The 288,358-nt window shown below is 37.3% G+C and overlaps 1 protein-coding gene and 3 pseudogenes across 10 annotated transcripts; 1 reads left to right on the forward strand and 3 right to left on the reverse strand.

Moving 5' to 3' along the window:
- Positions 1-15,832: 15,832 nt before the first annotated feature.
- On the reverse strand, positions 15,833-15,951 carry LOC118600753 (annotated as a pseudogene).
- A 49,606-nt stretch (positions 15,952-65,557) lies between these two features.
- On the reverse strand, positions 65,558-201,312 carry LOC107503951 (transducin-like enhancer protein 4). 10 transcript variants are annotated; one of them, XM_016132794.2, is made up of 20 exons: positions 200,402-201,312; positions 199,449-199,546; positions 198,294-198,357; positions 197,009-197,053; positions 167,820-167,882; positions 154,108-154,182; positions 131,361-131,562; positions 130,121-130,137; positions 84,622-84,741; positions 83,720-83,773; positions 83,084-83,236; positions 81,746-81,878; positions 81,203-81,396; positions 80,627-80,703; positions 73,042-73,291; positions 71,699-71,946; positions 70,103-70,250; positions 69,555-69,705; positions 69,105-69,181; positions 65,558-67,348 (listed from the first exon to the last, which is right to left on the reverse strand). In XM_016132794.2, the coding sequence occupies exons 1-20, from the start codon at positions 200,444-200,446 to the stop codon at positions 67,241-67,243; spliced, it is 2,322 nt and encodes a 773-aa protein (XP_015988280.1). In that variant the 5' UTR covers positions 200,447-201,312; the 3' UTR covers positions 65,558-67,240. The 10 variants fall into 10 exon arrangements, with proteins under 10 accessions (XP_015988280.1, XP_015988279.1, XP_036074211.1 ...); XM_016132793.2 differs by having other exon boundaries at positions 131,361-131,565; XM_036218318.1 differs by lacking the exon at positions 167,820-167,882.
- Positions 87,052-87,170, reverse strand: LOC118600559 (annotated as a pseudogene).
- LOC118601294 lies at positions 94,049-94,166 on the forward strand (annotated as a pseudogene).
- Positions 201,313-288,358: the final 87,046 nt, after the last annotated feature.

A 288,358-nucleotide genomic window follows, 5' to 3' on the forward strand; every position in this document is an offset into this window, starting at 1 on the left:
TGCATCTCAAAAATCTTCCAGTCTCTACCCATTACCTAACTCCAAAGCCACTTTCATATTTTTAGGTATTTGTTGCAACAGCACCCCTCTCTTAGTGCCAATTTCTATCTTGGTCCATTGGGACTTCTATAATAAATTACAATAGACCAGGTTAAATACAACACACATTTATTTCTCACAATTCTGGAGGCTGGAAAGTCCAAGATCAAGATGTTGGCAGCTTTAGTGTCAGGTGAGGACCTGCTTCCTCATTGACAGCTGTCTTATCACTGTAACCTCACGTGACAGAAGGGATGAGCTAACTCTTTGGGGTTTCTTTTGTAAGGGCACTGATCCTATAATGAGAGCTCTGCACTCATGACTTAATCAACTCCCAAAGGCCCCATCTCCTAACACTATCACCTTAAGGGCTAAGATTTCAACATATGAATTTGTGAGGGGTGTAAACATTCAGAACATAGCACATGGCAATCCTGGCCACTACTAAATGAGATGAAATGAATGTCTGGTCCTCTGACTCAAACAGCTTCATAGACAAGGACTAGAAGCTTGCTGTAAAAAGCAGGTTGTGGATTCCATCCAGGTGTATGTGCCTGGGCATGGGACGTGAAAGAGGATACTAATCTTTTTTCAAATTATGAGGCAGGGTAACTCCACTCATTAGTAAAACATGAGCCTATCTATCAGGCCCTGACTATTTGAATCGGCTATTTCTCCTATGGGATTGAGAGAGACAGAGAGAGAGAGAGAGAGATTGAAAAGGGGAGAGCACTAAATATTCACTACTTTCTCCTTTGTGTAGATTACCAGATTGGGAGGCATGAGTTGTATATCAGTGGTCAGGGTTCCAACAGAGAAACAAAACCAGTAGGAAGTGTGTGTGTTGTGTGTAAAATAATATTTTACAAGGAACTGGCTTATGCAATTATGGGGACTAAGAAGTCTGAATTCTGTAGAGTGGGTCATGAGGAAAGGCAGGCAAGAAACTCTGGAGCAGGAACTGGTGAATGTTTTTCCTCAGGGAAATCTCAATTCTGCTCCTCAAGCCTTTCAAATGCCTGGATCAGGACCACCCAATATTATTCAGGATAACGGCTTTTACTTAAAGTTAACTGATTATATCTGTTAATCACATCTACAAAATATCTTTACAGCAACGCCTAGATTAGTGTTTGAACAACTAGGTGCTGTAGTCAAGCCAAGAAGATACATAAGTCGAATCATCACGAGCAATAAGAAGAAATGTCTACCCTTCTCCATCAGCTGAAGGAAGGTGAAGGGAAGGGGTTCAGACAGTGAGAGCAGCATATATGAAGAGAAATTGGAAGAAACTCAGGGTGAGGAAGGAAAAGCTTACAAAGGCGAATTGAAAAACAGGTAGAGGCAAACTCATAAGTTCTCTTGAACTTATTGAGTTCATTAGAGCTGGAAAGTTTGAATTTTATCCAAATAGATAAGTCTTGGGATTTTAAGGTAGTGAGGGATATGACAAGATATGTGTTGTAGAAAGATCAAGTAGGTGACTTAAAGGAAGGGACTAGATGAGGCAAAAACTGGGGACAAAGATTGCCGGCTAAGAGATAGTGAAAAGGATCCAAGTCAGAAATGTGTTTCTAGCAGTAATTTTGGAGAGCAGAGTATAAATTCATCATCTATTTAGAATATTTAAGAAGAATTTACAATATATGGTATGGATTGAAAATGGGATTGAAAGACAGAGAGAAGTTCAGCTGTCTGGGTTTTTGGTCATTCATTTAATGAATCAGGGAACGGGGAAAGACATACCATTGGTGTGCCCTCTGCTCATGTGCCCGTGTGTGATAGATTCAGTATGAGAAGGTGTCAATGCATATCCACATGTCAATAGGCAATTCTGGAGCCCTGTGGAAATGAGCTGAAAATAAAACTTTGTGATCTTTTAATATATATTTAGTAGTGAGTTCTGCAAATGAAACAGATCATTTAGGAAGTTTATGAGCAGAAGACCCCAAACAGCGTAGAAAAAAGAGGAAATGAGAGAATAAAAGAAAAAAGCCAAGGAGAGAATCCTCAGAGACACTACACTTAATGGATTGGATAGGGGGAAAAAAAAGTCTAGTAAATAACATTAAAATGAGACAAAGAGAAAGTGCATGCTCTTTCCAACCATTCCCTAAGTGATGATTTTCAATTTTCACTGCTTTTCATCCTCTTCCACTCTATTTCACCAAGGATTTATCAAATGCTCCCTGGTGACAAATACTATCCTGAAGATACAATAATGAACAAGTCATGATTTCAGCCCACAAGTACTCCAGATTAGGGTTCTCAATTTGAGCACTATTGAAATTTTAGATATTTCTTTGTTGTAGAAGGCTGTTCTGTACATTGTAAGATGCTTTGTAGCATCCCTAACCCCTTCCCCTTCCTAGTGGATGTCAGTAGCAATCCTTCCACCAAAATTGTAACAACTTAAAGTGTCTGTAGACGTTGTCAAATGTCTCCTGGGGATGAAGCAAAATCACTCCCAGTTGAGAACCACAGCTGTCCAGTCCAGTAACAGAGATAGATATATAACCAGAGAAAAATTACATCACAATATATGTTAGTTGCAAATGGATCTCTTCTTGATATTTAAGCAGAAAGGCATGATAAATATTACCAGAAAGGGATATTAAGTAGCTTATGGAATCCATGGGAGACTGCTAGAAGCAACACAGCCAGAAACATTACAGCCAGAAAGAAACACCCCAACACACCTCCATACCACCCTGGTGAAACATCGCCACTGCCGCTGCCTCCACTTTATGGCAAGTGTACAAGAGCGGGGATGCCAGAAGCCCCTCACAACTACCCCAGGGGAACCTGCCCGCATTTCTGCCCCCAGGAGCTCCAGATGATCTTCCTATCTGACATCAGCTCACTTCCAAACTTTCCACAGGTATATCCAATTGGCAGAACTAAGGTTACATGCCTGGTATCAGAAAATGGTGATAGTTTTGAAGCAACAAGACGAGACTTTATTTACAATTTTAAAATATCACATCCCTTTTCAGCTTATAAGCTTTGAAATTAATTTCTAATTCAAATTCATAAATAAATTATTTCATTCTTTCGAATGAGCCTTTTATTTCTAATTGACTTCTAAACATCTTCACCTGTATGTCCCAACCTGTATCGCGAATTGACTTCTTTTAATAACCACTCCATTCTGCCAGGTGTCTGGTCAAGAAAATTTGGCAATAACTTTGAATGCCCCTTTGCCCTGTGTCTAACCTGCTGTCACATTCTATTAACTCTACTGTCCCAGTCCCGCCTTATTCACCTTAGGTTTTGGACATTTCTCTCAATTTATGTGAGTCTAGTCATTTGTCCCATTCAAACTTCTCTCTCTGGCTTCCTGAGTGCAGAAAGAAGGAACTAAATTTATTGAAATTCTATGATGTGTCAAATACTGTGGCAGGGACTTTGCATAACTGATCTCATTTAGAAGTAACTGGATAGTGTGAGAGAAAGAACTATAAAATGAGATAATTCTAAAAAGCACAAGCACCAAAAAATAGATCAATTGGGTTTTACAAAATTAAAGTCTTTTGTTCATTAAAGGACACTATAAAAAAGTGAAAAAGACAACTCATAGAATGAAAGAAAATACTTGCAAATAATACATCTGATAAGGGACTAGTAATCAGAACATTTAAAGAACTCTTACAACTTAACAGTTACAAGCCAAAACCCAATACCACACAGACAAATGCATTAATTAAAAAAAAAAAAAAAGGATATACTTTACTCAATCAAAGATACCTGAGTTTTCAGATCTTAAAGAAGAGCATATTTTTATAATTTCCTTTTCAAACATGATAACCAACTAATGATTTAACAAAATGAAGAGGGAAAGGGAAATCTGTAACATATAATAAAGCTTTTGTTAGCAAAACAAACATAGAATGAACGTACTTTTACCTTATCTGCTTAACCTTGGAAACTCACCGTTTTATTCACTCTTACTCGGGAAGTTTTAAGTGGCAAAATTATTCCTGGTTTCCTTTGCAATCTGAATGAGTAATTCGATGATAACTGGAATCTTTGAAATATTCGTAGTTTTGTACATTTCTTCTGAGAATTATAAATAAGACAAAAAAATTTAATAATTCAAAGAAGACCCTCCTTAAGAACCATAAAAGAAAACAAGATCCAGTGAAAGTCTTTTTTTACAACGTAGCCTCATTCACAGCAGCACTCACATAACCCAGACTTGTCTTTTTGCCAATTGATTCATTAATAATAAATTTTATTAAACATCAATTAATTGGCATCTAGGTCTCCACTTCTGAGCTAGTAACAATCTTTGCTCAGTAATGATAAAATGCAAGGGTTTTTTTTTAATTTAGATTTATGTAAATTCTATAATATGTTAACAGAATAAAAAAATGATTATCAAATAGATTTTTACATATATACATATGTACACACATATATATATAATTGTCCCCTCTGTTAACCAACATTTAAACATAAATATTTAGGAACAGTATGCAATGTTCTAGTTAAAAAGATATTTAGTAAACTGAGCCTAAATCTACTTGTGCTACATGTAGGCATATTTTTAAGGTATGCACACAGTATTAATCGATCTTCCAAAATGCATATTTTTAGACAGTAGGCATTTATAACTATAAACCCTTTTATGAGCTAATCAGACCATCAGCCATAATGTCAAAACACTTTAAAAGAAACTTCATAAAAAGATCAAGTTTAAATTGTTTCCTTTACTGCCAGCTAAATGAAATAAACAAAGAAGAAGGTAATTTCCCCTAAGCCAGCAAATAGGCAGAAAACAAAAGACTTCAGAAATCCATGAGGAATGACACATATTTTAAAAATAATATCAGATTTTAAATTAAAGTCTTAACTAAAGGTGAGTCTGAAAATCAATGTGTTCTGCTTCGGGGCAAGAGGGAGAATTCCAACACAGTTCTAAGTACACAGTATGCGTTCAATTAATCATTGTTGATTGATAGAAAAGCAGTGACAAAAACCTCATGTTTTTGTCGAAATAGAGGCTGAATCAACATTTTCTCTTCGTCTGAAAGTTCACTTTCATTCTGCATAATGTGGTTGATCCAGAGAGTCTGACATTAAAAGAGCAAAAAGGAAGTAAAGGAGACACTTTCAGAAAGGTATGAAATAGGGACTTTAGAATTGGCAAAGACAAAAAAGCTAGCTTCTCATTTCCCCATCCCTTTAAAAAAAAAAAACTTTTTTTTTTTTTTTACCTGAATATATTTCTCCATGATGTGGAGAATGATTTGGGAAGAGTCTCAGATCTTCCTCACTGTTCAGGAAGGGGAGGGGTGAAAAAAGAGATGGCTTCCAGTTTCGAGTAATTATTGATTCCTTTACCTCTCTAGATCCTCCTCAGTATACAAAAAGTAAAAAACCTGGGTAATAGTGGGACCATCTGGGGAACTCTCCCACTGTTGCTTTCATCTCCAATTGAATGGCACCTTATTGTGCCAATAAATATTATTGTTCCATGGGTGGGCTTTGGCTATTTGTACAGAAGGTGTATTCCTGAGGAGACTAAAATATGGAGAAGCTAAATGATTGCTGTCCTAGACAACGCAGAAAATGACAGGTGGAACTTCCATAAAAGTTAAGGATTTTTTTTTTCCCCCCAAATGCACTGGTCAGGCAGGTGGATATTATATGGACATTAATTGGCTCCTATGCAAAAACTCCAGTGCTTCCCTCTCTTAAAGCATTACCATTAAAAGAGAATTATCCTACCTAGGAAAGAGGGCTGTGTGTATTTAACTTGAAAACAAAATTTGACAAGGTGACCATCTGTTTTTCCTTTCCCACTTAATTACAAAAGGAATGGTACATGAAGCCAACCAAAATACCCAGGGAGGATTTGGGATTACGATGTATTCATTTTCTCTGCAAAGTGCAAACCTAACTCTTGCTCATATGGCCATGCTGAAGAGCAACAAAATTAGTGTCCCTGTGACTCATCTTCCAGCACAGTTACTCGGCTCGAAGACAGTCAGTGATATACCCATGGTAAACCCATGATATACCCATGGCTTGGGTATATCAATGAAAACAGTGATATACCTAAGCCATGGGTACACACTTCCTTTGAAAGGAATGAATGCCCCACCGGATGGCACCTTATTCTACCAGCTTGCATCAAATCATCTCCATCCAAGGTCAGAGTTTCTACCAGCAGTTTTTCTGGTGCTTATTTGTTTTCAGATAAAATACACCTGAACGCCAAAGTGGAGAAATAGCTCCTTAAAATGGAAAACATAACACAGAATATTTGACCTTGTGTAGGCATGACTTTTCAAGAGCAAAAGTTAACTCTTGTGTCCCTTAACTCCGGTATTTTTCTGAAAATATAATCCTGTACTCCAATATGGGTGCCACCAGTCACACATGCCCATTTAAACAGAAACTAATTAAAGTTATGTAAATGTGAAATTTAATTACTCAGCTATACTAACCACATTTAAAGAGCTCTTTGGCCCCAGATGCCTAGTGACTGCCATATTGAACAGTGCAGCTAGAGATCATTTCCAACATAGAAAATTCTATTGGACAATGCTATTATTACATAATAATAATTTTTAAAAAGTAAGACTTTACTGGGATAGAAGTGGAGAAGTAAAGATAGTATGTTCTTTCAAGTTCAAGCTTTAACTCAATTCTAACTTCTCCTTGGACAGATGACTTAAACTCCCTAAGATTCAGTTTTTTCATCCATAAAAAGGGGGTAATAACAGTACTGCTTCATGGGGATAATTATGAAGATTAAATGAAATAATATAGGTAAAGTACCTTGCATGTTATGCACACTCTATAAATGTTATTTATTTCTCTATTTCATCAAGTCTAAGATGCAGAACTTTTCACATTTTAACATATCTCAAATTCACATGTAATTTCTAGCCAGTGCCAAAAGAAACTTGGCAGGGGAGTGAATTGTGACATAGATGTCAATGCCTGCACATGTGCAAATTAGCATGTGTGTAGAAGGTTATAGATTCATCTGAGTCTCACCTAAGCTGAGAGATAAGCCTTTGTTAGTGTGCTATGTATTTGAACTTTATTTTAAACTTGGATCCTAATTATTATTTAAAATGTCTTCGAAGAAAATTTAGCGGAAAAACAAATAATAATTATCTTTGCAGAATATTGTCATGCTCTATGCAGTACAATTAAAAGCAGTAGAAATTGCCAAGTCTCTTGGAATAAGCATGGGTTTGATGATGTCTATTCTTAAATGCCAAATGGCTATCACTTTGATGCCATCGTGCATCTATCAGAAATTCCCAACTGACTTTTAAGAACTGTTTAATGTCCATCAGATGTCCATCAATTAAGAGAGAAAATGTAAAGATGATTTGAATCACAAAGGAACTGTTCATCAAGACTGGAATACTCTGATATGCCTTGAAATCAATCTTTTATTCCTAAAGGTGCAAAAGAGAAACAAATTATAAAAGACAGGCTTAGGGTGCAGTGGAGGAGGTCACCATGATGATATAGATGGTATTCAAAGTAGACTCAGGCGAACATTTGGACTCTGAATGTGAATGGCTTTGGTTCAAACCAAACTTTGAACTGAAGAATGTACATTTATCAGGGGGGAAAAAAGTCATGTAATTTTATAGGTGCCCTTTTTTCTAAAAAGCCATTATCAAACTCATAATGTATCTAACAATTTATGATATCTGGTATCAAGGAAATGTGAGATTATCAACACGTGAGGAGAGAAAATATAAATCCCTAAATCTCCTAACCTTAGCTCTAGAAGAGTTCTTTAGTTTTTTTTTTTTTTTAGTTCTATTGTTAGTAACATATTTCATCAAGTTTAATACTTCAGTTGTAAAATACGATTATATTAAAAGCCAATTAATCTGGTAAAAGTGCCTTTTTATCATTTAGAATTTTTATTTTATACACATTGAAATGATTTCTTAAAACTTATTTTTACAGATTTATATCATTTATCACTCCTGTGTATTCATAAAAAAGAAAATATTAACAAAAATGTCAATGATTAAGATACTACAGAATTTCTTTACATAAGGACTCCAACAGGCCTCATTGTGAGAATATCATACCTAATGACTCTGGGGAAAAAACAGCCATCATCAGACAGCATTAAAACAGTTCCAGAGTCAAAGGTGGATGGGGCATTCCTTAAGCAGGGAGGAAGAAGGCAAGGGCTTATCCACATGAAGAGTGCCCAAGGCCTCCACAATCAAAAACTAACTCCTATCCCACAACCAGCAAGCCCTAGAATATCCTCAGCTTCCCTTACACAAGCCATCCCACAGTCTCCCATGTGACTTTTCTGTCATGTTTTTGCAAAAATAATACTTACTGCTTTCTCCTCCTTGATTTTAAAAGGTGTTCTTGTTCATTATAAAAAATTCAGGAAAACAACAAAAAAAATCAGGAAAAAATCAATATTGGTAGCAATTTTATATATTTTCTTCCAATCTTTTTCCTGTGCATTAATTAGGATAATATACTGTGATTATGTAATTTCGTTTGTATTGTTTTCACTTAGTAGTTTGAAAAGCACTATATATTTTGCAAAAAAAAAAAATAAGAATCCAACAGGAATCACTTTTACTTTCAAAGTGATTGATTTTTACATCTTTCCACACTATTTTATTGAAAGATAATATATATTTTGAATAGAACCTGAGAGTATTCCGAGAAGCTAACATGCTGTTGGCAAGTGTAGATGCTGGTGCTTCTTGATTCTTTTCAGACAACATTAGGACTCATATTTCTTCAAATGTCTTTACTTGGTTTGCTGTCTGAAACATCAAGGGATTATAGCGGTCCAGTCATGAACAAATTAAATTTGCACCCCTCTGTTCTGTCTCTGTGTTTTTCTACACACACAGTGATTTTTCCTTTCAATGCACAATCATAGTATAATCTTTTTGAAAAAAAATTTTAACAACTAAACTCAACACATATAATAGCAACAATACCCATTATTTAATTGAAGTGATAACGATATGATCAAGCCAAGTTTACAAATGCTGAAGCAATGACAACAGTATTTTAACTGTCACTTGAGAAATTATACAATGCTTTTGATGGTAAGATGAACCCCAGCTTTAATGTATAAAAAATGCCATCTTAAAAATCAATGATTATCAGTTTATGAGGAAATATATAAGGATGTGATAAACTAATACTGCAGAGATTCAACCAGCAAAACCCAGACTGCAGGAAACTCTACAGGCCAGACAAGCTGGTTTCTTCAAATAATTATAGGAGGTGGGGCAGGGAAGGAGGAGGAAGAAGAAGGAGAAAACAATAGATTAAAACAGACTTAGAAGTATTTTAAAATATACCAATCTATTTCAATGAACTACTCATATTCATGAGAGAATTGGAAATTTGAACGCTGATTGGATATTTTAAACCATTAGAGGATTATTATTAAATGTTAAGTGTTATAATGTTACTATGGTTATACACTTTTTTGAAAGAGCCCATTATATTTTAGGGATACATGAAATATTTACAGAAGAAATTATTTGAAAGCTGAGATTTGCTTCAAAATAATGTGGGAGGTAGAAGTGAAGAGGGGTGTGTATGTGTGATAGGCAGACTTCTGAACACCCCACTGATTCTCACCTTCCGATAGTTATAGTCTCATCTAATTCCTTCCTCTTGAGTGTGGTTTGGACCTGGTGACTTTTTCCTAAAGAAAAGAATTTAGCAAGGATGAAGGGATACTTCACTTAGAAGATTACATTACAATATATTGTGTCTTGCTTGATCTCTTGCTCTCTTTCTTGCTTGTGCTCTGATGAAGCAAGCTGCCATGTTGTGTGATGTTCTTTAGAGATGCCCACATGGAAAGGAACAAAGGGAGGCCTCTTCACAATGGTCCAAGGGTAAATGATCCTGCCAACAACTACTGGAGTAAATTAGGAAGTGGATCCTTCCCAGGTGAGATTTGAGATGACTACAGCCTTGTGGGATACCCAGACCCAGGGAGCCCAAATTAGCCCTATCTGGAGACCTAATCTGCAGAAACTGTGAGATTATAAATGTAAATATTTTAAGCTGCTACATTTGGGGGCAATTTATCTTACCCCAATAGATAATTAATACAGTAAGCAACAAGACTGTCCATGGTTAGATGACTTTGGGGGCACGTGAAAAGTATATGGTGGTTCATGATAAAGAGTACTTAAAAAGCAATCAGTGAAAAAAAGTAATAATTCACTGCCTTTCCTGTGTTACACTATTTAAGGGCAGTGTGGTTATTTTCCATATGCCTATGGCTTGTCTATATTTTCTGTTTCAATGTGTTTCCTACTCTGGTTTGTCTACTGGGCTCTGTAAGACAGTAAATATTTACTGAATTGCTGCTAAGTACTAATGAAGAAATGACCTAATGCACCGATTTTTAAAAAAATTAGGAGGAAAAGACACTTTTAATTACTTTTATAATCTACTTGGGAAATGGCAATGGGATAAATGAAGATAAACTGATGTGATGATTAAAAGAAATAAAAATAGGGGAAAGGAGCTCTGGCATCAGACTGAGAAAACATAAATGAGGGCAGAATTTGTTAGCTCAATTTCCAGGCTGTGGATTAATTGGTGTCTCTGCTTTTGTTTTGTTTTGTTTTGTTTTTGTTCAATCTGCCTGATTTTTCACTATCTCATTAGTTTTCAATCCTCTATGAGCAGGGCAAGAGAGAAAACATGAAATGCAGTAGTCAGATATTTCCCCTTGTCAACACATGTAGAAAATGGTAAAGATGATGGAAACAAATAGCAAAAATTAAATATTGAATTAATTAACACAAATTAAATATTGAGTGGGGATTTGAATTCCTACCAAGCATGCAGCTTACTGATCCATTATAGGTCTAAGTTTATAAGGTCACATCTTGATAAAATTTAACAAGTGTTTTAGAAGAGAGATAAAATGTTTTTTTTTTTTTTTTTTTATCAAACCCACACGTAATTTTCTTATCTCTTTTGACAGGGATAATTTTAAATTAGCTACTTGCCACTTTGTTCTCATAAAACGATTATAGGATGTGACTCACTGAGGCCTAAATTATATGAAAGTGCTAGAAAGAAATTTGCTGAGCATCAGCTGTTAAGGGCAGTAACGGGTCAGTCCATGGAAGCAGGTTTCCTTCCATTTTGATCCAGTCCACATACGGAGAACCTGCATATAATTAGTTCAACATACAAGTTCTGGGTGGGACCACCTGGATTTAAATATAAGCTCTGTTACTTACTAAAGTTTCAAGCTTAGGCAAGTGCTTTAAATTCTCTAAGCTTCAGGGTACTCATCTAATGAGAGTGCACAATAATGTAGTTAACTTCTGCATGTGTTATAAGGATCGAGTGAAATAGTGCATGTAAGTGACCTAGCACAGGATGGGGCACCAGAACTCCCCTTAATAAATGACAATTATTATTGTTATCATTACCAAAATCAACCGAGGATCATCTGAGACCCTTGGCTACCCAAACTCATACTCTTAGAATGTTTGAATGTGAATTATGGTCGAGAGTACAATAAAGCTCCCACTCCTTTTCAGCTAATATTTTAATGTTAAAACTAGGGAGGTAAAGTTAGGATAAGTTTATACATATAATTTTCTTCTTTATGATACTTCAATGTAATATAGTTCTAGGATCCTAATATCTACCTAAGTCGATGGTTCTCATCTGGAGGCAATTTTGCCCCCTAGTGGGTTCCGGGGGACATCTGACAATTTGGGATATCTGGACACATTTTGAATTGTCATGACTGAGATGGTGCTACTGTCATCTAGTGGGTAGAGACTAGGGATGCTGCTAAACTTCCTACAAAGCACAGAGAGGCCTCCACCACAAAGCATTATCCAATCCCAAATGTCAATAGTACTGAGGTTGCGAAACTCTGCCCTAGCTAAAGCCAAGAACAGATTTCTCCTGTTAGTTGACCTTTAAAGGTTTGGAGCAAGCTTTTAACCACAGCTAAGACTACCCTTAAGCTCTCTTGCTTTCAGCCAATGGAACTCCTCATGATTCTTTAATCACACTGACTAAGACATTAGAAGGCCTCTTCCTGATGTCGTTAGCTAAAACAGACTTTACTTTTTAAGAAGAAAGAGGAAATGAACAGTTATGGCTTGAATAAACAAAAATCTCATATTTCCCTCATTATTGCAACCTGGGAAAACTGATACGTATATTGTATATGTTATAAATGTACGACATATAAATAAAAATAATGCGCCATTTTGTACTTCCTCATACCAAGAGTTTGTGGCCCAAATGACCCAACACCACTGTATGTTAAGGGTGGATAGGAGAAGGTAGCAGTTGAGCACCATTGAGATTCCTTCAGTAGCTCTGCTCTTCCAACCAGCCCTTCACTCCAATCAAAACACTTCTAACAGTCTCTGTGAATATTTCTCCACTAAAAACCAACAGCAGACCCCCACTACCACCAGCTAACACAGCATTTCACACCACCTATTATTATTTGAAGAGCTTGAAACCAGAAGTCCTATTTTTCCACACCGAAAATATTTGAATGGGCTGTCAAAAAGGCTCTTAGAAATGCACCCCATCCAACAGCAACAAACCCTATGCAAACAAATCAAGTGGTGCAGAAATCCTTTGCACAAGATGATAGGGGAGGCCTCCATGCTGACACTGTAGGCGAGCCAAGTTTTCATGTACTTGGATGGCTGACCTCCAACTTCTGACATATTCATTATATTCCAGCATGTCGGCTGCAGATTGCATTGAAGTGATGACAGCTACAAGACAGCCAACGAGGAATATGGCCATTCTGGCAACAGGTGGCCTTTCACTTGTACTGGGAAAGTTAATCTAGTTTATCATCAAAGTATATTATGTTCAAGGAGTGTCATGTTTTGAGAGCTCTAGTGACAGATCAAATAGCGAAAGCATTCTTCCATGGAACGTGACATTTTGGGGAGACCAACCCTTTCAAATCACTCATTGTTTATGCTTGATTCAGATTTGTTAAGTTACTCCATTGTCTCAAGCTTTACACTATAGTTTCCAAATTATGGTTTGTGTCCCCTGTCAAAGGCTGACAGAGGTATCCACAATCTCACCTTAAACAATCAAATGCCATTACTGAAAGGAATTTTTAATCGCCCTAATTTGTGATCAGAAAAAATGTATTAAAGAAAAGGCCAGCAGCAAAAGTATATTTATTCATTTCCATGCAAATTGACCATCACATTTCCAGATGAATTTTCAAATTACAGATGTTCAAAATCAGTTCTGCCTATCCTCATTCAAAACATAGTTTAAAAAAATTTAGTGAAATAATATCATATTCAAGGCTCACAATGGCCCCTGGAGGGGACTAACTTCTCTTAGGGTTTAACCTTGGATTTTGGCAGGAAATCCCTCTCCAACCTCTCTCCCATTCCCACTAAAGTCTGAGACAAATGATGCTACATGGCAATATTTATTCAGTCATCCATTCCTTGGCTGCCTTCCAAGTTGGATGATTATGTTTTGCTGCACTTTGGACCTCATTTGAAGAACTCTTAATACTTCTAAAACACAGGGAAGCAATCGAACTGCTCATTTGCCTTGTGGAAAATAATTCTGATTTGTGTGAGTCTTCTAGCCTATTGAGTCATTCTTTATGAAAACTTAATGTAGGAGGAAGAGAGTAACACTTCATATTTTTTTCATTATATATAAACTCCTTTTTGCCCAGGGACAGTTTGAAACATTTAATCTCTAAAAGCAAATTAGTGTCTCTAACCCATAACTACTTTTCTGCCCTTCAAGGGATGGCAATAGTCCCATAAACATACACAGAGGAGGCTACCTATTCAAAACACTTCTCTTATATTCTTGGGCTCTGTTGAAGAATCTAACAGTAGGCATCATCTGCCTCATCTCAGATGTTGATGATTTTGGAGCATTAACCTTCCATCCTAGCAATCTGGCAAGAGCTTCCTTGGCTATTGGTCTAATCGGGCACCTTTAGGGCAACAATCTCAGATTATGCAGTTCTTCTGGTTACTGAACACTTCAGAGAAAAAGAAATATTGGGTGACATGATTTAGTTTTGTTCTATAACTACTCCGCTTACCAATTACTTAAAATATGGATTAAGTATTTTTATTTAATTTAAACAGTTACTTACATAGCACTTATTATGTGCTAACCATTGTTCTCAGCACTTTTCATATATATTAAGATATTTTATCCTCATAAAAATCTAATTGGGGTATATGCCATTATTATGTCCCTTCTTAAATGAGAAAACTGAAGCGCAAGAAGATAAGTGAGTTTCCACAGGTTTGAGTTTTGTTAGCTTTACTCCAGAGTCCATGATATTAACCACCATGTTGTACTATCCCCACCAGGTGTAAAGAAATAATATTAATAATATCTAAAATTTAATGAGCCAGGATAGCCACCGTGCATGACATATTTAATCCTTGCCACAACGCAATGTGGAAGATACAAGTATTATCCCCATTTTACACATAAGGAAACTGAGGATTAGAGAAATTCAATCATTTGTCTAAAAACATAGCCAGCAAATGGAAGAGCTTGGCCTGGATGCTGTGGAGGTAAAGAGATGCAACAGAAAATATTTCTGAGTCTTAAGTTTATAATAGTTTATTAAAAAGATGTTCTTTGGTCTGGAAGCACTGGGGACATTTTTGGAAATATGATCTTTATTCTCCCTAGAAATGGAAAGTAAGCTGAGATTCAGTACATATTATTTTATAGTCAGGAAAAAAATAACGGTAATTAAAACACCATGGGCCAGCCGTCCCACTCTGCACAGGTCCCCATCTCAGGCGTTTATTCTTAGCATTTTGCTTCCACAGCCCAGGTCACATCGGAACTGAAGACAGGTTCTCAAACTAAACTGAAACCTAGCTAGAGGGATGCTTAACCGAGGAAACACACGTTATAAGGAAATAATGGAAATCATTGTCAAGGAAGCCAGAAAAACAAGTGAAGTCAACCCATGGGTGTGGCAAAGTCATACGTGAGAGCACAATAGTACCTATCCTCTGGGGTGTGTGGAACAAAGCCCATGCTCTGGAAGAGCAGAAGCAGAAGAGGAGAGCTGGCGCAGAAGAAGAGTCAATTCAGAAAGAGAGCCAAGCACAGCAAAAAGTTACAGACCTTTTCTTTTGTGGCTTAAATAGCTTAAGGAAGTCATGCAAGGTCGGACCCAACTCAAAAAGACAGATGAGCTTTTTTCCCCTCTCCCTAGGCTGGTAAGTGGCATCATGGTTTGGTGATCATTTGTTTGGTATCCCCTGCCCCAATACCGCTGTCATTTAAGGTAATTCCTTTTAGGCTCTTACATGTGAGGATTTAGTGGAGTCAGTTTGTCCTCAAATTCTTCTCTTTGCATAAATCGGAGATTCAGTTTCTGTTTTCCACTTGGTGGCCACTAAAATACATGCCCATGACCTTCAGAACCAGCACCCCACCCTCATCTCAGGACAGACAGACAAAAGTAAACTCTCACATTAAGCTTAATTTCTGTTTCCTCTTCATGTATGACCTCTAGGATTTCTTTAACTTTCTTGTATGTTCAGCTCTTTATTTAGAAATATATTTACCATATTTTACCAAACAGTTTGAGCTGTTTTGTAGCTTCAGATTTTGTGGTTGTTTTTATGTTGTCTAGTTTGCCATATATGTCTAGTGATTTAAATCCTATTATTTTTTTAAATTTTTTTGGCAAGGCAACCCTTGGTTGATCTCCTAGATTGCAAGGACCTTGTCAGTTTATGATCCCTTATTTTTTTATTTTTTATGCCTACAGCACCCGGCCTTCCTAGGTGGTCTCCCATCCAAGTACTAACCAGGCTCAAATCTGCTTAGCTTCCAAGATCAGACAGGACCGGGCTTGTTCAGGGTACCATGGCCGTAAACTAAATCCTGTTACATGTAGAATATAATATTTCCCTTCCCTTTATAATCCTTTGCTACTACAAATTCAAGCACTGTTTCACATGTAATTTACTACCTATTTTATAATATTTGCTGTGGGTTTGCCCATCAAACATGGATAAAGATTTCTCAACACCAAGGGATCATAGCTCTTCACAGAATGATAGCTTTAACCATCTTCAAGGGTATGATCAACAGTTATCAGTTGTCATAAAGAAAGGGCACTATTCTTCTCAATGGACCAGATATTTCCTCACCAGCTTTCTCAGGCCAACAGGCTCCAGTGAGGGCACACCTGAAATCTTTCCTTTTTTCCACTGTCAGGCTTTCTCACTCCTCTGCCTGCCTTTGAGTCTCTGCCATATGCAAGTTGTGGTGGCTGACTCTCCTGTGAGAGCAAGTTCTGAATAAAAAGGCATCGACTTTCATATTCGATTGGTCTTCATTTATTTCCACACCATGGAAGAACAAGGAGAATGCCACAACCAACTTGTAGAAGGATTCATAAATACTCAATGTCATTTACTTATTGTAAAGTGTGTTATGGAATTTATACCTAAATATGACACACAGGTAATAAACAGAACTCAACATTATAGATCACACCCTTTGAGAATCTCTGCAGTATCTCTTTTAGTATACATTTTCGTATGCAGTGATCTCCAAGCATTTTTAATTCTGTACATCATCAACAAATTTCGGCAAGCATTTCCAAAATATAGATACTTAAAGATTTATACATGTAGCAAATTTAGACAATTTAAAGAATGAAATAAAGTAAAATAAAACTATTCTTAAACATATAGTGAATCATGATAATTCACACTATCAGTAGCTAATTTCTTTGTTGTGGGTGTAAATTCATATGTGAAAAAAGCCTTCTTGGTAATTTCCAAGTGTTAAGTCCAATAGATTAGGTGATTAGGTTGTTATTGTTTTTATCTCTTAAATGGCTAAACATGCATACATATTATGGCTGGATAAACTGTCAGCTCTGCCATGTTTTTGATGTGCTTAATCATTGTTATTATATTTTATCAGCGATGTCTTTGCAGGAATCCTTTAGATTGAGATGCAAATAAGATAATATCCTCTATAAAACCACTTAAAACAAGCCCATGTAGGCTATGAAAGGTTGTAGGATTCTGAAAGGAGAAAAAAAAATGGACAACCATCTACCAACATTTGATTTTTTGTGGAACACTCCAAAATAAGAATGCCAGTGTCAATCAATATATTAAACATTGGTAAACTTAATGTATTTCTCGTTTTCAAGAATATGTTAATAGAATTTGAAAATTAATAGATAAGTAGAAGTTCTAATATTTTCTTCCCATAGCTCAATAGATACTTTCATGGCAACCTGCTTTATAGACTAGATAGTCTATTATTTCTCTGAGTTTAATCAACAAATAAGTTGTTTTTCCCTTTTTTTTTTTTTTTGGCAAATAAAGATAAAATGAGATGACAAGTGTACTTATGTTTCCTTAGCTTAAATTCACATTAGATAAAGGAATATGCATAATTTTTGTGACTATTGGCTGTCCGAGCTAAAGGAGGGGGAAGGTCAATCTGGAGAATAAAGCCATAGAGGCTTCAGATATTTCTTATTCAGTTTCCCTGCTTTCCTCCTTTGAAAATTCACAGCTTTAGAGTTCAATGCATTTAGATATGTAGTTCATGCTAAATCAGCATAATTATCTTATAAAAATTATGCATCATAAGTGGTTTGGTAAGCACATTAGCTGATTCTCATATTACCCAGGAGGAGACGTGTCAACCAGATGTGCTGATATATCTAAGTTTAAATTTTCTAAATACAAACAGTCAGTTATCTGCATTTTTAGTAGCTATGTTTGCAATTTTCTTCATTACTCAATAGTGATCTCAACTTCCATTGTTTATTTCTCTTGGTAATGAGAGAATTTAAACACCAATATCTCAGCTATGTTAGAGTCGTTTATGTCATACCTATCACTGCTGATTACTGAACTTTTTAAACAGTTTTATCTACTTCTTCCCTGATATATTTGTGAAAATTCCGTTATCATTATTTTCTTCTGCTAACAAACTCCACTTGCTCTTTGGCTATTATCTTTTCCTTGTCAGTCATAACTAATGGGGAAGAATCTTGTTTAATTTTTTTCCCATCTATTCTATTCCTGTCATGCTTTTATTTCCTCCCTACATATAGATCTTAACATAAGTCAAAGGAACCAGTTCATTAAAAAATTATTTGAATGCTTCTCACTGAACACAGGCTTTCATTTGGGTGTCAGTTTAGATTCTTCATCTCATTCTTATTCTCCCGATTGGATCTTTTTCCTAGCACAGAATACAAGAAAACTCTTTAAAATAATCTTTCTTAAAGTCTGATACTCACTGTTTTGATCTGTATAACTAATTTGTATGATGGTCGGCCTTCAGTTAGCCATGGTAACTGGGAAAATATTGGCCTGTTATAATTAATTGAAAGTTCTTAAAAGGAGCTAAAATTCATGTAAGACACAGCTCTTTACCCTCCACCATACATGTTCCAATATTCAAATAAATTATATGTATTGGAGGAGTAGTATCCTAAATTTTTCCCTGTATTTTCTAGTTGATGTGCTAATAGACATTAAATTAACTGAAGGGAGAAGGTCACAAACAATAGCTAAAAAGGCAGTCTAGAGCACTGACTACAATTCTTAAAAGTAATTACTTCTTGGAAGGAGTATGTGATTAAGGAGTGGGAGAGAAGGTGAAGAGATATTCAACAATTACTAAATTCCTTTCTGTATCCATTTAATATTTAAGCATGTATGTTCTATAGTTTAAAATAATATAAAGAAAATAAAGGAAACATATAAAAAATAATCAGCCGTTTAGGTTACTTACCTGTATAAACAACTACAAAACTTAATTAACTGCCTATTTAAATAATTAACTATTTCCAGCAAAAAAAAAAGATACTGTAAAGTTATAGTCAAAATACTGTTTTAGTGAGTTCAAAATCACTATAATATATTTAAAAGGTATTAAATCTATATTTGTAATATATTAGGTATGTTTATATTAAAATGTATGTTTATAAGTCAAATATATTTTTTATACATACTGCATATTATGTTTTAAGACCCTTTATGGTTGAAATCTATACAGGCAGTGGTTAGATTCTCAGATGCCAGTTCTAGCCCAGGCCTTCAGTTTAGTTTCCACCCTCTCTACCCAGAAAAGAATGAGGAAGTTTATCCAGAGCACTTAAACCAGAAGCTTTAGACTTAGCGTCCCAGGTGTAACTGATCATTGGGATAATGCAATAAGCTGAAAAAGAGGTGATTACAGTGAAAACGTACAGACTAAACAGTGATCTTGCAGTCACTTCCCTGGTTGCTTTTCAGAATGCCGGTAGGCAGTCTTCTAACCTGCAGAATGCTAACGGGAAAATGTAGAAATTTAGATGACCTAATAAAAGTGTTAGAGAATCCCCCTAGCGAAGGCCTCTGGTTGGCAAAGACTCATCACATTCCAGAGCGTCCATTCACCTTTAGTGCCTTTTTCTTAAATATGATCAGTTTGGCCAGAGATCACCAAGGTTTACCAACAACAAATATGAAAGTCCAAGAGCAAAACAAATAAGAAAAAATTTTTTTAAAAAAAGAGAGAGAACACTGAAAAAATTAGAATTAAATTTTCAGGACATCAGAGAAACCCATATCCATGGAACAGGGACAGAATGCTATTTTTAAAAAGGAACATGAAGAGAATTTTTAAAGTCTTATGAATTAAAAATATGACAGAAAAAAAAGAATGATCTAAAAAAACTTAACCTCCTGTGCTCATTTTCTCAGAAATCAACTGGATAATATATTCCACCAAAATAAAGAAATAAATTAAAAATGAGGAGTACTTGTCAGATAATTCAACTTTGTCTTGATTTAAATTAATCTATTTATCTTTCTAGCTAGCATTTTATGTACTATCTTTCAAGAATGATACCATACTTTGCATACTGTTTTAGAACTCACTTCTTTCACAAAACAACATCAGCATCCTCTCTGTATTCTTTTCATTACAGATCTTTCTTTCAATCTGTATTGAATACAAATCTTTTGATCTGTATTAGAAGCAATACAGATTTACATTTACACTATCTAATAAGGCTTATGAGCATTAATACATTTTATTAATCTCAATTTCATTTACATATATGAAAAATTATGGCATATACATTTTGGAAATGTTTTTAATTGGGCCTCCTGAAGGACTTGAATGTTTAGAGACACAGAGATCACTGTAATACCTCTGCTCCATGACTTCTATGGCCCACATGTTAGAAACTATACCATTCCAGGGAAAAATAAGCTCACTAGCAGCAAGCAGGAATAAAAGCCCCTTAGTCATATGAGTCATTTATTCACTCCACAAATACTTATTGAGGACCTACTGTGTGGCCAAGCACAGTGCACCTTATGGTAGTAGGACCTAAAGGGCAACAAGGCACCATGAGCAGTTTGGGGCAGATAGAAATTGGAGTGCGGGTGAGAGTAAAAAAAAAAAGCTAAATTAATAGCCAAAATACAGTTGTGTCAAATTTTTGTGATTTGGACATACTACTAAGGGCCAACCAACCCAGCTTGAGACTTGCTACATAGCCACCCAAATAGATATGGCATTTTCTAGACTTCCTTTTTTCCCCAGAGGAGACAGGCATATGTTTAGACCAAACATGGAGGGAGATATCTGCTGTTGGTGGTAAACAAGCCTCTGAATGTTCATGGGTTAGAACCAGGATTTTTGTCGTGTCTCTGTAAATGTGTTATGGGCAGGTGGAATAATCACCAGTATCACAGAAAGAATTTTTGTATGTTTCCCCAGATGTTACTATTCTCCTTTCTGGGAAAATTTTACAAAGTAACTTTGAGTGTCTGAGCATGGTGGCAAAGGGCGTGTGGTATGTGGTAAGATAACCTCTCCTACTGACAGTTGAGCTTTTGGAGAATATTATGTCAGATCTGGCCACCGTCCTCAGACAAAATGCTTTGTACGAATATTTCTCAGCAAGATAAAATAACAAGAATGAAACCTAACTCAAAACACTGAGGAGCAAAGAGGGAAGCATTCCTGCTTCCCTCAAAAAAAATTTTCATGACATGTTTATTTTGATGGATGACAAAAAACATCTTATGACTTAAAGCAGAGATGTATGTATATTCTCCTAGGAATAAATCATTCAGGGTAAAGTATTTGAATATAAAAAAATGTGCACCTCAGCCCAACACTTATTATTTAAAATATTGCTAAGTTTGACAACAATATGCCTTACTGTGCTTAGGTAAAAAAAGGGGAAATCACACAGAGGGATATCAGGAAGGAATGACAAGAAAGTGTCAGGCTACCCTGATACCCTGATGGATATGAAATAGAAATTGGAACAATGTCATCCAAGCCACAATCAAAAGAAGAAGAAGAAGAAGGAAAAAAAAAAAAAAACCTGAAAAAAAAAAGACACTCAAATGATTAGAACAGCATTTAAAGTAAGAATGACTAGAGGTTTGAGAAGTGGCAACATTTGATGATTATTTGAATTGAAATTACCTGTCCAATGGAGTCTGAGTTCTGTGCTTTCATTCTGTCTTTTGGTCAATCAGTCTCTCAGTCAACATAAACCACACTAAGCATCTTATTTAATCTTTACAAATAAACCTATTAGCTTGGTTTAGTATCTTCATTTTAAAGACAAAACAAATAAAATCAGAGAAGTTAAATAAATTACTAGTTTATTAGATAGGCCAAACTCAGAAAAGAGTTGTTAATATATTGTCATCTTTTTGTTCTCTCTCCCTTGACAACATTTGAGGCAGATTCCATAGCTTGCCAGTTATTTTTAGAGTTACTTTTTCAGGTGTTAAGAAGTTCAGCCCAACAGAAAAATTATCTCGAAATAAATTAAGGACTTAAATGCCAGACCTGAAATCATAAAAGTCCTGAAGAAAACATAGGTGGTAAGCTCCCTGGGAACTCTTGTGCACTGGGTCTTAACAATATGGATATTTCAACTAAAGCATAAGAAACAAAATCAAAACAAGTAAAACTGCATAAAACTAAACTTCACACAGCAAAGAAACAACCAATGAAATGAAAAGGCAGCCTATATAATGAAAGAACATATTTGCAAATCATATATCTGATAAAAGGTTATTATCCAAAATATATAAACAACTCTTATGATTCAACAGAAAAAAATAGGCCAATTAAAAGGTGGGCAAAGAACCTGAGTAGATATATTTCCAAAGAAGATATTCAAATGGCCAACAGGTACACAAAAAGGTGCTCAACATCACCAACCGTCAGGGAACTGCAAATCAAAACCACAGTGAGACATCACCTCACACCTGTTAAAATGGCTATTATAAAAAAGACAAGTGATAACAAGTGTTGGCGAGGATGTGGAGAAAAGGGAACCCTCGTGCACTGTTAGTGGAAATGTAAACTGGTGCAGCCACTATGGAAAACAGTATGGAAGTTCCTCAAAATATTAAAAAATAGAACTACCAATTCCACTCTTGGGTATATATCTGAAGGAAACAAAATCACGACATCAAAGAGATATCTGCAACCCCATTATTTACAATAGACAAGACATGGAAACTACCTAAGTGTTCATTGACAGACATTATTTACAATAGACAAGACATTATTTACAATAGACAAGACATGGAAACTACCCAAGTGTTCATTGACAGACAGAAGAATGGATAAAGCAGATGTAATACACACACACACACACACACACACACACACACACATAATAATAATAATAATAATATTCATATATATATAGCCACAAAAAAAAAAAGAACGAAATACTGCCATTTGTGAAAACATGGAAGGACCTCAAGGGCATTATACTAAGTGAAATAAGTCAGACAGAGAAAGACAAATACTGTATGATCTCACTTATATGTGGAATTAAAAAAAAAATCATAGGAAAAGAGATTGTGGTTATCAGAGGTGTGAGTGGGGGTGAGTTGGATGAAGGTAGTCAAATGTGCAAATTCCCCATTATAAGTAAGTCCTGGAGATATAATGCACAGCATGGTGACTATAGATAACCCTGCTGTGTGCTGTATTTGAAAGTTGTTAAGAGAAGAAATCCTAAATGTACTTTTTACAAGAAAAATGCATTTTTGTAATGATATGAGGTGATGAATGTTAACTAAACTTATTGTGATAATCATTTTGCAATATATGTATGTCAAGTCTTATGTTTTATATCTTAAACTTATACAATGTTGTATATCAATTATATCTCAATAAGACGGAAAGAAAAATTTAAAAATTAAATAAAAAACAAATTCCATCCCAGTCCAGATCAAAACTTCAATCTCTCAACCAATTAAGAACTTCTCCCCTCCTGTACACCCAATGCTAACCTAAAATTTTATAGACCATGAATGGAGAGCAGGAAGTAGTATGGCGTCCTCTCATACTCACCATCATCTAATACCTCACTTATTCTTGTGGATGGCTCTTGCTCCTCCATGGTCAAGAGCAGTAGGTGGAATAAGTGGTAAAGGATCAAAAGCTTCTTCTCTTAGTTGATGCTTTTTATAGTTCTCTTTTAAATGACTAATGGCCTTTGCAAAGCAGTCATTAGATTCTGGCTTTTCTATGGGGCTCATGGTCAATTTTTCCAAGTCCTCCTCAGAGGCCTCCCATTGCATCATTCCTCAAGGCAGGAAATGCAAGTTCAGGCTGACCTCTATTATTCCACCTCATTTCCTTCCCTCTAACACCTCATTCAATCTCCTTCTGTGAGGACTTCCTCATTTTAGTAAACACTCTTCCAGAACAGGGTAGTTCTTTTCAGTAGAGTTCACTCCTGGCTCTCCTGTTGATAGTCAACCCGGCCCCCAGAAAACATTGTGAATACTTGTCCAGCAAGCAAAATTCAGGTCTCTGCTTGTCTTAGTCTCGGTTCCTAAAAGAGCTTTCATGCAGGTAGTTTACTTGGGGTTATAATCCCAGGGAGCAAGAAAGAAGGAGAGAAACAAGAGGCAAAGCCAATCGAGGTATGCTTTATCAAGTTGGCCTCCATGAAGGACAAGGATGGAGATCCTGTCAGGATAAACCACAGACTTTATGAAATTCATCACCTCAGGAGAACTGAAGACAGTAGAATGTATTTATGTATTGTTTCCCATTGACCAAGTGTGCTTCCACTAGTATTAACTCACGGCAATTCCAAGCTGAGTTTACACAAGTTCAGGGGCACCATCTCAAAGAAATCTTAGGGCAGGAAGGCAATGCTATGCATGTGGGCCTGAGGCCAGACCCTGACCCATTGGACCTGCGGGAAACAGCAGCAGTGACTGGAATAAGAGGTGAGTGACCAAGAGGGTTTTAGGGTGATGCACAAGAGATGCCCAACACACTTTCTCTGATGCCTTCTCTCCTTTCCTGGGTGTTAAGAGATAAAATCATGAATTTTGCACAAATATAAACTGAATATATGTCAACTGTTATCTTTAATTGATTAAATAATGAAAGAACTAGTAAGATGCTAGAACTAGTTCAAAGGAGAATCTAAAGTGAAGATTCAGAAGCCCTTAGGAATATCAAAATGAAAAGAATTTGCTTAATAGATGTAAAACTGGCTTCTTCAGAGGAGAAGATAGACGAATCAATTGCCTTTCCATTAGACAAAATTTACTTGCATCTCTATGAACAGGAATCATTTCTATTACTATCAGTTTTCTATAATTTATAGAGTGTCAAGTAACTCAAAGGAAATGAATGCTACATACTCCAGAGAATCATGTAACCAAAGGGAGTGTTCTAGACAAAGCCTAGCTTCCATTTAAAAAGACCCAATTATCATTTTTGCCTTTTCCTACCTTTTGCAATTGTTTTGACAAGGCCATCACAGGATATTCTAGTCTTTAATTTCCCATATGCCCATCAGACATTCTTCTAGGAATTCACTTGGGTGACTCTCTAAGTCTGGGATCAGCAAACAATGACCTACAGGCCAAATCTGACCAGTAGACTTTTAAAGATAAAGTTTATTGGAATACAGTCACATTTACCTCTTCTCTAGGACTCCTTTCATTCTACAACTGCAGAGTTGAATAGTTGCAACTAGGACCTCATAACCCACAATGTCTAAAATATTGACTTTTTGGCTCTTTATAGTTTAAAAGCTTGCTGACCTCTGCTCTAGGTTGTCAAGCAAACAACAGGATTGTGAATTGTCAATTTTCCTTTCCATCAAGTGACCCTTATCTCTAAAATGGTTTCCCTGGATTTGAGGCAAAGAAGGAAGTACAGGAAAGAAACCCTGACACTTTTCAATCCTGTTTTTACCCTTCAAGGTACCCTCTTCTTCTTTACCACATTGCCTAACTTTCTCTTATAGAGACTGGAGCTAGTTAATGGGGGCAAACAGTTTAAAGAGTTAATGGAGGCAAAAGGTTTACAACTTCCTAATAGAGTCTACAGAGAAATGTCTAGACCTCTCCTTACAAAGTGTAGGTATTCATCACCGTTGTCTTCTATTTATGAGCCTTAATTAAAAATTCTAAGGTCACAGGAAAGGTCTTGTTTTACATTCTATCGCATCACTATCCCAAGACAAAGCTGCTTATAAGCCTTTAGGGCCAAGATTCAAATCCAGGTCTGACCCAGCTCAAAGTCTATCCAGCTATCAGGATAGGCATGACTCACAAGTCTAGAGCCCTTAAGGACTCACCTCTCATGAATGCCATATATGTTCGGAGCCATTTTGCTGCTATTTTAAAAGACATTGGATGTGGCAAGAGCACTGGAATGAGAAAAAATGTTTTAGGCACAAAGCTTGATCCCTCTTTGCTGCTTCCCCCACTTTTCGGATGGAGGAGGAGACTCTGGGTCGGCTCCACACCAGCCTGGCAGAGAAAACAGACATCTGTCTCAGGACGGTATTTCTTACTCTCGATAGCAGCCAGGAGAGCTTTCTGATCCAAAAAGAAAAAAAAAAAAATGTGCCTCAGCTAAGAAAAAGGAAATTAAAATTCAAGTATATTGAAACTAAACTTCAAATTAAGTTTTTCTTCTTCCTTCCTTCCTTCCTTCCTTCCTTCCTTCCTTCCTTCCTTCCTTCCTTCCTTCCTTCCTTCCTTCCTCCCTCCCTCCCTCCCTTCCTCCCTCCCTCTCTTTCTCTTTCTTTCTTTTTCTCTCTCTCTCTGTCTCCCTCCCTCCCTCCCTCCCTCCTTCCCTTTCCTTCCTTTCCCTCCCCGTTCCTTCCCACTCTAACCTTCCCTCCCTTTCTTAGAACTGTTTCAACAACAATGGAAAATCTTCACATTTCTAAAGCACCAGGTAGCATCTTTCTGATTAAGCTTTGAGGAAAAGCATTCAGAAGCCAATCAGTGGAAGATGAGGGGCGAACTGTACCATCGAAATGCAGCATCTTTACAATCATCCATCTTATCATTTCCTTTCAACACACAGGAAAATCAGCATAATGCTTCCTTTTTGTTGTTGTTTATTACAGGAGAATACGAGATTCTGTTTTTGAGGTGGTTGTTTTATGACATATATAGGGATTGTCAACCTGTCCATCACCACCGTTTCTTGGGCTGATGTTTGGAGACCTTAAATTGTTTGCTTCATTGTGAAGGTAATTCCTCCAGTTGTTTTCACTTAGAGAGGTCAAATGTCACACTTCAAACAATTGTGAGGATGTCTTACCCCACTCTTTTCTGAGGCATTTAAAATAAAATAGTCCGTGGATACCATATATAGTTCAGCATTCATAATACACTGGAAAAAAGCAAAGCTTTTGGATTCAGAATTGGGTTTAAATACTGGCTCTTTCATTTACTTGATGTGTGATCTGGCACAGATTGTTTCACATCTTTGAACTTTAGCTTTCTCATCGGTAAGTTAGAGATAATATTCATTTCTAATTATGTTGTGAGATTTAAACAAGAAAGATTAAGAAAATCTTAGCACAGAGCCTCACACACAGTAGATATTTCAATAGGTGTTCGCTCCTTCCTGCACCGTTATACTCAGAAATTATCATGCCTCGGAGAAATTCTATGAGTTTTGATACTGCCACTACATTATAAATTTCTCCTATTTTCTATCCCACCCATATCACAGATACATTTGTGTTTCTCCTCAGTTTAACTGACAACTTCTTTACCAAGCAAAACAAAAGGAAACTCAAACTAGCTGTCTGCAACAAAATCCATCACCGGGGTTGGATGTGATTTAATACCTTTGGAATTAAAATACTGGAGATCACCTCAGGAGACGGTGGTGAGGCAGTTGAAAGTAATTAGTAATGACTAGCTTTAGGAACCGTAGAACATGGATATAAGAAGAGGATGCTAAGCCTTGTGAAAGTTAAGCACTCTGTGTCTGTAACAGACCAGCAGCTGCTTTGGTGGAAGATAGTTCCAGAACAAAGCCTTTTGGTGCCTTGAATTCAAAAGGAAAAAGGAATCCTAAACATCATGGCAATAAAAAATAAAAAAAAATACCCAGAAAATCTAGAAGTAAATAGTCTATGAAAAGTTGTTGGCCATTCATTTTGATTTAGGTGGACCTTTTATTGTTAAGATAAACTGTTTTGGGATTTGTTTTTTTTTTTTTTTTTTTTTAACAACACTGATGGAGGTGTGCCTTCATGTTGATTTTTAAGCTCCTCAATGGGTTGAAAGTAAATACTACATGACAATTTAAAATTTACTTTTCTGCGTCTTTCCAAACCAAATAATTTTGCAAATTACATTAGGGTTAGAATTTGCTAGAAGCCAAGAATGTCCTTATATGTAATCCAAAATGAGGTACAGTTTCTGCCCAATATAAATATCACCAAAGACATCTATTTTCAACTGTGTGAATGGTTTTCTGTTTCCCCCACCCCCCTAGTTATTCCTCTGGAAAGTCCCTATTAACATTACCAAATAACTGTGGTCCAAGAAAGAAGTCAATCAAGATAATGTAAAATCCAGAACCTGGCTCACAGTGATCCAGCACAATCCATAATGTACGAAAGCCAAGCAGACTCAAGTAAGATGACACTTCCTACTTCTTTCCCTCCTGGCATCTGCCTCAAACAAGGTTTCTGCCATTAACAGCAGTCATCATAGAGGACTTCCCCATTGCATCCTACCCAGTGCAATATGTGTCAAAAGGGAAAATTATTTTCTCATCAATCTTACTACCTTAATACCAAGGTAAACACCTACTCTTTCCAAGCTGAGAGGTAGGAAAAGTCTGCTGGCTCAAGCTGTTAACCAGTTACTTATTCTTTCCTAAACACTCATCATCTTCAGAACACATATTTTATGTTAATGTAAATTTATACAATAATATTTGAATTTTGGTGGTGATTATTGCCAGTTGGAAATAAAATTCACAAGGATTAAACTACTAAAAATGTCAAGCTATAACTGTATCCCCAGCTCTTAGAAGAATGCCTGGCACACAGAAGGCACTCAATAAATATGGAGTTAATGACTGTCCACAATAAATAATGATTAGGCTTAAAAAAGGGATAAGATTACACTTGGAGCATGTATGGAGCGAGAAGGAAAGGTAAAATAAAGGAATAGGAATTAAAAAGAAGGGAAAGAGGGCCTTAGAAGTAACCATGGAAAACACTGAAAAGTAAGGGATAGACAGAGCAAAAAGAGGTTGCAAAGAAAACAAACAAACAAAAAACAAACAAACAAAATTGAGTAAGAGAAGCCAGAGAGACAGAGAAAAACCTCGAAAAACAAGAGGTTATGCAATATAAACGTTATCTATTTCAGGATAGGGTATAACATTTCACCTTCTTTTTCTACTAGCCTTTTTCTTTCTCTACTGTCTTCTTAATAAACAAATGAATCTGTTTTTATCTTTAAAATCCTCTCTGATCAGTCATACGAACCAATTTTACATGTCCATAATGGACTTCAATAGTAAAAGAACAAATAGTAGAACTAATTCTAATAGAAGTATTTTATCCCATATTAATAGAAATGAGATAGATGCTTAGATAGATAGATAGATAGATAGATAGATAGATAGTATATGACTCGATACACTATTGATAGAGATACATCAATGGCTTAGTTCATCCTTGACAGTATTGATTTCATTTTCATAGAAAGTAGCCTGACTAATGCAAAGAGTGTTCCAGCAAACATTTTTGTGTCTTGGAAATCACACAGCATCCTTTGGGTTGAAGCAGTCACAAGTCTACCAGATTAAAAGAGAGAAAAGTTAGACTCAACCTCTTGAGAGGGGAATAGAATGTCCATTGTAGAAAAGTTCAAAGGGCAAAAAACATGGTTGTAGCCATCTTTGAAAAGCACCATCTGCCACAGTGACTTTCTGAAGCTCCAAGTGGTGTCAAAAGTCTGGAGCCATTTTTTGCTGCAGGCCTTAACCCCGCTGCCTCTCCCTGGGAATGCTCCTTACTCCTACACCAAGAATTCTTCAACTGCCACAAACTGTCTCACTCAGCTGCAGTTACTATATTCAGTACCATCAACTGAATTCTTTAATCATTCAGTCTCCTGAACTCAGTAAGAAAAAATATTTTTTTCAGGTCTTCTCTTGTGGAAGAGAAACCTTGCTGTAAGCCAAAACTCTTTCTCCTAAACGCAAGAGCTTACACTCCTCCTCATTCCCGCCCCTGACAGAATTGAGCCTTCTTTTCTTCAGAGTGTCATTCTATAGTTTTTACTATTTTCCTTACCAAATTGTACTGCAAAGGTTTTATGACTTGTTTGTCTTTCAGCTGAAACTCCCAATTATCCCTTAAAAAGAGGGATTCATTTCTGTATGTCCAGGCTAAACACTAAACACTGCTGTCTTGAAAATCAAAATGCTGTAATGTAAAAAGTCAGGACATAAAAACAGAAAACCTGGGTTTCTATCCTACCTCTTCAGTATACCAGCAGGATGACATGGGCCAATTCACTCAACCTCTCTGAGTCTCAGTTTTCCCTTCATTAACGTGGGGATATGACAACCCGACCCCACTATATCACACAAGGATTATTTTGAGGATCAATTGAGATGACGAGCTATAAAATTACAAGGCATTATTTTCTAATATTAGTCTAGAATGATACATCTTTACCTTTTATTGCCAAAGCTTATAAAATTCCAGTACTTTGCACTAAATATTGTCTCCGCTCCATCAACCATACGATTCAACCGTTGACTTTAAGAGTTTAGGGTCAAAAATCTAAGCTACAGAGGAATATAACTCCTAAAATTGCATTTTAATAAACTATGAAAGAGTTTTAAACAGATATATAAATTGGTTGCTCCACAGAGTGTGTTAATTCAAAGCAGAAATAAAATTCCTAAGTTGATAAAGAAAGGGTTTCTAAGGTATACAAAAGAAATGAAAAGGGCACAGTAGATCACTGTGAACTTACTAAAGAAATATGCAACTTCTTCCTAAATTTTTCTTTGACATTTTGCATTTAGAAATAGTCTTCTTAAAAGTACTTGTCAGGAAACACATATCAGCCTTCACTCATTGTGTCATTTTTTTCAGAGAAATAATATAACACCCACAAATCAATAAGTATTTACTACTTCGAAAGCAAAGAAAATTAAGTCCTTCTTCTTTTAATCCTCAAATCTTATTTTCATAAAACAAATACTTAACGTACAATAAAATTTATGAGCTTACTTCATTTAACAAAAGCAGGAACCAAATTCTGAATATTCCACACTAATATAGAATTGGTATGATTTCTCTCTGAGGGAGTTTGCAACTCAAATGTAAGAGAATATATGATGAGTCGAATGCAAGTTTTGTATTCATTTTCTCCAATGCATAGAAAACTAACTTGTAACTGAGAAAAATAAAAATTAATTAATATTTATATACAATTAGTTTTCATACAGGAGGGTTTCCAAACCAACCTTAGCCCTATCAAGGCATTACCCACTCATGCTAACATGTATCTACACCTGCAAGGAAACCAGCTAAAGAACTGGCTTTCTGTCTTTAGCACTGATATGGACTAGAAGTTTCCAGTCCTCACAGGGAACTAAGGAAGGTAGAATATCTCCAGGCAATTCAGATGATTAAGCAAGCTTGGAAACTATGACATAAGTTATGTTCCATTTGCCAACTTCTTCCTGCCACTTCCTACAATTGTCTTTCAAATTTGCTAACCCCCATTAGGCTCTGTGCATCTTTCTTCCAACTCGCCTCATCATTCCCACAAGTGATTCTGGCGCTATAATATCCCAGCAGTGTCAGAGTTAACATTTATGGTTTTGACTCTGTGGGACAATGAAAGGCCAAAAAAGGTGATGTTGCTAAAGTAAGAATTTGACTCCTCTGTATTGCAAAGTTTTATAAGGAAGGGCAGGAGTCACTTTAGCAAGGGAGTATGCCCATTTCTCGGCTTTGCTGAGAAGTCCTCAAAAACCAAAATCCTCAAAAAAAGTCAATTTCTATTGCTAGTAATGCAGGTGGAGAGAGTATGAAGATGAGCACTATTGCCTTTAACCAGAAATAAAGTTGATAAAACAGCCCATGTGGTAGGTTGATTGCATTACTCTAACCATCTCTAGATCTTTGCCCTTTGTCATGTAACATGGCAAGGCCTCTCTGTGGGCAGGGTGCTCTGCCCTGCCCCTCCACTCTGGACTCAGCCATATGACTTGTTAGGGCCAGTAAAATGAAGTATAGAATTACCAGATTTAGCAAATGAAAAAATACAGGACACCCAGATTGAAAAGAGATGTGCCAGTTGGAAGTCTAAACCTAAAGAGTCCTTGCATATCTCTACTTGCTTTCGTGCCTCTGTCTGCCTGAGAAACCCTATTATAGAAGAAGATACAGATGCAGCAAAGCCACATCTCGCTGTCACTCCAACTGAGGTCAGCTTAGATCCGCCAACACCCACTCAATCTCCATTCAAGTGAGTGAGCCCAGTCAGATCAGCAAAACCATCTGATGGATCCCAAAGGACCCTCTGTTGCATTAGCAATAGACATTGCTAAATATAGGCCACTGAACTTATAGTTGTTTGTAATGTAGCAATATTATATTAATAGACAGCCAATATAGAAATATCTTATTTTCTATCTTTCCTTTCACAGAAATGAGCTAAGACCTTTTCTACTATCTATCAAACCTTCACACCTCTACCTCTGAGGATTTGGTAGAAGTACTGGCCTTGCCTAGGGTAATATAAGTAAAAAGGACTGGTCCCAAGCTGAGGGAGGAATTACAAATGGCCAGCTGAAATAGAGATGAACCCACATAGGTAATGGAAGATGCAGGAGGAAGAAGGCTTAACAGGTTACCTCAGAGCCCCCCCCCCAAAAAAACAGCCATGGAGGAAAGTCTGCTTTAATCAACAGTAATCTAACTGATCGAGGCAGCTTTAGGCCCAAGGATAACCAAGCTGCCAGCCTAGTGAAATCCATAATATTCTCTTTTTTCTCCTTCTACTATCTTTGACTTTGTGAAGGAAACAGCAGGTAAGGAAAGTGTGCAAGGAGGAAGAGATGTCCAAGGAGGGCAAGGTAAGCAGAGAGGCGTGGGGAGCTGAGAGGGGCAGTAAGCAGGGAGGAGCAGCTGAAAAGGAGCGAAGACTGGAGAGCCATGCCTGAAGCGGGTCAGAACTGAAGGAAAGCAACGACTAAATGCTGTCACCTTCAACGTTTTGATCAGCATCTTTGCGTGACATTCTAATTACTGAATTGAGATTGTGTTTACAACCTAAAATGACCTTGGCGCATCTGTTACATAAGACTGGAAGCAAAAATGGTAAGATCTGCCAGAATTGACATCCCAGGGCAGGGGAAACTAACACCACAGAATCAAACTTAAAGGTACGTTGGATGAAAGACTATAATGCTGTGTTTTGTTTATGTCATAAGCGATGCTTATTAAACTCATGAGTTACATATTATTGAAGCTAGGTTTTCTACTCTTAATGATTTACACACATTCTCTGCAGTGTCTTGCCCACGTGTAAGAATAGATGAAACTGTTTTGCTTTCAGTCACTGAATCTTGGTTGTGATCAGAAAGAGACTGTAGAAGGTGAGAATTGTTAGGGATCAACAACATTGAGGACTAAAATACACAAGGTAGACTGGAAGGACAAGGGGATGTTTTTTACCTCCTTCCAGATTTCTACCCTAATGACCACATGGACAGAATAAGATGTGTCCATTCCAGCCACCTGGCAGGGAAGAGTTTGCCTTCACACACTATACTAAGACTAAGGGGGGAGAGAAGGGGAGAACAACCCTGCTGGAACCCAGAGCCCCTGCCCTTCCGCTAAAAAACCAAGCTTTCTAAAATGCAAAGGAGATGCTAGGGAGGACTTCAGAACATGTCATGAAAAAAAAAAAAAAAAAAAAGACTACTTACTTAATCTCTGAAAAAGCAGGAAGGAAAAAGAGACCATCCAGAAGGAAAGAAAATGAGAAGGATTGATTGTTTAGGGAGGAAATATAGTTGACCCTTGAACAACAGAGGTTTGAACTTCACGAGTCTAATTACATGTGAATTTTTTTCAATAAATACTGTAAATGTATTTTTTCCTTCTGATTTTCTTAATAACATTTTTTCTCTAGCTTACTTCATTGTAAGAATACAGTATATAACACATATAACATACAAAATATGTATTAATTGACTATGTAATCAGGAAGGCTTCCAGTCAACAGTAGGCTATTAGTAGTTAAGTTTAGAGGGAATTAGAGTTATGCACAGATTTTTGACTACATGGGCAAGTGGTACCCCTAACCCACACGCTGTTCAAGGGTCAACTGTAGATCTGGACTGGCTTAATGTAGAAACATCCAGACCTACGAATATCTCTCCTCCCTTGGAGGGCTCCTCTATAGCTGCCTCAATCTGTCAGACAAATCTTCACATTTTTAGAAATGTCTGGTGTTCTCAGTTCAACCTGGACTGTGGAAGATTTTTAATCTTCTTCAATTCAACAAGAAGTTATAAGCATCCACGTTATGCAAGGCACTGTGCAAGGCGATATGGAAGCAGCAACAATGAAGAAGACATGAATCCCACTCTCAGAGAGCTTTCAGTCAAGGTAAAACATGAGCACAAATAATAACGATAAATACTAGAGAGTCTGGTGCCTGCTATAATACAGGGAGCACAAAAGAGAGAAGGGTCAAATCAAGATCAACACAGGGGGGAAAGAGAATACTGGGAAAGACTTACAGAAAAGCAGCCTCTGAGACCACATTGAAGGGTGTAAAGGATTTCAAGAGGTGTAGCGGGGAGAAGGAGGTGAAATGGAAGAATCTGTTAGACCACGGAGGACAACTGAAGTAGTAGTATTTCAAACCTGTTGGACTAACTCCTCCTAAGAGGCCAAATGAACAGAATTCCTGAAGATCATGGCATTGGGGGTGAATTGGAAACACACTGTGTTATCGCTCAGGTCATGGGGGCAAGCACAGAGCAAGGAATCAGGCGCGGCTCCTTATCTACCCTCAAGAAAGCCTGTTGTCATGGATAACCAAGCACTTCTTTGGCTCATAATGAGCTAGTCCAGTGCTGTCCAGCCTAGTTTCCTGGTGGCCCTTCACCTACCAGTACAGTATAAACCAGTAAAAAACAGTGTGGTGGCAACACTTGGAATTAACAGCCTAAGTTTTGAAACACTTGCCTTAGTCAATTTCTTCTGCCTTCCAGATCCTTTTTTACTTTACTCTGATTTACCAATGTTGTCTGCCAGCAATCTCCCAATAATCCCAGTTTATCACCCCACTGCAGTACTGTAGGTGTTTTGATAATACCATCGCCTATCATCTAGCACCTGGCTCTGGCCTCCTCCCCTGGTCACACCTGCAGTCAAATCTCACACCAGATTCTACTGAGTTTGGAGGTCAGAAGTGGATCTTAAATGCATCCTGCCCAAATCATTCCTCACAGCCAATAGACTAATTGAATATTAAAGTTTATTTTTAATCTCTATTTGTGTAAAGTAGTCATGACAGAAGATAAAATATGCAATTTGAAATTTGCTCCACAGATATATTGAAACCAAATAGGCTATTGAAACTCCTTTAAAGAGTCAACTGAGAAAGGATGCATGTTAATGCCTTTGCTTTAGAAGGAAATGTGGGCTGTTTTATAGAACCACAGGCCTGAGGTCAGAGACCAATAAAAGATCTGAAAACTACAGGTGTCCCCTACAAACATGACCATTCAGGCCACCTGCTCCGTGGCATGCACGCATATCAGTGAGTCACCGTAGTCTCTCCGTGGCTCTGTCTGCATCGTCCCTTATCGTATGAAACAAACATGATAATTGCTTAGTGAGCAAATGGTTCCAACCAGATCATTTAGGGAAAAAAAATCTCTGGAAATTGCCACCTTCAAGTCAATAACTATAAAACTAAAATGATTCCTAGTAATAGAAGGACACACGCAAAAAGCTTCATCTCTCTCTGCCTCAGTTTCTTCTTTTGTGCAGCATGGATAAAAACAGTGCCCATTTCATAGAGGTACTGTGAAGAATAAATGAGTTAAGACCAATAGAGCACTTAAAAACCAATCCATGGCTCATGATAAGCACTCAGTAAATGTGCACACAAGTCGGCCATCAATCTCTCAGTGGCCTCCTTAGATGCAGAGTTAACACCAAGCACTCTGCAGGATGCTCTGCCTGAGCACGTGGAGTCACCGAGGCCGAGCAGAACCAAAACCACAAGCCGAGAGGAATGGGAAGGCTTTCTAAAGGAAGAATCCCTCTTTGGTAATAGCTTCAACTCTTTCCTCACATCCAAGCCCATCCCGCTGAGCTGTTTCAGTCTCAAGCACACCTGTGGTTAAGTGGCTTTTGAAATGACCGCAAGGCCTACTAATCCTTTCCTGTGGCTAACAGGCATCTTAGGTGAGTGCATGCTCCATGTTCTCAGGTCACAATCAATAAGGACACATCAAAAGTTTGGAGAAGGCTTCCACCAACCTGCTTGAACACCTTCAGCAATTGCTCCTGATGAGAATTATGTCGGTGGGATTTCACTTTATCCTTTCTGTTTTAAGAGAACACACACCAACAAGACTGCTCAATGAAAGAGAACCCAACATTCCAAATGATTTGCTTGTGAATAGGATACTTTTTGCCCTCTCTTCCTTGATTTCCTGGGGCTCTGCAGGAGACTATTATAGGAGAAAAGAGGAGAGAACTAACCTTGTGAAGTCTCCACCACTCAACTCTGCAGAGCTCTCTTCTGTTAATTAATCCAACTTCATAACAACACATTATTAGAAAGTCTCTAGATTTCGATGCTAAGTTACATTACTGCTTTCTTAAATAAGTCTGGCTTTTTACTATTAAACAGAACATGTGTGGTAAATCTTCAAAAAGTTGTATGGAGACTGTACCAAAAATAACAAAAAATCCTATTTCAAAAATGGGCAGAGGACCTGAATAGACATTACTCCAAAGAAGACATACAGACGGCCATTAGGCATATGAAAAGATGCTCATCATCACTAACCATCAGGGAAACACAAATTAAAACCACAGCGAGATATCACTTCACACTTGTCAGAATGGTTATCATCAATAAATCGACAAACAACAAGGGTTGGTGAGGATTTGGAGAAAAGGGAAAATTTGTGCACTGTTGGTGGTATTGTAAACTGGTGTAGCCACTAGGAAAACAGTACAAATGTTCCTCAAAAAATTAAAAATAAGACTACCATATGACCCAGCAATCCCACTTCTGAGTATTTATCCAAAGGAATCCAAAATACCATTTCAAAAAGACATATGCACTTTTATGTTCACTGCACCATTATTTACAATAGCTAAGATACGGAAGCAACCTACGTGGCCCATTAATAAACAATTGGGTAAAGAAGACGTGCTATACATACACAATGGAATATTACTCAATAGTAAAAAAGAATAAAATTTTGGCATTTGTGACAACATTGATGAACTTAGAGGGTATTATGTTAAATGAAATAAGTCAGACAGGGAAAGACGAATACCATACGCTTTCACTTATATGTGGAATGTAAAAAACAAAACAAACAAACAAAACAGAAACAACTCATAGATACAGAGAACATTTTTATAGTTGACAGATGGGAAAGGGGTGGAAGTGAAAAAGAGGAAGGGATTAAGATGTACAAATTACCAATTATAAAAACAGTCACAGGGAATGTAAAGTACAACATAAGAAATATAGTTAGCAATATAATAACTATATGTGGTGTCAGACGGGTACTAGACATATTGGGGTCATCACTTCATAAGTTATATAAATATTTAATCACTTTGTTGTACACCTGAAACTAATATAATATTGTATTGAAAAAAAATGTTTAATTAAAACAAAGGTCTAGGGACACTAGTCTGAGAAGGAACCCTTGGGTAAGGGGTTTCTGGTGACTCCTGCTGACTCAGTAGGGGTATGTGTACATCATTTTACAGATGGAGAAATTGAGTCTCAACGAGGTTAAATGATATCTGAAGATCACACAGACACTAAGTTTGCATGCCAGGAGGCTAGATATAGCTATCTGTCTGGCTTCAAGGTCAAAGTTGTCTTCATTCCACCCCATTGTCCTCCACTCCAAAAAGCATCTATAGTTCATGCAGGAAGTAAACAAAAGGTAGAATAGAAAATAGTTACCAGAGCTTATATGCAAGGATCTGTCAAACAGAAGAACGCAGGCTGAAAGCACCTGGCCTGTGGTTAGGTGCAGTTCTACTAGTCATTTCTGAAGCAAAGGGAGGAATACTTTGAGTTTTTCTCATGTCTGCTTTGTCCTCCATTAAGACCGATGGAAGTAGGAGATGGGCCAGCAGCACAATGGCAAGAAGAAAAAACAAAGCACTACCCCAGAAGTGAATCTGAGGGAGTTTTCTCTGTTTCCTTCCTCCAAGTGGAGTACACTGTAGTTGGGCAACCAACACAGGGGACTCAGAAACCAGGCAAGAAAAACTGTGTACGTGTTCATTGGAGTCTTGAAGAAGTCCCAAGGGGACCCTGGCCAGGTCAGAGTGGAGAGTGAGAACTCTCAAATGAGGCAGGCATGGTTGAGGACACCTGGAAAGGGAACCTTCTGTTTCTCAGAGGCTGAGTGAGAACAACGAACCATAGGGCAGATACTCAGGGTGGATAAGAGCCTGCAGGTCTGAGAGTTGTTTGTATAGTCTTATAACATCTCTATCTATGTATGGTTTTCCCTCTGCTAATTGAATTTCTTTCTATAAACTTACACTTAGAGTGCTGATAAAAGATCTTCCCATCTCTGCATATCTGGAGGAGACATTTCCCCGAGAATGGAAGAGAAGATAAAGATTATAAACCTGAATTAGGGTCCCGATAGCAGTTCTGAATACTTCACTTGTCCTGGTACTCAGTGCTCTTCTCAAACTTTAATTTCTTGCCTGGTGTGTGGACTGGGATGCCTGCCAGGGCCTTTCCTCCCCACGAAGTGGCAGCATGAGCTGCAAAGGGAACTGGAGCTGCCAAACTCGTGAGTTATTTAATTGACTGCTCACAAAAAATGGACATCATAGATTCATGGTTAAAAAAAGATGCAACATTCAAATGCAGAAAATATTCCTGAAGAAAGGCAAGAAAATAAATCATTAAAGCATTTTTTTTTACTTCATTTTTTGATTTTTTTTTTTTTAAGAACTTATAGTGAAAAAATAGCTTAGATGAAAGGCTGGTTTTTCTTGTAGGCGCTTTCTGCATTTCTCTGTGTCATTAGCCGTGAAAGCTGTTAGGTATGAAGTCTGGCCTCCTTCAGAAGCTGGAGGTCTTGCCTTAAGGGATCATGATTATTTTAGTTCCAACTTTCTATGGTAGCATAACTACAATGTAAGAAGGGAAAATGCCTAGAGTTGAGATTTTTTATCAATGACATTAAAAATACACAAGGTATAAACTCTAAAGTACACAAGGTATGAACTCTAAAATGTGGAAAAAAAAAAAAAAAGATGTGTCAGAACTACGATAAAATGTAACAGGAAGAAACATGGAAGGTTTGATCTTGTGCAAACTGGAACAGCATTTTAATTCCTTTACCACTTCTTTAGAAAATGTTTCTTTACTATTCCTTCAGGTTATTCATACTGACTGTTAATGTCAGAGCAGTAACATTGAAAATAGAATGTTACACTGATAAAATTCCATCTATTTTATTCAGACCCAGGATGGGTGTTTGAGCCGGTGTGTCTCACTTTGTGTAACAGATGGATTTTGTGAAAATTGGAAGTAATTTGGGCACAGTATTATAAATGTGTAAGTAAATGTCACTACTTAAAGACATTTACATATTCAGCAATTATTAGGTATTCAGTTAAAAATTATTTTGTAAAGAAATCAGTCTCTGTAGAGGCATTATCACTCTAAATATATCTGAATTTTCACATACTGAGATTTCTTACCGTGAGGCAGGACTGTGTTTTATCATCTTATTATTTCTGATTGGCTTGATCTTTTTTAAGAGTCTTGCACAATTTGCGCTGCTAGTATAAAATCTAAGTATACGAGGCCTGACCCTGTAAGTGAGAAGAGAATGAATTGGAGGCCACTAGGGTACAATTCAGTATGTTAACTCACCCCTAATTTAAATTTTAACCTAATAGAATGAAGTCACAGCTGGGTGGAGAGAAAAATGGTTTCCTGACAGTCAGTGTAGCTGCTGAGTCAGGAGAGAGAGGAACAACTCACTCCCCAGTGGCTAATAACTTGGGCAGAAGGGTTCAAGTTTACACATAGACACATAGACACACATGCATACCAGCTCTATTGGATTATTTAGAATATAGGTTTAGCTCCGAATCACAAAGTTACAAAATAAACAAACAATTCAAGACCGTCTGGCAAATCCTCATTTATCTGGGTCTCAGAGTGTTTTCAGACTTTTTCTTCTCCATCACTGGGAAGTGGCTGCCATCCTCCTGGTCCAGAATAGGAGCCCAGCAACCATTTTATTTTCCAAAGTGTTATAAAAGAAAAACTGTTGAAGGAATATCAGATTGTTATCTAATATGTTGTCTCCCTTTTCAAAGTAATGGAAGCCACAAGGCTGCCTGGAATAAAATTCCATTCCCAGTCTCCACCGCAGCTAAAACTTCTGACTAATGCAAGGTAAAGGAAGGAGTTATGTGCACCTTCTTGGCTGTGTCATTAAAGGCTGTGCCAGTGTACCAAGTCTTTCTCCCATTCCTCCGTCTGGGACAATGAGGGAAAAAGTCACTGGGACACACAAGGGAGCCACTACATCAATCTTAACCTGCACTGCCTATACTAAGACTATTATAGGGCCCAAGCCCCCCACTTTTCTAAGCACAAACGACCAATAAAGATGATGCTCCTCAAAAAAAAAAAAAATGTCACATGTAAGAGAAATAAATTAACTTTTCAGCCCCCATCATGTGGGTTTCTGTGAAATGTTGCTAAAGCCTACCTAACACACCCACCTTAAGGGAAATTTCGTGAATGGAAAAGGTCAGTATTTTAATTTACTGGGGTGCAATGCTTCGCTCCAAAGTCTCACTGATAGCCCTTTTATTTGCACATTTAATAACATTTATCTAGCATCTGGATGTTCCAGGCCCTTAGGGCAATGCAAAATGAATGTGCCCTGATCCTTCCCTCAAGAAACTTAATATCAAAGAGAGGAAAGAATTGAGGGAACAAATGCAATCGAATGCTAATGTGCCAGGCACTGCTGTCATGGTTTCATGTGTTTCACATCATTCGCATCTCACGAAATTTCTGTGGAGCCCTCATTTTATAGATGTAGGGAAGCTCCAATGGCTTATAGAATTTTACCAGGACTACACTCGTAACAAGAGACGGGATTCAGATTTAGGTTCAGATTTCTGACTCTCAAGTCAACCAATCATCAGGCTGCTTCATGAACATGCATACAAAAAGCAAGAATTCGAAGCTCCATGTGACAAGGGCCAAGCACTTCAAATGCTTCCGTTGATGTGTAACTAACTTTTCTTGTGAGGTCACCCAGCCATTGGAGTTTCCCAATGTCACTATATGTCCTGGATCAAGCACATCTTGTTCTCCCCCTTCTGTAAAGAAGAGCAAACCCACTTAGGGCCACCACACCTATGTCATGGGCACCTGCATTTCTTAATCATTTTAACTCACATGCCTATTGCTTAGTTTTGCACATCGTTTAACTTTATTCAAATGAAATTTTATCATCTATAACTCGCTTTGTAATCTAATTTTTTTAAAAGGTTTATCCATGTTGATGCATGTAACCATATTGTATTCACTTTTGTTGCAGTCACATGAATATATCAATATGAATTAATCCCTTCTCTTATTAAATGGCCATTTGAGTTTCCTTTTGGGAGTTTTTGGTCTTAGAAACTACATTTATAAGAATATTCTTGTGTTTATCCTAGTGTACATATGCAAGAATGAATCTCTGTAGGGTGTCTACCTTGGAAAGAGAATGCTGAGTTGTATTCTCATGCTCTACTTTGCTACATAAGACCAAATTGTTTTCCGAAGTAGCCACACCAATTCACCCTGCCACCAACTTGTGTGAGAGTACTCTCTGCATTGCATTCTCACCAACACTTGTTATTGTCAGCTTTTTTTTTTTCTTTTTTGCCACAATAGTAGCTGTGGAATTGTATCTTACTGTGGTTTTTAATTTGTATTTTCTTTAGGGCATATTTTTGTCACATGCAAATTCAAGAAATTACAATGAGGAACCTTGCCACTGGTACTCTTAAAAACTAATTAAACTCACCAACCAGGCTGCTTCTTAAAGAAGAGTTCAAATAATTAAAAAAGGCACAACTATTCATTTTTGGACCTTAGAAAATACCAAAGGGCTTATGCTACTGTTTGTGTTGTAGGTCAAACAGCTAGTTCTTAAATGGTTTCTTTTAGGGGGTTAACAATATTATCTAAAGCCATGGGAAAAGCAAATACATTTCAGGGAAATTATAAACATTTCTTTTATCTTACCAGATAAAGAGATTTAGTATAAATCCTAATGCACCCATTTGGCTGTACACAATTTATAGCAGATGAAGAGTTTGAAACACTTTCATGTAAACAGTCATAGATTTTTTTCAAGGTTGCTAAAAGGCTGTTTGACACTCTTTGTAAGTGGGGAGCATCTCAAAGTAAGAACCAGTTCTGGATAATATCAGAATTCATTTCCCACTAGCAAAGCAGCTCCATTAAGCACTGTTTCAATCTCTGAAGACTTTACTTTTATGTAATGTTTACATCACTGACACTTTCTCTTACTGAATCTCCAATATAAACAAGAGGTGTAATAGGCCCTAATAATGTATTTTAAGAAGATTTTAAGAGATGTGGCTAAGGGATGAGGATAACCAAATGAAGCGCAGATTAAAGCGAACATTTTATAATACCTCAATCTCATGTGACAAAGATAACTCTATAATTTAAATCCAGGAGAGAAACATTCTCCCTGTGTTTATTCATCAGTTAGAATTTGATGGCCTCCAAATGTCAACTGACCAGCCAAATTCCTTAACATAGCCTTTCACAGAAAATTTGAAACTCAGTTCTATTTGGAAGAGAGACATGAAAATAAATTTACTTTGCTCCATAATATCTACATACTCACGGCAACTGTGAGTTTCATGAATCACAACCGTAATACATGAAAAGAAAATTTTTGTAATTCAACATCTTAATGCAATAACATGAGATGATCTATCCATGAATAAAATTTTGCCTGATTTATTTCAGCTGACAAGAGTTATTTGAAAGTGTGTTTAGTAACTGTCTTACCAACCTAGGTGAAAGGGTATTTTCTAATTAATTCTCATCTCCATGGTTTTATTCTCCGTGAGGCTCTGTAAGTGTTTCTTGGCAAAGATCCATAAGTTCCAGGCCTCAGCCATGATCATTCTCGATGAGGAAGACCAGTGTCTTCAGAAGGCTATGGCTTGGATGAGTGCTTTTCAAAGTGTGGTCTCTAGACTGGTATCAGCCATGAACTCTTACTACCTGTCTCCAATAGGAGAGGTATGCAAGTGGAGGGTAAGTGTTTAAAACTTATAGCAATGGATGTTGCTGCGCCCTACCTCCACCCCACCCCCCCAACCCCAAGGAGTGATTGCTGGATTTATCTCACTGAACAGGATGTTTTCCAAAAAACAGGAGTTAGTGACAAATTAAAAATAAACAATAAAAACAAACAAACAAACAAACAAACACTAGCTCTTCACCACGGATAGTTTGAGAAGCACTGGCCTAGGGGTATTGTTAAAATGCAGATTCTTAATCACCAGCCCCAGAGATTCAGATTCAGGAGATTTGAGGTGAGGCCTGAATTTGCATTTCTAACTAGATCCCAGGTGATGCTGCTGTTTGCTGGTCAGAACTACACTTTAAGAAGCACTGGTCTAGATCCAACAAAACACAAGATGACTGATGACTAACAAACTTGGACATTTTAATTTAGTGGTTCCCGAATATAACACCTTTCAGATATTTATATTTGGCACCTTCTGTGCCCTTAGGAGAATACGGAAGTTACCATTTGTCCACTGAAGAGCATTCTGCTCATCAGGACCTTTCCGTGTTACCACCTCTACCCTCTTAGAAGTGGCGTATGGTGACATTATCCTAATTTTTTTAGAGCTTCCTCTTGTACCGTTTGAAAGATTTGCCAATGTGTTAACAGCATACAGCATGCTGAGTCTCATGACCATGACACGGTGCAATGCCTTCTGGAAATAGACATGGATTATAACTGGCATCTGTACTGACCCAAACTTTTAAGACATATTCATACAAAAGGGGAAAAGCTTGATCTCTGGTACTGAATGAAAAACAACAGTGCCTACCATCCAAGCTGCTCAAGTAACTTTCAGTGACTCATCTGAGTTTCTTTGTTGCAGTTTCTAGAATACCAGCCAATTCGAGTCCTCTTCAAAATGAACAAAGTGTAGCACTTAGGAATTAGCTGCCTCTGAACCCACTCCTCACCTTCTCTCCTGTGAATATCTAGGAAGACCAGCCCAGCAGTTCCTAGGCCTCTTCAAGCCTTCCGTCAGCCGCACTGCCATAGAAGCACAGGCACTTTCTGCAAGGGCAATTTCAGTTTCTGCTAAATCAATTATCACAGGGTGTGGCAGGCTTTTACAGAGATTAAACTACCCTTTCTACTGAAGGAAAATGAATTCTCAAATGGGACCCCACTAATTATCCATTTGCTCAACTACATTGTATTCCTTTTGGCCAATTATCTAGTTTGACCCTCATTGTTTGAATAAATGCCTTAGAATTCTGGGAAGGGATGCACAATTCGGAGAGCTGCTTGTTGTGTGAAAAACGGGCCAGTGTCTTAAGAGGAGAAAAATGTTCTCAGGAGTCTGAGAAGTTGAAACCAAATCTCTAAATCGAAGCCATTTAAAGAAAGTTATGAAGAACTACGTTTTAAATTCTGAGTGTATCTCAATTACTGTAGTTTCTTTACTTTGATTTAGCTGCTACTAAATAACCATGTATGTACCTCCGTGCCTCAATTCCTCATTTATAAATGGGGACAATAATAGTATCTACCTCATCAAGTTTTAGTAGAGGTTAAATGAGTTAGTAAATGTCAAAACTTGGAAATAGTTCCTGGTATGTGGTAAGCGCTACAAATTTCTCATAGTTACAGAGAATCTTAATGATTTATTGTACCCTCACCCACCCCATCCTAAACTCACTCCTGGAACTTGCATCCCCTAGCCTAAATACAAATATTATTCTTGCTGGGGTAAACTGGAAAGAATATAAACCAACTCTCTGTCCAATAGAAATACGAGTCATGTATGTAATGTTAAATTTTTTTAAGTAAAAAAGAGGCGAAACTAATTTTAATATTTAAAATTTTAAGCCAATACATCCTAAATATTATAATTTCAACATTTCATCAATTTAAAATGTATTAACGAGTCTACAGCTACCTTGAACAAGCCTGATCCTGTCTGATCTCAGAAGCTAAGCAGGGTCAGGCCTGGTTAGTACTTAGAGATAGGAGATCATCTAGGAAGACCAGGTGCTGTAGCTATAAAAAATAAAAATAAAAATAAATAAGGGATTGTAAGCTGACAAGGTCCTTGCAATCTGTGAGGTTAACTAAGGGTTGCCTTGCCTAAAAAAAGTAAATAAATAAAAATGAATATATAAATGAACAAATAAATAAATAAAATGTATTAATGAGCTATTTCACATCCTTTTTTTTTCACAATAAGTTTTCAAAACATTTCTGTTTTGCAATTATGGCACATTGCAGTTCGGAATGCTAAATTTTCATTGGGAATATTTGATTAGAATTTCAGATTTCATAAAATTTCCAGTTGAAAAAGTAGATTTACTTACGCAAAAGTAGATTCACTTACATACTTAAAATTTTTCTAGTAACTAAATTGAGTTTTCCAATGACTGAATTGAATACCAGTTTTTTAAGTTCAAATTAAATAAAATTATAAATTTAGTTTCTCAGTTGCACTAGTCATATTTTAACTGCTCAAGAGCACATGTGGCTAGTGGTTACCAGATTGAATGGCACAGGTGCAGAATTTAAAAACATACAGGCCTGCCGTTTAATCATATGGTTTTAGACGAGTTATTTGACTTTTCTTAGCCACAGTTTCCTGATTTACAGTTTATAAATTTATGACTGAAAAAAAAATCTATTATATTCTCATTAATATTAGAGGTACTGTATCTAAAATGCATAGCACAGTGGCTAACAGGTCTTCAATAAATAGTGACTATTGTTTTCTTATATTTTATTAATAAAAAAGTGAAGCATCAGAAAAGCTAAAGAATTGTACAATGAATCCTCACATATCCACTACCTAGATTCTATAACTGTTAACATTTGGTTACTGAGTTTGTCTTATCTGTCTATACATCCATTATCAGTCCATCCTACTTTTCAGGTATTCAAAGTAAATTATAGACATCAGAATACTTCACTCCTAAAACTCCAGCATGCATATTGTTAACTAAAGTTCCTTCCTTCCTTCCTTCCTTCCTTCCTTCCTTCCTTCCTTCCTTCCTTCCTTCTTTCCTTCCCTCCTTCCTCCCTCCCTTCCTCCTTCCCTCCCTCCTTCCCTATCCCCCTCTCTTTCTTTTTCATCCTTTCTTCCTCATTTATTTTTTGGTAAAATGTACATATAGTGAAACATGCTAATATTAAATAAACCACTGAATGAGTATTGAAAATACATATACTCGTGTAGGTGAATCTCTGTCAAGATAGAGAGCATGTCCATTATCCCAGACAGTTTCTTCACACCACTTCCTCATTAATTCCAGTCTTCACTGTCTTGCTCTCTTGCCCAAGCAATCATTGTTCTGCTTCTCTCCTATATATTAGTTTCCCCAAATCTAGAATTTCAAGTCAACGGAATCAATATGTAATATTTGTATCAGGCTTCTTTCACTAAGCATGTTTTTGAGATTCATCCATGTTGCTGTAATGTGGATTTACTCCTCTTTATTACTTTATTTTTAATCAAGAGGATTCTTGACCTGACCCTACCCTCCAAGCTTCCACAACTCAAAAAATTCTTCATCCTATCTGTCCAACATGGATCTCCCCAAAGCTTCTAGCTTTTGATACTAGCTCAACCCCTTAGAATGAACAAAAGTACTTTTTCATATGACAGCCTTTAAAATTTATATACAGTTAAGAAGTTCTTCAGAGCCTTCTGTGGAGAAGGCAAAACCTTCCTAATTCCTCCAATTCCTCATACAACAATGTTTTAATTTCTTTTAACTTCTTGGTCATTCTCTGCATTCACTCTATTAGCACAATTTTTAATTCATATTTATTTGTTTTCTTGGTTATTAAATATCACTCTTATTGGGCTGTAAATTCCATAGGGAAAAATCATATATATTTTATGCACTAGAGTACATCTAGCACTTGGTAAAATGCCTGGCAATTAAAAGATCTTTGACAAACATTTGTTGAATGAATAAGTGAATATTTAAAGTAAGAAGGAACTCACTTTTGAGCGTGTCGAATTTTGTCTATCTCTTAAGTATGTATGGGACAGCATGCAGGTGTTGGGGCAGGGGACAAATGCTGGAGCTTGAAGAAAACACTAATTTCTAAGGGATACACCAGCCAAATGCACTAAATTCATTCCTGGCCAGATGTTAACCTTGGGTCTCTGTCTCAATCCATTTTCCAGTGAGCCAAAACAATAGCCTAGACCAAAATCTTAAGCTGCCCTTAAAACCTAAAATCAATCTAATAAGCTGGGCCATTGCTTTTCTTTTCCAATCCTCTTCAGGTCTCCAGAATTAAGTAAGACTCTGCCTTCTGTCCCTCATGTGCCAAGTCTAAATGCATTGAGAGAATTTTTTAAAATATCAATTTGTTTTGCTCTTTCCATATTTTTCTTTTCCTTCTTTTAGATAGCTAGATCTTTGTGTTTACCTCCTTGCTTTAGAGGAATTTGTGAGCCATAAAAGCAAAAATTGTCTTTAGACAATTTGACTCTCAGGCTTGTTTTTCCAGAGGCATAGTGATCTTAAAAGAATCATTGTGGAGATGGGGAACAAGGGGGAATTTGAAAGTTGTTAAAGAAAGTAGAGATATTTCCCCTAAATCTTATAGGCATTAGGGTTGGCAGACCCTCAAACAGTGTGTCCTACACACAGCTCTTTAGAGGGTGCCAGGACCCCAGAAGGGAATGGCTGTGGGATTCTGGAGAGGTTGGACTCTGGCCACCAGGCTTCAACAGCAGTGATAACTGAGATGGGGTCCCAGCTCTGCCAGGAAGCTTCAGGACTACTTGCCTTCAGTGGGTCACCTAGCTTAGGAAACACAATTTCAGTGGTCAACCTGATGTCCTAAAGTAAGAGGACATCTTTTGATCTCTGTGTAAGCTTTCTGATTTGTCCTATGGCTTTAGAGAAAGAGGAAGAGTAAAAGAATTCCATCTTCACATCCTCCTTTGTAATGACTAAGATTGGATTTTCATGCCCTCTAGGACAGATGGAGACAGAGATGAAATAATAAGGAAATATTACATTTATTGAACACTTGAAATTATGCAGTAAGATTTATAAGGATAGAGGAGAGAAGAGAGAAATAAGGGGGAAAAATAAAGCCATATCAAAGGGAAGAGAAAGGGAAAGATGAGAGAATGAGGGAAAAGAAGGAAAAATGTGGCAACAGTTCAAATAGAAGCCCACATGCCATAGATCTAGATAATTATGAGATACGAAACAAGTTAATCAACTGCCAAATAATATATATTCTATCCCATTCTTGGACAAATAAATATTCACAATAGTAGAATAAACAACTTTGTTTAAGGCTATGGCTTTTGTATGACTAAAAGTCAACAAACTCTCAAAGATGACTGGATTTAATTATATTGTGCATATCTGGGTGTTTTCTTAATGGACTAATAGTATTTGATAAGTAATAAAATAACTCATTAATCTAAAAATATGCTCCATAAAATTTGCTTTTCTTGTCTTTGTGTCAGCAAAACTCTAATTGTGTTATAATCAATGCTTCCACGTATTTTATATGTTATTGTCAGTATGCTAAAATAGACACTTTTCTTGAAATATTATAGTTCCCATGTAAAGTTTATTATTAATTTTTATATGGAGAACATTTATTCTGCTAAAGCAGTAGCAAATGAAGCTGTTAACAAAATTCCTTTATATATCATGCTCAAACATTATATTCAGGTTGCAAATAATAGGTTATTTTTACAAAACTATTATAAGATATTTTAACTTCAATATATAAATAGTCATATCATGATTTCAACCATCTTTAAAGATGAATTTCAATGATTTTCAGACTATTATTAATTTGGTTAATAAATTCCTCTCCAACTAAATTACTATTAAATCTGTATGGATGTGCATCTAAATATACTTCTCACATTATAGTTAGATCCACATCCATACAGATTTTGTAGTAATTCAGATCATTTTAGAAAATGTTCCTAAGATTCCATGTGCTAGTGCTCTGAGTGCTAATTTGTAAACATCTCTGGAACTACAAAGAGAAATAAGAAAGTGGATGCTCAGCACTACTGGGAAATGATATTTGATCACACGAGACTCTCTCACAACTCACACTATCAAAGAAAAGTGATTTGACAAGTTAATTAATTTGTCTTTTCTCTTACCTAAGCCTTTTTGCTGCTCCGATCTTTTCACATACACGAAGGTAGTGTCTCTGATGTAAGCAGCAGTAGAGCCCATAAATCTTCAGGGCATTTGGATAGAGGTTTTTGTTGTTGTTTGTTTGTTTGTTTAGGACAAAGGGCAAGAAGTGAGCAGTATTTCCCCGGGGCCTGAAACATGTTAGTTCTGAAGGTTAATGTTTAGGGTTACACTGTCCCAGCACTCAACACTGGGTCCCATTTGACAGAGGTGACCATGTGTTCTTTTATTTATGCCTCTTTATGATAAGTAGAGCTCTCTAAAGTGTGAGGTCAGGGAAGGACCCATTTTGTCTGGTCTAAGCTCAGTCCTGAGAAGAAAAGGGGGAATAAAGAGAAGGGAGGCAACAAGAGGAAAAAATAAAGGAAAACAAATGAGAAAGAATCTCAAGCTACCTCCCATACCCCCAAGAAATAAAGCCTCTGACCAAACAGCCTCAGTCGAAAATACGCTTGGGCTCCAGAGCACCCAATGAAAAATCTTTAGTTCACCTATGTTAAAGAACTTCTATAAACAAATACATGTAAGTATGTAACTGTACATATTTTAAGATATAATTATATAGAATTTAAATATATAAATATATATCCTCTTCTTGTTTTTCTATAGCAAATGAAACTGTTTTCCCAATTTTTTTTTTTTTGCTTTACCCTCTGTAGAATCCCTCCACTGATAGGAGTTTGAGGGGGGTGGGGTGCATAGGTATACGATGGAGGAGACAACACACATCATATTTGGCATTACTAGTTCCTAGATTTAGGATTTCAGAGAACAGGAATTTTGGTAAACATAATTTCATATGGAATTGACCATTTGCTGAGGTCAATTTTTTTAATTTATGAAAAAGACATTTCTAATACACATATACATAGTCATGAGGAACATAAACGTAAAGACCATTTCTTTAGGTTTATTAGTTTTTTAAAAATGTATTTATTACATTTATTTATTCATTTGTTGCAAAGACCTGATTAAATCTTCATCAAGAACAGGCTCTTGTCCTTGGACCAACTTTTGGGATCAAGTAGACTGTCCAATCAGGTGAGCCAATGAAGCTCTTGCAAGGTCTTTACTGAAAGGCACCACAGAGCAATGATACTGCTGGCATGCTTTTTTGTGTGAACAGGTTGGTGAGGAATTTACTAAGCAAATTGATGAAAGTCTGGAAATCACTGAATATTATTCATTGCCTTGACTGCAAAACCTCCCGATGATAGTGGTCCTGAAACATCAAGCCATCAAGATGTTTTTGGCTTATTTGGACATTAAGCATAAGAAAATTATTAGTATATTCATCTAAATTGAACCAGGAACTAAGGAAGGAGAGAGAAAACAAATATCACTGTGAGAAATATGACCAGGTGAACAAACTCACACACTCTAAGGGCCCCAATGACAGCTGGATGACAATCTCAGAGGAATGAGCGAGGACTTTTTACTCACCGTGAAAATTGAAAGGCTCACACAGTATTGACGAATGGCTTATAATCCCCTCTGTAAAGCATGCCTGGCGCTGAACTACAGCATGTAGCCTCTCAACAGAATTGCCAGAGTGGCTGGCCACTGAGCTCCTGCTGCTCCTCTATAGAAGTGCAAAGACATAAGTCATATATACCACTAGCTACAAGGCAAAAGGCTCGCTACTCTCCTAAGATAATTGGGCTCTCGGTGCAATCCATGCACTCCTTCCTCATGGAGGAGAAGGTGAGGCAGCTGATCATGAGCTGTCAAGCCCAAGCTGGGTAGATTGAACACACCATTTACTGGTTATAGACTTTGGGCCAATCACTTCCCTTCCCTGAACCTCCATTTCCATGCATTTAAGTTGGGCAAATGCCACCTACATAATTGTGTTACTGAGGGAATTAAATAAAATGTTGTAAGTACAGTAACCTACTCAGCAAATACTATTATCTCTTTTGTAATGATGTTATTTTTTTTGTATCTGAATATGAGCATCCTATAATACCTCCCAAATTTTCTACAGGCCCATCATCTCATAAAATGACTACCACCATCAAAAAAATTAGAAGGAAGAAGAGAATACCTGTCATATTAGAAGATGAGTTGTCACCAACTAGCTATGGGCAGCCCTGATACTCTGTGACACTCTAACCAGCCCCGAATCCTAACTCAAGCATGAAGATTACTGCTACAGGAAGCATCCCTTTCAAGAAGCACATTCAGAGAGCGGCTATTTGCTGGGCCCCTTTTTTTTCCTTCTGTCACTACTTGCCAGCTCACGACAGCTGAGCTGTCCTGTCAAATACACACTGCCTTCACACACATGCAAAAAATCAAACGGAAGCTCCCCCTCTATGGCAGGAACCAGATTCCTTCTATTTATAAGCAGCAGCCCAACAGGCAGGCTTTATTCTGTAACTTGCATTTCTCAGCAAGCTGCACCAGAATAGAGATGTGTTCATACTTTCCAGTCACCCAGATTGCCACTTGAAAAAGAGAGTGATAGACAAATATGGTGCAACCCGTTTATAACATTTTCCCATGTTTAACTTCCAAATTCAAGAGTCTTAAGCACAGTTGCCAAAAGCAATTTTTTTCTGAACGTAACATTTTTTTCTTGGTCTCTTAGTAAATGGTAACTGAATTTTTTCCTCCTACTGTTTCTTCTTAGAGGCCAAGAGTTTTTTACTCCTGGTCTGCAATACCCTGCCTGGGCTATCACCCAAATGGCTTTCACACTTAAAGTGAGAAAGAATTAAGTGCTTCTGCAATTGAAAAATGGATCTGTCTGCCTTGGATTCACAAAGCTCTCTTTACTGAACTATTGCTTTGAGACTCCAAAGCTAAGTGTACCAATGAGGCTACAATGGTGCCAAGAAGGTAAGTAGAAAATAAAGAAAATTCCATTTTTTATCTATCTAGAGCTCATCCAGAGATATTCACCTAGTTTTTACCTCCAGATGTTTTTTTTTTGGGGGGGGGGTAGAATTTCTCACAGCTGTTCTCTGGTTTTCCTACAAATGAGTAGTATAACTTCAAAAGTTGTTGTCTTCATATCATTTCCACACAGTGACAGTCTAAAACTGTTTGCTGACCACATTTTTATAAGTTCGTTAGTTAGAAGGAGACTTCACCTGTGCTTCTAATATGATATTGAATTTGTCTTAATGATAGGAAAAAACAGTTAAACTGATCTTCGTCAACGATTATTCTCTTTGGAGGGCCAAACAAATCTCTTTATCAAAAGTATGTATTATTCTATAATCTGTGTATGTCTTTTACAGGCAAACTTGCCAAGGGGAAAAAATATTTGAACCATTTTGCCTTAAACCTCTTAAGCTATTTCACTAAGCATTACTTATTGTCATACCCCTGTAATGATAATGTTATAAATGCTAGCTTTGTTTAAAGTCACCATTAGAGCTGTGGATGGCGGCCTAGCAAATCTTTTAAGAGTTTGTCAATTTGTAAAAAACGCTAGATTTAGTTCTTTGTTACCATGTTTTCTTTAAAAAAAAAATTAACTGTAAATGTTCAGTCATCATTTTCTTTAAGTGTTTCCCCTTACATGACTTGTAAGTGAGCTTCATGATGTTTTTCAAAAGCAGTTTAAAAAATTCAGCAGGAATGAGTGAGGCCACAAAACAGTAAAAAAAGTGGAGATAAGATCTACATTTGAGACTGAGAAAGGGACAGCCCTGAAAATCATAGAGTAGTCAGTTTAGTTTTCATACCTGGAAAATACTTGAACAAATCATCAAAAAATCAATTTGCAAACACCCATACGATCACAGAATACTAGGTAATAATCAACATCGCTTTGTGAGGAAGTCTTGTCAGAACCATCTAATTTCCTTCTAAAACAGAGTGACAGGCCGGGTAGATCAGAGGGATGAAATAGCAGTAATGGAGCTTGAATTTTACAAAGCTCTTGATTCTGTCTTCCATGATATGCTCATCAACAGATTATTTCAGGAAAAAAAAAAACTGTTGTAAAGGTTTACTGAGAAGCACAGCTCTCAGTGTCTCAGCATCAAATTGAAGGGTAGGATTTAGGTAGGGGCTATTTGGTGTGATATTTGGCCCAGGAACCAGCGACTTCTGGATGGTGTAATAGGCTCATCAGTCCCAAACACAGTCCTAGCACACACTCAATCAACACTATTCAACAAAAGAATGATGTAGGTAGGATAGTGATTACATGGTGAATTAGCATGACTCCAAAATAAATGGGTAGGTAGAGACCAGCGTGTTACAGGTGAAGACTATTCGCCCCTCCCCATGAAGAGCTAGCTCCCTAAGGATACCTGAGACTATATTAGGTAAGGGATTTACATTGTTTAGGATATATTTAGTTGTGAAATATTTTGACATGATTTATAAATATGCAGAAATACTAGTATAACAACTATTTGGGGAGTAATCAAACTATATAAACTCAAACTTTGTAAAATGTAAAATGAATGGTGTATGAAATGCCGGGTAAGTAAAAAATGTCATATTCTTAAAACATTGTGGGATGAAAATTTTGAGTAAGATTAAGTGATATAAAGAGCCAGCATACAGGAATTAGGGTTTAAAGACTGGCTTGACCACTTGTTAGCTGTACAATTTTGGGTAAGTTTTTAACCTTTCTCAGCCTTTCATGTTCCTGTGTGTAAAATGAGCCTCCTAAATCTTATAGAGTTGAAATCAGAAATGATATTTTATTACATCATACATGCTCATATATAAATGTATTTAGGTATATAGCTACATTCCTAGAGTTAGGCATTCTGTAGGCATGTGATAAATATTAGTTCCTCACTTCCATTCACATGTAGGAAAATCCTCCTCAAGAAAATAACATAATAGATTCAGTAACACACCACTAACTTCCTATCTTCTGCCATCAATCTGAAGTCTTCAATGGCTGTCTAATGTTCACCCCATTTTTCTCATTCCCCATCCCTAGTTTCCATATTTTAGACACCATACTCTGTCTAGTATTTGGCTTATAACATGGGAAACATATTTTCTGGTGGATATCTGAGGCATCTGCTCTGACATTACACTCCCACCCCTTCTCCAAGGATACACAGTATGACAGAAACTGCTGTTTTCTCATATCTTTGCCGTCTTGGCCACAACCAATTTATCTGAATTGGGTGCCTTAGTCAATATCAGCCAATTACCACCATCATATCATAGGTGAGCTTCTGACCCAGACTGGGCCTTCAGAGTCTTTCCATAGAATTGTTTTTGAGCTGGAACTCAGAGAGTTTGAGATTAGGCAGCCTCTCCTTTATTACTAATGTCCATTGGACCAATGGAGATGTTTCCCACCCTGAGAAAAAGCCAGTCTGTCCTAAAAATAAAACGGTACTCAGAGAACAGAAGATAAGAATGATGGGACAAGACCTGGCGACATTCAAACCCTGGTTCCGATTATTTCTGAGACTCGGCTACATCCATGCCCTTCTGTGAATTAGCTTTTCAAACTTTTGGATTCCCTTAGCCAATAAACTCTCTGTTTTTTGCTTATGCCTTTGCAGGTTGGGTTTCTGTCAATTGTAACTAGATTTTAACACAACAATGACAACAACAACAACAACCACAACAAAACAACAACAAAAACACTGAGATTAAAATCCTTTAAAAAAAAATCTTTGATTATACCCTCAGATATTTACTTAGAGTAAAATCATAGAAACTGTATTTTTGAGTCAAAGTTTATGTACATTAAAATGATTGAAGCACATCATTTTAATAATTTCATTTTTTGTCTGTAGTATATGAGAATGTTACCAAGCTCCCCCTAACATAGGATTAAAAACTTTGTTTTTGCCAGTTTAATAGGCAAAAAATGCTATCTTTAATTTTTATTCAGTTACAAATTCTAATATTTACTTCTCATGTTTGCTGAACAGCTCACTTGTGTCATTTGCCCAATTCTCTATTGGTCCATTTTCTAATTGATTTGTAAAAGCTATTTACATATAAAAATATTACAAATGTGCCTGTAATATATGTTACAAATATTTTACACTATTTTTTTATTTGCATGGTTGCTTAGGCTCTTCTCCATAAGAGTGAACCTGTAAGTTAAGAAAGAACTACAATCCCCATTCCTTCTTTTTGAGAAATAGTACTATAATTGCTCTTTCAGGGAACTCTCCAAAGCAACAATACCCACTGATTCTTAAATATCATTAAATTATTTGAGTGTTATCAGAATATAATATACACTTTAACATTTTTTTTTAACCACTTAAAACTTCCAAATTTCATTCAATTTTCCACTTTCCCAGGGCAAAACAGTGCAGCTGACTTCTAAGAGATGACTTTTTTTACATGAAGGAAACACTCAAGTACTATCAGGAGACTGTCCAATCTTGACACCTTTTCATCTGGACAACCTTCTTTCTTCTTCTAGCAGGTCATTTATCTTGGTTCTCTTTTTTCCGCTGTAACTAAAGAAAGTCTTCTTTGGATAGCTTACTCCTTAGATCTATTTGAGCAATAAAATCCCAAGAAGTTACAGTTATAGGAAGGACTATTAAGCTTACAGAGAAAAATAAATAGATATGGCTGTAAATGAACAAGTAACTCTGAAAGTCATTATTGGTTTAACAATAATTTGGAGAGGGATCAGAAATAAAAGGCGATGCAAAGAGAACTGAAGAATGGAACTGAATTAACTTGGAGGAAAAACATCAGCAAGGGACAGGGTACAGAGAGCCTATGTGCTAGATGTTTACTGGTATATAACTAATTACCCCAAAACAGTAGTTTAAAGCAGCAAAAATTTGTCATCTCACGGTTTCTCTGGGTCAGAAATCCAGGAGTGGTTTGGCCAGGTGGTTATGGTTCAGCGTTTCTCATAAATCTGTAAATAACACGAGACCTGGGGCTGGAAGATCTGCTTCTAAGTTTACCCACATGGGGGTTGGCCAAAGACCTGAGCTGCTCATCACATGGGGTGCTCACAACACGGCAGCTGGCAGACTGAGCGATCCAAGAGGGAGAGAGAAAAAAAGACAGAAGCCACAGTCTTTCATAACCTATTATTACCTAATGTGCCGTGACTTCTGCACATTCTATCAGTTACACAGATCAATTCTGATACAATGGAGCAGGGAGACTACACACAGGTGTGAATACCAGAAGGCAGGATCATTGGTGGCCATCTGAGAGGCTGGTGAGTAAAGCCTGTGTCCAACTTGTTCTGGCTCTATTTCCTTGTAGTTCCGCCTATCTTAATTCTGAGGATTCTGTCCAAACCTCTCTTCCCCTCATACTGCACACAATCCTTATGCCCTCTCCTCCATCCCCGTGGATTCTATTACAATGTGAATACCGAGGACCATCTCCTCAGCCTAGATGTTTCTCTCTTGGTTCTAACTAGCATTTTCACTTTCCTCTGAGCCCTCTCCATGTGTTATGTCCAATACTAAGTGCCACTCCCCACTGCTCACTTCAAACCTCCTCCTTCTGTCTCAGAGGATACCGCTATCCATGCAGTTGCCCAAGCCAGGGACCTGGGCCTGGCACTCTTCCCCCACCCCCCTCCACATGGTTGGGGCCACTTCTTTGGTTGGCCCTTCTCCACCTTCTACCTCCTGCTAACAGAGCATACCAACCCTGGCTGCATGGGGGTTGGGAGTGGGGCCAAAGCTGGCCCATTCACGTTTTCTCTCCTGAGACTTCAAGTTCTGAGTGAATATATCTGAGAGATGGGAAATAAATAGCACCAGCAAATTTTATGGCAGAACTGGAAAAATGATGGCCCCTTGGGCTTTTGGAGATTCTGAAGAGACAAAGCTCTCTGCTTCCTGCATCCCAAGCCTGATTGCTCAGTTTGCCCTTTGATCCTGTGACTTATCCCCATGGCCTTCCAAGAGATCCTCTCTCTCTCTCTTTTTTTTTTCTTTAAGTTCTTTGTAGTCTCCATGTTTTCTGTCACTTTTGGGCATTTGTGCTTGATTTATCTGCACTGAGTGTTCTCCTATATTCATAAATTTCTTATCTGACCAATCCCTACACAGTCTTCAGGTTTTTGCTTAGATGTCACTTCTGAAAGAAGCCTATCCTGATCTTATCTTCCAGAAATTACCATCTCTGTTCTATGCATTTCTGTATCTCCAGTGACTAGCTCCAGTTTCTTAAGATTAAGGGTCTTGGAAAACATTGGAATAAAAACTGAATTCTTCTTTCCTTTTAGAAATTTTCTTCCATCTTCTTGGTAAAAAGGTCGTGCAAATTTTTCTTAACATGGTTGCCACATGGCAACTTCTATACATGTTAGTCGAACAATAGTCCGGAGAGAAAATATCCATTGAAATGATGTCTTATCTAACAGTATCAGGAGAATCGGGTAAATCAGAGGAAGAGCTAACATTTCTTACTGCCTGCTGTGCCAGCCACTGCCATGTGTACAATCATTGCCTCCAAAGAGACGGTGAAGCGAGAGGCGTCAGCGTTCCATTCTGGACACAGTGATACTTCCTGGACTGTAGGAGATTTCATGACTTTTCAGGGACCACAGAGGAACAGGATTATAGTTTTGCAACATCCCTAAAATATGACCCTTAAAACACTTAAAACCCTCATAGCTGCTCAAGTCTCCTCTAGGGACCCAATTACGCACTTGTCTAAATAGCTATGCATCCCCGCACTGGTGCTGGCAGATGCTGTGTTTCACAGAAAGCAATTCAGATAGTAACTTAACTGGTTCAAGTTCTATGATGAGATCTTAATTAAAACTCTACAAAGTCATCTCTCTGAATTCTCTAGTTGTTCCTTTCTTGGCGGTAGAGAGAGCTGACCTTTTTAAATACAGGTATGTGATATTAAGCACTCAGAGTACATAATCAAAATGTCCCTGAACTAAAGCAATAGATCAAAATGGCCTTGTGGACCCAGAATAGAGGCTCCCAGGATTTCACACAATCTGTGTTCATTGCCTTGCAGCTCAGTCTATCCTGTAAGTGGGGCCTTCTGTTACCTCAGTGCAATTTTCACATGACTGAAAACAATTCTGTTTTAACCGCCATTGCTGGGCCTTTACGAGCTCATGAATCAAAACACACACTAGTAATCAAAGAAAATCTTCCCGTGTGACCCATCTCTCAAACAAGACTGTTGTTCATGCTATGAAGTGCCTTCCTCCCCCCAAAAGGAAACAAGGCTAAAATAAAACACAGCATTTTATTAAAAGAATAATACAATGTTAAAAAAAAAGAAAGGTTAACCACATTTAAAGGCTTAGAAGAGAGAGAGAAAAAAACACATGGATTAGGACACTGACAATCAGAAATTGAAAGATAGTTTTGGTGCCACATGTTTTTTGCTGACACATTTGTTACCATTAAAGTATACTGCTTTTAACAATGCTTCTAGTCTGACAATTAGACTAAAAGTCACATAGAAAATACCACCACCAAGAAGCAAGCTTCTCAAAGCCGCCGACGCTGTAGCAAAGCCCAGGTCCAACTTTTTTTTTTTTTTTAAGAAAAAGTATGGAATTTTGCTTGAGCATAGTAAAAGAGTAATTTTTGGTAATTGATTTGAAGAAGGGATGCAGAACGCATATAGAAATAGCATATGGGAGTGAGACAGAGCAACACAAAGAGGGAACCAAAGAAACATTCTGGAAACATTGTTCCAGTCACTGCCCTGCTGACAGAGGGAAGAGGTGAAGGACCCTGGCTCTGGGTGTCAGACAGAGCAAACTTAACTCGTCATTCAATTCACCTGAGCTCTGTGGATCCCATTTCTCATATGTAAAATGGGGATAACGGATGCCCACAAATTCCTTATTTTCAATTCAAAGGTAGAAAATTTGAAAAATACCAGAAGTTTTGTCATGATGCATTTGGAGCAAAACGGACTTGAGCTATAGATATTTATAGTCATCACTTAGTATGAACGTTCATGTTTCGACCTAGAAATATTAAAGTGCTTGATTATGGAGTGCTCTTGGGTGGGATACAGTCACAAAACAATAAAATACTTAGAAATAAATTTCACCGAGGAGGTGAAAGATCTCTACACTGACAACTATAAGACATTGATGAAAGAAATTGAAAAGGACACAAATATATGGAAAGATATCTCGTGTTTGTGGATCAGAGAAACAGTGTTAAAATGTCCATGTTACCCAAAGCTATCTGTAGATTCAATGCAATTCCTGTCAAAATTCCAAAGGTATTTTTCACAGAAAAAAAAGCAAATGATAAAATTCATATGAAACCACAAAAAACCTTGAATAGCCAAAGCAACTGAGAAAAAACAAAGCTGGAGGCATCACACTTCCCTATCTCAACTATATTATAAAGCTATAGTAATCAACACCATATAGTACTAGTATAAAAAGAGACACAGATTAATGCAACAGAATTAAGAGCCAAGAAATGAATCCATGCATATATAGCCAATATTTGACAATGGGCAATGGGGAAAAGATAGTCATTCCCATAAATGGTGTTAGGAAAACTGGCTATTCACAGGCAAAAGAATAATATTGGATTCCTATCTTACATCACTCGTAAAAATTAACTCGAAATGAATTAAAGATTTAAATGTAAGACTTGAAAACAAAACTCCAAGGAGAAAACATAGAGAAAAAGTTCCTTGACATTGGTCTTGGCAATGACTTTTTGGATATGACACCAAAAGCATAAGTAAGAAAATAAAGAATAAACAAGTGGGACTACATCAAACTAAAAAGCTGTCTGCATAGCAAAAGAAATAATCACAAAATGAAGAGGCAACATATGAGAGAAACTATTTGCAAACCATATATGAGATAAAATGTTAATATCCCAAATATATAAGAAAATCATATAATAGCAAATAATCAAATTTAAAAATGGGTAAAGGACCTAAATAGATATTTTCCTAAAGAACACATACAGATGGCCAACGGGTACATGAAAAGATGATCAACATCACTAATCATCAGGGATGTGCAAATCAAAGCCACAATGAGATATCATCTCACACCTGTTAGAATGGCTATTAACCAAAAGAGATAAATGTTGGTGAGAATGGAGAGAAAAGGGAACCCATGTGTACTGTTGGTGGGAACATAAATTGGTGCAGCCACTACGGCAAAGAGTTCTTCAAAATACTAAAAATAAAACTACCATATGATTTAGAATCTCACTTCTCGGTATAAATCCAAAGGAGATAAAATCACTCTCTTGAAGAGTTATCTACACTCCAATATTCACTGCAGCATTGTTTACAATAGCCAAGAAATGGAAACAGCCTAAGTATCCATTGACAGATGAACAGATAAAAAAGTGATACACACACACACACACACACACACACACACACACACATATATACAACGAAATATTATTCATCCATGAGGAAGAAGGAAATTATGTCATTTATGACAACATGGATAGACCTGGAGGGCTTTATGCTAAGTAAAATAAGTCAGCCAAAGAAAGACAAATATACATGGTCTCACTTAACCGTGGAATCTAAAAAAAGCCAAATCCATAGAAACAGTGTAGAATAGTGGTTGCCAGGGACAAGGGATAGGGTGGTGGTGGTGGCGATGGAAATGTTTAAAGGGTACAAACTTCCAGTTACAAGATGAACAAGTTCTGGAGAATCTAACAGACACCATGGTGACTATAGGTAACAACATTGTATTACATACTTGGAAGTTGCTATGAAGAGTAAATCTTAACTGTTTTTACTATACACACACACACACACACACACACACACAGAGTTTGTAATTATGTGAGGCAATGGATGTGTTAACTAACCTTATTGTGGCAATTTTTCACAGTATATGTGTAATTTACATGTTATGTCAGATTTCAATAAAGCTGGGGAAAAAAGACCTTTATAAACTCGAGCAACACCAATTGGCCACATCTCATTTGCCCCTGTAGGTCTGTGGTCAGGTTACAAGTATACGTGACTTTTACAAACCTAATGGCATGTAATAGGATAAAGACATCGTACCACTGTTCTCTGTAATTAATGCAAAAGAAAATCTTTGCAAAAAAAAAAAAAAAAAGACACATTGAAACAAGTACCAAATTCCATGAGATGGAAATGCAGTCTTCCTGAAGTCTGAAGGAGCTGAACTCGAGTCTGTCTGGCACTCCTTGCTCATAGCACGCCTGCAGGAGAAACGTCTGCAAGGTCCAGACCAACCTCCTCAGCCTGAACCACCCAAGTGAAAGCAAGTTCGTCCCCCTCAGACACTGGAGCTAAATCCTTTGCTTTTAGTCAGCTTGAGTCACTGATAAAATTCTCATTAGGGGCACTTTATGCTTTGTTTTACACCACTGCCCAGGAGCCAGTGTCTGCGAACCAAGGCCTTTGGCCTCAGAGTAATCTTCACAGCCATCTTGAGCTGGGAAGGCTGCTCTTGTTCTCGCCAAAACTCTTGAGGCTTAAAGGCGTGCCTGCAGCACAGTCTGGAAACCCTGAGTCTCCCGGCTCAGTCGTAAAACTTGAAATCACATTTCATTAACACTGATTACTTGGAGGAAAAATTAAAGAAGTTGTAAAAATCTGAAAGATTTAAGAACAAAGTTTAACATGATTCCTTGAATGAATCCAGAAACGAAATCTTGTTTTCATTTGTCTGGGAACTGCTAATAGGCTTCAGGGGGCTGCTTTGTTCTCAGCAGCACCAGGCTTCTCCGTATGTGATACATGATGCCAAAACTTGGCCTAATAGACTTCGAAGCGAAGAGCATTTTAGATAAACTCTTTTGGGACAAATATATATTCGATTAAAGTTCTTCAGTTAACGAGCTGTCCTCTAAGGAAAACTGCTCTGCTTGACGCACAGCGGTTCGGGGTTCTCATTCTATCCTCACAATGGTTCCTGTCAGTCTCTTCCTGTCCCTGTAATGCTGACCTGAGTTTTCTTTGCTGAAGCCCTAGTGATCACAAGGCCTGCAGCGTTCTATCTTTGACTTAGTTCCTACCAATTCATTCTGCTACTTCCCTACTTCCTGCGAGAACGAAAATCTCTAACTCGACTCACACTTTCTGCCACATGACACACAAATTGCCAGGGTACCACCTATGGTAGCTTTTAGAAGAGCCTGCAGAGTATCTAGTAAAGACGGGAATGGCCAACTGCTGCTTGGGTCTAGGCGTTTGGACTCCACCAAGAGTTCAAAAATTTACTGCCTGAATTCTCAAAACCCAAATATCTCACATGTATCTTCTAGGGTGCATGTGTGTTTATTTTGCTGGGCCCAACTCAAATAAAGCATGACATTTATGTGAGTTTAACTCTTCTTCCAAAATAACATAAAACTTGTTAGTTCTGGATGTTCTCATTAAGCCATGATGTGAGGTTAATGGGTGAGGCTCTCTGCTTCAGGTAGTAAGATGTCCTGGGTCACCAGGGCGTCCAGGGCCATGCCTGGGGGAGGACGTTCAGCCACCAGTGGTTTTCTGCCTTGCATGTGCCACACTTTGTCTAGGGGCTCAAAAATCAAGTTGTCATGGATTTAAGGAGTCCCCAAGAAGCTATGTGATGCAAAAATTTCAAGCTAGTTAACTTGCATGAAACTGAGGGGGTGATGACCAAGGAGCTGGAGGGTCTGGAACACTCCTTTTCTGTTTTTCTTCTAATCTGCCATGCTGGGCAGCTGGCAGAGAATTGTGACCTAAAGTTTGGAGCCCTGGGGTTCAGGTCTGTTTGTCCTCCTTAGGAGGATAGGGAGTTTTGGTAAATCACTTTTTTCATCCTGTTTTTTGTGCATGGTTAAGTTCAGTATTCTGGCATCCAGCATGTCCAGGCTTCCTGTGAAATCAAATGGGACTTTTGTGAAAACACTTGGGCTCATAGTTTTCCTCTGGACCACAGGCAGCCCAGTGGGAATTCTTCCCTGCAGGCCAAATACCTAAGGTCCCAGCTGAGAATTTCCTTCCCTGGGGAGAGGTAAACTGGAGACCAGTGTCCTCCTCCATCCCCCCAGCTAATTCTATTTGGGATCCAAAAGAGTCTGTTGCTTGCTGCCAAAAGCCCATACAAAATAAAATAAAATGTTAACAGCAGCTTATAACAAAAGAGTTAGTTTCTACCATTATGATAGCATGGCTGTTATAATGTTCTAATACATGAGAGGTTTTCTACGTGCCTGAGTTACCCAAAATAAGCTATTTTCATTGTCATTTCTGAATGGAAGTATGAACTGATAGGCAAATAAATGCAATTAGCTCAAAAGAATAGGATGGGTATTAGCCACTGATGCCCCAGTGAGAAAGTGATGGAGGGGGGGCAGGCCCCAGAGCTTCCTGTTGAATGCCACTCTACAAATTTTCCAGGAGCTAGGTGGCTACAGAAATGAGCACCCAAGGATGTCAAACAATTTTTTTTGTGCCAACATCTTCAGAATTTTGTTAATTGCTTACTTAATGCTGGGCAAGGAATTCCAGCACAGATTTCCTTACAACTGCCAAAAATGTCAGTTGACAAATACCCTCTGTTGGACATCTTGCTTCTGTGTTATACAATGCCAGTGCAATAATGTCCAGATTGAAGATACAAAAAGTGGCTGAGTTGACAGCTGAGAGCATCACTGATGACCTCGCTCCTCATAGTCTCCCACATGCACTGCTCCTCTGTCCAGAATGCTGCCCTTTGACTGTGGGATGTCAATTTCCCCTGCTCTTGGCTGTAGAGTCCCAGAATTTCAACATTATATGAGATGGTTTGAAATTGTTCCTGAATATCCCATGGCTGTGAAATTCCAACCCCCAGTAGGTGTTACGGGGCTGCAGTTATCAAGTTTCAGCATACACCATTCGAGGACAAGGCTGATCTTTTGTGGCTCACTGGCCAAGAAGCCACCTTGCTAAGTAGTGGCCCAAAAGTGAGGTGGGTATCTGTAGAAACTTGGAGATCTTGGAGGTTGTTAACTTTCTACTTGACCCGCTGGTCTTCAGAAGGTCTTGATGTTTTTTTTTGTTTGTTTTTGTCCTAGCTCTTGGTAGTTTTACATGTCAGTCTTCCAGTTCTATACTACCTGTTCATTGCAACTAAATCTTCCCTGGTTCAGGGTGATTCCTGCCTTTGTCGTTCTTCAGACTCTGCAAGACAGAGTAAAAGCTATAGTAAACCAAGTTATAATTACAACATCGACAACATAAAGCAGCTCCGTGCAGATCAATTCAGGCCTGAGATTTGTATCAAAGACATAAAAATCTAATCTGATAAAACCTTGACTTTAAGAGGAAATAGATGCCTATTTAAAAAAAGTTGGTGTATTCATGCATTCATTTCAAATTTTAATCCAGTACAATAGATGTTTTGAATCTCTAGAGAAAACTGAAGGGCATCACAGACTTGACCTACGAGACACCAAATGGACATTTTAAGTTCTTGAAGCAGGTACTATACCCTTCTTGAAGTATAAATGCAGTATGCAAGTGTCATACTGTTTGTGGCAAAGTGATGATTATTTCACTCCAAATCTCTATCACTTTTAAAGAAGTTTTTATAAGGATACACAGAAATTGAGCTAAAAATACTTTAAAAATGTTATCATCTGATGTAGCAGCTCTCACAGTACTTACATTTGAAGTGCTGCTCCAGCACTGCTGGTGAATGCTGCTGAACTCTTGGCATGTAAAGAGTCAATACCTCTTCACACCTGATCGCTGAGCACACTCTAGGCCACTGTGGGGCTCCCAACCCCCAGCCTTCTACCCAGCGAAGTCTCAAAATGTCAGGTTTGTGAGTCCTAAGAATTTAGCTTTTAAGCTCCTCCTTATACTGAATCTTCACACCCAACCATCAGCAGCCCAAGAGGCCTTATGTATACAAAGAGTTCAGTGCATTATATTGGAAATGTTTTCCAAACCCAAACGGCTGGAAATGGTTATGTGTGGGCTAACTATGAAGCTGCGTTGGTCCCAGAGAACCTACTCTGATGATGGAAATGTTCTATAAATTCATGTTTTCCAATACGGTAGCCAACAGCCACATGTGACTACTGAACACTTGAAATGCCACACTAACTAGTGTGACTGATAAACTGAATTTTTAACTTTATTTTTACTTTTTTCCTCTTTATTTTTAATTATTACTATTTTTTTAATGGTGACATTGGTTAATGAAATCGGTTTCAGCTGTACATTTTAACACTAAGGCACATATATATTTACATTGTGTTCACCTCCCATAGATTTCTTTCTGTCACCAAGAATTTTTAATTTTAATAAACAGGCGCAAACAGCCAGTGGTAACCATATTGAACAGCACAGTTCTAAAGCACCAAGGCTTTGAGTAACATGACAACTTTTGATAGTGTTTTTTAAACCAAGAGGCACTTGGAAAATATTTGGTAGCAACCTACCACTCTTCCTTCCAGCTCTTGTCAGGTAAAAGTTAAAATAAAGACAAAACTAAAATAGTAACAATAAAAAACCCACATTAAACACTAATCCCCTTTGAATAAAACTAGTATTTTTTAATAGCTGGGAGTGGCATAGTCCAAGATAAAAGGAAACTAAAGCCAGCAAAACAAAGAATTAGAAATAAGCATACTAGAAGTTATTTATGTTTAATGCTTAAAAGTCTGAATGCACAAACAATCTACCATTATAGAAGTACTGGTGGTCAATACAATGCATTAGAACTATGTACAATGCACAGTTTAGTATCAAAATCTTTCTACACTGTAGAGTTTTACGAAACTGTTAATGACATCAAACACTAAGCACTTAAGACACCATTTTTTTTTTTCTGCTACCACATTAGGAACGTCAATGGACAGTCCATTTCAACTTGCAGCATCCATCCATTTCTAGTATGAAATTAAGTAATTTTCTACTTATACAATAAAGTTTATCTACACGGTTCTCTTGATTTTGATCCATAGCAGCAAAGGCACTGTACATCAGCAGATCCACAGACTTAAAAGATTTTTAAAGCATTCAAACAAAAAATAATAATAAAAAAGGAGTCACATATCATAGTTTAACAGCAACAACAACAACAACATAAAGGATAACACAATGTTTCTGGCACAATGGCACAGCCTGTGTCCATTTCAGGGACATCCAACTAAGACATGGAAAGAATCGGAGGTAAAGAAAGCAAGTCCTCATCCCAGGTGGGAGTCCGTTCTTCCTGGTTTTCAGAGGGAGGTCCCTGCAAATCCTCCTCTGCTGTCCTTGCTTTGTGAAAGACTTGACTTGCACAGCGGGAGGAATCTGTGCAGTCTCCAGAGAACATGCCAAAAAATAGCCCATCATCTCTCCTAATGACGAAAATGCCCAAAGATAAACATCTCCCTTTGCAAAGAAACATGGAAAAAATATCCAGAAGGGATTAAGTTCTCTCTTTGAGGCCAAATTTAATTTGTTCATCTGTCTATGCTATGATAAAAAAAGGAATTAAAAACATATTACAAAGACACTTGTCAACAAGTCAAAAAAAGAAAAAAAAATTCCAATTACTTTTACCGAATACAATCTAAAGCTATAGATATATTGGTTAAAGTTTTCCAAATAGACTCAAATGAATATGACGTGGCCTGTCATGTTCTACTTGTTCAAACTCCTGAACATCTTGAAAATAAGTAGAAAAAAAAAAAAAACAAAAAACAAAATTCCAACAACACAGCAACATATTGCTTCCATATGTAATTATACATTTCACATCTCTATACAGTCATTAGTCTACATTTAGCGACATTTTTGATCAATTATTTTAAACCTTCCTTTCCCCTCCTTTGCCAAAAAAAGGGGGGAGGGGTATCAAATACAACGCATCTTCATTATCAATGCAGGAGCAGACAGCTTTATTTAGTCAGTCATTGTTAGAAAGCCTTCTTTAAACAAAATAAATATATTACAGATATAATACATAATTAAAGATTCCGTTCACTGTTAAGGATGGTTATTCCATGTTCTTCCAAGTAGATAGCTGAAGATTTGGTATCACAGGTTCTTAATGAGTATTCACAATTCAACAGCAAGGAGGAAGTGGGGGGAAGGAAGGGGAGTAAGCGCCACAACTGCAATGAGTATTAGAAATCGTGGGTTTGAGATGCGGGGCGGGGCGGGGGGAGGATGACAGAACAAAGTGCTACAAGGGGGAATCCAGTTCGCATGAAGATTTGTCCTTAATAAATAACTTCATAAACCGTGGCCTTCTTATCCCCAGAGCCAGTGACAATATATTTGTCATCCACAGAGATGTCACAGCTAAGCACCGATGAGGATTCTTTGGACTAGGAAGCAAACATATAAACAAAAATGTTAAATACTGAAAGAGAAACCCATGAATACTGAGAGGCAGGACTGGAGGACTTGGGGCAAAAAGAAGCGTAATAAACTCCGTCGATCAAACAGGCCCAAGAGAGGAAAAGCAGTCATGGCGTTCCCTTAGTGGCCGAGCCAGGTGCCCTCCTAGGGACACTTCACCACATGAGTCTACAGGCTCTTGCACCAGGGACATCAGGTGCCAGATAAGTCAGTGGTGTGAACACCTCTGCCGAGGAAGCGAGGCCCTATTTCAAACCTATTCTCTAGACAGTTAAGAGCCAAGTATTTTTAGTATGAAAAACCTTAAACTTCACTCAGATGGCTCGGATTTAGGGGGAGCTGAAAGACAACAGATGCATCACATAACCTATTTGTGCCTCAGTTTCCTTGCAAAGGCAAACAGGGAAAGCTATCTTACCTGTCTGCCCCCTCTGGAGAGTTGCCACAACGTTCAAGTGAAGTAATACATAGGCAAGAGGACTGAATACACTACATTTTTTGATAGAAAATGTAAAATATTTCTAAAGTAAAGCCTCATTTCCCCCTTGTATAAACAAAGAACACAAATTTTGCAAGTATGGAGGGATTCGATAGTTAGAGAAAAAAATGTATCATATTCAAGTTCTAGAATATCTTGTTCAACTGCACTAACTACCAAGGGTTCACTGTTAACTTTTAACTGAACTATGCTAACAAACAATCAAAAAACCCACAGGTTTTTAACCAGGACTTTGAAGACTTAAAAAGTAAATGTTTGACATGCAGCTGCTAACCTACTATCAGCGTTTCTCAAACTTTATTGATTGCAATCTGAATAAATATAGTTTGCTTCATGACCCAGTATACACATAAGATATAATCCCTATACTGAATACAAAAGATGTACTCTAATATTTTTTTTTTTTTAAAGTCCAGTTGGGACCACCTAAAAGGTTGTGAACCATCACACAGCAAGAATCAGTGATTTTTGTTCTATTTATCTTGTGTAGTATTTTCATTAAAAAATACGTATTTTTGGATTCAACTGAATTATAATCTACTCTATGATGACTTAATCCCACTTGATCAAGAAAACGGCAAATCTTATACTATTTCTAAAAAAAGAACATCTAAAAAATAACTTCCTAAATATAGAAGATTAAAACAAGAAGTCTTTTTTAATTTGCATATGAAATTCTCACATGCCAGTAAGAGACAGAGGAGATTGTGTGTATATGTCTACAATTTGGTACTCTCACAAATGACTGCAAAAACTACAAAAAGTACTATTGAGTCAAAAGAATAATAAAAGCTTATAAAATTAATCAAGATTTAATAACCATTTCCATAACACTCTTCACTCTTCTTTGGCAAAAACAAACAAACAAACAAACAAACAAACAAACAAACAAATGAAAATAAAAAAATAACGCTACTGAGAGTATTTAGTAAAATGTTTAAATTTTCAACAAAAATTTTAAAAAGAACAACATACAAACACACACACACACACAAATCACAGAGACATAAAATGTCTACCTCAGCATATAAAAAATGATTGAGGCATAAAGAGCTGCGACATAGCCTCCTTCGGGTAGTTTTCTACTCTATATAATGCAAATAATACTAGCTTCTACCTCTTAGGACACTAACTTGCTTTATTAATCTGAGAGAACACATGGGAGAATTTGGTTAAATGAACACCCTGCAGTGAATACACTATAAGCGAAGGCTGAGTGTTACCTGGAATATACTGGCCCCGTAAGGTGTTCTCCAGGCATTCAGAAGGTTGTCCTTTCCAGTGCTCACAAACCATTTGCCTATAGGAAAGGTGTTTTGAAAAAAAGCAATGTTTGAGTTACTCTGTTGGAAACCCAAGATTTGCTTTACAGAACATCAAGCTATTTATTCACAGAAAACTCACCTAATTGCAACAAACCAGAGTTTCTTTTCACTGACTGGAAAAATAAAGCCCACTCCTACATTTACTGAGTCATTTATAATTATGACAAGGACAAAGTATCTTAATGCCAAAACAATTACAGGACATTAGAGAAGTAGGTATGTATAAGGAAGTAACAATTTTGAAGAGGGGCATGTTAATGAGCTAAAGGATATAATTTAAAATGAATCAGCAGGAGGACAGAAGGAATGATTCTGGTTGACAGAAAATGGACAAGAGGACATGCTTACCACAATGGGCAAATTTGAGTGACAACACACAGCTTTCATGAAGATGTAGCTGGTATTTGTCTGGTTTGGTGACATGCAGTACTTCCACATTACTGTTCTCCATCCCCACTGCGAGCCACTCTCCGGTTGGGCAATATCCCAGAGAAAAGATCTAGAATTAAAACATGTGATAGTGATGGCTACAGAGGATACACTTTCTTTAACTAGGAGGTACTGTTTCTTCTGGGATACTACTTAACTAACCAAGGAAATCAAGATAATTTGACTTATTCAGGAAGATATCAAAGCCGAATGGGTGTTCCCAAAGTAATGAGACAGATCTCCACAATACAATTTACTAATCCATTATGTAAAATTCAAATATATAGAGTAATGGACTTTGAAATAAAATATTTATTGTTGTATCTTGACAGAAAACAATGAAATTTTCGGCTACCTAATCCAGAGTCAAAAGTGACTTTATCACATGGTAAAGGAATTGCCCCTTAAGTATGTAATATATTTCAAAAAATCATGTCTTCTGAAATGTCACACACACAAGAACATACCTGTGAGGTGAAGTCGTGCTGCTGCAGCTGCCGCCCTTCGCGCAGGTCCCAGGATCTGACCGTGTTGTCCAAGCCGCCCGTCCAGAGCTTGGTGCCATCATTGGAAATGTCAATACAGCTGGCCCCGTCTGTGTGGCCCTGGAATTGTCTGAAAATGTCAAAATGGAGGGAAAACCCTTGAAGTTAGTTTTTAAGTGAACTCACCAGAATTTCTCAGCAATCAATTTAGTTGTAGGCCATATTTGTAGATTTTATTTTGGTTTATGATGTTTTTTTTTTTTAATTATTCAAAGTAATAACAAAGCATGTATGTAGAGAGATTAAAATTTAATTAAGATGCTGAATTTCCTGCACATTTTGTTTATCTGTGAACACTTAGGAAGTACTTGAAATTACTCTTACACTAAAACACAATATAACTGATGGAAAAAAAAATCTTCAACTGAAATAAAATACATAGTAACATATATGTTAACTAATCAAAGATATATTCTGAGACCTATTTGATCACCGTGATATGAAGAAAGAAGAGAATTTAAGAGGAAGCAAGGAGTATTTCCCTTCTACAAAGCTTTGGGGCTGGGTGCAGGGAGCAGAACAAATTCTTCCAGTGAGCAACAATGCAACTGCAGGTGGCTGTGTAAGACCAAGAGGCCATGCTCTCAAGTAAGACACACAGAAAGAAACAGGGTAACTCAGGTGCCCCAGGAGTTGGTAAACTACAGAAAAGACATCGGGGGGAAGAAGAGATGGTAGTAGTTCCTCGTAACAACCTTACTAAAGTGATGACTATTTTGTCTTTGGAATCATACACAGTCCTGTAAATTATCTTACTGACAGACAAGACAGTAGAAGCCTCTTCTCCTTGCACAGCTCCCCTGACCTGTAGCTAGGGCTTAATACAACCTTCTTGCAGCCTCTAGCAAATCATAGCTCTTGCTCACTGCTCTCTCAGGTACTAATATCTGGAGACTTGTTTCAGAACTTTACCTATCAACACCAATCCTATATAATCTCATTTCTAAACACATATCTTAGTTATGTTTATCCATCCTTAAAGGTGGAACTACAGATAATCCAGACCTTTTCAGGGTGAAGAAAACAAAACACAGCACCTGGGGGCACATGGTAGATGCTCAATAACCATTTGTTGAAGGAAGGAATGTGTCAGATACATATGGCACTAAGAATAACTCCATACACCGTAAATCCTCTCGGTGAGGATCTATCGACAATGATGATTTGTTAGCAAGCACAGATGGCAATTACGGATGTTTACCAAGTTCATGAGGTCATGAGAACCTTATGTACATTAATTATGTAAAAGTGACCTCATTTTCTCATTTTTTAAAACCTGAACTAGTGATGCTTAGTATAACATCAAAAAAAAAAAAAAAAAAAAAAAGAAAAAAAAGAAAAAAACCCAACCTCAGCATTTGATAAGGTTCAAATAATGCAGAAAATAAGATTTACAATTAATAATTTGTTTCTGGCATCTACATTTCACCTTTTAGATAGACACATGCAAAGATCTCAGGTGCAACGTGATAAAATTGGCTCCTCCTCGTGCCTTGGTGAGGAGCCCTGCTGACCCACCTCACCAGCGTCTGGTTGTGCAGGTCCCACACAGCGATGTTGCCGTCGCTGCAGCAGGAGAAGCAGACCTTGGAGTCGGGGCTGATGGCCAGGGCGTAGCAGGCGGGGGCCGAGGATGTCAGCTCTGCCTTGATGCGCGGGGTTGGAGCAGCCAGGTCCCAAATGGACAGAGTGCTGGCCTCCCCTCCCACTATTAGGGTGCGACCATCAGGGAGCAATCGGCAGGAACGAATGTAGTTATCCCTGTTCTACAGAGACAAAAATCATCAAGAAATCACTCATGAGGAAAGGAAAACAGCATTAACACGAGAGCAGAAATCCATAAAAGTATTGTGTTCCCTCCTGGTTTTAATGAGCCATTTTTACTTATGACAATGATTAAGTGGATTAATGCTAGAAAATTACATGAAATTAGGGAAGTACTTAAACTTGATCTACAAAATTTAATACTGAGATATTCAACCTTAATTAGCATGTAAATGCAAAGATCTAGATCCACTCCCACCACTATCAAATCATCCAGCTGTCTGAGTTACTTGTGTGCATGTGCGTGCTAAGGCAGAAGCCCTCACAATCCTGGAATAGCTATGCTTGGGATCTGGTACACTGCATGTGGCTGGGGAAAGGTCCAGCTACTGCAGCCAAAACTGTCAGAGGGTTAAAGAGACCTAATAGTCACTTCCTTTTACCTTGTCCTGTATTACCTGGCAAAAGGGCATCATGGAGTTGATTGACTAAGAAGCAGTAACTGAAGGTAAGACAGATTCAAGGAGTGTTAAGTGACAGAAAAAACCAAATTCTTCCCAGCTCATGAGATCATGGGATTCTTTTGTCTATCATAATACTAAATTGACCTAGCATTATATTATAGAAAAAAGTCCTACTGCTGGTTAAAGAAAGAAAATCAAACTGAAATTCCCTAAATAACTCAAGCACAAATATCTACGAAACAGCTAAGGCAGTATCTAATGTTTGTCACATGAAATATTAAGTTACTTCTGTCTCAATGTGACAGATTATGATTTTTAGGTACATTCACAGAAACTACCGTGGGCTCTTAAGTTGTCTTACACTACTATCAGACAGGAAAACAAATGGGCAGGCTGAATGAAAACTGTCCTGGTACACGTGCCATGTGAAGAACTGGATCATTTTACCTTAAGGAACTGGAAGATATACCTCCTCATTGGTGCTCTAAATCTCCAAGTGAAAGACCGCAAACCACTGAAAACAACTACCCACTTGGGATCAATACTGTGTGTTGCTCATACATCCAGGCCTTTCACCATCCTGTCCTATTTTCTGAATGAAGGTCTAAGCCTTGTCCATCTATGTTCACTCACCAGACAGTCGAGCTGAGAGACAGGGCTCTTATTGCCGGGGTGGCTGATGTCCCAGACCTTGACACAGCCCTTCCCACCTGTGTACACATGTCTCGTGGGGTTGCTGATGGTCACTGCACACACCACCTCCCCGTGGTTCAGGGTGTTGATCTGGCGAGCGTGTCGAGGGATTCCGGGGCCAATGAGGGCATCAGGGGGGAAAGGGACAGGCTGCATCTGACCATCTGCGGTAACGTGGAAGGAGTATGCTCTAAGGCAGTAAAGAGGAAAAAAGAAGGAAATGCAAAAAACATTATTTAACTGATCAACGTAATAAGATGAAACAAAACATTTTCAGTGCTACTTATGATTTGCAAACAAGTCAAATTTACCTAGTACAGTGGAAAGACATGATTTTAAGAGTCATAGAGCTAGATCTATTATCAAATCTCAGGTTAACTCTTCACTAGCCACTATGTAACATCAGTAGTTAGCTTCTCTGAACCTTTAACATCTTTAAAATGGAGAGAATGCTACTTATACTTCATAGAGAATTAAACAAGTGAGCCAATGTCCAGTATAGTACCTACTCCTTCTGGGCATTCCGCAAATTTGCACTACCTTCTACTTTGAGCGATACAGAAGGCCACGATGAGATTTTTACCTATAGACAGATCACTTCACTCCAATAAAGTAACTTACTAACAGAGATCAGTAAGCCAAAATTATGAAGTTATGAAGCTTTAAGGAGTCACCAGATCTAGATGGTGAAATGATGATGCCACCGAAAAAAAAAAAAATCTTATCAGACTTGACAATAACAAATTCTAGTAATTCAAAAATGGAATTCGAACCAAAAAAAAATATCCTGTTTAACTGCCCCAAAGGCCCAACTGTACTTATCAACAGATTCATCTCCAATTCATTTCCAGGGAAAACCCTCCAGTTTTGAAGCATTTATCTGAAATGCAACTTAAGTCAGAGAATATCCTTCAACAGATATCTCTACTACTCTTAGGGCACTAAAGTCAGGGAGCAGATGAGTGAGGCTATTATATTACATCCAGAAGCAAGAGATGTCAGTGGTAGGTGGGAGAAGCTACGCCTGTCTTTAGGGTATCACAGGCAACAGCCCCTTAGGAAATGATGTCACTCTGTTTTGGCATGAAGTTTTAGAACATGCTCTATTTATGAGAGAAGTTTAGGAAAGAGCATTTGTGGGTACACAAAGGATAGAAGTGTGGGCCAAACTGGAGAAGTTTTACAATCAAATTAAAATAGTTTATAGTTACTTAATGAAAAAATCTACAGGCTAGTCATATTCATCAAAATTCAGGCCCATTACTGAGGGGCCCCATAAAGGATGAAGCATGCATGTGTCTATGGGGGATGCGGGCACCAGACAGCAGATGGCTTTCTCTTTCTCTACAGACTATAGAGAAAGACTCAGAACTAGGTTGTAGAAGAAAAGAAGCATGTCAGACTTGCTGAGGGGGAAGGAGGTGGAAAGCCAGGGAGACAAGAGATGTAGGGTATTTCTTTGGTCAAATAGACTTGGAGAGACACTGGATGTGTGACCTGAGAGAGAGAGGTACTAAGAGGACTCCAAGACTTGCAACCCAGATGACTAGGTAGACCTCAGTAAAAGCAAAAAGTGGCAGAGAAGTATAACTGAAGGGTATTCATATCAGGACGTAAATGATTTGGTTTTCTTAAACTTGAGGGTGTAGGGGAACCCAAACAGCTCAACCAGAAGATGAGAACTGTGATTCAGGAGAAAAGTCAGGTAAGACAGAACAAGGTCTAGTCATTGACAAAGAAGTGATAGTTAAAGCTAAGAAGAAGAAAGAATAATCCTGGAGCAGAGTATGCCATGAGTAGTATAAATGCAGAATAAATAAAGAGAGTGTTTATGTTTAAGGAATTGCGAGCAAGAACGGTTAGGGAGGTAGATAATCAGGAGAGAATAGTTATAGCTCAGGGAAAAGGGAGGGCAGCACGTGGGCCGAGAGGCAGATTCATTAGTAAGATATTCACATAAATAAATATAAAAATGTCAGCTAGTCAATGCAATGAACAGTGCACATGCCACAATTCTCTGGGAATCTGACAGAGTGAGAGGGACAGGGAAAATGGCAATGGGGCTGCAATATAAAGAATGGCTGTTAACTTCCTAGGCAAAGAGAGGACAATGCTATGAGGATGAAGAGTATGGCAAACTGAAGGCCAGGTTGAAACAGAATGCTTATTATCCATTTAGTCAGAAAATATTTATTAAATGCCTAATATGAGCCAGGTACCATCAGGTGCTGGGGGACTCAGAGGTGAAGAGGATAGACAAAGTCCCTATCCTCAAAGCTGATACCCTAGAAGGAAAAATAGATACCATGTAAGCAGGTAAATAAGTCAACTCGATGGTGGTTAAATGCCATCTCTCTCCTATATACCACATACGTACACATACACTTACTTATTTCATTTATACACACGCTCAAATAAGAGACTAAAGATGTACAGAGGTGGCATTATGAGCTAAGACTTGAAGGAAGGACAGGGCCCTGGCACCGAGAAGAGTAAATGTCTAGTTCTTCAAGCAGAACCAAGTAGGAAGGCCAGAGTGTGCTCGGTGGAGCATGACAGACAGGAGAAGTAGGGACTATGTTAAAAAAGGATTCGCAGGTTGCGATGAGGAGTGTGGATATCATTTTGAGTAGAACAGGAAGTCGCTGAAGACTTTTGTGCAGGGGCATGACATGGTTCAGTAATAAAGGATCATTCTAGTTGCTGGGTGAAGCATGGATTATAAGTGGTAGAATGACAGAAGGGAAACTAGTCAGGAGGCTAGTGCAGTATCTGGGGCAGAAGCCAGTGGCTAGGGGTCAAGAGATTGTGAGAGGGCTAGGAACAGATTTGCAATTCAAAAAATCTCTCTGTCTGGGTGAAGGTATAGCAAGTTGTATTGGATGGGACATCTGAATTTCTAAGGTGACACAGTGAGGGGTGACGGTAAGGTCTTTTTTGTGTCTGTAAGTAGGTAAATAAAGGTGAGAAGGGCAGAAGTTGTCCAGAGGTGATGTGGACCAAGCCCCAAGACAAGGTTACTGGGTAGCTGACCTTGTGAACACTAGAGTCACCCAGAATGATGGCGGTTTCTGTGGGGAGGAAGACCTTAAGGCAGTGTCAAGTCTTTAATAAATTGGGAAAATTTCCCCAAGGTGGAAGAACAGTAGAGTCTAATGTCAAGAGCCTGAAAAGTTGTCATAAAAAAGTAGGAGTTCAATTCTAGAAGAGACTGGAGAACAAGGGGCTAGGGGAGACACAGCTTTTATCACTCTTGCCACTGGCCCTGAGAATCATGGGTGTGAAATAAACAAAAGGGTACCCCTTAGAAGGCTGCAGGTGGAGGGGTCCCCTCAAGAGAGAGCCAGATGTAAACTCAGGCAAGGAGGGGAAGATAGTAATGCTTGTAGAGAAAGGCTGAGATTCTGAGGGATGACGACCAAAAAAGGCTAATTGATTTAGCAATTAAGAGGTCATGAAGACTACATTTTAAAGGAAGGGAAAGAAAGGTTACTCCAAGTTTAGATAGTATTATACATTCTTAATGATAATTTACTTGAAAAGACATTCCTTTTCTCCTCTAGAGTCACTAAGTGGTTTTTAAGGCGCCCAAAGAAATAGTTAAGAAACCAGATACAATTGTTTTCAAGGTTTTTAGTAGGACATTCTTTGACTCAACCACAACCACTCTGTGAACACCTACTATGTTCCTAAAACTCCCTTAAGAATTTCAAGCGCCTACTTGTATTAAGTAAATAATGTGGCCTCCTGTTTGTTACAAATACATGTAAGATACTCAAACCAGAAAAAAATAAAGCTCTAGTATGCACTTATTATCAGATTTCAACAAACTCTTTGATGTGTACATAGGAGAAAGGACTAAAATAGGTAATAAAAGCCAACCTTTCTAGGAATCAGAGAAACTCAGGCTTGAAGAGCTATTCTTTTTCTACCCAATTAAATGCTTCAGTAGGTACTTCCTATCCACACATTCTCATGTACCATGCTAAGAATACAGAATCAGGTAAGGCACTGGCCTTGCCCATAAATTGCTTATAACCTAGGAAATGTGATGAGAAAATTACGTAAGTGACTATAACACCATGTGGAAGATGTGAAGTATGAAGTTTTGTGGTCAAAAAGAAAATGATAAGGCTTATGTTTCATGAGAGACAGTACTAGAGATGGATTTTAGAGAATGAAAGGATTTCACTAATGAGTGGAAAGTGGAAAAACAATTCTGGGGGCAGGAGAACAAGGGCTCTAAAAGAATAAGGTGAAATGATCAGGGTAATTTCTAAATTGGTTCTAACCCAAGGATTCCTTGATTCATCAATGATTCCATAATAAGTGGTTGGAAAAGCTGGAAGGTGAGGAACAAAGTCCATTTTGGGCTTATGCTGAAATTAAACTATGTTGTCATTCCAATTACATATTGAGTGGAACCCTTGCTAATTCACCAGAATAGACAAGAGGATCCAATATGAATTATCAAATAAATGCTATTCTATTCATTAGTTTGGAACATGCATTTAATTAAAATTTTTGATAATATCCAGCAATTCATTTTGTAAAAATAATTAGAACAGAGATGCTCAACTCTTTTAAGTCTTTCTGGAGAAAGGCAGTTACTTTGTGAATATGTATGGTGGGGAAGACCTTCAGGCGATTTATGTTCTAGTGCAAAAAAAAATATATAGTTTTTCTGTGGAAATATATACACAACACAAAGTTTCAAAATTCCCTCTCTTATCTGAAGAACATCATCATTATAATCATTCTGTAAAAATCTATAGTGAAAGTATATTACCTCTATATGTGAATGTGAATTTATGTCTTGATGCCCTGTTATATAAAAACTTAACAATAATAGGAACATGGAGTCTAATTTACTCAATCTAATCTCCTTGGCCCATTTCTGCCCCCTATAATACATTCTATTGTATAAGAGGTTGAACAACTGATAAAACCTTGGGGACAAAGCTGTAGAGAAAGTAATGCTCTAGTTGGCTGAACAGCCACCATGTATGAAACATGGTACTAAACATATATTATCTTATTTCGTCCTCATGCCTTCATCAGGAAGTGCCAGCCCTGGTTTACAGATAAGCGGAATGACGCTCAGAAAGTTAAAAAACTGCATAAAGTCCTTCTCTTCCTAGTTGTTGACTGGCAAAAGTCAAAATCAAACTTCGATCTGTCTCACTCCAGAAGTCATACCCTGTGGATTCTTTGGGACTCCTGGTGTCATTTGTCAATTGCATTAGGTGTGAATCTACCACTCCCAGAAACAAAAATCTTCAATCACCCTCCAAACCCACCAACCCGCCCCTCAACAGGAACAAAACAACAACAACAACAACAACAACAACAACAAAAGGATCTCAACATCTTTATAATGCTGAGAGTCAAGACTCAAGACTGGGGAGAGGAAGGAAGCTCAGCTTGAGATACAAAAGCACCACTGGAATCAGACCAGCTGTGATTCTACAATAGTTCAATCAGCCTAAATTCCCAAACCTCAAAGGTTGTCGTTGCTTCTTTAAATACATCTAACAAACTTTCACCCCTTGTGGCCTCTGGGCAGGAGCTGAGATGAGAAGCACCACTGCATCTGCTCCAGCGGTTTTACTATAGCTGTAGGTATAACCGCTGATAACTAAGTGTAACTGTGGTAACTGTACACGGGATGATGCTTCTTCCAAAGGAACCCCTCTAACACCAAAGCTTTATGTGAAACTTGGAGGTATTTGAGTTATTTGACTAATCCTTTGAATTTACTAGTTAGTTGCTGCTTGAAATAGACCAAACTTTCACTTTCAAATACATCAGAGTTCTTGATCGACAAGACTTGTCAGTCAGTAAACAACTTTTTGTAGAACACACGTAAGTACACAGAATTGTATGATAACCAATTATACCCTCACCTCTCAAGGAACTCAAAGTCTAATTTTCCTTGCCTTCCATATTAATCAGCCAACTATTTACTAAGCAACTTGACTATGGAGCAAACATTGTCTTTGATCCAACAGGGAAGTTTAGGGTAGAGTCTGTAGAGAAGTTACAAAAGGAAGGACCAAGAGTTTGACATACCAAGTGGGAATTGAAGAGTCAAGGTCAGGAATGGTAATACAGAGGGGTGGGCAATTTGGAGAGAGAAAGAGGACACATAGGAAACAAAAGGGTGACAACTAAGTTCCTGAGTGTAAAGAAGTGAATAAATAAGCAATGGGAAGTTAGAAAAGAGAGAGATCATTCATTCATTCAATAGGTATATACTGTGATCAAGAACTATGAACTAAGTACTGAACTGGGTACTGAACTAGGTACTGGAGCTACTTCTATAACAGAATAAGTAGAGTTCTTCAGCTCTGCTATCATGGGCCTTATATTCAAGTGGGGAGAGTCAGATAATGGCTCTAGATAAGTATGAAAAAGGCAAGGAACAGAAATAGGACAATGATGGGGAAAAAAGGAGGGAAGGATACTATTTTAGATAGGGTTGTCAGGGCATAATGCTCATAAGTGACATTTTAACAGAGACTTGAAGTGAGATAGCAGGCCACAGAAAAAGTATCCAGAAAGGACCAAGGCAGGCAAGCCATAGAGAGAATGGGACCTAGCCGCTACTGAGGGTCAAGTTTGGTATATGTGCTGCTGAAGTGAGCACCTGAGTGTCGAGTTTGAAAAGCAGAGGGCAGGTAATGAAGCACTAGCAACTGGGGAAGTAGCATTTGTATGGCATATATAGTGAGAGGATGCCAACAGAAAGAGCAATGAGAATAAAAAACACATAAGGCAGGGAGGATCTGAAAGGATGCTTCCTAAAAAGAGAGAAAGGAGGAAGCAAGCTGACATTTTAAAGGAAAAGCCAGTGTTATTTTACAATCAAGTCTTTGTATATGGGAAGATAAAGCCAAATAGCAGAGAGAACTTGTGCATAGGTAATAATCAAAAGGTACACTAGATTGAAATGAGGGATGTGGAATGAGATATGGTGAGATCGGGATGTGTTAAGAGGGTGTAACAACTGGTATGTGTTTTGCCTTCATGACTCAAGGGAACTGTGAATACTGGACTCCAAATACCCAGCTCCTAAGACCGGAAGCCAACTGAGCAAGCCACCTTTTCCAGAAACACAAAAGAGCATAAAACCACACTTCTTTCTTTTCAGTCTTTGAAGTTTGGCATGTCTTTTCCCAACATGCTCAAATTTTGAGCATCTAAGTTTGCATATAAGACTTTTTTTTTCAAGGCAACAAAAGAATTGCCTTGAAAACAGTTAACAGACGTAGAGAAAACCTGACTGCTGAAGATGCCTCAGCAATTTGCATTTCCATATTAGAAGCTCAAGATTTTAAATTGAAAACACAAAACCCCACCTCATTACCGCTTTCCTGTGCTAAGAGAAAATGGAAAATACGTTGCAAGGAAAAAAATACAAGCTGTGGAACTCCCTCATATTTTCTAGCAGTGCTCAAAGTCTAAACGGCCAGCAAGGGCCCCAGGGCCTGGCACACACAGAGCACAGGGCAGAGGTACTCACGGTTTTCCTCCTGGAATGCCTGTCAGATTTGGAGGTATTGCTGGCACGCGCATGTGATGGTGTGGATCAAATCCAACCTAAAAGTTATCCCAAGCAAAACAATAAAAACAGACACAGTTACATTCACTTATTTTATCCTACTCAATATATTTTCTAAAACCGAGGAGACTAGATCCATTAAAAATAAGATTTTAGAAATATACACAAAAATATTTATTGATAAAATGATAGGATGCTTATGATTTAATGGTAACATAATTGGGAGTAGAACATACATAAAAATATACTAATAATTATTCATGCTCATGATCGAAATAGTATTCACTATATTATTATACTATTTGCTACACTTTTGTATGTTTAAAATTCTCTTAATGAAACACTAAGTTAAAAAGAAATTTCCTCACCTTACTAAAGAAAATGGATCTCATACATAATTACATACATATATAGTTTATACGGTTTATAAATATATACTATAAATAACTAGAATTATAAAAACCTCATTAAAAGAATATGTATGACAATCTTCTGCACTCTGAAATATTCTTATTTTGTAAAAACCCACAAACACACCACTGGTGATCTCCCGTAGGCGGCCGCCGCAGCAGCGGCTGCGGCCGCTGCGCTCATCTGCGGGGAGATGTTGTGCAGTCCAGCGTAGGCAGCTCCAGGGCTGGTCAGCTCCCCATTCATGCCAGCGTGGGGCACAATCCCAAACGGGGTTGGATATGGACAAGGAACTGCCATTGGGGTCCTTAGGCTTGAGGCTACAGACCAAAGTGGAAGAAATCAAAACCAAGAACATGGGAAACAATGATGACATAAGACATTCTGACGTATATTAAAAAATAGGATTAATGGTTGGAATAAGCTTATTTTAATATTCTTAAAATTCATTTAAGCCTTCATCAAGGTTCATTCGTCCACCTTATTTTATTGAACACCACAATGTGCCAGACATGATACGTGCCAGGTGTTTGGTTTGGGTTAAATAACTGTGAAACAGCCATTCAATGCTGCTTATTAATGTTGTTAATGAAGGGCATTCTTTAAACCATTTTACGTTCTTTAAAAACCAGCAACATAAAGATGTAGAAAAATGTTTTTCTTACTAACCCAAGGGGTCAACGCCTGGCGGTTTTCCAGGTACAGGCCTCAGTCCAGGAGTAGAATTACTGCCTGGGGTGGGTGCATCAGTTCGCGGAGTAGGGGTATTAGACTTTGAAACAGGAGTAGTAGATTTTTCATTCTAACAAGAAATGTAATAAAATACACTGGCAATTAGAACAGTTTTAATGATGATGTTTAAAAACAATGTTTAATAACAAAGATACTTTAAATTTAAAAAGGTTAAAAAAAGGGGGGGGGGAATGGAAAAGGTTCTTCAGCTTGGGCCTTTATTTTCACTAGTTAAAAAGATCTATAAAAAAAAAAAGAGTTCCCTGAGACCACAAAACCAATGTTCGGGAGGACATATACTGAAGCTAAATTGAAGGTAGAGTAGACCATTTCCAGGAAACTGGTTAGAGTCAGACGGAGGCTGACAAATCATGCATCCTGACTATGACTCCCGCTGGCTGGTGACTTTGATTTAAGACTAAGTGGTTTGAATTGGGCTTCTTGTGGATTGCTCAAGTTATAACAGGCTTCCTGGTTAACAGGTCCCATTAGTAAAGATCCAAGCCTGAACTGTCCTATACATCATCAGCACAGAGGAGTTACTATTAAAAGAAGACCAAAAGGTTAAAAGAAAACAAAGGAAAACTTAATCTAGCCCTCTGTCAGACATATACTCCTAATTTGCAGATAAACTGACAAATTTTCTTTCCTTTAGCTGTGAATTCAAAAGGTTATTTAAAAATTGAATTTGTTAAGGAAATAACTCGTGAGGAAAAAGGAAGACACACCACACAAAAATGCAATTAATTACACAGTCACAGAAGGGGTGATAGGGAGATTATCCTGACTTGCAAGCAGTTTCATTTTGCATTTGTGATTTGTGGTGTGAGTCAAGGTAAATGATAGATTACTTTTTAGATAGCAAGGGAAAATTATTGCAGTAATATATAGCTTGGTAATTCAAACAAAGCCAGCAACAAAATCACGCCCAAGCCAAAGACTAAATTTACCATAAACCACAGGTGACAAAATCATCTCTGTAACCTAAGTGTGTATTTCTTCATCTCCACTAAGACATGTTTCAGTCAATTTCCCTATATCCCTTCCCCTAGCCTTGCAAAAGGACTCACAAAACAAACACCCATCACTGATAAGTCAGTAAACCCACGTGTTCCAGAAAGATTTTTGTCGATTAAACTTGAATACTGAACAATATACATACATTTGGAAATAAAAATCTTATAGAAAAATGTAAAAAATACAAAATTAAAAAAAAAATCAAAGCCATCCACCCCGAAACAAACAACACTGAGAAGATGGTAAAGAACTGCTTACAAGGCTAAGTTCTTTGGATTTGGAGGAAGGAGTGCTGCTGGAGGATGCGATTGAGGCTGGGCTGATTGGGGCATCCTTCTTGAGCAGCCGAGTCTTGTCCAGGCCATTCTCCCTTGGGGAATGTGCTGGGGTCCCTCGAGGGGAAGATGGATCCTACAAAGGAACATCTCAGATATCAATATAGCATAGTGCATTCACAATGCTGGAGTACTTGGGTAAGGGTGTTTCTAACCAAAACTATTTAACAGCTTAGAAGTACCAAATGCCCTGGAATAGGTGTCTCACTGAATCACTGAAGAAAATATACAATATCTAGGTCAAAGAAAATATTACAAAATTTTAGTATTTATTTAAAACAAAAACAAAATTCTACACGTTTGCAAGTCACTTGTGAGATTTGTAGGCTAACCACAAATGTCTAGTGTACATTCATGGTTGGCAGCAAAACACACTTGTGCATCGTTAAAAAGAAGAGCAATAACAAAAGGATCAGTAACATGTAAAATTGGTAATATATAAAATTTTCAGGTAACGTCCTTTTAGAAATTAAGAACACATTGTGGATAGTAATTGTTAGGACACTAGTCATTGTTAGATCTGGGTAAGAACAGGAAGTTAAATGAGCCATAGATATACCTCATTGGAAACGTCAACCACCAAGTTGTCATCACTCTTCTCACCATCACTGTCCTGCATTGACAAATAAGAAGTATTATTTCTTCCCCCAGCCAAAAGAAAAAAAAAAGGCTAGATTTACCCTAGATAAGTTCAGACTAATTCCTCATGTCTCATAAAAATGAACTGCACCAAACAGTACTAAACAGTCTACAATATACTTATACTAAGTTCTTTAATCCTCGTGATGAAATTCTGAGGTAGGTAATATGATGATTCCATTTTACAGTTTAAAAACAATTGGTAAGTAGCTACAATTTTAAAGTTGGAAGGTTTCACATGAAAATTTTAATTTTCAGGGTTTCTTTGAAGCCTGCTATCTTGCAGGCTTGAGGACTGCTTGCCTCCATGTACCAGTCCCATCTAACTTGCTCCCTTTATTATGTTACCTAAGGACTAGTCACTGAAGAAAAATGACCATCAAGCCATGACAGGAAAATCTCTGCAAGCCATATTCCACAAAACTTGTTATATTTCTCAGTACAGGAGTTCATCTAGACATTTTAACAGAATTTCTATGATTTTACATTTTTTCTTAACATTTCTAGCTGACCACAAGAAATTCAGCCACCGTGAAATATATGGAGGGAAACAAATCTACAGACTAACATGAAACACCCAAATCTTCTATTAGTTGCCAGACAGAGCACTCTATTCTTGTTCACGTATGCACTTACCTGCATACACACAGAACTTTGGTTAGCCAATTAAAACATGGCTATAACTGCAATAAAAAAAATTTTTCCCAAGGATGTTGTTACCCTCTATTTTAGTTTTCATTGGTAATAGTCAAAGGGTAAAATGGCTATTGATAAAAAGCAAGGTAAACTGACTTCCCCCACAGCAAAGGTGAATGAACATACATAACGAGTTGCAATTTCCTTTTCTTCAGTTTTCTGCTTTTTGCTATCAGAAGAGTAGTCTGTAGAGTTCCTGTGCTTCTCAGCACCTCGGAAGCTGGCTGATGGGGATACTGAAGAGCTCTGAAATGAGACAGGGAAGCAGGGTTGAGAAATGATGAGCCATTTAACAGTGTGATTTTTAATCATTTGAGACTTCATCTACTTTGTGTTAATTAGTATACATCTGCAAAGCTGTTAAGGGAAGACAGGAGAAAGGGAAGGAGGTGAAAGGAAGAACAAAACAGAGGTACAAGAGAAAAATAAGGAGAAAAAAATGGAAAAGGAATGGAGAAAAAAAGGAAAGAACGTGACAGAGGAAACAGAGATGGGACAGAGGAGGCAGAGGAATAAAAAGGAAGGTAGGAAATAATGCAAACCCAAAAGACGGAACAGGTTTGGTCTAAAGGAGATATTTATATTATATTGTTGAAGCACTTTTAGAGAGTTGAGAAAGGTAGCTGATACGAGAGAAATAAGGAAAGAAAAAAAGGAGGGCTATTTTTTTTCAAGATTGCTGGTTAATGGGAAGCTAGTATTTCAAGACTCTACAGTGAAATTGAATAATTTGGAGTCCAGCTTGAAAGGTAATTAGTAATTCTTCAATGGAAAAAAGGGGAGAGGTACTCTTTGGGGATTCAAGCACCCCAAAATGGTGACCATGTGACACAAAGGTCGTATTTACAGAATTTGCTTAGTCTTGAATCTTAAAGGGCCTGGAAGATGCAGAGTGGCAGGTAAAACAAAAACAACCCACAAAAACTCACACCTATAAAAATGTACTTTATTCCTGACTTCTAGAGTTATCATGAGCCTGCTTCTTTTTATCTCTGGAAACTCAGAAATCTGTTAGGAACAGAGAATGGAGAAAGGTAGTCCCACCCTCTTGGGATCATGATCAGAGGTGATCTGTATGGGTTCAAGCTATACCTATTATCTCTCCTTTTCCAAAGAGCTCTCAGCTGGAAGTGTCTCATACACAGAAAACAAACACTGGTGACAAGAAGCCAGAGAATGAGTCTGTCTGCCGTTAAGGCCAGGTGGTTACTAGGTACATTTAGATGGGTATGAGAGCTTAAAACCATGGATGCAGAAATGAAGAAAACATTTATGAAAACTGTAAATAACCTTAGGATTCAGTTTCAGAAAGACCAAACAGAAACTCTACATAAAGGTGTGGTACAAGAGAGGGAGCAGGGCTGAGTGCAGGGCTAACCTGCTGAGTGGATTGTAAAGGCTTGAGGAGCCAAGTCCCTCAGTGGGGCACCAGGGCAAGAATCCAAGAGCTAAATTAATCCAGCCTGTGGGGAGGAAAGGGATGATCTTGGAGGGCAGAGGTAAGAATACTTGGATTAAAAAATAAATAAATAAAAATAAAAATAAAAAAGTTCTAGGAAGAACAAAGAATCACCACCAGAATATCTTTGCCTGGCATCCAAATCATTTCAGAAAACTGTTAAGTAAAGCTCTCCTTCATTTATAATTTATTCATCTTATATGAAATTAATACCCTTGTGCTTTTTTTCTCTTTATCTAAGTCTGTTAGTAATAATTAACATTTATAATGACACACAAAATTTCCAAGGGCTTTTTAATTAACTATGGGTGGCAGGCAGTGTGATAGCCAGAACTTTTGGCTCTACATTCCATTTTACTTACACTGAACCATAATGCCACATATGTTTTTGTGGCTAAATTGTCAAAGCATGTTGTTAAGAGGAAAACCAATAAACTTTTCCCCACCAGGGGTTGGTATAGCTACCAAGAGATCACCCCCTAGTGGTGAGCTACAGTGATGGCACTCTGCCGCCAGCTCTAAAGGTAGGGGTGGAGGGTGGGAGTTTGGAGGAGAAAGTTAAGAATGACCAGTGAGTGGATTCCCATTGATAGGGAGGGACTGGATATTTCTTCCAGTCCTTTCAAGGTTTTATATGAATACCCCAAATGTATGCACTGAACTTTGTAACTATTCCTACTCAAACATTCACCCTTAAGCAGAATAGATGGCAGGCATTGTTTAGTAAGGCTGAAGACTGAAGCAAAATATTAGAAGCCAAACTTCTAATTCTTGACTTTCATATAACTTCACTGAGTTCTAGTTCTCACCCCAAAGCCATAAGACTTGGTTCAATGCTCTGCTTTGCTTTCCTACCACAACCCAATGCAATCAGGTTTTTAAAATCATCACTCCACTGAAATCACGCACACAAACATCATCTGTGAGCTATTACCTACCATATTTAATGCCAGGAAAAAAAAAAAAAAAAAAAAACAACCTAGCCCAAATTTCTGAGTATAGTTTTTTTTTTTTTTTTTATGGCAAAGCGACCCTTGGTTGACCTCACAGACTGCAAGGACCTTGTCAGTTTACAATCCCTTATTTTTCATTTTTTATGCCTATAGCACCTGGTCTTCCTAGGTTGTCTCCCATCCAAGTACTAAGCAGACCTGACCTTGCTTAGCTTCCGAGATCAGATGGGATCAGGCTTGTTCAGGGTGGCATGGCTGTAGACTGAGTATAGCTATTTTCTAAAGCCTTTCACCCCATGCCCCAATCCAGAGTTTTGGCCTTGTCTCAGCACAATGAGCTTGTTCCCCAGTGCTCTGTTTATTTTCATTCCATCTGTAGCCTTTTTTCCTGGCTTATAAGAATGCCCTTTCCCTCAGTATCTCCCTTTTGAAATCTCCTCATTCTTAAAAGCCAGCTCTAATATCACCTTTCAAAGCTCCTTCAGACACGGTCAGGCAGAATTAATCACTCATTCCTCTTTGTTCTCTTAATATTATATTCACCCAATGAGTAGAGCACTCACAATCAATTTATGGCTATTTGTTTGCAAGGCCACTTCTCAGACCAGGCTGTAGGTTCCCAGGAAGGGGGTGGAGGCAAAGCACCCGACAAAGTTACCAACATAGAACTGCGCAGAAATGTTTGCGAACACAGATAACTCAACATTCACTTGTCATCATTCCATCATCTTATTCAAAACTCATGGGATATAATCCCTTTCTGAGGGTCTCTAGGCTAAACAGCTCCACAGGAAACCATTCACTAGAGTAAGATCTGAGTAGAGACGCCCCTTGGAACAGGCAACTCAGGAACTCTGCCCTTTCTTTACCTTTACTTTACTCCTTTACCTACTTCCAGATGCCTTTGTCCCAGTAATTTGATATTTTATAAGAAAAAAAAAAAAACCCTGAATGTATATGTGTATATGATTAACAACTATCTGAGCCTTTTGATTCTGACACACTCTATTGAAAGTTATTTGTTTAAAAGGAAAAACGCATTTTTAAACAATGAAATACTGTCTTAAAAATTAATACTAAATGGTACTGCTTTAGCCTTTTATGCTTCTTTATTGGGACACACGTACAAACAGCTTTAATTTTTTTTTTTAAACGGCTGTTTCAGGCTCTGTGAGCAGTATCTTATTTGTGAATTTTACTATAGAACAGAGTTATACATTGGAGTTTCCTGGTAGAATGATAAAGAAGTTAATTATCACTAGCATTTAAAGGTTAAGCTAAACAATGGTTACTGTGGCAATAAACAATGTTTTAATAACATAATTGCTCTGGAATCAAATTGAACTTGGCATGGACTCTTATGATGCATCTGACAAGTCCACCATTCTACCACCGGGAAGACCACTTGGACCTTAGCTGGACATGCGAAGAGGAGGAATTACATAAATACTGATGAAGTCATGCCTTTATAAGAAAAGCTTATTTCATTTCTTTATTGTTACTTTAGTAGCTTAGCTGGTTAGATATTTCCCTAGCTTACTAGAGCTGCATCATGACTATAAATCTACAAACTTAGAAACAATAAACATATATCTTTTCTCATTAGTTTGATCATGTAAACATACCAGCAAATATATTATGAACAGAGAGTTACAATCACAAGCAGTGGCCAATCCAAAGAGGGCAAATACCTTAAATATAAATGTTTACTAAAAAAGCTCTGAAAAATAAAGTAATAACCTAGAGTTAACTTTTTAAAAAAAGTGCTGTATTTTTAAAATACAGAGGTATAAGTTTAATTAAAGAAAAAGAGGAGGGAAACAAACAAGGAGAAACCAAGGAAAAAATAAAGTTTACAAGTCTTATTACATGGAAAGATAAGCTTTATGACAGTTATTCCTAACATTATAAATCATGTTATCCCAAAATAAGAAAAATCCTAGATCCTAGTTTGAAATCCAGCCTAGACTTTACTATACCTATTTGACCAAGTCAGCTGGAAAACTGACACCTCCGGCAATCTAAATGGATGGCCCTGCCACTTTATCTTTCCTCCTTTGCCAGCTCCAGATCAAAGAAGACCAGGTATGAGAAAGAGTTCTCTATACACCTTCCTCTCCTCCAAAAAAGGAGCAGTATTGTAATAATTAGATAACTTTAATAACTAGTAGCAGATTTTACTAGCAGGCAAGAGCATCTCTCCAGAGTTGGACTGCCTGGGTTTACGTCTAGATTCTTCCACTTAATGGGTAGGTAGCCTTGGAGATGTCGCCCAGGCTCAATTAATCTGTAGTCAACAACACCCTACCATTCCTTCAAGCGGGCTGCTTTTAAGGCTAAGTGAAAGAATCCAAATAAGGTATAAGACACAGTCCCAGCCAGATAACTGAGCCCTCAGAAACAGTAACTCAGCACTATGACTGTGTACTGCACTCTATTTACTACAGAGCTAGTATAGATCTTCTATTTTAAGCCTCACATAAGGACTATTCTAGGCATTTGTGTAGCACTATCTCTCAGCATAGATATACAGATGGTCCATAATGATAAGGTTTTGACAGGCTGCTATTATCCAAAACATATCTTTCGACGATCACAATAAGGTTTTGGTTAAGTACTGCAGGCAGGACTAGGAATACCACCTCAACATTGGACTTTATAATTTGATATCAAATGTACATCAAGCTAGTTCTGCTTTCCATTTGCATAGGTGCAGTGCTCAGACCTCCCTATCTGCTTACAAGATTTCAGCCAGAAAGAATATGCTTGCTAAAGGTTGAGTGGAAAACATGATCAATTACCATTTGTTTGCTCATCAGCTATGGCCTCAAACATCCCATATACTTGGCACAGAAGGGTAAATCAATTTTCAGACAGATATAGGGGATAAGGATAGGTAGAGGGCACTATAAAAATCTGGCTAGTCCTGGTTTATTCCCACTCTACACCGTTGTCCAGGGCTCTCTTCACTCTCAAACCCAGCCCAAGTTAGAAGATAAATTATTCTGCGACTCTACCTGTAGTTCATTCAGTACAGGAATTAGTTCTGGTCAGAAACAATTCAGGGGGAGTTTGTTTATGGAAGTGGGTGGGGTGATGAGGATGGAGATAGCAAGCTCAAGAGCCCTGTAGACCCTTTATCATGCCATAACCAAAGTCCTCAATCATCATTTCCTCAGCAGAAACAAATACTGGTGACTTTCTTGAACTCAGAAAGGCAAAGGTACTGTTGGAGATCAGCAGGGACTCAGCCCACTCCACCTCCTGAGCAGAGTTCTGGTTTTCAGGAGAAATCCTATAATCATGAGTCATCAGCATTAACTACAATCACTGGTCCTCAGAGCATTTCAATTATGAAATACTTTCAACGAGTTCTGAAGTCCTTAAAAGGAACATCCTGAATAAACTTACGTATACCAAACTAACAAGTACCATATCCCAGTGAATTTTTGAGATTTTATTGTACGGTATTATATAAAATGTTTATTTACCTCTGTTCATAGCTTTTTTAACTGATAAAACATTTTAAAATTTATTATCTTATTTATAAGGAAATAACCAAGAGAGATGGAAAATATAATCCTCAACTAGTAAAAATTAAATATAAGAACTTTAAAATAAAAATTATTTGGTCAAAATGCACGTCTTACATACTGACTCATAACACAAGCAGATTTATGTAAATTAGCTTAAAATTTATAGCATGCTAGTGGTGAAATACCTGAATATGGTAGAGCTCTAAGCCAGTCACTGGTGTCAGCTTACTGCTCATTACAGTAAAATTTTTTTAAATAACCGGCTTGATTAAGGAAGTCATTAAAAATCCAATCTGTATATAACCCTCAGAGAACTTGTTTTTCAAATTAACATAAATCAAAATTCACCTTCAAAAATTACTGGAACTTTCTGAAGACTTGCCCTTGTTAAAACAAGATTTAATATAATCTCTCTATAAAGTAATGAGTCTGTTCTCAATAAATGTTTCACCTTTATAACATTTCATGAACAACATGTTCTTTAAAATGTTCTGTTGCTGTATTTGTTTTTCAGCTTCTCTTCTGGCAAGAGAAGCTTGGTTTAAGATAAATTTCTTTTGTAGACAATCAAAATTTTAACAAACCAGAGGAAGTGACAGAGGAATGATTAACAACTGACAAAGAAATGACTAGTGTGCACAATGATCATGCTATAGGTACTTGAGTCAGACAGCCCCAGGTTCAAGACCAGCCTGGATCATTTGCTTGCTGTATGATCATAGACAAGTTAACAGAATCACCAAGTTTCCACCTCCCACTGGGTAAAATGAGGATAACAGGAGTATTTCCTCAGAACGTTGCTGTGAGGATTACAGGAGAGTGCATATTGTGGAGTACAGTACCTTGCACTGTGAAGAGCTATTATTGCCCCTTGGCTAATGTAGAAACCATCATACAATCTTAGTCCACTTACGCACTCACTAAGTATTTACTGAATACCCGCTAAGTACAGAAATACAAAGATGAATGAAATATATAGCTTGCCCTCCAGCAAGCACCTATAATTCGTGTTACTTAGAATACAAAAGTCCTACATTTTTTTTTTTCCTTCATGCAGTAGAATATATAACACTTCAATATTCAGTCATTCATGTTTTGTTTCCATCACCTCAGCATTATGTAATACTTGGTCAGGATGAAATGCTGTAATAATTTATAAGGTATCAATAAAACTGATTTTAAATTAGAACATTATCTTAATGTCCTCTTGGAGTTTCTTGATTGTTATTTCCTCTTCCTGGAATAAAGCTGTTGGCTCCGCCCCAGAAATTTCATTAAATAGTTACTTTAGCTGGTGAGCTGAGCTGTTATAACATGCTTTGACACCAAAGATATAGGTATAATTCTTGTGTAGGAAGCTCAACTTCCTCTCTTCAAAGCCACTGACTATGTGTGATTCAAACTGTGGGTCACATGAGGAAGCAACTGGGAAAACAAGAGGGGACAAGTACATCCCCTGACCACTGATGGGAAGGAGAGCCCAAGCCTAAGCTAAATTAGTCAAGTAATCTCTCTCCTGATCATTAGAGATGGCAGAGTATTAACGGTCTTCCAGAAACTGAAAAAAAAATTTCCAAGTGCACACAAATATTACACAGAAGTCACTTACATCTTTTAAACTATCTAATCATCATCCCCAAGACATGCATGCTCTTCAATCCAATGGACTTCTTCAAGGTATGCAAGACCTAAACTAACAGTCCTAAGTGTACTTGTTCTCCAGCAAGAAATCTCTTTCCTCATTCGTTCAGATTCTATAAATGTGGTATGCAGACGCTATGGAAATTATAGTTACATTCACCCATCACCTTCTTCTGGGATTCCTTTTCTCTGTATAGCACCTATAAAATATATCCTAAATAATTCATTCACCCATTGCCTTATAACCAATGTTACTAAGTCTCACTGACAAATAGTAATTAGTACATGAGTTTGTCCTAAAAACAAAGGTGAGCATGCTGGCAAAAATCTCCTTCCTGAATTTTCTGGGAAGGTTTACTGGCTTTAGACTTACTCTTGTACTGTGCTCTGCTCTTGAAACAAAATGTTAACGTACTTCTAACAGCTGCTTTGAAAGAAGCTGAAGTGGGATAGCTGCTCTGAGAAAATAAAGTGACTCAGCTTTAAGACTTGGCGAGCTATGTCTTAATGGACCAGAATCCTCATTTAGTAACTATTAAAATTTATTGGAAAAAGTCTTTTCATGTTGTTATTTTTTCCAGTAAACTGTTTTAATCTATCTGAAAGGCTAAACATTTTTTTTCTTCCAAAGAGTGTTAACTCCACAGAGTCTCATATATATTGTATATTATGTATGCAAATATACTCTATATAATATCGGAGGGTAATTCAGCAGACACAGAGAAGAAAATGATGGTATATCAATTTAAAGGTAGGCTGCCTAACAGTTTTAAGGTTGCTAATCCTTAAAAACTCCAAGTCTTTTTCATACCACACCCTGAAAGGGTGAAATACTTTTCAGTGATCATTTAGCCAATTTGGTCTTAGGTCCCTTATTAAAATATTAAAGTCAGTTGTATTCTAGAATGAAACTGACAAATATAATGTGAATTACATATCTATTTAAAAATTTTCTAGTAGCCAGGTTTTTAAAAATTAAAAATAAACAGGTAAAATGAATTTTAATCATACATTTAACTCAATGTATCCAAAAATATCATGTCAACATGTAATCAACATAAAAATTATTAATGAGCTATTTTACATTATTTTCCCTTTTTAGTACTACATCTTGAAAATCTGGTGTACTTTACATTTAGTTATAGTGCACCTCAATTTGGACTGGCTACATATTTGGTGTTAAATAGCGACATATCACTTGTGGCTACCACAACAGACGATGCAGGTCTAAAAGTTCTTGAATTCACAATAAGAATCAACACCCATTTATAGAAGCATCTAGCACTTCACAGAAGCACAGGCCTGATGTGGCTACTGCCTACCTTCGCCACTCTCAGTTTAAATTCTCTCAGAGTGCTGGACACCCCATACTCTTTCATCCCTCAGTGCAGGGTTTCTGCCAAGAACTCTCTTCCTGTGACTCTGAGTGGCTAGTATCTTTTCACCTTTTATGTTTCAGTTTAAGTGCCACCTTCTCAGAAAGGTCTTGTCAGTGATGCTATCTTAAGATGCTTCCTGGAAATCTCTATCATAGCCCCCTTTTTACTTCCTAGCATATGTATTGCATCCATTATTTTGATTATTTGCTTGTCTCTTCAACTTGATTAGAAGTTCCAGGAAGGCAAGGACCATGCCTGGTTTCATCACATGAAAATCCAGTACTAGGTTTGGTGCCTCAATTAACAGCTGCTGAACAAATGAACGAGTACGAAGCTCAATCTGCTCATGCATCAATGTTTATGCATTTGTCTTCCTTGTTCCTGTATTATTTTCATTATGTTGAGACTAGAGATTATACATTCTTAAAAGGCATGTACTTACTGTACCTTATTTCTTTGTATTCTTAGCACTCAATATAATGACTGTGTTAGTCAGAAGAATAGCTGTGTGTATGTGTGGTATATGTAGGTGGCTGTATGTAGGCACACCAAAGGAAGAAGACAGCCTTCAAAAGTTATTTTGAGGTCTATGGCCATGCTACCTTGAACGAGCCCGATTCCATCTGATCTCGGAAGCTAAGCAGGGTTGGGCCTGGTCAGTACTTGGATGAGAATCACCTAGGAAGACCAGGTGCTGTAGGTGTTAAAAGAAATAAATAAAATAAATAAGGGATTGTAAACTGACAAAGTCCTTGCAATCTGTGAGGTCAACCAAGGGTTGCCTCAGTTAAAAAAAAAAAAAAAAGTGATTCTGAAAATGAGATAGTGGCAAAACAATTTTTAGAACTATGGTGAAAAGATATTAAGCAGCAGCAGTACAAAAAATAAAACTGAAACAAAGGTCAGAATGGTGCTAGAGAGGAAAGGGTTAAAGGTGGTGCCTTTTCCCTGTTTACTTCTCCACCAATCAAAGGCACAGGCCTCCTCCCTCAAGGTCAGCACCAGGCTTGACCTCTGTGTGGTCATGGAAGGAAATTATTGAAGAAATGCATCAAGGACACCAATTCTTCTTCTTTATCCTAAAAGAGATAAATCTTCAGCATAAGGAAGACAGTTTTCAACTGGCTATCCCTCTTCCTCGTCGTCTTTCATCATGTACTCATCAGCTATTTGTGACAAGGAAGAGACAAATCTTATTCAAGTCTGACCACTGAAGGTAGGATTTAAATGAATCCTGCCTGACATACCACCACACGCAGAATGCAGCTTCAGCAGTTTTTCCATGGCCGCTCATTTAGAGAACATGGATCCCTGGGGATCTCCTGGAAATGTTTATCCCTCAAGGGGAGGTATGCGGTAACGAAAAAAACCTCTCCGTACTAACATTTTTTTTTCTAGATAGTAAGTCACTACTACATAGGTGACAAAAGAAAAGCCCACATATAGGGCAGATAGAAGACTTTTTTTTTTTTAAAGAGCTTTACATTGGTTCATTTTAAAATCATAGATGACTATCTTTATGTAAATTTTTAGTATGTAAAGCAATCTAAAGCATTAATGTCAGTTTAACTGAGACGTTTGTATACTGAGGAATGAAAACAAATGAGACAATAAGACACAGATACTTAACAGACATAATTTCAAATCGTTCCAAAGAAATGATTTCAAGCAGCAGTTGTCATTCGACAACTAGATCTAAAGATGCAATGGTTTGACAAAATGTATAAAACATGGGAAGAACAGGTTGATTCACCAAGCATGTGACAAGATTAGCTGGTCTAACCAGGAAACAGCATTCTACTAACCAGGGCTGAAATGCTGAAAGGGGAGTCAGGTCATGGTCAAATCTCCCTGCTCCCCTCAAATGTTTATAGGCCAGAGAGCTAAATTATAAGGGGACTACAGAAAATATTTCAGAGGCCGTCTACTTGCCATCCTCAAGCAACTCTGAGTGCTGCTCTGTAGCTCCGCTTCTCTGACTTTTCCCTCTTCCATCCTCCCCACCCCTCACCCACACCCCCGCCTTGCCAGCAATACCTCAGTCAATACTTAGTCCTGCCAGAGGCACTATGGGCTAAAGAGGTTGTTGACCCTTATTCTAACATGTCCTTTTAGGTTAATTACTTTTGTATACTCGGTGTACCCGGTGACATTTAATCATTATAGTGCTACTCGGGTAAACAGAACTGAATGGAGCCAACTGCAATTTGGCATCGAGCTAAATGGTGCGGTAATAGCAGCATGCTGAAAATGGATTGGAAGAAAAAATACTTTCACTCACCACACTGAGAAACAAGGTGAATACCACTCGATCAATCACTATTTTATTAAAAACGAAGAACAATAGCTCAGTGGTACACATTTGCTATTTAATACGAACTATTGCTGGAAGGACATCCTGCACTTTGTAATGTACGACAGTCTAGTAAGTGTTTACTGAATAAATGAATGAAAACAAAAATAACTCCAACTATCTGTATGACTTTTGTGGTACTTCTGTCTCTCTCTTTGCATGTGCGCGCACACATAAACACACGTACACATCCCATCACAAGACAGTTCTCTGCTAACACAGTCAATAGTGTATATTATCTTGCTAGTCTTTTGGTTTGTAAGCAACCAGGACATAGGGAAGTAGATGCAGAAGATCCCACAACCTGGTGTGTACAAGACAGCATCCAGGAGCACAGGATTAATAAAATGTCATGTCACAGACCTTTGAGCCACTGACAACGTTTGCTAAAACAGACACCTATGGCCTTTTTGCCCCTGGGAATGGAGAGTGGGTCAGAAAGGCCATTAGTGGACTTGACAGAGGCAGCCAGACCACTGGAGGTGGAGCGGATTCTGCAGAAATACTTTCATTACTAGTTGGTAAATAGAAAAACGAGGTTTCACTCCTCTATCTGAAGAATAACTGACTTTGCAAGCAAAGTATTGTGTTGTGATGTCAGTGGAATCCTATAAGTATAGCTAAATGGCTACTCTGCTGGCAATGTGCTAGTCACTGGGGACGCAAAGTGGATAAGGCACCAGTTTTACAGTTCTGTGGGGTCCGGAGGGAAGGAGATGGAATGGAATAATTATAGGCTCTACAGTGAGAGTACTCTGGTTTCAAATCTCAACCCCAGTACTTATTAACTATATGCTGACAAGTTAACCCCTCGAGGCCTCAATTTTCATACCTGTAAAACGGAGATAAAGATATTTGTCCTACCGGATTGTCATAAAGATTAAATGAGGTAACTATGTGAAGTGGCAGGCTACCTTTCATGCTTATGTCTGGAATTTGCCCTAGAAGACAAAGGTCAAGCCTTTATACTAGCAACCCCACCCAACCCAGGCAGCAGCAGGCCCTGAGAGCTGCTGCAGATGTCTCCTCTTGGCCTTCCATTGAAAGAGGTCAGTGAGCACTTCCTCAAGCCTTGGATTCTGGGCAAAAGCCACTCTGTCCAGATTCACACGTTTCAGAGAGCTTATTCTAGGCATCTACCTGCCCTCTAGGCTCAGTGCCCTTTTTCAAAGTTCTGCTCTTTCTCCTTATATGTAGAACTCATGCAAAACCTTGAGCTAGAGTGACAGACTTAGCAAGGCTAGACTTGCAACCCCTTCTTCACTGGAACTTGACAAATAACTCTAAAGTGAGTGAGGTGTCAGGACTAATGGGGTAAGGGAGCACAGCATGTACCCCCTGTAGATAACTGAACAGCAGCAATTGATGAACAGAGTCCCAACTATGTGCCAGGCAGTTTGCTGGGCCCTAAGCACTGACTTGAAACATAATTAAAAGAATAAATGAAGACCCTGCCCTCATAGAGCACTAGTTATAGTACTAGGACATAAAAATAAAGTTAACTATGTTATTATTAAAAAAATTAATAAAAAAAATAAGTACAGATAGCAGTGTGGTACAAAGGAGACAAACAGGATGCTAACACTGAAGACTAGGGACAGGGTGGTCAGGAATGGCCTCTTCAAAGAGATGACATTAAGACTGACATCAGGAGCCTATCGTTTGAACAGCCAGGAGAAGAATGCTACAGACAGAGAAATGGCACATGCACAGGCCCCGAAGGAGGAGAAAACTTGCAGTGATACTGGGGGGAATAGAAAGTTGGGTGCCAGCTGTGGAGGCACAGCATGACGGGACAGCGCTGAAAGGAGAGTGGGGCGGGGCCGTGCAGGGTCCAGCAGGCCTTGGTGAAATCTGGTTTTTATTTTAAGTGCCTCTGAAGAGCAGCGATGAGATGACACACGTTCTAAAAACCTCCTAGGAGATCTTCGAAAAGTTCTGTGTGAGATGGGAGTCAGAGTCAAAATAAAACTTTTAAAAAGACTTCAGAAAAAATTATGCTGCCTACCTCCACCCTTGGTAATTAAGAATAAAAACAACACTAAGTATATAATAGAAACCTTATTTGTGTTCTAAAATTAAAATAGCAAAATTCTGAATCAGATCATCAAAGCTGAGTTGTCATCACTTTTGGTGTCCCTGCTTTACTAGTGCTGTTAGCATGAGCTTAAGCAGGCCTGCCAGGTAATAGAACTTCGGCGGGGAAGGAGCGGTCCTGGGAAAGATACTGGTGTCTAGGACTGGAGGAGGTGCTAGAGAGGGAAGAGGAGGGCGAATTTGAGAGAGATGTAGAGGTATAACCCAGTGACTCATAGAAATATATGCATGTGTGTGCATGTAAGTATACATGGGTACGTGTACATATATATGTAAGTATATGATTAGAATGGAATCAAGTTTGTCAACATACTGATGTCATCTTCATGCATCTGCAATCTGATATAGGTTCTTACTGGAAAAAGAAAGGGCGAGAGTCTTAAGTATCCCATAAGGATGCTTGCAACCTGAAGGAACTCATAGGGCTTGCATCCTCCAAGGTTTACCACAAAAGGGGAAAACACAACTGGGAGGTTTAGAACTACTGATCTAATCAACCTGAATTACATTTCTACAAAGTGGTAGACCGGTATTTGAGATTAGATGCTTAAGAATAAATGCTGATCCTCACTCAAAGAAACTTACAAAGAAGACACATTTCTATAATCAACAAAAAAAACTGAATTATAAGAACACAGGGCGACATTAATAAGAAAGGGGCCTCTCAGGTTTCAGAGTAAGTGGGGTTTATCCACTGAGACTTCCCATGAAAGACAGGCCCAGAAACTGCCAGACCCCAACCAAATATGGACTACAGTATTTCCGGTATGTGAGGAGGCTAGGTAAGTTTTCGAAGAAATGGTGGAGTAAGAAAGAACAACAAAGCTCCTAAAAGCTGTCTTGTTTCTTGCATGGGTCATGGGCTGGGATGAGACAAGCTGACAGGTTGCAAACAAAATTCAAGGACTGGGAAGTGGTTCTCAACCCTGGCTGCCTGTCAGAAGTACCTATGGAGCTTTAAAAAACAGCACCCCCTTCCACCCTCACCAGGCACTGTCTGACTCTGGAAGGGTGGTACTTGAGCAACTTCAAAAAGTAATTCTCAAGTTGAGAACCTCTGATCTAAGGCATATTGAGAATGAGGAGGCACTGTGACTCCTGTCAACTAGAACTCCTCATCAATTGGAACTGCCTACCCACTAGCACCATGTCACCTCCAGCCCAGAGAGCACAGTTAGCTGAGTGGTAGTGACAGAATCCTAGATATTATCTCCCTGTGGCTGTTCTCCTTAGGATGAACCACATTTAACTGGTAAGAAATGATGTACTTCAAAGCCAAAGTCTGGAGTCGGGAGAGAGAAAAAACTCAATCACGACCATGTCACAAGAGGAGGCAAGATGTTCTTTACACATTTCTGAAAGCCTGAATGTGGTGTTCCCACGTGTGACTGTACAATGCTGACAACATAATGTATTTTGAGTGCCATAATTAAAACAATAATCTCAATAAAGTGGGCATTACAAGATAATTGGCCATCCTCAGGTATTAAGCAAACTGTGGTAAAAGCCAAGGATACTCATCATCAAGGTCAATTACAATAATTACTTATCTGAATTACATTATTGCTATCATAAACCCCACTTGATTAAAAAAAAACAACAACAAAGCAAAACAAAACGAAAAACCACACTATAAAAACTGATCTAACACACACCACAGGGAAATGACCTGAGAAGGAGTTCTTATTGTTCTTGTTGCTTGACTACTGGTTATTTAAGAATTTCTATAATCAACTCTGTAGCACCTCCACATATATACTATCCCTTTAAAGTGTATGTTTCTGCAGACCTGGAGTCTGAGTTTATTAAGGAAATATGCCTATCAGACATTAGAGAAGTGGCTTAGAAGAGCAAAATACAGTAACGTGTAGGAAAATGGAATGGCTCTAAACTAATAATAAAAATAAAGGGCACAAGAGAAAAACAAATGCCCATTACTCTGTGAGTTACATTCCAACCCTTCCCCCGCCCCCCACCATCAGCACACTACAGGCGAGGTTTTCCCTGCCTTTGTAGAAACTGAGTCTCTCAGTTATGCTGGTTTATAGCTTGTGAGAAGATATTTTGGTTCCCACATGCCACCATCAGCTTGTCTACATTAACACTCAGTCAAACAACCAATGGTCAACCAGAAGAGAGTCAGGAAAAGCTTTGAAGACCAGAAAAGAGAAAAGAGAAATTTTGACCTTCCTATGGGTAATTGGAATGTGTCTGGCAATCGAAGAGTATAAAAGTTCTTTTTAAAGCTGTGATTAAACATCAAGACTTTGATGTTTTATACAGTATTTTTTCCCAGTAATTAACTGCACTAATGAAGTTAATTAGTGGGGAAGAATGCTGTATAAAACATCAAAGTTTTGATGTTTAGTGTCACCATCAGTTCAACTAAACAGTAATAAAGAAATAATTTCTTAAGCGCATTTATGCATGCTCAGCACTTCTATTTACAAGCTTGAATTGTATGACAGGAACATTTTTCAAAATATCCAAAGATGCTATCCACAATGCAATCCTATTGCACTGACAGCAACAACATACCATTTAATGTAGTGTAATTAAGGGGCCAAGAACGCCACATAAAGCAAAAGAAATGAGACATTTAGTCCTAGTTAGAAGGATGGTTATAAATCTACCATTACTGCGAGCTGAAGGAATGGAAGAAAACCAAGGCAAAAAGCCACAAGAAGAACCATGTAACCTGAAGGCTAATACTAATTATGCAATAGATAGTGGGTTTAGCTTGAGTCTGAGAAAAGAAAAATGGGCCAAGCTATAAAAAAAGAACTGTAGACAGTAGGTCCTTTCAAGTGCCATCGGATGGCACTAAGTGTACTTTGCCTTTTTCTCTGGACCAAAGTGTGCAGGGATGGTAAGTACACCGGAACGTAAAAACCAGTGAGCTGTGGGCCTTCTTATGGTGGCGGTCACAGCTACAAACAGGCTCTACCAAAAAAGATAGGAAAGTTCTCATCTTCGGCTGGGAGGAACCAGAGAAATCATCTAGCCCTTTGTTACACAAAGGTCATTCATTCACTGTCCATTGGCATCAAGATCTCCTGAGAGCTTGTTAGAAATACGGCATTATAGGCTCTACCTTCCTCCTGCCCCTGACCTACTGAATCAGAATCTGCATTTTAACATGTGCTTTTAATGCTTATTAAAGGTTCAAGGAGCACCTGTCTACTCCAATCTATTCACTTTATTTATATAGGAAGAAACCTGAATCCCAAGGGATGAAGTAATTCAGCACAAGCTAACAAAGGGAAGATACTAAAATACAATACAATCCTCTGATTTTAATAACAGGCACAGGAAATGATGTCTGGATACTGTGAAAAGAAACCAACCTGTATACAGAGCAGCAAAACACCATCAATAATAGAGGACACAAACGAGGTCAAGGGAATGACAAAGGGGCTTGCTTCATTAGGTCTGACAGATCTGAGTTCAAATCTATTTGACTTAGGCCAAGAACTCTATCAAACATGTATGAAGTGAAAACTTCCAAATTTCACAAATATGAAAATGAAAAAGACATTCAGAAGGAAAAGCTCTGAGGTCTCCACTTTATTTTTTTGAAAGGAGAGAGATGAACAATGCGGCATCCATGGGGCCACCACTTATGACTGCAGGGGACGTGGACTGCACAACCCTGGGGGCTGTGAAATGTGCTCCGGCACAGCTGTACAAGGCCAGACGAACCCAAGCCCTGGAGGGAGTGAAAAGCATGGCAGGCTTATTGCATCACTTAAGGTTGGATCCAAAGGTCAATTAGGGTTCACAGAAGCCAACTGAAGCAATGTCATCAGAATTGTTAATCATATAATGAATGTGTCTCTCGCCAATGAAATTGAGCTCCATGAGGGCAGGCATTTCTTTCTTTTTCATGACTATATTCCCAGAGTCTAACTACAATGCCTGTACTTAGCTAGCCATGAAATAACAATTTTTTAAAAAACATTTAACACACAATGGTTCTGTGGCTTCTTGTATGTAGATGCTCACTGTACTTAGAATCATACAAGCAATGACTACACTGATGATAAAACAAAACTGACCGATCAACTTAACTCTTGGGAGCTACATTAGTTTCCGAGGGCTGATGTAACAAATTCCCACGAAGGAGGTGGCTTAGAATAACAGAAATTTATACTTTCACAGCCCTGGAGAACAGTGGTCTGGGATCAAGGCGTCAGCAGGGCCATGCTCCCTCTTAAGGCTGTAGGGAAGAATACTTTCTTGCCTCTCTCCAGCTTCTGGTAGTTGATGGCAATCCTTGCATTGCTGGGTTTGTGGCAGCATAACTCATATCTCTGCCTGTCTTCACATGGCCGCTTTCTCTCTGTTTATGTACTTTCTTGCCTCTACCTCCACTTCCAGTAACAGCTGACAAAGTCACTAACGTGTCTCAGCAACTATTCTTTCTAGATGACTTTCTTATCAGATCCATATGGCTTCAGTATCAAGGTAAGACACTGGCTTTTTTTTTGAAGCTAAGATTCCTATACAAAAGTTCTCCCACCTAGTTATTATTATTATTATTATTTTTTGGTCTTTTGCCTCATTTCCATCTTTAGAAATACTAAGGAATTCAACATGTTCTCCAAAGGAACGATATTTATAATACAAAATGATGAACATGACCATTCCAAAGATTCTCTGACTTAAGACCTTCAATATGTGAGGGCAGCAGCAAACAAGGAGTGACAGGCCCACAGAAACATTCTTCGTGCAATGTATGGTGGGTCCTTTGTGATATAGGGCTAATAGGTAACCTAAAAGTACATGACCCTTATCCTTTAAAAATTTTTAAATGGTTTAATGATATACCTAAATGATGTAAATGATACATTCTTATCTTATTTACTTGAGAGTCAATATCTGAAATTAATAAAGTCTCAATCATGAAGTCAATTCTGACTTGGAAATACTTTCTGGATATATAATACGTAAACTTAAGACATTTTTAAAATTCAAGCCAACACAGCTAAAAAACAAAAATCATACTCTCTTATATCCTAATATTCTGCCAAGTAGTTAAGTGTGATAATTGACATTTAGACACATGACCTTCTGTTCAATTCAAATGAGTTATCTTTAGATATTTTGTGACTAACTATTCTTGAGATTTAAGTACTTCATTACAAAATCTGTCTTTCGTTTTTCTTTGTTTAGAAAAGGCTTAAATAATCTCCCTAAAACAGTGCTTTTAAAACAGGCAAACACTTTTAAATTATGTAATTCACCAGGTTCAGCTCTGCTGGTACAATCACTTTCAAAGAAGATGGCTATCATACATTATCATTACAGCTATACAATCCAAGTTGAATTTTCCTTGGCTGAATTCCTAACATTTTAATGCTGAAATTGATCTGTTTTAAAAACATCATGTGAAGGGTTTTTAAATACCATACATGCCCAAGCTCTTTATTTTAAATGCTTTAGAAATGAGCTTGCATAAACAGAAAAAAAAAAATCTGTTCTCTAATCTAGCATTAAGCATATTTTAAAGAACAACAGGCATGTTTCCAAACAAACTACTGCAGTATACAAATTACCCAGCAGGGATAAGAATAACAATGCTTCTTATGTGGGTTTAGAACTTAGAGAAAGCTGACATTCCATCAAAGTTGTCTTGGAAACAATATTCTTTGTATTATTTAAAACATGAGAGGTGTATATTTGGGTGTGGGCTATTTCTTTTGAAGCAGTCAGATTGTGAGGCTGCCAAGGTTCTAGCATAGTGATGAGGAATGGCAGTGTGTAAGCAGTGAAATTATGCAAGATAGTCACAAGAACATGGGACCACCAGGACTCACATGCCAGGCTACAATCTGGTTTTCACTTGGGCAGATTTTCCTTTACCTATAAGACCACTGTGTAGACTGACTTCAACAGTGGCCACAATTTTTCGCACCTCCTTGTATCTACATTTGGCAGTGCCCTGTCATACTGATGCTAGACCCTGGTCATATGATTTGCTTTGGCCAAGGATACAGTAACAAATTTGATGCAAAAAGAAGCTCTCTTGGGCTCTGCCACTGCTAAAAAAATAAGCCCGCTGGAGAGTAACAAGAGATCTCTGGGAAAGAACTAGGTTACCGGGGCTGAAGACATTCTAGACCACCTAGCTGACTGCAGATACATGAGCAAGTTCAGCCAAGATCAACCAAGCCCAGCTCAGGTAGAAGGACTTACCCTATAGCTGACACAAAAACTAATTAGATATAACAACTAGTTTTCATTTTATACTACTAAGTTTTGGAAGGGTTTATCACACCACAATTGCTAACTGATACAACCATTTAATTAAAAATATGCACTATAGGAATAAATGCTTCTTCCCCTTTTTAAGCCATCCATATTGGGAAGAGATGAAAATAATGTAAATTTAAAGGCAAGCTCATTCCTTTCTGATTCCCAGCCTCAGGACTAATACTCTAAGAAATAAATCAACATATGTATAAATAACTTCATTATTGCTTCACCAACACCAACTAACAGCTGGAAAGCACTCTGTAATTTTCAAATCTTTTCCACATATATCACTGTATTTGCTCTCTCCAAAATTATGTTAGGATAGTATTATCAACACATTAGTGACAAGCAAACAGAACTCGAGCAAGATTAAGTGACTGCTTAAGGTCATACAGGTAGACAAAAGTAAAGCTAGTATTAGAATAAAGAGCATCTTACTCTAGACCTCAACCGATTTTCACTAATACCTTGACACTAAATCAGAATATAACAAGGTCAGTGAAAGTACTCATACTTTATCAATTCATAGAGGAAAAGACAAGATATAAGAGGTGTATACTGATGTAACTGAATTAATTTAGAAAAAGTAGACTGTCTAACAGTATGAATGTTACATTGACACTCTAGAATTACATAATTTAGATGTGATATTAAGTTTAAAAATATTTTTTAAAAAAGCGGTAAATATCTTCCCAATTGGTATTTTTGAAAATATTCTCAGTATTCAAATTATGTATATTATTTTGTAAATCAAAGGAATTTTGAAGATAAAAGGACCAGAGTAATGATACCATTAGAAAATTAGAGCAGGCACCATGGAAGCTCCCCAATTGGTCCTCTCCACATTATTAAAATAACTTTCAACTTTGTGTTTATGTTCAGCTTAATTCTACATCTCATCTTCAAATTTCTTTGAGATATTTAAAAGGGGAGACAAAGCATCTTTTTAGCATTATAATTTCGTGAAAAAGAGTACTACTGAAGCCCCAGAAGAATGACCATGAATGGAGTCAGTAGACTGACAAAGAAGAACAGGGACAGAGAAGGAAAGAATTCACCCTAAAGATAGGGAGGAGTAAATTGGCAGTTAAAATCAAAGTTGTCCAACTTTTTCTATAAAGGAGTTGATAGTAATCATTTTAGGCCATGCAGGCCACATGAGATCTCTGTTGCATATTCTTGTTTATTTGTTTACAACTCTGAAAAATGTAAAAACTAGTCTTAGCTCATAAAACGGATATACACATACAATTGATTTGGCCTGTGGGCCACAGTTTTCCCATACCTTTTGTCTATATAACTATAAGAGAATGCAGTGTATTCCTATACTTTTTTAGAATCTGAAGACCATCAGGGTGCACTCAACAGGACCCAGGAGAGGAGAGATGAGGGTCTGCATGGTATGATCTCCAGTTCTACTCTGGAGTCAATTCACCACTCTAAGATGCTTGAGCATTTTGATTTTCATAACTTTAAATGCAGGGGAAAGGTAATAAACTGTCATCTGATATCTTCAGTTATTAGTAACTCAGTTTCATGGCTTAAGTTATGCCTAGGAGATTAGGCAGGAAATTGCTGGCTGACGGATTTGGAGTAGACTGGGTTTAGGGTGCCTGAACTTTCTTCAATCCCTTCTCTGATTTATTCAAAAGTGTAGCAAATGACTACTATAATAGAGGTACACTGACAAGAATACAGGACTGTTCAAAGCTGAAAAGGATAAGGTCTTTGCCCTCAAAGAGTTTTGTCTATGGAAAAATTAAGAGGCAAGATAAGCACACAAGTTCCAAGTGTGCAATTAGAGACTCCATGTCAGAAAAACCTTGGGGGCTAAATGTGTTTTGGAATTCGGTATTTTTAGAACTGAGAATTTGAGAAAGACAGTATGATGCATTTACTGTAGCAGAGTCTAGAATAATACCCTGTAATTGAACATTAATATTTCTATAATAAATTCAACCTTGTTCCCAAAATTGCAAAATAAAAACCGTTTTCAGAGCTTTTTGGATTTTGGAATAGTGGATAAGGGATTGTGGGCCTGCCTAATCTTAGAAGAGTCTACAAATTTAGTTTATCTACCTCTCTTTTAAAATAAAGTTTTAACTTAACCAAAGGATGTAGTGATTTCAGATCCAAATTATAAGCAATTGCCAACTTCTGCTGCACTATGTTGGCCTTCTCTCGGTACCAAATCTTTACCACAGGTTAGTTACCTAAGATACCTGTGAAGTGAGTTCAAGCTAATTAAGATTTGACTCTTAGCATCATTTTCTTATGCCAGTCAAGAGTCATAAGAAAAAATCAGATCTAAAAATACATCTAGGAGGTAGTTAATGAATCCTTAGAAATTATGTAGCATGGCTTTCTTAATAAATTACCAATCACACCACTAAGTACCCATAGCTATGTGGCTAGAAAAGGCAATGTGGTTTTAGAAGGGCCACGTTAACGTGGATACCACACTTTCAATTCTCAAGAGAACACACTCCAACACTGATAATAGGAAAGCTAGACATCTTCTGCCCTTCGCGGTATATGTCCTTTCACTCTATGGGGAAAGAATCTGAGCCCAATTGACCTTTGCTTCTGCTACAGTATCTTGTATAAAGCAAGCCCTTTCTCAACATCTAACAAATATATGAAAGCCATTTTCATTTGTACATATAAACATGAAGAACAAAATATATTGTTCATTGAATTGGCAAGTTTCTTTCATCACAGTGGATAAAGTATATCCAACTCATTTTAATTCACCAATACATAATTTTCCCCAGACTGTAACATAATTTTTAGATGTAGATACAAATTTAGAGAGCTCCTAGTCCAATTACTTTGATGTTAATAATAAGTAAAAGCAAGTGTTTTACTTGCTTTTAATCCTTTTACTTACCTTGTTTTAATCCTAGATTTGCCTCCTACTAGCTAGTAAGAGGCAAATCTAGGATTAAAACAAGGTCTGCATGTGGTTTCCCATTCAAAGTGGCCATGGAATTGCTGACAAACAAGGCCATTTACCAATACAATTATACAGTTTTTGGTCTTACTACATGAGGTTCACAGAGTTAGGATTACCAGGAAACAAACGTTCTATCAAAGTGGCAACATCAAACACATAACTGGATGAAACTCATCATCCCTGGACCTAAACATCCTAGATCCCTATAAGGCTGTACACAATTTATTTTCTATCTCATAGTTCACATTACTCCTACAAATTTCTATAACAGACACGGGGACTATATTCGGTATTAAATCGTTCCCTGAACTTGTATAGAAATTGCATCACTCACTACTTGCCTTGCTTCGAAGATACTGATTGCACACTCACCTTTATACATGAACACACAAAACATACACACACACAAAAAGTTTTACTAAATGCACCTGGTAAGGTTAACTTTTCAGTCATGTTCCTTCTGAAGTTTCTGAATTTGGTAAATGCAAAGAACCTCTTACACTGCCCACTCCTGATTCTCTAAGTTAAAGAGCACCCACAACTGGACCACATTTAAATAGATATAAAATTAACGACAACCCTACAAAATTCAGAAGCTTGAGAGTTGGGATGATGTCACATTTTAAAACTTCTAGGGTAGTGCAGACTCAGTATAAGTTTGTTTCCAGAAAAGAAAATAAAAAGTTAAATCTATAAATGGTTAAATATAAATTCAAAATACAGAAGTGTCTTACAAAAAAAGCTTAATGAAGAATTAACTATACAACAGGTTATCAGGACCCACAATAATCAATTTTTTAAAAAATTAAAAGCTCCTACTACGTTAACATGTCCCTGCTGTTATTACAGTCCAATATTTACAAGTAATTAAAATTAATATCTTGAAGGAAAAGAACACAGTAAAATAAGACAAAATATGGAAAAAAACACATGGCCCAAATGCCTAGTTCACAACACTATGTTCCAGATACTACAACCGTCTAGCTGTTACTATTATTTCTACTGTGGATGTATTTTCAAAAGAACAGAAAATCATGAAGATGCCATAAACTTAGTTAATTCTAGGCACTATAACTTTTAGCATGCAAAGTATGTTTTACATTACCCAGAATCCATTTTAAATATATGATCAGGCATTTGAAGTGACCGGATGCCAGGCACTTTGTATGGTACTTTACACACATTGTCTCATTTCATCTTGTTAATAACCAAGTGAAATGGATATTATCATCATCATCATCATCACCATCATTATTATTACAAAAAATTTAATTGGGAGAAATTGACTAATTTGCTAAGTCATCTACCTGTAGTCTATGAAAAACTGTGATTTGAACCTCTGATTCCAAATCCATTCTCCTTCCATTATACCACTGTTTGATTCATGGCTAAAAACCATAATTCTCACAGGATTTTATTTTTTTTTTTTTGGAGGGGTGGAATGTACCTTCAAACATACAAAGTAAATAAAGCATTGGAAAAAATTTTTGATTTACATGTCTGAGGACGCTCTAACATTTCATTTAGAATACCTCAATGTATAGGAGAATAATACCTAGCTCTAAGTAATACACTGGGGCTTTTGCATAGTAAAGTACTGTTTTTAAAAACAACATACTTTAGTGGGTTAATCATATAACATGCCGCCAGACTCTGGGTTCAGAAGAACCAGAAAGGTCATGCACTCTGAGGAGAAACCTGAGAGAATAGAGGGCATGTCTGCAGTCAGATGACAGTGAGGATCCCCTGAATCCCAGGCCAGTGTTCTTTCGACTATATCCTTAAATTACCTTTCATTTCTCTTTCTACATATTTTTAGAATAATAAAATACACTCAACGAGTTAGACTACTGAACCAAGATAGTTTCAGTGGTAACAAAAGCAATAATTTATTTACTTTATGTGTTGTGCCCTTTGCTAGAAGGCCTTGGGGAACAAAAACAGTAAAGAATCCCATTAATCAGAGTATCTAAAACAAACATCAGTGACAATTAATGGATCATCAAATAGGACACTAGAATAAAATGAGCATAAAATAGATTCTCTTACTGCCACTCGACCAGGGCACTCTAGCTTTAAGCATCTTGCATGATGCCTGTGATCCAATCAGATCAAAGTGGCTTGTATAGGATTCTAAGACATCATCTCTTTCACCTCACTTTAGCTCCCAAACGAAAGCTGAACTGTGTTTAAGGGAGTAGCAAAATGACTAATTAGGGTGGCACTGACAGTGCTTACTTAACGAAAAATGAATCTTGAAAATGATTAGGCCCCCAGTCACAAACAGCTATTAATGACTATACATTCTGGATTTATACGCTAGCTTGGTAGCATGCTTTATTTTTGTTTTAAATAAAGGTGGCTTGTTAAATAAAGAGTAAATGAGATTCAATTTCTATGTCTTAATTCTTTCAAGTAGAGTCACAAATTGGTATAAAAATGCTTCTGTCAAGCCATGGCGCCAATTTTAGTATTCTAAAACTATAAATTACCATCATATGTGGCCCTCAATTTAATTTCTCAAGTTATCCTCAACAAACTGATAAAGCACTGGAAATCAAGCATTCATTCCTTTGTGACTCCCACCCAACTATCCCATCCGTTCTATTCTAAAGGTACTTAGTCGTGGGTCCCTCCCTCAACCCATGTCGTAAATCTCCAAGTCAGCTGATAAGATCAGCAGCCAAAATATTGAAAGCATGTACATTTATTATCATCAATTAAAGACAAGCAGAAAGCATAAATTTAAAAATTATAAATTGTTATGACACAAGTTCAGAAGTATTATCATTAAATGTAGTTAGTGGTTATAAAAACAAAAGAAAACAAAAAACAACACTTAAATTTCCATAAATAAAAATGACATTGAAATATAAAATCCAAATTAGAGAATTCAATTATTATAAAAGTATTCCTATTAATTTCCAGCAAACTGATGAGGCTACAAGTTAAAGTCTTTGTCAGATTTTTTAATCTGCATAAATTTTAATTAATCAGATAACAGATTTTGAACTGTACGAGAAGGAGGATGCATCTGCTGGATGTGAGATATTTAACACAAAAATACACATAGGACTGTGTGATGACATTCCAAAATGCTGTAATATAAAAATGATCTAAAATCACCATTTGAAGATACACAAAAAGTGAACTATTAAAAACATGCCTCCTCCTCCTCCTCCTGTGAGGAGCTTACACTCTAAGGACATAAGACAGAAAAGTCACACAAAACAACACACCACAAAAGCATTATTACAGATACACAAAATCGGCATCTATTTAGTTTGGTTTTCTATAGATGTGACAAAAGAAATGAAAGAATCTAACATACCATTTATTAACTGACTGCCTAAATGGCAGACATTTTGCTGGGTCTCCTCATAAATGTCTCTAATCCACACACTTATCCTACACCGAGGATAAGTAAGGTATATCTAGATGAGGTCTAAATTAACCCTAGTTAGAAATAAAGAAGATGGGCTCTAGAGACTAACTTAGTTCTAAACAGCTCATTGGATAGGTTACATTTTGGGTGACTGTGGACAAGTCATAGCCTGTTGTGTCTCACTTTCCTCAACTGCGATTTAGAAATAACAGTAAACTCCAGCTCAAGTGGGCTGTTATGATTGAACATAAGAATGGCCATTAAGGACCTGGCCGGCACAGAGTAAATGCACCCTTGGTGCTAATTATTTTTACTATTATTGTCCAAGGTGGCACAACTGTCTATAGAACCCATGACAGTGGCTACAGAGTGCATTGCTTTTCATTCCGTACTAAGCAGCCTTCTAGTGATTTTCATTAACATTCACAGCCAGGATGAGAGAAAAGCAATAGGCCACCTCTCAATTTTTCTTATCTGGGAAGGGAAGCCTGAGGCAAGTGTCATGTAAGGGGACTAGAGAAGGTGAGTGCAATTAAGAGACAGATTCCAGGGTGATGGACTCAGGGGCAGCCAGAGGCAGGAGCCACCAACCAGAACTGCCCCATCTACAAAGCTATGCTGCTGAAAAAGGCATTTCCAGCCAGGACTGGAAGCAACTGCCACCAGCACCCACAGGCAGAAATTACTCACATGTGACGATGACCATTCAAAATAATTGTATTCTAAGCCCATGTTTTGTTTCATATTTACTATATTTGAGCAAGCTGCGGCCTGTGGTTTTGGGGCTGACAATGAGTAAAATGTAAATCATGCTAGCACCTTAACTTCTTTTTTAGGGGAAAGTTATACATGAAAAACTCTCTAGATAAAAAATAAGTGAAACTAAAATATGCAAAGAAAGGAATCATATAGCAGCATTTCGTTTGGGGTGGACTCCTCCCACAAAAGCAAATACTTCAATATGGAAAATAATTAATAAGGAAAACTACACTTTAAAAATTATAATAGTATATTCTAAAGGTAAACAAACATTTTTGAAATCACTTACCACCAATCCACATATATGGATTCCAGGAGGTTAAGTAAAACCTGAAGGAAAAACCTCCAAGACTAACACACATTATTTTCACTTAATGGAACTGGAGTCCATTCAATATTATTTTAATTAAGTAGACTGTTGGTTGGGGCTCTAGAACTTGTTTGGTTATAAGGATATTTTTGTTGTAATGATATTTGTTATAATCACATTTGATTTGTACATCTCCCAAAACAAATGTTGTGACAACCATAAAAAAATTGCAGGATCTAGGCCAAACAAAACTAGCTCTTTAAAAATTTCATTCCTTGTAGAGTGCACAACGTAGAATGTACAATTCTCTCTGATACTTATTCTGAATATTTCAGTGATGTAGTTTCCACGTTTTTGAAAGCCAAAGGCAGATAATTTATAGCAGGGTTTCTGAAACCGTGCCCTTTTCACTGGTTGCTGGCATTTAAAGCATGTTTTCACACATCTTACAATGTTCTGAGACTATCCAAATTGATTGGAATTACATTTTTAAAGCATTTTTAATTGAGTCCCTGGGCTGAGAGTGTTCTACACCCCACCTGCCCTCACTTGCACTTGTTTCTTTAACAAAACTAATTGTGGCTGCAGAAAGTTTCCACCTAATCTACTTCTTCCTGTTAGGGTTTCTGAGTTAGAGAAATGTATATTCCTTTTCCTTATCTTTTAATAAATCTCTACAAAGAAGCATGTTGGTATTTAGTTTCGATAACCAGAGGAATCTGAATCCCTCTTGATCAGATTTCAAATCTGAGCTAATAAGCATTCCAAAATGGCATCTCAGGCATGGCTGACCCCACAAAGGCTTCCTGGGCCTTTAGTGGAGATACCACTTTTCCAAAAGGTTTGGCAGTTGGTAAGAATGGGCTGCCCCAAATATGGCCTAATAGTTCTCAGGTTCTTGCCTCATAGAAAACATCATTCAAGAAGATAGCTCTAAACATCCAGATGAGATAATTCTCTAAACTAGAGTTGCTTGAAAGACACCTTCCTAAGGCTTTGCCAGACCAGCCCTGGCTCTTGTGGGGAGCTGAAATCCTACCTGCTCAGGCGCTCTTAATAGCCCACCCACAGTGGTAAAGTTAGCTAGGTCACCCCATACCTAGAATGTATCTTCTTTCCAAAACTCTGGCCCTTTCATCATTCTTAAGAAAATATGGGACTTGCTAAAACCCTGTTGGTATGACTCTTTGAGCAATATGAATTTACATTCTAGGCACCGTACATCTCACAACAGGAGAGCACGGTCATTTTGTAAACTCTGAAAGACAACTTACACAGAGCACTTATTGAAAGGACACAAACCAAAAAATAAGCAAAGGAAGAGAAAGTATTATTTCAAAACCCTAAAAGGCACAGGCCTTGTATTTTCCCAGCTGACATTTTTACAGAGAAACTGAGGCTAATGTCTACTGAAAACACAGCAACCAGGTACCACCCTGCAGGAACCCTTCTATTCTCAACATTCACTTTTATGAGAGCACTTCTCAAATAAGGGCAGAAGCATCATCATTGTCCTTACCCTCCCCTGCTGGGCCCAGGCAGGCTGTCTCCCCAGAGCACCCTGAATATCACAAACATCCTTTTTTCCCCTCAGATACACCCCTGCCAAAGCAGGTACACCAAGACTGCCTGTCATTAGCCTCATGAGATTCTTCCGTTAACTCAGACTGAATAAAAAAAAGGAGCTGCGAATAAATCAGTATTATAGTCAGGGATGTGTATTCCTTCCCCAAACAGCCAACCTTATTGACAGGGATTAGGTGTATGAGTAGTAAAATAATGAAAAGGAGCAAGAGTCTCTACTGTTCGACAAGCATCTATTGGGTATACTCCCTCTCCCCACACAATTAGAGGAACGTCAGAATTGTTACAGTTTACAACACTGGTGGGAGAAGTCCATTTTACAGATAATCTGACATGAAAATAAAAGAGGCTCTCTGCAAAATGCAAGGCACACTGGGACCAAAGTCCTTAGCCCACTCCTTCAATGTTTGCAAGGCTAGTTACAGTTAGTAGCTTCTCCTCACAGCAGAAGCGAATGGTGCCAGCACAGCAGGGGATGTCTTTTAAAAGGAGGATTAGATTTAGACTGACAGGAATCCACAAGGTTCTCCCTATTTGGTCTCCGATTTCGTCTATTATGAGTGGCAAGTGGTTTTTGCTATAAAATACATAAAAATCATGTTCTCTGCTGAGGCTGAACTATACCGAAACATGAAATTCCCTTTGGAATTAAATATGTGTTCAGATCAGCTAAAGTTAATTCTCAACCATCTGCATGTACAAGATCCATTTTGTAGATTTTTTTGCAGCAAAATTTTAATCCCAGAATAACTCCCCCCACAGCCTGGCACATTTCTAGTTTGCGTCTTTCTGTTGTGGAATGCAAGTTCATTTAAATATTAAATCCCCAAAGAATAAATGGAACCAAGTTATTTTTAAATTATCCATATTAAAAAAACAGTCAAGAGCCACTGAGCATCTACTAAGTGTCAGGCACCTTTGAAAACTTACCTTTACCATCCCCCTGTCAGAATAAATAGAATATGAAAGAAATAACTTGCCCAAAGTCACAAGTTGGTATATGGCAAAGGCAGGGTCTGAATCCAAGCCCCCTGATTCCAGAGCTTGAGTTTCTAACCAGTATTTCAGCACTGCCTTTCATCACCTGTGGGCTGGCTAGAGTTCACAGCATGTTGCATGTACAGACGTGGGCAGGTTGAAACACACACCAGCTTCTCAACATTAAGCAATGTGGTACAGAGTATATAAAGAGCCACCTTGAGTCACCTTTTACAAGCGTGTTATTTTAGCTTTAAGAGCATAGTGAACATGAATACCTGCTTGAGTAGTGGGAAAGGTGGAGGTGGGAACTGAGAAGGATCTGTCTATAAAACAGGTCTCTTCCAAAATGTGCTTGCCCTTGTGGCTCTGACCACTGCCCAAGGGCTGCAGAGTACCAATCTATTTGTCTTAGCCTAAGTCAATTTCTCTTGAACTTATTCCTTTCACTTGTGAGCATTTTATTGTGTTTTTGCCCATGGTCTCTCATAATTTTGGGGTCATGCTGAGTCAAGTCTGTGGAGTCTCTCTTTCCTTCTTCTAGCTTATTAACAATGATAAATTTCTTGTCTTATTGTCTTTTCAAGTTGTCTAACTTTCATGATTTCCTTACCTCTTCCCTTGAGGACTAAACCTTGGAAGAAACATCAACTGTTCAGTCACACAGATGCATTTATCTCTACTTAGCACCAGTCCGCTCTCAGGCTTTCTTCCTTAGGAACTTCAGATATAGGTCCCTACACTTGATTATCTAGTATTGAAATAAGCAAAGCATTGCATATGAGTTGAAAACTGGGTAGCATTCATCTTACATTTCTTTTTTGCAAACTGCAGAACATGGTCACGTAATATACACCTTCATTTGTTTGTTCAAGAAGTTGCCCCCACTCACCTCTCAACTAATTACTCATCTCTAGGACTCCAGATGCTACAAGCACTAAAACAATCTACCATTCCCACTTTTCATGTGAACAGTAAATTCATATTCTTTCCTACTATAATTCCTTAAGATTTGGTCATGTAAGGTACTGGAAACCAAAGAACGATGACACAAAGGTACAAGCCAAGCCATTCTTCTTGTCACTAGTAGTGGAGGGGAGTCAGTCCAACAGATGAGGCTGGAGAACAGGACACGGAAGAGAAAGCGCCAGCCTCCTCCTTGCTCCCATACTGGATAAAGACGTACTGACAAAAGCCGGTCCTACTGATAGTGCCCAGTGCACTTCAGACCAAAACTGGACACCAAACACAAAGACATGGCTTAATTTTTCTGACCATGCACACGCATTTTTGTAAACTTTTCAATTATCCTATCACTAAAACACACTGTCTCAGAGAGCATTTTAACTTCCATAATATAGTTTCTGTCTATCCTTGCCCATGTTCTATAAATATTTTTCTGGCCTTACTATTATTCTACATCTTTTACTCACCAAAGGCAACTCTATGACAGTTACCCATCTATTGCATTGTGCTAAGTTTTGCTGGTTAGTGCTTTTGGATAACTCTCGCAGACCTATTTAGATGAATTCTTCAGAAACATCTTTCTCTGAAGTATACCCACCTTTATAGACCATCTAAAACACTCTACAGCTTTTGAGCCAACATTTAAAGGAACTTTTACTTCAAGAAATTTTAAATATGCATGCAATCCTCAGCCAAGAAGACTTTATATTTTGGTTTGTGATAGAGAAAATACATGCACAAATGAAGCCCGAGGAAGAACTAAATGCAAAATGAAATCATCGAGCAAAAGGACAGGGGCTTCTCCGACACTCAATCATTTTCAGTCACACTATGTTGTCCGGTAAACTGCATTGATAATTCCTCATGAATAAAATGCCAGCATTATCATCTGCAGCTATGTTGTTGACATGCTTTTGCTATTTCACTAAAAATACCATTAATTTTCTGGCTTCACAACAGCTGAGCTACTCCCCATTTGAATATACAAAAGAGTATTTTGTTTAAACCAAATTAAAAGCGTTCCAGTAAATGACTTTCATTTTGCTAGCTATACTATTTTAGCATATACTGTTTTTCTTAATCCTCCCTACCTCAATGCCATGCCTGTCATCTCCCCAAGCCAAAATACTTCCATTATTAAATTCTTTTTTAAGTAGGGGAGGGGGAATCCAGAAACTATTTCTGTTACAGCATTCCTGGCCAGTAACACACCTGAAGGGCATAAGTATAATGTGGCTTTTTTAAGGTTTTAAGACATGGTGGCCTCTTTAATTTTCTCCTCTCTTTTAGCCAAGGTACATACATAGTAAACTATTTTCCAATTTGGTACCTGTAAAGAAAACAGTTCTACACACACACATACACATGCACACACACACGCACACTTTACACCTTCCATTTCCCATCTAGATAAGTTCCAACATTCCCCATTTAAAGTCAGAATGAAAACCACTACTCCTGCCAAGCCCTCCTGGCATCTCACCACTTTATTTGTTCCCATTTGTATCTAATGCTTTTGTCAACAGTTCAACAAAAGTCAAAGCAAACAACCCACTGCAAACACTGGGAGTAACAGCAACAAGCATGAATCCTTCACAATTATCCAGCCCAGCTGCTCCAAGCTTGTCAAGGCTGCTTTCATTTACAACAATGTCAACAAAAGGCTGAAACCCAATAACTAGATGGGTCAATATGGCCACTGTATACCCTCTGGAGGAGGAAATGCTGAAACACCTCCTTCGCTGCTTGGGCAAACATGTAGAATAATTCAGTCTGATGGACAAGTGCTTGTCTAATCATTTGTTATGTGAATTATTCAAAGACTTCCCATGTAAACTACTACACAGGGCTCTTCAAATATTTCTGAGGCACTTCCAGCTGTCCGACTGCCCGTGTGGGAGCACATGAAAGGAACAAAAACATGAAAACAGAAATCATGACCCGAGTTAGTTCCCAGTGATAATCTCTAGTTTGAGAGCACCAAGTCTTTACAGCTAATCCTTTTAAGTCTAACCTTGCCTGGCATTGCCACTACAGACCCAAGCTTCACTAGGGACTGGACTAGGGGTGGGGCCAAGTGGAAAGTCATTTACTTGGCAATCAGAGAAACATACAACCATGGCCCTTGACTACCTTTTACCCTGTTCAATTTAAAAGTTTCTCCCTCCCTTTCACAAGCACTGCCAATAGGTAGAATATGCGTTTACGGTTTTTAATAGAGTATTTTAAAAGTATAGTTAGACATGTATTAACGAGCTATAAAGCATAATTTAAAAGTACATGTTCCTCAAGATTATATTTTAGAACATCAGTTCCCTGCCCTAATTTTGATAGAAATGTTGATGTTTAGTTAATAGAATTATTTTGAGATGTAACAGCTGAAAATTCCCACTTCACTTTTTCTTCTTAAATATATGGCGTGCCAAACAGCCTGACAAAAGCTGTTCCTGACCTAGGCTCTGGGACCTCACCCAGCTAATAAGGCCGTCCTCAGGACCAAGGGGACATGCTTACACCTAATCTCTGCCCACCCACTCTAGACCATGAGCTGGGTACCAGGCCCCTGAAATTCTTTGCTGAAGGCCCAAGTTCAGGGTTGACCTGGTCCTTTTCCTGGGGCCTCCCTGGACTAAGCTGTTGGTTTGAGCACACCTACACCTGATGGCAGCTCTTGGGGTGAAATGAAGCTTTGAAGTGAGAAAGAAAACATGAGGGTCAACATGGCTCCAGTAATGAAAGGCAAGGGGCCTGATAATTTACAATTCGAACCTGGCCTTTCAGATCATCACGAAGGTATATTTATTAACTGGATTTATAACTTTTAAATACTTAAGACATATGATATGAGGGTCTCTACTTTTACTCTTTTTCAGGCCCCACAAATGTTAGAGATAGTCCCATAAGGGAGGTATCATGTGCAGTTTTGAGGCTATTCCTAAATGTTCCACTACGATACTGTACATAAGAAAACCACATGAGAATTTTGTTTTTATAAATCTACATATCCACAACAGTAATGAAAATACTGATCTTATTTCTATAAATACTTTAAATATGCATTGAGTTAAAAAGTTAAAAATATAATCAAGAATTATTGCTGTTTGCTGGGCTAGTATATACAGCAGGGATAAAAATATCTGAATGCTAGAGACCTTTGTTTTTCTAGATTATTTGTGTTGTCTTTCCTTTTCCAGCTTTCAAACATCCAGATTACAAAATTACTGCTTTTAACCCGCTTTGTCAAACATAGATGAAGGAAACAGCAGAGATTCAAACTCATTCAAACTCATTTCCTCTCCTCACTATAGCCAGTTTACTCATTGCCATTATCACAGAATTTTCATTTCTTACCACAGGTGTCTAAGAATTTTTAGTTTCGGGCATAAAGAACAGTGCTTTCAAAAAAACAAATACTAGTCTGGAATGTGAAAAACACAACTTGAGAATTCTACTTCCTTCTAAAGATCTCTAATAATGCCTGTAACTGTTATATTACTGAAGCTGGCTTCAAGCACCAACTAGAAAGTTGGTACTTGAAAGAAGAGAATTTCATCTGAATAGAAATGGGCCTATTTACTGAGAGCAGAAACAGAAAACTTTTTTTCTTAAACCAGAGAAACCACCCAAAAAGCAAGTGAGGTGATTAAAAACACTCACAAGACCCACATTAATATTTTGTTTTGCTGATTCCTACAAAACATGATGTGAATGCCAGTAAGAGATACCATCAAGATTTGAAGTCTACAGAATGTTGCCACTGGCATTGCTGTCAGTGTTTGCTAAAGGTTCCATGTTTGCATGTATTTGCACATCAGCCATGGCAGCTTCCTGGGAAGACTGCCTTCAGAAGCTAGTCTTCCAATCATCATAAACTACTTTTATATGCACATTTTAAAAGAATTCAGGACTAACCGGAAGCTCAGAGAACAATCCATTAATATATTTTACTCTACTCAGAAGGCAGCATATCTTAGTTCCATACTTTAATACGAAAATGATTTGAGGTAAAGAATTATATCTAATCTTCACTATGCACCCCCAAGGACTCAGTGCAGGCCTATCTGCCCTCCAGCTGCCAAATCAGTACCTACCAACTAACTTTAAATATTTAATTTAGTCAGCATTGCTCAATTTTCAAGTTCATCTATCAACACCAACAGGTTTCGAAATCAGGAACCATTAAAATTATAATTTTTGGTTAGCTGTCTATTATAAAATCAGGAATATCTCTCAGCTAAGAAGGTACAGCAGTGCCTTTTCAATATCCAAAGGAAAATATGTAGAGGTCGAAAAGCCGTTCTTACTTAAATGACCCTCAATATTAATGACAATCAAGCAAATCAAATGGACTAGCATGTAGCACACTTTTGTCTTACTCCATTTTTTAAAAAAATTTCTCACCCTAAATATTAAACACACCAATTTCATCCAGCGTGAGATGTTTCATACATAATATTCTTTTTTTCCTCCTCAGGAAAGAAAGATGATTGACCTCTAAGGAGCATGCAGGAAGAGGGGAAAAAAGGGTAGAAGAAAAAAGGTAGAATTGAAAATGACAAGGGTGAGCAGAACAGTTTACAAGTGAGCATCTGGCACAGACAGAGGAACTGAACACAAAGTCTGCAGAGTGGTGCTGCAGTCCGGAGGGAGGGGTGTCAGTATGAAAATGGAGGGAGGGGCAGGAAAGGGGAAGAATTGCAGACAATCCTGCTAGGATTGGGGGAGTAACTACCTAACCAAAGTATTACTCCTAGATGCTTCTCTTATTTAGTCACAGTTTGCTCTATTCTCCCAAGGGCAAAAATGTCACCGGCTTAGTTTAAAATTTCTCTAAATAAGGTCAGAATAGGACACTACAAGATTTTATTATCAAAACAGATTCCAGCCTAAGCATCCAATTCAAGAGTCTCATTCAGACTAGTCCAATATGGTTTGGTTATAATCCCTGGGGTAAAAGCTGGGCCTGGGGCTGGGGCAAAGGTGTGGAATAACTCAGAGACCTTTCAAGTCCTGCTAACTATGGTATAAACACAAGTGATTATTTCAATTTTCTCTAAAGATTATTTTTTCAGGGCAGCCCAATAAACCCAATAATGCTCAGGTCTACTAGAAAAAATTTTTATTCATTTCCCCATGCACCAGAAAGTAAGCTAATAACGTCCCGCTGAGTGTGCTGTCAGGCCAAATCCCTCCACTACTGAATGCACTACCAGGATAAATCTCCCTTCACTTGCCATTCCACCATCCACTTTAGGGTAAGGCCCTGGGGACTGCTCAAGATTACCCCTCCACAGTGTCACAGGCACAAGCCCGAGTGGCCCAATCAGTGCCAAGAAAAGAACAAACTAAAAAAGATTAATTCACAGATGTTCATGCATTTCACATACACATACCCCATGGTCCGTTGCTAGGGCAACGGGAGACCACCAGTGTGCGCTTTATTGGCTTTATGAAGTGTGTCTCAGGGACCATAGTCCAAGAAATGCTGCACAATAACAGAGTGGCTTTTTTGAAGCCTCGTTTTGTGTTTATCCACATTTAACCTTATGAGTATTATACAGAGCATCGTTACGCATAGCCTTCAAACCCCCCTACCACCACCACACCACTGTTGGCGCCCACTACCGCCAACTCCAAACTGCCTCAACTTTCTATGTAGGAACATTAAAATGCCTCTCCTGGGGGTCCATTTTGGGAAGATCCAAGTTAAACTGCTCAACCAGTTCCACAAGGGGGGGGGGGGGAGGAGGAAACCCTACTACCATTTAAAGATCATTATATTAATGTGGCTGATCATCATCAACCATGCCTGAGCAGTACAGAAGCTACAAAACTGAAATACACACATGCCGCTTATTTTCTACACATTGTGAGGAAACTTGCTTTAAAATATCGAGTCTGTTTTCAGCAGATGGAACAGCAGAACCAGCAAATTTATCAGGCCCAAGTCTTTCTCTATCCAACTGAACTTTCTGCAACGATGGGAATGTCCTGTATCTGCACTGGCATGGCAATTACCACAGCCACATGTGGCTACTATGCACTTGAAATGTGGCTAATGCAACTGAGAAATTGGGTTTTTAACTTTTATTTCATTTTAACTAACTTAAATGGCTTCATGTGGCTAGTGGCTACCATACTGTACGGCACAGCTTTAGAGGCTTACCAGACAACTGTGCAGGTTTTTTAAAGTTTGTTAAAAGCTGTTTCTTCATGCTTTTAGTTCCTGCTTATTTCATAAAAATATAACTCCAAGTGAATGTACACAGAACAGTATTCAGAATTGTGGCTACCGCTTGCTGTGCCAGTTCCAAACAGCTCTCAGCACTCGGCCTCATCAGCCCGCTTCTTTTGTCCAACAGGCCCAGGGATGAAGACTGACTTCCCCGGTCTCCCCCCCTCCTTATCCCACCCAGGGTGGGAGGTTAAAATCACAAATGTCACAACTCTCAGAGCAGTAGTACAGATCAAGTGTTAATCTAAAGGGATGGGGTAGCTGAGGGGGAGAATACAGGCTGGCGGAGGCGGGGGCGAGGGAGGATCTGGAATGAAGAGCAGAGAAATAAAGCCAGTGAATAGATCAGCAGAAGCAACAGCTTACATTCAGATTCACAGGAGAAAGAACACACCAAGACAATCATTTCCTGGGAAAAGCTCAAGCCTAATGAGAATTTACTCTGCTCCTTTATGTGACAACCAGCCCTTTTGTGGCATGGGCTTCCTGACTGACAGGAACCCTGGGCCCCTTAATAGGATTTCCATATTATTTCCAACACCTGCCCAGAAGTTATTTGTTTACATTGAAGGAGGCAAGATTCTCAGATCAGACATCTGCTTCTAGTTCAGGCATATCTTAGGAAACCATCTAGAAAGCAGCTTTGTTACCATGGTGACATTTTTATTTTCCTCCTTTAGTTGGCTCAAAACATTAGCATTTCCAATTTTATTTTGTTGTTCAAAAGGCCAAATGTTGCTCAAGTCAACAGAAGTTAAAAGAAAGATAAATGAATGGAATACTAAAAAATATCCAGAATAATTAAAACGACCAGAGGGAAGAATTAAAAAAAAAAAAAAAATGAGATGTTATTATACGGCCCTACTGGCTTCTCTCATTGGGCGGTGCCGCTACGTGTTTACCTCCCCCCTCCTCCCCTTACATTTGAACATTCGGCAACTTTGAAAGTACTGATTTTGGGAAAATGGTTCAAGAATCCTTAGGGTGAGATGCAATTAAATGAGGAATCCATTTCCATAAAAAAGAATTCCTCAGGCTCACCCTATTGCCATATTTTAGGAAGTTCACTTACAACAAGAATACTTAAGACATTTTAACTTCCACCTCACTGCCTGCAACTCAGTCAAGGGGAGGGTGGCAAAGGATAGGAAAGTATAGGCTCTCTGTAAATATTTAGTGGTTGAAGAGGGGATGGAATATTAAACTGTGAAGGAAGAAAGGCGGACTGTACGTGAGTAGATTACATATGCATGTGTATGTTGTTTTTTTTCTGTTTCTTGTGAAGCAAAATTGGAGGCATCATTGAACCTAGAGGAGGGGGAAGATGGGGACTTAACCACCAATTACGACTATCGCACATAAACAGAAATTAAAGTTATAATACTAGTACTTAGAACTTAAAATGTTTTTTTTTTTTAGAATTGCATAATTTTTACACAAAGAACTGGATTGGTTCTTAATAATGAATCTGATCAACTTAAAGTAATAATAGTTTGTTCAATATTTAGATTCGAACTAAAACAATATTCAGTTGATTACTCAGAACATGTTACTCAGCCCTCAACAAACTTCCTTTCTAGTCCTCTTTTGTGAAGCCTGAATTCTGTTCAATCCTGTCCCAAGGTAGCTGCCATGGTAATAATTAGATACAACTCTTCTTCATGACCAAAATTACAACTCTTGTTATTGGTGGCCACTATGTATAGAGTCTTTAACCCAGAAGATATCTGAATTACTTTAAACAAAATATGTAAGTGGGATAGAGTAAATGTCACAGCAGAAATGATTCAAGAACACAAGAAGTGACAGTATTAAGCTGCCCCCTCGGTACTTTTATGATTTTTTCCAGAATGGGTTGAGAAAGTGTTATTACCAGAATACAGAAAAGATGGTAAGCAATTCTTTAATTCTTCTGGAAGAATTATCTACATTTTGAGAAACTAATGCTTTTGAAATTCAAGTGCCAATTATATAGAAACTTCATAGTGTAACATTTTTGTAAGAGATGAAATGCACTGTAATTAAGAAAATTAAAGACATGAAACATCAAGATGAAATGTCTGTAGTAACTAAGAGGGTTGGTTTATGGAAAAGAATTATACCACCCTTGCCAAAAATCAGCTGGGTAAGGCAGACCCCAAAACCAGCCCGCCTCTGTTAATTAATATTTGTTCCGCTTTGGTGATCCATGCAGGAGGGCGCACAAACAAGCACGTCTCCTCCAGTCACATCATTAATCCATTCATGCTCACCACCTGAGGACCAGCTATGCCCTAAAGATATTTATTCATCTGCTAGACAAACAAACAATTACAACATATTTTCAGGAATTAGGGCACCTGTTACATTTCACACAGCTTACATGCCTAGAGGCAGGTATCAATTAATACTGAACAAATTACTCCATCATAACCCCATAGAATAAATATTCCTGATTGTTCTTTGATAAGGTAACTCTAAATAGTAAAACATATGGTAGAAATAAATGCCTCTACAAAGAATTAAAAAGTAACAGCAGTAGTGAAATATTTAACTTCAAATTACCTCCTTATTTTGGAAAAATGAAGGAGTTAAAACATTAAGTGCTTGAAAGGCATGCTTTAAAACATTAAAATATTCTGCTACAACCCAACACCTAAAATGTAATAAAATTACCATTGTGTTTATTTGGCTAATGCTATGGGCAAATTTACTAAAATGTACTCTTTGATATAAGACATTTATTGTAAAATTCATTTCTAAAATGGGATTGAGTAACATAAGAAAACATGCATGTACATTCCAAATGCTTGAAAAAAATGCCTAGAGTAATAGCTCTGAGATCCAGAAAGTTAAGTGTCTTGCCCACTGACACACAGCTCACCTAAAGAAACAGGATTTTCTAGTATAGTTAGGATTTACCTAATTCTATTACAATTCCCTTCTCAAACTAATCTTTGATTTGTCCTTCTATGCAGTTCCATAAAGAAGATTAATATTCTTGCCCTCAAGGAGCTAAAACTTTGGTTAGAGAGAACTTTACTGCTGGGAATGGGGCATCAGGGAAATCACCTGTAAGAAAACAGTTACTTTAAAAATCCTAGTAAAAATGTTATTTTAAAAAGTCTATCTTAAAAAATACTTATTGTTTTAAAAATGGAGTTGGATTTCAAATACATCATAATCATAATCTGTTTAAGAGTAAAAGGATACAAAAAGAATTTTAGTTATTGATTATCAGCATACATTTCTGGACATTTTACTCCCTTAATTGGTAAACCTCATTGAACTGTTGATCACCAACATATACATGCAAACCTAGACTTTGTTCTTCTACCCATCCTCCAATCATAAAAGACTTTTCCTTGTGTGAAAGTATTCTTGACCGCAAGGAAGCACAAAGAGACATCAAAAATATGGGCCATTCTACATGAAGGCTGGCCAAGGTTCTTCAACAGGTAAATTGTATAAGAAAAAATTTTTAAATGAAAAACTCTTGGATTAAGAAAGACATAAGAGATATGACAACAAAATGGAATGGACCTCATCTGAATCTCATTCAAGCAAACCAATTATTTGAAATAACCCGAGTTTGCTTATAGGCTGAATATTAGAAAATATCAAAGAATTATATTCTATAAGTGACTAAAATTATTATAGTTACCAAAAAAATTTCTATTTTTCAGAGAAATGTTTTCATTTTATTTACTGGTCAAGGGTAAATGCATACCACCTGGGATTTGCCTTTAAAATATTTCGGCAAAGAAGTAGACAATATTGTTGCCAAATATTGATAGCTCTTATACCTTGATGTTGAATAGATTGAAGACAATGCATTATTCCTATTTCTGTATGTTTCAAAATTTTAATAACAAAAAATGAGACAAAAAGCTTTCCACTGAGGATGGCACTGGCTATGTGGCCCTGGACAGGGCCTTAACACCTCTAAACCTTTCCTGATGAAGGAAATAAAGATAAGCACACATCAGCTCCCTGAACAGGTGAAATCTAAACTATGTCTTATACATGTAGTGTGTTGGGGGGGGGAGGGGGCGAGGAGTGGCTCAAATCTGTGGAGTTCAGTGTATATTAAGGATTTACCTTATTTTTTTGCTAGGTTAGAGTGTCCAAGTCAATAGCCCTTACTTAGATAGCTTCTTTTCTCAGATCACTGATGACAGAGAAAAAATAGGAGATAATGCAAGCCTTAATACAGTTTAGTTTGGTGAGGATGTTCATTTTCTCTTTCTCTCTCCCACCCTTTCCCTTTCTCTTTCTCTCTCTCTCTCTCTCTCTCTCTCTCTCTCTCTCTCTCTCTCTCTCTCTCTCTCTCTCTCCTTATACCCTCTTTTTAGTGTTTTATCGATTTCACCTATTCCTCTTTTTAATCTAGCCTATTATTTTATGCCTTGGTCTTTTTATAAAATACCCTTCTAAAGTCTATAGTAATGCAAATTTATACCACCAAGCTTTCTCCCAAAGGGTAAAATTACAAGCATTCCTGTCTTAAACAGGTATATGGGGGAGATGAGAGTATTGAAACTGCCTGGGCCATATGGTATCCCTCTCTTATTGCCCTCCCTCCTCAAGTGGTTTCTTCTATGCTATTCCCCACATAGTACATGCCAAGGGGTTAAACATATTAAAGGCGGACTCTTTTTTTGACTGATATTCCTTTGAGACAGGAAAAATAGGGGTAAGGGGAAGAGTGGACTAAGTTACACAAGTCACACAAAAACCTGGAATAGAACCTTGACCATTAAGACTCAATGTATAAAGTTTAGTGGCAAACAAAGTAATCATTCTGAAAATTCGGGCTAAAAACCCATTGGGCCTTAATCACACACTTCAATTTGAATATAAAAGGAGCTTTAGCCTGAATTAGACTAATTCTCCATTGATAAACCTTTATTGCCAACAGAGACTAACTGTAGAGACAAGAAGAAAAGTTATGTATGATATTTTAGTCATCTACATGGAAAAAACACCAAAATATAGCTGGGGAAGAATAAACAGACATTGCCTTAGATACAACAAATGAATGGATCATTGTGGAAACCCTTAAACAAAGGGTTTTTAAAAAATCCATACTTATTATACTAGCAAAAATTATAAAAACTATAAAGTTCAATATTGGTGGATTGTGTGGAAACACTCAAACATTGCACTTGGCATTTAAAATTGGTGCACACGTGTCTCTAAGATCAATTTGGCAATGTACAAGTCACTAAAAATGATCATATTGTTTGATGATGCATACAGCACTTTGGGGAAGATGTTCTGATGAAATAACAAAACCAAAAACTTAAATGGAAAAAAAATGTATTTATGCTATATTTTACAAATAAATGGCAAATTCTTCACAGACCTGACTTGAGGACGTTACTGCATTCAGAATAAAAAACTGGAGGACCATGTAGATACATAGAAAGGACTTATGAAGTAATAAAGCATTCACAGTATTATCGACTTGGGAGACAACATGGAGCTAATCAATATCTGGGGCTCGCGAATTTTGCTCTTTATATTCAAGTTGGTCTTGATTTTGGTGTCTATTTTTTTTTTGTTGGGAGGCTTTAGAACTGTGTATACATTTTGGGGAGGGGGTGGTAATTAGATTAATTTCTCAAGCTTAAATGCCTATCAAGTTTTAGGCAATTTGTCCTTCACACTTCAAATCATCACCCTCATTCTAGCCACTCAGAAGAGAGCTGCAAGTGTTGTGAGGAACCTAATGACTACTCTTCATGAACTAATACCTTTAGTGACTGAGAAGGAACTAGCTGTATGTGTGGATGTCTTCTCTGCCACTACTTTGGAGCCCACCAACTTTTACCTATCTGCTCTCAGTAGGAGGGATGGACAATGGAAGAAGGTTCCATCACCTCAGAAAACATTTCCTTGGCTGACTTTTTAAGAGACGAGAGAACGGTTTTAAACACTCCAGAAGACTGAAAGAAAGCCCTCACCCAGTAAAACCTACTTAGGGGGACTTTAGGAGTGCTAAATTTGGACTTTCCACCCTACCACTAAGCATAAGAGTAGATCAAGGTCTATTTCTTGCCATTTTCAGCCCCCAAATCTGGGGCTTACTATTGGGCATACAGAGTCACTGGATAGCCGGGTTACAAACAAGTGTTAACAGCCCTAGAACACACAACATTCTCGTTTTTCATCACCGAATAAATTGATTCTGGGGTCCTTTAAGTCCATATGTACATTCGCCACCCTTGTTGAGAAACTTCAGATACAGGTCTAACAAATAACAGGCTTAACAATGAATTTGACCACTGAAACGATAGAAAGCAAGATCAATAAAACCAATAGCATGTCGTTTAGTGGCCACAGAACTTCCAAAAAAAGAAAAAGACCTGACACTTAAACAAGAGAATTTCTTTCATTTTACTTGACATATAAAGGTAAAGCACCTAATTACCCAAATCTTTACATTAAGTTTAAATTTATATTTTATGAGTTATTCTGAAATCTGCCTTGTTTAATAATCTGTAACGTCAAGAAAACATTTTAAAATGTCTTTCACAATTAAACCCATCCCCACCTCATATAAATCAAAATTTTGCTACCATATCAAAACGTTACACTAGGGCTGTATAACATTGCCCACATCCTCATTACATGCAACACTAATTACTACCAGCAGATTCAGAATTTTCTGCACATTAGAGGCTTTTAGAGGAGCTATAAAAAATTTCAGGCACCATTAATTTAAATTTGTATTGAAATTTCCTTTTGACAGATGGCCAAAAATTACTTATTATTTAGAGTACCAGCGCTGCCTGTTTGCACATTAGAAGAGGAAAGGGAAAAATTAAAAGCAAGAAGGAAATTTATGTCACGTTCATTACCTGTTAAATGTTAAGGAGCATTATCCTGCATGAATAAATTATTTCATACAAGCCTGACTCCAGCTGCAGGCAACTGGCATGCTCTGGCTGATAAAAACCATCTCAAGTCACAGAGCAGACAGTCATAAAAAGCTCCTCTTAACCAGGAACCACTTATAGGAAGATGAGGACGATCGATGGAACAAGCAACTAACTGCTTCTCTGAGCATCAAAGAACACATTTACGAAAATTAGCACACTATTTCACCTTGAGAAACCACAGGACAGCCCCGAATCTGACACAACTTCAAATTTGAGAACGGTACCCCCCAAAAATCTATTTATAGCTACCAATCCATAACAGGTTAAGGCAAAATCATCCACCTCTATTTCGTTTTTTGCCCTGGCTTCTAGCTATAGACACTCACTCCCAGACTCAGTGAATGATTATAGATAATTTCAAAATACACCCTACTTCAGTGTGAGGGAATATAAAATGTAATTGACACAAAAGTGTGCACTGGAGTATATTTTCACAATCTTCTGGGAGTAGGGCAGGAGAGGAGGCTTTTGTTTAGTTCACTGGCCTGCCTAAAGGTGTGGATTTATCATAAGGAGGCAGGAAATGTTTATATCATGGCCTCAGAATAACTAGCCAGGCTTTCCAATGACTGCTATCAACTAATTCTGGTCAATGAATTTACTTATTACTTACTAAGTACATATGGGGTGACACTATAAGAATACTGTTTAATCTAGGTACTGATATACATATCATATAACTAAATACACAACTGTAAATGCATAATTAAATAACTCAATGTGTAAATTCCAATTGTAAATGTTGACATTTCTATGGGTGTACAGATGCCCTTTCAAATTACAAAGATTCTTAAACGGTAAAAATAGATACGCTTAATTTTTATTTTCCATTATTTAAGGGCTTTGGAAAAAAACTCCTTACTTCCCTTTTACTATAAAAGGACAAGGAATAAAGATGCAAAGTGACAGCACACATGGTTCCAATGGAAGATTTTAGTTTTCATACACATAATTTCATTAAAAATTGCAAGAGATGTAACTACTTATGCTCCAAAGCATTCAATTGTTGTAAGATATAAAAAAAGGAACTGAGAGTGCATCTGTGCTTTGGTCAATGCCTCAGACCTGTCCTTGTCTTCTAATGTATACAAAGTACAATGGCATACATAATACAGTTATATGTAATACAGTAGCGTATTTACATTGTGCCTGGCTCAAAAGTCATCAATCAACTTTCATATTTTGCTCATTTCCTGCTGTGGTAGCCTGTTTTTCTGGTTTGTTTACTATATAAATTCAGGCATTCTTAGCACATCCTATTCTAGTGTTACACAAGCATATTCAAATCATTAGGCCCTAAATACTTTTCCTTTTTCCTGAGGACTTGCCTATAAAGAGATAAAAAAGGAAGATAAGACAAATGCAAAACCTATGGAGAATAACTTGCTATACTGGAAACCAGAAGGTTATTAAATTAAAAACAAATCTTTCTGGTAAAGAAAAATTGCTTTGATAAGAGTTTTGTAGGATGAAACTGTTTCCCCAAATATGAGACTAATATGTATTTCCAATTTATTGACTTCCTTTCATTATTATTTATCTTATATCCAAAGCCTAACTGAAGAAAAGCAGTTATTCTTTTCACATGGCAAGACATAATAAAATGAGCAATGCAAGCCAGATCTAATAATTCAATCTTGGTCTACAAATCTGATTCTGATAGAGAAATGGGACCAGTATTTTAAAAAATCTCAACCACACAACTGAAAGTAATCAAAAAATACCGTTAACCACTATTTGGTAAAGCCCACCAAATTATTCTCTAAATATTGAAGAATCCATTACTAGATCCATTCAGATCATTCTGAGCCCCTTTAAGCCATTCCCTTGCCTGTGAATTTGAGTCCTACCTTGATGGAGTCTCTGTCTATAGGCAAAACAGCAACAACACACACAGATGAAGTAGTGGAAAGAAGGAAAAAAGAAAAGTACTAGTTAGTTTACATAAAATCATACATTTATCAAACATAATCTCTGCTAAATAATAAATGGCACAGATGTCAACTTTGCCATAAAGTTAATCATTAATACTACTTTACCAGATTCACAAAGTGCCAGTCTACCTTTGACATAGTTTCAGAAACTAAAGCTAGGTATTCCTAGTATTCATAGTCCTTATCAACTTTGCTACTTATAAAAGAGTTTATAATCATGCCTTAGCTCTGACCCATGGCATTAAGATAACTGAATGACCAGTATTACAGAGCTTTCAACATCAGAGATGGGAAATTTATTTTATGTGATAAATATCATTTACCCAAGATTATAATTCATGGTAATGACATTGCAACAGTAGATATGAAGTTTTAATTATGAACCACACCCTTCCAACCAAAGAACCACCTATGTGTTAGGGAAACTCCCACAAAGGAATACTGGGAGAGACTTTGTCATTTGCTTTTCTGTCATCAACTAATAAAAAATATTAGCAAGCACCATATAAACATATAGTTACATCAAAAGGTCTCCATACCATCATCTACTTTAGTGGAGGGAGGAAACCAACCTAGAAGGAGCCCAACACATTTAAATAACTTATGTTGCATAAACAATTGTTTTCTTATCAGAAGAATTAATTTCATGCTTCTAAAAAGACTGGGTGGGAGAGGTAGTTAAACCAAAAGATTTTATAATTTTTACTGCCCTATATATGCTGATCTAATTTATAAATAATAATTGATTCTGTCAAACTTTAAAGTGAGCTTTTATCAGTAAGTCTTTCCCCAAAAAAGATTTAGTCAAAGCTATTAATGTTGCCATTCACTATTTCAAATGGTGAAATCCCACAAAGAGTGCTGTGGGATTTCATTACTGATTTAGACTTGGGGAACATTGGAGGTAGCAAGGATCAAAGGTATTAACTAGGATATTAGAACCCCTTGCCTTTGGGAGTGCATTAACTCTTGCCAACCACTAGGGTATCATTTGGCAAAAGATAGCTTCCAATAATTAATTTACATTCCAGCAGAAATCCTCTGTTTAGTCAATGATAAAATTAAATCCAGAGACGGATAAACAATGGCACCCAGAACCTATCCTCAGCAGCACGTAGGTAGAATCAGGTTGACATCCCGAGAGAATAGCTCTCACCTCTTTGGTGATCATTGTCATGGTGCTTCTTCTCATCTTTAATTGGAAGGTGGGACTGGCCTCCCAAAGCACTGGAGAGAGCCAGAAGGCTGGCACTGCTACCAATGGGTGGAATGGCAGGGGGCTGAAGCCCTGAAGGGTGTGGGGTCAGAGGCACCGGCAGACCATGTCCATGTGATAAATGCTGGGCCTGGAGTTGTTGCTGCTGTGAGAAATGAGACAAAGATATTGAACTTGTTCCCTATATCTGCCCCCACCAAAACAAAAAGAGAGAAAAGAGGTGCAAAAAGACCATGGAAAAACCCAGCACCCATGAAGGAAAGATTTATTGTGTGCATGTGGGTGTGTATAGATATACACACACATATTTAAAGGAGATAGAGGAAGATGTATTATGGAGAAATACTATCTTTTTAATAGAATTTTGGGGTTTTACAAAACACTGTAAATACTTAATTTTTAAAGAGTGAAATTACCCAAGTAACTTTTAATAGCTGAAATTCACATTTCTTTAATAAAACATCTGCATTTTGTTCTCCAAAACATAAGACCTCACTATCATACATTTCTAATCAAAACATATACACGACTAACTGTTAAAGCAGTTATGTTGAACAAAAAAAGCTGAAAATTGAGAAAATTAGTGTTAAATAGTTCTCCCAGAACCGCTGCACAGCATGCAGTGAGAGTTAATTTGAAAGAGAAAACCTGAATTAACAACCCAGAAAAGGAAACTGGTTGCAGCCACCGTTTTAAGCCCTTTAAGTGTCCTCAGCGGTACTTGAGCAAATTACTAAAGAAAATCTAATGTAGCAAGGCTTGGGTCCTCCTGTAGGCTTGCTCAATAATGCTGAAATAATTGGGCACTCTGTGCACGTTTAGTGATGCTCGAATGAAAAGCTAGAGGCCTGCCCTTGTACTCTTCTCCAGCGGCCGCCTCTGTGTTGTGACAGGTTTATCTGAGTGGGACTGTGATGCATGCACCAGTAACTGTGCTGACAAGAGTTTAAAGTCATTTTTACCAGCACACTGGCAACACATGAAGAAAGCCCTCGAGAGGCTGGAATGGGAGTGCTTGACCTCAGCAGAGGCCACATCAAGATCCAGACTGCATCAAGCTTGGCTGTGGACAGGCTTTGCTGCCTCTTCCAGTGAAAAGAGGGAAGCGGGGACGTGACAAGAGGATGTTAAGTTAATATGTCCCTCAACAGAAATCCCTTCAACTTGAGACCCTGTTAACAATGTTCTTTGAGAACAAGTGGTGAGAAATTCTCTAACTTTTACTAGTTATTACATTTCAATTAATTCCTTTAAATAAATCACTTCTCAGGCCCATCCTACGATAGCCAAATAAGTCTCTTCTATAATTTTCTAAGCAGGATTTCATAAAATATCTTTTTAAAGAAATGTGTGGGGTGGCAAATTCCACTCCCCTTCATTGATAAGAAGGATCTTGAATGTTTTTTTTTTTAAGGAAGTATTTCAAAGAAAAAAATAAACTTTCTTTCCTTTACCAAATTACTTTTATTTCCTTCTTCTTCCCCTCTACCTGTCTTCCTGTGTCTGACTATAAAAGTCAAAGTATAGCACTAATTATTAGTTCTTTTCTCCAACTAACCTGGACCTATTTTCCAGCTACATGAGATTAAAATATTGTCAATAAAGTATTAACACTTTTAAGGCATGTTCAAATAGCTAAAATGAAAAATCAATACAATGATTCGGATATTCTACCAACCAATGCCCACCCCAAAGTCTCGCCAAAGTGTTACCTAACTGGATAGTTTAAAATAATGTATTGATTCATCTGTGTGGCCAAAATTATGTTCATAATTCTTTAGGTACTGTTATTTAGTTTTGACCAAAAAGTATGAGCACACAATCATATTTTCTAAGTGAGCTGAAAGTAATGCCTATGAAGAAAACAAGGCCTTCAGGTAAATATTTGGCAAATTTATTTCAAGACCCTGTTCAACTGAAATTGCCAGAAAATTCCTCCCATTCCCTTTCATCTCTAAATCTCCTAATACTTTGTGTGTAAGGGTCAGACATGTAGCTACTTTTTATCTCAGATCAGAGTTCAACTGGTAAGCATTAAGAGACAACATATATGTCTCTCATATCACCTTTCCTAGACTCTAAAGCTCTATGAGTCTATGTCTGAAACCTTAGTTAACTATAGGCATTGAAACATTCATATAATATCTAAGCAATTTAAAAATGTATATAATTATTTCTTTATACATTAAACAAACCCTCAAGCCAAAAGCAATGCCTTCAATGTTCCAGGTGTTTCACTTTATTTTTCTCTCAGGATAAAAAGTAAGCACTAACAGACTCATTTTTCCATCTGACCAAAAACTTTGTTCAAAGGCAAAAAATATACCCTTAGTCTGTCTGTTGCATATGCTATTCATAGTGAAGACTTCCTGGGATCCTCACTTGTGCTCTATTCTACATCAAAATAGCTCTAACACTACCTTATCTTCTTCCTCTGTGCTTTAGAGGAAGGAGGATCCCCTTTTTCCTTTCCAAGGCCAACCTCTCCCTCACCTGTACAAACTGCATCATGCCCCGCCCCCCGCCCAGCCGCATTCCATTCCATTGTTCCTTCAATTCTCCATCTCTCTCCATCTTCACTTTTTCTGTCACTAATTTTGTCCTTCTGCTTGCAAGCTTAATACCACCATCCCTAATATTTTAAGATGAATTGCCTATCTAATGCCAAAAGAACCTGAAGTAGCATTTTTTTCAGGAGGAAAAAACACTATATTTTAATCACTAATTGTGTCCTCCACTGCCTCTAACACAGTGCTTTGAACATAATTGGCACTTGATAAATGTTTGTTAAATTTAATTAAAATAACCTTGTTTTGCCCTCTTCAGCTACTTTCCTGTATATGTATCCTTGTCTTCACACAGCCAAAGTTCTTTAAAAACTGGAGTTAATTTGCTGTCTCCACTTCTAGAAAACCCCCTCCTGCGTACACACACACACACACACCTCATTCCTTAACCCCTTGTAATCAGGTCCACAGTCTCATAAAATTGATGACCAGTCAGAGAGCAACATTTCAAGATTTCAGTTTTTTTTCTCTCTGATATATCTGCAGCCATAGACAGTATATCCTCCTTGTGAAATTCTCAGCTGCAATCACCAAGGCCTCTCTCTTTAATTCTTACAATGAGTCTGTTAGATTTCTTTCTTGGCTTTTTCTTCTCCTCACTGAGAAAAGTCCTAAACCTTTTGCTCCTCTTCCAATGTCCAGTACCCCTGGTCTAACTTCTTGCCAGACAGTTCTACTTGGCAGTCCAGCAATACACAAAAATGAAAATGTGTAACACAAATCCCCTACATAAGTTCCACCGGGGAAAGTTAACAGTTACCATCGATTTGTTTTTCTTCTTTGCTCCTATATCCATATCACTGAATCCTGTCAATACTCAAATAATTCCTTACATTTTTACTGACACCATACTAGTCAGATGCTTTTCAACCCCTACTTAGATTACTACAAGCCTTCATTAGTTCATTTCCATTCCAACGAACCCATTTTGCATTACCACTGGCAATATTTTTTCCCCCCAAAATTCATGTCATCTCCTGTCTCTTAGAACAACCAAACCTCTCCATTATTTATCTAAGTTGATTCTTAGCTCAGCTCATGTTTCACCTGTCCTGCAAAGACTTCTCCAAATATCCCATGTGTCTACCATCTTGCAGGACTCTGTATCCTTCACTGGCATAGAATGCCTCGCAAGGTACCATTATTCATTTTTTTATAGATAAGAAGACCTGACTTGCCAATGATATTCCAAGACTCTGGAATAAAGAGACCAACCTCAGGTCCCTTTGCACACCCTGGTATCTATAGTACCACTATTAAGTTATATGGCCATGTACTTAAAGCACTTGATGAATTAAGTTTCTACTAAATATGAAGAAAGTTCCTATATATCCTTCACCCAGCTTCCACTAATGTTCACATCTTATATAACCACAGAATTTATCAAAACATGGATGGGTACATTATATTAATAAAACTACAGACATTATTTGGATTTCCCTAGTTTTTTCCATTAACATCATTTTTCTGTTCCAGGATGCCACACTGCATTTAGAAGTTCTAATTTTTCACTTGTTAATTATACCAAATTATAAAGCCCTTTCAAAGATTTTTATGAATGGCAACATCAAAATTATAGTCAAATTGTTTAACAGAATGTGCCTTGAAGTTAGGTGAGAAAAAAAATGAGGGGGTTACTATAAACTCATTTTACTAATCATTCTTTATATATACCAAATGTCAAACAAAACAAGTACAATCAGTAGTGAACCTCCTTGAAAGGACGAATTTTTATCAAGTGTTTAAAATATAAAACTATAAGATAAAAATAAGATTAAGTCACCAAAAGGTATGATCGAAATCTAAGAATACTCAAGTACTATAGTAGGTTTTAAAATGTTCACATCAATAAAACAGACTACTTTCTATATTTAGTGGTCATTTTTAAGCTTCTTTGTAAGCTTTCACCTAGCAGTAGGGTGGCAGATGATGTACAACTGATAATGACTTATGATTCGTCAGTAAAACCAATATATCAGAGGCAATCTTTAAATAAAAACAGCATGTTACCGACAGTTAAAATGAACTTCACCATTTCCTCTACTTAAAAAAAAAAAAATGGCTTTATCAAATTTCAAGTAACATTGAAAAATTCAGTATATAGAAAGAATCTCTATCGAGTCTTATCAACAGAGGAAAACTCTCAAAGTAGACTCCCTAGAAAAGGGGTCAGGTTTCTCTGGATATTATTCAAGGAACTGAGAGTAGCATCACCTAATGGACTATCCTACAATAGAGAAAGCTTGCTGACATTTCCCAACAGCTTAAAAGCTGTCCTCTCATTCTGCCGCATATGTTTGTTAATCACAGAGCAAGTAACCTGCAAAGATTTACTACTTTATCTTATAGTCGAGTCACACTAAGAAACATAAAATCTCTTGCTTTTTAAAAACAGAAGGAATGGAAATGTATATTAAGAATACATAGTTCAACACTGAAACGTTACTAAAATAATTTAAGATAAATCACCACTCTAGATAATTATAAAATAGTAGCTTAAAAAATATTGACTTCAGAAAGAAAAAAACAACAACGATCAAGCCAAAGAAACAAACAGGAGGGCATAGACTATAGGAACAACTAAACATGAAAATACACTATGAACCATAACTGAGAAACACCTACTGAAAAAGATATGTACCTTGGAAAAATTCTCCTCACTGAAGAGATTCCTAGGTCATTTCTACTTTTGGGTGCATTTCATTAAAAAATAAAACAAAAGTTCTCTTACCTTAAATTACAATACAAAATAAAAATCCTTTTTTTCTGTTCCCTTGATGAGCCAGTCAAGAGAATAAACATTAAAAGGGAATGAACTTTAAACTTCGGCAAGTAAGTACTCCATTAAGATAATTAATTTAATTTTGAAAAATAGCCAGTAATTGTTTCTAAAAATATACAGCATGAGATGGTAAACACAGCCTTAATTCTGTTAATAGTTTTTTACTGGAGTTTCTGTAACAAAGAGTTATTTCCTTGCAGTTTCGAGTTTGTAACTAACGGGAGAAAAGGACCACTAGCAAATCAAGTTCACAGGAAATGTCTTTGCCTCACAAAGAGAAACACTTTCTAACAGAAAGTCCCCAACTACTTGATCACCAAGGCCCAAAAGGCCAATGACTGAACAGGAGCAAGGTGAGGGCAGAGTTGCAGTCCATACACATCCTTAGCAATTCCGGACAACGCCGACTGGAAACCAGCCAGAGGTTTTCTTTCCACCATCCTTCATTTCTTCTATGCTATTAACAGTGGAAGAATCCTCAAAAAGAAAAAAAAAAAAAAAAAAAAAAGCCATCTTTCTTAGAAGCAAAGAGCATACTTAGTGTCATATCTTGGTTTCTTTCTTTTCTTTTCCTTTTTTTTTTTTTTTTTTTTTTAAGTGCAAGGTGAGCAAGAAAGCTATGTAGACTAATGGGGTGTGACAAACAGGACATCAAGCCAACCTGAATGGGTCTTCACCAGCAAAATTTGAGACAATTTAGGCATCATAAAGAATAATAACTGTAATAATAACATATGTTTTAAAAGTTTCCAGAAGTGGGGTTCATGGTACCTCCAAGAAAACAACAGGTTGAGCAATCAGGCATTGTGAGGCCAAGAACTAGAGAATAGCTTACAAATCCACAACCATTTCTCCAACCAGCTGGCAAAGCTGGGTGCACCAAACATGTATGTATGTGTGCCTTGATCTAACCAGGAGATGCCAAGCTAGAAGAAAAGGGAGGGCCCAGAGACCATGAGAAGAGCTAGAAAAATCAGGCAATAGACACTGAAATGTAGCAGTAAGCACAGGGGAGGGCCTGAGCCTCAGTTGGTATTAACAGTACTTGGACTGTGAAGATGCCCTTTATAAGGACACTGCCTGGGAGTTTGGCTGAATCTAAGAAAGAAGATCCTGGATGGCATTCATGTATGCATCATAATGAAGCTGCACCAGAGCTACCTGGCTGGAATCCTTACCATCCATGTGAGCAAGAGCCAGTCACTTAACATTTCCAGGCCTCAATTTCTTCACATAAAAAGTGGGAACAGTTATAAAATGTACCTCTCCAAGGATGTTGGGAAAATTATATGACATTGTGCATATAACAATCTTAGCACAGTGCATGGCAAATAATAAATACTCAATAAATGGTGGCTACCATTACTGGAAAAAGGTACCTACAACTCTATATTCTCATTCATTCTCTCCTTCCCCTCCCTCTCTCCTTCTCTTTCTCTCCCACCCCTTCCCCTACATACACACACGAAAGGGGGGAGCAAGAAAAGCTTTATAGAATAATGTTAATTAAAAAAAAAAAAAGAATTTAAAATTTACCACGTCACTACTCCTCATGTATTAATAGCATCAATAAGATACCAAAAATCTTGGGTAAAGTTTTTGGAAAACAGGTAGTATTGTCACTAAAAATACTTAACCTAAATGTACATAAGAAGACAATTTAAATTGTGGGACTTTCCACAAGACTGGCTGGGAATCTTCAAAATGCCAGTCATAAAGTAAAATGGTTTGGGGACTGTTTTACATTAAAGACTAAAAAGACAAGAATTTTTGAATATGAGTCCTATATAGGGGAAAAACCGCTATGAAGATACAGTGCTACCAAGGACATTTTCTGGACACTTGGAAAAATTTGAACCACACATTGGATATAAGGATATATATGTTCATTGTATTGCGCTTATATAGGAAAACACCCTTGTTTATCAGAAAGAGCATGCTGACATATTAAGGAGTGAACTCTCATCATGACTAGCTCAGAAGCTCAGCACAAACAGAAAAGCGTATGTATGTTTGTATGTGTGTGTATACATACAGATATCAAGCGAAAGTGAAAAAGACTAATGAGTCTATGTGATGAGTACACAGTGTTTGTTTTATCATTCTTCCCTCTTTTTTGTACTTGTGGGGGTGGGGAAAATAAGATGTGTCCTTCTAGTCAAAAGATTGGGAGTTCTTGCTTTTAACATCTCTATAGAAGCTAAACATTAAGTGAATACATGGAAAGAAACAAGAATTAAAAAAAAAAAAACTAAGAAAGGAACTTTTTAACCTAAGTTTATCTGTAACTCATTCCCGATGACTTAAAACAGGAGATTGATCATAAGGGAAAAGATCCACATTTAGAGCAATTCAAGAAAGATTTTCACTGCAAGGATGTTTCTCACACTAAAACCACTGATTCCTGTGGTCTTCAAGGAGAAGACAGGTAACGAGCAAAGCAACCAAATCCATGAGTACTGTGCCAAGGAATCTACTGTCTTAACCTGCAGTTTAACTCACAAAGTAATAACGGCAAGAAAAGAAGGGGAAAAAATCTTTAAAAGCCTAATTTATTAAATTTCCGATCAGAGATCCTATTAGACTTTTTTCTGAATTGGTCCAAAGTTTACTAGGAGAGGTTTTCTAAGCAAATTAATAAAAATACAATTTCCTGGAGGCTTGTTTAAACTAAAGCATTTTTTTTCAGTGATTTCAACATTTTCCTATGAAAACCTATGCTTCTATTTTTTCTCTAAGCTATTAAAGTCACCAAGCAAAGACATCGTGCTCAGAAAGACTTCTGGTTACTTGAGTACTTAAAAAGTAAAGCTGAACTTAAAAAGCTTATCTTCTTTAGGTTCTTCGGTAATCCTGCAACTGGCCTTAGAACTTCAGAAGTAGAACGAACCTCATATGACATTGAGATGAGTTGCTCGCCAGCATTCTGAAAACCCGTGTGTGCATACATGTGTGTAACTGCATCAAATGCACATGTAAGTGAAACAAAAGTTTAACAGTATCAAACATTATGTACAGCACACTCTGATTTTCTATTGCTGACTACCCACTCGCTCACTGAATTGATTTCTCTGAACACTTATGAATCCCATGACTTGCTAAAGAACACTGAACCAGGCTGTAATATTGTGAGTTACGAAATATACATTTGGCCATGTCCATAGTTCCTGGAAAAGAGCTTCTATAACCCTTGAAATTTCCAGAGAGCAGCAAAGGTCTTTTGTTATGTTAATGAAGTGATGCCGGTTGGAAAACACCTAAGGCATGTTGCTAGAAAGACCTTGTGATTAGAGGATTGGACATTTCAGTCTTGCCCCTAGACCATGGGGAAGGGACAGTTCAGTGACCAATGGCCAATGATTTAATAAAACATGCCCAAATAACGAAGTGTCCATAAAATCCTAAAAGGACAGAGTCTGGAAAGCTTTCAGGTTGTTGAACACTTGGGAGATTTAGGGAGAGTGGCATGATAATAGAAAACGTGGAAGCTCTGAGCCTTTTCCCTATACCTTGCCCTATGAATTTCTTTTACCTGCCTGTTCCTGAGTTATAGCCTCTTATAATAAACAGGTATTCTAGTAAGTAAAATGTTCCTTCTGAGTTCTGTGAGCTGCTCTAGTAAATTAATCAAACCCAAGGAGGGGGTGCTGGAAGCACAGGTGACAGCATGGACATGCAATCAGCATATGCAGTCAAGGGAGGGGGGCAGGACAGTCTTGTAGTGCTAAGCCCTTATCTTGTAGGATCTGATGTTTCTCCAGGTAGACAGTGTCAGAAATGACTTGAATTACAGGATACCCAGCTGGTGTCAGAAAATTGCTTGGTGGTGTAGGGAAAAAACTTGACATTGGAATTGGGTGCAGAATTTTTCAGGCCAACACCAGCCCATGTCAGGGCAAAGATAAAGTCAGTGGGAAACTAACTGTTCATCATGAAGAACAGCACAACTCCCGCCCCCAGCACCATCTAGTCCACTGGTGTACTGGCTGCCCCAACGGGACCTTTCTTAACTAGGGAGGTCTCACCATAAGTGGTAAACAATCACTCATTCATATAAGAATCAACAGAAATAGACACTCCAGGAAATGAATTTTGAACTGACATTTGCAGGATGAGAATGAGAGCCCCTTTACAGAGAGCTAGAAGAAGAGAATCAGGGATGAGAGATAAGAAATTGCAAAGGCCAGAATAGGAATGGCCCTACAATGAACAAGGAAGAAAAAGGAAGTCTGGTGGGATCACGGTTTTAGACTTTCATCTAAAAATACTGAGAGCTTTGGACTGTGGTGAGTTTTCTGTTTAAGTTGGACTGTTAGTTTGTCCTTAACTGGTGTAAAGCTGGATCATAATCATTTGTTGGCTATATGTATTACAAATATCTTCTCTCAGTTTCTGGCTTATCTTCTCACTTTCTTTAAGATATCTTTTGATGAACAGATATTTGTAATTTTAACTGAGCAATATTATCAATCTTTTTTCTTATGGTTTGTTTGAGCTTTCTGTGACTAATTAAGAAATCCCTTTCTACCCCCAAAAATTTTTCCTGAAATTTTAAAAGTTGTCTTTTTATGCTTTTCAGACTTCTACACATGATGAGATAGGCAGATCCAATTTCACTTGTTCTACAACCAACCATTCCCCACCCCCTGCCCAGTAGCATTTACTAGTGATTATGTTTTTACCCACTGATATGCCTAACCCTCTGATAAACTGACTGGATCTGTTTATGAGTACTTTTCTATTTCATTGGCCTACAAAAGACTAATAAATCTTGAAGCTAGTATAAAATTTAAAAAAAATTTAATGTTCGGAAAGTTACATGGAGACTGGATGTGAGAGTAGCCAGATGAAAGGAGTTCAAACCAAAAAATGATGATGACTTGGATTAGGGTGGTGGCAGTACAAGTCACAAAGAGTTTAAGAAGATAACTTGAGATGACACTGAAAAGACATGATTATACAAGGAGAATGGTGTGAGAATAAATGGAAGAATTCAGAATATGTTGTAAAGTTGATGCTCAAGTAGTTGGGGTAGATGGTAGTACCATTTACTCACGGCAGAAGAGTAATGGGTCTATAAATACAATTTTGTTTTATGATTTTTTAAATAGCTTCTATAGAGCAGTTTTAGGTTCATAGTTATAACTTCTTTAGACTAGAAAAATTATGCTAAATAAAGACAAGCAGAATGGAAAGTAATTTAAAGTCAAGCATAATCCCACCATCTAAAGAAACTAATATAATGTTAGCAAGTCCACCCAGTATTTTTTCAATGCGTACATAAGCCTTTTTGGATAAAAATGATATCATGCTATCTTGTAGTTTAAAATGTTTCTTCTTTTCCTATTTGGTGTGTATCAAACAACATTTTCCCATATCTCTAAGTGACGTTTTGACTACATCATTTATAATGGCTGCACAGCATATGTCTATGTATACATATACTGTATGAGAGTTCACTTAAGTGGTCCTCAATCACTGGGTTTAAGTTTAGGTTTTTTCCTGTACATACATGAAGAATCATCATGGTATTAAAATGTATTACTTAACATCATTCCTCTGCAAGTTATAGAATGCCCAAATAAAGTAGTCTAAATAATAAGGGTTTTTAATTCACATATAACAAGTGGATGGTCAACTTGGTGGTATCAAAGCTCCAGGTCAGTATCTCTCTGATTCTTATGGCTTCTCTTATATCCCATTTTCCTCATCATAAGATGGCTACCACAGCTCCAAGCATCAACTCATACTCACACAACCAAAAGCAGAAAGGAAGCTAATTCTCTACGTGTCTTTTTGTTAAGGGAAAAAGCTATCTCATTTCATCTCACTGACCTGGACAGGGTCACATGCCCACAGCTCAGCTGTGAAAAAGGATGGACAAGCACGTAAAATGCTTTAGCCTCCACAGTAGGAAGTAGACTCTGCCTGCAAGAAAATATCCACTCTTCCCCCTCCCAAAGCCTGCCTTGACATCCATCTTTGCTCAGAAGCCACTCTAAGACTATTAGCTGAAAACAAACAAACAAACAAACAAACAAACAAACAAACAAAAAGCAACCTCTGAGCTTTCAATCCAAGTAGACAGCAACTTAAACTGTTTTCCTTCCCTCAACAGTTTCTTCTCCTTGATATTACTTTGTGCAGAGCTGTGTCTACAAATTGCTTTGGGTCAACTGGGAAATACTCTAGGGAAATAAAAAATACAATGTGACTGCCACTTTGTTTTGGGACCACAGTGGCACTGCCCCTGTTGGGCACAGAAGACAACCTGGGCCAAGATAATCTCCCCTGTTTTATGAATCTACCAAGGGGGGTGGGAAATATATGAGAATCACAAAGCAGACTAGCTATAGAACAGTTCTAAAAAGAGTTCAAGAAAATGTCATTTTTAGTTTTCCTTAAAAGTTTTGGGTGGGGAGGTGTAGCTCTAACTCTTGCTTATTAGGTCAATATCATTATTTAAATTTGCGATATTACTGTATCCCATGAAGTAGTTATTATTCACAAGTAGGATGGGCAAAGTTTTCTCAAGATGGAGAAATAAAAGCAGAGGAAATGTATGTAGTTTTATTATAAGGAAATGAAATAATTTCAAAGATAGGACCCCCCAAAATATACTGGCAATAACAATACTTCTAACTTATTTATGTCCTTTGACTAGCATCTGGTGTGGGCCCTTTATTGTCCTCCTCTACTAGTCATCCCCCTTCCTCACCTCCTGCTGCCTGCAATTAGCTTACCCTCACCTTTGCTTTTAATGGGTAACTGCTATCCTGTTTGGTCTCCCCTTGTGCTTGGTTCATAACTTTATATAAACATGATTTATACATCTATGGATCTACCCCTCCCATGAAATCATGAGCACTGAAGAGGCAGAGACTTTCTTAGTTGTCTTTGTGTCTTAAAACTGTAAAGGATGTTTGTATGAATAAGAAACAAAAAAAGAACAAGTATTCTGAAGGAATATTTACTTATCTGTATTTTCTTTTGATATGACTATATGAACTGCTGACTCCAGTTAATTCTTAAAATGAGCATATCCCAAGCAATTATTATTATTAAATATTACTTTAAGCTTAGAAGTTTAATGTGGTTAGCTTCTTTCCATAATACCTATGACGATATGAACAAAATATAGGTTTTTTGTTTTGTTTTTTTTTTTTTAACCCACAAATAGTTCAAGAAACTACCCCATCCCCTGGATAATATATAGAAACACGTTCAATGTAAACTTCTGATTTCCAGGTTTCAGAACAATTTGTCCAGCTATGTCTCCCTATAATGGTATAGGCAACTGCTTTTTATCTACATGTATTCCACTAAATATTTTATTTCATCTGAATCTTGCATAGTTCTAAGTCCTGTAAGACAGAAGTCCAAATTTTTTTTGTGTCATGGGACCCTTTGTAAATCTAAGATCAAAATTTCTAGAAAATGTACATACTTCTCTCTGGTTCACCTGCACACGCTGTCTCTCTCCCTTCACCCTCTTCCCTTAGCCCCGCTTTTAATTCTGCAAATATTTCAAGGAGCTGATGAACAGCCTGATATCCAAGCATGAAATCTGAGAAGATCCAGGGACCTAGGTTTAAAACACCTATCTTGGTAGTGGTGTTTATGACTTTTAATTCTTACATGAGAGTAAGTTACAAACACAAAGGAAGAAACATAGTATTTTGAGTCAAGAGTATCTAAGTGATCTATGGAACTAATATAATAAAGGCAATTCATGCTAACCAATTGGTATGTACATCAAGCACACCCAATCTCTATCTCCATCACTGAACTCTGGACAGTAAAGACTTGGAGGATTCTATTAGTGAGGGGGGTAAAGATTGAAGATCTCAATGTAAAAAAATTAAGAAGAACATGGGAGATAAAGAAATAAATAAGGGGCAAGTGTACCAGATTGGTTAAATATCTGGATTCTCCTTGTGTGGACTTCAGAAAACTAACTCCTTCAGAATCTTGGTTTCATTATTTGTAGAGCTGAGACAATAATTCTACCACCTTCCAGATGTGAAGATTAAACAAATACATGCAAATGCTTAGCACAGTATTTAACATAAAGCACGTACTCAATAAACATTTGCTATTTTCAGTTACCTGTTCAGAGAAAAAAATCCAAATGTGAAAATAGTTCAAAATAGAGTATTTGTTCATTTAACAAATATTTACTGGACATTTCTTTATTAAATATTATAAACAAATTATTGAACACTTATTGAACAAAGTTACTGAATAGTTATTGTACAAATATTTATTGAAAATAATGAACTACACCCCCTGCTAATGAAGGGAAAGTGACATACACACAAATATATGGTAAATGCTACAAGGAAAATAAAATGGGCTAATGAAACAAAGAATGAATTCCGTAAAGGAACTACTAAAGTCTGCCGGCCAGGGATTGAAGAGGACATGAGGAAGAGCAAGTCAAGACACGGAGGACAAGTTGAGTGTTCTAGAGGTGGAATAGCTAATATAAAATCCTCAATCAAGAAGATGCCTGAAGTGATCCAGGGACAGAAGAAAAAGGCAGTGTGGCTGAAGGACAAGCAAATTAAGAGAGTGGCATATCAAGTCAGAGATGTGGGCAGAGTCAGCTCATACAGAGTCCAGTAGACCAAGGTAAGAAATTCAGGGTTCATTCTAAGCAAAATAGACAGCGATGAGAAAGATTTTAAGCAGGATTCAATTACATTTTAGAAGAAGATCACTCTGGCTGCTACATGCAGAATGAAGAACAAGCCTTAAAAGGAGAAGGCTACTAGAGACTAGAGGGTGGAGTACCTGGTACCAGGGGGAGATGCAAGGTACACTCACCCTTGTGAGAACAGTTTGAGGTCAGAATAGACACCACTTTTGACATAAGTGAAAGATTCTGTACTGAGCTTGAGTTCTTCCCTTTATCCACCAGTCAGTCTCTATACAATACCAACAGTAGAGATCTGAGTTCTGAGGGGTACTAAAAAGAGGGTGAAAACTGTAAAGAATAAGCACAAAGTGGAATGGAAAATATCCATAATGAAAGCTACAGAAATCAAGACATTCTGTCATTGGCAAAACAACAGACATGTTTAATGGAACAGAATAGAGTCCAGAAATGGACCTGCACATATAATCAAACAGATTTTCATCAATGGTACAAAGGCAATTCAGTGGAGAAAAGACAGTCTCTGTTCAACAAATGCTGATGAACAACTGAATCAGATGTTCATCTGGAAAAAGGAAGAAAGACAGAAGGAGGGAGGGAGGGAAAAGGGGAGAAAAGAAGGAAGGAATGAAGGAAGGAAGGGAGTCTACTGCATTTCATACTATAAACAAAAATTCATTCAAACTGAATCATGGGCCTAAATATACAATGTCTAGAACAAAACCCAGGAGGAAATCTTTGTGGTCCTGAGTGAGGCAAAGATCACTGAGAGACATCACTAAAAAGTAAGACTCATAAAGGAAAAAAAAATTCATAAATTAGATTATATCAATGTTAAAAACTTCTGCTCTTGAAAAGATACCATTAAAAAATTGAGAGACAACTACGATTGGAAGAAAATATTTGCAAGATACCTAAATGAGTTATACCCAAAATGTTAAAAACAAAACCTATCAAAACTTTAAAAAATAACTGAAAAGAAAACATGAGATAAAGATACTTATTAGAGAAGATACAGGGATGGCAAATAAACACACAAAAAAAGACACTCAACGTCATTAGCTGTTATGGAAATGCATAAAAACATGAGTACCACTATCCATCTATCAGAGATAGCTAAAAACCCAACAAGTCCAAGTGATGATGAGGATGTGGAACAAAGGTTCTCTCATACATATTAGTGAGACTGCAAAACAGTATGGTCACTTTGGAAGACAGTATGTCAGTTACTTAGAAAGTTAAATAGACTTAACATAGACAATCCCCCTTCTAGGTAATGACCCAAAATAAATGAAAATTTATAGTCCCTTACAAAAACCTGCATGTGAATATTTATTGGAGCTTTATTCACAATCACTAAAAAAACTGCAGATAATTGAAACTATCCTTCAAGAGATAAATGGCTAAACAAACTGTTATATCCATACAATGGAATATATTACTCAGCTATACAAAGGAACTAACTACTGATAGAGGCAACCAAACCATGCATTGTGCTAAATGAGGAATGAAAATACAAAATGCTAGTGTAGAATTCCATTTATATGGAATTCATGGACATTCTGGAAAAGGATCATTTCAGAAGAGAAAACATATGGGCAGTTGGACAAGGACTAGTATAAGGAAAATAAGTTACTATAAAGAAACAAGGGAATTTGAAGTGATAGGGTGGGGTGGGAAGAGAAATATTCTAGATCTTCACAGTGGTGGTAGTACATGACTATATTTAGTTGTCAAGACTCAAAGAGCTATATGCTACAGTGGGTAATTTTACTTTATGTAGATTATACCTTGATAAATCTGACTAAAAAAGGATAGAGAATATATAAATAATGAATGTGCATTGCTAGATTCCTAATTCTAAATATGTGAAAGTTTGAAAAAATACATATTTGTAATGTATGCAGCCTCATTTTCATTGTTTTCCATTATCTGTTTTCTCTTTACTCTGTTATCCTTGGAAACTTAAGTTTTATTGAAATTAAAATGTGTTAATTAAAAGTTGATTAGGTGTAGTAAAATATAAAACCAGAAAGCTTACAACTACTAAAACCTTAATAAAATGATTTAATGTAATCTGAAGAGCATTTCAGAATACATTTCAGAAAACATTTAAAAATATCATTTAAAATAAAAATAAAGTGTGCCCCTTTAATAGGATTTGGTGAAGGAACTCGAATATTTGCTGAGTAAATGAATGAGTAGATATAATCATTTAATCACTCTTACTGTTCCTAAAAAGTTCTAATCTTTTTGCAAAGGTCCTTAGAACACATAAGACCACAAACACATTTCTAGGTGAAAGGATTCCCAACAGTCCTTAAAACTTAGCCTGAGTCATTAGCCTTTTAGCTGCCTGTTTGGGAGTAAGCATGCCTATTCCGTTGCTTCTGAGAGACACAAGGTAGGCTGAGTCTGTAAGGGAAAAGGTCTGACTAAATAAACGGCAGCTGGTGATGCTGCTTATAGAAACACTACCAGGAAAACAGAAGAAAATTAGAAAAGGGGAAGCAAAATGGGGGCGGGGGGAGGGGACCTACTAACCAATAAAAAGAGATAACAAGGTACAAACTTGCAAGCTGCCTTAAATATAACCTGCTTTTCTGTGTAACATTTCCATCGGGACCCCTGAACTCCTACACAGGCCTGGTGTGAATGAATTATAGATGTACAGATATGGGAAACTACTTTCTTCCTTGTGGAAGCCCAATGCCTACATACCTTAAACTGTGTCAGATGTACCTAAAATGTTTAGGAATATTCTGCAACTCTTGTAACACTGTGTGCTTAACTCTACCCTGAGCTATAAAAATGTATTCATTAAGGGGAAGGAGGGAGAAAAAGGGCTCCTTCCCTCACCAGAAAGAAAAATAGTAGCATTTCATGTCAGTGACAATAAAAACAACAAAATAAAACCCGACTAGCTTCTAGAAATTTCTTCCAGAAAAACTCTGTAATAGAAACTAATGGAATGCAGAATGTAAGGACAAATTAGAAATCCTGTTCTTTAGGTTTTTTTTTTAGAGAGTTCTTAAGTGGAGGTAGAGCTAAAAACTGATTTAAATATATGAGAGTCTTTGTTATGAGAGAAGGGAAATTACCACCTCATAGAGGCCTTTTGAATTACAGCATAAAGATTAGATTAAGACTATTGTTCAATAATGTAGTCCCCTGATCCACAGTAAAAATGAACCAGTCTTAAAAAAAAGGTGAGGAGCAGGCGTACCAACATGAGACAAAGGAAGGTGCACACTCACAATGTAAAACTGCTTTGGCTTATGTGCAATCACGACTTTATCATATACCTTGTGAGAGCAGGTGAACAAGGCCCAACAACGGCATGGCATAAAACCTGTCTTTTGCCCCCAAACCCTATCCCAGCAAGCTTTGTAAATCATGAGGCCAGTGGGCAGCATATTTTATAAAGTCTGTAAGCACAAGGCACCGTTCAGTAAAGAGTAACCAAGCTGGAATAACATTTCTGATAAAACACAAATCTACTTTATAGCACATTATTAAATTTATTCCATATAATACATGTTTTAAAAATAGCAATAGTAACAAGTTGAGAAAAGAACAAGAATGGGAAGCTCGTCTATAAGTTTTTATCAAAAAATATTTTAAAAACTAATGTAAAAGTTGAGTTGTTATCAAAAATGTTTTATGCACAGAACTCACATCAGAACACAAGTCATGATTCTAGCCCCGGAAGTGAGTACAACTGCCTACGTAGACCAGAAATGCCCTTATAGAGCTTGAGGCCTATGAAGTCTAATCCCAAGTGTCTTAGTTCCTCTAGGAAAGTGGAGGGACATGGCTTGGTTGCAGGGAATTTTGTGAAATGATCCCAGAACAGGAGTGGGGGCCTAGGGAAAATGAATCAGGGAAGGGGAGAAACTCAAAACAAGACGGATTCTTCATCACTACACCGTAAGCTGATCATTACCACGGGCAGCTAAAGCTCCATCCTGCTAGGAACTCTGTGTAGGAATGTAAAAAGCTCCTCAAAACTGTCCACTCAAGGGGCAGGAGGAGAGCATTCCACTATTTGCCTGCAGGTCCAAGATTACCCCAGTGGATGGTAACTCCCTCACCTCTCAGAGCTGCATATGCATAAGTGAAGGGTGGAGTTCCATGAAGGTCCCACAAAATGCACTGGGGAAATGCAAGCACTTCGGTGTGGCTGAGCAGAGCTGTCAAGCCATGGGACATATTGTAATGGCAATGGCTAGAGAGAAAGGGGTATGAGGTGGACTCAAGGACAACACTGCCTCAGCATCTGTGCCAAAAAAAAAAAAAGGATAATAGCACAACTACTGCAAAATTAGTATTTCTGGAAAGCTCTTTACTAGCAAACACAAAAGAGATAAAAAGAAGGCTCTTGGATACTTAATACACTTTCGCTTTTGTTAAAAATGCAGTTATATTTTTAATTTTATTTAAGGGCTGTGTTGTAAGGAAGGAGAAAACACTCATTTTTGTCTAGACCTATATATTATTTTTCATTTTTTTACCTAATGCTAATTATTTTGAAAAGAATCTACAAGGGAAATTACCATAATAGTGCATCTAAATGCCTCTGAAACTTAAAATGGCAGTTCTGAAATCTAAACTGGAAAAAGAGGGACATATATTTTAAAACTGTCATACTGCAAAAACCCTCTGCTGAAATGCCAATCTGGAATGTGTGTGTGTGCGTGCGAGTGTATATGTGTGTGTGTATAAATAAAATTTAAGAGCTAATCATATGACAAGGACAATAAAACAAAATGCTAAGAGAAAGAAAAAAACCCCAAAGGCATTTTCTTTCTTTTTTTTAAAATAACTCAAACACATAGGATAGTAAAGGCAAAGTCATTTAAATCATTTCCTTAGTAATACAAGTAATATTTAAATAGATTTAATAGTGCTGCTCCAAACCAATGAATTATGGGTTTAAAACCTATTAAAATGTAATGTTTTTTTCCTGAGCTGAGAGGAGAGAGATTTAAATCCACTGAATTTTAATATTTCAGCTTGAGCTGCAGGAGGTAGAGAAAGTCCAAATGAACTATTCCATCAGCACCATTCAAGCATGAACATTTTAATCAGTTTTACTTCCTTGGAGTTCTCTAACACAGTTTACGCTGTCATTCTGAAAGCACTTAACACAGAGAGTGTGAAAAACCACCAAGGCTTGTTATTGCCTTCACAATTGATGGCAAATAATTTTGCAGACTTCCTATCATTAAAATGTCACTGCTAAAAATTGAAGTTCAGCATTTCTTGTGCTAAACTGCATTTTCCTACAACACCATGGCATACCTGCTCTTAGGATTTTTTAAGGGGGTGTGCTTTTCTTTTTTAATGTATATTTCTACCATTTTTTTCTTCAAAGAGTTAGGTTTAAAAGTGGGGGATCCAAAGGAACCCCATTTTCTATTTTTACAAGGCATTTTCTTTTCCAATGTTCACACTAGAAAAAAACCTTCTGTTTCTTAATGATAGCTTCTTTGGTGAAATTTTATGAGGTTCCAAGTCAGCCTCCTTTATTAAGCATAACCACATTCACACAGCATGTGCTGATTATATAGTGTAATGGATTTAAAAAGCATTTTAAGATAGTCAGATGACTCAATTTAATAATACAGGAAATGAAAACATCATTTCTAATTAGATCATATTACTGATTTAAAACTACAATCTGTGTGTTGTTCCAACAGTGTGATCTCGCAGAGATTCTAATTTAAAAACACAGTGGCTAGTAGGACACATGACAAGATCAAACTAGATACATAACATTCCCTCAGCCCATTTGGGGGAACTCCAGGAAAGCTTCAAGGAAATGTGAAATACAACCAATTAAAATACACACACACACACACACACACACACACACACACAAACTAGAAAACAACACAGGAATTTTCCTGTTTTTTCCTTTTAAATAAAAGATAAATGATCTTTAACTTATTTTAATCTATCAACAGTTTTAAACTGAACATGACCTGTGAAAGAAATCATTATAACTATGTTTCATTCCATTAAGCACAACTAGCTTATTGTCAGGAGAACAAGCCGCCTCTCCTGGTTTCAGGCTCACTTCAGCATTTTGCATTTAAATGGCATGGATCACTGGTTTGGCTCATTTACCAATGAAGGTAGAATAATATTGCAGAGTTAAAAAGGTGCTTCATCAGATTTCATTAAATCTGGGAACATTTGCACTTGTCTGGATGGTGTGCATACATACAAAAAAAAGATACATACATAGTGATAAACAAAGGAAGGTCAGCAGGGGTTTAGATGGGTCTACCTCTCAGGTGAAAAATTTTCTTCCCTCAGTACGAAAAACCACTGCCAACTACATTCTAAGACTCAAGCAACAAAAATCGAAAATTGACCCTTCATCACCTCTGGTAGCAGGTCGAAATACCATCACCTCTCAACACAGTCATGCCCAAGGGCACACAAAACAGGTACATTTTAAAATTCTGCAATGTTACAACTCTGAAAACTATTGGACAGAAGGCACTAGGAGAACTGAAACAGACCAAAGAGCATCAACAGAAATGTATCAAGTTAGTTTATAATCAAGCTCTTTCCTTCTCACATGGTTTGTGGCTCCCTAAAACTATTGAGTTTTTCTATTCAAGAGCACATAGTCAAGATTATGGGGCTCTTGACTCCATTTTCTGCACAGATACAAAAAATTTGGAACTCCCACCAGATCCACCAACTATACAGCACATGCTCCTTTAATAGCATGCAGCTCTACTGAGTTAGTTCTTCAAGTAAGTTTTAGGTCACAAAATTAAATTAGCTTTTATTTTAATAATTAAATCCACATATACACAATATGTCGGCTCCTTGGCTAGTCTCATAAATCATCCTTTCCCTGAGAAAAGGCAATCTGCCATCCTATTCAAAACAAAGTATATAAAATGAAATAGATATAAAACAGTAATAAAATATTCTTGATATGATGAAGGGAACTTACTAATTTTTATATCTTCCCTCATATTTTTAAGCAACATCTAACACAAAACAATGTGTTTTTTATTTAGATTAATCTCTCCACTGTACAAACAGTAACTAATAAGAATCAAAAAAGAAACAAAAAAGCACTGTTTTCCTAGAAAAGACTGCCAACCAGACATAGGTAAGATGGCTACTTGTATTTTAGCACTTCAAACAAACAATAAACACTAAGCCAGAAATGACCCAGCAAGCTCTCTTATCAGTCCTCACTCCACCCATTCTCTCTCCTTCAACAGCAGAGTGTAGTGCCTGACAAATATAAGTTCTATCCTGAGTGTCCTTGGGAGATGTGATAACCAAAATATATCCCAAGGTGAACACAGCATTTTACATACACACTCACTTTAAAATTAAAGTTTTCTCAATGCTTAAAATTTTTTAATATATTATTATTTTCTGGAATCTTAGGGAGAAAAAACCCCCACTAATTTTGAAATATATTCTCCTCTCAACTCTCCCCCATCCCCAGAGTGGAGAAAATGTATGACAAACGAGTCTACATGGCTTGTTCTGATTCGGCCTCTTCTTTCCAAGGGGCGCACGTCTGAAGAAATAAAGTTTACTCTTTTCCATTTCTTATGTCCTCTAATTTACACTATCAGTATTTTCTTGTAGTCAGAGGGACACAAAATCCAGCTCAAAATTACCTATTAAGAAACAAGCTACAATCAGACTATTGCTCCACCACCGTCAGCAGTCATACCAGAGTTCTGATTTCCTTGTTAAAAGACAGAGGCATAATTGAAGCAATATCTTCACTTCAGATTGATTATCAGGCGACCCTTATCCCATCTTCACTTGCAATTTGAATTTTAATGAAAGTAAATGGAATAATTAGCATTTCAAAGTGTGTTTGATACACTGAGGGGGAAAAAAGAGAAGACTTTTGTGTATACACAAAAGAAAGTATTTGGGAGAGGGTAGAAAGAGGCAAGTACAGTTGTAGTGTCTTCATTAAGATCACCTAAGGAACTGCTTGTACCAGCTACATAAATAGAAGTGTGAATATGGTGCTCTTTTAGGCTAAGATTTCTGGCTATTATTTCTAAGTTTTAGCACCTTATTTTATTACTTGTCACCTTAATCTGGGAGATCAAAAATATAAATGAGAACTGCAGTGATTGTCCAAACTGAATTCTAGCAGGAGTTCTACACAACATTAACGCTACTATCACTGGGAAGAATTTTCTGGGCCACTAATTTTTCAAAAAGGTATTGGTCATCTGCTACTACTACTACAAATGTGGACACTCGCCCATAAGAACCACTCATCACAGGAGAGAAAGAGTAACAGGGAGATGTTAAAAAAAAAAAAAAAAAAGTACATTTTATTTTACTAAAACTGTTAAGATACTCTGTATTTGAGGAAAGATAAAAGAAATCAGGTTGTTTTAACATCTGGGCAATCTATTATCTCAACCTCCCCCTCCCCCCTCCAAAAAAAAAGAAAAAAAAAGAAAAAACAGGTTAGCGACAGAAGCTGATCCAAAATTTCTGAGGCAGCCATCAAATCTCACGAGATTAAAGGCAAAGTGCTTAATTTCATTTTATGGTGCTCTACTGCCTTTTGCCCTTTTGATGGAATAAAATTTAAAAAGAGAGAACGAGAAAGCTGATGACAAACACCAAGATCAGAGCTAAAATGGAAAGGCCACGTACCCCAATGATGGCGTTCAGTTCTGCCATGGTCACCTGCTTGGCCCGTTCCACAGCCTGCACCACTTGTTGCTGGTGCTATAAATGAAGATCAGAAACAAAATACAATTATTTGTTTTCTAGTAAGTCAAGAATAGCTTTTCCTAACATGTCCTCTAACTTCAATTACATGCGAAACAGGATTTAGGGGTCTCCATATTTCAAAGAAAAGCCCTGGGTGATGGATGACTAAATATCTAGGGTATATTTGGGTCTATACTACTGAGAAGTATCTGGGCATCCAACTGCATCCCCATGAAGGCTGCTGCTCCCTTACAATTGGTAGAAGTTTAAATTTTACTTTCATGTCAGTGGTGCATTTTGACTCAACATCTTCCCACTAACAAAATGACACAATCCATTCCACCTGCCATCTATATAAAATTTGGAAAATATTTCCTAGAAATTTAAAAGAATCTCTTGATGTTTGTTAGAGTAAACACTAGAAGGACATACAGAAGTTAAATGTTTACGATTCTTCTGAGAATGTAAAAAGTGTTCATATTTTAATTCCTGTCATGAAGGGGGCTGCATATTTTAAAATGATTAAAAATGTATGACTCTTGCTAACAGTAAAGTTAGAGAACTTTAGGTATTTCTTTTAAATGCAACAGAAAAACTAGGATGCACAGTATAGGAAAATCCCTCCATCCATGATTCAGTTCTAAAAAGAATGAGAGCAAGAACTGATACTAGCAATTTTTGTACTATTAGAAAAATTAATAGTACATAAGTCTCTGCCTAGAGGTACCCATACCTGGACATATATATGTGCCCCCGAAAATGTTGTCTTTTTCTCTGTTGACCTCTCTAGTATCTTACACACAAATTTGGTAGAAAATTTGGTCTCTTTTGGACTTCTTTCAACTGAATGTAATGAATTAAGAGCCCAAAGAACCATACCGTGAAACAAGCACTCAGCTATAATACTATATAATACATACAAAGAGCTAGACCATCAGTTAAACATGAAATTCTCTTTGAGCTACCTGGTACTACATTCCAAAATGCTCAAACAGTTACTTAGATTAACTAAGGTGACCATCATTTCCACCTCCCAGATGTACAGAGATAGTAGGGGAGGTAATGTAGGAAAGGAAACTAATTTAAATAAGTTATCTACATGTGGTGTTTTCACTCTTGACTTCATAATAGAAATGTGTATTTTGTGCCTAAAACTAATGGAAAGAAAAATGTCTAATAATAGATTATTGCATTTGGAGCTTTTATTAAACTCTGAACATTAAATATACTTGATTTTTTTTTAAGTTTCAAAACAAGGGCTTAAGAAACAATCCCAAAATCTTTATAGATATCTGCCTATTCTCTTATTTTTTAATGTTTGCCAAAGTGAAGTAATTCATTTCTTTTTCTCTGAAGAAAGTAAAAATGCTAAAGATTTATGAAAACACTAGAAGAAATAGAGACACAGTCAATAAAATGGCCCGTAACAGTAGTTCTTTTCCCCTTAAAGCCAGCCTGACCATGTATGTTTACTGAGTACCTACTATGTGCCAAGTACAGAGCTCAAGCTTATTTTTAAGGTAATCCTTTCAGAGCAGTGAAAAACGGCAGTGCTTGTAAAAGCAGAGAAAAAGACAACATGTAAGACAATTCTGGGACTGTAATACCCAAAGTGAGTGTACGAACAGAAATTTTATGGAATTTTCCACCTTTTACTTTCAACAATGAAATTGTTGAAATTCAACAGTGGCTGCTCAAAACTTCCAAGAAACTGACAGCTGAAGGACTGCATGTACATATATCTACTGTATAACTCATTCATTCCATTCATGAGTCCACTCAGTCAATAAAAGCTTTTAAACTCTTACTCTGTACCATTTCTGTGTATTACTGAAATATCTCCATATTACTGAAATACCATCTACTTTATATTAAATATTCAAAGAACAGTTCCATGAGACAGAGATGCAGAAAACACATCTAGTTAGGGCCTTTCTACCATGAAGATCAATCGACTCTTGCTTCATAAACTGGATTCCTACTGCCAAGATCGGCAAAGATGCCTTAGGCAGTGGGGATATCTTTCAGGTTCGGCACTAAAATCAAGTGCATTTATTGAAAAAACCAGAAACACAGCATTGAACCATAACACTGACATATGATGTTCCTATAGAAACTCTTGTTAAAAAGCTAAAATGACAATGAAAGTCATGATTCAGCTCCTATCTTTTCTCTTATGTCAAAGACCATGTTATGCCACACCTGAACTTTACTTGTAGTTCTGGATTCGACTTCCCTATTTCTGCTTAAAACTCTGAATCATCTGCTATTTAAGGACCTTTTGAACAAGAAGCTCCCTAAGGCGAAAAATGCCTCCTCCCCTATGTGCTTTGAAAGCACCAAAAACATTCACATTGCTCACGCAGCCATAGTAGCATTATACCACAGACTACCAAGTAGCACGCACCAGGTAAGGTGTGAAAATTAAAACCCAAAGAAGGGGCAAACGAAAAGAACAAATATGAAGCAGCAGCAGCCCAAAGTATTCTCAGAAACTTACCCAAAGGAGGCATTTTTTTTCTTCCATTTTCAAATTTTATAAATAAACTCTGGTTCAGAAAATACAGCAAGTTTTTCACATCTTAGAATTACAATGGCTTTCCCATTATGCCTGTCTTCTCTTCCCCTTTTCTTCTCCTTCCCCATCTGTTCCTCTCCTCCCACTCCACCCTACATCTCATTTCCTCTCCCACTTCCTGCTTATCCCCTCTGCCACCTCACAAGTGGTGACAGCCACTCTAGACTCAGTAAATCTGCAGAAGGCAGCAATCTTGTGGCCTCTTATTGTTCACACTGCTCAATCAGATATAAGCTCCTGGTTTGAACTTTCCACCAGCACCCACTAAATAAAATGCTACTAAGAATATATTAATAAACCAATGGTGAGGGAGGGGACCGCTCTTCTAACTGGGATTTAGAAGAGGTGGGGGAAAAGCCCAATTATTTATTCTTTAAAAAACTATGATTTGTAATTTTTAAAGAATACTTTAAAAAGAACCCTCATTGTGATTATGGTTCTACAACTCTATAAATTTACTAAAAAATCACTGAATTGTACACATAAAATAAGTGAGTTTTATGACATGTAAATTATATCTCAACAAAATACTGTGACTTAAGGAATGCAAGCAAGCATGGTTGAAAAAAGTCAGTAAAATGAAATTCTATACTTTAAATTCGCTCGCTACTTATTTTCAACATAAATTTTTTTGCATTTGTTTAGGAAAAGTATTGAAAAGATAAATGACATAAGTTAGTAAGTGCAACAGAACCTGCTTAGAAACAGACCGTAGCAAATCATAAAATGCATATGATAAGAGTTTGATGTATATTTCTCAGAGGAGATTATAATGATAATACTTGCCATGCCAAAAAATGTGGTACTTCTAATAAAAACAATAATAAAAAAGATACAGGAACTACAAAAACTTAGAATTTTTAGAAATCCCTGCTTATTGACAGAGATAGTAAAGGGGTAGTAAGGGCAGAGATGTAAAATGAAGTAGAATTGTTACAATGAACAATATTAACGTTCCTGACATATGGAGATGCAAAAGTGAGCTGAGATAATGGCCTCACTCCTCACAGAACTCCCAGACATATAGGAATGTTGAATATAAAATACTAAGGAAGGTTATAAAAAGAATTGACAAAAGCGCACTGCCTGTCATCAAGAAAGTCTTCTCATTTTCATTCATTCAGTTATTTATGAAGTACCTATGATATACCAGGCACTAAAGTAGAAACTAAGATAAGAATAATGAACAAGACATTCAGTGAATTAATAATACTCGAGAGACTCTAATTAGAGGATAATTCCCTTGAAGAAAATTACAGGATGCTATGTAATCACTTATCAGGGAAATATCTAATCGAATCTCAGGGCTGGGGGAAGACTCCCAAGGGAAACTGCCCCAACGACTGAGACCTGAAGGATCTAGAGGAGTTCTGTGGATGAAGAGCAAGGAGAAAAGAAATCCAGGCAGAGGAAACAGCTTGAGTAAGGTCCCTGAAGCAGAAAGAAGCTTGTCTGTCAAGGAAGAGAGAGAATGTGTGGCTGGAAGAGTATACCGCAGGGGAAAAGTTGGGAGACACAAGGCAGGCTAGATTTTGAGAGTCTTCTTAGGAATGGCAAGACACACATGCCAAACTGTTTTAAAGCGGAAGAGGTATTCACGGAAGGAACAACAAAGGCAAGCATGTGAAGTCATCTGAGTATGGCATAGACATACTCTATAGAACCATGTACTAGCGGGAAGTGAAATCTATAAGGCAGGAAGAGGCCAGAGAAGGGCTTCACACAACACGCACAGAAGTTGGACTTTACCCCAGTAAGACGTTTTTGATTACAAATGTTTAAGCAGCTGAGTGCTATCAGTTCTGCATTTTACTAAGAAAACCAAGGAATAGTAAGAAGCTGGATGGCAGGGAAATAAACCAGATTAGAGGGAGAACAATTTGAGGGCTAATGCAATATTCTAGGATGAAAGCTACTTAGGCCTGAACTTGAGACCAATTACCCTTCCTGCCAATAGAAATCACTAGCCACATATAGAAAAAAGCCACTCACTCAGAACAAGAAAGGACCTTTATAAATCATGTGGCCCAGATTCCAGTAGTCGCCCAAGCACTATAACAACAACCATCCAACAAAAGACTCCCGTATTTCCAAATGCATATGGATTTGTAAATGCTGCCTGAACTGAGGGGATTGGGATGGTGGTACTGCAGTACCACCCACAGGCCAAAGGTCAGTACTATATCCAATAGATGACTCTTTTCACTCATACTCTAAAGAGTAATCAGTCTGCTTGATTGCATCCTCTAAAAGGGAACTTACCATCTATCTCATGGATAAGCTTTTTCCATTTAGAGATAATGAGTAGAAAGCAGGTAGATATATGGGTAGATAACCTCTTCCAAGTGGACCCAGTTTTGCCTCTATATTCTCCTCCACTGGAGTGCGCTTCAAATATTTGGAAATGGCATAATGTATGTTTTCGATTTTCTCTATTCCAGGTTGAATATCACGTCACTGGCTGCAGGCCACTCATCCTTCTGGCTATTCTTTTGATTGTGCTCGATACGTATAGACACAAAACTCCAGATATGGCTAAGCATATAAAACCTAAGTAAAACTGTCATTCCATGTCCAGTGAAAGACTTTTTGCAGCAACTCTACCAAGTTTACTCGCACGAATAAGTTTAACCAATCTCCTTAAGTCATTTTTTCCTAAATGGTATTCTAATAAATGTTACTCCCACAAGAAATTAGGTATTACGAAACAAACAAAAAACCTACCAGGTTTCATTTGACTAATACCTGGGAAAATACAGGTTTTCTCAGACCTTTAAATCTCAAAGAGAGTGAATATATATGCAGAGCTTTCCAAACAATTCTGGCTATAGAATTTGGGATTAAAACTCTTAGGAGTATACTTTGGGATTTAGGTTTGGCCTTGCCTTCTCCATTCTCACTCAGATGGGGACAAGGCACTCTTCACTGATATGCCCAGTAAATTCTACAAGTTGGTACTTCCCAGTAGAACTTTCTGCAATGTTGAAAATGTTCTATATCTGTGATAATATGATAGCTACTAGCCACAGATGAGTGAACAGTGAGCACTTAAATTGTGGCTACTGTTGGAAACTGAATTTTTAACCTTATTTAATTACTTTTAATTTAAATCTAAATAGCCACTATGTGGCTATGGCTACTGTATTAGACAATGCAGCCCTACTCAAAGTATTTTAAAGCTTAGCTCTAGTAATAAGCTAATCACTACCTAACTGAAAGTCAACAAAATGAGCCAGTTTCTCAAATGCACATTAAGTATTTTAGACACATACGGAGAGGAGTTGGCATTGCTACCTTTGGAAGGAGGCCCACATTTAAACCTGCAGGAAAAAAAGGCCCCCTCCTGAGAATCACCTTTCACCTACTGAAGGCAAACAGGCAATAATGCTACCACAATACTCTCACCAAACATCCAACTGTCACCAAAACACGAAATCATACAGAACAAGCCAATTAGTCAAACTGTAGAATATGGGACAGGATATGCTCTCTGATGCCTTCTCATTCAGCATTGTGAGGGAAAAAAAAAAAAAAAAAAAAAAGGTATTTTTAAATAAAAGGTTATTCAATGTGAGAATCAAGAAGCCGGCGTGTCCTATGAGGCTGCTGACACTTAATGAGCATCCTCTAAAGATGGCCTTCCAGGTGTCACTGCATACTTATCAAGGAATCTCTGGTGATTTCAGCCAAGCTCTCCTACATCAAACCGTGTTTTCACAAACCATTGATTCCTTACAAAGCTAACAAGCAATAAGATGAGTTAACCTGGTGCCATTATGAGGCGAGAACACTGCCACCAGTGCATGTAACCACTGTATTTTGTTCATTTCCTCCCTGAGGCACAATATGAAAGTGACTGATCACATTTTTCAACTTCCATTTTACAATTACTCTATACATGCAAAATGTGGTTCAGAGTAATTCAGTACCATATTAACCCAGGTGCCAAATAAATAGTATTGGAGACACATGCGTATCTCAAAATGTAAAGAGGGTGTGTTTTCCATTAACTTAAAAGGACCAAATTAATGGCCTGTCCAAAATAGAAATTCATGTATTATTTGATTTGACTAGCTATTCTAGCCAACTGGAATCAGAATTTATATAAATGTGTATTATCATAATTATGTAATTGTGTATTATCTTCTACTATTTAAATCTAATGTTGAGCACCTAAATAAATCTACAGAATTCTGGAGAAACACTAACTACTTGGTACTACTCATTAGAAAAGCTAATAGGACAGTAAAAACCAAGTTTTGAATTTAAATTTAGTTAGCACCAGAAAGCCCTCAAGTTGATATGTTCTCTTTACAAAAATAAAAGTAGAACACTTAAAATTTTCACTCCAAATTTCCCTTTTATACTCTGAAACTTCTAATGATTAGAGAAATATTATTAAATATGGTCAAAAGAATGATTCGAGTTCTTTATTTCATTTGTTAAATCGGTATTTACAGATGCAAAGAAAAACAGCTCCTCGCTAATAAACCAGGCCTTCAAGGTAGGATCTACAGCCAGGACTCTGGAAGGACCAGTCTACAGGGCTTCTCCTCCAGGCTCTAAGAAGCCTTGCATTCACTTAAATAACTTAAAGAACAAGAAAACTTAGCCACAGAATTAAGAGTGGGGGAGGAGGGGAGTAGCCATCTTCCTTGGAGCTGAAACAAGTTGTAACAATCTGCCGAAAACAAGGTTAAGATGAATGCCATTTCTCCAATTGTAATGATGACCCTGGGGTTTAATAAGTGGAAATTAGGAAGCCACTGGTCATAAGGAACCACTTTTATGTTCTCTCATTCTCCAATAAGGTATATGCATTTCAAGTTACTTTAGGCTATGGTCTGAAAATGATCTGAGGCCCAAGACATTAAAACGGATCAAGCCTGATGCTGAAAAACAATCAACTTGAGCTAATTTTTCCGAAAGGTCTCATAACTCCACACAAAAAAAAGAGTGACTTATCCAATATATATTCCATAACTTCTGCAGGAGAGAGACTGTCAAAATGTTTTTATCTCCTTTTCTTCAGATCAAGGACAATACATATTCACAAGAGTATGTCTGAGATATGTAAGGGGGAAAAGACTAATTAAGGACTTGCAAAAATATTCCCATGGGAAGAAATTTCCTTAACAATCACTTTTCCAGCTTCAAGTAGCATTTTCCTTCCAGCAAGTCTACTATAAAATAGGGCAGTTCAATGTGTGATCTGCTATACTCCATACCTCAACTGAGAGGTGTCAAGAATCTTTGTACTTTTTAAAATAACAGGCCTAAACATAAGCTGTGCATCTAGACCTAGACAGCCCACTGGGCCCCTAACTGTTCACGTGGGTTCCTTTCCACCTGCTGTGAATGTATAAATGAAACACCGGATGGGTGATCTTTTCTTTATAATTCAGACCCTAAAGGAGACTTCTATAACAAGCACTAAGTATTATTATATATCTTATGTGATAAATTAAAATATAAGTTGTGTTGATTATGTAACTGGAGCTAGAGTTTGTCATATAAAGACATTTCGTTAGTTCAATAAGACTTCTCTTCAAACCAACACTGGCAATAATAATGGCCATTTTTATTTTATGCATAGCGCTGTGTCTAGCAGAAATTGCTTGCTGTCCCCTGATATCCATCCCTTCCATCACCAAAGGTTTAGGTGCATAATGGCCACTCAGCTAAGACTACATTTCCAAGTCTCCCTTGCAGCTTGAGTTGGGCAAGTAATCAGGCACTAGCCATTGCAAAGTGAGCTAAAATATGAACATCTTCTAACACTGTGCCCTTAGGGAAAAAAAGTACACACTGTCTCCATTCTCCTTCCTGCTGGCTGGGACAAGACATGATGGTGCTAGGGATGATGAACATTAATACCAGAGGAATATGAGTTCACAACATCATGGAGTCACCAAATTAGCTACAACTGCTTCTATACAAACCGCTCTGAAAGAAACAAGCTTTATCTTGACTGAACCACTGTGACTTTGGTCTGTAAAAGCAGCCAAATATCCAGCTACGTTCTTTACATTGCCACCAATCCTCATATAACAACCCCATAGTGCAGGTTTCCCATCATATGAATGAAAAAACTGTGGCCCAGAAAGGTAAAGTTTTTTGCCCAGCATGATAAAGGGAGCAAGTGACTGAGTAAGCATTTGGTACCAGGTCTGCCTGACCTCAGGCTCTTATTACACTACCTCTCATATAACATGACTCTTCCAGTGAACTCTACTCCTTGCTAGAGGAGCAGCAAGTTTCTGAAAACTACAATTGTACCCTGGGGAAAAAAGATTTTCAAATGTAATTAACAAGTTTTCACCTATTGCCTATTAGGACTTTGAATTTCTCAAAGGTCTAAGAAATACCTTGTTGATCACTATGAAATATACCCTGCCTATTTCAAAAATAAAGTGTTTTATAATCTAGGGAAATAAGAGTACAAAAAACACAACTGTCCTCCAAATCAGGCCCTTAGCAAGTGCCCAAAATTTAATACTTAATCTAATAGTTAAGACAATACTTACTAGTTTGTGTGGAGCCACCTGCCTGCTGTAGCCCCTGGAGCTACAAGGCCTAGCTGACTTCACAGGAAGACTGCCAACCAGCTCATTCTGAAATATTACCTTGAACTCCTCCCAGTTTTTACTAGGCCCTTCCTCTCCAAGCCTTGGGACCAAAAAAAAGCTGGAATTGAATCCATTTCCCAGGAAAGAGAAAACAAAATAAAACTGGCATTTACGATCCCAAGTACTTTACATTTTAGTACCTATAATACACATTATAAAGATGGGGTTATTCTCACCATTCTATAAGGCTATTAAAGCTCAGAAAGATCAGCTTTCCCAATATAAAGCCAGTAAGTGGCAGAGTTGGTCTGATTCCAAATTAGCAGAAAAACTGTACCTTGCTGCCAGAGTGTAACAAGTGACTTACAGTTTTCAATCTACATTAGAACCTCCTTAAAGGTATGTTATTGGAAGAGGGGGAGGGTGGCACTGGAGGCAAGTCAGTACTCTTACTGGTATCCTTTAATTTTGCTAGGACCCAAAAAGTCCCGCTAGGGCTCTGGTCTACAAAAGCTATATCCTGAAATCACTGATGAAAAAAGAGAATCTGTCCACATAAACTACTTGTACATACCAAACTAACTTCAACTAAGCAACCAGGTATATTTTGAAAACAGCTAGTGCCCAACAGGACTGAGAACTCTGTTTTTCTAGGCATCTTTGTGGGTAAAAAATAGACCCCATCCAAAACCACTGCTCCTTCTGAGGTGAGCACTACAGATTGAGTACCTTGAAGAGATGTCACCTTATATTTACTTGCTAGCTGGGGAGAGATACCTGTTTCTAAATGGGAAAATTAATTTTTGGAGCCAGAAGAGAATCACTTTAGGGCTACTAAATGCCTGAGATTTTCAGCTAGTGTCAGCCCTGGGTTCAGTTTTAATTTATACTTTTCTCTTATCAGGAGGACATTAGAGAGGAAGATAACCAACTCAACCTTCCAAAGAGCAATGAATAAAAAGAGGGAGGGCTTAATCCAAGTCCTCCACAAGGAAGTCTAGAGCTTCACTGCTGCTGCAGCTAGTACTAGTGCTAGTCAACATCAGGAGGTGCTTACTATGTGCTAAGCTGCATGTGGCATATCCCACGTAATCTTCAAAGTGATCATGTGTGTCCCATGTTATTAATAACCTCATTGTACAGATGAGGAAACTGAGGCTTAGAGAGGCAAATCACTTGATAAAGGTCACTCAGCTTAACTCAGTTACAGTAAGCCACTAATTTATAACAGGGAGGCCAAGTCGTGACCCAGATCCAACTGTCATCATCCCGGCATCTCTTGCTTATGGCACTGCCAATGGGGAGTTGATTATTTATAGTTCCTTCTCTGAAAATGAGACCCAAAGCAGGATAGAAAAGAGCTTCCCATTTACTACTTTGGGATTTGTCTTTTAAAAAAGAAGCTTGAGAATAGCAGAATACAGATGTCTTTACCCATTCCTAAAAGCCAAAAGAAAAGAGAAAAAAATAGATTTAGATAGGTGAGAATTCACTCATAAAATTTCTCTAAATTCTGATATTAGGGATCCTATAAAATTTTAGGAACCATAAGTGATAATTATTCACTTTAATGTCAAAAACTGGCAGTATTTTTGTCTAATGCCTAGAACTTTGGAAGCAGTCATATCTGAGTACAACAAGCATATCATTAAAATATATATTGATTATTATAAAATTGTATAATAATCCAGAATTCAATAATTTAGAATGGATAATAAAATTATATTGATCATATATTTAACATTACAACATTTTTTAAAGTTTTAGTGAAATTTAACAGAAAAATACTTTTGTGATTGTTATATACACACACTTAAGTACTTTTGAGCTACAATTATACAACTTATTTCTAAAAAAAAGTTCTTGCAGTTAAAACTAAATTTAATAGTTGTCATTCAGTGCTATATTTTTTTTAGTATTAGAAAATATGGTACACAAGACACAGGCAACAATATAGCAGGTAAATTAATCAGCACATGGGGGCTAAATTAAAAATAGATTTCATCTAGATATATTTAAATTTACCTCTTGTTCCTGTCAAACTCCAAAAAACCTTTCCAACCACTGTCCTGTAGCTTATGCACTAGTCTTCAGGGAATGTTTTTTTCTCTAAACATGATCATTTAATTTTTAAATAAAAACATTTTTAAATAAATTCTAATACCACAGCTGCTGTTTTGGCAGTGAGACTGTCACACAGAGAGCCGGTGTTAAAAGATCAGATTAAGAGCCTTCAGTCCTGGCACCAAGTGATGCTCACAGCCATGCAAGAATGATTTTCCATGCCTCTGAAGAGACAGGAAATAGAATTCATCTTCCTCTAATAACCTGCCTCCTTCCCTCCCTCCAGATTACAGTCCATCTGGCCTCAGGGTATAGGCAAGTAGTCTCAATGGCTCACAGAATGCCCAGAAGAGAAAAGAAGGTGGGCAATTTGTACACAAACCATCAGAGAGGACTGGATTGGACAAGAACAAACATGTCTGTGGCCCACACATTAAAAGATATAAACACACCTGAAGAAACTCAAAAAAGAAGAGTTGATTAAATCAAAGCAAGCAGAAGAAAAGATAAATGCGAAATTATAATTCAGAAAACCATGACATAAGTCATTCATTACACATGAATCAAGGTTTTCAACCAAGAAATGTCAGAAGTATTGGGGAAATAAATACTAAGTGATAAGATTATGCCTACCCTCCCAGCCTAAAGAAGAAAATGAGCTACCAGTATCTCCCCATGGCTTTCCTCTACAGGGTATAGCTTTCTCAGCTAATTAATTCCAGTCCAGTCTTGCTCAGCACCACTACCATTACATATTCTGTTCCTATAGGGCCTGCTCACACAAACAATGTAACTCGTGTGGGAAAAGGAACTGCTGGCTAATCAGCCCCACCATCTCCTTCCACTTCTGAACATAATCCCACAGATCCTGCAACAATGCCATGGGAAGAAGCTGCCCAGTGATTATACGTCTGTGCCTACAGAGGCCTAAAATCTAATATCACTCTGAGGATAATTCAAACTTTTCCCTGTTCCTAGAGCTCTGACACTTCAGCCTGGTTATAGCTCTGTGAATTATACATTCTTCTCATTCTCCATTTCCAAAAAGCAGAGATGCTTCATGTAAGAACTTGAACAGGAAAAGGGAAGCCAGGCTTCCTAAAGAAATGCAAATAGGTCTCTTGATTCTCCTTCACCACTCCATCTGATCACAACCAAATCCTTAGAAGTAGTAATAGGTAAATGGGAATATAGTGGGTGGTGATTCTGTGGTCAGAGCTAAACAGGGAGAAAGACAATATATCCTTTGTTGTTTATTATCCAGAAGAGTATTTGAATTCATGATGCAAAGTTAGGTCCATGGTTTGTGAATATGAGGGCCCCCACGGAATACATACCTGATGAAAGGTACCCATAGTTACTAAGATCTAACCCAGTTCAGACCAAATAAAAAGTCACATAGGAATTCACATACCTCCAACACCAAATAAGAAGTTCAGGAATCCACATTTCTATAGCACACATGCATGCTCAAATACCGGCTGTATACTAACATCAGTTTATGCCCACTGCTGGTAGGTAATGAACTAATCTCCTGAAAAGTGGCAACATAATATACTTAAAAGAACCAAAGGGTAGGAGGCAAGTGCCTCAGTGCTTTCTATCCCACAATACAAAGCACTGCCGCTGCAAAATATGCAGATATTCCATTAGTTAGCTTCGTTTTCACAGTTTATCTTCCCTGAGCAATGAAAAATTCAGTAATTCAGAAGCAAACATTATCCCTGTCCAGCACACTCACTTAAACTTTTAACAACCAAAAGCAAGCAAGCAAAAAAAAAAAAAAAAGAGGGGGGGGGGAAGAGCACTAGAAATGCACCTCCTCATTCCAACATATACATTTGTGGACAGTGTGTATTTCCACAGGTGGTGAGTAAGAGAGATGGAGTTACGCGAAGTCAGTAGGATTCAAAGCAATGGGTTCACTAAATACACCTATCTTTTCCAAATGTCCAGGCAATATAAAGACTTCAATAGGTAACAATAGGTAACAATAAGTAACTTTTTAAGAGCAGCCAGCCAAGTTACATTAGTTTGTTTACTAAGTAAAGCTCTTTCTATTCGATATGTCTTGTGTCAACTCTTAATGCCCAGTGACACAAGTGTAGAACAAACTCTTCTGCACAATTTTCAACTGACTCATTTAGATGCCATTAAGACAAACAGTCATAATTCTGAACAACCCTACATCGTCCAATGACAGCAAAATATTTTAACGGAATTTTGTTTTGCATGTTAGAAGATACTTCATTATATAAACAATTATATTCCACTGAATGTTAATAAGGTATAGAAGTTGGAATGCAAACACTGTACCTTAGAAATGTACAATATAAACACCAAGAGACTGACAAGGCCAAAGACTGAGTCCCACAATCCCTTTTCTGTAAAACCACTAAAATGGCACCTTCGAGCCCAGGGCCTGAAATCAACCATCTTACCTCTTGGGACAGGAAAGGAATGACTTGTGCACAGATAGCATTCAGCCTCTTGACAATCTCTGCCTGCAAAAAAAAAAGGGGGGGAGGGGGAAGCAAGCAATAAAGAGAACAGTCAGCTGGTTACAAATTCCAGAAATATTAACAGGATGATATTAAAACACACTTTATATGCTGGCTGGTGTATTTCCTAAGGAAGAGGAAAACTCTCATCAGCAGGCCTATTAAAAGGAGGCAGTGACAACAGTGCCACATTAACAGCACAATTTATTAACCAGAATTCATCTTAAAAAGTCAACCTTCAAGCACCATGACAACATAAAAAGGAATTTAATTTTCATGACTGGAAATCAGTTTTCAAAGGCCTTCAATGGGACCCTTGTTCATTCCAATGTGTGTTTTTTTTTTTTTTTATAAAACCTTGAGTTTATAGAATTTAGATAGTAAAGATACACTCTTCCCTACATCTCAACTTCTCAATCAGTACTCGTTGAATTTCTACATCTGTGGACTTCCCTTTAAACACAGGCACTGGGATTTTACAATCAACTCCCTAATCTCCCAAAATAACAGCACCCAACTAACCCCCAGAAGTTGATTAATTCAGATCCTTAGTTGTAAACTGTTGAGGAATGGCATGTTTTCTTCTACCATAAAAATGTCCAAGTGCATCCTGCGAAGATTTTCTGTATGCAGAGGTTTAGAATATGCTAAAATCTTCCTATACTTAGCAGAAAGCAAGTTGTATGTATATGGAGATTAACTCTGGGACCGTTACCATTGTACTACAGATCTACAAAGGTCCCAGTAAGTCAGATAACAGATTATTCTCTAATAATTTTCTGAGTATAGAAATTTCCTAACAATAGGATGTTACAGTAAAGTAAAAGGAAGAAATGAGAGGAAGGAATGCCACCACTGTGATTTATTTAAAATGCTACAAAGCTTTATCAATATTCACCTTAATTTGTATTATCGGATGGCTCCTTATAGACTTTGGCATGTGATATGTAAGCACATGGATTTTTAATACAAATATATAAAAAATAGCTTACATTTTAATGATAGAGTAAGTAAAAGGAGAGAAGTCTTGAGAGGCAGAAAACATAAAGCAATTATTATTCTTCAGATATTCTTAAAATAAATTCCATCCAGGGTCAGTTCTTCATTTTATAAAAGGACAAAAATGCATTTTCTTTCTAAGTCATTATCGAATGACAGTGACTCTACTTGTACAATCTAGGTTTCCTTATTTCATCAGCAACCCTTCTGACTTTGTAGCTATTCGCTTTTAAATGCCAGCACCTTAAAAACTTTGCCAGCCAAGAGAAAACACAAATTCACCATGAAGTTTCAAACCTAAGCTTTCCATTCCAGTTCTGCATTCCTAACAGGATGGACAAAAACTCAGCTCCAACAGGCAGCAGTGAATAAGGACCCAACTGTGCTGACCTGATTTAATTTACTGCACTGGCCCTGTGGAGCATTTAGCTATCCTTTAAGAATGCTTAAACCACCATGAAAAGCTGCAATGGGAATCACCAAAAACCACTCTCCACCTGGACGAACATACCACAGTGGTTATAGGGTGAAATTCCAGTGTGAGCTGAGAAAATAGAGTAGCATTCACCATACTGAAAGCACTGTGTCTCAAAGGCATTTGGTTGTTAAGCTTTTTGTAGGGAGAGGTGGAGGGAAAGAGAATAAAAGATAATGAGACACTTTGGGGCAGACCAAACTGATGATTCTAATGCTTAGAACCATCTGCCAAGCATATTTTCCTCATTATGTTGTTTATATAAATAAAATAGTCCCTTGCTAGGAGGGCTGAAAAACGTGTGGGCACATAAGAAAACTGAGTTCTTTAGTTTGCCTACATAATCTAGGCAATAAAAACTACTCTAAGAAAACTTACTCCACTGGCAAAATAAAGACCAAGAGGTATTGTATTTATTTGGCTTCTTTAATTTTGGACCTAGGCTATTTTAAGTCTGAGCAACTATTTTTTTTTAAAAAAATCTGTATCAAAAATAGATATAGAAAAGTTGTTTTATTTAGTCATGTCCATTTAACACACATAGATAACAGAAAGGGGTGAGGGGCAGAAACCTTCCAAACTTTTGCCTTGCCTTCTTTAAAAGCCTCCTTTTGTTTAAAAGACTTCTTAATTTCTTTAAGTTGTCATGCCAATGGATTTTCATGGTCAGGCTAATTGGCAGCAGGGGGGTAGGGGGGTGGGATGTGTGTGTGTGTGATTTCATAAAATTAAGCAGGTCATTCCTCACTTTGAAAGCTAAAGTTGCCTCGGAAACACTGCTGCTTCCATGGTCATCTAATTTTGCTTCTTTTGTCCCACAGGACTCAGCTTTAGGGAGGCATCATTTATTTACAGGCCTTTCCACTGGGCTTCAGTGATCAGCCAATAATACTGTGGACACACAGTTCTAATGGCCTATGTTTTGAAACTGAGTCTAATCTAATGGCGTGGGGCCCAAACTCCTTTTCCAGCACAGCCATTAAAGGATGTAGGTTATTGCTGTTGTCACCATTGATATTTGTCATTGTAATGTAATTAGGGCCCTAAAATGATGCATTACAGCCCTTGGCACAGCTTCTATTAAAATCTTTTCTTCTGCTCACTGAACTGCGACCTGCTTTCTGATGAATAACAGACAGACAGCTTTAGGGTAAGGAGCAGATTCATCAAAGAAGTATTTTTCAGCTTTGGGGAAAGAGAGGGAAAGAAAAAGGCAACCTAGGAGGAAAAGCACCAGGGGACAAAAAGCCACAATACACATTTGAATTTCATCTGACCACTTGAAATTCTGATTGCGTCTGATGAATCATGCTTAGACAATATATTCTCAGTCTTCGAATCACATGGTTAATCAGGGCTCTAATCTGCTATCCATCAGCCTATGCCAGCACTGTAGCTTCCAATCAAATTTATAGGTGATGTGGCTCATGCATCCCTGAGCAAGTACATTCACAGATATAGCCCTTTTAAACAGAGATTCTGAAATATAGCTGTTAGGGTTACTGGATGTTATTATAGTATTCAATGGTTTATGGACACTGCTAACTATTATCTTCAGATGCCTACGATATAGCATTAACAGCCCCAACAAAAGAACAATTGTTCATGTCGACATAACAGTAAGATTGCTTTTGCAGCCATAGTTTGTCAAATATATTAATAATTTTTGGCATAGATTACATCTTCCTCTATCCATCAAAAGATTCATTAAAAAAATAAGTTACACACATATTTTCCCACTCTCAACTCACTACCATTCTATTTCCTCCTCCTTTCCTTCGAGCAAAATATTAGCTTTAAAAAAATGCATTCTATGAAATGTCATCTGGCACATGAATGCTGACAAGCTAACTCCAAAGTAGTGATGGCCAATGGACTAGTAGAATGACTGGTTAGTAATGAAACAGAAAAACAGAGAGAAGAAACTTTATCCCTTTTTTTCTTCATACTCCAACTCGAGAGCTATTGGAAAATTTATTAACTACCTTGCATCACAGGAAAGCAATGCTATGCATTTAAGAATACCACAATTCAATCACTTAATTAAAAAAGTAACAAATACTAGAGCACACGATATCAAAAATATTTTTTCTTTACATTACATTAGTCATTTAAGTAAAACAAAAAACTAGTTAAAGCTACACTTGAACTGAATTACATGCCCTCATATAATAGTCCTAATATAATAAATTCGAATTTTTATTTAGATTATTTCTGCCTTTATGATTTCCTTTAAAAATTAAACAAATTTTACTTTAACCACATAATAAACTTGAAAGTACAGATGAATGTATTTTGGTAACCAAAGAGATGTATCAAAAACAATGGTTGGTTTTAAAAAATGTTTCTTGCAATTTTTAACCTCTCGTTAAAACAGGAACATTATTACATAGTATTATAGAAATAAAACAGAATAAAACATTATTAGAAAACCATTTCAGCAGCCAATCAAGAAAAAAATAAAAATTATAGTTTCAGAAAAACATTCTTGAATAATTTTTCACAATTTTTTTACAGAAGTTTCTTTGCCAACAACTTTCCTCAAAGATGAATCTATTTTATTATGTGTTTATCAAGAACATAACACCCATTATATATAAAGGCTTTGTTAAAAGTGAAGAAAAATTCCTTCTTATTCTGTCTGAAATCCTTTTTGAAGTACAAGTAAATCTTGCAACCCTCTCCTTCACACTCCTTTTACCACTATGGAACCAAGATTGTAATTTTATTTAGATCAGAAAACAAATTATCTTGATTTGTTCATCAATCTGTTCCAGATTTTCTGAGAAACAGTACAACTTCTGGTACTGATACTGCCTGCACCTAGTTTAAAAAGTCAAGGGACTAAACTCTTACTAACTTAATAAAAATCCAGACTAAACATAAGGAAAAATATTCAAGAAGTACTGTTCCTCTAAACTGACAAGTCAGTTTTTATCTTGTCATTAAAATTAAACATTACAAGAGAAAAAAACATGTAATAAATAAAACTAATTTTATGTGTTAAAAAAAAAAAAAAAAAACGACAAAAAGCCCAACTGGAATAAGGCTTAGAGTTTTAGATCAAAAGTATTGTTAGCACTGCTAGCATGTTGGTAAACTAGGTGTCTAAATTTTACTTTCGTTCACTTGATTATTTTGCACAAAATATTTTATATTGCTTAATAAAGCAATAAAAATGAAGTGATAACCACATATAGAATCATGTTAACAGGACCTCTATTAGTTCCCTAAAGAACTGATTCAAACTACCAAGACTTTTTGTGTGTGTGCAAAGTATCTTTTTACAAGCTCTTATTATCCCACTTAGTCTAACAAGAAAGAGGTACTGTCTACAGAGAACTCAACTACTATTACCTTGAGACCATACCTAGATGACATGAAAGTGTCAATGTTCAACCATTTATTATCCCCCCTGTGAGCCAGGAATTTAACTAAAGCATGATTCTGATGTTAATATATCAAGCAATGTCCATCTGCTTTGTGTTTAGAGCTCATGTTTATGCTCCCTTCCTGCATGCTAAGTGTGCTAAAGTACCCGGTGTGCAGTTCAGCTAACTGTATACACTGAAGTGCTCCATTTGTTTGTCCTAACAAAATATACAGGTACTACAGAAGGAGCACATATGACTAGGTACTTTCCCAGAGTGTCTTAGTACACCTTCATTTCATGCAACTATTCCAATCTGTCCCCAAAGATGATGTGGTATTTTACTGAAACATTTTCACAATGGTTAGAAAAAAGTGCTTTTGAACTTAAGGTTTTTAAGGGAAATCCCAGATATTTGCCTATTATCATACCTATATCTTCTGGTCTCTGATAATTGTTTTTAAAATGTGCTCCAAATAGTAAGAGTGATATATTAACAAGGGTGAGAATGATGATCATTGTTCCTGATGTCCAGTTACTCCTACAAGGTCAAATCATTTCAGTTCTCAAATCTAAAAAACAATGTAACCAAAGTAATCACGGTTATACTCTGCTGGGGGGAGGGGACAAGTAGGGAAAATGTTAAAAAAACGGGAGGGAAAGTGGGATGTCATGAGTAGGGAAAGACAATGATCTTCTCCATGGAGCTTAACTTCGACCTTCACAGAACAAGGTAGGACTGGTCAGAAACACTAATTACTCTGAGTACTAAGACACCCGAGTTTTACAAGTGCTTATTTCCTAGCACTCCTAGGCTAACCCTGGCAGCTACTTAGTGATTTCTCTTCTCTTCTCATCTTTCTCTCCCTTTTTGCCTCTGAACCTCTCTCTTTTTTCCCCTCTACTCTTTCCTACTGACATAAATATACAAGTGCCTTTGAATGCTAATTCATAGTTAAGCTTCTGATACTTCTCCAGAGTGAATGAAAGGTACAAATATTCCTTGTGCAAATATTCCTAGTGGGTGAAGATCAATTCACCTGGATTTTTCCCAACATAATCTACATTAGGAGTCCTCAAACCCCTGACCACAGACTGGTACCAGTCCAGTCCATGGCCTGTTAGGAACTGGGCTGCACACCTAGCAGTGAGTGGCGGCAGCAAGGTTTTAGCTGTATTTGCAGCCACTTCCCAGAGCCAGTCATCACTGCCTCAGCTCCACTTCAGATCATCAGGCATTAGGTTCTCATAGGAGAACTGGTCCTTGGTGCCAAAAAGGTTAGTGACCACTGATTTACATGATTAAAATGTATGTGAGAAATACCTAAAGACAAAGGAACTTTGGATATTAGATTAAAACCAAAAAAGAAAAAGAGAAACACTAACTTCTTACCAAGTTCTCATCAAGGATACCAGGAAAGCAACGACACCATATACTGAAAGCTATGCTATATTTCTGTCTTTTCTCTTATTTAGGCTAAAGACTTCCTGGTTCGTTCTCGTTCTCGTTCTCTCTCTCTCTCTCTCTCTCTCTCTCTCTCTCTCTCTCTCTCTCTGTCATTTTTCATCAAAGCTTCATCTATATCCACATTTCTCAACATTTCCTTTCCTCTTGTCCTTTCAATTCTAGCACAGCCTCTATTGGCCTTCTTCCTCCCAATTATATCAAATTTCAGCTCTTTGAAGCCATCACTGCCAAGATACTCTTCTGTCCTCTTAGATTGTGTTCTTGCTTTGATAAAGAGCCAGCTCTCATTAAAACCAAAATTTTGCTCTTCTGTTTGTACTCTTACTGCTTGTCCAAGCATTTCTATTACCAACCAGGTCCAGACACAGCAGACAAGTGAATACATAGGCCCTGGGAAGAAGCAAAGGTCTGACCCTTGCATCAAAAAAGGCTGGAGTGAACAAATCATGGCAAAGATGGAGAGTCCTCCCACCTGGAACTGCCTTCCCCAGGTCTTTCCTCAGCTATTCCCTACTCATCATTTCAGTCTCAGCCCACAGGACACCTCCTCAGATACCTTCATTCACCATCCTCTATGACTCCTTCATCCAGTCCCTATGACCCACGATACTTTTTTCTTCACAGTATTTATAATCATCTGAAATAAGCTGACATGTTTTTTTGTTTTCATGAACTAGACTAGTACTTCTCAAACTTTAATGTGCACATAATCAAGTGGAAGTCTTGTTAAAATCCGGCCTGGAGTCTGGTCTGAGAGTCTACACTTCTAATAAATTACAAGGTGATACTAATGCTGTGGGTCCAACAGGCCATATACCCTGAGTTGCAAGGTTCCAAAGAATGCTGGGTCAATGAGAGCAAAGATATCTTTGTCTGTAGCCCCAGTGCCCATTATGTAGAGGGGACTCAAAATACTGCAGGTTCAGGTTTAGGTAGTTTGGAATCTCCTAAAATCTTTTGCAAGCATGCTGAAATTGTTTGTGAATACTTAGAGCAAGACCTGCTTATACCCTGATTTGGTGTGTTTACCTTCCCAACAGACATCTTCTCTGTCATTTAGGATGTCAAGCTATTTTAAAAAAAAATAGTAAGTAATCACATTGATTCTCCAAAAGAAATGCGAATTCACTCTGGACAATTCCTGACCGGTAAGTAAATTAAAGCTACTATTGTGAAACTTTTGTAAGACATGTTTTAAAAGATTATTTTAGAAATACAATAAAGGAGATGCCATTCAACCTTTTTCCTGAGATTACTCACACCAGATAGGGATCTCCTGAACCACCAGAACTGGGATAACTATTAAGACAGCACACTGGAACGGTACTTGTATGCTTTCATGATAAATCTCCACAATGGTATCTCCAGAGTGAATCAGTGGGAGAAGTCCAACAGCCCAAGGAAAGGCCCTAGCCATGCACCGGCATCTCTGTGAAAGAGCAAGTTCCTGATAATCTGAGGTATAGCAAGTCACAGGAATTATACACATGACCACACAAGCAGGCCCAGTTCAGACATATCAATACTGCTCAATGCCTGGACAGCAAGGGCCAGGCTTGTGGAACCACAGAAACAACTGTAGCATGAGGCTTTGGAGAGAAAGAACATGTCATTCAAATCCCTTCCGTACAAGGTCCAGGAATTGCTGCAGTTCCACATCCTATGACTGGATTAGGATACATAAAAGGCCTCCTCACCATCCCTGACAAATCTGTTGGAATACTCCTACAGGAGGGTTCTAGTAATTAGAGTTTTTACTTAGAATCTACTAATTCCTTGCTTGTTTTTATGGAAGGTTTTTTTTTTTTTTTTTTTTTTTTTTGGTCGTTGATGCAGCATATCCCACAAATACCCACTAATGCTCACTGATTCCTCACCCAAACCCTTTTAATGACTCACATAGTTGTAATCCCTGTACATTGGGAGAAGCCGCCTACGACAGGCTGGTTAAGAAATTAAAAAAGAAAGATGTTCCATATGACTGAAAGCTCTCTATAATCAGAGAAGTAGCATTTTCTCTACAATCAGGCTCACATCTACTTCTGCTAGCTTTCTTCTTAATACTTTATTAGGCAGGTTAAGAAAATTAAAGGTATAGGAAACAATTGTCATCTATTTTTGCTCCTGTATTCCTAGTTACTTTTAAAATGTATTTCAAGCTTTTACTTATATTGTGCAGGCAGCTTAAAATATTTAAAAAACATTGACATTTTAAAAAACCAAAACCATGTCTATTCAACAAATATTTATTAAGTACTTACTATTTATCAGGCCTATTTTAGGTGCTGAATGAAGATACAGGGATGAACAAGACAAGTAAATCCCTATTGTCAGAGTTCACAACATAGGGGTGGGAGACAGAAACAAATATGTTAAGTACATAAAGAGGAATTTCAGATACTGAAAAATGCTAAGGAGATAAAATGAAGGATCTAAGAGAGAAGGCTGGGGCAGCAGGTGAGTATGGTTTAGACAAAATCGAGGAAGGACTTCATAGAAAAGTGACTTAAAAGCTGAGATGTGGCTGAAAGCAGCATGGCCCAAAGACATGTAAATGTACATGTTATTAACAGGTATTGTATACATAAAGAGCTTCCTGACCAAATGACCTCAGGGAACTTAAATAGGTTTCTTTCTTACCCTTTCTTCTCAAACTCTTAGAGATTATATTTTATGGAAAACATTGGGCTAGTCAATGGCTTCCAGCCCTGGCTTTACACTAGCATTATTAGTGGATCTTCCACAAACACCAATGCCCAGGCATTAGCCCAGACCAATGAACTCAAACTCTTAGAGGGTAGAACCCTGTATTTTATTTAAGAGATCCCCCAAGCGATTCTAATATATAGGCAGGATTGCAAACCATTAGGCTAGAGCACAGGATGCATGCAATAAAAAACGGTGAAAAATAAGGGCAGAAAGGGTTTGCTGAGGTCTGACTATGGAAGGTCTTGAATGCCATGCTAAAGAGCTTGAACTTTATTTGGAAGGCGGCAAGGACCTATCAAGGACAATTTCCAAGAAAGCTATGATAAATACCAGACAAGAGGTTAAGACACTCCAGTGAATTTCTGCCCTCCACCCCCCTTTCTTGGCACTGATTATATTTGAGTGGCTGTGGAAGGACGGAAGAGATTTATAACCACAAAACATACCACAAGAGGAAAGATGGAGAATGAAAGATAATTTCAGAATAAAAACAACAAGAATTCCCATAGCACCACAGACTTAGGAAATTCAACAAGACACTTTCAGATATAAGCTCATTCATTCACTACTACCCTAAGCTGGCAGCTATGGTAGAAACAGCAGTGAATACCTAATTGATCTGGGCCCCTGAAGTGTTGTTTATAATCTAGTACGGTAAAAGAGTAAATGGAAATAAGCACAGTAACAGAAACCACGTGGTACCTAGGTGGTACACAGAGGAGCCCTAGAAATGCAAGAGTGAAGGTGGCAGAAACTCCTTCTGGCTAAAGTCATTTCCGTGGTTTTGGGGAAAGAGCAACATGTGAGCCACAGTTTTCAATAACTGTCTACTATACTGTCAGGCACTGTATTACAGTCTGAGAAAAGAGTAGGGAAACAAGACAGAATTTATAGAGCCCCAAATCTAGCCAATGAGACAACACTGAAAAACGAAAGACAAAAAAACTAAATGTAGGGTATTTTTAAATGCCTAATAGAGGACTCTTGTTTCCTTGAGTAATTAAGGGTGAAGTGAGTCTACGAGACAAAGAAGGGCAAGGAAAAGGGCGAAGACATTCCGAACAGGATCAGGATACTGCATAAGTGTGAGCTATTCATATTGGACAAATGAGACAAGTGAAAAGGAACAGTGACAGCACAAGTTGAGGCTGAAGAAGCAGATTCAGAACAGCCTAGTATACTGGGATGATCTCTACCTAGTTAGACTAGTTAGAAGGTAACTGATGATTCATAGTGAGAATCACCTTAATATGGTGGCTAAGGTTGTCCATCATCCTCACTCTCATCCTCAAATTCATGGAAAGCTTCTTCTGTGCTAGACACTTTCAAACTCGGAATAATTTTAAGAGGATTACCTTTCTCATCATTTTACAGATAAAGCCAAGGAAGAGTAAAGTAGTTAAGTAATTGACCATGTTCAGATAGCTGGAGAAAAGTACACAAATGCAGGTGTTAACTGGGAGTAGATTCCAAGAGACCAGATGATTGACTGAGTGAGGCTGAAGAGTGAGAGGAAAAAAGAATTATCACCTGCCTCTGGGTTTCTGGCTTGAGAAATTGGGTGGATACTATTGGCATTTCCTGAGAGAGAGTATGGACCATGGGGTTGTGGGGGAGAATGTCATTTTTAGGACATGCTGAGTTTAAGTACCTGTGAGTTCCCAGTTTCATACAATGGTCTCAGAGGCGACATCCAGGCTATAGAAAAAATGGGAGATTCACCTACTTAATAGAGTGGACAAAATTACCTATGTAAAGGTTAAAAGGAGCAGAGAAGAAGATAAAAGCATTTTGGAAATACTGGCTGGATTTCCTAAAGAATGACCCAATATGAGTAGATACAGAAGTATATACTCTGAGCTCCTTAAGCCCAGATAAGGGAGCAGAGGAAGGCAAAGGCTACAGACACAGCCACCAGCCAGGAGATCAGCTCAGCAGTCCAGGTATAACAAAGGTCTGATAAGAGTGATGGTGGGGGTGAGGAAAGGAGACGTGCTGCACAGGGAGAATCAACAGCTCATCGTGACTCCCCTAGATTTGCACAATGAGAGGAAGTAAGAAATCCATAATTCCAATGCTTAAGGTCTGGATATGGTGCTACCAGTCATTAAAATAGGGAAGTCACCAGGCTGATTTCAAGGTTTGTTCTGGGGGACAGTTACAGAAAGGTGAAGGAAGACTCCAGACTCAAGTGACAAAACATTCTGAAACACACACCAGATACTGTGAATGATACAACTGTGGAGTACCAATTCCCAGGTTGACTCTCTCATTACTAATTCGGCTGAACCATGATATGTAAACCCCTAAGTGATTTGGGTTTCCATTTCTTCAAGAAATGGGAAGAATAATAGCTGCCCTATATCTGGCTGGCAGAAATATTTATGGAGGTAGACTTATGAATGAAATCCCTTAAGGTAAATAGTTCTGTTCTAACACAGAACTGAGATTAGCTAGTACTACAAATTGAGTAGCTGTGTTGTTAAGTATTGATTCAAGCTTAAAGGCTCTTCCTATCTCTCCATTAAGAAGGCATTCCTTACTGGGATGGGGTGGGGCAGACTCACTGGCATAGTAATGACTGAGGATAGTAGGACAGTGCCTCCCAAATTACTGGAAAGAGAAGTGAGGCTGAGCCTCAAAAAATTTGCTATTTCTCCACTGTCTTGAACTATGACCCAGAAAGACATTCTCAGTATTTGTTTCACTACTGGCAAAGGATCTCGCTTCCTCTTTTCTTGGTAAACAGATACTTGCCCTGGACGCAGTAAATTTATTGAGTGGTAAAGAGTAAAGAATAGCAGGCTAGGGGGAGAGAGAAAGAGGTAGAGGGGAAGTCAGGCTTAATTTCGAAGCTTCTTGCAATTTAAGATTTTAGAATAACAATTATGTGGGACTTATAGAAATATGTGCTTTCCATTAGGTAGATGGTGAAATGGGAAAAAAAAAATTCTAAGGCAAGCTATTAAGAAATAAGTACTCCAAAGAATGTAAACGTTTTACATTAACCAAAGCACGAACAACAGTGTCTCTTAGAGCTTCCTACTTGTGAACCTTTGTCAACTGCCTTGACATGTCCTTTCCATCTTGAACTTGATTAACTTCAACCTAACTTGCTTTTGAACTTAGCTTTATTTTTTAAAATACATTTTACATTATTTTATGAACTTCAAATTCCTAATTTATAAAACCCTAATAAAATTTTGATTAAATTTTCTAAAACAGTGCTACTAAAAGTACTCAATCCCCAATCCCCATATTGAAATTCATCAGCAAGAAAGTAATAGACTTTGCCAGAATTAAATCAATCAGCTGCTGTTTAGTCCAGGTAGGTGGGGTTTTTAATTCTTTGGTTTGTTTGTTTATTTGCAATAAAAACATTTGTCTCAAAAGAAGACATACACTGATTTATTGTCTGGTACAAACTCCTTATTGTACTGCCCACCTTTAAAAATCAGTTGACAGACCTGCAGCAGTCCACAGACCACACTGAGTAGCACTGCCCTAAAGCAACACATCTAAATCACAAACAGTATTCTTACTCTCTGAGACTTTATAAGAGGTGATAGGTATAATCCTTCAGGGCAACGGAATTATCCAACACAGCCCTATTAGATAGTGCATTCCAGGATCCTCTCTGCCTGGTTTACACAGAGAAACTAAGTATTCGCAATTAAACTTAACTATGGAAAGGTACGTGAAGGCCTAGAAATCAGTTCTGTAGACACCCCAGTTAGGGGTCTTCCTGCTCAATCATGCTGCCTGCTAGTCTGTTGCTGAACTACAACAACTACAAAAAATACAGTTATAAACAGTATTTTCATACTTCTAAAGTAGCAAGGTTAAAGAACAGCATGAAAAACATTACAGCTTAAAAATGTTTGTGTTTCTCCCACACAATATACAATTCAAAATTGGAGTTTTGTTCACTCTAACTTACATTTAATAAATTTCCTACGGAGAACGTTCTCAAATGAGAAACCAAATTAAAATAAAATGTACTACTTCATGATTCTTTCTGCCCATTTAGCAAAAACATTATTCAGGAATTAGAAGTCAATATGGGCAGGAGAGCCACTGAAGGCTGAAAAGAGACAGAATTTGGAAGGGTAAATACCTATGAGAGTGAAGTCTCAGTGAGCAGAGGAGGGAGAAATAAAAAGTACCCCTCTTCTTTGTAGCAATGTACCAACCCATCAGTCACCAGTTGGTGCTCAGTCAGGCTACCTAAAGCAAGGCACCATTAAAATTACTAGAATTTGCTGAATTGTTCTGAGATGCAATGAGAGATTATGTACACTATGTATCAATCTTGACATCCTAAATCGGGGGTCTCATTCAAGCAGCACATGGATTCCCATACACTACATAAACTACATCATAGAAATAAGAAATAACATAGAAATAGAAGAAAGTTTGGAGATTCTTTGGCTGCTTGCTACTCAAAATGTGGTCAGTGGACAGCAGCATCGGAATCACCTGATCATTAGAAATAGAGACTATCAGGCACTACTCCAGACCTGCAGAAACAGAATCAGATTTTAACATAATCCCCAGTGGCTTCCATGCACATTAAAAGTTTGAGAAACACTGCTCTTGTTCACTAGCTCTCAATCCTGCTGCACATTAGAATTACCTCTGGAGCTTACTGAAAAATACTGATGCCTAGGTCCCAGGTTAGGGGACCCAGAAACCAGCATTCTGATCTGGTCCTATACCTTCTTTTATGAATATGGATGAGGAACTGAGACTCAGAAAAGTTAAATAATTTACCAAGACCACAGAAAGTTACTGGTTGAATTAAGAACAGATCCTAGAAAATACCCACCAAAAAAAAGGTTAAAGAAGCTATTACCAATAAATCAAAATTAAAAGATCTAAGGTTTCATTTTCCTGTATACTGTGTTGTACTTTTATACTTTTAAGAGAAATAAAAACATTCATGTTATTTTATGTACTACCCTTTTAACCCTGATCTTTTTTTCAACATGGGATGGAGGGCATAATTCTCCCTCAGTTACAGCACAACTGGGGGGTAGGGGGGAAAGAAGGGAGGTGGGGAGTGAAGGAGAGACAGACAGACAGACCTTGAAACTTCAGCCTTTGTTTGGCTCCTGCCTAGGTCGGCAGTTAGGTCAGAGTGGTAGGAGGACCCTAAGTGATTCTTTTTCTTTCTAAAATTTCTTTAATGTTCATATGCAACTTTTTCGAGCAAAAATAAAAGCACTTCAAAACTACTTTTTAAAGACCTCAATTTAACTTAGATTGAAAAATCCAAAAACAAGGACTATCACTGTGTTTTGATTCTAAGAGTTTCCAAAAGCAGAGAACTGATACTTAGCACACCTAAGACAAGAAACTTTTGTCCCAACTGCTGACCCTTTGGTGGTTGATGATTATGTCATTACATTTAAACTGCCCATAAATTAGCAGTAGGTACATGGGTGTGTGGTGGGAGCTGTGGGTGGAGTGAAGGAAATTAAAAGCTGCGGTTAGACTTGAAAAAAATACCCATAGAACAACGTATGTTTCTAACAGTTGAAACAGACTGCATGACAGACAGCAAAACCACATTTCCGCATTTTTTTTTTTTTTGGAATGGATCTGTGGCTTCATGCCACCAAGCAATATTTTGGTTTACCAAAATGTACTCTATGGCCTTTTTAATTTCATGTTTACTTAACTTTCCCTACTATCATTGCTGTTCTCACTCAACTACAGCAGCTTAAGACAAGTGTCTAAAAGGGGCAAAGTTTGTTTTTTTTTTAATGGTGATATTGGTTAGCAAGAAGAAAGTTTAAAATACAGGATATGCCTCATATTAGAAAAAAAGGAAGAAAATTAACCACACATATAATTCACATTGACTGAAAGCATCCATTGTAATTTCAGTAGTTAGCTCATATATAATGAACACTGAGAATAACTACTTCTTTTGAAATACAGCAGTTTCTCAAGACAATTATGGACTCAGCCTCATGTTTACATGAAATTTCTTAACACAGAAAGGACAAGAAATCATTGACCTATCTATAATTCTTGGCCAAATGATATAAAAATTAAAAAGAAACAGAAAAGAATTGAGCAAAGAGTTTCCATAGCTGATGAATAATTTAGAGGATTCTGTGCCTATTTTTAATGTTAAAAAAATCTTTAAAAGAAAAAAGTAAAAAAAATCATAATTTGCAAACTCCCACTATTATATCTATATAAAGGTAATGGCAGTAATCAAGCAAAATGATGAAGAGAAATCCTCTCTCATACACTGACACAAAGATCGAATACCCTCCTTAAAATCCTAAGTTCCTAAAACCACTGCCCACAAAGGGCTGCTTGGCAAAGTCCACTATGGCCCGTGTACAGAAAAAAGGCACAAATACAGGTCTTGCTGAAAAAGGATCCTAGTGGTTCTGGGGAGGAGTGCAGATTTGGCATGAGATGAAGGAAGGTGCTGATATGAAGAATGACAGTAGAAAAGCAACAAACTCACTTTCTTTCCCTCCTCTTCCTCCTATCACTCTCTTTTCTCTTCTCTCTAGGCACCTCACCCCCTACGCATAATTAAGACCAAGTTTCCCCCTCCAAAGTCTCTTTTTCTACTAATAGGACTATGATTCTGTGGTGTGCAGAGGTCACTGTATTAGGGTTTTCTACTATGCATTTCCACACCCCTCATCCAATGAGCTGCTGGGTCACTTTGATTCCTTTCCAGCCCGCACGTCACCTCCTCAACCCTGTCCTTATCCAGTCATGTTCCTCTTCACTCAAATCACTTTAACCAATATTTACTGAACATTTGCTATCAGGCTCCATATTAGCTGCTGAGAATTAAGCAAATAGGCATAGTCCCTTCCCTACTGTCTGCTTAATCTTCCCTTTGCTTTCCTTCAAAAACCCACATACTAGAATTTGCATTCAAGACCTATTATAATGTATCCCAAACCTACCTCCTTAACCATTCTCTCCTCTATCAGGAAACCAAGGTGGAAATGCTAACCAGAGCCTGAATATGCACAGCATTTTCCTACCTCTGTGGCTTCTACTTGGAATCCTCCCGCTTCCTTTCTTCCTGCCTAAGTGACTCCCTCTTCCGAGGTCCCACTAAAATGTCTCTATATCCTCAGTAACAGCATCCTTAATTGCTCCTACCAGAAAGACTTCCTCTTCTTATTCTTACGTCACAACAGTGCCATCACCACATCTGTGCCTTGTACTGTTCACACTAGTCCAAATGCCATAAAAAGACTAGAATCTCCATGGAAGCAAGTATTATACCCTTCATAACTCTCTAGTTCTCAAAGCACCTTGTGCATAATATGAGGTTAATTAGCATTTGTTGAATGAATGATTAAAAAGCCAACATAGCATTTGCCTTCCATCTGAGGTGCCCAGAGCTACCCTCTCTTTACCAAGTAACTCTCCCACTAAAGAATACAAACTCTTCTTTAGAAAAAGAATGATTTAGTTCTTTTTCAGGTTTAAGTTTTTAGGTTATAATCTTCTTAACCTTTGTAGGTCCAATTCTAGATATTTCTGTTTGAGAAGCTAAATATTTCCATTTAGAAAGTTAATTTGGGGGGTGAACCTCAAACAAACAAAAGGTGGCAAATACATGCCTATAAACTGTAAAAGTGAGTATTAAAGAAAAAGTAGGATTTATAAATCTAACCTAGGAAGCTGACATGAATACCTTCCACCTCACAATCCAAATCCAACAAAGATCTCAACAGATCTTTATCTCTATGCATCCACACTGATGCAAAATATCCTGAGAGTTCTTGCTTAGAGTATAAGGAAATCCTATGAGCTCTACTTAGATCTGATTAAAATATGTTCTAACTATGGGCCTTGGGCCTTCTTCCTAGGCCAGCCATATCAAGCATCTGGAAATGAGCTGCCATATTAAAAAGCATGGTTTTGGTACATAAATCTACTATGCCTGACTCGGCCTCTCCTAAATCTGAAACCTCGTAAATGTAAGAAAAAGGCTAACAAGGAAGTAGCGCTGTCATCTCCACATTTCTGGAACTTACATAAAGGTGAAAGTTCTAAGAAGGGCTCACTGGAATTTTGCAGTACACAATTTCTCCATTAAGAAACGCAAAGAAGCATTTTGTTTTTCCCAACGTAGCCAAAAAAATGTTCAAGCAAGTAAAACAGGTTCTCTAATGACTGCCTACACATTCAAAAACAAAATGAACCCATGTTCTGGACTCATAGGTTACTTAGAAAACTCGAGGTTCCATTTTGTTTACTTATTACAATGTGATCAAGACTGGACAAAGACAAGCACAATGCACTCTGAGCTAACCATGAAGTTAAGTGAAAGAGCAGAAGGTCTATTTTGCAGCAAGATCTGCCCTGATTTCTCCATTGGGGCAAATCAGACCAAGGTGTCATTTTGAATTCTCGGGTGGCCCAGTCTCTCACATACATTTTGGGTCTAACCACCTGGGTGTGCAGGAGACTGGCTCAGGTACCCGAAAGTGTTCATCACAGACAAAGGAAGGCCTATAAAGAACAACACTTCTGAAAAGTTGTTTCCTATAAAAGAACTAAGACTAATTCTGAGGCTTTCAATGCGTAGCCAGGATAACTGGGTGTCAATTAAAGCAAGACATTTCTGCTAGTTCAACAGTTGCAATACAAAAGTCTATCACTCTCCCTTCTTTAGGGAAAAGAGGGTTACAGAAGATAGTGTAATCTCATTCTTAACCTGTAATAAGAACCTACTACCACCAACTCCACTCCGCTCATCATCATGAGAAAGAGAAAACCTCAAAAAACAACTATAGTTTTATAGGTTCTCTAGAAATGACATAATTAACTAGAAGCCAGACAAGGCTGATTCTTGGCTTCTATGCATTAGATACCAGTAACACCTCTAAGTCATGATGATCAGAAATTATCTGCACACTTCCAAAGATTTTTGGGAGAAAGTAACTGTCCTGATTTGAGACCGCTGCTCTAAAAAATAATTCTCAAACTCTTTTGTTTAGGTCCCAGTTTCCTCACTGGATCAGTGAGTGTTATCGACTTTTCTCCCACCAATAAAGGCAGTCGATTTTGCATATAAGTTGAAGGACTATGTGGATCCTTTAAAATCCAGCCAATGACCCCTAATCCCATTCTCACCCCGGGTAGGTACTCAATGGTTTTCCAGTCCTCTGGATATTCCCATATGGTTATAAAAGGTACTGTGACTTTTTTAAAAATTTCATGATCAGAAGTACAAAAATATCTACAGGCTTGTGGTCATCAAGCCATGAGCCAGCTGTGTACTTGTTCTTTCTTTCTCTCTCTCAATCTCTCTCTCTCTCTCTCTCTCTCTCTCTCTCTCATTGTCTCTCACAAACACACACAAATATATATATATGTATATGTATGTATGTGTGTGTGTGTGTGTGTGTGTATACACACACACACACGCTATTTTTCTCTGACTAATTCATGGCCATGTGCATGGCTCTGCACCCCTGACTGAAAAACTCCCCCCAAATCATACTTCTAATCAACAGTTACAGCAGTAAAAAGTCTCGAGGCAAAAAAAAAAAAAAAAAAAAGGAATTGTTTTACTAATTAAAAACTGAATCTGAAGACCAAAGCTACCTCCACTTATCAATAAAGTGTTCCTTCCACTTGTATGGCTGGTGAAGCAGAGCCAGAACAAGACTGCCCATGCAGAGTGCAGGGGCGGGACAGCTAGTTGGAAAAAGCTTTAGTTAATGAGAAGACTACTCCCTTCCATACCACAGGTCTCAAAAAGGACAAGCAGCAAAGAACTTGCTAATCTAATAATTCGAAAAGTATTTTTCTGATACAAATATATACCTAAAAGGAGACCTACTATTATAACATTTAAGCTCGCTATGTACAGAACACAGCGGCCTGTACATCACTACATATATTTTAAAAATAAAAATGAAACGGGCTTACCATATTAAAATGGTCACTTAGGTGGTAGATTATTACCAATGGTTCAGAACGTAGGCTCTGAACCCAGACAGCCTAGGAGTGAATCCCCACTCTGCAACTGGGCAAATTTCTTAGCTTCTCTTTACCTTAGTTTCCTCATACATAATGAGATCAACCAGATCCCTTCCTCAAAGGGTTATGAATTCAACAAAGTAATACATCTGAAGCACTTAGTGTATTGTCTGGCATTATATTATATATATGCACACATACATACACATGTACCTTTTTATTACATTTCACAATAACTATTCTAGTTCTGCATCAACATTACTTTAGCCTGAATGGTGGTCCTGAGAGAATCAGTAAATTCTGTACCATCTACTAATTAACTGTGAGACTTTGTCATTTAATATCTTAGTTTTATTCATCCAGAGGATGAGGGTAATGCTTCAGCAACATTATCAGGGCTTAAATAAAATAATGAGAAAGCACCTGGTGAAATATAAACTACTACGTATGTACATACATATATCCATTTCTATTCCTAGCTTCATTAGCTTAATTTTTGGACTAAAAAAAACCCTCTGAAAATAGGTGTTAAAGGGGACTTTCTGAAACTAAAAAGAAGTGATAGGAAGTCTCAATCCTGTTCAATGAGTTATAAAAAAGAACAAACTAAAACCAAACAGTCATCTTAAACTGAAGGAGCTGAAAGAGATATTGGTATTCACTTGTGCTCTAATTTTAAGCTGAGAAAAGCAGTCATGAGAAGTGAAGATACTCAGCAATTATCACATAGCCAGTTATTGCCAAGGTCAGAACTAGAATCTGAATGTCCAGATTCAATCAAGTATTTTGGGAGAGGTAGCAGAGTATGCTGATAGTACAGTATTCCAAACATAGCACCTGGACTATGGTGGAAAAAGTCTATTACACAGTGATCTGAACTTGACTCAAACCCAGGACCAATTTTGCTGGCTGGCTGACTGCAAGAAGTTATTTAATTTCTCTATGTCTCAGCCTTCTCATATATATATAAAATGAAAATAATAATACTATTGTCTTATAAGGTTGTTGTAGAATAAGTAAAACATTACTGGTATAATAAGCTCTCCAAAATCACTTATTGTAATGTCTGTTATTATTATTCTTTCAACAACACTATCACATCTCTACTAAAAAATAAACAATAACAACAAAAACAGAAAAAACCCTAAGATAACTTCAAGTTCCTTGTCCCTTATGAAGAACTAGAAGCTTGCATTTTTACTGATTTGGAGGGAAATTAGCTAAACTCACTATAGGGTAGTTAAGATCAGTATCTCCCCACACTCACTCAAACCACATACATACTAACCTATTAACAGTACAAGAATTTTTTTGTATACACTTTGACTAGTGACAGAGTGTTCAAAGTGAATTTTAAATTCAGTTAGAAAGGATTCATGTTTGCATCTTTAAAAAGGCGGAATCCACATGCTAAAATAAATATATTCTACTTCAACGAGCCTAACATGCGCCTGAAAGGCACAGCATGCTCAGTTGCTTTTACTTCCCCTTTCTATCATTTTTCCACAAACTTAGCAAGTAGGAACCACAGACCTATCTAGGCTTGGAAGTTCTGCATTTTGTTATCCTGCAACCTATACATGCCCTTAAGAATATTAAATTGCACATATTCTTGGCTAGCTTGATCTGAATGCAAGCACTTCCTCATTCACCAATTATTTCATGAGCACCTACTGTGTGAAAGGCACTATTTTCGGCACTGGGGAAAACTACAGAGAACAATAAACACCCCTGTTTCCGTGGAGCTTATATTCGATCGGGAAGGAGAGACTGGCAAAAAACAAGTTTACAGTATAGTGTATTTGTATGGCATACTTTAGGAATGGAGGAACGGCCAGTTTTATTAAGCATTTTGCTAAAGGCATCTAGGCTTCATATTTTAATTTGTTTCCTAGTTTCCCTTTGGGCAAGCTCCAGATATTGGCAGGGTAGAGGAAAAGAGGAAGGCTCTGTACTCAGACACACACATAGATCAGATCTCTAACTAGAGATGACACTGTAACATCTAAACTGCCACTAGTACCCCCTTGCTCCTCATGCTGCATAGTCAAGAACATCACTGAAACAAGCACTCTGGAAACACAGTGGTCAGTGAAGAAAGCCCTGAAAAGGAAGTCAAAAAACTGATCTCCTTTTCTGCCAGGAACTCTGGCTATGCGACCTCTTGCCTTTCGCAGGCCTATGTGAAGCCTGGTCTCCCCGCCTGCATGGTGACCCTCCAGTACTGTGACACTGGACTAGTCTCTTAAGCCCTTAAGCCTCTGTGTCATCTGTTCAAGAAGGCCAGTGGAATGACACTGCTTGGCAAACTGTCGGGTACTGCACCGACAGAAGCTATTTAAATAAATACGTGGATTCAAGCTTACTACTTGCTTTACAAGAACATCAGGAAGATTAAGTCGAATATAAAATGCCTTAAGCTCTCTGTAAAGAGTACTAGTGCTCATAATTTCTATGATTACTATTCTTTTTCCATTTTATTTCTTTGAACTTTCAAATTCTTTAACCAAAATAATCCACAGACCTTCAGAAGCAGAATATGTACTTAGAAAATAAGAACAGAATCCTAATTAGAACAGTAATAGTAAGTGAAATAAACTTCTAAAAATAATCGGAAAGTCAATATTCATCTGACCTCAACCTATCACTGCTTAAGATGCTGCAAGCACTAGGTCATTTCAAGATCCAAGGAACACCATAGCCAATCAGGTTGTGGATGGAGCCCAAGCCCTGCACCAGGACAGTAGTCATCCTTTCTTTCCATGAAACACAAGCTCCCTTCACAATACAAACTGTGAAATATTTGTGGGCAAAATCCTCACAAATGACAAAATGATCCACTCACCAGAGAAGAAAGTACTTAGGTGTTTTCAGGGAGTATTTCTCTTCTGCTTCTTTCACAATCCAGCTAAGAAAATCCACACCTTGACCTTAGTCCCCCTGGATAGAGTACAGGTTACACACTCTAAGGAAAGTTTTGGCTTGGTGGTAGAAAAATAGCAAGAGCTTAGCATAAACACTGGGTCAAGTCCAATGAAAACAGAAAGGGTATACAGATTTGCGTTGATGAATGCCAGCTAAATTCCTCTTTACAGATATAAAATAACTACCACAGACAGCTGTTACTAAGGCAAAGTCAAAACAACTTCAATTTTTGCCTTGACTATAATTTCTGAGGCCCTTCCCTCTTAGAGCAATAATTTCACGAACTCTGTTTGCAGTGCACTTACTCCAAACAAGTCTTAAGCCTTGCAAACTGTCATTATCAGTGTAAATACTCAGTTGCCCGCACCTAAAAGTTCTGCCTCCTCCTTCTCTCCCACAGCCATGCTCATGAAACTGATGATACTTTAGCCGCAAGACCACTGGATGTGCTACCACTGCTGGAGTGTTAAGCATTTTCGAAGAGAAGGTGTGGGGAGGGTTAAAGGAAAGTACCTTCTAAATGTCACATCCCTTTCTCATTTGACAGCCATCAAATACATTAGTTCTGTCCTGAAGTGATAAACCAGACTATCCAGTCACATCAAAGGCAATAAAAACGTTCTCATTAAAAATAAACACAACTTCTAAGTACACATTTCAAACGTTTAATTCCCAATTGACTTTACCTACTCTACAGCACAAAAAAAAAAAAAAAAAAAATTCTAGGAAAGGAAAAGTGAAATAAAGAATGTAAAAACAGGCCCATGACTGCACTATCTAGATTTCACTGAGGCTACAACAGTACCTAGACTCTTCTCATTCATCAATTCATTAGTCCAACTCAACTCAGAGATATTACTTAAGACACAAAGCACTCTGCCCAGCAAAACGAAAAACAAAAATAAACAATACCAGTAGAAAGGGGCAGTGAGAAGGAAATATCCTTTTGTTTGAATGCTGCAAAGAAAATTTTTTAACAGTAAAAGCAAAACATTTGCCTTCATTTAAAAGTTTGAGTTGCGTGTGATTTCCTGCATTTAAGAACTTCTTTCTGAACTACAAAGAGGCCACAGAACATCACATTTTCCCCTCCCAGCTTCCCCCTTCAAAAACCCACAGGATGGTGATTAACAACAGCCCCCTGTCTTCAGGCAGTTTTAGAAGCCACAAGGAAAAGATAAAAGTTAAATGGAAAGGCAAGTTTGTAAACATATAAGAAATAGGTCGCCCAGGGAGGAAGCAAATCAGATCATAAGCAAACAGCTCTCCTGGCCCCATCTGGGGGAGACTCTTGAGTGAAGGAAAGCAAACCCTGCCTTCTCATCCACTAAGAGCAGTTTGGATGGAGAATCCAGGCCAAGCCTTCAGACCCTAACTCAATCTAGATAGAGCTGCAGAGACTATTTCAATACTCCAAGAGTTAAAGTACAAGTCTGAAGTTCAGTGACTCAAGGACAAATCCAAGGACTATCCTAGCCTCTCACAGGGTTGCCCATTCCAATAATGAATTGGGGCTGAATCTCCAACCCAGTGCAGACCCATCTCCAAGAGTGGTCCCCAATATCTTTGGCAACAGGTGCTCCTATGAGAATCTAATGCCTGATGATCTGAGGTGGAGCTGAGGTGGTGATGCTAGCGCTGGGGAGTGGCTGCAAATACACATGAAGCCTCGCTTGTATGCCTGATGCTCACCTGCTGCTGTGCATCCCTGTTTCTAACAGGCCACACACTTGTACCAGTCCACGGACTGAGTAACGGGGACCCCTGTCATAGGAGATATCCTCCCAGGTAAATTTATGGGAGGTCCTGAATCCTCTACACCTAATATCTGTATCACCCTGTGCAGATCTGATCCTGTCTAATCACCTTTTATTGGACATAATCCCTTTCTTAGGATCATTGTGAGAATTTAAGAATTTTGGCAATGTGCCCAGGTCAGTGGTAAGCTCATACCAGATATTTAATAAACATTCACTTCCATTAGAAGGAAATTCCAATTCCACTACATAATCACTGCTGTAAGTCAAACATATTCAGATACTCAGACCTCAAGAAAGAGAAAATGAGAACCCAATATGCAAGAAGAGAAAAAGAGGAAACCCACCCCATGCCACGCAGAAAACACTCCTAATTATGCACATATCCCAACAGGTGAAATCTTCTCAGTCAGATCTGCTTCTTTTAAAGGTCCTGTGACAAGTAAAACAACTCACTGGGACCAGTCCTAATGCTAGCTAGATCCTCAGTTTTGCAACAACAACAACAAAAAAAATATACATATATATATATATATATATATATATATATATATAACTTAAAATCTACATATATATCTTGATTTGCTAGACAGAGCTTAAGTTGGCTCTGTATCCCAGAAATGTCCAAATTGGAGTGGCGGAATACTATCAAAGGATAACTAATCTTAAATTAGTAAAGGTGGTTTTAAATCTCAATGAAAAACACAAAGAAAAACACAAATAACTCCTCTCCCTTATGCACACACACGATCTCCTAATTGCATATGGAGCTCTTTCAGTCATCAAAATTTCATTTGTAATCTCTGAGCTGTTCCAGTAGTATCTACCCACTGTTCGGCCCCTCTAGATTATTTCCCAATATTTATACAGCAAAAAAAGTTCTGTCAGTAAAATTTTCATTGGTTTATTACTATCAGCTAAAACATCCCAACTCTGAAAATAGTTCACTTTCATTATTATTCAAGAGTTCAATCATATCCTTTTCTGAAAAACATAGTCACTGCCTAAGAATACAAAAGACACGTTTTTGCCTACATTCTCAAACACCTACTCCTGCACCTATTCCTCCAAATCTAAGCATTACCATCTAAGATAGGAGATGTGCAAGAAATTAGTAATGCACAAAAGTTTTCTTATGGGAAATCTGATCTAAACAGAACTTTAAACAAACTTACTTCCATTGCAATCACTGTCCCCAAATAAATTTACTGCACCCTAGAATTAAGTACATTCAAGGCTGGAATGTCATGCCAGTCATATATTACTTTAACCTCAATAAATCTCTTTCTACTCTCCAAATCCTCAGCTGCTTTCTAAAATAGTTCACGAAAAGGCAGCAACCTAATTAACAACAGCTTCCTCTGCAACTCTGGCCTTGATTTCACTTATTTACACATTAACTGCAGCCTCCTTTTGGCCAATCCAGTCTATTCTCTGTACCATGCCGAGTCTTTTATCTGCCTTGGACAGCATTTTCTACAGCAGATGAAGTAGATGCCGATTGATTTGCTGTCGAGCATGGTAAATTAATAGCAACAAATTGCTGAGGGCCCGTCTCGCTGCTCCACCATGCTTCGGCAGTTTTGCTTTATTTGCTCCATGATGGGCAGCAGTCGGCCTCTTCAAGTCAATTTCTTCTTAACAACCTGCAATACTTTTCAATGGTGAAAATAGAGCTGTTCCTTGTAAGTCAGAAATCAATATCCTATTGCCCTTAGAAAATGCTAAACAAGCAGTATTGGCAATCCACTTGGTACTAGAGGGTATCAGATATAATGCAAATCCATACTGCTTCCCTCCTTGTAGTTATTACAGTTTGCTAAAAGGTTCCTAATGTCATTTATCATCATTTACCATCGACCAGAGAGGCTATGATTATGATATCCTATCAGCTGGCAAGGCCCTTTCATTTCTATTCAATTAATATTTTAGCAGCACTCAAATGGTTGTGGCCCAAGTCTCATAATAAAATTTACATGGCTTGGAGTGAAACAGGAGTTTTCTTGCTCTCATGCAAAAAAATAATAATTTTAGGTATATACATATATACATGCATGCACATATATATACACACACACACATATAAACAAACATGTATATATAAACATGCAGTACTCGGTCTTTTAGGTTGTAAGTATTGCGGATTTCTAAAAATGTTCTAATTTCTAAAATTCAAATACCAAGCCAAATTTTTTTAAAAGCAGAGAGCTTCGGATTACATAATATTAACTATGAGGTCACGAGATATGCTCAAAATGTATATTCATCTTCAGTTACAATACCTGTTAAGTTGAATTCACATACTACATAGTATTCCTAATCTACATCCAATATTCACTTTTTAAAGTGGTAACTACTGCTGTCAGATTTAATCTGGGCATTCTTCTTTAATTACAGCATTACAGGTGAAGGTTGGGAGCAAGTATCATTTAGCAATGTTATCAACTACATGCATCACCCTGTTCCGTCCGTGGTCACTGACCCATTTAGAAGCCACACTATATTTACAAAGAGAACAATCAGCAAAAATAGTAACAACTAACTGGTGGGTCAACTGTCCCAATCAGAACAAACACCCCACACTAAGGGAAATCCTTAGGGAATAAAAGCCAATGTTCTTTCACTTTTAAAAATCCCATTATGAAGGCATCACAATAAAATATGTGCCATTTCTAACCATGTTCCATTTGTCAACTTCACTTTCATGCTGGAACACATTAGAGCCTACGACACCCCTCTCTAACTTTTCTGGGTTTTTTTTCCAACTTCATCTGCTCAGCTCTATCGATCCTACTAAAGATTACAAGAAATTAGATTCGTATTTTATCCTCTTAGTCTATGTCATGTCACTGAGTTCCTCTTTAAAAAAAAAAAAAATCAACTAATTTTACCAGACTAATGCTATTTACTCAGTTACCCAAATTTAAATTAATTATGTTCTCAAACATAATTGTTAAAAATTGGCAACATTATGCAGGCTTAATTAAGATTAAATCCAATTTACTAAATGTACTTTAATTGGTACTAATTACATTAGCTTTCATTTCAGAATGACAAATTCCCTATAGGTTTCACTTTATAGTCCTCTATCAGAATCAACACAGGGTAACTGATGATGAGCATCATAAAGAAAGGGGAGGGGCCATTATACCAGACCCTGACCCTGTTTGTCTCTGCTGTGCTTTTATCCTTTTATCAATTTGCTAAGTCACAGAGTCATGACTCCATCACAGCCATAATTTTCTGTTCCAATGAAAAATTTCTCTAAAAATAAATACTGTGTGGCTGGCAGCAGCCAAGAACAGGAGCGTTAACCAAAAAATACACAAAGGTTTCAAATATCAGGGCCACCAATTACTAGGGTACTTCCAAGGACTCCGGGGACTCCTACTCTTGAACCCTTCAGAGACACAAATCTAATAAGTGAATAAGCCTAACCCGATCTTGAAAACTAGGCTCAATTATGCTGCAGGGCAACTTCCCTGCATTATTGCTGCTTTCCATTACGAGGGTATCCAGCGAGTGCATCTGGAAGAGAGGCCAAGAGGAACCAAGGCTGTCTGCCTAGAAAAACAAATAAAGACAGATATGCCTCTGTGCTTAAGGGGAAAAAGAAAGAAAATATAATAAGTAGGTGGTTTGCAGGGCTGTCTGTATTTCATAATGTGATAAACTGCCCTCAGGATTCTTGCTATGATTGAATTTAAAAATAAGAGAAAAAAAAGGAAAATGTACTCCATTCTCAATTTTAAATAGATGGCATTTGAGGCCAGGTGGACAAGAAGATGACAGAATTACAGAGGTATAAAATGTGTAAAATTAAGGGATCTCCCATACAGCCAAATACTATAAACTCTGTGCCTCTCAGAACTGTAAACGGTATAAAGAAATCTGGAAACTAAGTTGTTATGGTAAATAAGATACAGGAGGAAAAATAAAAGGACATTAATCATCTGGTTCATCTTTAAAAGGACACTAATTAACCTTGGGTGGTAGGGTGAGGACAAAAAACATACACATACAACATCCAGGCATAAAACGACATATAATGAAGACAATTAATAAACAATATTTCTCATGTAATTTATTTCTGTAAGGTAGAATTAAGGGGAGTCCATCTGTAAGCTTGATGAATTTTGTTTAAACAGGAGATATTTACATTCCTAATTTAGACAAAAATGGCAAAGATGCCAAAGAAGAATGTAATTTTAACATGGAACAATCTAGACTATAATGTTAATAGTGACATAACCAAATAGCATATAAAGTAAAAAAAAAGTATCTGAAATAAAAAGTCAGTGTAGGTAACAACTCACTTTTCTTCCCCCAACTTTTTCAAATACTCATTATCAAATTGCTGTTGTTATCTAAGTCATCTTTTAAAGCTCTACTATCTGAATATATTCTGAGCATATCGTAATTAACTACATCCAAAAAGGAATCCATAACTACTATAAGCCTAATAATACGTGACCATTTCATATTTTTTAAACTTAGAAGGTAATAACATCCACTATAAGACGTGAAAAGCAGCACGTTTTCACTTGTGTATTTGCAGTAAACTTACATACACACCTATTCTGAAATGGCTGAGACAGACCTGAAGCACTTTCACTAGGCAATTACTAAAAATGAATACCTAGTGAATGCCTAGAGAAATTATCATTGCCGAACAATATTGTTTAATACATATGCTGTTTTTCTATCTAGGAAACTTAAACCATTTTATTTAGTCTCCTGGGGAGAAAAAAAAGCTGTTTGAATCACATTTCTCCGTGCTTTCTGACTAATGATTATCTCTTTTCTTATTTTTGACTGAAATAATTGCCAGATTTCAAGACCCAGTGTTGAACCTTATCACATCCTCCCCTCAGGCTCATTTATTCTGCACAAAGTTTGGGACTAACAGTTACAGTGCCGAGTAAGTTCCAACTAAGTAGCCTCGGGAGAACAGTACAAGGATTTTACATCAATTTCTTTTGTAGTGTCACAGATTTCATTTTGATCCTCCCAGCTCACCTTCTATCCATTTCTTCACACCAAGCCAACGAAGTCTCCATGCAATTTACAGTTTCCATTTTTAATATTTTCCAAGAAAAGCTCTTTCATAAGACAAGCTTGCAATGCTCAAAATACATAAATTTACTCTTTCAAAAGAAAAATAAGACCTATTTTAAAATTTACCATGCTGGTTTTAAAAGTGTACAAAGTTGACTATGCATTGAAACATTTTAAATCACAATTTTAAATGATTAAAATTAGAATAATATACAAAAAAGATAGGGAACCACACCTGAAAAAAATAGCATTCTCTCCAGTACACAGTCTTTAAATATAGGTAACCATAAAAATGTGGAGAATAAAACTGCGTACTTCTTTCTAAAGTGTATGGTATTACTGTCATTTAAAATGGTTACAAAAAAAAAATAAATAACTCACCTGCTTGTGCATTTCTATATTCAACCCATAGGACATCTCATAATACTGTCAAAGAAGGAAAAGCAATTATTTCGTAATCGTGCCTTTCACTGAACAATCTCCCTTGTTTGTTCAAATGCCCCCAAATATGCTTAAAACACAAAAGCCTCACCTAATCCAAATAGCCATACATATACTGTTACATCAGGAGGAACATTCTACCATTATCTTAGCCTAATAAACTAGCAGCCAACTTAAGACACTGACTCTAAAGGAATAACTCACAAAACTAAGAAATTCAAGTTCAAACGGAGGATTCTTAACATCTACGGTCGCCTTTATACATTAGAAGCAAGTGAATGAAAAAGGTCTGATGAAAATTTGGTACCATATGGACTCTAATTCCTGGGCACAGCGGGTAAATTAATGGCAAAAATGTGTCTCACACAAATGCTAATGCTTTGAAAGAACTGTTCAAAAAGGTGATGCTACTTCAGTGTTCAGTTTCTCATTTTTAGTGTACTGCTAATGTTCATACAAAGAAAAAGGCTTGACAGGAAATAAATGAGTTACTTGAAGCCTTTATGAACAAGCATAAAAATGTGCTTGGTAATACTTGTGAAAAACAGATCTGATTTTTTGACTACATAGTATAACTGGCATTATAGAAATTCTGGCAGAACAAATCAGTTAACAGAAAACAAATGTATAACTCCTAGAACCAATGTAACACTAGAGAAATTGAAAATACACAAAACACGCACCAATACACAGGCACTAATAACATTAATAGAGAAATTTTGAAAAAGTGTCTGGTGGCTTTTGTTGCCCATCAATGTTAATAACCAGTATAAGAGTGTAATACCTATCTTTAAAATAAATAAAACACATCGAAATTTTAAGTTTCCAGGAAAAGTGGTTAAAATTGTTTAGACCAAGAGCAATCAAACAAACAAAAAAACCCCACTAACACAAAAAACATTTTGCTTGTGACTCTAAACAAAACATAAATGAGGTTTTGCTTTTCTTTTCTTTTTTTTTTTAACAATCTATAAAAACAAAGCGCAGAAAATTAGACCCCATGCAGCTGAACTTTTTGAAAATTCAAATCAAAGCTGGTTTTCAGAGGCAAGCTATAACATCCTGGAATTACAGGTTGCTAATGGTCACATTCCCACAACCTCAATTGCACTGGCACTGTGACTGTGATCTATCCTGCAGCTTCCATCAATCTGAATGTATTCTTGCTTTTGGTAGCCCAAACTAATAGGCACTATGCTATGAATCTATGACACAGTCCTCTTACCATGACATAATGCCGCTGCATCTCTGTCTTCTCGCTGGCGAGTTTCTCACATTCCAGTTTCAGGCTGTTCAGAACATAAGAAAATCTAAGTACGACACAGATCTTGACTTAACATCCTTCATATGTAAATACACATTCTCTCCTCTAAATCATTACCCACAAAACATGAAATCAACTATCTCAAATACCACCCTCATTATTGAAAGAGAGGCAGAAGAGAAAGGGATGATTGGAACCAGCCTAGACTTGTCCTTTCAATAAGAATCAAATGTGGGATTTTTGTTTGTTTTAAGGAAAAAACCGTGTACCCAATTTAATTACAGAAACTCATCCAAAAATGAATATTCACCAAATTCACATAATAAAACAAGGACAAGAAAATGAACAAACCCAAACATAAATAAGTCCTCCAAAATGTCACAAGGGTTTTTTTCTTTAATGTTCCATTAAGAGATAAATGAAAATATGAATCAAGCATGCCTTATGAATGATGTCTTACTTTTTCCCTCCAAAACAGAGACAAGTTGAATACCACCACCCAGGGGCAAAGTGTGGACTGGGTTGCAGTGTCTTGTTTTGGTTCTTGCATTTATGAAATAAGAATTACACGTCATTAAAAAGCCAGCGAAAGAAAAATATGTCAAAGGCACTCCAAGTCTAATGATAGTTTCTAGAAAAACATTTTTCTTTTGCATATAAGTAATAAAATCGCTCACTTTCGACTTCCCAGGGCTCGCGACTCTTTTTATTTCAGCAGAATGGCAGAAAGAAGTGAGAAGGAATCAAACCCAGAGTAATAAAGAATCATGGGAGTCAAAACGCCCAGAATCTTCCCACCTCTCGGCCCCAATAAATCAACATGGAAAGTTTGGCCTAAGCGTTTTCCAAGTCTCCCCAGTTTCGATTGTACGGCTTTTTTTTTTTTTTTTTTTTTTAATATACGGAAAAGGGGAGGAATGCTTAACTTCTTTACACCTGCCTAAGAAAAAGAGGCCTTGACTTGCCCTTTCTGAACACAAGGAAAAATGATAATAGCTTTGTAGTAGCCAAAAAAAATTTTTTTAAGGAAAAAAAAAAAGGTGGGAGGAGTGTTTGTGTGGGGGGGAAGACAAGAGCTAAGCAAACAGGAGGATCAGCTAAAGTCAATATCGTTACCTGTGGTACTGAGCCTGTAAAAACTGAAACTCTTCCTTAATCCGATCACAGGACTCGGAAATAGTAAATTTAAAGGGTTGAGCTGGCTGATGCGGTGCCTAAGGACAATAATAAAATATTTAATTAGCCCACATTACAGGCAACTCAGGGAGATGGAGAAAACATACCGCGCGGCGCTAGCGGGCGGGGGGTGGGGTGTCATCGCTCAGGCAGGCAAAGAGCAATGAAAACTCTCCTCCCGGTCCCCCCCTCGCCGCACAGCCCCGCAGAAGCTGGTTTCGGGGTGGCCCCCAGAACCACAGTTCTAGATCCTGCTGCCCTCCCTCGCCAACGGCGAGTGCCGAGGGGCCGGCGCGCGGAGCCCACTCTTTCCCCACCCGGAATCGAAACTGGCCCGTCGGGGGGACTCGCGCCATGGCGTCCGGCCGCGGTCAGGTCGGGCGAAGAAGCATGCGGCCGCCACCCTCTCCGGCGGGACAGCTAGCTAGCTGGCTGGCTGGCTGGCTGGCTGGCTCGTCCCCCGGGCCCGCAGCGCAAGGGGCCGGCGCCCCACACTCCCGCGCCGCCGCCGGACCAGCCGCGCCGCCGCCGAGGGCGCCCTCCCCGCCCCGGCGCAGAGTCGCGCCTCCTTCATCGTCCGCCACCGCCCCCCCCCCTCCTCCGGGAGTCGCAGCACGGGGACGGTTAACCGCTCCGCGCGGCTTCCAAGGGCTTCAAAGACAACAATAAGAAAATGGCTACAACTCAATTGCCTCTCCGCACCTCTTCTCCGAGAGTGCCACAGCGCCGGGGCGGCTGGGGGGGGGGGGCAGGTTGGAGGCTCCAGGAGTGGGGCACGGGGTTCGAGCCGCCCTCCAAGCCCCTGCGGCCGAAGACACAACTCGGCGCCCAGGGGCGACGCAGGGAATCCCCCAGCGCCCAGCAAGCCCGTGCCCCCAGCTGCCCGCACTCACCGGGTGTCTTGTCTGAGGGTACATCTTGCTCAGGTCGCGAATCATCCAAACCGATTTAGTTGGCTGCGCTGGGCAGAGGCGCGCGGCTCATTGGCTTTAATGGCCCCGAGGAGGAGGCAGCGGCGGCCGGCCGGGTCCGAGGGGCTGCTCGGGCGGTCCCGGCCCCCGCCGGGTCTCGCGTGACGCGGAAGGCAGGAACGCGCGGCGGCGGCTGGGTGCGGGCGGCTGGGCTGCTCCGCATTCCCCGCGGGCGTCACTGGCCCGCCGCGGGCATCGTCCGGCGCGCGTCTCCCGCGGCAACGCACCGACGTTCGCTCCACGGAGGCGCGTCTGCCGACCCCGGCGCCGCGGCCGCGCCGCTCACCCGAGCCGGGAAAGTGCGAGCTCCGCGCCCCAGCGCCCGCCGGCAGCGCCGCCCGCCTGTTCTCTCGCTCGCTTGCTCGGCGTCCCACTCCAAACTTTTTTTTATTTGTCTTTTAATTGGCTGTTATTCCTCCGAATGAATGATCTCTCTTCTTTCCTAAAAGCAAACACAAACTCCTTCGGTTCGGAAGAGGTCTCGGCGGTGCTTTTTGGTTGCTCTGGAGATTTTTTTCACTTCACAGCAACGATCTTTTAAAAGGCACCTTTTAGCTTCTTTTACCACATCTCATTTCCTTATTTTTCTTCCTTCCTGTTTTCTTGCCTCTTTTTTTAACCCCAAATTGAAGAGGATTATAAAAATAAAAGAGTGAAACGCTTGCGGCTTTTTTTTTTTTTTAATTCTCTCTCCTTTCAAACTCCGCGAACACCACCTCAAAATAATATACAAGTGTGTGAGAGGGGGAAGACAGCAGCCAACAGCCCAAACACCCGCTCAGAACAGCTCTAACAACACGCTCTGTGTAGGTGACTTCTTTGACCAAATTTAGCATCGGCTAATCATTAACATTCTGATACATATTCACGACCGTCCGTGGAGGGACCGCGGAGCATCCCGGGAGATGTAGTGCGCCCCTGTCGACCACGGCTGAAGATTCGGCCAGATTGACTACAATCACCGGCCCGCCACGCGACCGCTCTGGGGCGCTTTCCAAGCGCCCCGCCCACCCCCGGCACAGAAGGCGTCTCCAGCAACCAATCAGAGACGGCTGAACATTAATTGCTGTTCTGTGTTACTGCCCATCATTTCACTGCTGACAAATGGCGAGCCAGAGGGGAGGAGCGGGCCAAGCTGGTACCCACGTGGGGGACGGTCGTCGTCCGCAGCTCGGACCAATGAACAGAACGGAATGGGATTGGAGGAGGCGGGGCGGAGATGGCCCGCCCAAGGCGGAGCTGCGCCTTGGCTGACGTTCCTTAGCGCGAGCGTTCGAACCGGTGAAACATTTGTTCAGCTGTCAATCAAAGTAACGTGGGCCAGAGAGAAACGGTGGCTGCCGCTGCTGCTGTTGCTGCTGCCCTGGCTGCATCTTCAGAACTGGGTGTTGGTGGCGTGGTGGCGGCAAAATAAAAAGGGTGGTGGGGGCGGTGAGCCTAGAGGCTGGTCAGAAGATCTTCCGAGTCTGGTCCTCCCACTCGCCCCCCTCCAACCCAAACACCTCGTCCTTTTGGTTCGCGGCCGCGCCAGGAATGTGGACTAATTAGGGTCCAATGTCTCCTTAAAGAGACAAGCTCGGCCTTGTGTAACGCGCTGAAACCCCTGTTGAGACAAGAGAGGAGGATCGGGCCGATCCCACTTCGTTCGGTTCACATCAATTTTACGCGCCGCTGGAGCCGGCATAATTTTCCGTGTGAACGCGGATTCAGGCCCCTGTTCTTGTTTAGAGCCGGAGACGGAGCTGCGAGACGCTGACCAGGGCGGGGAACTGGGGGAGAGGATGGGGAAGGCGCCCCTCCGAGCTCCGAGGTGGATGTGATTGCCGTTCAGCCCCAAAGCGGAGCCGCTTCTTCCAAGCAACTGTGCAAGGAAGTGCCCCAAGACACGGCTCCTGAGGGTGGCGGGGGCGTAACCGTGGAATATCCGGAAGGGGCTGTAGGCCCAGAGCCGGGGTTGACCGATTCCCAAAGAAACTTTGTCGAGGGTGCCACCTGCACCCGCATAGACTGTCAGTCGATCCGCACTAAAGCATTATCAGCTGTGTGCCCGTCCCCGGCCCTGGGAAGAAAACGCACCTGCGCTCCCCGAGATACTCCCTTGCTCCTGTTTAGTAGGAAGAAAACTGTCCCTCCCTTTCCCTCATTTTTGAGGAACAAATCAAGTTTGTCGCGATTAAAATGGGGGTCGCATGTGCTACGAGAGACGAAGGAGGGTCAGCCACCGCGGGGATAAGGGCTCTGTCCGGGGGCAGAGGCCAGGCGAAGAAAAGTAGGGGCACGGCAGAGAAGGGGCATCATTAGGGAAGGAGCTAAGGAAATGGGGGAGGATTCTGTGGCAAGAAGGGGAGACCCTGAGCAGGCAGCGCCTTCGCCCTTAGTCCTGATCCAGCTGGGGGCAGCTCTTGGGTTTAAGGGGAAGCCTGGAGGCTCGCAGCCTTTCCCAGTGAGTCTCTAACCTTTAGATGAGGGAGGAATTTGGAGAAAGTCAAGTGGATGGAAGGCTAATTTAAGGGTCTGGGTTTTGGATGTTCATTTCTGAGTGTCCTTTGTCTAACCTAACTTGAGATGTTGGCCGGGATGGTTCATCATTAATGGACAACCATTCTTAATGATATTCCTTGCCTCCAGTGAACAAATCAATGACTTAATATCCAAACTAGCACCTTCTATGCCCCTTTCTGTGTTAGGCACTGGATGGATGGGGCAAAGAGAGACTTTGGTGGTCATCACCTTCTCTAATTTTTCTTCCTCTAATTTTTCTTTTTTAACTAAAATCTTGTAACTAGAGTTTACAGACTGTTTTAATTAAGCAAATATCTTCTCTTCTATCCCCAAAATCAGAGGATATAGGGCTCCATGGGCAGTTTTCTGAGCTTCCTCTGTCCAATCCCCACATATGGCTGTTGGGTGTTTGAAATGTGGCCAGTCCAAAACAAGAGTGCTGTTAAGCATACATACACTGATTTTTAAAGAGTTAGTACAAAAAAAAAAATAGTAAAATAGCACAATAACTTATAATGATTACATTGAAATTCTAATATTTTGAATGTAATTGGTTAAACAAAATGTATAATTAAAATTAATTTTGTCTTTTTGCTTATTTAACCAAGATACTAACAAATTTTAAATTACTTTATATGGCTCATATATTTCCATTGGACAGCACTGTTTTTGAAACATTCCCAAGAACTTGAATGATATCATTTCTACACTAGGACAGTGAATTTTCTAAGGACACCAGCAAAGGCCACATTTTATTCTAGGGTTGGTTATTTGCTCCCACTGGAGCTTTTCAATAGTTTGTTAGATTACTCACGGCACCTCTGTAGGAAGTTCCATGTTATCTGTTCTAGCAAAATGTAAGTTCCAAGAGAAGAAGGACCTGGTTGTGTTCAAGGCTGCACTCCAAATGCCTAGAAGGATGTCTGGCACATAGCTGGTGCTCAGTAAATATTTGCTGATGACATCATGTTGTGTCAGAAAGCTTCCACATCATTTGGGCCATACTTCTTGAAATTCTGTGCAGTTATTTCTCAAGACAGGGAATGGGGAATCCTAGTAACAGAACCTGAAGAGCTATTGAAAGGGTCAGTGGACAAAGGAGAAAATTGCTCAGTTAAGAGATATCAAATAGCTTATAGCAGACACATTTCTCTTAAGTTCTCTAGACAACGTATGTCACATAAGTGTGGTTAGATAAATCAGGACATTTCTTTATTTTTTAAATTAAGTCCAGTTGTAAAATGCAGCAATTGGATATATTTCACACTTTGCCTACTAGCAAATCTACATAGTTCACAATGATGTCTTAGAAAGATGCAAAGTGAAGCAACCAGTGGCTCAGCCTAGGACCAAGCGTAGAAAGTGAATGGAGATCATGGCTGCTTTTGTCTCTTCTACTCTCCGCTTCTGCTTCTCCCTAGGTGCTCCTCACAAACTGTTGAGCCAAGATATGAAGTCACTTGAGGCTTGTCCTATCCTTACCACACAGTGGAGAGCTTCAGAATTTCAATGTGGGAGGGGCGCAGCAACAGCATTCATGTTAGAAGCTAGGCCTGGATGTTCTACTCTTAAAGCGATATATGCAAGCGAGCACATTGTTTTCACTTAGGCTATATGTTATAAATTATTCATTCTTTCCTAAAATATTTATTGTGCCAAGATAAGGGAATTTAGCAGTAAATGTGGCTACTTTTTACTATCTCTCAGCTCCAAATGCATCCTCTTTGTCTGCTGTTTGAAAATGAATCTGGGCCCTTTAGTTTTCTCTGACAGCTGGTACCAAAGCTTTGTCAGTAAGAGGGCACTGGAGAGACATTACAAAAGGAAATGATTATGCTTCCTGGTTTCTGGTGTGCAAGACAGACAGGTTCCTACAGCACAGGTGGTGGATCCCTAGCACCCAGCAGCCAGCAGCTTCCTTAAGTGATTTTGGAGCTGAGTGCCTCTGATGAGACAACTCCCTAAACACCTTTCCCTGGCACCCCAGAGGATGGATTTCCAGTAAGTTCTGTAGTATGGATTTCTTGCAAGTTCTAGAAGGCAGCTTTCCAACAGGGTCCACGTGTTCCACGTGTGCCCTCTCAATTGACATCTGGATTTCAGCCATAGGTTGTGTGTGGGTCTTGGAAAGGTTCTTTCCTGAGTCCTCTGTCTCAGCCCTAAGTGTAACAGCTGCTCCTTATATCTGCCATTTCTTTATTCTTAAGGATTCTATTTACTTCTTACTCACAATCCCTCTTTACTCCCATTTCCTGTCATAGTTAATAATTCTTATATTAAACTTTCTTTGTTCAAATTCCCATGTGCTTTATCTCCTGATCGGACTCAGAATGATACAGTAAACAGCATAAGTAAAGTCTCTTCCCTGTTGGGCTTACATTCTGATGAAGGGACATAGACAAATAGTTGAATAATTAGCAGCATAACATAACGTGCCTATGAAGAGAAATAAAGCATGGTGGGAGGATAGGAATGACTGGAGTGAAGGAACTCATACAGATGGGCAGTGGTAGAAGGCTTCTCAGAGGAGGTGGCAGTTAAGCAGAGGCCTGAATGCCAAAAAAGAATCAGCCATGGCAGAGATCACTAAGAAACAAATTTCAGCTGAATGTAAAGGCTCCATTTGGGAAGTGGTGAATGAGAGATTTTTCAAAAGATTGGTGTGTGCCAGGGTAAAAATAGTGTAAGATCAGGTCATAGCCATACCTATGGGTCCAAAACACATGGAACATCCTATATCTGATAAAGACATTTACTTTCTATTCTGGGTGTAATGGAAAACCATTGCGGGGAGAGGAAGGATTGTAAGCAGGGAGTGACAAGATAATGACAAATACATGGTTTATAAGTACCCTTAGTCACACTTGACCTAAGATTAAGAAAGCATCTATTTCCATATTAAAGAGTATCTAGTATTTTTATTTGGGGCAGCTGATGAAGATTATGGAGGCACTCATCCCTTTGACACTGCCACTGCCTATCCCTACCAATGAGTGATGAGTAAATTTTAATTTGAATAGAGGCCACCTATGCAATTCAGAAATGTCAAGCTCTACTTTGAATATACAACTAGAACAGCAATGATCATGGAAAATCAAGGACATGATCCATTTCTAGATCAATGATTGACTTGATCAGTAACCGATTTATCACCACCCTCCCTTCTATGAGAAGATGGACCTAACTATATAGCATGCTCCTTATTTTAAAAGATTTAGTACATCAGTGTCAAAGAGGGTGCCAAAATCTGAACTTGTCTGATGAGTCAGAGCCTTATCTTTGCCAGCTGTCTCTATATTTAGTGATGGCTATTGCCAAGCTATCTTTTTATTGGGATTTCCCTTATTACCTTGATGGATAAAAGGCAAGTAGGATAAAAGGCAAGTAGGCACCCATTGCTTTTTATTGGAAAGGGTGGCCTTGGTTTGAGAATAGAATGAACAAATTTGCATAGAGATGAAGGAAGTTTCTGGAAGAACTCTATTAAAATGTTATAACTCCTTTAAAATGTTTGAACTCCTTGAGATGGTCCCTAATTAAGTGTAATAGCAAGAAGGAACACTGAGGCCTTTTTTTCCCCTCCCATAGGCTGGACGCAGACATTGTGCAGTGTGGAGGGTTGTCTAGAACTCACCATGAAGTCAACGGGAGCATGTACTGGTGATGGGGTTCAGCATCAGTTGCCACAGAGGCAGGGAGTTGTGGGTGTTTCTCATTCTGAAAGAACGTTCATTTGAAAATAGGCAACCCTTTCAGGGCTTACTCATCCTGGCACTAATGGGGTGCTTTGGGATAAATGGCTGAGTGTGTGAGGATGATAAGGATCTGTATAAGTCCCCCTGTCTTCAATAGTCGCACCTTATGTCAGCAGTCACCCTGAGTGTCTGAGAGAGAACCAGGACTTCTAGCTAGTCTGAACAATTAATTGTCTGAATATTTAAGACAATACTTATACTCCAAGCTAATAAAACAAATCATATATAAGTAATAAACTATTAAAAATGGCTCTTTTGCTTCAGAAAAACTCATGTAATCTTTACTTTCCTTGACTCTAGAAGGGACCTTTAAAAGATTTTTCTTTTCCATTCCCCTGCCTTTAAGCAAACAAGGTATTGTTTTCACTTTGAAGATTTAATCAACCGAGGCTCAGAAAGGAGTTACTTGCCCGAGGTTATATAGTTTGTCAATACTAAAGCAGATCAGAACTTCTGTAACTTACCTTCTTATTCCATTCCTGTATAAAAACCCATTCCACAAGTGGGTATTTAATTACACTATGCAATCTAAATACTACCCAACTCACCTGCATGGTTTATTCCTTTTCAAGCAGATGTTTTGTTGCTTAAATGGGGGTGAAGGATGAATCAGGGAGATGACTGTGTCACAACTGCCACTGGGCAAAAGCTGAACCTGAGGATTCCCATGTCTGCAGGAAGCAAAACTGACTTCCCCCTCCCTCCCTCTAGCCCCCAACCTCTGAGTCTCTGAAGGTGTGATAAGCTCAGTTCAAGAGAGATGAATGGTGCTTAAGCTCCAGTCCTTTACTTTCCAGCTCCAGCAGGGTTCACACCTATTGAGCTGCTCTCTCCATGCCTTCACACAGGCTCCTACTTCTCTAACTATCACAACAGCCTGCAGGGCAGATATTATGGGAGAAAAATTGTATTTACTTTTTGAAATGGGTGGCATGGGAATGGGGTAGATGTAGGAAAGTATAACTAGATCCCACACCGCTTTGTATGAGAAAATAATTCATGTAAGTCTAGTATTATTTTCCCTGGAACTGGGGGCTCAGTTCATAATCTACCATGATCTGGTTAACTTTGGTTACTCCCTTTACCTTTCTAATTCATTCATACTGTGTCTCACCATGAAGAAGGTATGATCTCTAAACCCACCTCTGTTAAATGCATATATTTTCAGCTCTAAGAATGTTTCATTTTATAATTTGAGAGTTGCATTGGTCATAGAGAATGGATTTTGATTCAAGATCACCTGATAAACTTGATCACTTTATCTTTCTCCCTTTTTTATTACCTCCAAAGAAACGAACTTCTGCAATGAATATTATTTGGGGAAACTGGAAGCAGACATATATTGTTGAAAATTGATTAGTTGTCTTATAAAGTGATCAAAATTGTAAAGCCCTATAGTTTTGATGCTAGCATGTGGGTTCCCACCACTACAGTTTAATTCAGGACTTGTCCTCAATATTATGTAGCTTGGAAGAATTCTGGTAAATCACACGACTTCCTTTAATGGAAATCCTTGTAAAACTGTGTGAATGAGCCATCATTCACAGTGTAATATCTAGTCCAGTTCACTTCCACTTTTCAAAAAGATTGTAATAGTCTGGGAAATTTCATTCATGGAGAAACCCCCCTGCTCCACTTCTTAATTTTATATAGAACAAGATCTGAATGCTTTTATTACAGATTTTTATTAAATATGTCCACAAAAGAGACCATTCAATACCTTATATCTGTATGGACCACAAGTGTTTACATAGTGCTGTTACATATTATTACACCTGGTAAAATGTAAAGGCACCAAGAGGTAGGAAGGATGGGTATTAAGATCCCCATTTTACAGACTATAAAACTGACATTCAGAGAAACCAATGACCTCTTGAAAATTATGCAACTAATAAGCAAATGAGCTTTTAGAATCCACTTCTTTCTGCTCACTAGAGCTTCCTTTTAATGACTTATATTAATTATAATGTGTTGTGCTTTACAAAGTAGTTCCATGTGCTTCTTCCTTCCCATATAAAACTTTGTTAGGTAGGGAGAGCCAATATCGTGACCATCTTACAAATATAAAAACAATAACTCAGAGAAAAGTGACTGTTTACATATAGGTAGACATCAACTCTATAAATTTATATGTATAGCTATAATGATAATAATCCTAAATATATATACAGTTAGAAAATATATAAAAAGGTGTTATCAGTATAACTCATATGTCAGGTAATTGGATGCCCTCATCTTCCAGCCCGCTGGGTTCTTTTCTCTTATAGCTTTCAACAGGAATGATTCACCATCGACCCATGTACAGTCAGAGACCCAGCATTTTTCTTAGTAGCTTCAGGGATTCTGGAGGGGCTCTGTTTCTCTGAATCATCACTGGCTATGATATCTTGCTTCTGATGAAAGCTTTATCAACATTCAGTGCCTCTTACTCATCTGTTCCTTTTCCACACCAGACTACCCTTTAGGACATTCTTTACTCTTTTGAAGTATCCTTGACACAAACTGTGTATAATGAACACTTTTACCTAATGTTTGAGTGATGGAAGTAGTTAACAACTTGGAATGGCAAACAAGTGAAAGTAGACTATTAACTATTCCTGTCCCTTGGTTATCCCCAATCCCTCAAATAGCTCAATCATAGACACCACCCAGATTTTCTCAGTCTAGCAACTCTCCTTACCTCATGTCTCTTCATGTCATTGGAAAGGTTCCAACAGTGTGATTGGCATAACTTCCCCCAGTACAGTTACTACTGTGTAGCATTTTTATAGCTTAGGGTTGATTTCTGAATCTGACTAATTTTTTCAACATCTATATATGGAAGAGAGAAACGCAGATATGACTCACTCATTCTTCAATCTCAACTTGTAATCTAAACTAGGAAACTTTATAATTTATCCCCTTTTTCATTATTTAAAAAGATAGGAAAGCTTTTGAAAGGGAAGCCATGCTGGAAATAATCTTATAATCTTCATTAATGATGTTCATCAAGGATTTAAACAGCAGCATAGACTCTTTTTTCTTTATAGACTTAAGAAATTTGACAGATTTTCTTGAAAGGAAACAATTTGTTTTTAAGTCCTTGGAGGATTTTATATTCTTTGAAAATTGTAAGATATATAATTAATTACTCGAAAAATGATTTATTATGATGATAATTGTCACATATACATATAATTTAATAAGACACTGAAAAGATAAAATAAAGAATTGTCAAATATTTATTGTAAATTGTATTTAGAAACATTTTTATAACATTTAGATTTCTATGCAGCAATCAATGCTCTCTAACAACTTGCTCCCAAAACAGTAAACATGAATCATGTTGTAAAAATTAGATTCAGAAATCTACTTTAAGCTATAAAAATGCTACATAGTAATAACTGAACTGGAAAAAGATGTGCTAACAGTACATTTTCTATCAGTTCTAGAATGTTTACAATAGGCTAACACAAACAACCATATTTAACACTTAGCTTTTGAAAATTTACTTTTTGTTGAATAAAGTATGTTAGTCACATACATTTTTGAATTATTTATGCAATGCTTAGGAAAGTTTATAATCAAAGTTGCATCAAAGTAAGTTTAATTAAATTTTTATTATCTGTAAAGCTACTGCATGCACAACTAGAACTTTACTAATTATTAAAACCAAATATATACAGTCATAGCTTAGGGAGGAAGAATTGACAAATAAAATACTCAGTAGTCTGCTCAACTATAAATTTAAATAGTGATAAAAAGGAGTATGTAATTTTGTTTTTAACACTTTGAATATCAAGACTTAAGGTGTTGGAAAGCTTCTGATTTTTATTATGAACCTTGACTCACAGCCTTCTGTTATATCTTAAGAAGGACCTGCATTTATTCCAAAGCTGTATGTAATCAACCCTACTGGCAACGAACTTTTACTGAGTATGCCAAACACTGTCATGTAGGTGATCTAATAAAATACCTGAATACTCCATCTCAACTTCATTTTAAAGATGAGTCCATGGAGTCTTGGATAGGTTCCTTAATTTGCATAAATTCACCCAATGGGCATATTGTAGAGTAAGATTCAAATCTCAGATTGTTTTTCTATGTTTTCTGCTTGTTTGTTTGTGTGTTCATGCAATAGCTGTGGTTAATAATACATTTTATATATCTCTCTATGATGTGGAATATTCTTTAGAAAATTTTCGGTATGAACCAGTGAGTCAAAACATCGTTGCTAAATTTATATTTTGTTCATTGAACAAGGTTAAATCCTAATTCATTCAAATTGTTTTGATGTTCTGATGAATAATCAAATGACCCACTCTTTGAGCTCATCTTTTTATTTTTTAATTCTCAGCAAAGAAATACTCACTTAAATTAGTGTTTAAAATATAAAACTAGAAACCATACTTAAGTAACTATCCAGATCCTGTTGTCAACATGCTTCCTGGGGAATTTAGAATTATTTTCCAAGTCTCAAGCATAGTAACATGCAAAAAAAAAAAAAAAAAACTAATCATAAAGAAAGTTATCATGAATAGTGGATACTGACACAGACACACACATACACACAAGCTCCCTATGAATATTAACATTTGATTTCATAGATAATTTCCTACCCTTTGATGACTCTCCCCAAATCTTTAATTATAGAAGAAAATTGTTGACAATAATATGGTTTAATTAGCTATATTTCTTATTTTTAGACCAATAAACAGTGTTCTAATATACTTGCTTTGATTAGATGAAAAATAAGTAAAGCAAGAACAGGCATTGTATTGTTTGAGAAGATATTTGACACATTTTACATTGACTGTTTCATAAAGATCCTTTTTTCTCAGCAAGGTTCAGTTGAGATAGTAGCCTAATGTAAAAAAAAAAAAAGAAAAAGAAAAAGATAAAAGAGAATATCAGATTCATAACTGGATTTTGCTAACAAGCTTAGATTTATAAGGTCTGAACAATCAAAATTTCATATCCACATCAAGGACAAGAAATAAGCCAAATTCAAGTGTTTGTTTTCTGAAATGCTGCTGAATACATTGTCTGGATTGTTCCACGGAAGGCTGAAAGCAAAACACGGGTGGGTCTACCAAACAATCCCTGACTCTGTTTATAACAACTGAAGCTGTGCCTTTCATATCGCAGTCCCATCAGAAAGGAGAGGGGGAGAGGAAGAGATAAGCCCATCAGTGAAATAGTAGCCTTTAACAACAACCAGTCACTTCCTGCAATCAAAACCATGCTAACATGTGGCTTGTTCAAATAAAAATTACTGGACTGGAGCCAAACAAGGAAAAAGTAATTGATAATGTGGTTTTTCAGAAACCATCCATCCGTCAAATGTGTCAGTCCTTCATAATACTTTATTTCCCTTCTGAACAAAGATCTTTAAAATTCATTGTGTGCACTTAAAAACAAAGTGTTCTTGTGTTGGTTTATAAAGATTCTCTTTTATTTCGGGTTTGTTTTGTTATTTGATTACATTCCCTCCCATCCTGCATTTTTTTTTTTCCAGATAGTTGCTGGAAATTTCTGCCATTCTTAAACAAAGCATCTTTGTGCTGTATCAGCTTGCATTTTCCTTGGATTGTATTTTGGATGATGCCTTTTCACTGACTTCAGCACTGGAGTATTATAGCCACAGCTTTAGTAAGTAGACTGTAACAAACAGATTCACTGGCCCTTTTTGTGTGTTGCATCCTATTAACCTACCAGTGGGAAACGCTACTCAGAGTAAGGCAGAGGAGTGATTGCAAATAGAAGAAAAAGAAGAAGAAGAAGAAGAAAAAAAAAAAAACGATGAGGAAATACTGGATCATACTTGCAGCTAAAGAAAACCATTAACAGTACCTATAAAAAAGAAGTTCTACCTCCAGTAATTCCTCCAATGCATGATAAAATCTTTTACCTAAAACATTTTATTCATTTTAGGATCCTAAAGATCAGTTTGCAAAACTGATAATAGCTTGGCTCGCCATCAGTATCCAAAAGAAACGTTGGTAATGTGAATTTCAGTAACATTCATTCTCTTCTGCTCTGGATGACTTTCATATCAAAGTCAAGCATACCAGAGATTTGGTGCTACACTCACACGCACACACGAGCACATGCACATGTACCCACGGGCACATACATGCACACACGCACATGTGCACACACACATGCACGAATACATGTATGCACACACACACTTTTGCCCTGATTTATAGTAAAGATCACACTTTAAAATGCCTATTTAAAGAAGTATGATAGTTTCTCAGAAATCATATTTTAAATGATGATTATGTGATTAAAACACTGCAACTGAAAATAGAAATAATGAGGTTTTGATGAATAAAAATTTGAAAGAAAAGGTCTGTGTGATTCTGTAAGCTTTTCACTTCTTTCAGCTATTGATTTACAAGTCAGGGCAATCATATTACTATCTCTTTTGTAAACTTCTAAAATTATCAACCATTGACCTGGCATTACTTTAGGTTTATGAGATTTTGTAATCAGGGTCGGGACAGGCTAGCTGGGGAAAAGGCCCTTAGAAATAATTGTTTCTTGTGAAGCCAGCTAAATCCTGACCAGAGAATCTGCTCCTGTTACCTTAGTAAGCATCTCAATAAAGTTTCCTTTTAATGAATTCCAGGAAGAAAAATCCTCAGTAGCAGCACAAAACTCCTACCTTACAACAAGTCCTGCCCCTGAATTTTTTTTTTTTTTGGTATGCTCCAAAAAACAAAAAATAGTTTTAAAAAGTCACATTTATATAAGATAATAATAATTTTCATGTGTAACCCCTAGTCTGCCCATGAGATACTAACACTATAATAGCAAAAAGAATCAAATATTTGCTCCTCATTCAAAGACTGCAACACAAAGAAGTACAAAAGTGCACAGAGCTCTAGGATTATTTTTGGCAGGAGAGATATTATCAGTTCAGAAATGGCAGAGGCCAACTCAACATCCATAGTGGGTCCGTGAAAACAAGATCGAATTTAGGTTTTTTTTTTTTTGTGGGAAATAGCCAAGAAAGTCAATGATACAAATTCTGCCTTCAGAGGTACTCACAAAAAAGGACTGTGGGAACTAGTAGAAATATTTTCATTCTTTTCCTGCTAGAATTTACTGCAGGTCAGTTTTGGTCATTGCTCCATGCTGGGCTTTGCGGGATGATAAAAATGAAATAAAACAATTTATTGGTAATATTTTAATATGTTTTAATTTTTGTTTGTTTTGTATTTTCTTAAACTGAACTAGTACTAATTTTTCAGGGGCATCCGAAAAGCATGTTTCCTAGAAATTTAGAATTTTTATATAAATGGTTGAAAAAAAGAAAAAAAAGGGCTAATATTCAATTTGTAGTATCCCAAAAAGATTTTGTCATAAGTCGATGTAGTCTTGAAAGCCAAGTTTTGTTGAAACAAAAAGGACTCTCCAAATTCATAGTATCATAGTTATCAAGAGCTAGACACGGTTGAATAGATGAGTTTCTTCCATGGTGAGGGGAAACTAGGTCATGAAGCTGTCCTGGGGTAGCAAGAGGATGCCACGACAAGAAAGAAAAAGGCCAAAGCTTATGCCTCTTGGCCTGAGGGATTGTGGAGAGAAGGAAGTGAGAGAGGAAGATTAGTAGTGGCCGAGTATGGTCTCCATCTTTCTTCCAAGTCCAAATTTCAGTGGGCAGAAACATATGTTAAATAAATTATTCACATGTAAGAGCATGAAAATACATATATTTTCATGCTCTTACATGCCTGAACTCAAGATGCACTGGGATGTGTCATAGTTTCTTAGCTACTGTTATTTTCTCTTTTAGAAGTATATAGAACAATGGTAAATCTCAAAATCAGTGACATCTTTGAATCAATGAAATGTGCTAAGTCGGGGAAAAGGTGAAGTGAGGGACTTCTGCCCTTTTTTCCACTTGGGGCTCCATGAGAACAAGACCTTATAGACCACCTTTGGCAACCAAGAATGGCCATAGTAAAGTAAACCCATAGATCCCCAAAGTGAGGCAGATGGCAGACCTCTTGAACCACTATCTGCTTCTTCATAAAGTAAACAAGACCCAGAAGAATCAAGGAAAGTCTGGAAAGTTAAGGGAGAGTCTGACAGAAACTCTAGAAGGAAGGCAGTCACTGCATTAGGAATGTCAGGAAGGCTGGCTAGGCCAGGATCTATTGGCAGTCCTCGGTGCTAGCAAGAATAAATGTGAAACTAAGTCACCAAGGGAATGACCAGCTCCAGACAAAGCTGAAAAGGAATACTGACCATCAGTTACACTAGCCCCAGGCCAGAGGATCAGTTCCCAGAGGACCTAGAAGGAGAGACACTAATCCTCTCTGGTCATTAGTTCCTGGGATGCTCAGGCCATGCCCTCTATAACAGATCCCAGGAGGATCCAGGGTGGACTTTGCTTATCTGAGGACCCTGTCACCCCACTACCAAGATAAAGCCACAGAAACCTTACCTCTTCCCACGTACAGAGAGGCCATTTTGGTAAAATAAGGAGAGAAATCAAAAATCTGAAAGACAAAACATTTCTTCCAAAATAGGCTGAATATTTAGGTAGAGTGTAAAAATTAATGAAGAGGTTGAAATTTTATAGATTGTTAAAATAAATTTAGTTTTTTTTTTCTTGATGCCCAGTTAAACATTTGTAAAGGGGATCGGTTAATAGAACAATGAAAGAAACTATGCTTTCTCTCAACATCTGATTTGTAGTATAATTGAAAATGTGACTCCAAGAATTCAGAATAATGAAGAACTACCCTCAAAAAGTCTAAATCTAAAAAGTGATAATATTAGAATCAATATATAATATAAAGTACCCATTAACCTGAGTCTATGAGATAGACTGTCTTTGCATAAATTGGCAGATTGTTATTCTGTGGCCCATATTGTAATATTAATGGTGTTTTAATAGAACCAAAGGATACTGTGTTATTATTAACATTGTTTGTACATCTTAATAGTACTCCTTAATCCTGGTTAAGAAAGAAAGGGATCCTATAGGTAGATTACTAGTGTTTAATAACAACAGTCAAATACTTGTATAAATATGAGTCGGAACAAATCTTTGCTTGTCAATGGGCATTTTCAAGAAGTAACACAAAATAGAACAGGAGAAAATGAGCAGCTATCAGAGATATCAATAATTGCCTTTTGAGGGCCTGATAAGACAAGCACAGAATGACCATCAGAGCTGGTAAGCAGGATTAGGAGAGGGATAGAAATGGCACCCTGGTTCCTTCTTGGACATATCAGCTTAGCGATTTGCTATTGGCATCTTCAAACATCACTTGTGCTCCACTGACAGCTGTGCTTCAGGAAGAAGAAGGCAATGGCACCTCTTGCTCTGGAGTTGAACACCAGTGCTTCCCAGTCTCCGCAGAGTCTCATCAGCTACTGGAAAATGCTTCTTTTGGTGCTAAATATAATCTGTTCTATTATTCCTTCAGCCCAGCACTCCAGGTTCCTAAGGCCCTCCTGTAGCCACCAAAGTTGGAGGATGCTGGGTCAACAGAGTCTCCACGAGTGGATGAACCATTCTGTCACAATGAGACAGAACAGTGAACATCCCTTTTAATGCAAATGAGTCCCCTCTTTAGAAAGCTGGGCTTATTGACTAAAAACCATTATCACTGTGAGACCCAATGAGAGGAAGCAGTTAAACATGCTCTTTTTCCCCTTCTGTGTTTATAGCTGCCCAGAAATGAACATCAATATTTAAATGTCTGAATTATCTTAGGCTTGTAAAAAACCAATTAGTTGCTCCCTGGGCTCCATGTTTGGGGCTTCTTCAGGGCAGAGTATGGGACTATTTCATTCCTGTGGTCAGAGGCGGGAAGCTCGGGAGAGGTCAGAGTGGCAAGGGTCATTGCTGGGTTAGTAGGGTCTCCTGGGACCCTCTATCATGAAGGAGCAGGCCAGGGCAGGGTCAGGAGTTTGCTGTAGGCTTTGTAAGACTGTCAGGAAGGATCCAGCAGGACCACTGGCAGTGCTCAGAACCCTTGGCCAGCATACCCGAATCACAGAAAACACGGCACAGAGTGAAGCCTTTCATTCTTTGCAGTTTAGGGCCATCTCGCTTCCAGGTAGAAACCTCTAGGCTTATATGAACTTGGTCAACTATAGCAATTCTGGTTCCTCTGAAGAAATAAATCCTCTTCTCCAGCCAGAGCTTATGTGTTTGTATCAGAATGTAGCACCCCCATCTTCAGAGTTAGCACATCCTTTACAAGTATATCTTGCTTGGCTTGTGGCAGAGGGAGTGGACCACTGGGACCAGGGCTCATGTTGATTAGGAAGGTTTCCTGTTTCCTTAGTGGTTTAGATTCCCAAGGTCTCTAATTCTCAGAGGACCCCGATTAATGTCTCTTTTGTACTAGATTTTTTTTTTTTTCTGGCAAACATCACTAGTTGCCTATTCAATATTCTTTCACCTATTTCTTCCTTACTAATAGAAACCTGTATCTGTTCGTGGCAAAAAAGGACCCAATGCCAGGAAGGATACATGACTTCCCAACCTCCGTGGCAACTGGCAGTGGTGAAAGAGGAGTAAGTGGAAGATTTCAGAGTGATGATTTCTGGGAAATATTTACCTCTGTCATCAAAGAGGACAGATGCAGCGAGCATGGCTCTTCCCGCTCTGGCCTCAGACCTGGTGTTTGGAGCTGCAATGGGATCAGAAGATGGCTGATGAGAGTCAGAGGCTAGTTGTAGTCTATATTTTCATTTATTCAACAATTATTTATTGAGCGCTTGCTACATTTCCAGTTCGACAAATAAGACAGACTTGGGGTCCTTATTCATTACTCCTATCACATATTACATCACCCAGGATTCCTGTTTATAATAGAAATTATTGGAATAAATACATTAAAATATAAAATAAAATGGGGGAGGGGAAACATAGAAGATACTGGATATTGAGAATTTTACTGGGAGATTGAAAATGTGATTTGGAAAACAGACAAAAGATAAGATGGGAGCCTGGGGATCAGGAGGCATAGCCATGGTGTCACTTGCAGGAATGGTCAAGTTAGGATCAGGTCAAGGACACTATCACAGGCCCCATTAAGGCTGCGGCCACATCTGCTGCTGCTGAGTTCCACTCATATTCTAGAGCCAGTATTGCAGAAGTAAGCATCAGATTCTGTTGTGCTTTCTCACATGCCTCTGCATTGGCAATTTCAGAAATGGGTAGAAGCAGGATTCAATGCCTCTACTCTTGCCCTACTTTTTGTGGATGGAGGTTTTGGACTCACCCTCCCGCCAAGGTCACAGGGCAGTCCTCAAAGGAGATTCAAGCAATACGGGAAGAAGAAGGATCAATGTTAAGTAGCCCAAATAAAAAAAGCTCATGATGGGAACATTAATTTACATGTAGTGTTGCAGTTTTCAAAGTGGAAAACAGTAAAAATAACTTTCATACAGTACTTTAAGGTTCTTAAATTACTTCACAAGACTGAGATTCAGGCAGAGCAGGTATTATATCTGAGCCTCAAAAAAGATGAGATTATTTTTACAGATATGAAATATTCAGTTATTATTTGACTTTTTATTTTAAAAAGAAAGAAATGCGTAACCTTAAATATGTGGCAATTTTAATTAACATACTACGAGTACAAACAAAATTTTCTGTCAACAATGTTGATTTATATCTACAAATGAGCTCGTTTACCAAAAAGTGAAGGTATTCTATTTGGAAGTTAAAGTGATTCTTTTTAGTATTAGACTCTTATCAAATTTTATTTCAAATGCTTATCAGATTCTCAAATTCTTATCTTGTAAAGACCAAGCCGCACAGCAGACCTGATCTTAAGCTTAATTGGTGTAGAACAAGGATGGGGAAACATGGAATGTGTCTTGTTACTCTCCTCAATCTGACCTTTGCAGACATAACTAACTAATCATGGCATTCTTTCTCATGAAGTCCAGACAAGGCCTCAGAAGCTCTCTCAAGGCAGCACTGAAAGCAGCCCCTGCCAATCAAACAGAGCCAGCAACCCTAGAGGAGCAGCATTCCACGTAGAGTCGTAGGACTCAAGGATTTCTTTTGTTTTCCCAGAATGTTGATGTTCTGAGAAGAGCATCCTCCTTCCTCCGAAAAAGTCTTCCAAGCCTGTGGATCAAATCCTGGTTCAAATCCTGGACCGTTGAGCAGACTTGAAACTATTGGTAAAACTGTAGCCTGTGGTCTTTCAGAATTCAAGCCCCATGTTCATCAAGGCTAAACTATAGAAGGATATGGCAGAAAAATGTCATGATAGTAGAGCATGGAGGCTACTTCTTAAGGCATTCAGGACGGTGCTGCAAGAGAAAGACGTGCTTTGCCCATGTTGAAGGCAGACCAGCAGGAGAGAGATATGGCTTTATTAAGAGAATCTTAGAATCTTGTGTGTGTGTGTGTGTGTGTGTGTGTGTGTGTGTGTCCTATACTGCTGAAAGTCTAGCGTTTATGCAAATCGCAAAAGTCCATTTCTCAGCTTAAGCTACAGTGGCATACTGGGGAAAACTCAGGGGAGTTAGGAAGTCTGATTTCCCAGGCTCTCCTATACATTAGCTGGGGGAAGTGGAGAGATTAGTTTTGTCTCCTTTCTCTACCCACCTTTCCCATCATAAGCTAGTGGCAGAGACTAAATTCTTTAAACTAGAACTAGGCAGATAGTGCTAGGAGAAAAAAGTGATAGTGATGTATTTTTCAAATATTAGGCTGGATTACATTTCTGGTACTGGTGAATAGTCAGTTATGATGTTGCCAGAGAATTCTCATATCTAGAAACAGGAGACAGTGATTGCTTAAGCCCCAGGGAAATCCTTAAGCCTCTAGTTCTGCACCAATTATAGGTGAGCCTACGGTTGAGGTGTTCAAATTTCCCAAAGCCTCTGTCCTTTCTCTTGGGGTTGCTGCTGAAGAAAATGAAGGAGGAAAATTACCCAGCTAGCAGAACCTGAGCTACCAGATTGACCAATTAAAAAACTGAATATACTGTCAGGGAAATGATTCAACTCAAAAAATGCTAATGAGGCCTGGGAAAGTCATCATTTATCTTATCCCTGACCAGCAGAATATTTTTTTTTTTCAGATGAAGGATGCTAGTATCACCCTTCTGCCACATAATTTCTGAGGGCAACTCCCAAAGGCGACTGGAGGACTCTGGGCAAGGATCAGTGGTGGGCATCATTTGCCCTCGCATGTGGCTTCTCTATCCCCCATTTCTAAATAGGACGCTTTGATTGGCATCATCTTAATTTTTGCCACTGTTAATATTAATATCAGAAAAGTCACATTTGTACTTAATGGAAGAACGGACATCACTCTGTCATACTGGACATCCAGCTCTTAGCATTGAGGTAGGCTGGATATGTCTGTTTGTATGTGGGATTATTGCATTTGTAAACTGGTGGCTACATTGGTTATCTATTTCCACAAAAATTCTATGAACATGTAACCGCAAAATCCAGTTGCTTAAAACAACAACCATTTATTTAGCTCATGAGCTTGTGGGTTAGTTGGGCAATTCCTCAGTTTTGGCTAGGCTTGACTGATCTTGGCTGAGCTTACTCATGTGTCTGTGACTCAGCTGGTAGGTCGACTGGGGGCTGCCTCGTCTAATGTGATCTCACCTAGAGTGATCTGGCTTTGCCTCCAGAGTCTTTCATCCTCCATCAGATTTGCCTGATCTTGTGCTAATGGTGGTAGGATTCTATTAGAAAGGATGGAAACCTAGGCTCAGAATTAACTCACTGTTACTTCTGCCTTATTTCATTGCCTACGGCAAATTATAGGCCATCCCAGATTCAAGGGGTAGGAAAATAGATTCTGCCTCTTTATGACAGTTGCTGCAAAGTCATAGTGCAAAAGGTGTGGATAGAAGGTAAAGTGGGGAATTGGAGCCATTTTTGTAATCAATCAACCACAGAGGTTTGGGGGAAATTATTTAACTAGGAGGAAGAAGTATGGGAAAGTGAAGTGGCCAAGAAATGGACAGTGATGGAGATTTATCTCTAAGACCTGCCCAGCTCTCTTCTATTCTTTCACATGCAGCACTCACCACCCCCGTCTTCTAAGAAATGCTTATTTTAACCACAGTCCTTACGCAAAAGGAAGCTGACATTTTCCTATTGACTGGTTCCTTGACCATAGTGATTAAACAGAGATGGACACCTGACCCAATGTAGCTTAATCAGATTACCCCATATCTTGCCTTAGAAATTGGTCTAGTTGTAGATAAGGACTAATTCAAGCTACTCGAAATGCTTCCATAGGTGAGAGAACTGAGAACCTGTGAACCCAGAAGATGACATCAGCCATGCCACAACATAAGACTGCAACAATGAAACTGATATCCAGAGAAAAGCATAGAGGAAAGGAAGAGAATAAAGAAAGTCGTGAGGGCATTCCAGTTCCTGATAAAATTATCCTTGAACCATGTCATATTCATCTTTATCGGTTGGTTTTGGGAAACAACTCTTTCTCTCTATTAAACAAACAAACAAACAAACAAACAAACAAAAACCCTTTGAGTTGAGAGCAACCATTGCAACCAAATAGTCTACTGTAGATGTGATTTGAAAAATAGTCCACTTGCCCAAAAACATCCTCTTATCATTTTACAACCAAGATCTAGGCAAATAGAGTTTTATTTTTCTCTATCAGCAATTCATTCTTTAGGTTAGAAAGGTATGTGAATTAGAATGAGCCATGTGCTTTGACACCTCCATATACGGCCTGGAAAGTCTTTTCACCCCTGATTTTATAAACCTCTCATTACCTTTCAACACTGAGCTCAATGCGCCCATGTTTTGAAGCTTCTTTTCCTCTTCTTTTTCTGCCACTTCCGAATTATTGGACTTTTCTCCTTTGTGCTTCCAAAATACTTTATATTTCTAGGATACCACTCATATATCATATTCTATGTTTGCATCTCCATATGTGTCTCCCTAGTTAAATTATGATTTCTTCTTTTAAGGCAGATATTTAAAAAATATTAACAACCCTTGTATTCTTGGGGTATACTATTGCATTGCTCTTATTAAAAATGTAAGCATTCTAAAGGTTAGTCTATTAAAACTTTGGGCCATTAATATCTTAGCTGGAATTTGTTGATAAACATTATTTAATATTATACTCATTCAAGCATCAGTAGTTCTAAAACTTGGCTGTACAATAGAATCACCTAGGGAGCTTTTTAAACATATTGATACTTGAGCATCACCCTAGACCAATTAAATCAGAATTTCCAGGATAGGGGCCCAGACATCAATATTTTTAATAGATTTCCAAGTGGTTCTAATATGTATCCAGGATTAAGAACTATTGCTTTATATGCGGTTTCCATCTGTTACAAAGAGCTGGAATTGAAGAAAAGATTCCATCTAGTTGGAAGAAAGCCTTTATGGAAGTGATGACTTTTGAATTAAATCATCATGGTGGGTAGAATTTCAGTAGGGAAATATAAGGGTAGAAAACGGAATGTGTAATGATGGAGAGTACCAACTTTGCATAGAAATGGTGCATCCTACTTATGTATAGTATACAGGTATAATGAGAGATAGTTTTTACTGAGTATTTACTCTATGCTAACCATTTTACACACCTTTCTCAATTAGTCTTCATAATTAGCTTCCATTTTTGTGGATCAGAAAACTGAGGCATAGACAATTTAAACACTTGGTTAAGCTCATACTAAAAGCTGGTGGTGGAACTGGGACTCAAGCCTAGGTCTAGGTTGACCTCTAAGCCAATGCATACAACCCCCACCCTAGGGCTGGAAGGTGGGCTGCACCTGTTGGCAGCTACCTTGTTTCTATATCTCTGTTTTCTCTAGCTGAAACTACTAAAGGGATCATATGGCAGGTTCAGGACCATCTGAGGATTTCTTGCGTAAATATCAACAGAATTAGTGCATTTGGTAGTGGCCTGTGCTCACTTGCAATGCTTAGTATGGTTGCTCTCCAGAGTGAACTCTGGTGGCCCAACCACATGGCTAGTTGCCTTCTTGGGTTTTTGCCCATCTCTAAACCAATCAATGTGCCCAGAGGGATAAAATTTTGGTGCTAGGGCAGGCCCATGAGTCTTTCAGTGAATGAATCAACATGGAAATTTAGTGCTTTGGTAGTCTAAGCATGGGTCATGTGATCCATTTCAAATCACATGATCTGAGATTGGGGATGGGTTAGCTTCCTAAAGGAAGTGTGAAATAACCTGGGAAAAAAGGAAATAAATACCAGAGAGGCAAAAACAACAAATGACCACTACAGGAAGCTATTTCGGAGGTCCAGGTTTGGCCTAAATAGTTTCTTCTAGCACATAGCAAAGACAGATATAGCAAGATCATCTTTGGCGGCCTACAGTTCACACATCTGCACTAGCACAGACTGGCACACAGCCACAAGACAAATCAGATCAGTTTGGAGCCAATGAATTCTTTCTTATCTCTTTTACTAAATGTGGTTTAAGCTATTGGGTATTTGGTGTGGGGGGGAGGAGGGAGGAGGGAGGTGGACAGTCCAAGCTCAAGGAAATTTGCAGTAACATCTCAGCCTTCCATGCTAATGGGTATTATAGATAATTGAATTCCACTGTTAACCTCAATATGTCATCTTACATAAATATTTTAATTTCATCACCAACCTTTTTGTCAAAGCTGTTAACAAGTCATTAAATTAGCCACTGAAGGTTTCCATTTTTACATATTTTTCGGGACTATCATCTGACAAATAGAAAAATGGGCCAGGTGGTCCAGAGTTGAAATATCAAGCCTTAAAAATCTATAATTATCTATCTATCGATATTCCAAAGTATCCCTTGATATTTCAAAGTGAGAATTGTTATTTATTTCTTTATAATGTTTTAATGTTTTAAATATTAAAAACTTTGGTTTGTTTGCTTGATCAGTATGTTTTACAAAAGCACCTTAACATATTAGCAAAGCCACTTTACACTGTCCATGCACAGTGGCCATATGCACATCACACAATTCTATCACATTTTCAGAATTTCACTGGACAATGCTGACATGGGACAAGTTTAAGGCCTACGGCAAAACTATTCTATGAGAGCTTTGTATGTAGGACTTTAATATAGATTTAACGAAATGATAAAACTTTGCTCCAAAGTATTCACCGAAATCATCTAGGAAAGGGAAAGACGAATAATCCAGTTTAGATGGAAAGGCACAGAAGGCAGAACACCAGTGAGTGGCAGAAGCCAGCAAGTAGGCAGAGATCAGTTTGGAATCTTCTTCATCTTACTTTTCCGCTTGCCTCTGATATCTTTTTTCTTGTCCATTCTCCAAGGTTAGAAGTCTTGCATTTTACTTGACTAGTTTTCAAGCAAAACTTTCAAATAACACCAGTCATCTTTCCCAATTAAAAGAAATATAGAATCCATCATTTCCAGAGAGAAAGAAAGAGAGACAATGCAATGCTTAAAATTTGGGACTCTGGTCTGACTGCCTCCAGAACTACAGCCATTTATTTCTGGTGACATAACATGAAGAAGTTAATAAACTTCCTTTAGCCTCATTTCTTCATCCACATGATGTTAAAATAGAGAAAGTAACAGTACCTTTCTCACAAGTGCTTTGGCACATAGTTAACATTCAATAAGTGATAGCTATCATCGTTATTATCGTTACCATCATCATTAATTTACATTTCTAGCAAAAATAAAAGTATTTCTTTTGGGAAATTTTGCAAGTCAAGAGAGTCTCAATGAGGGAATAAGGTCGATTATATATGTTATATATATGTAGATTAGGAGAGATTTTTATACAAAGGTCTTACTGAAATATTTCTTGTGTTAAGATCCATTAACCCTTGCTATTAATGCAAAGGAGAGTGCAGGATGTCTTGGAAGGTTTTATTTCAGTCAAGCAAACACAGCATGGGCACTCTTGTACCCAAAGAGAAATAAACATATTGACATAATGCTCCAGGTTTTTTGAAATATCTTTAAGCCATATTTTTCTTCATTAGCATTAGCCTGAAGCAATTAGCATGAGACCTCATGTGACTCCATGTGGAAATACACAGATCCCATTCCTGCCCTGAGGTAGAGCTCCTTGCTCTGTCTTCCACTTGTCCTTCCAGATCCACAGTCCACCCTTCTCTCTCCCTGCTCTAGCCAGGGAAGCTGATGTGCACCACCTAGCTTCCTTTGGCTTTGGTCTGAATCTATGATTAGGATGCATCAGTGGAAGACAAGAAGGCATGTGGGGTGGGGTATCTATTTCTTAGGGCCCCAGCTAGGATGATGTGCTTTAGCTGGGTGGCCCTTTCCATTGAGCTGCCTGATCTGGGTCCTGGGGACTGCTCTATCCTTGTTCTTTCAGGCCCAATGGTGACAACAGCTCCCTGTTTGCTAGCTCCCCAGGGACTGCCCTAAACTTATTGGTTCCCCTAAACTCTACCCACAACTTTGTAAATAGCCGATTAAACCCTCCTCCATTGTTCACTTGTGGTATACCATCTGCTTCCTGCTGAATTTCTTATCTGCATAGCTTAGACCTATATATTGCATTGACAGAAAGTTCTGATCAATCAATATTTCTCTCACTCCAACATGTTAACAAAATTAACAAAACAAATATGGTATTTTTCCAAGTCCCGCTGATGTAACTAGTACTGTCTCCACAAACCTATCAACAAAAGCTGTCTTAATAGACTTATTATACATAACATATTGTTTATTGATAGTAGAAGTACAAAATTAGTAGAAATCAAGATAATAGAAAAATACACTATGATTTTACCACCCCACATTCTAAACTGCTTTCATTTTTTTACTGTTTACATATAGGAAGGTATACTTTTGTTTATTATTTTCTCACATAATGTTATATCATAAAATTTCCCCAGATTCTTTCAATTTTAAATGTTTTTGCAAAAATTATTTTTCCATTGAGAGCATTCAGTGTATTTTCTTTGACATTTTTCCTCACTATCATGAAGGTTGCAAATTGTTTTATTTAGGGATTGGTATGAAATTTTATTATAGAACCAAATATGTTACTTTGGAAACAGGTTCAAAGAACTCATTATTGGACTCAGATCTCATAATTGGGAACAAATTCACACATATCAAATTCCTTAATTAGCACATGTCAAACTTTCTCTTGCTTTCATTGTTGGAAGTAACTTCACTGATATTAAGTTTTTATGCTGCCATAAACTCATCTCCTTATAACCTTTCTGCCTGATCTCATATGCCTTTATATTTAGTTGAAAAAATTCTGCCATAGAACTGTTAGAGTGAGGAAAACGATTCTTCAAACCTAGGCCCAAGAAGCTCAAATACAAGGAGAAAACAAAAGAAAGAAAGAAAAAAATTATTTCTGGACAGAAAAAAGTTTAGTAAGCTGGTGAGATTAATCCCTTCTGCTGGGTTGAATCACAAACCATTTGTTAGTGTCTTTAGAGAAGATCCTGGTTCAAACTTCTATGTCGGGAATAGGTTACGTGATGATGCAGAATTCCAAACCGATACCCATACATTTTTTTTCTAGTTAGTAAAATGTCCCTAAATTCATCAGGTAATGCTGAGAAATTCTGAAATCACCCCCAAATTGTCTACTATGAAGCCATAAGTTTGGATCACTTTTCTTTACTCATTTGCAGTAATATATCCTTATCTGCCGATTTGCTAAATGTCTTAAAACAGTCATAAGAGTGACTTCTTTTTTTCAGGTCTCGTATCATTTAAACCCTTTTCACTCAACGAATGAACACTCTGTGGAGCAGCAGCATTGATGTAATCTGGCAACTCATTAGAAATGCAGAATATCAGGTCTCACACAGACCTTCTGGATCAGAATCTGTATTTTAACAAGCTCCCCAGGTGTACATTAAAGTTTAAGAAGCACCGAGCGTACTTGCATTTGTCTAATAAATGAATAAGTATGTTTCTTACTTACTTTCAGACATTTGAATCATAGATGCTAAAGGAATTTGAGAAAATATCTAGCCCTGCATTTCCCCCATGTATTGCATGGAACACTCGTTTCATAGAATGTCAATAGAGGTTATTCCAAAAAAATTTAGGAAACACTGCTGGTTAAAGAATCCAAATAATTTTCTTTACTACAGGATTTTTCAGAGTCTTTAATAAACTTCTGTACACTGTGACTCTCCAGGGAGCAAGAGGAGGGGGAATAAGATTTAAACAGTGAGTGTGTTGCAAATATATTTGAATATGGAACATTATTTTTCACCAGCTATTGGATGGGACTAGTGCACATTCTGATACATTCTGAAAATATTTATCGAATTCAATCCCCTCATTTAACAGATTCATATCCTTTACTTTTATTATATTATTTGGCAAAGAAAAGGTGATTTATTCTAATATCTTACTGATTTTTCAGTAACAATGGGGCCATTACTATATTGTTAAAGTTATGAAAAACGGATCCAAATTTAACAACTTGCTCACATGAGTCCAGAGTTTTACTGGGGTGTGAGAATGGGTAAATACCAACAACTATAAATACCTGAAATCTTAACCTACTGGAAAGCTCACAAGTTAGCTTACCACAGTTTCATGGAAACTGGCAGAAGACACAGAACATCTGGGTCAGGGACAAATGACTGTATTACTCATGCCATAGCAACAGGGTAAGCCTCATATTTATGCCATCTCTCCATGTCTCACAAGTCCCACATGGCCGATGTGGAGTGTCCCAGGTGAAAACTACAAATAGGATGGGTTTGAGTCAAAGCTAAGTACCCTTGAGCTTAAGGAACCCTGATCTTTTATAGTGAACTGCAAGCAAAACTGCCCTTTGCCCCAGAGGAGTTATTACCTTCATTACACTAGACAATAAAGAAACCTGCCCTTTGTTTCTAATAGAGGCACTAGTTCTGTCTTCTAAATCTTTTCACTATATCATCATCCTTGAAAAGATAGTCTAAAACAAAGGTACCCAATGCCCATGCCCACAGAACATGCAGAGACATGCAAGACCCAAGGAAAATTATCTCCCAAAATTTCTGGGTTGTGAGAGTAGGCGTTTTACTGCACGAAGTTATTCAGAGACCCACCCAGGCTGTTGGAAACTCTAGTATGTTCAATACATGGCTTCTAAAGTGGGTGTTGTCACTATCCAAGACAGCTGGAACAGGAAGGATTTGGAGGAGCATGCATGGGAGTTTTTATGAGCCAAGTTTGAAAGTAAGTGGTACACACTACTTCCTAACGTTCCATTCCTAGAACTTGAACACACCTCACTGTAGAGGAGAATAGGAAACATAGCCCAACTTTGTGCCCAGAAAGAAGGGGAAAACAGGTTTTGGAGGACACAAAGTAGTGTCTACCACATTGCCAATTTGATACTGATTAAGCTACAAGTTTATCTGTTTTCATCTCAAGCAGAAATGAATAAACATTCACATAAATGCCTGAGGAGTGGGGTATTATATTCACAGCATTATGGAATTTTAGAACTGGAAGAATCCTTAGGATCATTCATGCCAGCCAGCCATTCTTCCCTATTCATTTTAGGGGTGAAGAAACTGAATCTCAAGGAGTTAAATGCCTTATGTATGTGACTTGCTAAACACAGCTGCTTAGTTAGCTGAGTTGAAATTTTTCAGATCTCCATTCCACTGTACTTTGACCTGTACTAAACTTGCAAGCTCCTGGGACCCTTTTGTATTTTAAATGATCATTCCTCAAATTCCTGATTTTCATATCTGGAATTTTGATTATTGGGAATTCTTAAATCACTGAATGTCTATGTGACTTGTTCATTTATTTATTTTTTTTAGAAATATTTATCAAACCCTACTATGGCAGACATTGTTCTACTTCTTGAGAATACAGCAGTGAATGGGCCAGGCAAGTTCTTGTTCTCATAGAGTAAATATTGAGGTGATATTCCATGATATTTAGAATATTGTTAGCTTCATTGTGAGAGACTCTATGGCTAGTTTATGATATAAAACATTTCATATAGATTCCAAATAGTTTACATTTCTTTTTGCCAACTTAAATCAGCATAGCCTTTACAGTTTTTACTTTTGTATAGACTTTACAGCTTTTAAGTTTCTTTATAATTAGTTTATAACAAGATTCCCTTTGTATTTCATACAACAGCTAACCTTTTAAAATAAGCCTTATTTATTACTTCTATAACAAATAAGTTATTATTTTGTTGTTGCCTTTGGGTTAACAGTTTTTATTATATTAAAAACAGAGCTTTATTTCAAGTTCTCAAAACAGATTGGAATGTTTTTAACAGAATTCTCATTCACATGTTTTGATTTATCAAAGCATTTTATGTTTACTTAAAAAAATTTCTTTCTGTTCCCTAGAGAAGTCCATAATGTACTCAGTGCAAGTTGAACATCAGAAATATAATGCAGTCAAATGACAGAATGAAATTTGAGAGAAACTGCTGAAGCTTTGCTCTTTAAAAGAAAAAACTATTTTTCTATGTTACATCGTGTGTATATATTATGGAAATATTTGAAAGATACACAGCACCCTCTGCTCAAAACTATTGTTTATGAACAAGTATATGTAATGTAGTTTATTGGGAAAAAAAGGTTCAATTTAAAGTAATAATGCATGAAATAGGTATAACCTGGCACGTTGCAAAGAGGTTCAGATTGCAAGCCTCAAGAATCAGGATATAATTGTGATAATGCTTAAAAAAACAATACAATATAAATATTTGTATAGCATTTTGTAGTTGACAAAGCTTCTCCCCCCCCCCCCATTTAACAACAAGTAACATTTATTGAGCAGTTATTATGTGCCAGATGTGGCGATGTCATCTATTTCTTAATACACCTGTGTGAGTTAAGTATTTACTGCCTCTTCAACACCCTACTCTTCAACCTCACCCTCCTCTCCTTATCAACTGACTGCCTGGATACCTCTCATGCCAGACTGGAGCACTAGGGAGAGCTTCTGCCTCCTTCCAGGACTCGAGTCTGGTACATGGTACTGATTAGTTGGTGGAATAGGGGCGGCAACCTGGATACACGATCACATTATTTTTCAATTTCTGCATCTGACCACAGTCAATGGGAGAATTAAACAGGCATTTACAAAGTTCTCAGGCATTTGGGCTTAGAGTTATTTATTTTACAGACATCACAAAACCCCTTTCTTATTTTGTTGCTTCTTTTGACTTCATCCAGCTGCTGTCCCAGAGGCAGTCTGTATTTCACACCCAGCTTGGGTGGTCCCCAATGCTGCCTACTGCCTTGCCCAACTTAGAATTGTACATCTGTGCCTCCTGTTAACCTGTCATAAGACAGGGTACGGGTTTCAGTTCTTGGCCAAGTTATTTGACACCAGTGCATGTCTTTCTGGGAAGTAACTCTAATTCTACTTTATTTATGTCCTTTTGTTTGTTTGTTTACTTCCACTTCTGCAAACTGTCTTTCTTGATCCAAATTATACAGAGCTTGAGGTATTTACTTCCCATCGTATCTTCACCCCACCATCCAGATCCTTGAAACATTGTTTTTAAATACCAGCCTGATTTTAACTTATGTCTACTCATTTCTCAATTGCCATTGGACCACATTTTATATTATGTACATTTTCCCTTTGGTAAATACTAAATACTATTATATTAAATTGATTCTAAGATGCATATTTTTTCATACTTTAACATCTCTAATCAGCCTGCATCTCACGATATTTGCCATCTTGCAATTAATTGCAGCCCTTTAAAAATTTCTTATTGGAACATAAAATAAGATACATATTGAGCAAGCTATGTCTTCTTAGATTTGATGAAATTAAGTGAATATAACCATAACAAATAAAGAGTCTGTAGTTTAGAGTGGCCAGCAGATTTGCCCAAGATTATGATACTTGAAGCTGGGTAGGACTTGTCCCTGAGCAAGCTGACTCCTGAGCCCTTGCTTTGTGCTCTGCACTATGGCAGAGGAAAGTAAGGTTTAGAGAGTGACTTGCCCAAGGGCACCAGGCTGCCATGTTATAAAATTAGGATTTGAATCAGGAGCCCATTCTCTTTCCACTGTAACACTCTAGTTGATTCTATAAACTTGAAGGCACTCAACTTCACTAGTTCTCAGGTATACCATCTTAAATTCAGGAATTTGACTTAGAAAAATCTCTAAGGTCCAAGCAATTTTTAATATTCTGATTTAAAATAGAGCCAATTCTATTTTTTAACTTAATGTTTAAATATTTTTAAAATATTGTCTGGTGCAGGTAATTTCAAGCATGTGGCACAAAATTTTAAAAGCAGCAAAGAAAATCCAAGAAAAAATAATTTTAACATCTTATGCCCTGGCCACTTAATTCTACTCCCTAGAGGTAAACCCTGCTACAACTCTCTTGTGCATATTCCAGAGACATTCTGTATATTTACGTGCACATAAAGTAGATATATATAAAGTAAATATTGTGTATATATAATTTTCAAATGATCAACATGAGTTCACACTGATATCTCCAATTCCAATCCCACAACAGAAGACTCTAGTTTTTTCCCTTTCCAAATTTAACAATCTCCAACATAATCCTTAATGTATTTCTTTATTTGATCAATTCGCCTGTATAAAGCAATCTCCTGGACCATCTTCCCTCTACTTTAGGGGTGTCCTTATCACCTGCACCCTCCCCCATGTCAATTTTCTCCTCATCTAGGCTGGGCTCTGAGGTCCCACACTGGTAAGGTTGGCAGATAAAATAAAGGGCATTTAGTTAAATTTAAATTTCATGTAAACAATATTTTTTTTTTAGTATAAGTATGTTCCAAATATTACATGGAATATACTTATACTAAAAAAAGTATTCATTGTTCAACTGAAATTCAAATTTAACTGGGATGCCTATGTTTTTAGATGCTCAATTTGGCAACCTCACGTGCTGGGTCATCCACCACAACTCAGTATGGAACTTTTCTAACCTCGAGTTTTAAAATCCCAAGCTGAGCTGCCCACCTCCCTCACTCTGTCTGCCTTGGTTATTACTACTACGAATAGCTTTTAAATTGAACTGTTGGAAAAGGAAAGGAAGGGAAGAGAGAAGGGGAAGGAGGAAGAGGGGAGAAAGGGGCAAGGGAAGGGATGAGAAAGAATGCATTAGAGTTTCAAAATTTACATTTATGAAAACAAATTTTCCACTCACTTAAACTATAAATAGTCTGATGTCAAGCCTAAATCAACTAATAATAAGGTAATTAAGTCAACAATTAAATCAACAAGTACTATAATGATGAGATAAGTTTAGAATTTCAAGATTATAAAGTCCTGCTTTGGGCAAAATTAGGTGGCAGACTTTATTGTTGACATTTAGTAGTTCCTTATTTAGAAAAAAATTGTATGTAGAAAAAATGTATTTTAATACAATGAGCTTTTGGTTATTGCAATAAAGGAACACATGCATTATAAATAATGCAAAAATTAAAAATTAAAAAAAATTTCTCAAGCCAACCTTTCCTACTTTACAGATTGACCACTATCTTTTAGAAAACAACAATGAAACATCGGCTTAAGGTATTTTATTTGGTCCAAAACACTCATCTTGGCTTCTAACATACTTAGTTGAGGAAATAATTAATTCCGAAGCACAGGTGTATTCAAAGTGAATATTTTCCCTATTCTTCTATTCTTTTCTATTCTTTTTTTTCCCCTAGCTCAAAGTAGACAATTAACAAGTGAAGATACTCAAACAAACGATTCAAAGTCAGAAATAGGGCTTGGCAGGACATCCACAGCATGTGGAAATACTTAAAAAGAAAAAAGGAAAAGACCCGCAGAGAACACAGTGGGCAATTCCATAAAACCACCTGGTAGCAGTTGTTTTAAGGGGAAATAATGCGAACACAGGGGAGACTCATATTTACTGGAAAAGGCATCAAGGGCAAGATGCATGTGGGCAGATCCCAGACTTCCAGGTATGGTGTTGTATGTGTAACAGCTGGATGTTCATTTTGTTCCTCTGTCAGAGGAAATTTTCTATAAGCAAGTGTACATGTAGTATCTGGATAACACCTTTTTGGCCAGAGTGAGGAACTACAGCTCAAGGCGCTGAACCGGTTTTTGGAGAAAAAAAAAATACTCAGAAGTACGATATATTCCTTAACACTCCACCCTTAAGAGTTGTGGGTAATTAGGATACTGATGGACAGGAAATGGCTGGGTGCTCCCTCTGTTTTGCAGAAGTTCTCATGACGGCTGTGGAGAAAATGGGAGCATGAAGTGGGAAAAATGTGGGCTTTGGAGCCAGATACAAGCCAGCTTCAGAGTTTTATTTCCTACTTACTGGTTGACCTAGGCAGGAGACAGGTTACTCAGGTCTCCAAAAACTGTGTCTTGTTCTGTTGAAATACCACCTTTCCAGGTTATTGAGAGGATTCCAAAAAACAAAACAAAACAAAACAAAACAAAAAACAGTTGTTCTCAAAGTATGGTGCCTGAACCAGAAGGGAACAAGTGGGATCTTATTAAAATTGTAAATTATTGGCTTCATCCCAGATCTACAGAATGAGAATCACTGATTCAATGGTTTAATGGACCCTCCAGGTGAATATGGTGATTTGAGAACTGCCGACATAGGAAAAGCCCCGGGCACTAAGTCCACGGGCAAAAGTGGTAAGTACCGATATAAGTATGCTTCTTCTTAATCTGCTGTCTTCCTCTGTTTCTCGTACTCTCCCTCTACCTTTTCATTATCAGAATATATTAGTGTTGCCTTCTGTCTTCTGTCTTCTCTGCTATAAGGGAAGGGCTGAGAGCAGAACTGGGACAGAAGCTGGGCTGCTACAATCAAACTCATACCTAGGGACCCTGATACTTACCTGCTAATGCTTTAAGGCTTCTGGACTGTTGAATGCCACCCCACTGAGCCCATACATCAACCAGCCAACTCCCGAAACCCCAAGGGAGAGAAGCTAGAAGCTTGTAGGAAGAATTGTTTTCATCATCTGGAAGGCCCCATCTGGATTTGTGACATTTCCCCCTCTCTCAATATATCCTCCTCTCTGCAGCTAGGTCATCTTCCTAAATAAAAAATATCTGGTACTGTCACTCCTCTACTAAAACCCTCTGTAGCTTTCATAGGATTTACTTTTAAGATTCAGCCAAACACCTTAACATAGGTAACACGTAAAGTAATTCCCGATCTGACTCCAAAGGACCTCTTTAGCTTCATGCATCTCTCACTTCCTGTATACCCCCTTCTCTTCCTATTCCCACCATCTTTATCTCCGCACCCCAACACACACAAGCACACATACACAGGATGAACTTGGCCAGGTGGGAAAGCCAGGGGTGAGATGAGGCTTCCTGGTGGATATTACCCTTGAGCTAATCATGAAGACCACAGAGAAAGTACTCTAGGCGAGAAGAAGAAACGTGTGAAACAGCACGAGGAACTATGACATTTTATGGGTATTATTTCTAAAGTGTAAGTTATTAGGGGAGGCGTGGAGACAGGTGAGGCTGAAAAGCAAGGTCAGGGCAGATCTCTTTAATGACATGAGAACTAAGGCACTCAAAAACCAATCTGCACACACATAAGCAAATTTCAACACAATGCAGAGAGGTTACTGGTTAGTTTATATTGTTTTTGTTTAGGTCTTGGGCAAAAGGAGGTGTTATTATCTCCATTAAATAGCTGGAAAAACAGACTTTACCTTCTCTAAGGTAAATCATGATCCATGGGATGCATGCTCACACTATAAAATACAGAGGATGTACTTCCAAGCCATCACTATGCTTCCAACCACTGCATCTAGGTTTTGCCTGGCACTTTAAAAACCAGAGATTGACTTCAAATTTGGACTACAGCTCTAGATCCAACTTAAAACCTTTTGCTGAGGTCCTCAATTTAGAGAAATTACTTTTTGAACATAAGAGATTTATTTCCTTGGAATAAAGTCTTAATCGTTTGTTATTATTTATTCCTTAACATTGCTGGCTGGGAATAGTCTGAGATTTACACGATTACTTATTTTGTACATCTACTTGATGAATTCTTGATGTAGAGCCTCCTCTGTCTGCACAACTAGTATCAATACCCATAAAAGGCCATTTATGCAATTTGCCAGCCCTGTAAGTGTCAATTTCCTAGAGTGGGTGTCTTTAGTGACCTCCTCTTATGTTAGAAAAATTTTTATGAATGTATTTACTTCTGAATTCTTTTCTTAAAATATGTGGAAAAGACAACCTTGAAAATAATGTTATATTCTTGAAGAGATGGCTGTTGTTCTCCATCTTTCAGGAGCTGGTTGACAAAACTTACATCTAAAGAAACACAGTGAAACCTTAAAGTGTAGGGGAAAACAGAGAAATCAGTGTATCAAACTGCCAACCGTACTTAATTGAAATGATTATAACAATGACAATATTAATCAATATAATATTAATAGCAACACTAAGGTTAAGTGATTTTAGTGAAGTATCTAAAACGTTTTAAGTTGGCAAAAATTTTACATGCACCTTAGGAGAAAAAAGGTTATGAATTCTTTTTGACCTCCATTTAAAAATTGTCAATATTGAGACATCTTACATTGGGAAAAGTTTAAATTAATTAATTTTAGTCTGCTAAATCTCTCAAACTTTTATGTTCTTTGAAGGAAAGGTTATGGTTGTGTTCTAGAATCAATGCAGAGCTTACTCTACAGTAGCAAGCAAAAAAAAATATTTGTTAAATCAATGAATAAAAATATTATTCAACCAGATCAATAAGCCTAAAAACACTTTTAGCAAATATTTCATCATTTCGTATTGTGCAGTATTTATCTTGGAACATGGCTTCCATTTAAAGTCAGTTAAAATAATTTTTGTTCCTTATTATTTATTTTACAGATAAAGTGTATATGCACAAAATAGTATAAGTACAGAAATATTTAAGGCAGCATAAGATATAATAGTCAAAGATCGAAGCAATCTAAATGTCTATCAATAGAAAACTAGTTACTGTCACACAACGAAATACTATGCAGCCATTACAAAGAATTGGCATATCTATATAAGCCTAGCTTGGAAATATTGTGGGTTCAGTTCCAGACAATTGCAATAAAGCAAATATCACAATAAAGTGAGTCACATAATTATTTTGGTTTCCCAATGCATATAAAAGTTATTCTTACACTATATTGTAGCCTATTAAATGTGTAATAAATAACATTATGTCTAAAAAATTGAAATACTTTATTTATTAAAACTATATTGCTTAAAATGTTAACTATCATTTGAACTTTCAACAAATTGTAATCTTTTCACTGATAGTCTTACCTTCAAAGTGTAAAAAAAGCACAGTATCTGCAAAGGGAAATAAAATGAAGCATGCTTGTATATCACTAAGTGAAAAGAGCAGAAGCATATTTTATTTTGAGTCTCAGCTTATAGAACGCTTGCATGGATAATACAAAAATATTTTTTTTCTGACTTTTTGAGAATAAGTTGCTGACAATGCTCCATCACTTCTGAATACTTCTAGCGCATATTGTCTACAAAAAAGGACATTCTCCAGCATACCATTAATACAAATATCAAAATGAGGAAATTAACATTGGTATGTTCCCACCATCTAATCATCAGACTCCTTTCTAGTTTTGTTAATTGTCCTAATAATGTTTTTTATAGAAAAATGATCCAGTCTAGAATTATGCATTGCATTTGGCCGTCACTGAATTTTCATCTCGGTGCTAACTCCTGAGCAGTTCCTCTCTGTCTTTCTTAACCTTTATGATCTTGACAGTTTTGATGACTGCAGGCCAGCATATTTGTAGAATATCCCTTATTGGGCTTGTCTGTTGTTTATTCATGATTAGATATGGGTTACACATATTTGACAAGTTAATCTCATTGCATCTTATCAGGTGGCACATGGTTTCAATTTACCTCATTACTGGATATTAATTTTGATTCTTTGATTAAGATGATGTCTGCCAGATTTTTCCCACTGTAAAGTTATTCTTTTTCCCTTTGGAATTAGTAAATATGAATGGACAGAGCTAGGATACATATATATATATAATATAAATATATATTATATGTATATAATACAAATTTACATATGTAGGTAGATATATCTATACATATATAGTACATGTACATATACATATACATATATATTTACACTTATGGTGACTAATTGTGTGGTTTGGGATATCCTTAATAGAGCACATGTTTTGTATTCTGACATAACCTTAGTTTAGTCCAGTTTAGAGGCCCTGTTTTCCTTTCCTCTCCTCATGTATAGTAACTAAGAAATTAAGCCTCTCAATTCTTTCATTTTCTTGTTCTCATGTAATTTTCCTCTTATATTTTTAAAAAATCTGCATTGTCGAAAGAAAATATTAAAGCAAATGTAATGAAGCAATGGGTGTTTTGTGAAAAGATGTAATATGCTGTCAACAGATAATAGAACCCTCATACCTCTCAATTCCATAGTATTACATGTAGTAGTCTCTACTTCTGGTATTGGCTGTTGTCCACTTAATCATCATTCCTGACCTCCTTCTTTCTTATTCAGGTAGGGAGCAAAGATCCCTGGATCTCTGGGAGGGTAGGATCCTACCCTTAGCCCCTAGGGCTGATTGGTTTATATGGGCCAAGGTGAATTTATTCCCTTTAGCCTGTGATTGGTCTATGAGAGGGCATATGACTCAGTTTTGGCCAATGGGGTGTAATGGGATGACTGGTAGGGAAGACTTTGCTTCTTGAGTAATAATACAAAGCTGGTTGAGAGAGAGGACTTTTAATCCCACTCCTACCAATGTAGATAAATAGCATTTTACAACTGCAAGGAGACAGCAAGAGGATAAAAGCCAACTTTCAAGAATGGAAACATGAAAAAACAAGATCCAGATCCCTGATTCATTGTTGAGCTGCTGACTCAATGCCAGCAACCACCTACCTCAGGGGTTCTTGTTTAAGAGAAGAATAAAATGCCTATTTGTTATAGTCTCCAAGTCAGCTTTCTGTTACCTGGAGTCAAACTGCAGCCTATCTGAGAGCCTGATTAAAGGAGTCTGGAACAGACTCAATCTCTGCTAAGAAAAGATCATTGCTACTATTATCCCTTCACTACAAGATAGAAACTGGAGAATTTAGGGAAGTAGGTAAGGAATTTCTTTAGAAAAGCAACGAAATAAATGAAAGTACAATGCAGTATCCATATGTTAACTTTGTGTTAAAGGGATTAAGTAATGTATTTATATTTTTTGTACTTACATAAAGAAACACCTAAAAATAAATACACATGTAGCCAGATAACTAAAGGAGAGGGAAGGGAGGAACATTGGGAATGTTGTGGGAATGAGGAATACAAACCAAACAGGAAACAGAAGATTAAACTTGTTATGGAAAATTGGAAAATCATGTTTACAAAAAAAGACTTTTTTTGATAAAACTATATTTTGACTTTTCTTACATCATTTACTGGCTGAGTAATTTTGAGCAAATCCTTTAAATTCTCAGTGTCTAGTTTTCTTACCTGTAGTATGAGAAATCAACAGTTTTCAATTAAACTCTTTCATTTCTAAAGCCATACAATTCTATAATGTATAATTTAATAATATTATTATACACACAGTTAAATTATTAAATTCAATAATTTAAATTATTCCAACTAAATTGTTCCAACTGGAAATCCTCATTTGGACTACTTTACAATGAGTTAGTGGCAGCGCCTTTGGACATAGTCTGGGAATGGGGCAGATTAAGCAATTCTGACTTGTTTCTGTTACTAAACATTCAGCTACTTATACCACTTAATACTACAACGCACCTTCCCTCTCCCTTGTCTGCCATTCCTGAATCTCTACTCTTCTCTACTTATTTTCTCCATAGCAGTTGTGCCTTGTATCATCCTAAATAATTAACTTATTAATTATGTGCTGTGTTAATGATCTCTCTCTTCATACTACAAACTTTGTTCTCAGTGAATAGCAACTACTTGGTATATAGTAAGCACTCAACAAATTTTTACTGAATGAGTGAATGAATGAAGTCATAGCAGCATACCAGATCCATTTAAATGTCAAACAAAATTTTACTTATATTTGGAAAGAATAACATAAAAGATAGTAAGTCATCAGTTTTCACATTTGGATGGTTGGATGGTTTGTCAGGAAAATACAGAGACTTGCAATTTGTTTGTTCCTGGCTTATCTTTTATAACAGAAGGTTATGAAGTAAAAGTTGGGATTTTAAGAACTCAATAATAAAAAGCAAATCTAATAGTCTGTTCAATATTAGTGTTGACCTAAATGTTCTTAGGTACCAAGAGCATGTGGATCTGAGAATGAGTCACTTTGAGACTTTGCTCCTAAGGCTCAGAACTCAAGAGCTCCTGTCCCTCAAAGAGAAAACTTCAGTCCTTCTTCTTTCTTGGATATCAGCTCACACTTCCAATAAAGGTTTCCTCATGTTAAATGCACACAGCAACCTGTCTGCTTTTCTGCTCTCCTTGGTTGTAGTTCTTGCTCAGCCTGTCCTGCTTGGTGGCTGAGTGCCGAACTGCTCTGATTCCACTTGCTGCTGATGTCACCTTAGGCTGCCCAGGTAGTAGTTCTGATCCATCCTATATCTCAAATACAGTCCCTTTCGGCTGCCATGGGCTTAAGAGAGGACCACCCTGGAGAGTGGCTTGAAACTTCAGTTACACTTCTTTTGGTTATGTAACTTTGTCTGCATCTTCCTGGGGCAGAAGAATAGGTATCTCTCTGATGGTAAATTAGGGTGGATTTATGTCTTGAACCACTGCTCCCTTTCCTTTCAAGTAGTTACCGAAGGTGCCTACACTTAATAATCTCAGCATCTCTCTCCCTCCTTCACTTCTTGCCTCCATGCATGAGCTTCTTGGTTGTTATGTGTACAATCTTGCTTCCACATAGCAGGTGGACAGAACTCTTAATTCAACATGTTAGGGTGAAAGAGACATACTGACCTGAGTTTGGAGGCTGAATCTACTTTCGATTGGTTCTGTGACCTCTGGCAATTTATCTTTAACTCTGGAACTCAGTTCCTTCATTTGTAAAATGGTATAGTAATAATACTTATCTCATAGGGTTATTTTACAGACTTAATATGTCAATGACATGTGAAACACTTAAAGGAAGTCTCTTAACATAAAGAAAGGCCCAATTAAGATCTCAAGTATTACGCCAAACATAAGTATCACTATCATTTTTGTTTCCCTGCTACTTTTTCCTTTCTCACCACCATCATCATCATCCTTTCAGATCTAGCTGGGACTTCTATAACACTATAAAAGTCATTTACTAATCTTCCCAATGCAGAAGTGTTACAGTAAACACGCTAATTTCTTTGGAGGGAGAAGTTTTTAACTTCCTAAAACACAATTGCTAATTGATCAATAATTTGAAAACTCAGAACATGACAGAGAAAATATTATTTATTATAGTTTATAATGCAAATAAATATTGAGATTTATCAAGTTTCCCTTAAACAAATCATACCTAGAAAATAGTCTTAAAATTTAGTCATGAAGCTCAACATCTAGAATTAGAAAAATCACAGAGAAAACATGAAATTGGCTGTATTAAAATACTCCTATTCTGGAAATGAGCAGAGTGTACAGATATTCAATGTCTATGAAATATCTTTTCTGCCTAGCATCTGAGGTCCTCTTGAGTCCGAACTCTAAAGAAGAAAAGAGATGATTTGAGTCACAATACCTCAAATTAAAATACTAGGAATTGTGAAGGAATTGCCTAAGAATTAAAAAATCTCTCTGTTTTCCTGCAGGGGAGAGATATGATAGGTGGTCATATTGAGAACATTTACAAAGCTTTAGACATATTTGGAAGGTGACTTCACTAAGAAATATTGGGAAAAGATGTACTTCACCAAAATAATTTTCTAGAAATCAATAAATTGAAAAGTGGACATAAATTTGGAACCCAAATTTTTGTATCTATCTCTTGAAAGAAAGAACTGGGTGGAAGAGACTTTTTTTCCTTGTTATATTTTGATAGTTTAACAGCCCTGAATTGCCTGCCTCTATGGACTATTGTTTCTTGTGTGTGTGTGTGTTTACTTTTTAAAATCATGGTTTTATGCTCTTTTATTGAAAAGTGGGAAGAAATAAGTATTTTTCTTAACTTTTCATTTTGAAATGGTTTTAAACTTACAGAAAAGTAGCAAAATGGTACAAAGATCTCTGGTATACTCTTCAATCAGATTCCCAAATATTGATATTTTAATACTTTTATTTTATAATTTTCTCATATGCATACACATATATAGATGTACAGATGTACATGTTACAATATATTTTTCTGAAGCATTTGAGATTAAGTTTCAGACATGATACCCCATTGCCCTTTAGTACTTTAATATATATTTCCTAAAAATAAGGACACTCTCCTACATAATTACAGTCAAACTTTTAAAATCAGGAAATTAATATTAATAAAATATTACCATCTAATCTACACTTCTATCCAAAATTTTCTAATTGTCCTAATTCCTTTTAAAGTCCAAGGTCTAATCCAAAATCACATGTCATATTTAGCTGTCATAATTCTTCATTCATCTGCAATCTGGAACAATTCCTTAGTCTTTCCTTGTCTTTCATAGTCATGATAGATTTGAAGAGTACAAGCCAGTTATTTTGTAGAATGTCCCACAGTTTTGGTTTGTCTGATGCTTTCTTGTGATTTATGTCTTTTTGGCAGAAGTATCACAGAAGTGATGTGTGTTCTCAGTGTGTTATTTCTGGCGGCACATTGGTATCCATATGTCTCATTCTTGGTGCTGTTAACTCTTGCCACTTGCTTTAGATGGTATTTCTAGGTTTCTCCATTGTATGTTTAGTTAATATGTGTTTTGTACCTATTAATTAATGAGTACTTGAGTAATTTATGGAGATTGTTTTTGACTATTCACATATTCGGTTCCTGAATCAGTTATTTCTATTATGGTAAGCAAATAGTGGTTTCGTAAATTCTATTATTCCTTTTACATATATGATGTCTACTGTAAAGTAGAGCTTTCCCTTCTCTGTGAGAGAAGCTCTATCTATCTATCTATCTATCTCTCTATCATCTATCTATCTATCTATCTATCTATCTATCTATCTATCTATCTATCATCTATCTTTCTACCATCTATACCAGTATTGACTCAAATTCCTTTTTGATTCAGTATTTTATAATCTATTATTATTATTATTATTGTATATATTAATGATCAAATTGCCTCAGACTTTACTATAAAAACCCCTCAGGCTGGCTTCTATGTCCTTTTGATGGAATTCTTTGGATATATATTTTTTTACTTTCTACTACAAGATATTCCAGGCTTATCTTGTTGTTTCCCTACCCCAGCCTTAGGTTCAGACATTTCCCCAGGATATTTGGTTTCTTGTTCTCTCTCTCTCTTTAATTAAGATATAATTTACATATAACATATTAGTTTCAAATGTACAGCACAATAACTCAATATTTATATACATTGTGAAATGATCACATCAATAAACCAGTTAACATCATTACCACATATAGTTACAATTTTTTTTTTTCTTGTGATGAGAGCTTTGGTTTCTTTTAGTAGAAAATACTACACAGAAATCAAGATCTGAGTACTCTGAATGGTTGTTGATATCAGGGTGTCATTGTATCTAGGCCTTTTGTAGATAGAGCTAAGGAATATATCCATGTGTACACATACTCACGCATCCACACATATAACTATATCTCTTTCTTTTTATATGCATTTAAAAATCATAACTCCACACTGACACTTCCAATTCCAATTCACTTCTACAGGATTAATTCCAACATTCCCTCTTTCCATGTTTGTAACTCCAATGCTGAAGAATCTGCTTCCCATTATCCTGTTTATTTATTTACATAGTTGTTCAATAGCTCAAATGGCCAATATTTTGATTACAGGCTTTTCCCTCAGCCCTAGCTCTGCCAATCACCCCTTGCCCCACTGAATGTGCCAACTAACCGCTCAGCTCCAACCAGGGAGAATAGAAGAGAGGTTGGATGTTTTATACTCTTGCATTATTAATTAACATTACCCAGAGAGAGGATGAAGAAAGAGAAAATTGAAATGCTAATAAAAAATGTTCAGATGCACTAACCAAATATTAAACCCAATATTTCATCTGCTTTTTGCTAAACATATATTTTCCTTGTTATAGAGGCTTTGGTGCTAGACTACATTTATATAAATATCTATTAGCAGAGCAAATTGCAACTTAAATACATTTAAATTCATTCTAATAAGTTTATAATATAATTTATCATGTATGATTGACTGATAGACTTAATTGGGGCAAGATCTAAGATTTCATCATTGTAAGTGATTATAAAAACTGTACAATGTAGGGCATGCCACTTTCCTCCCCAAAATGTGTAAGGACTGTCAAAGTTGCCTTGTCTTCTTTCTTCTCTGAAGCAAAGATACTTACATCATAAAGCTGAAACTTGAAACTCTACTCTTGTCTCTCCTTTTTTCCTCTCAGAAATGTGTCTTTCTTTCTAAGCATATCATGCACTTAAGAATAGGAGACGTCTCCTTAGGACATCTGGATCCCAAATGTGCTCTGTGAATCTCTCTCTCTCTCTAACTGGAAGTGAGATTGATGTTACCTGAGGACATTAGAAGATTTAAGAAGACAAAGAATTTTCATATTTTTCTTTTCCCTTTCTTCATTCCCTGACATTATCAGGGAAATAAAGATGAGATATAGAAATTTTTGGTGAATAAAGGATTATATCACATATAAGCAAATCCAAAAAGTAAATTTCTGCACTCTTTCCCCTTTTCAAATCAGTCACAATGTGCTGAAAATCTTAAGAACATTAAAGTGATACCATGACCAAGGGCTTCTAAGTAAATGATCACTCTATGTAAGATTTCATAAAATTCTGTTCACAAAATTTTTATTCATGTGTTCACAGTCCTTAACAACAGAATAATTACACTGAAGTAGTTTCCTCTTACAGTGTTATGTCTTTTTTTTTTTTTTTTTTTTTTTACCTCTTATTAAGAGTCTATTTCGAGGAAGTACAATAATGATCCTACATCCTCATACTCATTGAATATTATTTTCTGGGTAAATTTGTTCAAATAAATTGAGTCTTCAGACTAGGAATGACAATTATTATGAGTTTGTTATTCTAATGTTTGACTTTTCATGTTTCTTTTTTTTCCCTAAAATTCTGAGAGCCCATTGGTTCTCTGAATTGGAAAATCTAGCTCTAAAGAATATATCAGTGTACTCATAGAAATTAGTTTAAATAATTATAAACATAATGGTTTGGTCATCATCTGTTATAATATCTGAAAACCATTATTTCATTTTATTATTCATGTACATAGGAGAATGTATATTGTAGAACTTTGCTAATAGAGAATCTTTCTAGAATAGATTAATTAGTATCCAAAAAGGATTTAGAGATCTTTAAACAAAGAGGGCTTCAAATTACAGATTGATTACTTGATAGCATATACTTGAAAAGGTCAGTCTAGAAATCTTCCATTAGTCAAGAAACAAGAGGTACTTTTAGGGATCAATAGAAAGGGATTAAACAGGAATATTGTCAATAACTTTTAAAGAGATCATATTTTATTTTGCCTTTTTTATCTACAATATTAATCCAGTATATAAGTGTAGATCTTTATGTATAAAGTACTTTTCATATACATTACCTCATATAAATGTGCATAGGCATGTTTACAACAGGACAAGTCAGAACCTTACAAAAGGTTAAATTCAAACAGAAAGATTCTTGGAATAATATAATTTCTGCTTGCAAATCTGGTGCAAATATAAATGTTTTAGGGTAGAGTACATTAAACAAGACTACAAGACTAGCCCCCCAAATCTGCAAATTTAATATATTCTTCTATTTTCTTTTTTCTTTTTTCTTTTTTTTTTTTGGTGGGTGCTCACTTTTGCAGTTGACTTCTTGTTTAGGGTCAGACACAGTGTAAAGTATATATGACCTTTACAAAGAGAAATAGATGATTTTTCTTTGGAATGACAGAAGATTGAAGTTAGCTTTGTTTGTTTGTTCTTTTAATAAATGTTGAAGAAACATCTTCCATAACTAATCTCTTATGGTTATCATTTTAAATACTTTTAGTTTTGCCAATGAAAGTGGAAATTAGACTAAAATATGATGGAGATACTATGCCATGGTGCCCAAGAAGCAGACATATGTGTGGAGTGATTAAATATTTTATGGAGTCAGGTTTGATCATCTTGGACAGTGGCTGAACAGTCCTGGTCCTGAGTAATTGGGTGGGAGAGACCTGGAGGTAACATTTAGGAAAAGACTCCAGAAGTTTAAATTCAGAAATTGGTTCATTTTTATTTCACTTAAGGATGCTGGTTTCCTATCCCTTGTGCTATAAACAAGAAGCTGCAAATTTTCCCAATTTTAAAATAGAAAATGCCCAGGCTGGTTTATGAGACACCAAATAATTGGATGAAAACTCTCCTCAACTTGGAGCCCTGCTCATGTTCACTCAAGTACCCTGAGAGTTTTGCCCATAAACTGCTAAACATTGTGCTTTTAGGAACACCGGTGATGTTTGACTGAATTCTTCAGTTTCCAGGCAGATGCTGTCATTTTGTGTCAAAGTTGGAGGGTTAGCTAGGATCATTTTATATATATATATAATATACACACATACACATACATATATAATACATATACAAATACATATAATTTTGGGTATCTTTACTTCATCCATTGATCATATTTCTGTTACTGATGTTAATTCTACCAGTTAAACCAGCAGTTCCCAAATATTTTGATCTTAGGACTCCTTTATGCTCCTAAAAATGTTTGAGAACTTAAAAGAGCTCTTATTTATTTTAGTTTTATCAATTGATATTTACTATATTAGAAATTAAAACTGGCAAATTTTAAAGTACTTATTAAATTATTACAAAACAGCAATAATAAACTCATTGAATGTTAACATAATTAACATATTTTTATCAACATACCTATATCATCTAGAACAAAAATATTTCGTAAGAAAAGTGGGATTGTTATACATCTTTTGCAAATCTCTTTATAACTGATTTAATAAGACAGTTTCTTCATTTAATCTATTGTGACATCGCATGTCATGTGGCCTCTACAAATTACCATCATATTCTTATGAAATAGTGAGAGTGAAAGAGGCAAGGTAATCTTAGTTTTATGACCTCAGTATTATAGTTTTGCCATCCTGGGACCTCTGAAATAGTTTCAGGACCCCTGTTGGTTCCTAGACAGCACTTTGAGAACTGCTGAGATATAGAGATGGAGTAAAATTTTGATTGGGTTAGTTACCCTCGTTCAGTCATATTCCTTTATATTAAGGTACACCAGGAGAGGACACTTTACCTGAATATTAGATAAAGAATGTAGTTGCTATCAGAAGAGAAGCAAATCATAGTTTCCAAGATAAGTTAAAGCCTGGCATATTGAAGGAACTGCAAGGAAGTCAGTATGGCTGAATCATTTAGATTGCAAGAGGATTGTGTGTGTGTGTGGGGGGGCAACTAGAGAGAAGAGTGACATGTGAGGCTAGAAAGGTATATAGACACTAGGACTTCACTGCAGTTCTGTATAAGGAGTTTGGACTTTATCCTAAAGGCAGACCATTACATGAATTTATCATACCCATATACAAGAGAGAGTTGTGGGCTCACAAACATGTTCAGAGAGTACAGAGCCAATGTCTTCATTCAACCTCCTGCTATGCAATCCCACATATACCAAGGAGAATTTGTAAGACTCAGCTATATTTACTCATGGATATCTATACCTTACTTAGTATTTTATAACAGACACTAAATGCCAATCTTCCAATTGAAAGAAGTTATTCTGCTTAACACAAATTCTGTAGGAAGTTACTTGATGCTACTAATTCAAAAGTTGGGACTGATTATTTTGTCAATTATATTTCTTATTAACAAAGAGGCAAAGATTCAAAACAAAATTCTTGCAAGTTAAATCCAGAAACATATGAAAAGGATAATAAGCAGCAAGTTAGAGTTTTCCAGTAATAAAGTTGGTTTAGCATTTGAAAAATGAATCAGGTTTATTGATGACATTTGATCAATTCAACATTTATTCATAATAACTCTTAGTAAATGAGAAATAAAAAGGAACTTTTCCAATCTCATCATGGGTATCTTAAAATACATACAAAAAATCAACTTAAAGTTGAAATATTGAAAGTTTTAACCATGAGTTTGGGAAACAATAAAGATGTCAGTTATCATTCCTTTTATTCAACATGTACCTAGTCATCAAGAAAAATAGAATGTAGAAGAATTTCAAAGAGAGGGAAGAAACCATTTATTTGCATAAGGTGATTATGTGCTTAGAAAATCTAAAAACAGGAATCATAGGAAATCATTATATATTTATATATTAACAATAAATTATTAGATATTAAAATTGAAAAATGATACATGTACATTAGTATGAAAAACCAAATATCTAGGGATACACTTAACAAGAAGTGTACAAAATTTCTGCATAGATAACTAAAAAATATAACTGAGCTGAAATTTAAAGTACCTAAATAAATGAAGGGGCATATCATTTTTGAGGATTAGAAGAGTCATTACTGTGAATGTGAATGTAAAATGTGTATTTTCTCTAAACCCATCTAGAGATTCAAAAAATTCCAGTCAAAATTCCATATTTTTGGGGGGTAGAAATTGACAACCCTATTCTAAAATTTATTTAAAAGTGCAAATAGCCAAAATTAGCAACGATAATCTTAAGGAAGAGATAGAAAGAGTTCTTAAATAGGCATTCATTAAGACTACATTAATTAAAATAGTATTGATGCAAAGATAGACAAATAGATCAATGGAAAGAATGGAGACCAGAAACAAATTCACGTAAATAGAGATATACAACAAATGTGTCATTTCAATGCAATATAAAACAAGATTCTTGTCAAAAAAGGTGTTAATTTGATATTCCTACTTAAAGAAAAAAAATAAATCTTAACCCCTAAATCATACCATACACAAAAATCAATTCCAAGCATCATAGAACAAAATGGAAAAGTTTAAACTTCTTAGAAGACATAGAATTACTTTTTATTTGTTTGTTTGTTTTTTTACCTTTCTTAAATAGGATGCAAAGAACCCTAGCCACAAAAGGAAAGACTAGAATTGGACTTCATTAAAATTCAGAACCTACTTCATCAGATGGCATTCAGATAGTGAAAAGACTAGTATGAAAGTGAAAGAGAATATTTGCTGTATATGTATCTCCAATAAAAAAAGTCATATATATAACTTCTGCATATCAATAAGAAAAAAAGTAGATAGCAGTATAAATAGCTAATAATTTAAACAAGCATTTTATGTAAAAGAATATTTAAATGATCAATAAATATATGAAAAGATGTTCAACACCATTAGGTATCTGGGAAATGCAAATAGAGACACACTGAGATACCATTACATAGTCACAGAATGATTAAAATAAACCAAAACAAACAAACAAAAAACCTTCTAGACTATATCAAGTGTTTGAGGTGTATAGAGTTATTGGAACTCTCATATACTTGGGGAAACCATTTGTCAATACCATCTAAAATTTAAAAATCTGTTTACCCTGTAACCCAATAATTTTTCTCCTAGATACATACCCAACAGAAATATTACATATGTGCACCAAAACATGTACAGAGATGTTCATTACAGCTCCAGATTGGAAAAATTCTGAATCTCCATTAAATGAATAGAAAAATACACTATTACAATGGAAATCTGTATGGCAATGAGAATAAATGAATGACAGCTCCCTGCAACAACATGAATGAATCATACAGATAAAAGATTGAGTGAAAGAAGACACACACAAATGAGTCCACTGTATATAGCATATTTATAAAAAGTAGAAAATAGACATATTGATCTTTGATAATAGATTCCAGAGGCCCTTACTGTGGAGTGGAAATGGGATCAGTAATGTTTAGATGTGGGTATTGAGGGAGGCTTCTGGTTTGCTGGTAATAATCTGTATCTGGGTTGTGTGGTGGTTATGTTTCCTTTGTAAAGTTCATTAAAATGTATATTTTAGATTTGTACACTTTATGGTATGTATGTATATACTGCAAAAAAAGAGTAAAATGAAATAAACTAAATCTGTTGTTTCCTAACTAGAATGTAGGCATATATTTAGGACTCCCTCCTATACTGATGACTTGTCATATTACCTTTTGTCTCAGAAACACTTTTTATTAAGTATGTATACCTAATTTACTCAGGAGAGGGCAGCTAGTGCAGGAAAGAGCATAGGAATGCGAGGCTCTGTCAAAGGCTGGTAGCAGACCATGAGATACTTGGCTCAGTGCGAATGATGTTTGTCAGTTTTTTGACTCTCTTATCTAATTCTGCTGTTGCTTTGCTTTCAACTGAAAACTGTTGACTCAAAATACTTAATAATAAGTGTATTTGTAAACATGCCAGAGGTCGGGCAACAGTGCAAGTAAGACTATCGAGTAGATTTTTTAAATGCAAAGTTGACAATGGCTTGAGGTGCCTTCAAGGGACAAGCTTGCAGATGGGGAAACAGAGGGTAAAGATCAGCCTGCACCCAGGATGGGTGGAAGCACTCACCGATAAACATCCCTGCAGACAGGGAGGCAGGCTAAGGTAATGTGGCTAGTAAGTAGCCAGAGGAAACAATGCTCAAAGGCATGCGAGTACTCCATGGAAGCTGAATTAATGGATAACCCATTCATTCATTCAACAAATATTTATTGAGTGTCTGCTCTTGCACAAGGACTATTTCAGGCACTGTTAATGATTGAACAAGTGTTGTGTAGGGACCACATCCTCCCAGGGGCTATGCCATAATGACATAGAGTACTGATTCACTTAGCATTCCCATTTCCAGGAATGCATTTCCTGTGTTAATGAGGGTATATGTACCTTAAACAACATAGTCTTTATTCGTAAACATTATCTATTGCTGACTTGTACAGAAGACTTGGTAAGATAATAAGAAGGTCTTGATTGATTCATCTACATTCTTATTTGGTCCTTCTATAGGCTACATTACACATTTGTAAGAAACTTGGACAATAAATAGTGTCCTTCAGTTTTAGTAAAAGGCACCAGCTTATCCATTACCTATATCTATGATAATTGAATACAGGTTTTGCCTATATAGCACAGAGTGAATCATTCAACTATTCTGTGTTAGATGGCCTTTTGGGAAATCTGTATATTTGAGGTTTTTTATTTTCAGTGGTAGATTTAATTTGTGCTTGTCCTGAATTTTAAGTGTCATTCCGACATGCTACTGTTAGCAAAATATATATTCTTATGTATAGAAAGCTTAATTTAGAGTAAAAAAATAACTTTTTTAAACATATGATGTACTTACTCATCATACTTAATTGTTATTATATAAGCATATTGCAGCAACCCTTTGTACACTGCATATTCTAAAATATTTTCATCATTTTAAGGATCCAGAGATTTTAGAAGTAAAACATAGGCTATGGTTGGGTTTGTTTCATAACAATATAAAGTAAGTGTGTATGCAAGAGATGTGTAGAAGCGATTCTCAAATGAAAGAATCAGAAACTAGCAGGGTAAAATGGTGACCACAGGCTTGCCTTGCGGTTACACTTAGCTGCGTGGGGAGCTGGGCACAGCTGCTCATTAGCTTTATGGTCTTGACCAACTTACTAACCTTGCTCAATTAGGCTGAACAAAAATCCTCAGTTTTCTTTGTAAAATATGCATTATAATAGTATTCACCTCATAGGGTTATTGTGAAACTTAAATGAGATAAAGTATACAGAATTTCTTTATCACAATATGCATTTCAAAAAGACTATTAATTTTTAGGAGAAACTTCTATTTCAATCAAATTTATTTAAATAATGTCTACTGAGTTTAAGTATCTCTCCTTATTTAAGGTCCAGTTATATGAAATACTTCTAAAATATCGTAGGACATTTTCACATTTTCTCCAGAGGATGGAAGTTTTTGCTATTACATCGCCACTCTTAGTCTATATCATCTTGGTTATCATCTCTGCAAGGTTTAAAGGAAAAGAAAAGATATTTGTGTCATGATGTAATTTATTTAATTGCCAAGTATGCTGATAAAATAGATTGAAGGGGGTGAAGGCATTGTGAACTACAGTTAATCAAAATATACATCCCACTGATGCCTTTGGTAGTTGAGCCTATAATTTCTTAAGAGCCAAGTCTATATATTTTAAAAATTTTAACAGCTTATTTCTGATTCAGGGTTTATTGTTGAGCATATATGTAAAATTTAATCAGCTTTTTTTTGTTGGAGCTAAATTGTGCAGACCCAATACCCTATTCCATTCCATGCTTTTCACCCATTTTGTATGTTTCATCTGAATTATTGTACCTAAGATCAATATTTGGATCCTAAATGAAAGGAGGAGTAGAAGCCTATTTTAAAAATGAATTCTCCTAAATTTATGTAAATACTCCTATCTATATACTTTCTGTTCAACCTTTTCAATCTGATTCCTCTCTTTTCCTGCCGCAAGAATTCAAACAAACTTCCTCTTCCAAAATGGATTATTCTTCATTAAAGAGGAGTTTTTGGAGTTCTTTGGTCATTGGTTGAATTCTGGAAACATTACAGAATCTCTCAACCAATCAAAAAAAAAAAAAAAGGTCAAGGAGGTTGGCAATCCAATAACTTACGTCTGGCTTCTTTGAGAGTATCTCTAAGCCAACAAAGGTCACTAGAAACTTAGTTCATGCTGCTATAATAAAAATATCATAGACTGGGTGTATTAAATGGCAAATATTTATTTCCCAGCCTTCAGGCTAGGAAGACTAAGATCAAGGTGAAGCAGATCTGATGTCTGGTGAGAACCACCTCCTGGCTTATAGACAGTGCCTTCTTGCTGTGAACTCACACAGGAAAGGAAGAGGAAGGAAAGGGAAGGAGGATAGGGCAAGGCAGGGGCAGGAGAAGAAGAGGGTGTTTTCTTATAAGGACACTAATGTCAGCGTGAGACCCACTATTATGACCTAATTATCTCCCCAAGACCCCATCTTTGAACACATCGCATTGGGGACTTAAGCTTTAACATATGAATCTGGGTGGACAAGAAGATGCACTCCATACCAGGAGCTCACGCTTTCCTCAAGTCTTCACTTCTCTCTGGTAAAATAACAGAGATTTTAAGCTACCACACTGTTAATACCACCTACAGCACGACGAACATGATAATAAAATTATTGGCAATATCTGCTTGCTCTCTGCTGTTCGGCTTGTTAGAAAGTGGGGAAACAGGAGGCACAGAGAAGGAAATTACTTTTGACATAAAACTAACTTTTATCTAGCCAAAGTTTGCAAATTTGGTATATTTTTTCTTTTGCTCTTACTCGCCCAGATTTTTCTTCGCGGTCTGAAAGTTACCATTTTAAATGCAATTTGAGCGACATAGTCAACCCTGGGATCCGAAGTAGCTTTGATGTTTGTCAGGAGAACGCTGACATGCTGGAATTCTAGTACACTGTTGTTGCCACAGAACTTGAACTGCTCCAACTTCGCAAAGACTCAGAGAAGAATTAAATATAAAAAGAAATACTTTGATAAAACAAAAGGAATTAGTATCTTTCTTAAAGCCTAATCTGAAAGATTTTTCTACCCTTTTTCTGTAAGAAATATGTAGGCACTAAATTCAGTTCTTATTTCAACAGAACATTTATATGTCAATTGCAAGAAATATGTAGAGGGGGTGAAGTTGACTTCAATATCTTATTGAACAATATGACAAGAAGTTTTAAATGTACAAACTAACCATGAGATGACCTTTCAAAACTGAAATGCATAGGTGTGGATGACATTTTCCCATTCAGTTACTTATTTTGAAATCTAAATTAAAGCACACACAGCACCAAATTAAATATCTCCTCCCGAGAGTGAATATCCCAATCATTTCTAACTAAGCAACTTAAACATCCAGTAATCAACAAACATTAACATGTAAATACTTTGTTTTAATAAGCCATAAACATTAATAAGCACATGGTTGAAATTATGCCTGCTGAAATTATTCATCTGCAACCTGAAATATCAAATAAGACTGGAGAGAAGTAAAACTGTTAAATTTGATTCTGAAAACATTCATGTGAGTTTGCATAAATCCTCTTTATTTTCTAGTGGATTTTTTAAAAGATTTTTTCCCTCCCCCTGCTAGGAGACTTATGAAACTGAAATGTCAAGTGAGAGTTGCTTTATATCATGTTCTGTCAATCAAAGGAAGGGAGGCTTTATGCATCTGTTGCTAGTATATTGGCACTTTTTGAAGAGTGTTTCGGTGGGAGCGAGAATAAATAAAGATCCTTCAGGCACTTTCTCATTTATGGATGAGGAATCAAAGCAGTCTGAAACTTCATTTTCAGCCTGATACCCTGAAGATTGTTGGCTGATAATTCTGGATGGAACAGCTTATCTTGGAGGATTAGGGAGAACATGGCCTTCCTATTACTTCTGGCTTCAGTCTATTCAGCTGGGTAGACTTTGTCACACAGTATCTGGGCCTTTACATATGTCACTAATCTTATCTATATCTTTTCAGCTCCTTCTGTTGGAGCTGTGGTTTCCCAAGCCTAAACCTCCCATTTCTTCATTACACCATCTGTGTATGGTATTAGCCTTCACTAACAGCCTTTCTACGCCATGTCGTTCAGTAATGGCAAATTTTGCAGACGTGCTGCTTTCACGAGCAGGTTGGGGTAGGATTTTATCCCAAATCTTGAGACTCTCACATCAGTTATATTAAAAAGCTCCTGTTAGTCCCCAAACAAACTTATTTTTCCCCTTTACCAAATCGGCTTAGCAAAATGAAATAATCTCCACAATACATTATCTTTGCAACCATTAAAGATAACGATGTCTCCCTTGGGCGCCGGTGTGTCTGTGCCAGGCTGTCATTTCTTTCCCACAGGTATGAGACAGTTGTTCACCCATGGAACAAATATTGAATTCTTAATGTGTGCAAGACAACAAGAGGTCACAGACACGATTTCAAAATTGACTCTGTCTTCAAGATGTCTACGTTTTGGTGGGGAAAATGTGAACTCACACAAATAACCATGATGCACGATAAAAAATTGTGCAGACCCAAGAAAGATACATAAAGTGCTTAGAAACTTCATAAGGGGCAGATAAGAGAGAGGAAGAACCTAAGAAGGCCGAGTAAAGGAGGTGGCATTTAAAAACAACAAAAGTGTGCAATGGGATTTGGGAATTCTTCCAGTGTCTGTTTCCCAGGTACTTTCAGAATGACGAATGTAAGTTAAAAATGGTAACAGTGTTAGTGACTGAGGCTGGAAGGGATCTCTATCTGTATCAAAGACTGCTCCTGGACCACCAGATATCCATTCTTCACTTTGCTTTCAAATTAACCTCACATTTAAATGGGCACCCTTCTCCCTGAATACAGGCACTTGTCAGGTTTCCCTTGTAGCTCTGTGTGGTCATATGCCTGAGTTCTCACATTAATGAGATGCAAGTGGAAGAAATTGTTTTTAAAAGTAGAGGATAAACCCTTCTTCTCTTATGTCCTTCTGGTTCTTGGAATGTGGGTACAAGGGCTAGATCTCCAGCAGCCATGGGGAGGGAACAAGAGAAGTTGGAAGAAGCCTAGGTCTCTGACAATGGAGACTTCACATCAGCACTGCTCTGCTGATCTGCAGTCTATTGTTACCCTAGAGAGAAGTAAACTTCTGTCTCTTTTTAGTTTTAGTTTAGTTTTGTTTTGTTTTGACCTACCTTAACCACTATTGTCTTTTCCCAGTGCTAAAATCCTAGTCTTATGCGCACCTATCATGTAATAGTGCCTGATAAGATATCTAGTTTCCAAACATTAAAATGACATGACTCATCAGCCACAAAATGTTTATTGAGTACTTGCAATGTTCAGGGCACTTTTCTAGGCAAAAAGAACAAAAATGATAGGGACTAATCCTGGCTTCATGAAACCTAGCTATTACTTGGGAGTTTAAGACATGTTTGCTAAAATATAATTACTCAAATACAGTTATTAAACACAAGTATCAAAGGAGGAAAACAATCCATAACATCATAGGAGTCGAGAGGAGACAGCAAACACAAATTTGGGGGAGATAGGGCTATCACACATAATATAGAATACCCACTTAAAATTGGATTTCAGATTTAAAAATGAATAATTTTTAGTATAGATATATTCCAAATATTACATGGGACACACTTATATTAAAAAATATATAGTTTATTTGAAATTCAAATCTCAAATTTAAACTAAAATTCTAAATTTCATTTATCCAAAATATTGCATGGGATATACTTACACTAAAAATTATTATTTTTCTGAAATTCAAATTTAACCAGGCATCTTGTATTTTTGTTTGCTACCAACTTCTGTGATGCTTCACAGAAGAGGTGGGAACTAAGCTTAAGGATGAGGGGAATCAATGGAGAGGCAGAGATGAGGCCATGTTTTTGGAAGCATGGTGCACTTTTATGGGCCAGAGCCCAAGCCATCAGAAAAACATAATCCCATTTTATTTCAGTGTCAATTTTACTCAAAGAAAAAATTAAAATAATATTATTTCCAACACTGAGTAGAATGCACAATTTACATAAATTTTCATATAAAGCAGAGCTTCTCAACCTCAGCACTATTGACATTTTTGACTGGATAATTCTTTTTGGTGAGGGACTGTTTTGACATTGGAGGCTGTTTAGCAGTATTCCGGCCTCTACCTATCAGATGCATGCTCTTTCCATTTGTGACAACAAAAATGTTTCCAAACACTGCCAAATGTCCTCTGGGAGTGTGTGTGTGTAGCAGGGACAAAGTCACACTTGATTGAAAACCACTGATATAAAGCATTACGCTTCCAAAAAATTTTGTGGTTGTAATGGACCATTTGGGGCATTGTCCCCAGAGTATTCATTATATGCATTAATTCTCCTCATCACCATGCTTCTTCTGTGGACAATTTTAAGAAGTACCCAAAGAAGGCACTTCTAATGGGAAGAGAGATAAGCACCTGAATGCCAAACTAAGCCAGGATGTTACTTTTCTTTCTAATTTATTAGTTTTTTTTCCCTCTAATTTTCTAGATTGTAAAATCCTTGAGGCAAGAACAATTCATTTCCCAAAGCACCTAATATCTAGCACATGACAGATATTCCATTGATGTGAACTGAATTGCAGAATAAAAGTTTTTAGTTTCTGTTTTGCAAATCCCAGGGATCAATGAATGAGAGAGAAAGGAGAGAAAGGCCTTTAAGATGACCTCGGGTAAATGGCTAGGTGAAGGTAACACTGTCAATATTAGCAATGCAGAGGATTACTTTTGGCAATAGGACTTTAACACCAACTTTGCAGATAGATTCCCCAGACACTTTAACACTTGCTATTTAGAGTCACTGACATTGTCTGCACTTATTTCCAGAAAGAAATTTCTAGCCTCCCTTCACATAGCCAGGAGTAATATTCCCTCTAAACGTCGTGCCACTGTGGTTGCCTCAGCCTTTAATTACCACTGACGAAGGCCTCTATTTGTAATCTGCTGCCCGCTGTGCTCTCCTGGGCAACTCACACACCTAAAAAGAAAATAAGCCTAGGTCAGTACAGCATGCTGATAAGAAAACAACCAAGCTTTCAGCTCCAGGGCTACACAACCAATTCCTCCATGGTGACAGGAGAATCCAAGAGAAGAATGATGTTTATAACAAGAGTGATGATCCAAGCGATAGCAACTTGAATGGTGAAGAAAGAGAAGACTGTGTGTGTGTGTGTGTGTGTGTGTGTGTGTGTGTGAATGTGTTCACACAAATTGTGAAACTGGCATACACACTAGATATTTTTTTCCTTAGTACTAGTTTATTTAAGAGCTGTTCCCATAAAGATCATGGGCACAGAAAATGGATTTTGCAGGCACGAGATATGCCTCTTGCACAAATGGTTCTCTCACGCTTTCCTCTTTTCTGCTTCTAACTCAAGTCCATGTCCATGCGTGCTTTCAGCCGATTCTCTGGCCATTCTCTCTCTTTCTTACTGCACGCTGAAGGGATGTTACTACTGGCCCAAGCCACTGCAGTGTCATGTCCTTAGTTCCTGCTGCCTTAAGTTCTTTGGCGGCTGTGACACTGAGAGTGGGTCCTCCTTAAGAACCACTGAGATGAGAGAAGACAGATATCAGGTTCTTTTTATGTCCCAGGCCCAGAGTAGACACTGCTCAAAGCTTTTTTAAACATGGCTCTTCTCCCAACTTATCTCATCAAGTTGGATTTGTCACCCTGGATCAAACTCCTACGTCATCCCTGTCTGAGGTAATAGGAAATGGGGAGTAATAGAAAGGGGGAATGAAGTCATCAAGAATGTGAGGGGTAGGTAGAACAAGGGGCCTTAGCCCTGAGGCTAAAAGGGAGAATCACACAGAAAATTCCAACTGTAAAGGAAGCAAACCTCAGAAATTTGTTTGCAAATGAGCGTGAATGACTCAGTATGAATTGTGTTGTATGAGTACAAGTGTCTTTATGTGTGGTGGGGATAAAACTATACAAAATGTTAGCAGAGGTAATAGACATTGACATGGTTATAGATAATTGTAAACTAATAAAGAAAAGACAAATTGTGCAAGCTTGGCTTTGCTACATAAGATTAATAATAATTAGAGCTATGTATATGAATTGCTTACTTTCTTTGTGTTTTTCTCATTCAGCATGACAAATAATAAGCACATTATTAATGATGTAATAGATTAACTTTTTCGTTCGCTTTATTTGATGACAATATTGGACTCACATGACAGTGATCTCAAAAACTAGAAACAAAAAGCATTTATCATTCTCTTTATTTTGCTAGAGACAAAGCTTTGCTTACCTAACTCACTAGGATGTTGCCATCTGCTCAGAGAACATGGCCACCAACTTACAAATTAGAAGAGACTATGACAGGTTATAATACATCTCTCATAAAACAAGGGAACAGAAGATGAAAAACCCAATTTTCTGCAATTAAAATCTAGTGTCTAATTGTTACTGGTGAAGTACCCATACTATGAGTCTGTCTTCTCATTTTCACTGGAATTTCGTTTAAATTTATTCAGATTTTCCTTGGCTCTTTCTTAGTGGAACATTGATAACATTTTGGTGGGGGGAGGAGGGGTGGCTAACTCACTGCGATGCGGAAAGACTGCATCTACTTTTTTACATTCCACTTAGGGTACAAGAGGACCAGGAGCTGTGGGAGAGAAGCAGGCACTGTTTCTGGGAAGGCTTCGGTTTTTCCCACAGAGAAAATAAAGAGTTAAGGTCACACAAGCTTCAGTTCATGAACATTCCTCTTTCCAATTTGGACTATCTTTATTTATTATTTGTTTGTTTGTTTATTTATTTTTTTACTGGAAGATTTCTTTAACTCTAGCTGTAAGCTCTAATATTTCAATTCAACAAGTGTTCTCAAAGCCTACTGAATTGCAGGCATGTTCCAAAAACTGAGAGCACTCTAATGAATAAAGCATGGTCTTGGCCCTCAGCAATCTTATGTTCATTTTAGCAAATAGAAATAATTATAAGTACTTTTCTTATTACATAGTATGTGGTAAGAGAGAGGATTTTGTAAGAATACAGAAATTTCATCCTACCTCACTTCCCATAATACACTGCTTCTGTCATTAAGGGGCAGCTCCTGTCAATGACTTATCCAAAAGTCATCATTCCACTTCCTCTTTACTAGCAGAATTCTAATTTTGTTTGGACCAGTATAATAAATAATCCCCGTGCATCGATTGTCTTCTGCTCAGATTTATATGTGGAAGCTTAAATTCCCATTGTGGTGGCATTTGGAGATGGAACCCTTGGGAAGTCATGAGAATGGAGTCCTCATAACTGAGATTAGTGATCCTATAAGAAGAAACACAAGAAAAACGATCACTCTCTGCTCTCCAGAATGTGAGGACATAGAAGATGGCCATCTGCAAACCTGGAAGAGGGTTCTCACTAAATAGTGGATCTGCTAGTGTCTTAATCTTGGACTTCTTAGTCTCCCAAACTGTGAGAAATAAATTTCTGCTGTCTAAGCCACCCAACCTATGCTATTCTGTTGTAGCAGCCTAAACTCACTAAAACAAATGATCTAAGCCAGTCATTACAATTACATTCTCCTTTGCAAAGCAAAGATGTGGCCGTGTGGCCCAATTTTAGCCAATGGGTAGTCTGCTGAGGGGCTTCTGAGAAAGCATTTGCCTCTTAACAAAAAAGATTGATGTGGGAAGAGGGTTTGTTAATGAACAACCTTCTTCTTTCTGCGGGGATGCTATTGTGAAGATATGATACCTGGAGCCATAGCAGCAGTCTTAGCACTGGGAAGTATGAGGCATAAATATGGAAAGCTAACATGCTAGAAATGAAGGAGCAGAAGGATAGAAAGAGTACGGGTCACTAATGACATTGTTAACTTTCTGAACAGACCTTGGAACCTCTGCATTCAGATTTCTTGTTAATTAAACTGTAACATTTCTGAGTCAGCTTTTTTGGTTCCTTGCAGCCCAAAGCTCTCCAAACTAATATTGCTTTGTAATCTTCTTGCTAATAAACTTTAGTGACATCATGTTGCTTCTCAGACATTATCCAAATGTGTCAGCCAGTTCATCAGTTTTCATTGCTCTGGAGAAAATCTACAAACTATGCCCTGTGGGTCCACTGCCTGTGTTTGAATGACTTCTGTATTTAAAATAGTTTTTACATTTTTAAATAATTAAAATAAAAATTAAAACAAGATTATTTTGTGATATATAAAAAATTATATGAAATTCAAGTGTCAACGTCCATAAGTAAAGTTTTATGTGAATTTAACCACACTCATTTATTTACATGTGGCCCATGGCTGCTTTTATGCAGAATTGAGTGTTTGAGATGTAACAGATGTGCCACAAAGCCTAAAATATTTACTCTCTGGGCCTTCACAGAAACAATTTGCAGACCCTTGCTCTATTACACAATCCCCAACTGAGTCAGTGTGATCTCGTCTTTATTTTAGGTGTGTCATTCTCCCTTCCTTCCATGCCCTTGACTGTGCAGTTTCCTCTACAGGAATTATCCTTCCTCTATTCTCTCTGAAACTTTCACATTCATTTATTTTCATCTTGAGTTTATAAAACACTTTCACAAATATTTGTTCATTTGATTCTTACAAAAACTTTTTTGAGAAGTTTAAGCAGAGATTATTATTACTATTTTATGGAGAGAAAACTGATGCCAGGATGCAGTTCAGTACTGAGGATTTTAGAGCTAGATTGATCTAAGTCAAATGTTTAAAATTCCATTTGGTAGTTGTGTCACTTCGGGTAAGTCACTTAATTTTTCTGAGCCTCAGATTCTCATCTATCCCATGTGGATTAAAAAACAACAACAACAACAAACTTAACACGCTCTGTTCAACCATTATGTGGCTGGTATGAGTTTCCAGAACTGGAAAGAAAGGAGGCTAGAAGCTAGAATCCAGTTGATAGTCTCAAGCAATGTCTAAATTCACAGCTGGCTCTGAGAAACAGCATTAGGAAGATAAATGTTTGTTCAAAGATGAATAGGAAAATATCTCAGAATTTCCATTTCTTAGATTGAAACTGATAAAGCAGTTAGGAAGCTACTTGCTTGCCTGGAAAAAATAGCTCTTAAGAAAAAAAAGGAAGAGAGGGAAAAGAATATAGTATTCTCTTTCAACTGAAGTATACATGCCTTGTATTAATCACTCAGTAGTCCTTGGTGAGTTTCCAAATGGTGTGCATGCAAGACCCTCCAAGGCTTCCAACATTCATTCGTTCATATGTGGTATTCTAGCTAAAAATGCAGCAAAATAAGAGAGCTAACTCTTTCTCTGAACTCCTTGGCCCTGAAACCTCTTTTTTCTTGCCCCAACTACCTCTTTGTCAGCCACTGGCTCTCTCTTAACTCCCACAGCATATTTTGAAATTGCATATTTCAATCACCTATATGTGCTAACTGAAGCTGAGTAATGAATGTCTGGAAGGTTTGCACAAGGTTATTAAAAGTTTCTTAATCTGCCACCAACTTCTCTTTTAATATTGTTTGTAGATTTCCAAAAGCACAGAAATAAATTCCCTTGACCCTTTTACTCATTAACTTGGAGAGTATGGCAGAAAATCAAAGGTACAAGGCTGTTAGGGTATTTGGTCCCTTTTAATAACCTCATGACTGTAGCATTGAAAAGATAAGGCTATCATGGCTGTTGATCAAAAAGACAAGAAAAGGCAGCTACAGCAACACATACATCATTATGCGAATAGTGGTTTTAAAACCGCAGCCTCTCAATTCATTTTCCTAACAGTATCTTTTAATTAGGGTGCATTTTAATTTAAAAAATAAGATAGAGAAAACGGCAGCCTTAGAATGTCTTTATTTTAGTGAGTTTGATTTGACAATCTAAGAGTGGGAAGACAAAGGACGGATTCATCTTAGAGCGGTGTGTGCACAGCAAGCACAAACTTTTTATTAAAATTGTTTATATTTTATGAAGAAAATGGAAAGAAATGAATTTTAAGGTAAAAGAAAGAATAGAGTTTATTTCTAAATTCCCCACTCATAAGCTGTGAGTACTCAGGTCATTTAATTTCTTTGAGATCTAATTTTCTCATTTGTAAGTTGAAAATAACAACACCCCAAATGAATACAGTATTCATTTTTCCTTGAAAGATAGACCTACCTACCATGTACTTTAAAAAATTCAATCCTTTCAATAACACTTTGAGCTACTACCCCCATTTTACAGGAGGAAAGCAAAGCTCTGAGAGTTTAGCAATTGAATCAAAGTTTATTTGGCCAGTAAGAGCTGGAGTCAAGAGGAAACTCCTGTATCTATAAAACAGGGCTGTGATGAGGGTCTGGTGATTAAAAAAAAAAAAAAAGATTTATTGCCAGCCTCTCAACCCTTTTTCAGAAGCACCTTTTAGAGGGTTCTGCCTAGAATGTTCAAAGAGAAGGTGGTTCAAAGGTAAGTTCTAAACACATTCATATTTGGGGGAGTGAGAGAAGGGAGGTCTGTGTGTTCTTTTAAATGTGTAAGTAATAAAGAATAAATAGAACATGTCCTTTGGTTTGTTTAGTTTTCAAATCATTCCAGCGCAATTTGCAGTAAAAACTGCTTTCATTTTTAAGTGATCAAAGTAGTGCGTGATCCAATCAGGTCAACAACTACAACAAGCCAGAACAATGCAAACATGCCTAAGCTCTCTGTTTACCAAAGATGTCCACAGAAGATAATGATGTGCTTGTCCCGGGGTATTTAAAGAAAAATAAATACATACTGAGGAAACCAGTTCGAAGATGACTCCGAGGCAGGCAAACATCTGAAATAAGCAATTGTTATTTTCTGCCCTTGTTGTTTTAAATTATAATCTAGAGAAGTAGTTGAAATTTGTTCTTTCTCTTTTTCTTTCTTCCTCTGGAATTTCTCTTCCTTTTCCCCAAAGGGCAGTTTAGTGCTGAGGAACCTAATTTTCTTTGAGTCATAGAGGCCTTTCATGGCTCTCAGAGGAAACTCCTACACGTTAACAATACGCTCTGGCTTTTCACGTGTCCATTTGGGTGTCGACAGGGCCATAGGACTCAGCCAAAAGGTTAAACAGGCCACCAAGAGCTCAGCTCTAAGCATTTTATTTCTTACTCACACCAAATCTATTGGTCGCTGCCCTGAGACAAGGATAATGGCTGCAGTGTGTATGCTTGCCAAGTACAAACAATGCTGCCCTGTGAAGAATAAAAGTAAAAATTAACTTTTAAAGAACTATATATTTTGGAATTTTTAATCCAACTCTTTCAAGCAGTTGCATTTTGGTATTCTCATATGTCCCTTTCAAAAACATTTTAATTCCTAGCCTATAATCATGGAAGATTTATATCTAAAAAGATATTAGTGATTGCTTAGAGCCAATGGATGTAAAAGGCAAGTATAATGCCCAGCACGTAGTAGGCTCTCCATCTGTGGTCACCGTTATCATGACACGCTATAACAGCCTCTTCTATTTTCAGTGGAGGAAACTGAGACTGAGAATTAAGCAATTAACCAAAGTTATAGACTGATAACGGCAAGCACCACTGGGATCTATGTCTTTATGTAGGCATCACATCTCCTACTATATTTTTTACTTGTAAATCTTTTATTTTAAAATTGTTCTCTGTAGATGTCATAAAAGAATCAATTTATGAATGAATTTCCTGGGGAAAGTGAGTAAGAGGACCTATCACTGATTCTCGTCCTTGATTGGTGTGAAACCTTGTTAAGGGTACCCAGCAGAGAGCACTCTCAAGAAGTAAGAAGGAATAATGCTTTGGGCCACAGAGTCAGGAGTCTGATCTGATTCTCAGTACTGTCACTTGCTGCTAGCTTTGTAACCTCTGGCAAGATGTTGAACCTCTTTCTGTCTCTGATTCCTCTTCTGTAAAGTAGGAAAATAAAGACTGCATTACAGGGTTGGTGAGAGCATTAAATGAGATAATACAGTGAACACTTAACATAGTATGTGAAAAACAGTAAAATACTAAGCAGTGGTATTAATATTAAAGTGCTATTAATGTTAGTTTTGTTGTTATTTTAGTCATTATCATAGAACGGCATTTGGTTAAGGTGGCTTTTTCCCAGGGTTTGGTTGGGTAAATGCCTAGGTCACTTCTTTATAGGGTGTTTCATCTATAGCCTGGTTCATGGCATCAATTTACCCATGGCTGTCATACTGTCCAGTGACCAGTAGAAAATATTTTCAGATGTGACAAAATCAATTGAACAAATGAAATCAAGAGGGGAATCAAGAGTATATAATTTGGAAAATAATGAGCAGTTTGTAAGTAAGTATCCAGAAGTAGGAGGAATTATTTTATTTAGGGATAGATTGATATAGTGAGTCCAAAATCGATGTCTCTATTACTTGAGACTCTATCGTAAAAATGTTTGTTTTTCTTAAAGGGAGATATGGTGAAATTTATTGAATCATATATCTGAGGAATCCAAGATTCAGGCATAACTAGATCTCAGTGATCAAATGATACCATTAGGTCCTAGATTCTTTCGTTCCATCTCTCAGTTTATTTTATTCTATACATTGGTTTCTATTAGACATCCTGCTTATGGCAGCTCAGGCTAACATACTCATAGCCCCAAGTCCAACAGATATAGAGTGCCTCTCTTTCTTTGATCGAGCAAAACTCTGACATTGGTTTTTCTCTTACTGGGTTATGTGCCCATTGCTAATCCATATACTGAGGTCTGGGAGAAGTGAGACCGTTATGGGCCGGGTTTGTGTTTTATGCCTATCCCTGGAAACAGGTACAAAGAATGGCCCACGTGGACATGTAAGATATGTGGTTCCCCAAGGAAAATGTAGCTTCCATTCTGAAAAGATGTTTTCTGGACAGACAAAAACAACACATATCCACTCTAGCCCTACACATGGGGACAGTTATATTTGTTGGCATATCCCAAAGGGGTACCATGTCTATATATTTTTGTTTCCAGTCACAGTCATTCTTTTATCTTTAAATAAATGAGCTCTTTAATTATCCTGCCTCTACCGGACAGTAATCTTTCCAACTGTCAGGCCTTTAGCATCTACTACTGTAACCATAACCAATTCAACTATTTGTAAGCAGAGCTGGTAGAAGGAGGAAAGAGCCATAGCTAGTTAGTAGACTCAGCTGGCCATTAAACATCCGCTTCTTGTGCTGTCTTGATTAATTATAATGTAAGAGCTTGAGGGAACCTCCAAAAAAGTAGCCTTTCCTACCCAAGTGTAGAATAAACAGAGAGATTCAGGACTCAAGAATAGGGAGATTAAAATTTCCATTTTTTTAAACTAATAAGGTTTAGAAAGTGCAGATATATGGGCTTGCTATCACTTCCCTGAATTGAATATGTACCCCCAAATGCAGGTCTTCCCTGTGGGTGGCAGAAACTGCCCCATTAAACTTACCCCATGAAATAGCTCAACCTGATGGAAATGTGTTCTCTGTGAGCAGACAAATCACAAAAAGAAAAAAGGAAGGGCAAGAACTGGTTTAAGAATCCTCAACTACTCTTAAATTTAATTTTACTCCAACTCGCCATAGATCAGGGTTTCTCATAGTTGACACATTTGACATCTTGGACTGGATAATTCTTTGTTGTAAGGGATTGATTGTCCAGCACATTGTAAGATGTTTTAGAAGTAGAAAGAAAGAGATAAAGAGAGAAAGAAAGAAAGAAAGAGAAAGAAAGAAAGAAAGAAAGAAAGAAAGAAAGAAAGAAAGAAAGAAAGAAAGAAAGAAAGAAAGAAAGACAGACAAGAGGGAGGAAGGGAGGGAAGGAAGGAAGGATGGAAGGAGAGAGAGAGAGAAGGAAATAAGGAAGATAAGGAAGAAATAATGGGTTATTGGATAACAAATAGGAGTTTTAGGAAAATAAGTACAAAATAAGTGCAATATCTATTTGGCAGTTGCTTAAGTAAATAAAATAAACAAGACTATAATAAACTCAATATGGAAACTAGGAAATTAGATTTATGAAACTGTTTAGAAAAATATGCCAGCCACTGCCAAAATTACTGAGTAAGATCTAAACTTCAAAATTTGAAACAATGGTTAATTTGATATGAAGATATATGTCCAAGAAATGTATGACTCTCAACAGGAATTTCTGTACTAATATTCTTAATTCACAAATGTGGGGATTCCAAAGATTTCAGTCTATATCCCTTATGACTGTCGAGTGTCTACTCTAATTACATATAATTACCTCTGTATTTTTGTTAATTTATTATTTACATCTACAACACTTCTGTTATTTCTCCTTCACCTTTATTCACGTTGCTTTTTAATCAAGTTTCAAAGCATTTCACAAGATCATATCTGATTAAAACCCAATAAAACTAGTATCAAGAAAAAGTCCAGGATAAAAGTGATACCATATAATTCCAGTTGTCAACATATATTTTTTTTAATTCAGCAAATTACTCTGAAGTTTGCTACTTGTAGCTTCTGAAGAATCTAGAAACCCCAGCAAGAGAGAAGACTTTTGTTCTTTTAGAGAAAACATTGATGTTGTCTTTAGGCCTGCCATCCAAAGGAAAATAAAAGCCTAGGGCTTCCATTACTTTCTTGTCTTTAATCTACAAACTCTATTTTCCAGACTTCCTCATTGTTTGGAATGGGTACTATAGAGTTAGTAAAAATAATAATTATACCTCATATTTTCAATGCAGTATTAACCTTTCAAAGTACTTTCTGTAACTCTTTATTTGAGTTTCCAGACACTCAGGAAAAGGTATTATTAATTTTATTTTGTATATAAAGAAACTGAAACACAGAGAGGTCTACAACTTGCTGAAGAGCTCCCAAGGCCTGATGTTTATATTATCTTTTCAATAATTATTTTCGAGTACCTCAAATACTTCCTGTCAGCCACATTTAATTTTTATGGCAAACCTGGATCATCCATGGTTTAGAGCATTGAGTGAAGCCCAGGGTGAGAGGGTAATGAGTGAAATAGGGGCTATCTCGAGGTGGATGGTCAGAATAAAACATTCTATGGGTATGTATTCATGCATTTAATCATTTTTTTTACTCCATAAATATTTATCAAGCATATACCATGTGTCAGAAATCTTTTAAGTATGATCTCAACAATACACACCACCATCTTTGGCTTCTTTATGAACAGCAGAAAATAACCTCAGCCTACCATCTGACTGTATGATAGTCAGATGTATGTAGTTCTCTTTGCAGCTCATAAAATTGATGTCTCATGGGACACATATGTCAGGAGGCTAATAGTATGTGCACCTAGTGCAGTGTAGAAATGCACTGCTGATTGTATATTGGTTGGTTTTCTCAGCCACACTCAAATTCAAGAGCAGTAGTGATTGTCCATATTATCATAAATGACTATATGGAATGAGGCTATAGTTTTGGAATGAGGTTATATTTGCTAAAAGGAAGTTTAATAAATGGTGAAACAATTGGAAAGCAAATTTGACAACATGTATCAAAGACCTTAAAAATATATGAACCTTTCCACTTGTTTTATTGTGTTTTAAATTCTGGGAATTTAGTCTCAGAAAAGAATTCTAAGTATAGAAAAATTTGTTAGCACATAATGTTAAATTTTTAATTATTTGTTATAGTGAAAATTTTCTACAACCTAGTTTCGAACAATAAAGAAATAGTTAAGCCATTGTTTTCCAAAATGTGCTGTGGGGAACACCAATGTTGTACAATGGTCCCTGGTGAAATGGTTCCACGTTTAATTAAGTTTGAGAAATAGGCACACTAAGCTACTCTCCTGGAGCCGAACAGTGCATAATAGTATAAAGCAGATTTTATTAAGTAACATCTTTAACTTTTCCAACTAGGTGTATTCCAATCTGTTTACTTTTGGACCCCATTTATTAAATTAACATGTATTAATGGACCTAACGTTGGGTTAAATAAATTATGATCTACTTAGAAATAAAATGTAGTGATTACATTTTATTTTTTTAAAGCCAATGATAACATGATGATGAAAATATAATTTCATGAAGAAAAGATGGGATAGAAAATTTGTATACATAAATATATATGAAATATATAAATAAATATATGATACATATGAATGATTATAATAAATATAAAAGTGCAAAATAAAAAGAAAAGAACAAAAAAAGCGAAAGACTCCACACCAACATTGTTAGGGTGGTCATGGGTTATGTTTTGGATATTTTCTGGTTCTTATTTTCACTATTTTTCAATTTTTAGCAACATAGTTATATTACTTTTGTTATAAAAATTTCCTTAGACTCAGGAACAAAGGAAAATATGCAGCTACAGTAAATATCTTGATCAATCTCAAAAATACAATTTTGTGAATTTCACATCTTCCACTACATGTGAGTAATCAATAAACTAAAACTTAAATGCCCATATAAGCTTGATATATCATTTTGCTTATCCCTGATTGACGATCAGCCAATTTCAACAGATGAAATTTAGTATGATGTTTACATAGAACATAGTTGACCAGCTCTAAGTTGAGCTCATACTCACCCCCACCTAATGAGCTCTCTCCTTAAGTATTTATTTTATTCTCTCTTTTCTCCACCACTCCCCCTCTCTCCTTCATCTATTTCTCCTCCACTTCTCTCAGAATCGACATGCATTTGTTACTGAATGCCTACACCATGGCATTTCCACTAAGGATCCACTTGACTGTACTTATTCAGTTCCTTGGAAGTATGCAGCCTTTGTTTTAACTTTGCACATGCTTGGTACTTATAATAGAAAGAGACAGGAAGCAAGATGTTTGCTTTTTCTAGTGAGAGAAAATAAAACAAGAAGACAATCCAAAGGAAGCCATAGTGAGATCACCAGTAGATAAACATTTCACAAGAGAAATGATAACCACTATTATGAGAAGCAAATGCAGCTTTTTTTTTTTCTTGGCCATAGAACTTTAAAACAGTCTCTGAAAACATCCCGTTATCCCTCAGCTAGCAGACACACATCTTCCAATATTTGACAAATACCATCTTGAATCTTTCTTAGTGCAGGTGGTTCTAACTATGTCATGCTGTTACTCTCTTCTCAGTTAAAGTAGCATTTCTTTTTCAAATTCCTTCTGCACAGCAGAAGGAAACCTTAGCAGATGGATTAGGGTAAAGGAAATAGTACATAATGAATCACATTTGAAACCCCAGCATGTAGATCAATATATAAATATAAGTAGTCCTCCTCCTCTCTGCGTTCAGAGAATCTGAGTATGTCAGAGACTCAAGAGGCCAGAATCCAGCTATGTGCTGAAAAAGCTTCTCACTGCAGCTGTACCTCTCTCCTTCAGACTGACTTCTTTATCCCCTCTTGCCATTGTGCCAGAAATGCAATAGTATGTCTTAGACCAAGCCTTCTTAGCACTTGCAGATTTCAAGGCCAGAATTCTCATCTTTGGGAACTATAGGGGAATTTTCCAGGGAAGTATTAATTGCAGAATGACTGTTTGTGTCCTCCCACCAAATCATATGTTGAGATCTAATCCCCAGTGAGAGGTGCGGCCTTTGGTAAGTGATTAGGTTATAAGGGTGGAGCCCTCATGAATGGGATTAGTGCCCTTATAAAAGAGACCCCAGAAACCCCTCATGCCTTCCACTATCTCAGGACACAGCAAAAAGATGGCCAGCCTTCTATGAACTAGGAAACAGGTCGTCACCAGAACTGATCTTGGACTTCCAGCCTCCAGAATTGTGAGAAATACATCTCTGTTGTTTGTTTATACATCACCTTGGTATTTTATCATAGCACATAAGTCACATATGGTATTTTGTTATTGCAGCGTAAACAGACTAAGAGTATTATTTTCCCCTTTTCACAAAAGGTATGATAGTGAGAGAGTTAAAGGGACTTGACCAAAGTCACAAAACATACTATCAGTCAGTCTAAAGCCAAACTCTAGAATAGAAATTGTTCCTTTGACTAAACTGAATTATGCCAAAGCACATTAATTTTTTCTCCTAAAGTTTTTCTGTATGTAATCACCACTTATTTTTCTTTCAGCTCAATCCCAAGGTAACCTATCTACAATTTTCCTTAATAAAATAGCATGAGAAAGCATGGAAGTTCAATAGCATCTTCAGGTACCCCATTACCTATGTTCCCAGAATCCTGTTACCTGATTGAAATTTTGGCATATTGAATTTGCACACTAAATGAGATTATTACTATCAATGACACATTGTCACATTATCTGTGTGAGGTCTAACCTTGCATTTTAGTGTTAACAGAACTGACATTTAGGTGGGAACAACCGTTTCATGGGTCAATTTGTAGAATCCCACAGCTTTTGAAATCATCCAGTGGACTAGTGTTTTTGAGCAACTACTATTTGCAAAATAATTTGTTCTTAGTCAAACTGAGGAGGAAAATGTATACATGTATAGGGAAAAACAAGTGTTGTAGAGCATTTTTAATGAGAGAATAAAAAGAGCACCCAGAATTGACAATTTTGTGATGAGCCATTTTCAGTTTAAGTTTTACAGTCAAATGAATTCTGTTGCTGTCTTTCCTTGATATCTCTTTTATGCAGAAGTTTTTTTTTTTTTTTAACTACTTAAAGAGTTTGCTATCATTTATTTTTCTTTTGTATTTGAGAACAAAGCTTCTTGGAAAAAGTGTGATTTGTACCTAATTGCAACACACCAAATCATTTCCATTATGAGCTATCCATAGGCCTTTCTGAGTCAAAACTGAGGCAGAAACTTATCAGCTTCTTTCTACCAGAAATTACCAAACAGACAAGGATGTTGATGATGGTACACATAAGGAAAGTATTTGCCGTGACTAATATTTTTGAAGAAACAATCTTCATGTCATAGTAGATAAAATTGTGATAAAGCCGTAACTTCTAGGGTTAGGAGTAAAGCTGAAGGTAATTCTTGCTGCATATGGTACCAATAATGAACAGAAAGACTGAAATGTGTCAGGAGATCAGGTTTTGGGATCACCATTTAAAGAATTTTGAGGTAAGGTGGGGATAAAATATCCATTAGAAGAAGCTCCGCCCATAGAGCATGGGCACGTTCTATCCTCAGGCTCGCACAAAATTTAAATATCAGATAAGCTGGTAAGATGTTCGAATACACACACTCTACAGAGTGACTTAGTACTTCTTTTATGAGTGTACTCACAAATAATGCTAAGAAAGTATAAAACAGAAGTGAGTAGGCCCCTCATAATCAGACTTGTAGTCTCCATCTCTCAGGTACCACTCCACTTAATTCCTTCATTCTGTATCAGCAAGGTAGAAAAGTTGTCTGAGTTTCCCATTTAGAGGATGCGTTTTCCGCAGAAAGCAAATCAGAATGCCGTAGAGAGAGGTAAAGCTTGAGTCATCCAATACCTGTTTCTTTCAAAGCCTGTGAGGCCTGGTGCTGGGACTGGTGCTTCATTGCATGTTTGTGTACCATCTTTTCTCATTTTTCATTCCGTTGCCTTCATGTTGCTTACATGTTGAAATTGAATGGGAGCATTTTGGGTGATTCCAGAAAACAAAATTGGTGGTAGTGATGGTGAGTTCTGAAGAGAAGCTGAAGGAGAGCAGTAAGAGTTTTGACAATTTGTAAATTCCGGTAATTGGAACTTTTTATAAACAGAAAATAAGCAGTTTCTTCTAAAAGGTACTTTTCAGTGTCTTGTGGGGTTAAGAGATGGTGTGGAATACAGGCAATGAAGTTGTGACAGTCAAATGATAGGACTGCTGCAGCTGAGTTTGGTTATTCCTGGAGGGAGATTTGTTTAAATTGAACCTCCCATTCAGAATACTGATGTGCCAGTAAATACGTAACAACTGGCTCTCTGGGGGGAAAAAAAATGCAGACTTAAATGTACTTAAGTTGCACCTTACTCAAAAAACACAATGTATACACCAACTAAATACTAGTAGTTTTTATGAGTGTATAGGTGTAGTGGCAGGTAAAAGGACCACTGGAAAGGAAGTATAGAACACGAGAATTAAGAGAATGGATTTGGAAGTCGGAAAACACTTGCAGTGGAATCCTATGGCCAAATTATTTACTGAACTTATCTGAAACTTCGTTTTCTTGTAGGTAAAGTAAAACAGTACTTCCTTCATACACAATCAGGAGGCAAAACAACAAATCACATACTGGTTTGTAGTATTTGTAACTTCTATGATTTAAATATTCTCATCATGGCTGATTTCAGACTACTACCATGATGTCACTGAATATAGAGTTGGGAAGAGATGTGGAACAGCATGACCTTACAGCAGTCCCCTCAGTGGACGCCTGAAACTCTGACTCATATTGAACCCTGTAGACACTGTTTTTTCCTATAATATACACCTATGATAAAATTTAATTTATACTTCAGGCACAGTAAGAGATTGATAACAACCTATAATAAAAGAGAACAATTACGACAATATATTGTAAGAAAAGTTACGCGAACGCGGTCACTCTGATAACTTATCTGATAAACAAGACAGCTACTAAGTGACTGACAGGTAAATAGTGTATACAGCATGGATATGCTGGAGAAAGGGATGATGCACATTCTGGGCAGGATGGAGCTGGACTATACGAGATTTCATAATGGTACTCAGAAGGGCACGCAATTAAAAACTGAAACCTTGGAAAGCAAAACCAGGGATAAGGGGGCACTACTGTATATTGTATTTTCACCATACACATAAGACACAAATAACCTCAAGAGTATAGATAATAGTATAATGAAGTCAAAAATCATCTGCAGTGGATTCCTAAAGCCAAATCACTACTCAAGGATTACTAGTAAAATATTTAGTTTTTAGTGAGATGAAGTAAAATATTTAGGAAATGGTGAGTTATGAGTATTTATTACCTTTTGAAAATATAATTTATTTAATTAAAAGTTTATGTATTTTGATTTTTAAAAATGGCTAGGCTTTACTACCGTATAAAATTTTTGAAAAATTAACAGTTGACTTCCAGGATCCTGGAGCGAGACCCTATACTGTACTGTTTCTGATTGAACATGAATCAATCGAGGAATCGAGGGATCGAGGAATAGGGTATCAGTGCAAGCATCACTAGATTTGACTTGTTAGGCATATAAACTAGTCATGTCTGACCTAGTTCACATATGTTAATACTTACATAATTAGCGTCTTCAGTTTAAAAACAATCCGGTAATTCTCGCAGGTTGAACTTAAAATTTGAGATCTGCCCAACCTTACCAAGATGGCAGAAGCCAATAACTTATGACAGAATTAGGAATGAGAGTGAAGAAAGGTTACTTGTTAATTATGACTGTGAAGACCACACACACCGTGAAAAGAAAGAGTATGTACAAGTGGAAGGATTCCCAGTTAGTCCAATTTGGAGATAAGTAAAGTTAACCCGTGTTTCCTCTGCTCTCCGCAGCTCCACCTAGGGGTTTCCTATTTGCCTTTTCCTAATTGAAAACTCATCAGTGAAATGTCTTAACAAAAACCCTTGTACCTGTGGAGTTCTCAGAATAAGCAGTTGACAAAAGCATTACAGTACCATGTCATTCAGGCTGTTAAAGAAATCCAGTCCTGGTGATAATGTGTATATTCACTCTGTGTAAACGATTAAGTTCAAAAAACCATACAATGAATCATGGTAGCAAGGCCAGACTTGCTTTGATTAACTGCACTGATATAATGAAACTCAACAGAGCAATCACTGAAACATTTAGCTCCAAATGTAAATCTTCTTGAACTATGAAAAAATAAAAAAGCATGTTAGGCAGTGAGAGGTGGTGTAGAATATAGCCATGTTTTATATAATGAAAGTAGAGGTAGTTGTAAAGAAAAGAGAATGTTAAAAAGTTGTTATTCTGTGTTTGGCAAGAATGAGTCATTTAAAAAGTGTCAATCACGATAATCCAACATATTTTTAATCTAAAGGTCAATAAAAGCGATTTCTAAGGTGGTACAATAGTTATGCCAAATATGAAAGCAAGCAGTTATAAGATGATTTCAAGTGTTAATACTGAACTATAATGTGTCTTGGAGAATTAATCTCAGCTTTAAATTGTAGAGCATGGGTTGATCAAGGTGGAAGAATTTTTATTAAAAATGTACTTTGATAGCTAGCGACACTGTCATTCCAACCAAAGTGCTCTGTGGAGTTTTTATAATTCAGATATGCATTGGTGAAGGTGATGTGGTGTTTTCTGTGGAATAATAATGCTTTTTCTCTTGGGGTTAGATCTTCATCAGCTAGTGTCAGTGTCTAGGGCATGAGAATGTTTCCCTTATAATAGCCTGCAAGTCATTTTCTCAAAGGCAAGAGAAATGTATGCCTATGCAACATAAAGTCAGTGGTCTATGATAGAATGGCCAGCCCTGTATGGAAACAGGACCATTTGAATCCCTGCACATTTTCAGTTTTGTCCTTGAACAGCTTTTAGGTATACCTCAAATGTGCTTGGGTCATGTTGCACATTTGAGCATTAGAAATATTCCATGAGAGAAAAGTTAAATTGCGTTCTGTCTTTAAGGTTTATGAAAACACGTAGTCTTCCTTATATAGACAAAGCAATTGCTACCTTGACAGTATTGGGCTTTCATCTCGTGAGTTTCATATGTACTGGTTAAACATATGAGAAGTTTTATAAGGCTATAGAAATTGTGTCAGAAAAAACAATCTATAAGAGGTCTGAACCATCTAAAAACCACTGGACACATTTGGTTTCACGATAAAGCTCTTTCCAAAGTTATTAGATTGCATAATTCAATCTATATTATCACAGGGCACTTGGAACCAACTCTTGCTGTAGATTGTAGTAATAATTCTATAACACACACACTCAGGTTACACAAATGCTCTCTCAGAATTGGTTGTAAGCTAGCATGAGGATATTCTTTTCTGTCAATCCTCATAAATCTAAGCAATAATTTGTTTCTGTTACCACATACTTTCATTTTTAAAAATACCTAGCACAGGCATGTATATACATACATAACTCTTTCTGGTAACCTCTCAAGACCATATTTTGCATAATTTGTCAGTTAACCAACATTTATGAAGCTTTAGTTGTATTTTCAAAATACTTTTGGTGGTATGGACAAAGAAAACAAAAGAAATCAAAGATGAAGGAAGCACCCTATCACACCCTATTTTTATCCTTTGAAACTTTATCTGTGAGAGAAAATGATTACGTGAGATTATTATATGTTCATTAGAAGTCAGACATTTGGACCCTCTGGTACTTATTATTACTCCTCTTTTCCCTTTACTTCCTTTCTCTTTGGAGTCTTGAAATATGTCATTTATGTTCAAAGCCTCACAACTGTTATTCCAAGGAGCAGTATGTATCTGTGGTAGAATTTATCTACTAGTTCTTAGATTCTATAGTAAATATATCGATACATTGTCTAGCCTGTTGTTTTTTTATTTCAAATTTTTTTCCTAACACAAAAGTAACACATGCTAGTATCAGAAATATTGGAAATATCAGAAGAAGAAAGAAAAAAATAAAAATGATACCTAACCTCGCCTCACAGAGGAAAACACTGTTAAAAATTTGGTGTATATTTTTCTGATGTTTTAAATGTGCGCACATATATACACACATTAAAAAATAAATTGGGATCACATTTTTCAGGGTGTCCATGAAGTCAGAAAACATAGGTGAGAAAAGATTATTTACATTAACATCATTACTGGCGTACCTTGTTTTACTGTGCTTTGCTTTATTGTGCTCCATGGGCGTTGTGTTTTCTACCAACTGAAGTTAAGTTCCTCCACTAGCAAAATGGCTATGACTTGTTTTATTATGGTGATCTGGAACCAAAATCACCAAATCTCCAAGGTATGCCTATATTAATATTATTGGATTTGCTGACTTTAGCAAAGATATGTTAATATTAATGCACATTATTTCACTTTTCTCACAAATTGGAGATTCATTGATGGCATTATATGTATTTACATATGTTTTTATACTTTCACAGACATCCTGTATATGGTACATATTTCTTGATGGTTTTTTTTTCTGCACCATTGCAAGTTCTAGTCCTGGGATGGCTATTAATGGTCCTCAAATGAGGAATGGTGGTAAATGTAGAAATATTTATACTTGCCATTTCAGAAAAGGAACATTTCATAAATATCCTACATTGTTTTTGAAAAGGCCAATCCATGAAACTCTGCAGATACATCGTTTCGGGCTAACTATGATATAGAAATATTGGCCAAAATCCAATAACTGGAGACATTTAAAGTAGTGTATTTTTAAAACTCCATTACCGTTACAAAACATCACTTATTGTAGAAAATTAGAGGAGAGGTAAAGGTGGTAGCCAAAAAAAGTGTTAACCTTGGCCTTGGTAATCTGTTATACAGTCAGACACGGTCAGGGAGGATAGCTACAGGGGAGATGCTACAAAACCAATCCTTTAGCAGGGGTTCAGTTACATTGACTTTTACAAAATAGGTCTGCCCTGTCATGCCAATGAAACTATTAAGATTTAAATTTAAATTTATTCCAGGCTGGACAAGGCCAACCTCCATCACTTTCTGGGGAAATCCTTTACTTATTTTGCAAAACCATTGATTAGAGCAATTACAAACCTAGAACACATATGCTTCAGAGCCCTCTATCTGTCTCAATGTTTCTCTTTTCTAGATGTTTTTCTTTCAAAAAAATATTATCACTCTCTGAGAGCCTGTAGTTGTAGTTAGAATCTTTGGGTCATGTTTCCATTTGGCCTGGCTTGTAAGCATTACAAATCGGATATTGGAAAAAATCTTTAGCATGAAATGGATTCAAATGTTTGGTGTTATCCTAATCGTGGGACGTGTAAATTTTATAGAACATTCCTATCCCTGTTGAAGAGAAATATATATATATATATATATATATATATATATATATATATATATATGTATATTAATAATATGAGCCCATTCTCATATATTGTTCTGGAGCCAAAAACATAAAATATTAATAGTCAAAGTATATTGTTTAAAGGCTGATTATCCGAAATGTGAACTAGATGCAAATGTGACCTTGGCGCCTCTGTGATGCTGAAAGGAATTTTTTGAAGTGCTTTGAAATCACATACATAAGAACCATGCTGAATTTACATGGTTTTGAAATAGATGCAATATTTTGGGGTTATCTCTTATTGTATATTCCATGGTAGGCAAGTCAGTTTTTCTCACTAAATCTCACAAAAACATATGCCTTCAGGGGACAGGGAGGACAGCTGTCACTCTGCAATCTGGTGATCTGAGAAGGGGAGAGAGGAGACTGAGGTAGTGAATATAAAGGGTCAGAAGTATGCTTGGCTCTCCCATCTTGAGAGCTTTATTGGCCTTAGCAGTCTGAGAAGTCTGGTTTGCCCTTTAGGATGAGGGAGATGCTGGATCAAAAATTAAGGGCCTGTGTGATCAAGCAAAGGAATCCTACTTTAGAAACTAGGAAAGTAGAGAATCAGGAAAAAGAGGAGCATTCTGGAAGACTGACCAGCTATTACAAAGAGCTTAAGTTAAACCTAAGGAGACTACTAGAATATTGAATTGGATCAGGTTTTAAGCAGGTAATCTTTCCTCCTTTCACTACCTATGAAGATCATAGTCGCTTTGGCGAATAAAGGACATTTGCACAACTGTGTTGGGTATGAATATTCTTGCAACATCAGGACACTTTCTTATAGTGAAGCATGGGTGAATTTTTAAACTTCCTACAAAAAGTTTCTCTTCTCTTGTTCTTATTATTCCCAGAGCCTAAGATGTCATCCACTCCTCCCACCTATTGCCCAGCTATATTTCCTTTTAGCAATTGAGTCCTGCCTGTTCTTTCCAGGGACTTTCTCTGATTCACACTCTCATCACTATTTCAAGCATGCAAAATCTCCTTATCTGGGCTCTCTTAATGCTTTAAATTCTATCTAATATCCAATTAATCAGTTAGAGTTAGAGAAATTCACTTGGAGATATTCTTCTCAGGTCATAGAGTAGGCTCCCTGTCAGGAGGAACTGTAATCTGAGTCATCTTCCCATTGGCAGAGGTCTAGATATACAGGAGGTTCTCGATAAACAAGTGAATGAATGAGTGATGAATGCATAGATTTTAGAGATGTTATCCATACTTTGCTTCTGATATTTTATATATGTAGGTGCAAATGACCTCTTCATCTATCATAGTTTGATAGCTAATAAAACATTCCTTAATCAATTGCTTTTAAACCAAAGAGTCCATAAATAATTTGATAAGTAATCTGTGTTGTTCTTCTGTTGCTGAAGACATTTTCTGTGTTCAAAGGAATAGACAGTTAATGGAGCACAGTAAATAAAAATCTCTGATATGCTCTAATAATCCCCAAGCTTCATTTTAACTGCATAATCCCCTCATCAATTTTTTAGAAAGTATTCCTAGCCTTCCTGTTGATCAGATCAATGAGAAAAGAAGAAGGAGGAGAAAAGAAATAAGTAGTAATTGAGTATGATTCAGGAGGATTATATACATTATCTTCTTTATGCCTTGGGACAATCCTGAGAAATAAGAATTTTTCAACTTCTAAAATATTTGTCTTCCTTTGTTCTTGTTATTATCCCCATGCCTCAGAGAACTAAGTAGGATCAGCGAAGTTAAGTAACTTGACATCATACGGAGAATGAAAGAGAAATCGGAAATAAAACATGGGTCTCCTAACACCAAGTCCAATTGTCTTTCAACCGGACAGTGTTTCCTGAGACTGGAAGGATCATAGTAATTGAGGCTTAGTTATGCAACCTTTAAATAAAATCCTCCTATCCTCCACTGATATGCTGGTAGATACTTGAAGAAACTGCTTCTGTGGTTTGCAAAGCCACTGGAGTACACCAAATAAAAATGAGTTGGTAGTGAGCATTGATTGCTCTGGAGAACACATCTGTACAGCTTCCTTCTTGCTTTGGTGACAGTTTTCATCTCTAGCAATTTCACAGGTTTGATCTTTTACTTGAATCTGTTGCATAAGAGACCAAAAAAAAAAAAAAAAAGAAAAAGAAAGAAGAAAAGAAAACAAAAATAAAAAAGTCTCTATTATTTCCAAGAATCCTTCGTCTGTGCTGGTGAAAGTCGGCATAGCAAAGCAGTTGGCCTCTGAGTAGACAGTGCAGTGAGTGTCAGTTTCAGTTCCTCTGGACAGGGAAGGTTGCACATGAGCTGTACTTTATACAGGGGCCTGTAATTAGGGAGAGTGACGACGACAACTGGGTCCTTCCACCTCATTGGATAATCTACGCACAAACTGTGTGGTGAAGTTGACAGTCTAAACTGGAACACGAGTATAACTGGTGCCAGACTCAGACTCTTTTTTTTTTTTACATTTTTAAAAATGTTGGACAGAAATACACATTTGCAAGCAGGCTACACTCATTCCGAGATAACTGGCATCATCCCAAGGGGGCAAAAATACTTCACTATTGGGAGTCTAACAGAGACATCTGCTGGCTGAGTCCTATGTTTCCAGACCAGTCTCTGCTGGACCCTGTGATTGACCAACCCCTCATCTCTGACAGCTTGTAAATAATTAAACAAACAAATACATGATAGATAGATAGATAGATAGATAGATAGATAGATAGATAAATAGATAGATAAATGAAAAGTTTGTTTATACAGAATTACTAGTTGCACTGGCATGCACGCAAAGATTATAAAATTTACAGAAGTCTGGACGGGCAGAGTTGATAAAGAATCAGCCATTTACATGTTGACTTTTACTATTTCTTTACTACATCAGACCAAGAAATGGTAAAGATGCTTCAGTTACCCTATCTGAACAAATAAAATCAGAAGTTCAAATTTGAGAGTAGAGCAGCACGGATAACAGTTTTTCTGCCTTACAAGATGAGCAGATTAGAGGAAGAGAAGTGTGTGTGTGTGAAATCTGAGTTCCAGCAGTAAATCTTGCAATAAATCCTGAAGCGCCCCAATTTATGGGGTACATTTAAGATGCTGATGGATCTGTGTTTGGGGGGATAAACAGTTCCCATGAGCAGAACCCCCTCACTAGATAATGTTGTCTATCAGCAGCTGTACTATGTGTCTGCTCCTCCACTGCCTCCAGCGAGATCAGTCCAATGTTGGCAACGTTATGACTGGGCCTCTATTAATCAACGTGAACAAGCCTCCCAATCTTTACTGGGAAAGATCATGAATTGGAAGACTAAATATAGGCAAACAAATCCAATAACTAAACCCTCACAGCCAAGACATAAGCAAATATAAATCCCGCTTGCGTTATTATAATGCCTACCAACCTAATTGAGAACACATTCATTTTAAGCTAAATAAATTACTGCTACAATTATATAACCTTGAGGTCACCTCCTTCAGGAGATGGCCAGCACTTGTATTAACTATTCCACACTTTACTGTAAGTGGCCTCAGCCAATCAATGCTAGATAAATGCTTTTAAAATATGCATTTAATTAACTCAGTCCTTCAAGTATTTGTTATTTTAGCATAGAGATGAAGAAGAAAGTAAAGTTAAATTTTGTGTGTTCTCAAACAAGACTTCAAAATGGAGTTTTTCCTTCCCCATCAAAGCACTGTTTTTTTTGTTAATCTGGCCAAGAGAGCATTCCTCAGACTTTAATAGAATAGCATATTCATCTGAAGAGTGGGGCTTGCCTGTGCCATTCATAACCCCACACTCAAGGAAGTAACTCCTTCCATTTTCCTTTGAGAGATGGGTTTACCAAATGTTTTTTGCACTGATGGTTTGATCCCTCTTGGGCTGTGAGCGATAATTACAATGTCTTTCTAGCCACAAGAATACAGTGGCAATTATGCCACTAACTTATGGATTCATGAATTACTAATTGTTTTCAAGATATAGAGCTGTTTTTGGCTCTGCTTTGGAATAGTCTGCCCTTTTCGTCCTCCCAACGTTATGCAAACGATCCTAGCACGACTTACCTAATAGGTAATATGCTTTTAACCAATTTCTCCTTTTTGTTTTCATACTGCTAGTGAAGGCACATTATTAACTGAATATTCATTGGCTTTCCCAGATGTGGCCTTCCAAACCATGTGACATTGGGCTGTGAACAGAGTAGTGTGTGTTACTCCAGACTGAAACATTTAAGAGCTGATACACAACTTCTATCTCTCTCTTTTTGTTCCATGATGATCTTAAAGGTTGAAATGGTATAAATGAAATGGTCTAAAATGGAAGCCGCATGGCTCGAGAGAAGAGATATTCTGAGGGATATTCTACCTTACATGGCATTTTGCATGGGTGAGAATGAAAGCTTTGTTTTATTAAACCACTGAGATTTCAAGATTTGTTTGTCATGTAGCATAACCTAGCCTATGCTGACAAATGTAATTGGCTTCTATGGTAATAAACAAATCCATAATTTGTAGTGCTAAGTAACCACCTAAACTGTAGTAATTTGGATATAATTTGCAAAAATATTAATTCTTTTAAACAAGAAAGGAAAATTATGGTATTCCACAGACTTTATAACTTCAGAATAAACCACTTATTTGTTAATTTTTAATGAGAAACAATTATTGTGAATTATTTGACAAGACTTTGATTTTTTTTTTTTTTTGTGGTAAATGATGATCATAATTGAGCTCCTCATAATGAACACAGCAATTTTTAAATGGTCCAATTTTATATAATGTTTCTCCTCTGGGAGGCTTAGTATTTTTTTAATAAAAAGCAACATTGGTTATATGACTGAGTTTTTATAAAGCATATGGTTTCTAGTTGCTATTATATTTATCTCTGCTTCCATTCATTCATTCATTCATTGCATTGATACCCCTTTTTGCACCTTTTTGCAGAACTGAAGTTTACTCAGTCCAAGACCCAATTTGGGCCGGATCCAGTTGACATTAATCCATTGTTCCCCTTTTATCTCACCAAGTCTACAGGTCAGATGTCAAATAACATTCTCAGTCCCAATGAATTTATGAAGTCATTGTTTTAATTCACTGTCTCCTCTAAATAAAGCTTGGTCCCTTTTAAGGACTTTTACTAGTTGAATCTTTTGCCACTCTACATTTAATATTACTCCCTCCTCCATCTACCTCGTTTTGCATTCCTGAGTAGGCCCCTAAGCCTATGCTATTTTCCCCCACAGCACTATTCATTTTTTATAATATCACATACTTATATTTCTATCTACTGTCACTACTGAATTAGAATATAAGTTCCAAAAAAATAATAATAATTTTTTATACTTTATGGTTCATTAATGTAAACACTGGCACATAGGTATTTTCAAGTGAATAAATGAGTACATGAATGAATAAAAGTTCCCCTGGTCCAATAAAAAACATTCTAAGACTTATTTTCCTAACACTCCCCTCCCCTTCCAAATTCCGTTTTGTCTCTAGCCATCCTGATCCTGATTTTGTTCATTCTTCACCTGACTTTGTTAGCTTGTCACATGGATGACTTGCTTCACAATTCTCAAACTTTCCTACTTTATTTCTTGAACATAAATGTCCAAGTGTCTTTCTTTCCTGTCATGATGTCTTTCCAAATAGAAGATCCAGATAATTTTCTATGTGTATTCCGATGAACAGCCCTGACTAGAAATGGTGAGATCGTATGGATGATGATGAACATTTTAAATTTTATTTAATTGAAATTATTTAAAACTACTTTTAAAGCAATTTTTAAAAATTTGTTTTATAAAGGTAATACTTTCACACTATGATTTAGAAAAGAAGAAAATAAAATCACCATAATTCAATTATGGAATAAACCCATAGTTAATATTTTACATTGTATTATTTGTTATTTTTCTTTTAACTTAACTGTTTAAGTAAAAACTGTAATTAATTCATGAAAGCAGAATTCAAGTGATCCCATTTTATAAAATCCTGCAAAGCTTACAAATGGTTGCAACAAGAAAAGGGATAAAAATAGAATGCTGGGAATTAGGAAAAAGAGTGTTTCATAAATGAAAAGCAAACTCACAAAGAGTTTGCTGACCCCAGATCAGTTTAACAAGTTGAACTTGTTCATATACAGTGCTGGAATCTATAAAAAGAGCTTTATGTGGATATGAGTTTAGAGAAAGTTAGAATCTAAATTTAGGCCAAATTAATCACACTGTTCAGTAGTGTTAGGATGACCAACTATTCTGCTTTTTCTGGGACTGAGGAGGTTCTTGGGATACTGGTCTCAGTGCTAAAGCCAAGACAGTTCCAAGTAAATTGGAACAGGAAATTACCAGAATAGTACCTCAAACTAGGTAGGCCTCTGGGGGGAAAAAAATCTAGACATTGGTACATAAGGCTTGCCCTAAGTAATTGTTTAGTATTTGGTTGATAGAAGTATTATTTGGAAATTCTTGATGATTGAAATTTAAAATAAACTACCACAGAATGAAGATAAAAGAGGGACCACTCATCAAAAGTAGATCAAAAGAAAAGGTGGGCCTAAGCTAACGTCAAAAGTACAGCAGCACCTTCATCTCATTAAGCTGTGGGAGATCAGTGCCTATCAAAGGCTTTGCAACTGCCAGACAAAGTAAGTAGTAAGGGAAGAATGTAATTCAAGCAATTTGGATGAACTAACAAACAGGAAAAGCCTCCCTTTCTTAAGACCCTGTTGGAACAGAATGGTTAGCTGTAGTATCCAAAACAGGCTTCAGACTGAGTCAATGTCAAGTCAATTAAAAAAAAAAAAAAAAAAGAAAAAAATTGCATATTTTCCACCAAAATTGTTTAAGGTAACTGTGCTATCCTTGAATAATATATGATAAGAAGACAGTGTAAAGGGAAAAGTCTGAGCCCTCAAAATGCCTCCCTGTCTGTATTTGATTACTAATTTCCATTCAGAAAACGATCTCCTTCAGAATGTTCTACCCACAAAACCAAGTTAAGAGCAACTAAGGAAGATGAAAAGAAAACTAGGAAAAAATCCTCTACTTTTGGGAGAAAAAAATCGAATTAAAAATTTGGAATTTAAATCAAGAAGAAATTTTCCAAAAGTCAAAATTTCAAGGGTTAAAGGAAAGGTTATAAAGTTATAACACTGTCACTAGCAAAAGCTTTATTAAAAAGATAAGCTTTTTGAAATAATCTAAACACTACTTTTGTATTAGATATCACTGAGGTACTAACAGGTCCCTTTTGAGGAGATGGTACTTACCTGCTGTGTTAAAGAAGTGATAAAACATGACTGTCTTGGACAGAAGTTCTTTCTGTTGCAAGAATTCTCTTGAGCTATCACAGTTATACTAGTAATTCATAAGTAATAAAATACAAACTGGAACTTAAAGACAATAAAAATGCTAACATCTAACATATTACCTAACCTTACTGAATTCAAAATACCAGTTTTCCCCTTAGGGAATTTCATAACTCATATTTGAATATCACTTTCAAATTTGGTCTCCCAACCACTATGTGATTTAGGTGTTAAGATTATTCCTATTTTATGTACAAGGAAACTGAGGCTGAGGATATGTGTGGCTTACTCAAGCTTTCACTGCTACTAAGTTCTGAGGCTAAGAATGCACTCAGGTCCTTTGGCTTTGGTTGTTATCCTATAAACATAAAACAAATTCTCAGTTTAATCAGATAATCTTTTGACTATTAAGGAGACAACACTTTTTCAAGATTATCTCTGCCTTACATTAGCAGGCATAGAAAGTCCTGGTCACTCATGTTAGCATTTACAGTGCCCAGAGACTTATTGCTGCCTCCATGTCAAGATACTCATGAAACCTCAAGGGTTATAGTTGAAAAATCAATGCCAAATGGCAGTAGGATAGGAACTCCTGAAGATTCTGCTACTGTCAAATCACCCCAACAGAAATGTCCACCATACTGAGAAAGATGGAGATAACACATGCAGGCTATCTGTTCTAGCCACATGGCTTTTAACAAAAGGAAACTAACTCACTTAGAGTAAAAGGAGTGAAGACTAGATACAAGCAAAGGATACATTCTCGAGTGTCTGCTGGTCATTAACTAATTAAGGATGAAGCTAATTAAGGCAACTCTCCAAAAGTTGCCCTATTTGTCAGGATTAGCTACTATTGTTGAGCATGGAGAAATACGTTGAGTGATGAGAAATCAATTTTGTTGACAAATCTGCTTCAAGGAAGTCCAAGTAAGTGTCACTGTAATTTTTTACTGGAATGTATTACTCTGATTTTTTACAAATACATTTCAGGTGGCTTCTAGCAAAAGACATAAGTGAAAAAAATTGGCCTGGAAAGGCAAAACCTGAACATGGTCAGAAATGATCTCTGTTGGCAGCAGATGTATTGCAACCAATTGGTACAGGATTGTGATCATTAATAGAGGACTTTGAAATTCAATTAGGGGGCTTTTCAAGCATTTGGGTCTGTCTTACAATCAAGAACATGCTTAATAATATGATATTAGAAAGTCCAAAATCACTTGGTTTTTCTTTGGTATGAAAACCATACATGACTTTCTTCCATGAGCTTCATCATAATATTGTAATCACACTTGGAATCCTGGAAATCAGATTTCCAGAGAAATGTGCAAGGCAATGAAAATTCTTTCCTGAAGATATCTACCTATCTGGAAATGCGTTTCAGTGAGAGAGGTGCCCCATTGCAGGTGCCCCATTGATGTTCATACCTTTTGACAGGGTCAGGAATATCAAGGCTAAAGGGAAATTTGTTTATGGCTCCTGAACTTTGCTTTAAAATAGAATGAGAACTTTTTTTAGGATATGATTCTAAGGAGCAGAATCACCAATACCTGATTCTTTAATATGCCATATCTCTAAACGAAAACTCTACTTAAGCTTCAGATTAGAAGCTGTATTCAGTTGCTTAGTAGTGGTCCTTCTGAACGTCTTTTCGTTTTCTTCTGTTGTCCATTTATTTTGGTAATAGAGTTCTCCTGTCATCACTGTCACAAGGTGTGTTGGGGCATCAATAATCTGGTGCAAAACAAGCAAATCTTTCACAACAGTTCTTTGTGAGAACTCAAACCACTTTAAATTGCCATGACATCAACTCTAATATCTCCTAGAGAAGATGTTCTTCAACTTTGTCAGTTCATGATGAACTAAGTGGCTTAGTAAGTTTTTCAGGATGTCTCCAGGCCAAAAGAAATACTTAACAGTTGTATATTAAGTACCTAGGTCTAAAGAACTCAGTATTTATGTGTTAATAACAGTACCATCTGAAAAAAAATACACATATATTAAAAGAGAAAAATACCATTTTTATTTTATTCTTTGGTAACCACAGTTACTAATAGGGTGGGCATACCTGTTGTGCACTCCACAATTTCTCAAACTTGGAATCAAATTGGACACTGTCACCCTCATTTCTTAGTTCACATTGATTTTGCACAGCACTTGCTTTATATCACAGCAACCACTAAATACTCAGCTACAGAAAGATATGACATCATCAAAGAAATGCCGTGTATTCTAATGTTGAAATGATCAGCTCTCTGGAGCTAGTAGTTTGCATGGCGTCCAAATTTCCTGTGATTGAGTATTGCTATGTTCCTTCAACAATTTAAATATTTCATGGTGTCCTATGAGTTCATTGCAAATGTTCAGGTCCCCTTGGTGGAGAGGTGGAGAGCTGTGGTTCTAAAGAGTTGTGAACAAAATAATAATAACACTGCTATTGAGATATTGTGCTCAAGAGGCTGACCAAATTAAAAGCAAAAGCCATGTTAAGCATGTTTGTAGAAGTGACAACTTGTCTTGATTAGAGAGAGAATGTGGGTGTTGTGGATGGCATTGGTTGTGAACTGGGGATTGGTTTTTTTTTTTCTCAACAAGGGAAATGGAATTACATTAAAAAAAAAAAAATAGGTGTGCCTGTATGTGACCTGACTTCTTGGATGGCTAATGGGGAATGAGGTGGAGGTAGATTAGACACTTTAGAGTATGGATGCATTGTGAGAAGCTTCTAAGTAATGAGGAGGAAGTTCTCTTCATGCATGTTCCTCTCTTTATCTTTTTCTTTGTATTTTGACTCAATCTCCTTTGGTAGGTACTCTGTACAAAATGGTTAATTGTAACTCTTTAAACATTTGGCCTTCTAAACATGCTAGTCATATGAAGCTTGCTATAGGCCATCTCACAGTTTTAAAGTTCTCTGAACAAATGATGCAGCATCAATGCACATTAGTGTTGAAGAAGATTGAAACCATAGAAATTGAACTACTCAAGTCTAGACATTCAAGGAAGTCATATGCTTCATCATTTCTACATTTCGCTCTATTCGAATTTGCTAAAGAGCTTTGGGGCAAGCAATCAATTGATGAAAACAAGACCTCGGCAATAATTAACACCTAAGCTCGTTTTTTATTAAAAAAAATGTTTACGATAACATTCAGGGAACTCTTCTGAGTCATAGATATGTGTAAGAAAACAGTGTATTGTGTTGAGAAGGGATTTAATTTTTGTCCTGGACAAACTGCCAATTAACTTTATGGTCTTAGGTCAAAGCCCCCTTGCCTACCTAGACCTCACTTCCCTTATCTGCATGTACAACGATGAGTGTGGGTTAGCTGTCTGTGGCTGTGGGTTAACTGTCTCTCGGTGTGAGTTAGTTCTCTCTAGGGCCTTCAAATTCCAATACTGAATACTCAATGAACTTCCCTGCCATGGTGGATTCTTGATGTCTTCTGAAGAACATAAATATCATTGACTCAAAAAGCCAAATAGTTGAATTAAAAGAAGAGGGCATTACTGCTGAAGTTTTTAAAAATGTTTAATTGTAGTAAAAAGATATGTAACATAAAATTTACAATCTTAACAATTTCTTCTAAGTGTACAGTTCAATAATGTTAAGTATATTCATATTGCTATGTAACCAATATCCAAAAATTTTTATCTTATAAAATGGAAACTCTATACCCATTAAACAATAACTTACTCTTCCTCCAGCCCCTGACAAAGACCCTATTTTCTGTCTTTATGAATCTGGCTACTCTGCTACCATGTATAATTATACAGTATTCATCTTTTTGTTACTGGCTAATTTCACTTAGCATGATGTGTTCAAGTTTCATCCACATTGTTACAAATAGCAGGATTTTCTTTTTTTTTAAGGTTGAACAATATTTTATTGTATGCATATATCACATTTTGTTTATCCATTCATTCATTGATGAATATAAATTGTTTCTACCTTTTAGTTTTTGTGAGTAGTGTTGTTTCAAATGTGGGTGGAACTACTGTTGAGTTTTAAAGGAGAGGGTTGCATATTTATTTTCTCCGAGCCCCAAGGACATTGCAGTACTGTCAATACTCTTCTGATTTCATCTAGAGAGTTTCCAGAGGTAAGGGAAGTAGGTCACCAGGGTGCTTAAACTCCATTCTGGGGGACCCATGCGGGGATTATTTGAAATATCATTTCCAGATGTGTCTTAGGGCTAAAATGTATTTCCTTCTGTTTTATTGGCAGTCATTAAAGAAAACAGCTGGGAAAGAGAAAAACAAAGTTATGTCTTCCAAAATGTGAAAGTTCTTTACCATTGGGACAGTTTTATCACGAACTTGAATCTCTACAGACAAGTCTAATTTTTAATTAGTTACAGATCCAAACCTTTGCAGAAAAAAGTCCCTGGGGAATTAAAAATGTTTAGCCCCATGTATTATTACTTCGAAAGTGTTACACAAAAAGGTATTAATATCTGTGAATAATTAAGATGCGTGAGTTTACCTGACCTTTTTTAAGCAAGAGTCTCAGAACTTTTCAAGGAAGGTTTTTTGTTGGTTTGTCTTTAAGAAAGTCATTTTTTTAAGCCAAATTAAGACTCCTACTTTTAGGTGTTCGATCACTAATTGAGTGTATATGTTTGTCTTAGAAGCAGCAAAGTGCTGCCTGATAACTGAAGCCACTTCTGTACTTCCCATATCTGTATTTTGTTTGTTTGCTTTTGTACTTTCTGCTACCTCGAGCACTTTTTTTTCCCCTAAGAAACTCTATAAAGCTCATGTTGAATGCATCTAGAAAATCTTTTAATGAAGAAAGGCTTTAAACATCACTGACAATATATATATATATATATATTTTTTTATCATACTCATATATAAAAATTTGGGGGAAATGTCATCAAGGGAATCCATTCCAAATTAGATGCTCACTTTGAAATAGGAACTAAAATAAGAAAATAAATCACTCAGAATCCATAATTTCCATTTTCCTATACCTT

This window comes from Rousettus aegyptiacus, unplaced genomic scaffold (assembly GCF_014176215.1).
Source record: "Rousettus aegyptiacus isolate mRouAeg1 unplaced genomic scaffold, mRouAeg1.p scaffold_m13_p_3, whole genome shotgun sequence".
Classification (NCBI taxonomy): Eukaryota; Metazoa; Chordata; class Mammalia; order Chiroptera; family Pteropodidae; genus Rousettus; species Rousettus aegyptiacus.

What these genes read in the sequence shown, in the direction of transcription:
- LOC107503951 (XM_016132793.2), bottom strand. Translation starts at nt 200,446, where the DNA reads ATGATTCGCGACCTGAGCAAGATGTACCCTCAGACAAGACACCCG. An exon ending in ACCCTCAGACAAGACACCCG is followed by an intron (nt 199,547 to 200,401) that starts GTGAGTGCGGGC and finishes TATTGTCCTTAG; the next exon opens with GCACCGCATCAGCCAGCTCA. An exon ending in AGCACGACTTCACCTCACAG is followed by an intron (nt 69,706 to 70,102) that starts GTATGTTCTTGT and finishes TTTTAATTCTAG; the next exon opens with ATCTTTTCTCTGGGATATTG.